This window comes from Heloderma suspectum, chromosome 2 (assembly GCF_057233095.1).
Source record: "Heloderma suspectum isolate Gila_16-S chromosome 2, 16-S_ref, whole genome shotgun sequence".
NCBI lineage: Eukaryota > Metazoa > Chordata > Lepidosauria > Squamata > Helodermatidae > Heloderma > Heloderma suspectum.
In genome coordinates, this window is record NC_139459.1 from 79,546,300 (window position 1) to 79,834,657 (window position 288,358).

General features: G+C 43.0%; 2 protein-coding genes across 3 annotated transcripts; both read left to right on the plus strand.

The window, feature by feature from the left end:
* The first annotated feature begins 35,781 nt into the window (after nt 1-35,781).
* On the plus strand, nt 35,782-163,492 carry SNCAIP (synuclein alpha interacting protein). 2 transcript variants are annotated; one of them, XM_084832100.1, is made up of 12 exons: nt 35,782-36,263; nt 97,378-97,481; nt 112,708-112,780; nt 119,757-120,610; nt 124,333-124,512; nt 129,007-129,120; nt 133,844-133,969; nt 137,960-138,129; nt 148,063-148,155; nt 151,586-152,636; nt 155,049-155,119; nt 162,915-163,492. In XM_084832100.1, the coding sequence occupies exons 2-12, from the start codon at nt 97,425-97,427 to the stop codon at nt 162,997-162,999; spliced, it is 2,874 nt and encodes a 957-aa protein (XP_084688226.1). In that variant the 5' UTR covers nt 35,782-36,263; nt 97,378-97,424; the 3' UTR covers nt 163,000-163,492. The 2 variants fall into 2 exon arrangements, with proteins under 2 accessions (XP_084688226.1, XP_084688227.1); XM_084832101.1 differs by lacking the exon at nt 155,049-155,119.
* LOC146352390 (uncharacterized) lies at nt 86,743-87,717 on the plus strand. The gene has a single exon (XM_084832099.1). The coding sequence runs from the start codon at nt 86,743-86,745 to the stop codon at nt 87,715-87,717; it is 975 nt and encodes a 324-aa protein (XP_084688225.1).
* Nucleotides 163,493-288,358: the final 124,866 nt, after the last annotated feature.

Genomic DNA, 288,358 nt, shown 5'->3' on the forward strand with positions numbered 1-288,358 from the left:
ACACACACACACAAAACCTGTGAAAGGTAATTGCTGTATGCACCTGCAGGATGGGTCTTAAGCCCCCAGTATGTGCAATGTGGGCAGAAATAGATAAATTCTATACCTTGGAACGAGCTAAAATAACAACCTTGGAGGACAGTGCATGACTGTCTATCTCCTAGGTTTGCCAACTGTATAGAAAACAACTGGTCTGGTCTGGTCCTATGCCTTTAATAGTAGCTTGATCCATAGACATTAGCAGGTAAAATGTTTCATGACACTGGGAGGAATCCATGACCTAGCACTATTGATGTTGTGCTAGTGTAAACCAGTGCTCGCACAATGTCAATAACGCTTGCTGGTGCAACAGGTTTCCTGCACTACCAGGCACTGCTGGCATCTCACAAGTGTTGGTTTATTCTAGTGCAACGTTACTATCACTAGTGCTCGGACACCCTTAGATCCTTCCCATAGAGATAAATATCATCACCTGCTGATGTCTCCAGTTCACATTTCACAACCGTGGAGGGTGCCACTATTGATCTTGAGGACTGGTGGAGCTGCTTTGGCATTAGCACAGCCTGCCTATGTGCCTGCTTGCTTCCCACTGCTCAACCTGTATATCTACATAAATAGAAGTAACCAAGAACCACTGCATGGCTCCTCAGAAGCATCCTGGTTCTGTGAAGCTTCTCTGCCCTGGTACTTCCTACCACTTAAGAAAGAAGGGGGAGTGTCAAACCATATCATCATGACTTCAGGCAAACCTCTTTCTGTGGCTATAAAATAGAGTATTTAAGAGGACTGAAGATTAAACACTATAACTGGAGCAGGAATTATACCTGATTTTAAAAATTGTCTTAAATTGATGAGAGGACTAAGGAGCAAACCCCTCCCACATAAAGCTTGTAACTATTATATGCCAGCAGTGGAGAATTAACCCATTAGAGTAGACTGTGTAAACTATGGTTAGCTCCCCAGTGAAATGTGGTTACCCCTGGTTTAGCAGGCAGATATGGAAATACCCCATTGGGGGACAGGCCATGAGTATACTTCATACCAGTGACCTAGAGAACAGCTATCTTCCAGATAACATATCTGAAACACAGGATGGCCCCACACTGTTGGGAATGGCCAAAATGTCCATTTTTTGAAATGGTGTAGCAGCCAGAGCTTGAAAGAACACTATTAACCCAGCAAGGTCCAAAGGAGGACAGGAAGATTGTTTTTTGTAGGGCTACAGTTATACCAGCCTCACTGTGTGAGCATTAGGAGTTAGTGATATGCAGGGCCAGCCCAAGATAATTTGCTGCCTGAGGTTGGACACCTCAAATGGCGCACGTGCGTGCAAACACACACACACACCAGTCAAGCTGTATAGGACCCAAGGCCAGTCACATTATTTTGGCACCTGAGGCGGAAAAGCCCATAAGCACCTCTCTCCCTCTGTGGCAGTAAAACTGCAGTAATGATACATTAAATAATTAACCATTTGCTTCCCTTTCATGATACCCCAAATTAGCTGCTTGTGGAAGTCACCACACTCTGCCTAATGGTAGGACTGGACGTGGGTCATTATGTGAGGCCCCAACAGGATAGGTTCAGGATAAGGCTGCCCTCTTTTTTCACCTAACCCTGTGTGATATCTTGATCTTGTGAAATGTCTACCAAAGCTCTTTCACAAAGACCCTCTTATTGTGAAAACCAATATCTCTCCATAGCAGGTAAGTTTCAGTTACCACTTCAAGTACAGTTTGAACTGTCACAGGTATTGCAAATGGAAGTTTAGGAAATCATATAGTTCATATGGTGAGCTGTAGCCTGGAAGACCAGGGCAAGAATTTGTGGGCAGAGAAAAATAGTAGTTATATTAGTCATAAATACTATCTGGATTAGCCTCTGCCTTCCTTCCACAACTTCTAATCATGCTGAGTATAAGGACAACACAGGAATGTACCATATTCTTTGGTTCTCTTACAGGTGGTGTAAAACAGGAATAGGCGTAACTAATGACAATTATCTATGTATACATAGCAGTAACCAATGTTAAGTACTATTAAAAGTGTGTGGTTACTTTAGTTAATTATATTAAACTATGTACAATTAACATTTCATGCTTAGACTAAAAATAACAGCTTTTTAAAAAAGAACAGCATTACATTCTGGAGATATGAGCTGGAAGCTGTGGCTCAGATTTCCTGAATTCTTTTCCTAATTTTGCTGCTGATCTGTTTGATGGCTTTTGAAAACATTCCTTGGAGATCTTAATCTTTGGTGGATGTTTAGGTTTCTAATCAAAGACCTCTAAACAGGTATCAGATTTTCAGAGGTTTAATGTCTCTCACCATACATTCTTCCTTATCTTCTTGGAGTTAGTCTTTCATTTGACTCTGACTGCCTTTCCTATTGGCCCCATTTTAGAAATAAATTACTTTTATCTCTGGCAGTGTCCTCAACAGAACTTGTTTGAAATCTTAATCTGCTTTCTCTGAATGGAAGATGCACTGAAAGAAGATGCACTGAAAGGATGATTCCAGGTGTGTTTCCCCGGCACACACACCTGCTATTGTAAAGGTTTAATTTTCCACATTGTTCTATTTTACTGGGGTTGCTGTATTTGGTCAAGACATACAAGGTTCACTATGCTGCATGCTCAGAAGCAGCATAACAGCATTTCATTTTTCAAGTGCTTTTTATTTCATGTCTTTTTACGTCTCATGCATGTCATGCAACAGAGACAGGATACGCATCAGTCACAGAGTGCAAGGGACTTGGTCTTGATATGTCCTTCTAAGGATGTACAATGCAATTATCGCAAACAAATGACTGGTCATAGATGACCTTGTTTATTCTTTATCAACTGCTTTTCTCTTTCTCAAAAGCTATTTTATTTCAAATACATTGCAGGAATGTCACCTAAGTCTGCAACTTTTTTATGTCTTAGAAATCTACCGCCTGCCCTAGTTTCTTTAAGTGCAAATCCCATACCATCATAAACTTTTCATGGATTGTGCTTCAAGGATTATAACGGAAATGGGGGGAGGGGGACACAGTGAACTATAAAGGTGTCTTTCATGCATAAGGAGAGAGGTTTATCCAGCTTGATTCTATTACAGATTCTGTTAGCACAGGTTATATACTATTGCCATGGCAGTTCAGCCTAATACTGCTGCTGTTAAAAGTATGCCATCATTGGGTTTTTTTAAATGAACATACTAATTTAGACTCAAAGAGGACAAATATATTTTCTTTGAACAATCCCTCTTGGCTAAAGAAGGCACAAGTTATAAATGCTACTGCATGCGTTTGTAAGCTGCAATTTTCTCTCTGAAAATAGGCAATGAGATCAAAAGTATACACATGAAAAAAAAATAGAATGGCACTGAATCTATTTACTGCTGTAGGACTGTTACTGTCATGGGCAAAATTAGAGTATTTCTATCATCCATGTCTATTTCTGCAATGCCACATCACACTCTGCCTAGAAGGCATAAGAGAATGTGAGTGAATGTGGTCCTCTGATGGACATTCTTTAAGCACAACTCAGATAGGAGGAAAGGGAACTAGATATACTAGCAGAAAAATTAACATGCCAAACTCTAAAGGAATCTCCAACATGTGTGAATGAAATGAAATGAACATGTCTGTATCATCCTGATCATTTTATTTTTAAATTGCCTAAAGGAACTAGGCATTATACATTTTAGAAAAAAGCAAAGCACTGCCTATGCTTTGTTTGTTGGTTTGATAGATGCAGTTTTTCATATCACTGCAACATAACTGAGTTACAGCTTCAGCATAACACTGTAAAAACAACAAACCCCAAAGATTTTAGTCAGCTTCATCCTAGATTTTACCAACCAAACTCAATGAACTTCAGTTCAAATATGTCAGAGTAACCTGGGTCATAGAGTAGTTTTCTTATGATGGGGACATTATAAAAAAAAAAAATATGTAGGCATATATCTAAAATACATACAACAGACAATTTGGTCATGGTCTCACCACTTAATAGGACAGAATTACAAGAACGTTGTCTTCCTGTGAGTTTTAAAGGCCAGATTGATTAACCACAGGGAAATGGACTCTGTCCGAGTGACTTCATGTTGCAAAGGAGAACATGCAAATTTGGTGTGATAATACCTGCAATTTCAGCCCAACAGGTTTTAAAAATTTGTTTAGAAGGTAGTGAAGTCTATATTTTAATAGGAACATTTTTGCACCGTTTGCTCTTCAGCACCCTCAGTATATACTTGGCTATGTACAGAAGGACTGCCACTGTTAAAATCACAAAGCAAGTCACAATCAAAAACAGCATGTTGATCAAGGGCCATGGTTAGATGTTAAGCTTTACAAGACCCCATGGAAATAAATTGGCAATCTATAAAAGAAGGAATGACATGTCTCATTTTCAGCTATAGAAAAAAAGAATCCACATGGCTTAAGCCAGTCAAAAATGTTTAAATATTCACCTCTAAGCACTTACAAAGGGGGAAATGAAAGAGCTGGTGCCAGCATCCAACAGACCTGAAACCAGGAAGCCACAAAAGTGGCCCAATGCCACTTATGCTTTTTCTTTCCTTTCGGCTTTTGCCGAAATGGACATGCTTGCTGTAAAATATACCTGAATCCACTTGCCTAAATAAGGAGAGGCGTGAAACGCCATATGAAATATTTGACTTTCAGGTTTTGTAGAAGGGCAAGGTGGTTGGCTGTTCTCTGGATTAGGTAGCAAAATACTGGTGATTTGTACATTTTACACATTTTCCATATGGAAAGCTACAGTATAATCTCAGTTAGGGAGAGGGATACGCAGAGGTGATAAATAGAGAATGGAATGCATGCCCAGAATACACAAAGAGCATTAAGGAAAGTAGGACTCTGATGAGATTCCCTAGGAGACCCCATTAGCTAATGATTCATAACTCACAACTTGGGAAGTTTAGGACCTGTATATGTAGGTATGCATTTAGTTCATTAGTTAGTTGGTTAGTTAGTTGCAGCCTGTGTGTGTGTGTATGCACATGGAAGTGTGAAGATAACATAAGCTGTACATCTAAACAGTGCCTGAGAAGGAGAAAGGGAACTGGGGGTAACTTTATCATCTGCATATCGGAGATTGTTAATGTTTCTTCCAGCGATTTTAACTCCAGCCTTGGCTTCATCAAGCCCAGCACGTCGCATGATGTGTTCTGCGTACAGGTTGAATAGGTAGGGTGAGAGTATACAACCCTGCCGTACTCCTTTCCCAATCTTAAACCAGTCCGTTGTTCCGTGGTCTGTTCTTACCGTTGCTCCTTGGTCGTTATACAGATTCCTCAGGAGGCAGACAAGATGACTTGGTATCCACATACCACCAAGAACTTGCCACATGCTTACGCTAAAGTAAAAAAAAGAAGTTAGGATCAGCTGCATGTGACAACATATAGCATACTAGGTAGTTTAGCCCTAAGATTTGCACAGATTATAATTTTTTTAAGTGTGCTGCTGAACGGACTGCCAGGTTGGCACCAAGCAAACCTTGTGGGGGGGGGGGTGCCACAACCCAAGTGCCACTGCTAAGAAAGCCCTCTCCCTTGTAACTGAATAAAATAACTCCAAGAGATGAAGCACATGGAGAAAGGCCTCAGATAAAGAGCTCAAAGCATAGGCAGGTTAATATGGGAAGGGGCAATCCTTGGTTTCCAAACTGCTTAGGGCTTTCAGACTTTCAGTACCAGCTCTTGAATTAGACCCAGAAGCAAACAGCCAGCCAGTGATGTTCTTTTGAAACTGGTATGTGTGATTGTGGAGGCCGCTTTTGCAAGTCTCCTGATTGCACACACAGAGCTGACACATGTACAAACTGTACCTGCACTGGCTCTGTGCGTGTTAAGCTGAGCTCATTTGGGACTAGGAAAGTGAAGCACATGGGTGCCATCCTGTTCCCCCTTGTATACACATCAACTGTGCTCCAATGTAAGAAATGTACAGTTGTAATGTGGCAGGACTGGAGTTCACATCCTGATTTGAAAAAAAGGAAGCAAAATCTATTATGATTTCCAGCATCACTGTTTTAGCATATCTCCTAGATTTGGAAGACTGGGTCCTAGGAACATAGGAAGCCGCCTTATACTGAGTCAGACCCTAGTCCATCTAGCCCAGTACTGTTGACACTGACTGGCAGCGGCTCTCCAGCGTTTCAGGCGGGAGTTCGTCCAGCCCTACCTGGAGATGCTGGGGAATCAAACCTGGGATCTTCTCCATGCATAGTAGGGGCTCTACCACTGAGTTGTGAACACTTTTGCCTCACTTACGCTCACTCTAAATATTACAAGAGAAATAAAGAGACCTTGAGCATTTCAACAAAAACCAGAGTGGTAGTGCAAGCAAACACACATCCTGTGGTTAGAACAAGAGATAAGACACTTGGAACAGCTCTGAAGTGACATTTTCTATCCACACAAGAATAACCCTAGGAAATACATATAAAAGTGTTGCTGAAATGCTGAATCCATGTGAATTTTGCTGCAAAGATCTGTGAACAGGAAAGAGCTGGGACCGAGTTTCATACCTACTGATCTTTTCTTCAAACGCTACAGGGATGTTGCATTCCCTGACATTTTATTTTGCACAAATAATATTCTACAGGTAAAGGGATACTATTCTTCTGTAAAAGAACAAAGTTAGGGTGGATTTCACCCTGACCTAGAGCTGAGCCAAATAAACTGAGGAATCGCGCAGTGCTTCCTGTGCAGGGCTGTAACAATTTAGCCTGCAGGTGGAAGGACTGCGTGTTTGAATGGTTCGTCATATAAAACATAGGAACGTAGGAAGCCACCTTATACTGTGTCAGACCACTGGCCCATCTAGCCCAGTATTGTTGATACTGACTGGCAGCGGCTCTCCAGAATTTTAGGCAGGCATCTTTCTAGCCCTACCTGGAGAAGCCAGGGATCAAACCTGGAACCTTCTGCATGCAAAGCAGGTACTCTGCCACTCAGCCACAGCCCCTCCCACACACAAAACAGCCCCTCTGTGAACATACAAAATGAAGTTGACAGAGAAAGTCTCCTAGCCTAGTCTTCAATCAAATATTTTTGTATGTGCAGGGATCTTTTTTATAAGGAGAATGTTTCAAAAGTGTGATCCGCTACCTACAGCAGGGGTATTGAACCTCTTTCATCCCGAAGGCTGAATTTAATCTCAGATAAGCTCTCGGGGGCCACATTCCACTGGTGGGCAGGGCCAAAGGCAAAATAGGCCAAGCCAAAATATCAAAAATGCCCCAAATACCTGCCTATTTTAGCTTAAAGCTCTTCCTGACAGTAACTAAGCCTTAGGAGAGGCATCTCAACCTTTTTGAATGGGGAAAACCTTGTGTAAAAGCCAGGAAACCCCCCAAATGATCAGCAATCAGGGGAAAGGGGTGGGACCTGGGAAAGGGGGCATGTCCCTCTGGGAAACTCCATTGGGACCCCAGGTGGGCCAGACTTGGCCCACAATCCTGAGGCTCAACACCCCTGATCTACAGTTTGACATGGTACAGCCCAGAACAGGCGGTACCATATGAGTGGTACTTGGATCACTTGTTTCTTTCTGCCAAGGATGCCAGCTGTGCACAAAGGTTTTTCTCCTCTAGGGCAACTGATGTCCTAACTGGGATGACAGGGTTGTGGTGTGTCCCTCTTCCAGTTGAAGCAGCAGCAGGCGCAACTGAAGAGTGTGAGGGAGAGAGCTTTCCCTTTGGGGGGTGGGCTGGGGGCAAACTATTCAGATTCTTTTCCGAGAATGGAAGCAGTAATTGAAGGCCAGAAAATCTTTGGCAGGGACATTTTTATAGGGGTTATTTATAAAATTAAAAAGCTAGAAACCAAACAAACTGAAATCCTATGCTCTGTGGCAGGAAATGTACTTGACATCTTATCAAGTTCTAAAATAGCATCTTCCAATGTGTTGTGTTGCTAAATTACAACTTTGGGTGTGTGCATTGGAAGCACAACAGTTTATTTTTGTAGTAACAAAAAATGTAGGGTTTGAAAACTCACTTGCCTTCTTACTAAACCAAAGGATGTGGGGAGGTGAGCAAGAATTGTAATATTGTTCTTCTCCCCCCCCCCCACGCCCCCTCTCTCAGAGAAAGGTTCATATTTTTCTCTCAGCTCAGTGTTGGACTCATTTGGCCTCTGCCAACATTTTAAAAACTATAATTACAAAGGCTGTGTGCGCTAAGGAGAGAAGTATGTCAAGGTCAGTTTCTTGGATTCCATACCTTTCCCATCAAACATCATAATCCAGTCCAGTTCTTTTTCTGAGTTCTGCCTCTGAATTCAATCGGAGCAGGAGTCGATCCAAAAACTATTTTTGCTTAGTGGACACAGCTGCTTGCCTTCTTCTCTATGAACATGATATTGTGTGTGTGTTTCTCTTCCCCATCTGGTAATGGTCTCCTTTTGTTTCCACTTCTCCTCTGCATGTCGTTTGGTTGTGTTATTTTGAAGATGTACTGTAATTAAATAGCAATTTCCCCCCAAATAATTGATTATTTTACCCAGTCATGTAGAGCCAGTCTAAAGGAATCAGAAGCATTGTGCAAACCTATGTTCAAGAGTTCCCACACATGCCTCGAGCAATCTGTAAGCCATATTCTCTATCCAAGCTATATCCTCCATCCACATGCACCGTGCATCCCATTCCCCTCAGGCTGGAGACGTACAACTAAAAGTGGCAAGACAGAGCCATTGCTGCTCATGCTGAAGAAACTCGTTTCTATTCTCCTGCTATGTTTGCTGGTCAAACAGGCTTTGGAAGACTTTCAAAACCCCACAAAACCTATTTGAAGAGATACAATAGAGGAGCCTTCTCCAACCTGGCGCTGTCCAGATGTGTGTGCCCAGAGGGAAGATAGAAAAGGAGAAACCCTGGCTAGAGAGCTCATACCATCAGCTCCTGAAACAATGGTCTGAGAGGACTGTTGGGGCAACCCTTCCCCCCACCTTCCCTGGGGCTACTTAAGACCTGTGTGCCCTAAAGGAAGGCAGAAGAGGAGATGCCCAAGCCAGGGAGCTCAGGCCATCAGCTTCTGAAGAGACCTTCGATCTGCCTGAGAGAACTATATGGGGGGGGCAGTGAGGTGGTAACATTTGTTTGTTTGAGTATTTACACATTGAAAACCACCTTGGGTGCTTTGGCAGAAAGGTGGTATAGAAATGTATTAAATATATATAGATTGATGAAAGAAAGAAAGAAAGAAAGAAAGAAAGAAAGAAAGAAAGAAAGATTTGCTGAACTAGAGCTCCCAGAATCCCCCTTCCAGCATTATTCCAGGTTGGGGAATTATAGCAGTTGTAGTCCAACCCACCTGGAAGACATCGGAGCTAGATCTACACTAGTACTTTTTATCAGTATTGAAGTGCACTGATAACTGTTGGGGCACATTGCGTACTCCATATACTGCTTTTCTAGCATGATTTCCCACTTTTATTTCTGTATTATCCAAAATACCACAACAGATGTGTGTTATGAGGTATAAATGCACAAGAGGGATATAGCATTCCCATGATGGGATATAATATGATAATGATATAATAAGTGTAGGTCTCACCCAGGTTGAGGAAGGCTGCAATAGTGGGACATAAAAGACATGAGTTTAGTCAGCAACGTCTCTGCCATATCCCCTTCCACTTTCTTTGACTCTGTCATCTGTTTGCTGCTAGAGTCTGGTGGCTACTCCGGACTTTACACTTTCAGTCCAATGCCATTTTCTTGTTCTGCTCGTTATTCTCAACAGGCTATGGAGATTTCAAAGCTCCCCATAAATGGGACTGTGGACAATGTGGTATAATGGTTCAAATGTTGGACTGCAACTCAGAAGACTAGAGTGGGGTTCTAGTCCCCACTCAGCCATGACATGAAGCTCACTTTGGGCCAGTCAATGACTTTCAGCCTAACCTACCTCATAGGGTTGTTGGGAGGATAAAATGGTGAGGAGGAGGACCATTTAAGCTGCCTTGAGTTCCTTGCAAGAGGAAAACAGGCGGGATATAAATGTAATAATAGTATAAATAAATAAAATGCTTCTCTATGATGTGATGAGGAAACAGGCACCATATTCTGAACCTCAGGAGTGTCAGTTTTCATATGTTAGGAATACAGCACAAGGCACTCTTTCCCCTAAGGGTAGAGGCAGGATAATCATCCCATTGTTGTCTCCCTAACCGGGCTGGAACCTGCATATGACCTTGATGCCGGAGAGCATGCTGCTCAGTATAGGACAGCGGTGGCTGATGGCACACAATAGATATGGCCTTCCCTATAGGCCAGCTGTCATCCAAGCGGCTGGTGTACTGAACATGATAAACAAGCTAGCTCTAATACACCTCACTTACATCTCTCTTACTGCACAATGATTCCATGGATCAGGGCATGAGGAGGCATGACTGTATGGTGGCTCTAAAGGAGAGGCAACTGAAGCTGCAGGTTCAATGCACTACAGCTGGGGTCTCCAACGTGGTGCCCATGGGCGACAATATGCCTGCAGATACCTCTACTAGTGCTTGCAAGGCTCCCTGCCCTTCCTGATTTTTACTTTATTTCTTAAGATTTTTTTTATTAATTCAAGCAATTACTGGAGAGGCTGACATGCTGCAAAGCAAAGTGCTGTCCTCGAACACCATCCTTATTTTTGTTCAAGAGAGCGGTTTGTGTTTTGGAGCTCAGATCCCACCTCTGCCATCTTAAGTTCTGGGACAAGTTACTTGTCTTTTAGTCTCACCACTTTGCCTTCTGGGAAATGAGTGTTTTGTGACTGGCCATGCCCACTATGATAGCCATTTTCTGAGCAGGCAAGCCCCCCAGCCCCATGGCAGCTATTTTGTGAAAACTTCCACAACACTCTCTCAAAATTCCAAATGGGCCTACCAACCCCCAAAGTTTGTGGACCATTGGGGTAAAGTATATTAGGAACCAGAGAATCAAGTTGACCAAGCATCGGATCAAAGTGAGAAGACAAGCACCAATGGGAGTTTCCCTTCCAAGTCAAACTGCACCCATGGGGGAAGCTGATTTTTGTTGGGATCATAGCAGGGAAGGAAAGGCTTAACCTCCTTCCTTTGCACCATAGTCCAGATCTACCTCCCCACAGGGTGGCATTTGCTGTTTGAAACAACACACTAAATGGTAACCCACACGTAGTTTGACTTTTATTCTCCTCAGACTGGCCAAGATCTAAAGCAGCTTCCTCAACCTGGTGCCCTCCAGGTGGTTTGGACTTCAACTCCCATCAGCCCCAGCCAGCATGGCCAGTGCTCAGGAATGCTGGGAGTTGTAGTCCAAAACGTCTAGAGGGCACCAGCTTGGGGAAGGTTGATCTAAAGTACTTGTCCCATGAATCCGGGGGGGGGGGGATATTTATTTTTCTGGAACAGCACTCTCCCTCCACCCCACCCTCATTCTGCATGGCAAACTGCTTTGAGGAAAGTTTCAAATGTTGTATGGCATGGTGGTCAGCTGTACAAAGGGCAGTGGGGAAAGCAAATATTCCACTGAGCAGCACAAGCTGTTTGGATGTCAGCCAATACCTGGGACAGAGAAGTGATTGAAGGAACCAGATAAGGAGTAATGACATCCCGTAGGTAAAATTGACTATAGAGATATTCTTACTACTACTGTAGCATAAGGCAGCCATGAGAAAAAGCATGTTGCCACCAATCACTGGATTGTGAGTGAGGGTTTTTCTACACAAGGCTGTTAAGCCACTGAATCTACTTTTGGTTTTGTTGCAGAACTGAGATCCAAGCATTACAGAAAGAGCATTTCCTCCACTATATAACCTCTAGGTGGCACTGTGGCATAGCAGAATAGCACAAATGCACAAGTCAAAACAGTGCTTTCTTTCACTATGAGAAATGATACCCCATTGCACTAAAAAAAAAACCTCGCAGAAACTGCTGTTTACAAACAGAAGTTAAACTGGAGGGTCATGACATTGTCTAAAGAACCCATAAACAACCATGAGTAGGGAATGATGAGCACATAATAAATGCTTCATGTAGAAAAGCTCTGAGTGACGGCATGCCGCAAGCCAAATTCAGCATATGGAAGTGTATGCAAATGAGCGAGAAGTCTGCATATGCTAGCTTTTGTCCACAGTTGTCTCACACTGGAATGAATGTGTTGCATGTATTGCACAAAAAATATCTCAGGTGAAAATGCCTATAACTCATCTTAGTAACACAAGTGTACAATGTCATTTTTTGCAGTTCTGCTGAATGCAAAAGAACATATTAACTGAAATCTTTTTCTTGCTTGCTTGCTTGCTTTCTTTTGTTTTCTACTTGGCAATGGAGGACGGTGAAATCCCTCAACAAAGGATGATAAAAATGTAGCTGCTGCATCTTTGATTGCTGCAGGCAAATTCTTTGAAACAAAATTATGTGTCTAGTGAATGTCCTGTTGATGTTCAGGGGTACAGACTAAGCTTTATTTTTAGTTTGATCCGAGTGCCTTTCCAGCTGCTGCCATCAGTTTCAGTATGTTGAATGTTAACAACCTGGCAATATCACTACATGAGTTTTGCTGGAGAGATACTGAGTAGCCTTTAAAGAAAGTCAGAGAAGTACTGTGATATAATATAGTTCAGCCTTCCCCAACCTGGTGCCCTCCAGATGTGCTCAACACATCTGGAGAGTGCCTGGCTGGGGAAGGTCGATGTAATTCTTTGGAACAACTGTAAGGACAGATTGGCTGGGTTTGGATGTAATAAAGCTAAACCATAGTTTGGTGTTACGTGAACAAGCTTTGCATGCACGCTCTGCCCACTCCTCTTCTGCCATGGCTGCAAGGAGGTGAGAAGTTTTCACTTCCATTTTCAACTAACTGTAATTTCTCCTTATGCTTGAACCTGCAACTCTGGTTAATGTTAAATGTGGTTTATCTGAATAAGCCGGGATCATTAAGCATTTTTTGACATTTGTCCAGGTTTATACATAACAACAAACTATAGTTAGTTGAAAACAGAAGCTTCTGATCACCTCCTTGCAGGTGTGCCAGAAGAGGACTGGAGAAGGCGAAAGCACAAGCAAATGATGTTGCACTAATGGAAACTAAGTTCCCAACTATTCACAAGACTAGAATCCAACTAAACTTATGTTTGTATAAGCACGGTTGTGCAAGCAATTGTGCATTACACTTCCACAACCTTGTAGCAACCAGTTGCACATTATACTTGTGCAACCCATTGTCCAACCCATTGTGCATTATAGTTGTGCAACCTGTTGCTCAATGGGTTGCACAATGGGTTGTGCAAGTGGATGTACAACCGCGCACACAAGCATTTGCATGCTAGTGCAACAGAACAATTCAGTGGAACGCCACTAGCACTATTTGAGTTTGCAGAATGACACTGTTGGATACGACCCCAAATTAGATTATATCTGAATGTAGCTATTGTATGTTGTATTCAGGCACAATGAATGAACTGTGTATTGTCTTCTTACCAGAACCCAGCCTCCAGAATCCCCCTTTCTTCTCTTCCCTTGGGCCAGGACAGGGTGGGCAAACTTTGCGGCCATGAGGGTAGCATGTGGTGCCAGATGGCAGCGAGTCATGGGCCACACTCACATCCATGTGTGTACACACATGCACACACTCCTCTCTGTCTTCTGAGATCTAGGAATGGGATCATGGGTGGGAGAGATTAAAACAATCTTAACTGCATCAAGATCACTGGGGGGCAGGGTATGTGGAAGAGGTTTTAACCTCCGCACAACCAGCAGTCTGGACCGCAATTGCTATATCACAGCAGAGAAGCAGTTATCTCAGCTGCACTGAAATCCTGAGGTTAAAGCCTCTAACCACCACCACCACCACACCAACTGAGACTGCTGCCCTGGCACTGCAATGGCTGATCAGCTGGCTGCAGCAAAAAGTGGGTGGGCTTCCCCAGGCTTCATGGGTCACATAAAGAGCAGCCACGGGCTACATGCAGCCTGCCCACATGTGGACTAGGAGAAGCCTTGCTGCAATAAGAATCCTGCCAGGAAGTGTATATTAAACCATTACATTATCAGCACGTGCTTGGAGCCTGAGTGGGTGATTAAGGTTCAACGGAGACAACACAGATGTAGGAAAAGAAAATCTAAAGAAAAGGGGAAGTTCTTATAATGTCCCAGCATCTGTAGGTTCTTAAAGTAGAGATTTGAGGAGTGGGGTGAGTGCCGAAGGATTGGTGACTCTACTTTTATATGTCAAGTTCTTTGGGAAATGCTTACACTAGAGGTGCTTCTAGATGGAAGGCTCCTAGCACAACCAGTCAAAGTGCATTTTTCAGCTATTTTGTATTTTCATCCTTAATGGACTTTTTCAGGAGAGAAAAAAAAGGAGACGCAGTGGGAAAACAAGGGAGGCTTACAAGTGGATGGCGATGATGTCTGGACCCTCTATAAATTATGTTAATGAGGCAGGGCAATTGCTCAATAAAAGCCTCATCTGGAAGCACCCTAGGTCTTTATAGACTTGGTTTCCATCACCACCACCCTTGACATCAGTAGCATATTTTTTTTAGACATTTGAATATCAGTATAATGGCACTCTTCATAGTAGGCATTTTTATGTAGTACTCCAGAAGTCTCCTTTTTATTTTCTTTTTTCCTTTAAAAACATATAACATAAATAGCTGGACCCATGTAGAGTTCATCACATGGTAAAGTGGTCATATAATAGTTTCCCCACATGTACCACTTGCAGTTGAGCCAATATTTACTGTGGCACTGCTCAGGCTTTGTGAAAATGTAGTAAACATGGGGTAAGATGCTAGCCGAGTTCTGGACCACAGAATCCCCACCCCGACCCTGGATAATGTAGCTACAGTGACTCATTTCCCAGCAGAAAGCAGACATACAGAAAACTGGCTTAGGACAAGGCTTATTTAGTCCAAGACTGTAAGCTCCAAGGCTATAAGTGTTCTCTAATTGTTCTGAAGTAGGGATGTTAGAGGAATCCATCAAGGGGGTGGAGCTCTCTGAGCTTTAATCAGCTCGTGTCCCCAAACTTTGGCTCATGTCCCTGCAAGATGGCTCAACTCAATCCGCATTGAGTCAGACCAGTTTGCAGATTTTCCGTGTTTTTTTAATTTGCATAAATAGAAATTTCTGTTAATCTGTGCACATTTTGGCTGTAATTTGCATAATTTGTACAGACTGTGGCTGAAATTTGCACAAAGTTATAGCTGCGATTTGGGCAAATTATGCAACTTGCAGGTGCAGCTTGCACACATTTCTATTTACGCAAATTTTAAAAAATGGATTTCGGGAAAAACCCGCCACTCAGCTCACAAATGCAAGCTGAGTTGGGGATGCCATGGAAATCCAGCGAGCCCAAAATGGGCCATATTTCCTGGTGAAGTTAATGAAGTGTTTCTTCTGAACTGGGTTCCTTGTTTAAGGCAGTAACAGAAGAGGATTCATGCAAATCACTTTTTTTATAGGTAATAGGCTGCTTGTGGCTTCATTACGCATGGCTGCAATGACATGTGTAGTTTGCAGCTAAGTTACAAATTGCTATGCTGTTAACATTTCATAGTATGAAAGTGAAAGATTGATGCTGCAATTCCAAACTAAAGATATCTAGGGATGTGAGAAAGTCACTTACCTTTTCGAAGGGGCTGATTCGCGGTGGGGGGGAGGTGCTCCGCACCTCCCCCCGAAATCCTAACCTGGCCGGCTCCGCTCCACGGCAACTCCGCGGAGCTGCCGGCTGGGTGCATTCATAGGCGTGCGGAGCCTGTGGACACAAATGGCGGCAGCTACGGTGACCGCCATTTGCGTTCCTGTTTTTTTGTCATGATAGGCTACATAAATATTTACGTAGCCTATCACGGCAAAAAAACAGGGGCGCAAATGGCCGCCAAATGGCCAAATGGCGTTCCCTTTTTTTGCCTATCATGGCCTCCGCAGGGACGTAAATGGCGTCCCTGCGTTAGCCGTGATAGGCTACGTAAGTATTTACGTAGCCTATCACAGCAAAAATGGGGAAGTGAATGGCAGACGCAGATGCAGTCGCCATTCGCAAAGCAGCGCGGATAGCACCAGGTAAGTGCTCTGTTTCGCGCGCCTTTCGCGGGGTGGTGGGGCAGGGGGCTTCGTTCCGCCACGGATTTCAGGGGGCTGAATGCACTGGCATTCGGCCTCACTGAGATCCATGGCGGAATTCTCTGACATCCCTAAAGATATCTCACTGAAATCAAAGGAGTTACGGTTGCTGAGCTCCATCCTGGAGACCTGTACTGTAGCTTTAAAACTGCCAAGGAAGCAGGCCTTGCCTCTTCCTCCAGTTCTTTCCCAGGGCCAATGGGAGTGGCCAGCATCGTCAGGCAGATGTCAAGGCTTCAGCATTCTGGAAGGGCTCACGGCTGACTGGAGCTGCTGCTGCTGCTGCTCTATATGATTGTCACCACTTGCTCCTTCATCACGTGCCCACCTGGGAGAGTGCGTAGCAAATTTGGTGAGAAGCAGCAGCCATTCCTGCTTGTCCATCCGCCATTTATCTCTGTGAGGAAGGAACACTGCATGTGCCTCAAACCCAGGCCTCCAGTGGCCAGTCTGCAGCATCTTACCTCCTGTGCCACCAGCACTCCAGTTCTTCAGCAAACCAGGCAGATTAGACTATAGCCATCGATGAACCCATTCTTCATGAACTGGTCTAAGCCACATAAAAGCCATTTTATGAACACAACTGAAGGCACTTTGGTGGAAACTTGGAGAGTTTTAAAGCCTGTTTGATTGTGACACGGAGGGGTTCTGCTGTTCCAAAAGCGAAAATGAAAACCCCATTGCATGTGCCTACATCAAAAGGATCACAGCCATGGCCATGGTTCATACAAACTCATGTCACTAAGTATCTATGTCTCCTGCAAACACAGATCTGTTTGCAAGTGTAGTCGGAAGTGACTCCCGTTTCCTTTCTCTAGACATGAGACACCCTATCTCTTGATAAATGCAAAATCCATAATGTATACTCCCGATAGATAACAGCAGAATCCACATTAATTATCCTAGCGTTCCTAATCTCATCTCCCATAAACTTGAGCCTCACCTTGCCAGTTTGACTCAGAAAGCTCCCCCTCTTTGGTGTCAATGATTACTGATTGCTTGAATGATGATCACATTCAAATTTCGTGACTGTAATATCAATTGAAAATTGCACAAAAATGAAACTTGTGTGGCCAAGACAGACCATGGTACAAAATATAATTCATTTTTATTGCAGTCCCTGGAGTTTAATCTCCTGGCTCTCTTCAGATGCAGCAGTTTCATTATTCTGGAATGGTAGATTTATTTTTCAATGCTTCCATGGTACTGTTCGCTGTAATGTAAAGGGAAAAAAATGACTCCAGGCTCAAGCTTCTAGTAGTTTTGTAATAACAGTCTTTTTCAAACAGAATTGTCGCCTTTGTTCTCTTAATCTAATGGCAAGGAGTCCATAAATACACTCTAGATCTGCATGCTGTTGTAAATCGTAAGCTACGATCCTGAAACTGGCAAAACCCACATTCATTTAAATAAGGTTTGATGATGTGATGTAAACTGGGTAACGTATTTTGCTTGCAGTGCAAAAATACTGAGAAGAGGAAGACGCTGGAGAAGAGTTTTGAAAAACTAAAATCTAGATTAATTTAGAATCCTTCCTAGCCTGTGCATTGCTGTATTTTCGTCATAGAAATTTTTTTTTAAAAAAAAATGTAAAATCTGCATGCAGGAAGATATATGAACAGTAGATTAGACTGCTGCCCACTTCCACTCATGAATCCTTCCCAAAAATGCTATGTAGATTTTGTGTTCAGATTTTTTCATATATAGTATATTATGCTTTGGCAGGCAGATAGAGGAATATAAGTGTAGGCAATGTAAGACTTACAGTATAGATCCAGTTCTCTTTTGGACAAACTTCCCCGCTTCTCCCCCTGATACAGATCAGATGGACAAATCTGTCAGTCATGGTTTCTCTCTCTCTCTCTCTCTCTTTCTCTCTCTCTCAGTTCATCCCAGACTTTGAGATTTATTTATTTTTAAGTTCAAATTAAAATCTGTATGCATCTGTGTGTTCATTTCTCCTAATAATTATTTTTGTATTACATTTTGTTTAATACATACATTTGTATGAGCAATGTTCCTAATATAATGCATTTTAACATTATTTCCCCTAGTATGCACATTTTTGTGGACACTTTTCTCTAATACATGCATTTTAATGTATTTTGGGATTGGAGAATTCCACTGAAAAATTCGGAGAAGTGTGAATTTTGAAGAATTACTGAATTTCAGTTTACATATTGGTTTGAAAGTAGGAAATGAGGTAAACTCACATTAAAATGTGAACTGAACAAAATTCTCCACGATCCCTACCCCCTGATACAATTGGACTATAGGTGACTTGCCACAAGGCTGCATGAGAGAAAGTTTTGTTGGTGGATCAAAGATGGCCTATGGGGTTAATAGTGCCTGCCCAACTCTTCATGAACATTTTCCCATAAAGAAAAAAGGCAGTATGGGCCTTTAGTGTTTCAGATACCTTACAAGATGGAATTGGAAATAAAGAAAGAAATTACACTTGTGGCTTTTTCCCAAGGTCCTTGCAAGAGAATAATATGGCAGAAATGATTAATTATATACCTCACTGAGCCTTTAGCTTCATTGCATTTAAGAAATTAATCTGCAAAATAAACACAAACTAAAGGGAAAACTAAAAAGAATCTTCTAGCACCTTAAAGGCTAACAGATTTATTATTATTATTATTATTATTATTTATTGCATTTATATCCCGCCTTTTTTCCTCTTGCAAGGAACCCAAGGCGGCTTACATTAACATCCTCCTCTCCATTTTATCCTCATAACAACAACCCTGTGAGGTAGGTTGGGCTGAGAGTCTGTGACTGGCCCAAAGTCACCCAGTGAGCTTCCATGGCCAAGCAGGGACTAGAACCCAGATCTCCCAGCCCAACACTCTAGCCACTACACCACACTGGCTGTCTTTATTATGGCATACATTTGCATGGACAAGTCCACTTCATCAGATGCAATACTAATTGATTTGTCTTCTATCATAGCAGTTATGCACACATTTTCCTACAATAAGAAAGTTGTGCTTAAAGTGACAACTCAAACTATGATGGAACCCAATCTTCCTCAGATTGCAGTGTGTGGGCCTCCTAAGTCCCATTATTTACAGTTAATACCACTTGTTTTTGTTTTCATCTTTATTAACTATAGGATTAACTTAATCATTCTCAGGCTATGTACACTGGGAATGTAATTTCCAGAGATTAATAGATGCCTACTGACTCAGTAGGAAAGTTCATGCAGACTTAATCTGTGCTGGCTCAATGGACTCTTAGTACTGTAGTACTCCAGGGGTCCAGAATACACAATTTTGCAAAGATATTCAGTTCAGTATAGTGAACACAGAATGTTACAAACCTGCATTCATAACACACAATACATCAACTAAGAGCCTTCTAATATCTTCCCTCCACTGAAGTTTCAGCATCACTCTTAGTGAATTTCCATGTGTTGCAAAACTATCCAAATGGCCTGGGTGACATCCAAAGCACTTGGATAAGCAGAAGTTTAGATAAGGAGGAGTGATATTTAGGGCGCAATCCCATGCAGGTAGGCGGCCGCCGCCGAGCTCAGAGGCGACTGCCTATCCAATGCAGGGCAGGAGAAGCACGGAGGGGATCGTTCCCTCCGTGCTTCTCCTGCCCTGCAATTTTGGCTAGACAGCTGAGTGGGGGAGGAGGGTGCAATACGACACATTGGGTGTGTCATACAGGCATTTCCACCCTCCCTGCCCTGGAATGCCCCCCGGGAATGCCCCATTTTGGCTGCTCCATGCTCCTCTTGCGAGCGCGGAGCACAGGGCTTTTCCATGCTACCTGCAAGGCAGCATGGAAGTGGGAGAAGGTTGGTTCCCAGAAAACCAGATAACTTATGGCTGTCTAGCCACTGACTAGTGGACATAGCATTGCTCCCTCAATGAGGGTAGCATGACCAGGAAAACACACAACCGATTCAGATAATTAAGGCTATAATCCTACACCCACCTACCTGGGAGTAAGCCGCACTGAACACAGTCAGAATTACCTCTGAGTAGACATGCCTAGGATTGTACTGTAAGATTTTTGGATAACCAAGTAATGGATAGTGGGGCTCCCACTGTGTAATCTTTGTGTAATCATTATGTAATGAATTTGGGGCAGGGAGGCGAAAGGTGATAATTGCACAGTTTATAGTTGTGCATGTCAGCAAAAGCTTACATCTGGTGCACGCAATGCGTTTCTTGTAGAGCCTTGGGATTTTTATAAGCAAGACGTAAAGCTGCCAAAGACGGTGCATAAAGCTGGTCCCTCCCATCATTTATATGACCACTCAACTGCAGTGAATTATTGCCCATACAGTAGATACCAGTTCTGATAGCACTCAGTGAGAAATGCAAACATGAGTCCAAAACCAGCGGTGCTGGCTCTTACTGAGATATTAACACATGCAGCATATTAAAACACACAGAGACACACATTTGGCAGGCATTTGCATACATGGCAGCATTTAAGCATGGAGTGGTATTTATAGTTCAAACAATTATAACATTACGTTGTCTTTTCACGCACAAAGCATTCTACAAGCAGGCCTCACTCTTTGTGACATGGTGCTCTGCAGCTGACCTGCATTCCTTTCAAAACCATTTAATCACACACAGCTGACCAGCATTCCTTGTTTAAAACACACACACACACAATCAAAAACCCACCTAGTCAAATGCATTTCAAATACCCCAAACAGTTATTTAATCTCCATATATGTACAAGTGTGAAACGTGCGTTGTCCAAATATTCTTTCTGAAGAGTGCGGCCTTAGTCAGATGTTTCCAAAATAATCCCTGCACAGCATTTCTCCACCTCATCTCAGATCAGCACACAACCCTTTCAGAATGAATTTTAGCCAGCAAAGCAATTCCTGCCTCCCCCCGCCCAACATGTTCTGCATTCTTAATACTAGAATATATAGTTTCTAATTTTCTTCATGCATTTCAGAAATATGGTTCCAGACAGCAATATAGATCTATTTCCCATCTTTGGGCCCATACTGTGAATGAGCTGTGAAACAATACGAATACTACTTTCCAGAACATTTCACACCCCCCATCAAGGTTTCAGCGTCTAAACTTCTTGGAACAGATTCTTAAAACATTGTCCTTGCTGTATACCGGCTGTGTTGGTTTGAATTAATTTCATCTGCAATTAAAGAGGGCTAGTATAGCTTGCAATTTACAAACCGTTTAAGGCCACATCAATTTGGGCCTTTGGCTGCAATCCTATATACACTTTCCTGGGAGTAAGCACCACTGAACTCAGTGCGCTTATATCTGAGCAGACATACAAGGGATTGTACTGTTAAACCCTTAACCAGGAATGGACATAAAGGCAGATTACAACCCACTAGTAGCAGTAGTGTAGTGGCAAATCCAGAAGGGCAGGGCCCCTTCGTGAGAGTCACGGCCACGCCCCCTCACAGCCATGCCCCCTTCTAAGATTGTACAACCTTTTAAGATATACAGCCTTCACCTGGGATCCAAAAACAGTGCAGCTGAGGGTAAACCAGGGGTATTTCAATTGGACATTAGCGAAAAAATGCAGGGGTGTTAAAATCTTTTTCACTCACTCACTCACAAACATTTTAGGTTTTCAAAATGTGATACTCTATGGAAGCTTCACCCTCTCAAGTTCTCAACTCAGCCCTCATGGACAGATCCGTTCTCATTTAAACAACCCCCGTGCGCATTCCCCTAGCACCCCAACATTACCCATTAGCCTTCCCTGAGCTCCTTCATTGTAACTCCCCCTCCCGCTCCAACAGAAATGTCCACACACCCAGCTGGATTGAACTACACATGCGTGCACGCACGCACACAGTAGTGTAGTGGTAAATTTGGGGATGCAGGAGCTCATTGTGGCAGTCTCCAAGGGCAGTCCAAACATTTGAGGCAGCTGCGTCGATCCATATCAACAAACCAGTTCTAGGAGTTTTCATCTCCACCAGGAGCACATCTTTGGTAAAGCAAATAGGTCTTAATTGCCCATTCCAGATCAAGTCATCCCAAATACTTTGCATTCCAACATGGAACAATATATTGTTGTTTGGAAAATTCATTCTCCCCACAGCTACAGTGAGGATCGCAGCTAAGCTCAGAGGAAGCAGGGAGTTCTGAGGGGGGTGGCAGATGACATCAGAGTCCCTGCTAATGAAAATGTCCCAGGGCTGCATCCCTGAGAGCCCTGACTCTGCTACACCAAGATTAATTGATTACACCTGCATCAAGATTAGTGGACCTTGGCTTGTTTCTGGTGAATTAGCTATGACTTCTGGTTTCAAAGATACTATGAAGGCTCAACTTGTGGAAGGGGAGAGCAATACTGTGCCCACTGCCCCTCCCCTTGATTCCCATGCCTTGATTTGTAAGTTCAAACAGAGTCCTAGAGACAACATTTATTTTCAGGGCTTTTCTACACAAGGGTTTTGTAGTACAATTGCCATTCTTCAGGCACAGTATTTTCTGGGTCCTTTACATGACATCGTTCTCTTCCAGTGTACATCCTGTGCCTTCTACCTGCTTTTCCCATGTTGACTCTGAACGGGGAAAGTGCGGTATTTTCTGCAGTTCCGGAATGATACCGTGACTGTCTGCCCATGTACTTCTGCCATTGCGTTCGATCTGCTCTGTGTGGGTGTGATGTCAGCAATGACGAAGCGGTGGGAGTCTCCCCCACCTCCGCCTCCCCCATCAGCCACTTCAGCTGCAGCTGCCTCTGCTTTGCAATGGGACAGGGAGATTGCTTTGCTCTGGAGTTGCTGCCCAGAAAAGTTTAATCCCTTTCCATTCAGTCCCCACTCAGCCCCCATGTACACACAAATGAGAAAAATGTAACTTGCTTTGGAGTGGGGCGGGGAGAGAGAACAGCAGACTTCTGAAGTTGTGAAAGTACTGTCGATACATGCAACCCGTTTCAGCTGCTTCCTCCTCCTTTCAGCACTTTATAATGGTATGCGGGGGGAGGGAGGGATCGTAGCCGGTGCTCCTCTCCGCATTTGCTGCCCAGAAAACTTTAACTCCTTTCTACTCAATCCCCATATACACACAAATGAGAGAAGTGTAACTGCTTGCTTTGTATGTGTGTGTGTGGGGGGGAGCAGACTTCCGAAATTGCAAAAGTGCTGTGGATTCTATACATGCAACCCCTTTCAGCTCCCTCTCTTTCAGCCCTTTACAATGGAGTTGGGGGATCGCTCCGCTTTGCAATTGTTGCCCAGAAAGTTTTAATGCTTTCCCCCTCACTCCCCATGTACACACAAATGAGAAAAGGAACTGTGGATTCTATGTAAAACTGGCCGAGGTAGGGATTGCAGGCAGCAGAAGTGAAAAGGGGAGGCAAGGAAGCTGAAATGGAAACGCTCATGCTGATAGTGGGGAGGGGCTACTCCAGAGGAGGTGGACAGAGGGTGTACAATGCTGCTGACATCAGATAACATCCTAACAGGCTCCATGTACCAGTGTAAATGGCAGGTAGCATTATGCATTTAAAGAAAAACTGATTGTGTAAAGAACCAAGCTTAATCCTGCAACGAATCCAGAAGCGGAAGGTGCGATAAAGGTGCCGAATAAAAGCCTCATGTAGAAGTGCCCTCAGTGGCCTTTTCTTAATGGTTTAATGGGGCTGCTTGATGGAAGTTGTTTTAAAGCATGATTCATTTTAATTTGTTTGTTTAAGTCCTGCTTGTTGGTTTTTGGTTTGTTATTAAGTTGTTAAGGGTGCACTCCTATGCTTGTTTAGACAGAAAAAAAAGTCCTACAACACCCAGCATTCCCCAGCCAGCCATGCTAGCTGGGGAATGCAGGGAATTGTAGGACTTTTTTCTGTCCAAACATGCACAGGAGTACACCCTAATTGGATTTAAAACTCTGTATGTGGGATCATGGACTCCATATTTTACTGAATTCTTAATTGTGTGCATACAATGTCCATGCATGTCCAAATTATGGGTTAGATCCAACATTGTGCTAGCAGAAGTCCGCTAGTGTGATGGGACTTTTTCCTCTCTCTTTGCCCCTACAGCTCTCTGTGCCACCTGACCTGAAAATCTGCTCCAGAGAATTTCCCAGCCCTCCAGAGCAGGTTTTGAAGGTTTGCAAGGGCGAGGGGGAATTGCCTCCTTCCAGCTGTGCTGGCAGACCTGTTTCCATCAGTGGATTGACAGCGGTGGATCCAACCATTTATGCTCATAGGTCTTGTTCTGACTTTCAGATTAATGCATGGAGGTTAGAGGCAGAGACAGCAGGCATAATCCTGCTTTGCCCTCCACAACATTGGGCCTATGGGGATTTTGAATGTGTGAGCAGGACTACTCTTAAATAAGTTACCAAGAGTGTTACTCAGGATACTTTAACTCATAGATCCAAAGCATTCTCATGCTTTGTAAATTTAAAACACACCAATGATCTATAAGGGTTTAATTTTTGTGAATCGCCCAGAGAGTTTCGGCTATTGGGTGGTATAGAAATGAAATGAAATGAAATAAGTAAAGAGTGCCAGACTGAAGCCAGCCTATCCTTATTCTAAGCTACCTGGTCCAGTGTATCTCAAAGTATGTCCCCTCCTGTGAGTATCGTTTGGGGCCAATCTACCAAGCAGGTGCTGTTGTGTTTGTCATCTTCCTGGGTTATTGGGGAGGTGACAGTGATCTAGAGCAGCTCTGGGCAGACTTCAGGTTTGTGGGATCTACTTTTTTTTTTAGTAGGACTCTAAGGTTCACAGCCAAAGTCAAGTGCAAAATGGTGGCTCAGGCAGGAGGCACAGACAATCACCTACTCAGGGCCAGCCCTACCATTAGGGTAAATGCAGCAGTTGCCTCAGGCAGCAAATGCTGGGAGGCAGCACCAAGGTGTTCGAGGAGAGAATTGTGTGCCATGTGACTTTGCCTACGCTCCCTAAGCTATCCAGCTGCCTTCAGGTGTGGCGGAACGTGCTGTCCCATCGTTGATGTTGAAGAAAGCTGTTCAGTCTTGAAGAAAAGCTTTTGATGGAGTGGGAGGGTGCCATTTTGTTCCTCGCCTCAGGAAGCAAAATGTCTTGGGCCAGCCCTACACCTACTGCACTCTATAAACTCTAAAGTATTGGGATGACCTGCATATAACAACTTCAAATCTACATCCAAGTTGCTGCAAATTAGGGATTTTAATTTAGGGGTAACGGGAAGCCTTTTCTTGTTGTTGCTATTGTTTAAATAACTGGGAGTCAGAAACTCTTGCTGATCTACTGCAAGGCATTCAGAGATCTACCAGTAGATCCAGACCGACCTTCTGCCTACTCCTGATATAGGGCCTTTTGAACTGGGATGCCTTGCTTTTGCAAGACCCTTCATAAGGAAATATGAATAGCCGTTTCCCTCCTAGCTTTTAAAAACATAGTCATAACCTTTGTTTTTGGAAAGGTTTTTTGTTCTCCAGGTTGTTAATGGTTTGTGCAGTTGTGCTGTTGGCAGGGCTGGATTGTTTTGAGTTGATAATACTTTTAGGATTTTATTAATGTTAGTATTTTTAATTGAATCTTTTAATGTGAATTGCTCTAAAAGTCCTGTGTAAACTAATAATTGGGATATTTTAGTGGAAAGGTAGAATATAAATTTAATAATTAAATAGTAAAATAAGAAAATATTTCAATCACATACCCAAATGCAGGAAGCTCCATTTACCTCATTGACTTGGTTCACACAATACGACAAGCCAGTGAATGGGTGGACTGTGGGTTGTTGTTAAACTGTGGGTTGTTGTATTGTGTGAACCAAGCCAAGCTAACAAACCATGGGTTTTTTTAACCACAAACAACTCATGAAGAGAACCCTTGGTTTGTTGTTGGATTGTGGACTATGGGTTGTTTGTGGTTAACAAACCATGGTTTGTTAGCATGGATGGGTTCACATAACACAACAACCCATGACTCAACAACCCTTCAGACATTTTGGCCTACAACTCCATCATTCCTCACAATTGGCTATGCTGGCTAGGGTTGATGGAAGTTGTTTGACATATGTGGAACTGAGACACATGATGCTGTCCACACAGATTACAGATTTTCCTATATAAAGTGATTTCAATGTAGGAAGTTGTCAGATTTTGAAGTGGCCCTTATTCTGAAACAGTCATACTCATTTTAAAAGGAAAGTTCTGAATTACAACGAATGTTGACAGCAGCCATAGCTAATTCCCATCCACAAGCAACAGGTACTTATGGGTTGGATCCAATGGTGCCATTCTGCTGATGGAACTGCTTCTGTCAGCAGAACTGGGAAGGGATGATTCCCCCTCCCCCATGTAGCCCCCACACACCCTCAAAATTTGCTCCATAGGGCTGGGAAATTCTCAAGAGCAGAATTTTTGGTGGTGCAGAGGGTTGTAGTGGGGAAGGAGAAAGTTCCATTATGTTAGTGGACTTCTGTGAGCATGATGTTGGATCTAATCCTATGTTTTTGGAAGTGCAGGCAACTTTCCACAGTAGTAACATGACTGCACATTAAAAGGAATGGGTAGTTAAAGGTTATTGTTATGGACTGTTGCCTTCCATTTTCATGTTACTAATACAGAATTTACTATGGTCAAAGATGGATCAAAGCTGCAACTTAATGATATGCAAAGGACAGTTAAATAAATTAGCTGCCAAGTTCACTTATATAATGCCATGATATGCCATTGCCTTTAAGACCATCATTACACCACTCTATAGGAAGGCCATGAAATGAATAATCATGGTAGGTAAACTACCTTCTGAATTTCAGTATTCAATTCAGAAGGTTTTGGAGTACTGATGAAGCAATGTCTGAAATCTTGAATTATTTCTAGCTGTGCTGCATGGGATCTAGGAAACATTTCAGCTACCAGTATTGTCAAATCCAAATCTTTTATGTAAATAACATTAACTTCAGCTCATGTCACATGCTATTTGAGTTTCAGCAGCATTTGCTCATCTGAGACAGAAAATCAAAGAATATCTCATTTCTATGTTGAAATGAAAATGCAAAGAAAGAAAAGTATACATAGCAGGAAAAACTAAGAAAGCATATAAAAAGGTATGTCGTTCATAGGGAAAAATGCTAGCCTTATCTAGATTGGGAAAAGATATTTAAAAAGGGAATAAATTTAAGACATAAAACATGAGATGCTTTAACACATTTTAAAAGCCTTTCCGGTGTATCCAAAACAATACTTACTACATAATGATTGTTTCCCCTCCCCCTGCCATTAATATGTGATTTCAATGTGACTAATATCAGTTACTGTATCTAATCAGTCACTAGACTAACTCCATTATGAGAATGTTCTTACTAGAAATCAAGGATGGCAGGATTTAAGTACAGTGACCACCTGGCTTATGTTTGACAAATATACAATAGGTTGGATCCGGAACCATCATTCCACTAGTGGAAATATACTGCTGGGGAATGGGACTTCCATGGCCTCTCCTCCCCTCTCTAGAGGGCACCCTCCAGAGGAGATTTGGGAGGCCCGTGGGTGGAGTGGGGGGCTGCAGGGGTAAAGAGAGAATGCGGAAGTCTCATTCTTCCAGCAGTAGCCTTCAGCTGGTGGAACAATTTTGGATCCAAGCCAATATATATTGAGAAAATTTGGACACGAGTAATATTTTCTAACTTCTGCTAACCCTCAATGCTATAAAATAAAATAAAAACTTTTCTAAGAAAGACAGTTAACATTAGTTTAATGGAAATGTGCTTCATACATTACATTGGTGCCACCAATTCCATTTGTATCTTCTGGGAGGAAGCAAGATGTGTGCTTTCCAAGGTTTTTACAAAGCCAAGAAACATGGCTTTATTTTAAACAGATGTGTATGAATTCTGTTTAGTATTTTCAGGTATTTTTAGTCTAATGCATGCAGCTGTGTAATACATGTTTTATAAAATGGTCCAATGTAAGAATCTAAGAAATTTTCTGCTGGATCACACCAAAAATCCATCTTGTCGAGCATTTTGTTTCCAAGAAGTAGCCAACCAGATGCCTGAGGGAAACTCACAAATGGGACATGAAGGCAGCAGACCTGTTTGTTCCTATTGCCACATAAAAACTGGCTTATATTTAATTATTTATATTGTACGTTTACTTGCACAATATGTGCTCCCTGTCTTCTCACTAATCCTTGGAGGCTAGGGATTATCATAGCCATTTTATAGATGCAGCACTGATGCTGTGAGATAGCGGTTTTGCTCAAAACCACCCAGCGAACCAATGGCTAGATCAGGATTTATGGTCACATTTTCCAAGTCCAGTATTCTATCCCAGAGAGGTCAATTAGTGGAATTTTATTTTATTTTAAAGCACTTTTATATGGCTCCCAGACACATCACAAGATTTGGTGCTGTAAAAAAATTGTTCAGTTTCACTCCTTAGTAAAACATTTTTTTTTGTTAAGGTTAAGAATCTAAGAAGAGCCCTGCTAGATCAGGCCAAGGGCCTATCTAGTCCAGCATCCTGTTCTCTACGGGGGCCAACCAGATGTCTGTGGGAAAGCAGGACATGAGCAGAAACGCATCCTCCCCATTGTTTTCCATATCAACTGGCATAAATATTTCACACTTCAATGTTACATCTCTCTTTGGGTATGGTATATCATGTCCTGGCCAATACCTACTTGGAGAAGCAATGAGGCACCATGTGTATTCCACATAATTGGGGGGGGATTAATGTTCTGGAAAGGGAAAGGGCCACTGCCAAATCTTCCTCTGGAGGAGAACTTTGGGAAAGCACAGACATGCCACCTGACCCTGTCTTGCCACCTAAATACATACATTCCATAATTGGGAAGCATTCATACTGTCTAGCTGCCTGTATGTTGCACAATGGGTCTAGAGTATAGAGTGGTCTCCAAGAATACAGAAATACAGAATACAGTTAGTCCCACTCTAGTCTTTGGATACTGAGAAGACTTAAGGCCTTTGGGGGCATTTTTGAATATGCTTATCTCAACATGCAAGCAGGGAGAAAGGCCACACCGCATAGTCATGGCCCCTGACAGGCTATATGTGATCTCACTTCCCCAAGTGTTCTGTGCATAGCTGCATGTGTACGGCTGTACGTGTGTAGGCCTCCATTCAGACAGGAACCCCATGGTATGGGGGGTGGCATGCTGTGTGCCATATCAGGGATGGGACATAGAATCATAGAAGCATAGAATAGTAGGGTTGGAAGGGGCCTACAAGGCCATCGAGTCCAGCCCCCTGCTCAATGCAGGAATCCAGGTCAGACCTTCCCTGACAGATGGCTGTCCAGCCTCGTCTTGAATGCCTCCAGTGTGGGAGAGCCCACCACCTCCCTAGGTAATTGGTTCCATTGTCATATTGCTCTAACAGTCAGGACATTTTTCCTGATGTTCAGCCGGAATCTGGCTTCCTGTAACTTGAGCCCATTATTCCGTGGCCTGCACTCTGGGATGATCGAGAAGAGATGCTGGCCCTCCTCTCTGTGACAACCTTTCAAGTACTTGAAGAGCGCTATCATATCTCCCCTCAGTCTTCTCTTCCCAAGGCTAAACATGCCCAGTTCTTTCAGTCTCTCTTCATAGGGCTTTGTTTCCAGTCCCCTGATCATCTTTGCTGCCCTCCTCTGAACTCTCTCCAGTTTGTCTGCATCCTTCTTAAAATGTGGTGCCCAGAACTGGACACAGTACTCCAGATGAGGCCTAACCAGTGCTGAGTAGAGGGGAACTAGTACTTCCTGGGATTTGGAAGCTATGCTTCTATTAATGCAGCCCAAAAGAGCATTTGCCTTTTTTGCAGCCACATCACATTGTTGGCTCATATTCAGCCTGTGATCTACAACAATTCCAAGATCCTTCTCGCTTGTAGTGTTGTTGAGCCACATATCCCCCATCTTGTAAGTGTGCATTTGGTTTCTTTTTCCTAGGTGCAGAACTTGGCATTTATCCCTATTAAATGTCATTCTGTTGTTTTCTGCCCAGCGCTCCAGTCTATCCAGATCACTTTGAATTTTGTTTCTGTCTTCCAAAGTATTAGCTATCCCGCCCAATTTTGTGTCATCTGCAAATTTGATCAGCATTCCCTGCACCTCTTCCTCCAAGTCATTAATAAAAATGTTGAAGAGCACCGGGCCCAGGACTGAGCCCTGTGGTACCCCGCTCGTTACCTCTCCCCAGTTGGAGAAGATGCCATTGATAAGCACTCTTTGAGTCTGATTCTGTAGCCAACTGTGGCTACTGGATCACTGGATCGTTGTTTCATCTAGCCTACTTCGAGCTAGTTTGCTCATCAGGATATCATGGGGCACTTTGTCAAAAGCTTTGCTGAAGTTGAGGTATATTATGTCTACAGCATTCCCACAGTCCACAGGGGAGGTTACTTGATCAAAAAATGAGATCAGATTTGTCTGGCAGGGTTTGTTCTTGACAAATCCATGTTGGCTTTGAGTAATCACTGCATTGTTTTCAAGGTGATGAAATGCCCACATGCCCACTCACATATTGAGGTAGGGATCCATACTCTCTCAGAACTATGATATAGGCTCTTACTCTTGTATAATATTGCCATCACATTATACAACTGTATTCTATGCTACCACACACATACTCAATTTGTACTATGTACTTTCACTACCATCAGCCGTTTCCATAACTAGAAAATAGCTAGTGTGATAGTCATTTGCTGCAGACCACAGTGACTATGGTTACTGATTACATCATGTCCATTTAATATCGGGTAATATGTTTGCACTTGCACGGCTGATATAAGAGGAGTGTGCTGAACAGCATGATTTCTCCATGTTGTTTTTTGGCTTAAGCAACCGAAAAAACATTGCACCGGTTGTACAACCAAGAGGAGGAATTCCAGGCCTCCCAGAAGCATATATTGCCTATCCATCTGAAAATACATACTGTCCCCGTTCTTAATTTCTAAAATGAGAAGTGTCCAGGCAAAAGCATGCCTTGAAAGTCCCTTAGCCTTGTGTGTGGGCTCAGTTGTGGTTGCGAAGCAAGGCACGTGGCACATAATCAAAGTCATCCTCTTGTTTATTATTAATTCATATGTTCTACGGCATGCTCTGGCATTGGAAAACATTTCCAGGGCTAAGCCTTGGTGAGCACTTGCTCAAATTAAGCCTTGTACAGCCCCTGCTGTTCTTGTCCATTAGCACATACCTGTGGCATGTTCTGAAACGCTACTGGGCAACTCTGCAGCTTGCATACCTACTTTTAGAAATGAAAGCAGAGCTTTTATAAAGCATCCCACTATATTATCCTCCCTGGTAGCACCTGTCCTACTTTTGGTGGAGGAGTATAGTAGCTTAGTATTAATCTATAAAATGACTTAATTTTTCTTTCACAATTTTACCAAAGTACCAAGCAGAATTTATTGATCCAAACCAAGCTTGTAACTATTTCCCCTCCTCCCCTGCCCATCTGTTTTTCCTCTGTTTTGAGAAAAGAAGGACTTATTAGTGCTCTTTAAAGAAAAGAAGGTACACTCCTTATGTTTTCGACTGCTTGGTTAACAAACAGCCAGGCCCACTCTACACGGCTGATTTAGTGTGGAACAGAATATCAGGGTCATTTGTGACAGATGACACTGTTCCCAATCCGCAGCAACCCCGCAGCTTCCCTCTGGAAAAGGCAAATTTTCAGAAAGTCCTTTTAATGCATCTTTTCCCCTTAAATGTGGCTCCTGCGCAGTTCCGCTGCAGTGTGCCCTGTCCCCACACATTAAATCCTGGGCATGCCTATTTCTGTGACCTGGCTGTGACCTGGTCAAGGGTAAGAATGCCCCCTTCCCCCCCCCTTCCCTCTTTTTTCCCATCCGCAGTACGGCTGCTTTCCAATTCACAATATCTAGTGTCTTTTTCCCATTCACACTTTGTTGCTTGTTTTTCCCATTCAGAATATTGCAGTGATGCCGTTTCAAGCATTCACAATAGCGAAGTAGCTGCTTTACCCATTCAGATTATAATGTAGCCCATTTTTTTCATTCACAATAGCGCAGTATCTTTTAATCATTCACAATATTCCAATGATGGATGAGAGAGGAGAGGTGTGGGGTAAACAACAGGGGCTTAATTCAGCACTTCCAGTAAACTTCCCTGAGCAGGGGAGCATGGACGGGGTGGGGAATAAGCCTCTCTCATTCGCTGGGCAGCACCTACGGGGTTGATGACGTTCAGTTCTACTCCACCCACCCAACCTTGAAGTATGGGGGTTTCAAGTGCCATGTGACCCATGAAACTGGGGTTTTAGGTAGTGTGTTGTTGTTGTTCAGTCGTGTCCGACTCTTCGTGACCCCATGGACCATAGCACGCCAGGCCTTCCTGTCCTGCGCTCTCTTTTCTTGCTTCATGTGCCCCTGACAGACCAAAGTGATTTCATGGAAATCATCCAGATATAAGCAGAAAGCACTTCTCATTCCGTTTCCATGTAGATGGAGCCCCATACAGGGCAGTATGGCAAATATGTATTAGTTATACATGAGTGCCCTGACAAATAACTTTAGACACTTTTCCTTGTACTTAGGATCTGAAGTCAGTTCTTCTATGCACCCTGAAGACCAGAGGCCTCACTCGTTTATTCTCATATATTCTGCAGCTTCTTACATCAGCAGCACGGGTGCTTGTTCCTCTCTCTGGTATCTCTTGGCTCCTCCTGCCTCTGCAAGGGAATGCCTGCTGCATTTAAGGAACTCTGGAACTTGTAGTACTTGTTGCACAGGGTGGTGGCACATTCCTCTCTGTCCCCCAACTACAAGTCCTAGTTCCTTATACAAGCACCCTCTTCCTCTCTGTGTCCTAATGGAGAGATTGAGCCATCAGCAAACTGCTCATAATCTTGCTTCTTCTGTTCTGCTTCTGATTGGCTCCACAAATGTCACAAGATCATACAAAATCTGGACACCCTGTGCAAGGTAACACAGAAAACAGGGAAATAGGTTTACATGAACATCTTCAAGCACGATCTATACTTTAGCCCCATTCCCACCACCCCTTTGACTAGCAGCCTGGGCTGGGACTCCACTGGCCCCAGTTCTTGTCTGTTCCCACAATACTTGGGCCTGGATATCAAGCTGCCTACATTAAAAGCACATTTGCCAGGATGATTAAATCTGAACACTATTCTGTCAATCCTGAGATTTATGGCTGAAAATGAACCCATTTAAATTAGTGGAAGTTTTGCCATTAACCATAATGGGGCAGGGTGGGTGGGGCGGGGAGAGAGATTTTCTCTCCATATAATTCTGTCTGTCCTCACCTTAAATGACCTCATTAAAACAGCCACTAGTGAGATGTACTAGATAATCTGTACTAAATAAACAAAAGAGTCAATATTTATTTGGAAGCAAACAAAGCAGTATCATCCTCATCTACTCATTAATTGCAGCTGGAAAAAAAACACTTTTATTTATGATCTGATCTGGCAGAGAAAACATGTTTTACTTTGTATAAATGCTTTATTAACCTGTTACATTCTCACAGCTGAAGGGATGCTAGAGGCAGCTTCTCCCCTTCTGTGGCCGTCATTCTTAAAGTTACATGGAGAAGGAAGCAAGCAGCTTTGAAAAGATTGAGAATCCAGTTGTAGTAAGTAACCCCATGGGAGTTCTGTCCTTGATATCAGTGAGTAAGACTTGAGCATTGCCAGATTTTCAAAGACCAATTCCTTTGCATGGAGAATATCTTAAGCACCAACCAACCTGAAAAGGGAAGTCATACAACAAAACTTTAAAATAGGAGAACAAATGCTAATACTCCCATTTGGATCACATTATCTAGAAGAGTATCCTTGTTAGTCTGCTCCGATGACATAATGCAACAACAATAGAAAGTGTAGGAGTTGCGGTTCTTCTGCTTGTCATTGGTTTAGTGCATGAGTGGGCAATCTTTTTGCCCTCTAGGGCTGAATGCTGTGGTGGATGGCAGATCTGGAGCTGCATGCCAGTGGTAGATGTGGCCTGAGCCAGCAGAGGGTGAGTCCTGGGCTCCTACACACACACACACACACACGAAAGCAAGCCCACACACCTCAGTGCACAAGGATGGGTGGTTCAAATTGGTGCATTCCTCAGCTGCTTCCCATGCTAAGCAGCAGGAAGCAAATCACTTGGATCTGCAGATCCCATGTGGCCCACAGGCCACAGGTTGCCCTTATGTGATTGAGTGGCTTTGAAGTCATAGAGCAACTTTTAGTCTACAGCCAGTCAGTAAGGTGCTATCACTGCTATGGAGGACTTTGGAGACATTAAAATCTGGATTCCACAGTTCGTGAGTAACATAAGTTAATGAAAGCACTTCATTTCCCAGGTAGACACATGGGTTTTCAAATGATATTTTGTTGATGCAGATCAGTTAAGCTGTTTCAGAGCCTTTTGATGAGAATATTATTTTATTTTAAAAATTGTTTTAAGTTACTAGATTTCTGTTCCACACAGAAGCACTCATAAGCAAGGTCCTGCTGTTTATGTTATGCGATAGGTTTTTTTGTGGGTCAATATACTGTACGCATTGTACAGTATTGAGTCCTTCAGCTATCAGTGCAGACCTGACTACCCAAGAGAATATGGAACAACACAAGCTAGGGGAAGGCACAGGGATGAATGGAACCATCTTTGCCCGCTTTGTGGACTAATCGCAGCATCAGGAAGCTAAAAACCAGTGCTGAAACAGGAGCTGATAAGGCTTTTCCTGTACTTCCTGCAGCTGCAGTTTCATTGCACCAGGACGTGAGAGAAGGACTGCAAGCAACAGGGCAACTTGTTGAAAAATGCAGCTGCAACACAGGGGAATCCCTCTGCTGGCACTATGCTACTCCCATGTAGACAGCCACTATATGATCCTACTGAAGCCACTGGGAAGGTGATGGGGAGCTATTCTTGCAGGATAGTGACATGTGGAAGCATCCTAAGCCACAACGCTGTAAACAGTACATATTCTGCCAGAAGGATATCTTGGACATTGGCCAAAACAGTCAGCTCCTAACAGTTGAGGCCAGCCCTGGACACCACTGTCAACTCTTGGGAGAGAATGAAGCCTTTAATTAAAACACAGGCAATTGTGCTTGATCTGGCTAATTAGGTTTGGGATGTCTCCTGTGTTAAGGGGCTGCTTCTCTTTCTGGAATGCTGCAGCTTCATTGGACATAATTGATGTTCCTTTATTTCAGGTCCCTACAGTACCACAAGTAAATATGACAAAAATATCACATACTTCTTGAAGTTTTAATCTGGAGAAGCTCCTTTAGCGTCCCCTGGCAAGGGGGGGGGGAAAGAGGGGGGGACGTACAACAGGCTGGTCAAAATAAAGGAGGTCGGAGGAAAAGCAAAAAAATGAATGAGCACTTAGAATACAGGCTGGGAGGGAATGAAATTGACAAGAAGAATAAAGAAAGAAAAGTGCTAAAGAAAACAAAATAGCGTGTGAACAGGAGAGGACGAAGCCCTTAATTAAGGAATGAAAGATGGGAGAAAGTGTATCAGATAGACGCACATGGAGTGTGTCAGCGAAAAATACGGGTTGTGGGGGGGGGGGCTGTGAAATAGACGGAAAGGAAGATTGCAAAGGAATGCGTGCCGAAGAAACGCAGGAAAGCTGGGCGAAAGAGGGACAGAACGAGAAAGGGCAGGAAAGACGAGAGAGAAAGCGAACGCAACAGAACGTGTGTCGCGGGGGGGGGGGGCTGAATGTGTGCGGGGAAGGCGGGGGGGGGAGGAGGCAGAGAAAAGAAGTGAGCGCCAGGCGAATGAGTGCGAGAGAGCGGGAGCGCGTGGCCGGTGAGGGGCGGCCGAGGGAGGGGGCTTAAAGGGGCTATTTCAGCATCAAGGGCTGGCCGGGTGGGGAAGCTCCAGACGCTCGGGCTCAGCTCGGAGAGGAGCAGCGGCACTTGGCAACCAGCGGCAGCGCTACCTCTCCGCTTGCCCGCCCTCCTCCTCCTCCTCCCTCAGGGCCTCCCTTTGAAGTCACGTGGCAGCAACCCCCTCCCTCCTCCCCAGCCCCCCGAATTCCCGGCGTGGGGAATGGCCTCGGCTTCATTGTGACGCAAGCAGCCGAGGAGAAGCCGGCGCTCGCGTCCCCAAACCCGCCCGGGCCGCGTTCTGCGGGAGCCAGACGGCGGCGGCGGCGGCGGCGCGGCGGCGGCGGCGGGAGCTTGCAGCGCCGAGTCCCCGGAGGCGGCGGGGGAGCGGAGAGCCTGGGCAGGGTGAGTGCAGCTCCCACCTGAGGGAGGAGGAGAAGCCTCCGCCGACGGGGGAGCGCGGGCGGCTGCCACAAGTTTGCCGTGGGGCGCGCGCCCCCTCCAGCTGCCTGCCTGCGGGGGAAAGCGGCAGAGGAGAGGAGGCGCCGCGACGAGCAGGGCTTGGTCGGCAGCCCGCGCTCCCCGCACGCCTGCCCCTCTCCTGGTCTGCGGGAGGGGCTCGCCCGCACGCGAGAGGGCTCAGCGGCGATGTCTCTATAGTAACGCCGCAGCTGAGGGGCTCTTCGAGCGGAGGGCGTCTCACGCTGGCGGCGGCGGCGGCGCCCGGGGCCGCGGGTCCCCCTTGCTGCTTGCGGCTCTGCGCCGTTTCGCCTCCTCTTTGCACCCTCTTTTTTCGTGAAGCTTTCTGCCCGTGTGGAGCAGTTTCCTGCCAAGCGGGAGGGCTCTGAAACGATCTGGATCGCCAAAATGGGACTGAACATCCCATGCAGCAGGAAAGGGTCGCGACAAGAGAAGGGAATGGGTGCGCGCGCGCGTGTGCGTGAGACACGCACACGCACACACACGGACACGCAGAGAGAGAGAGAGAGAGAGAGAGAGGTGTCTCTGTATCTAATAACACTGTACAGAAGGATCATACAGCCATCCACTCTGAAAGAGAAAGGTTCTTAAACTACTTTGAATACATGCGTATCGAATAACAGCTAGACATAAACACACTGAAAACGAGATAGAAATCAATGAAGATCTTTTTTAAAAAAAAGAAGAAGAAAAGAGGTGGATGTGCCCTCTCTTTCCTACCTCCCAGTTATAACTCATGACTTTGACATCTCCAAGATACCTTTCTGTGGGGATAAGAGCCTCTCATGGTTCTCTGCTGAATCTTCCTCTCCCCCCTCCCCTTTAGTTTCCTCTTCTGGTGATGGTTTATGTGTGTTTTTTTAAAAAAATGTCTCCAAGGTGGTGAGTGGAGCAAACACTTCATTGTGGCTATTGTCAAAATGCCATGTTGTATCTATTTATTTATTTATTTATTTTAACCAACAACATTTTAAGTGGGGAGGGGAAATAGTGGGATGTTACTGGCAAAAAGTAGTTTCCACAGGAAATGCTAGCATTCTTTGCTGTGCTCTGTGTGCAGTGAAGAACTACTCCTCAGAAATAACCATTGTTGACAATTTTCAATGTTACTTGATCAAAACCCTCAAAAAACGATTGGTTTTCCCTGTTGTATGTTTTACTTACATGAGAACAACTGGTCAGGGGAGATGCCATAGCCCTGCTGTTGTTTTTTGCTTGCTGGGTTTTTTAAGTGAACAACAAGGACCTAATTAGCCTGTGTGGTTGACAGATGTCCATCAAAAATAGGAGTGTTGAGGCTTCTAAAGAATAAAAGAGAAAGAGGAGCAAGCCCACCGTAGTATTTTCTTAATGAAAACTGGGCTGGATATGGATGGCTTTATTAGTATTTTAACCGTATGCATGATGTCAGATCTCTAAAGTGCCATAGTAAAATTCATTTCAGTGCCATTTCTCCATGAAATATGAACCCAGTGCAAATATCTGTATTCCGTTCTGAGCCAGGCATCTCTTATGGGAAAATTGTTTTAAATGCTGCATATATTCAACATACACATATGAGGATTAAAAGGAGAATTGGAAATAGGTTTCCTCTTGTCGTTACTTGTAAAAAGGATGCGGGGGAATGTTGGTGGAAAACCTCAGCTGTAGACTGGTGCCCAGTTACATGCACTTTAAACTCATTTACTTCTGTGTGTAATTGAGTGCAGGATTGCAGTTATATAGCAGTGCTGTTTAGAAACCAGTTAAATCCATGACTCCTTATCTACATTAGAGCTCAGTGCTGCATTTTTATTTTTTTTTAATTGCTCATGACAGTGTTTCCACTGGACTAAGAAGCCCTAGATACATTAAGGAATTAGTAGTGAATGGTCAGATAAATCAGGAAACAAGATGACATTTTTATGTTCTATTTTATGTAGAACAAAAATTGGGTAGGAAATACACTTAAGTCATATATATATTCAAGGCCACCTACAGCAGATTAGTTGCCGTTTTACACATTTTCACCACGCCATCAAACTCAAAACGTATGGTCAAAGAACTGGGTCGCCCAGCATATGGTTGAGACAGAGGACATATCTTAACTGCATTTGTGAGTGTTGCTATGAGCCAGAGGGAGATAACTATTCCAATTTAATCTGGAATGAGTCCTTGGTTTGGGTGCAGTTCTCTTCATGTTCAGGGTCTAAAATTCTATTTTTTGTTGTAGCAAGGAAGGTTGTTGTTGTTGTTGTTGGCTAACAATCACAAGGGCTTTCTTGCCTCCCTCTATAGTATGTAGCACGTCTCACTTACTTGAGTTATCTGGGTTATTTTCTTGAATTACTGCTTGAATCATGCAGTGCTGATCCATATCGTGCACCACTGATATGCTATGCTTTTCTTTTGTTCTACACCTCTGCTAGTAGCACGCAATTGTCTGGATGGCATTCATTAGTTGTTGGCTGTGCTATAGGATAGGTGCAAACTCATTCCAGTCTGTTGATCCTTGGTTTTTGTTTTATAATCAATGGCTCATTTGGATATGGGAATTCCAGTTTCAAAGCTGTGTTCAGCACTACCGCTTGCTGTGTAGCCTTCAACAAGTCACTATAGCCCTAAGCACACTTTTAGCAACCTGGGTAAAGCCAAACTGGGGCAGAGGGATTGTGAGCCTTAACCCCGGACTCCACATTTTTTATGCAAGATCTATAGTGGGTAGGCAACATGGTGCCTGTGGTACCAGTGCACCCCCAAACACCTTTATTGGCACCCATTGAGGTGCCCTACTCCTACTTTTAAAAAAACAAATAACATTTTCTTACTGGCAGCTGAGATTGCTTTAAAGCAAACTGAGGGTCTCTAGTTGCTCCCATCTTCATTGCCCATGAATGCCTCTAGATCACACATCAGGCTCAGAGACCTTCTTAGGAAATGAAAATGATAAGCAGCTGCAGGCCGATGCTGTCCTCTACAGTGTGCCCAGCCAACAAGAAAAAGGGGGGAAAGAAAAGGGCCTCCTATCACTTCTGTCCAGTAAGCTGTGGGTGGTGGGCTAAAAAGAGCTATAGGGGGTTAGGGAGAGCATTGGGGGGAACCAGGAAGGGCAACAGTAAGCCAGCTTGGGGGGTGGGGGTCAAGGAAACCAGCAGTAAGCCAACAGGGAGAGAGGTTGAGAGAGGAGCAAGAAGCCATCAGGGGCTGGGAGAGCCACAGGGAGCAACCTGTGGGGGCAATGGGGAGGGATGTGTGCTTGTATGTTTGAATGGATGGGGGCTTCATGTGTTCAAGAAAGAGGAGGGGGAAAGAGAAATAGTTTAGGGTGGATTTTGGAGGGATCCTGAAAAAGAGTGAGTGTGGTTTTTCATGGGTTGCAGTGATAAGAAGGGAAGTGTGTGTGTGTGTGTGTGTGTGTGAGAGAGAGAGAGAGAGAGAGAGAGAGAGAAAGTGTTTATGGATGGTGATCCAGAGTGTGAGAGCAGAAGAGATATGGGGAAATGAATTAGCTGATGGATGTGGGGACAGAAGAAGAGTTTGCCTTCTGTGAAATAGGTTTCTGTTGATGCTGAAAACTGTGGGTTCAAAGGAGTTGTTTGTGTGTGTTGGGGCTCAGACTGCACCCTTGCCATGTACTTAGTCTTTTGGAGAGGTTACTTGTCCTTTGTGACTAGCCACGCCTCCTATGGCAGGCATTTTGTGGTGGTGCCCAGGACAGTTTCTGAAATTGCCAAATGTGCCCATAGGCCCAAAAAGGTTGCCTGCTTCTACATGATTATACTTCCGCATTTGAGTTTTATCTGCATGCACTCAGTCATTACCCTTGATTTTGAAGAATAAGAATCCAGTGATTTCAGGTGTGTATATGTAGGAATCTGTCCATGTAAACCATTTAGGTATTATCAAAATTGTGTGGTGTCAAGGGGTGGGGCAGTCATAATCCTGCCATGTCCCATCACCTGCTGACTCCCCAGTTTGCTGAACATGAGCATTAGGTTTATCTCATAGTTTTACCTATTATACAAGTTTATTTGTGATGATAAAACAACACTCTTCAACCTTTTGGAAGAAAGACAAGATATCAGTGTTGATACTACTGGTACTGCTAATAGCAATGATAATTATAGGATTATCTGACAAGTATGCCTTTTGGCCGTTCCACATAGACACTAGGATGATGCCCCAACCACACTTCAACCATTACATGACCTTTCAGTAGCAGTTGGATGGTAGCTGCTCTATGGGAGTGTTTGGACAGTCATGGAGGTAAAAGAAGCCATCGTGGCTTCCCCCACCGCCCCTGCGTATGCTGCACACCCAGCCGCAATGTGCATAATTCTGTGATGCAGCACGGGTTGTCATGTCATCCAAACCCAGTGCAGTGCGAGGTGGTGGGTGGCTACTTACCCACCTTACAAGCCATTGGCTGTGGCGTGGGTAAGAAGCCACCCCTGCCATGCACCGTGACAGGTTTGGACAACACGGCAACCCACGGTGCATCGCAGGTAATTATGCAAATAGCAGTTGCGCGTGTGGCATGTGCAGGGATGGGAAGAAGCCACAATGGCTTCTTTTACCTCTGTGATCGTCTGAACGCAGTCTATGTGTAAAAGGTGTAAGACATAGGGAGAAAGGGGTTAGCCTTGAATCTGTTTTTAGAAGTTCCTATTAAGTGTATGGGGATTGATCCTTACATTCTGCCCAATCACTGAAGCTGATCTATATATTTGGGCCCATATATATGTATATGTGGGTCATTGGTTCCATGTGGCAGCTATAATGTGTGAGAACTCTTACCACATGGATCAACCCAATCAACAGACTCTATGCCCTGTTATTTCCAGTGACAGCTAACATTGGCATAGAAACTCTTTATTTGGTTATGGTTATTTACATAATATTGTGGCTGTCCATTGACTGGATCCACTGGCACACAGAGTGTTATGGCAACTTCCACCGAGCCATAACTTAAGAACAACCCTGAGTTATACAATATAGGAGCACACCATGGCATGCCATATTTGTACCATTAAAAATAACATGAATTGTGCAGCAGGAACATAGTATATCCAAAAACGTATTAAAACTAAAATAACAACCCTCAAGGTAGTTCAGAATTGGCATGGCAAAATTACCAATAGGGAAGAACCTAGTTCTGTCAGTTGTTACTAATTATGTCACAAAAATATGAGCAATAGGTGCCTCTGATTTTCTCAGATCCACATTCCATCAATGAATGCATTATGATCTGAGGGAAGTAATCGTATTTGCCCAGGTAGAAGATAGAGTGCATTGAGTGTTCAGAAAACACAACACAGTAAAATCAACGAAAACACTTTTACTAGGGGTCCACAAATATGTCTGCCAGCTCACCACTGATGAGTACAAAGTCTGGAGAAGGGCAGGCTGTGGTGTCTTCAGAAAGATTTGGAAAGAAGTGAGATGAAATGTGCCACTACTTTCTGAAACTTTCTAAGGTTCAACACAACAGGGAAACAGCTTAGATCTGGGGAGCAAGATATGGCTTCTTGCTGCAATTGTGTTAGGTCTTGAAGGTTCTTGGAGGGGCCCCCAAATCATTATGGCTTCACAACCAAGACCTCACATTTCCCCTTTGGGAAGGGGGAGCTTTAGTAGCAAGCACTAATTTTGGCTGGCTATTAAGGCCAGCCCAAATCTGTGAAATCTTGAGTATTGCAAGGAAAGATGTGCAGATTGTATATGAAAAATGGGAAATGAATTCTGATTCATGCTTCCGGTTTCCTCCAGCAATGGGAAGTACCATGACAGCATTCCAGGTTAAGTTTTCTTTGGAGGAGAAAGTTTCATAACATCTGTTATTTCTAGATATATGGGTTGAACAGTTAGCAAGCAACTAAAAACCCTTTCTTTAGCTAAAGTCAAACTGTTCCCTTTCTAACTCTCAGACCTGGTTCACATGTAATGACAGCCCACAGGTTAAATAATCCATGGGCTGTCAGAGACAAGAGGGAGAAAGTCGTCCAACCCATGGCTTATTGTTGGGTTAGCTGCTCAGTTCTTTGGCCCTTAAACAGCCCAGAGGTCTGGGTTTGGATGATATACTCAGCAACCTGCGACAGAGCCACTCGTGAGTTGCTGAGTAAAAGCAGAAGTGGCACGTATACTGCAGGCAGCGTGCCCAGTTTCTCCCATTTGTGCCGGACAGCCCATGAGTTGTTCAACCCATGGGCTGTCATTACATATGAACTGGCCCTCACTCAGGCTGGCCAACCGGTTTTACACCCCTTTCCACCCTTCAGGTGAGTATCAGCTGACATCCGTTAATTAGAAGGAAGCTTAGATTCTGGCTTCAAGACTATCAGGAAGGGTTCATTCTCATGTTATATATGGGCCACTTATTTCTTTTTTTTTTTCATCTCACTTAAGTGGTATAGGTATGTTTGCAGTCACATCTGATACAAAAATTCAAAGAGTCCAGTTGCAGCAATTTGAGTGATAACACAGGTACTCTAGAGTTTCTCTAATCAGGAAAGTGGCTGTAGCTGAATTTTAAAGGTTCCTGGCTTACACACTGGTATTGTGAATAAACCATATGCTTAATGAAAGAAAAAGATATGAGAAGATGAATGTGATGTGTGAATCCAACTTTAGTAATAGTTAAGCACTCTATTAGCTGAGTTAAGCACTATATTAAGCACTATATTATCTGAGCTAGTTCTGGAATACACACGTAGAAGATATCCTTCCTGAATATTCTTTGGTCTGCTTACTTGTCCATTTTAGTGCTTGTCATTTTTAATCTAATTTAATTTCACTTTTGAACCTCACTTACCATGTGTGTTTTCTCCACACAGAATTGCATGCTATTGTAATTTCACATATGCCCCAGTAGTGAGAAAAAGGTGGTCAGGAGGAATGAAGATTTGTGTTTAAAACCAATGGTATGAAAGCTTGAAGTTTTTTAATGAGATGCAGGCTTTTTCATGAAAAAGCAGAAAACAGATCCAAAGAGTGACATGGAGTTGTGTTGTTGACTGTGCCCCTTCCTTGTACAAATATCAGTAACAGATTGCATGAAAAACTGCTTGTCTAGACACACCCTAAGGTTGAATAAATTGATATCCTTTTGTGAAGTATGGTATTCATTATCTCTTCTTGCAGAAAGCTCTTCTGCTATTTCACTAAGAAAGGGAAGGGGAGTCATCCATTCATCCATGACTGTGCTTGCAGTTTATCTCCCATGACCAATTGTTCCCAGAAGGAAATTAATGCCCATCAAGTGACAGACATGAAGACAAAAAGTAACTACTTGGGAATCCTCATTATCCTACGTGTGTGCGTGTGTGCGCACGTGCGTGCGCATGTTTTGTGTTAGGGTTGGTCAGATTCCAGTCTTTGATGTTAACTTTGCCTTGAAATAGTTGATTAATCATTTTAATAATGTTATAGAATGAGCCAACTTTTCCACTTTTTATCTAACTATATCTTATGTAAAATAGTTAAGCTGAAATACTTGGGTTTTGATCATGTTAGGAGTAAAATTCCGAGGGAACAACTTTGCCAGAACTAATCAATTTTTAACTCCCATTAATTTCAGTAAGAAAGAGCTAAGGATGTGCATAACTCTCTGATAGAAATGAATGGGACTTAGGCCAATTCAGATTATTCGAATTCTTTCACACAGAACAGCCCCATGTAAGCACCTGCACTGAGGGAGGCACATTTAATTCAGCATGTACACAGTTATGGATGCTGCTTCCTGGCAGAGATATATGGGGGCATGGTGATTGTAAAATATACTGCCGTGTTCCCACAAATTGCTGTGGTAAAATGGTGTCTATAATCATGGGCATTTAGGGTCAAATTGTAGTTATTCTACAGGGCTACTTCACCATTTCAGGTTCTGAATCCACACTCTAGCTGTTCTCAACTTCAGTTTCTTTGCATATACAGTTACACGTTGTGTTAGATGCCTGTCTGAGTGAGATATGTACATGCCATACATGTTTAGAAAACAGCAATAATGTTTTAAAGAAACAAGCTGGAGGGAGCAATTCTATGGCCTCTAGACAGTGGCTAGACGGCCATAGGTTATCTAGTTTTCCGGGAACTGACCTCGGAGCCCGCACGCCGAGGTCAGTTCCTGGAGAACTGACCTCCCCCCACTTCCATGCTGCCTCAGAGGCAGCACGGAACAGCCCTGTCCTCCACACTTGCAAGGGGAGTGCGCAGCAGCTGAAAAGGGGCATGTCTAGGGGTGTTCCGGGGCAGGGAGGGCGGAAACACCTATACAACACATTCAATGTGTCATACAGCCGCCTCCTTCCCCGCTCAGCCCTCCCGCAGCTAGACAGCCACAATAGGCTGTCTAGCCAAAAATGCAGGGCAGGAGGAGTGCGGAGGGAACAATCCCCTCTGTGCTTCTCCTGCCCTGCATTGGATAGGCAGTCACCTCCGAGTTCAGAGGCGGCTGCCTATCTGGATAGGATGGTACCCTAAGAGTACTATTTATCAGACAAATGAACAGTTACAGCTTTTGTTATTATTAATGTTATTCTTTTGCAAATGTAAGTGATTTCTCATAGTGCAAAGAAAAATTAATGTGGAGTAGGTGCATCCTAATACAAAGATGACTGTCTGGAAACTAATAAGAGAAGCTAATAATCCAAAGATGATTGGAAACTAAGAACAGAATCTAGATTAACAAGAGCAATTTACAGAGCAATCCTAAATGTATGGTGCAGGGAAGTGGTGGGCAGGGGTGGGGGCAGGCAAAGATGCCTGGAAAGAGGCTTAGCAGATATTTGCTTTTTGAAAATTTTGAATCTGGCGTAGCTGATGCATCCGATCCTGGGGACTCTTGCGGGAATTAATGGACTTTAGATCCAGCAGATCCAAGGCTACTTCGAACCCATCATCCCATTTAGGCATCCACCACTGACAGGAACATCACCAGCAGTAGATGTATACCATGAAGCTTTAGACACGTGAATCAAGGGCCTCTGTGGCTGGCAGGATCCCTGGACAGCAGGGCTCTTCTCTGCTGGTGGACGAGCACTTCTGCCCCATCCTAACCCCCCTCAGACAGCTGTCCAAAAGGGATAGGATTGTGGTCTTGGTTACTGGCATCTGTAAGTTATGCTCTATGCACAATATATATTTACTGATTTATAATTACAAAGAAGCCTTATTTAATGCAGAAGTACAAACTCCAAAATGTTTCCTAGTAATTCAGTCAGTTGCTCACCTCTCAAGTATATAGTATTGTAATTTCATCTACGTACCAGTGTTGTATTTCCAACAGCATATGGCTGAAATTACCTAAAGACAATCAGTTTGTATTTAGCTGTTGTGGGTTTGCTACAGATATTATTGTTGTATATACAAATACCATTTTTGTTTTATTTCGATCACAAAAGTAACAAGTTGTTTTGAACACTCCTCTGAGGGTAGTGTGAAGAATATGGCGACAATTTTTATATTGCACCTGACAGTTTTTAATTTCAAACAATGAAAAAATAATTGTAAGTTTACTAGTTGTATCCCCTAAAGCACGCGTTTAAACGTGGTGTTTTTGCATGCATGCTGGGCTGCTGGCATCTGTTGAACAGTAATAGCTCTGCTACTTTATAAATGAAACACAAGTGAATTACAGAGACATTTAAAATTCATAGACTGAAACATAGTTCTATTTTTTTAATCCTACATATTATGGCTTAACTATCCTTTGAGACTTTTAAGGTGCATTATCATTGGGTACTAGTACTGTTGCCTCCTATAATCACGTGTTCAGTCTCTCAGCCTGCTCCATTGCTTCTGATACCATTAGCTGGTCGGCTATGCTAAAGAGTGCTCTAACTACTGGCCAGTCTCTAGCCTCCCCCTTTTTGGAGAAGGTCAAATGAGTGGTGGTTGCTGAACTGTACACACTTTTAGAAGTCATAGTTTATTAGGACCGGTTGCAATCTGGCTTCTGGCCAGGGTTTGGTACTGAATCCCTGATGGATAACCCATGCCAGGAGCAGGACAGGGGGAGTGTGGCCCTGCAAATCCTCCTGAGTATCTCAATGGTTTTGATGGCATGGACCATGGTACCCTTTTGGATTGTCATTCTGGGATGGATATTGAGGTCATGGAGCTCTGGTTATTCTCTGCTACCTGGTAAAATGATTCAGGAGATGGTGTTGAAGGTCTTTTGGTCTGCCTCATAGTGTTTGTGCTATGGCTTGTCCCAGAAAATGCACTATCATGCATAGGGATGGGGGAGAAATCCTCAAAAGAATCCAGCCTCTGGAGTCCGTGGAGGATCGGAAGACTTACGTCCACCTCCTGGAGGAATCCTCCCCATAGCCTATCGCGTGAAAAAACAGGCATGCAAATGGCATCCGCTATGCTATTTGCAGCCGTAAAGGTCTTAGTTTAAGCTAAATGCAGCCATTTACGGCTGCATTTAGCTTAAACTAAGACCTTTATGGCCACAAATGGTGTAGTGGACGCCATTTGTGTCCGCAGTCAATCAGCCCAGCCAATGGCAATGGCAGCCATATCGCTGGCGCTCCGGAGCCAGCCGGTGGGGAGGATCCGGCCCGCGAGGATTCCTCCAGGAGGCAGAGGTAAGTCTTCCAGTCCTCCACTTTTGAATCCAGCCTCACTGGGCTCTGTGGAGCATTTCTCCCCCATCCCTATATGATAGTGCATTTTCTGGTACAAGCCTCATTGACTACAACAGGAGTCACCAGGCGCCCCTGAACTAATGCACTATTGCGCAACAGCACAAATGCGTGTTACTGCCATTTCGTGATAGAGCGATAGAGCGATAACGAGATACTGACATGGAGGGTATGTGTACTGATGGTAGATCTGTGCAATGATGTTCTAATGAGATAGCACCTTACATGTAATATAGGAAAGCTGAACAATGAAGCTTGCAAAAAGGGACCAAAGGACACAAATTAATATTAGCCATGGATCCTGTGCATGTGTAGTTCTGGGAAAGCGACCCGAGATAAAACTTATATTCAGGCTGTATACGTACTTGCTTGCCGATGATAGCACGCTTGTACACATTAGTTATCTTGAACTTACTTCCAATGTTTTTTTTAAAGTTGGTCCCTTGGCATCTTGCTCCAAAACAGCTTTGAAACTTCGAGAAAACAGGGAGGGAAAGGGTTGGGTCAGTGAGGTCATAGGCAGGTGAGCGACACATCCCCATAGACAGGGCTACATGCGCCCTTCGGCAGGACTATGATACTGATGCAAGTGCGGGTGATGGAACACACCCCAACAGGAATGTAACTGAGCCGAACTAAAGAGGAAAAGTTGGACTATAACCAGTCTCCGAAGAACCGGTTTTTCCATGATAAACTCTGGGACACCTGCTGGATGGCCATGATGCCATGTAAACTGTGCGACCTCAACACACAGCCAGGCTGGAGTAAATCGCCGGTGGAAACACACCCCTGGAAAGCAGAGACTTCCTCATTCACAGCAGAGCTTTGGGGGTGGTTCTACCTGCATGGCGGTAACCCTGATATTAGAGTAAGTGAGGAAGGCTTGTTGGAAATGCCATGTGTACATCAGTTTGCATGTGCAGCTTTGATTCAGATCATAGTATTTCAGTTTCAGAATATAAAATTTCCCATGCGGAGTGGAGTATGTCTTCCCAAATAACGGTACATTTTAAAAAAGTTAGGGTCACATTCATAAACCTGGTGTAACATGAAAGTGAGATCCCAGTGAGAATTACTTTTGAAGTGGCTCAAGATGTCCAAGATTAATTTGTCAGCATGATGAAAGTGCTAATGGAATTTTTAGAAATGCTGTTGACTTATCCATTTTTAAGCCCTTGGAAATTGGGGAAATTAAAATTAAAACAACTACACAGTGCTGTCAGAATTGGAATAATAACAATAAGGTGACGCTAGATAAATTAAATTCCTTCTGGCATAAATTCATAAACAGATTTAGGGCACATGTACCAGGAATATGTGCTGCAGAAGCCATGGTCAAATCAATAGGAACTCTGCAAGAGTGCAATAAGAACTGTAGAATGACTCTCATTCCAGTGGAATGACTGGGATTTATGTTTTAAAATCTCTTTAGGATTAGGTCCCAAGGCTGTAAAATACAAAAAGTGTTTGAGTCAACAGCATCATGTTGAAGGATTAGATTAAATGTAAGCAAATGTGCATTATGGGGCCCTCATACGTCAAGCACAGTATAAACTCAGTACAGTGGAATCTTTGTTGGTATCCACAATATATACTTAAATTAATGAGGGTTGAGTAATCAGAAGTCAACAATGCACAAAGAATTCACAGTGAATAGACAGCTTTCCAAGTCATTGTTATACCACTGTTCCTATATTACTATTTAAAAAAATTATTGTCAGTTGCATGTTTCAAGACGCAGTCATGAATAGGTAGGTGACCTTTCTGAGAACTGAGTCTGGGGAAAGTCGCCTTCCACTCAGATCAACTGCAGATGATCTCAGGAGGGAAAAGCTGGATCAGATTGGAGGAAATAGTCCAGATAGAACAATGCTGACTAGCGGTGCTTCCAGACAGACGGCTTGAAACGCTACCATTCAAAAGACATCGTGCGGTGATTGTAATGGATAATTATAATCCTTTCCCTCCTTAATAGATTGTCTGTGGTAAGAAAAAAGATAGAAGAAACATTGGGGAAACAAGGAATGGAAGACAATTTTCCTGGAACCCCTGTAAAATTCTGTGAATGAGACAGAGTGACAATAAAGCCACGTCTAAAGTCTAGGAGAGGAGCCAGACGCAAAAGCTAAAACACTTGTCACAACTGAGAGGACAATCCAGAATCTTTGAGGAAAAAGACTGAGGCATGTGGACAGAGGCTGATCGTGGTGAAGACAATGATATATTAGTAACACCTATTCTCTTTTGAGCTTTACTAGGGCTCTGGTCCTGAGTATTTTACTCCTATCAAGCTAGATCCCAAACAGCCTCCATACTCCCATATCCTTTGACAATAAGGATTCAACATTCTCTGCCACATTATGGTACCTTTTATCTTTTCAGATTTAATTATGATAAGGATTTACATTTGTCAGAAGACAAGAATAAGTTCTTGGAAGATTAGTCATCTTGCCTCAGTATTTTTCCAAAACTGTTCAGTTTTTGAATGAATGGACTGTAGATATGGTGTACCATTAAAAGATGGATTAAAAGGTTAAGCATGGATGTTTTAGCAATTTACTGTGCTCCATAGTCCATTTGTCTTGATAGCTGGTTTTCCAGTCACTCTGGACTATGGAGGAATATGTCCTAAGATGAGGCCACACATATGATAGGTTTTGATGATGCCATCATGCTTTCAGCAATCTTCAAATCTTCCATCATGTCTGAAGCATGATGGCATTAGAATGGATATGTTTGACACTTTAAGATGTTGTTTCACAGAGATCACACTATGCAGTGGGAAAATGCTAGACTGAATTTGTTTGGGAAGGGAAGGTTCTTCATTATGGTATACGTGGGAGCACCTGAAACCCAGGGAAAATTGGAATTAAAATAAGGTATACATTAAAATATTCTGCATGCATTTTGTTCAAGCATTTACTTGCAGAATGTCATACAGTTACTTACTTACTTGCAGATTCTCTTACTTGCAGAATGTCATACAATAATGATTCTCTGCATAGGGCTGGACATTTCCTGTAGTTTAGTACTTCCTATGTAAAAAAATCTTGCATGTACTGGGAGTCAAAATAAATGTTACACCTCAGTTGTGTAAGTCTTTAACACTGACCGCTGCTTCTCCCTTGCAGTGCGCCCTTAGGAGGGGGCAATCTCTAGCAGAGAAACTGCATGAGGGGAGGGAGTGCTTTATGCTTTTTCCAGAAAAAGCTTTCCCTCTGAAATGCATCCCATAGATATTTTCCCTCCTCAGGGGTTTAAAGACCCTGTTTGCTAGATAGACATGGGTTTGGGATTCTGTGATGTGGGGTAGATGGGGAATCTTAACTCTTGCCCCTACTGTTTTTCCCCCTGAAGTTCACCTCACCCCTGCCCATCCCCCAAGCTCTGGATCTGTGTTGGTGAGGTAAATACGGGTCTGGAACTCCAGCAGGAATAAAAGCAGCTGAGGAACAGAAGATTCAGAAGATGTCAGATCTGGTGCCTCGAGTTACATTTTGTTTGGATTACCATAATGGATTCTACATGGGGCTGCCTTTGAAGAATGTTTGGAAACTTCAGCTGGTTCAGAATACTGTAGCCAAACTGCTGACAGAGCTGGTTTTAAGGAGCATATAACTCCCATGTTACAACAGCTTCACTTGGCTACCAGTCTGTTTCTCTGTATAATTCAAAGAGCTGGTTTGATCTATAAAGGCCTAAACAGCTTGAGACCAAGTTATCTGAAAGACCCATCTTCTCCCACATGAATCTTCGGGAGAGGCCCTTCTCTGAGTCCCAACAGCACCTGAGGTGCAACTGGCAGGAATAAGAGAGGGCCTTCTAAGTGGTTGCTCCCAGACTCTGGAACTCTTTGCCAAGGGAGGCCCTTCTAGCCCTGGTTTAACAACCAGCTGACAGGCAAAGACATTAATGATTGAGGGTGCCTCTACACAAGTGATTTATTGCACGCTTGTGATTGGTCACTCATGGAAGTTTGTGGGTCCTTTACATGATGTTGTCAACCTCCAGGACGTCTCCTGCACATTTCCCCCTTTTTCCTGCTTTCAAAAAGATCGGAGATAGGCTAGTAATACAAGTTAATGGCACCATATCGGCAGTGTGTAATGTAGGCGTAGCACTATGAACTTGCCGAGGAAGGACTTTCCTTGATTCAAACCACATGTCTGCCATGTAAATGCTTGAGCAAAATGCCTCCATGCAAAGAAGGGAGACAGATCTGATCCCCCGCCTCACCAAGCTCAGAATCAACACCCTCTGCTGATTCAGAGCACCCGATTAAGTTCAATGGAGCGTACCCCCTGTGCCGAGGGCTGCAGACTTACAGTGCGATCTTATGTCTACTCAGGAGTAAGTCCCATTGGGTTCAGTGGGGCTCACTCCCAAGGATTGCAGACTTACAGCCTAGGATTGCAGACTTGCAGCACTATCTTACATCTACTCATAAGAAGTAAGTTGTAGCTTTCTTGGAGGCTGCAAGGAAACACCACAGCACAAATTAAGTGACGAAAACAAGACTCCTCACCCGACTCCTTTGCACACATGCCAGGGAGGGAGGGAGGCGCTGCCTTCATTTAAATCATGTGTCTGCCATATAAAGGAGCCCATCCTAATGTAGAGACACCCTGAGAAAGGTCTTTGGCCTGCCAAGCTAACTTGTTTATTGCAGCTACTATTGTTATGATCTGCTCATTCGGCCACTGCTTTATTGATTTTATTGTATGTGTGGTGGATTTTATGCTGTTTTGATTATTATCTGTATTTTGTTCTGTATTTGCTTTTTTAACTGTTAGCTGTCTTTTAGGAGAAAGGTGGTATATAAATTGTACTAATAAATAAAAAGCACAAATTCAAAGGCACTATGGGTATATGGCATAGTTGTCTGACTTTTTTTTTTTTTGTATACGCCTGGCCAATATTGATTGTGAGTTATTTCATAGAAACATAGAATAGTAGGGTTGGAAGGGGCCTACAAGACCATCAAGTCTAACCCCCTGCCCAATGCAGGTTTCAGCATCAGGGTTTTTTTTAAATAACATTTATTATGTTGCTATCATGGTGTTTTACCAAGTGCAAGCAGAAAGATAACTCCACTGCTAGGTTTCAATTTGTACAAAAGAATAGTTATGTAAATGTTCCATATGCCAGTTAAATACGTTATGTGACAATTGTAATAATAAATTTTAAAAATGAGTAGTCATATGCAATGCAGAGTGTGGTTTTGTGAAATAACTCATTATTTCAAGGAGGGACTGGAATAGAGTTTTGCATCTGTTGAAGCACCATAATGCATTTCTCTTCCCAAAAGATATATGAATGACTACTAGAAAATAAAACAAGAAGGGGTCATAAAGGAGTGATGTGAGGAGTCTCAGCTTCCCTTCTATCCCAAAATGATTGTTGGGAGAGAGAAGAGGTAGTGTTGGAAGACAGTGGGAAAGTCCCCAGCCTGATTTACACCTTTTCTCCTCACATTGTATCATCAGCCTTGAACCTGAGGCTATAGAGCTATGTTATAAGGGGAAGGTTTTGGCAAGCTACACAGCTAGTCCCCAACTGCACATGAAAATATGTACAATTTTTTGTGCAGACAGAAAAACAGCAATCTGATGTGGAAATAGACAGAACAAATTTAGCAGAAAAATGAGAACCTGAGTGAAATTGAGCTTGACAGATTTGCCCATCTCTAGAAGGGAGTTTACATTCCAACACCAAGCTACGTTGGAGAGTTTGGAGCTGAATACCAGCAAGGTGCACAGTAATTTCTGAACCTGATTGTTGTCATGCTATAGATCAGTGAAGGGGGTCAGCCCAATCTGACCAGCAGGGTATGCGAGGTTTATCCCCTTTTCGCCTTACTGTCTGGTAACATTTTCCTTGTTGAAGGCAGCAGGAAAATCAGCTTACTGTTGTACCTGTCAGGATTTTCAACTGCTTCTAGTGTTTGATTTCTAAGAAAGCTTTGTGTATGAACAGCCTTTGTTGGCAGGAGGTTATGTGGGGGTGGGTGGGGAGTCAAATAATATCAAAATATTTTACTGCATATCTGAGAAGACCCCTTGAGCATGCAGAACCCTCTGTTTTGTTGGTGGGTGGTCCCATTTCACTGCCATACTGTAGGGCCCCAGAACAAAATACTGCAGTGTATCCCCAACCAACCACTAATAGGAATGTTCCTGTTCAGGGTTCTAGTCAGCCTGGAACATATACTTTTCTTCTTCTGTCACAGGGCTTCTCTACAGAGGCCTTTTATCTTGCGATTGAGATTGGTCATCCTCAGTAGTTTGCAAGTCCTTTATATGAGATCGTCAACCTTCAGTACCTCTCTTGTACTTTCCAAGCATGTCCTCAGCTTAATTTGAAATAGAAATAATGTAGCAACAGATAGATCCGTTTTCAATTTCTCCATGAAAAGAGGAAATCCTGCAATTAGAGGAGTTAGACCACAGCGCCATCTAGTGGCTGTATAAATGAAACTTGCAGATAAAGGGGGAAAGGGGGGGAGTGCATGTAAAAGGCGATCTTAATTCCAGAAAGAACCTGGAAGCCAAAGCCCCAGTAAAATCGCGGGACAAAAAGCCTCTGTGTGGAGAAGCCAACAGGGTGGGGTGAGAAGAAAAAAAGGACATATTTTGTCTTTATCCGTACACCTGAAACCTTCCTTCTTTGTGCTTTTAAAGATCCACATGTTTAGAAGGGGGACTGTATTTAGAATTCATAGGTTTAGAAGTGGGACTGTTGGTGAGAATGTGTGAGTGGTATCTGCTGAATCAGGTTTCTACTGTCAGCCATGGCAAGCACTATCACATTTTCAGGGAGGAATACTGGGTTCCAGCTGCAGTACTCCCACCTACAGATGATTGGCTATTTCAGAACTAACAGTTCTGATTACCTGTTTGGCATGTACATGTAGTACAAATTCTGTAGTAGGTACTACGTCCAGAGTACCATTTGCACATGCATTTCCTGCTTCTGCCCAAAGTCACTTCTTACTAGGTGTATATGCTTCATAGCATAACCCCTTTTATACAGTTACATGAAGGGGTCTCTGCATGATCATGAGGAAGCACGGATTTGCCACTGTCCCTGTCTGCAAGGTTGTATAGTGATTTAGCCCAGCCCCCCTACATGTGCAGGCTTCCCTTTTGCAGACATCCAGGCTCAATTAGGGATATTGGGTAGGGAGCCACAAGAGCAGCTCCACTGCTCTATGGCTACATGGAGACCCTTTAATGCAATTAATACATGGAAGAGCTCATATATCTGTTTGCTCTGTTGGTGTGAAAGTTTTCCATGGTTCTACACTATGACATATAAAACTTTTATGCATAAGATACAGAAAGTGCTGAGCATTTGAAACAGCAAATGATAAAACTGGAAAGACATTGTAACGGTTGGAATATATATTAGAACAGGATAATACGAAGCAAAGAGCAGCTTAGTATTAAACTCAATATATTCTTTTTGGCAAGCAATCTTATACCAATTAAGTTAAATAAATTAAACTGACTACCATCTGGCATTAGTCTCAAAGTGTTTTACAATAAGACAGTAACTATACAATATTTTGAGTGATTACAAAGTACTGAAATTCTAACAGGTGATGATTTAACTTGGAGTGGGGAATATAATATGGAAGACGTATGCACCAAATTTCAGGAAGCAAAGGCCAGGGATCCAAAGAACTGTAAAACTAGCTCTGTGAACCCAAGGGGGCATTAGATTTGTTTTTCTCAAGCAGCAGCATCCCGTGCCACACGGCAAACTACTTTTGAAACAGAGGTGGTGATGAGTGAACTCCCCTCAAGTTAATTCAGACCTGGGTCAGCAGTTACAAGCACACTGGAAACCTCCCCCACCCCTCTATCAGCAGTTCTGAATTGACTTGTAATACTGGCTGCATCGTATCATATTGCCTTAAACTTTCATCTACTTTTTGCCTAAGTTCTGGACCCTAATTGCTGCAACAGCCCCGATTTTTTAAGGTTCCATGCGATGGTAGGTAAAGTCCAGGAAGGGCCAGAGCCTTGGGAGAAGGGGAGCTATGCGATCCCTGAGTTTGTCTGACCCTATAGCTATTGTAACACAGTTTTATGCATTCTCTATTTGCTGTCTCCGTATTGACATACAGTTCATCAGCTTAGGGTGAAAAAAGCTTTTCTCTCAGAAGCCTCAGTGGTGTTAAATACAAATGCTGTAATTTGCAGAGAGGGTAGTGGAGCATGCAGACAGGACTTCTTTTGGATTTCTGTAATGCACTCTACGTGGGGCTGCCTCAGAAGAGTGTTCGGAAACTTCAGCTGGTTCAAAGAGCTGCTGCCAGACTGCTGACTGGGGCTGGTTACAGGGAGCATACAACTCCCCTGTTAAAACAGCTTCACTGGCTCCCAGTCTGTTTCTGGGCACAATTCAAAGTGCTGGTCATGTCCTATAAAGCCCTATAAAGCTCAGGTCCAGGTTATCTGAAAGACCGTATTCTCCCCCATGAGCCTACTCGTGCCCTGAGATCTTCAGGGGAAGCCCCTTTTGCCGTCTCGCCACCGTCACAGGCAGACCTGGTGGGAACGCAGGAGAGGGCCTTCTCGGTGGCTGCCCCAAGGCTCTGGAACTCCCTTCCCAGGGAGGTGAGAGTGGCACGCTCCTTGATATGCTTTCGTAGGCATGTAAAATCCTTTTTGTTCCAGCAGGCCTTTGGGGATAACTAGTCTGGACCAGTGAAAATGTGACGGATGGATACTATTTTTCTTGTTGTCTTTTAATGTTTTGACATTTTTACAATTTTAATATCGATGATTTAATTATATTTTTAACTTCTGTACACTTGTATTTCTATTTCTATTTATAGGTTTTAATTGTACAAGTTTGAATGTTGTAAAGCCGCCTTGAGTCCCAGTATTGGGAAAAAGGCGGGATATAAATAAATGTAATAATAATAATAATAATAATAATAATAATAATAATAATAATAAATAATAATAATACTTCTATGCAGCAGACAGTTGTCCTGATCCAAGGCCATTTTTCTCTGCCCATTATAATGGCAGTAGTTACAAAGAAGGTTGGAAAGGTGAAAAAGAGTTATTTTTCCACCCAATGTTGTGCCATCCATCACTGAGTCCATTGTCACAAGTGGAGCAAATTTCAGGGCTAAACTGTTTTTCCAAATCTGTCCCTGACCCTGGGCCAGACTGTCTTCCATGCCAGCAGTGGGTGGGTTTTGGTCCACTGGAACATTGTCCCCAGGTGCATTGATTTACTTTTACCTGTAGGCATTACTGCCAAACATTCACTTGTGTCAGAGAATGTAAAAACCATATATGCAGGGGAAAGAATGGAGTTGGGTATAAACATTGGTGATCCATTATCTGAAGTGAGAAACAATTTTTGTCCCTTCTTAAATGTGTTCTACATGGAAGCCCACTGACTTTGTCCCACAGAACTCAGTGGGAGCCACTAACAACTTATCAGTGCCTATTTGCACAGCCCTGGAACCCATTTCTCATTCATGCTAGAGTGTGATGGAATGCTTGGAGAGTCTGACAGAGGGAACGGTGGCAACTATTGCATATCTTTGGCTACTGCAAATATTTGTCTTTTGAATTCATAACTAGCTTTGTTCTCAATTAGAAATGAGGTTGTTTGACAGTAGCTAGTCTCTTCATTGTGAAGTGAGACATAAATTATGTATTTTAATAAAGTAATTCAAAGATATATATGGTCATAAAAGTTCATAACTAATCATTCCCATAAGATTTCTCATAAGTGGTTTCAGTACTGAGGTTATTGTAGACATGCACGTGCACACACGCACACACATACACACTACTGTTTTACAGTATTTGGCTTTGGAATCTATGTCAGTTTTTGTTGAGAATCAATATATAGTTGCCGTATTTCCATAAATAACATGTTTCCAAACTAGCTTACTGTTGTAAATAGAGATTTTCCATTCATTGTAAATAATTCACTGGAAAGAACAGCTCCATGTATTGTTAAAAAAATGAAAGCAAATAATATGTTTATAATAATAATCAATAAGCCTTATTGATAGGATAGAAAATTATATAAATATAAAATACAGAACAACAGATATGCCTGTTTGTATCCGTATCTGTAATATTTGTGCAGTACGTCAGTAATGATATTCAACACAGACATAATTTGTACGTATCTCTAATCCAGGTAGAGCACGTTTTGCATGGCACTTTTTTCAGGAATTTGAGCTTTTCATTCAGCATATCTAATCCTCACAAGCCACTCTTCACTTTACATGAAGCTTTTGTTTATATGGCAGATAGTGACAGATTCCAGAAGCATACCCATGTTAACTCGTCTTAGCAAAAACAACATGGAGACTTATGGAACTTTAAAGACCAACACATTTATTGTGGCATAAGTATCTGATGAAGTGGAATCTGATCAACCATAACTTGTGTCACAATAAATTATTCTAGCAGGACAACTCTCAGGTGTTGGGAGATGAAGAAATGGCTATGAAGGGTAGATATGTGCCACCTGGTAATAGAGTCATGCTTTCAGCAGGCAGCCCTTAAAAAGGGGTCAAACATAATCAAGATTTAACTGTCTGTAATTATCCTGCTGTGACAACGCTCTGGAATTATTTTGGCAGTGAAATTAAGAGTCTGCGCAGGGTTATCCTATTACCTTGTTTACATGAACAGTGCACTTCACATTTTAGGGGCCTTATAAGCTGATCTTGCTGTCACTTATTACTATGACTAGTATTAATAGGAAAAGTAGCCTGATAGCCTGGCCCATGCTTTAAAATAATGAAGTGAACTGCAGATAATTTTGATGTGAAATAATATAGTATCCTTTCTGAATTTCATCTTGTAATCATGACATTTAAATACGTCTTTGGTTCAGTCTCACATCTTAATTTTTATGGAGGATTTACAAAATTGTTGGACAGTACAAGAATTTATGTATGACTGATGCAGTGTTCCGTATATATTGCATATTTCTGCATTATAAATTGGTTTTACTATTAAAAACAGATGACAAAACTTAGTTCAATTATTAGTGTATGTATGTACAGGAGAGGGTATAGACAGAGTATCATCCAAAAAGGTGTGCATGGCCCGTCTGTCCATGCACCCATCTTTTTCTTCTTCAGCATTGTCTCCTCTCTCCCCTTCTAATTGGTATTTTCAACTCACCAGATTTCGCAGATCATCACAAGGAGTTACTAAAGAGGAACAGCTGGTTAAATACAGGTGTTTATTGTGTGTACACACACACCTGTCACATCACTGGATTGTGGCCATATAGTATACATGCATGTGGGTATTAACTTTCACTCAGGGCCCCACCTACACCAGGCTTTTACTCTGGGGTGGCTACGAGTCGAGGTCCCTCGTGATAGATGACACAGTCGTGACTTCACAGCCATCCGTGGTTTCCGCCCGGAAAATACAGAGTTCTGAGGAGTCGTTTTACCACGATTTTTGGGGTTTGCTGCGGGTTCCCCCACGGTTGTGGGCTGTCTGTTCCTTCCCCGAACCAAATTCACATTTTCAGTGGGCGTGTTGTAGGCATGCATAGTGCTTGCATCACTCTGTGACGCCCCTTTACTCCCCCCATCGCCTTGCAGCTGCGCACTTACAGAGGCACAGAGGGGTGTTTTCATCTATGTAATCACACTTTCTCACAGTTTTGCAGCTTCGTATCTTCGCAACAGTTGCGGACTCAGTACCCAAGGGCTGGGTAGGGGGTCTTGGGGGAGGAACAACATCGCTCCAGCCACCATTTCGGAGTGATGGTTAGGCACATAGTGCTCACACTTGTGAGTGCAAACCATCGTGAGAGTCTCAGACTGGGGAACTGACAAACTGATGGTGTGGAAATGAAGGCGCATAAAACAACCAATTTTTACTTAAAACAGGGTCAGAAAGACATAGCAGAGCTCCTCAAATATAAAACAGCCACTGAAGTGTCGCACCCCCACACTCATGGGACTGCACAGCTGTGCATTTCAGTATAATGGCAAAATAAAAGGGCATGGCAAGTCTCTTAGGGAAGCGTGCAGTACATCACGAATGTATCGTAGGGCATGGTGATTCGAAGCCACATTGCTGTGCATTTGCAACGGGGTGGGGGTCAAAGCGGGGCCATATAGATGGAACCTATCAGGTTTCTTTTAACACTTACAACTGTTCTTTCGAAACAACAGCAGCAAGTATAATGAAAATTAATATGTGCACTGAGTCAAAATTGCATATGCATAATATGTTAGTATCATTCTATATATGTGCAACCATTAATGTTGTTCTCAGTAATAATTATAAACTTCTATGAATTCTTCTGTACAGGTTTGTTGTGGTGGTATTGTCTGTAATATATAAATTATTGTAGACAATGACTTACTGGAGGATTCCAAAGACGCTGGAGAGAGTTAAATCAAATGGCAAGATCGATTTCCCCCACCCCTTTACCATGGGTACAGCTGCACACACAAGGGATTTCAGGATAAGGCTCAATGGGAGCTCTCTTTTCTTCTTCCTCAGCTTCCCCTTGGCTATATGTACTGCAGCAGCTGGATATACTTTCAACAGGAAGCTAGTGCGTGCCTCCCATATACACATCCAGCTGTCCCTCTCCTCTCCAGGGCCCTGCCTGCAAGTTTTTTTATGCTTGTCTGACCAAGCGCTAGCTTAGAAGAGGGAGCAAGGAAAAGAAAAAGGGCTCCACTAAGCTCTGTTCTGATCCCAGCCTGCACATGCAGCTGTGCCCACTGGGAGATGGATTGTGCCCATGGTTTTGTGCTTTAATTTGAAAACATTAACACAATTTACTTACAAATTTATAAATAGAGTATGGAATTCAGGGTTTATTTAAAACATGTCAGTATAATAACCTTTCATGTTATTCTTACAGTTCTTGTTTGTTGTGTTATAGAAATTGTTTTGTTTTATCTTGTGTGCGTCTGTGGCATGGTAAACTCAGTAATAAGATAAACATTTAAAATTAGCCTTTCTTTACAATTTCCAAAGTAAGTTATTTTAAGAGCACGATCCTCTGGCTGCTGCACTATGGTCCCGTGGCTGCTCCACCAGCAGTTGCATCAATGTAAGTTAATCACCATCATAGTCCATAGTTGGCATCCTTATCCTGATCAGCTGGAGTCAGACATGTGTGGAAGCAGGCGTCTGAATGCATATTCTTAGCTGGAGAGGAAATTGTGCATGTAACTCACAGGAGGATTCCACTAGCTTTACAGTAAGGTGCAGATACTTCATAAGGCAATACTGGACCAGAACAATGGGGCATCTTTGCTAGTCAAGACAAAAACATACAACTGCACCAATGTTTTGTAGTTCCCGAAGTGTTTTGAGAATATCTCTTTATCAAGGGAAATTCTTAATTTCATCCAAAACTTCCAAATAATTGCTTAGAACTTCTTGTTTCTAACTCGCTCCAGGAGATATTCTTGAAATGTGTTGGGAGCTACAAAACATTGGTGCAGCTGTCTCATTTTTGTCTTTCCTTTTTCAGGTGTTTCTTATCCTTTTTGTTTTTGTTGCATCCTCCCCACCCGGATCTGGGCCTGAAGGACCAAGGAAAAGTGTGGGATCATGGAGGCTAAGCTGTATGCAAGCATAATTTGTGACATTGCACAACATGCATGTCTGTTTCACCCATAGCTTCCAATTTCCTGGTTTTGTGGAGCTTGAGGCAGTATGAGATAGCGTTAACTTAGGTCTTGAACTGGCCACCTTTAAAAAAACTAATTGCATAGCTTTGCAACTTTGGCATTTGAAAGCAGATAGAAAAAGAACTGTTATATTTTGAGGCTTTGCTGGTCCTGAACTCACTGACTACCCCTCATGCAGCCCAATCCTAAATTATACTATATTCAATGGGGCTTACTCCCTGGTAAGTATGTTTAGGATTGCTGCCTTAAATGCCCTAAATTAAGACATGTTTAATGTATAGTTTTACCAGACTCACACATTTCTAGGGAATCATTTGTCATATGTTTTTTTCTTCTTATTTCAGTATGGAATTGTTATTTTAACTGAGGTTTAGGGTTATAATTAGATTGCCAGTGTTTAAAACAAATGTATTCAGAAATGTCTTTGGGCAGGTTTGTTTAAGAAAATATTTTCCTAGACTAAAAAAAGTACCATGAACTATTCATTGTCAGGTTAAACATGAAGCATGATGCATTAATTTCTAAAAAAATATGTTACCTCTTTCCCATTACAATATGCTTCATAATTGATCAGTCCTGATCAACTTTCTTATCTAGTTTATTTCCATTTCTATCTTAGTGACTCTGTTATCTTGTTAATTTACTTAGGGCGCGATCCCAACTAGATAGGCGGCTGCCTCTGAACTCAGAGACGACCGCCTATCCAAAGCAAGGCAGGAGAGGCACGGGGGGGATCGTTCCCTCTGCGCCTCTCCTGCTTTGCTATTTTTCACTAGACAGCTGTTTCCAGTTGTCCAGCAGCGGGGGAGCTGACCTGGAGAGGAAGCTGCCATACAACATATTGGATGCGTCATACAAGCCGCTCCACTCTCCCTGCCCCAGAACGCCCCCGAGCCCCACCCTTTTTTCAGTCACTCCACGCTCGTCTTCCGAGGCAGTGTGGACAAGGGGGGAGGTCGGATTTCCAGGAAACGACCTCAAAGCATGGGCTCGGAGGTTGGTTCCCGGAAAACAGCATATCCTATGGCCCTCTAGACAGTGTCTAGTGACCATAGGATTGCTCCCTTAGAGTTTGATTTCAAACTTCTCCGACAGCTTTGATATCTTTCTTCATTATGTTTAAAACAAAGTTTAACTATGTCACACAGATTATTATGATTAGGTCTTTTCCATTCGAGTATAAATACTGAGGTTCACTTTACATTAGATAAAATTGTGTGAATTTTGTATCTTACAAAACGGTAGCCAAAGTGATAATTTTTATGAGGTTAGCTGGTCAGGAAGTTGAAAACTGGTAGAGAAAACATGAAACATATAAGAAAGAAGAGCTTCCAACAAGAACCCAAGTGCAACAACAGGTTATAGATGCACCATTTAAGTGTGTTACTAATTATGCCCCAGTCTTAAACAGAGTCTGGCATACATCCTTGGACCATTTAAACAAATGGCCTGAGATTTGTCCAAAATAAAACTATGAGACTGTAACAGTAGCAGACATCTTACATACCATCAGATTTTTTTCAAGGTTAGGAGCTTCTGGGAAATTGCATTCAGATCAAGATAGCAGTTGTGGGTCCCAAATGTTTCAAAATCTCTGTGAAATCCTAGGTATTTATAAAACATGAAATATACCTGCATGCCTGCAATGTGATAGCTAGCTTCAGTTGAACTTTGAGTGCAAAACTGGCTACTTTTTGTGCACCAGCAGCAAATATACTCACTGCAGTCTATTCCCCTAGTCCTGATAAAACTCACTGCAGTCTATTCCCCTATCTATCAGACTTACCAAAAATCTTACTATTTAACTAAATATAGTATTTAGTTGCTCTGTCCATGCTAAAGTCCATGCTATACAACTAGGGGCTGTTTACACGTAATGGTGGCATTTGGTGGCAAATCCTTGGTTAATTAACCAAGGATTTGCGGGGACATGCACCAGCTAGCAGCAACAGCCTATGAACTTCCCATTCATCAGTTATTAGCTTGATGTTCGAACCTGGACAATTTGGGTTATTCGTGTGTTCAACAACACGAAGGTAACCTTAGAAAAAATCATGGGTTAACTTTAGGTTGTTTAACCCAAAGTATCTGGGTTTGGACATCACACTAACAACCTACGAATGGGGCGTTTAGGTTGTTGCTGTAAACCGGAAACGGCATGCATCCCCACAAATCTTAGGTTAATTAACCCATGATTTGCTACTGAATGTTGCCATTACATGTGAACCAGGGGGCTGTCTTCACGAGTGATTTAGTGTGAAGTTAGAGCTGTTTGAGTTCCTTTGCAACAGACGACATCGTCACCAATCTGCTGCCAACCAGCTTCTTCCCTTTTGAAAAGCGGCATTTTCTGAAGCTCCTTTTACTCTGACTTTTTTTTTTTACTGAAAGCGGCTCCTTGGCGGTTTTACCACAGTGTGTCATGTCTCCCCGCATTAAATTCTGGGTGTGTCTCTGTAACCTGGCAGTGACATGGTCAAGGGGGTGGCATGCCCCATTCCCTCTTGTTTTCCCAATGGAAGTAGTTTTTCCCATTCCCATTGAGAAAATCCCTAGGAGCGCAGCAGCAGCACCTCAAATTACCACTGTAGTGGGGACACTCAGTCACCTTATGTAGCCTGCTTTAATCTTTAACATATCCCCCCTTCTTCGCATGTTTACTTAAGTAGTAAGAAATAAATCTCACTCCCCTGCAGTTAAAGGATTAAAGGCTAACTTTAGTAACTCGCTCTTTCGCTTCTCTGATGCTCTCTTAAATCGTTATTGCGATGCTGTGCTTCTTTGATGTTCTGTAGTTTCAAGTCGTTTCTCTGTTGTTATGTAAAGTTCCTTCTCCGCTTTATCGCAGTAATGATTTTTCAGGTTTACAGGAGCTTCTCATTGTGAGCAGGGAGAAGGAGAAAGGCAGAAAGGGAGGCTTGGAAGGGGGGGGTTGGAAGTAATAGACACAAGTGCACACATGGGGGGAAATGGGTGGGAGCAATAACTCCGCAGCAGATTGCTGAGATGCTGTGAAATTGGGGTGGGGGGAGCTCTCAGGAGCCTTTGGATGATGCACTGGAGAACTGGGGATTTTGGTTTCTTCAGGGAAATTTGCACACATGCGGGAAATTAGTTGCTCTCCACTCATAATGTAGTAGCAGTGGGGAGCCTGATCAGGGGCGGGAAACAAGACTTTCTCATTGTTTGAGCAGCCCCTGCCAGTTTAATGATGTTCAGTTCTACTCCCCCTACCCCACCCAGAAGTATGTTCCTTTCAAGCTCTGAAAACCAGATTTTAAAGATATAGTACACTCGGCTTATCTTGCTTCTTGTGTCCCTGATGGACCAAAGCCGATTCCATGAAAATACGAGTAATACTCCAACAAGCTTGTCATTCCGTTGTCATGAACATCGCCCCACCCCACTCCACCCAGGTCACAGTCTAAGCAAGAAGCACAAGAAACCAACAAATCAATTCATTTACTCCTATGATTAGAAGGCAAAGATAACAAATATTGCACTGGCCTTTCATTTAACCTTAATAGAGGAAAGGAACAAAACAACCTATTTGTTTCCTGACATTGTAATGTGACTAATAGCTGGTACCTTTTTATTGCATTCTCCATTCATATTCCTGAGTGTATAGCTTTGGCTGAGAGAGAAGGTAATTTGAAGCCAGTACAGCGAATGCCAGAACTACTAGTTCATTCCTTGGCTAAAGTGCAGAGACACTCAGCACCTTGTCTCTTTTAAAGTCGGGGCTAGCTTTGAACTGAGATGTGTACAGATCTCATGACTTGTGCCGTCTGAGTTCTCTGGCTTTTGAACTTTACTGTTTGAATTGGCAGCAAAGTACCACAAGGTCTGCTAAGTAAATCTCAACTGCATTAGCAGCCAGTCTTTTGTAACTGCAGTTTAGTGTAAATCTGAAGTTCAGACTCTAAGGATAGAAACTGGTGTATGATATTTATTAATGGATTGCTCATTCTGTGAACCAAGATTTCCATTATAAATGTGAACAATCTGTTTTCCAGACAATCAGGCCTATCAGTTGTTGCTCATAGAACAAAAGAATATTGTACATGAAGAGAAGTTCAGCCTGGTGGAAATAACCATTTCTATCAGCTATGAGTAGTTCAGACAAATGAGCAAGTTAGAGAGCAGGGAGGTGTTTCCTATGTATAGTTAGTTATATGTGCTCCTCACTTCCCAAAATGGCGAGACATTCCCTGGCCTTTTGTTTCCTTTGGATGAAAGAGCATTTCATTGAAAGTCTGTGTAAGAGAACTGCTTTATAAGCAAATATACAAGCAGCAGATCTTCTAACCCCTACAGCAGATCCCAGTGACCTTGTGCAGCAACACCCCTACCCCACCCACACACCCAAGCTGTAGCCTGTTTTCAACTAAGTACCTTTAAACTCCCAGCTTTCAGTAGATACGCTTGTCTCTTTCTCTGTCCATTCAAAACTCCAGCTACTGTTTGTTTCTCTCTCTCTCTCTCTCTCTCTCTCACTCACACACACCCTGCAGAACACTACTTTCATACCTCCATCCCTGCTGCTGAATTATTTGTTCTGGAAAGGTCTATAGCCATTAAACATGTGTGCACACACATGCAGGTGCTTCTTTTATATTGTCTACTCCCATTAGGCAGTACTTAGGCAAAACCATAGTGACAGACCCATTCATAGTAATCAGAGGGCAAACTCTCACAATACTATTTAGCTCCTTTACTTTGTCATAACTTGAAATAACTAGTAAAAATGGCAGCGCCTCTCACATTAATGACTACTGCTATGAACTATTGTACGAACGTTAACCTATAATCACAATAACTTCTTATGTAAAAAACATTTAAAAATGGAATTGGCAATGGGGGTGGGGATTTGCTTCCCATTCTCCCTTGTCTTTAACAACTGAGAATTTAAATAGGTGAAGCTTTTCCTATCACATTTATCCATGCCTGTAAAAGCTTCACCTGCTAAGTTTATACACATCAGGTTGCTGTTAAAGGAACTGGAGCAGAGCTAGTAAAAACTGTGTGTGCAGATCTAATAGAAAAACATATGCAAAACACTGTATAACATTATAAACAATGCTGAAGTCTTGACCAAAGGTTTAAAAGAGGGAAGGGAGGGGAGAAGAGAACTAAAAGGGGAGAGCAAAGTTCTAGGGAGTTATATATTATACATTTATAGGCACAATCAATGAAAAGTTAAGAACTTTTAAAGTCCTATTGAAATAAATGGTAGTTAAAGATGATTGTTGTTGTTGTTGTTGTTCAGTCGTTCAGTCGTGTCCGACTCTTCGTGACCCCATGGACCATAGCATGCCAGGCCTTCCTGTCCTGCGCTCTCTCCCGGAACGTGCTCAAGTCCATATTCATTGCATCGGTGATGCTATCTAGCCATCTCATCCTCTGCTGTCCCCTTCTCCTTTTGCCTTCAATCTTTCCCAGCATCAGGATCTTTTCCAGTGACTTTTCTCTTCGCATTAGGTGGCCAAAATATTTGAGCTTCAGCTTCAGGATCTGTCCTTCCAATGAGCACTCAGGGTTGATTTCCTTTAGGATTGACTGCTTTGACCTCCTTGCAGTCCAGGGGACTCGTAAGAGTCTTCTCCAGCACCACAGTTTGAAAGCATCGATTCTTCAGCGCTCAGCCTTCCTTATAGTCCAGCTCTAGCCATACGTTGCTGCTGGGAAAACCATAGCTTTGATTATACAAACCTTTGTCGGCAAGGTGATGTCTCTGCTTCTTACTATGCTGTCTAGGTTTGCCATAGCTTTCCTCCTAAGGAGCAAGCGTATTTTAATTTCATGGCTACAGTCACCGTCTGCGGTGATCTTGGAGCCCAAGAAAGTAAAATATGTTACTGCTTCCATTTCTTCCCCTCCTATATGCCAGGAAGTGATGGGGCCAAATGCCATGATCTTCATTATTTTAATGTTGAGTTTCAAACCAGCTTTTGCACTCTCCAGTTTCACCCTCAACAAGAGGCTCTTTAGATCCTCTTCGCTTTCTGCCATTAGGGTGGTATCGTCTGCGTATCTGAGGTTGTTGAGAATTCTCCTGGCAGTCTTAATTCCGACCTGTGATTCATCCAACCTGGCGTTTCTCATGATGTACTCTGCACATATAAATTAAATAAGCAGGACGACAATATACAGCCTTGTCGTACTCCTTTCCCAATTTTGAACCAATCGGTTGTTCCATGTCCGGTTCTTACTGTTGCTTCTTGACCTTCGTACAGCTTTCTCGGGAGACAGGTAAGGTGGTCTGGTACTCCCATCACTTTCAGAATTTGCCACAGTTTGTTGTGATCCACACAATCAAAGGCTTTAGCATAGTCAATGAAGCAGAAATAGACGTTTTTCTGGAATTCTCTTGCTTTCTCCATGATCCAGTGAACGTTGGCGATTTGATCTCTAGTTCCTCTGCCTCTTCGAAACCCCGCTTGTACTTCCGGTAGTTCTCGGTTCACATACTGCTGAAGCCTAGCTTGTAGGATTTTGAGCATCACCTTGCTGGCATGTGAAATGAGCGCAATTGTACGGTAGTTTGAACACTCTTTGGCATTGCCCTTCTTTGGAATTAGAATGTAAACTGACCTTTTCCAGGCAAATCAAACTCACAGAACATGAAATGTGTGGTTTTAAAACTGAACCAGCCCTCTTAGAACTACATAACTGCTGCATTTCTTCATCCACAACTGTGACTTGATTTACCTAGAATTCTGAATTCCCTTGAAAATCTGAAAATGTAGGAAGATACTAAGAATTTAGTAAAACCTAAAATGAGAGGCAGCCTCAGAGGCCCATGGCTAGTTCCTTCCTGCTCTCTTGTTCTATGATTGCTGATTCAAAACCTGCTGAAACCCCTGACCAGAGCATGAGGCACCTGTTTCTTTAGCTTCTGTGACTTAGAGCTTTATTAGTGCTAATTATCCTTGCTATAGGGCCTTGGAGTCATAGGTTCTAATCATGCCTTTGCCCAAACAAGGAGACAGCAGGAGCCTGAACTCCAAAAAGGGCAAGGATGGCTCAGGGGAAGAACATCATACTTTGGGGAAAGGGCTGTAGCTTGGGAATAGACCATATGCTCAGCATGCAGAGGTCTCATGTTCAGTATTTGGTATTCCAGTTAAAGGATCCCAGGCAGCACAGCTGGGAAATATATCTGCTTATTGTTTTTCAGAGTCACTGCCAAGTAGACAATATTAGTTACACCAGGGATGGGGAATCTCTGGCCCATGGCTTGAATTCAGCCCACCAGGGCTCTCCCATTCGGCCTGCAAAGACCTCAGCTGAGGCTCCTCCCTGAAACCTCAACAGAAGCTGGCTCCGTTGGCAGCCAACTTGAAGCACGGGCTCCCAATCAAAGCTGGCTTGCTGCTGCTGCAAGGTGCTGGGCTTTGCTCAGTCTTCACTTTTTCCATTGGAAAAACTTAGCCAAGTGAAACCAACTCACTGGGGAGTCGCTGCACTGAGAATGCCTTAAGGTGGCGGTTCCACTGAGTTGAGCAGCTTGGTAGGGATCTACCCACCCCATCCCCACTGCCCAGTATGTATGTGCCTGCTAGGTGTAGTGTGTGTGTATCTGTCCAAGCAAGTGTGTATGGGGGCTGCATGCCAGCATGCCAGCAGTGAGGGTGACCCTCACCCACTTTGGGCTGTGACCCCATCCACTGCTGGCATAAAGCCCCTGAGTTGCTTTCCCAGAGCCACTGCAGACCTTGGGCCGAAAAGGATTCCCCACCCATATGCTAGGTGGACCAATAATCTCATTCAGCATAAAGCAGATGCATTTGTATTTTATGCATTTCTTTATATTATTCTATTGTAGACAGTAGTAGTAGAATCAATAGTTTTGAATTCTGTGGATTAGTCTCATCCCCTTGTTGCAGTACTGCAGCTGAACCCCACCCTTACTTTGGGGGGCAGTTGCTATTGGTTGTTACAGCTTTCATCAGTACTTTTAGGAGCATCCCCATATATATGGCATGCAAGTGGAACCATTTAGTAAAAGGCAGGGCCACTGATGATCCCTTGCACTTTATCCTAATGTCTATTAGAGCAGACAAAATGCTACCTTTACTAAAGGTTTAGGCAAATTTATGGAGGATGCAACTATCAGCAGCTATTAGCTCTGCCAGCTAAATGGAATCTCCAGATACAGAGGTAATATGCATCTTATCATTAGATGCAAGTGATAGGCAATGACTACCTCAGTCCTGCTTGAACTTCTTAGTAGCATCTAGTCATACACCATGAGAGAGAATGCTGGTCTCAATGGACCCTAGATCAACCAAAGGGAGCTTTTATTTTGTGGCCTGCTTTGCAAGAACAGACAATTTTCAGGGAAATTAACTAGTATAGTTTCTTTTAAAAGTACAGCTTTCAAAAAGTCCATGTTCTCATGGGTAACGAGAATTGTGGGAAATGTTCTGTTAATGTCACAATATATTCTTCCTTCAGTGGTGAAATATTCTTAAGCAAAAGCAAGTAGATGCCAAGAGTGGATATACACTATCTAATATGACTCTGCTCTGTTCTTGAACTTATCACATTTTATTAGTTCTTTTCTCTATTCATAGATCCCTATCCATAGTAATGTTTCCAATTCCCACAGTTTTATGGGGAGTCACATGGCATTTCATATGCATACCTTGATTCCTTACTGTGTGTCTGTTTATTATCTGGTATTTTCAAGGAGATTATCACTTTAAAGGCAGTGGGTCCTATTCCACTTAAGAGAACCCCCGTAGAGCTCTACTGGAGCTAATACAGAAAAACCTTATAAAGATATGAGTCTGTGCCAATAAATTAGGAGTCCGGAATGTGAATAAAATGCCCTGAAACTTCTCATGATACCTATCTTTTGCAAGGATATTTCTACTTGCAAAAAGAAATATCTTTTTGCAAGTATCTTCAGACAGATCTGAAGTCAAAGCGCATCTCCTGCTGTCTGCTGAAGGGATACTGCTTTGTTTTGTTTAAGTGCAGCTGCTGGCATAAGAAATTGAAAATGACATGAACAAAGCCTGGTGTGTCAGAGAACGTGAATCACAGCTGATGCCATTAGCAACCAAGCTTCTGCAGTTCTTTCCAGCAGAGTTGGAATTACGCTTGCATTTGGTCACTTGCCAGGTCTGATGCTGGGTTTCATAGATGCAGAAAATTACGTTCATAAAAGTTCAAACTATGGAGCTACTTATATACAAACATCAAACTTTTCTGTGATGCTGTTGTTTACTTGGAAGTTAAACACGATTATGTTGAAACAATGCTATGCACTCAGCCTTTGAATTAAAGGCCAAACTAGATGTGATGGTAAGTGTGTCTTTGCATTTAACCTGCAGGGGTTTTAACAATACAAACAGCATCAGCTGGAGAGGCTGATAATTATAAGGATCCCAGGAGGCATTGGGGGGAGGAGTGGGTAACTTAACCCATTCCTCCCTTGCTGACACTCTCAGGAAAATCCCTCCTTTGAAGCTGCTATTTGCATTGAGAGGAAATTCCACATTGGCACTAATAGGGGGGTTCTTCTCAAAGCAAATATTGACTTGTGGGGAGATTTTTTTTTTTTCAGGACTTCAGGAGGGGAGAAAAGGGTTATATTCTCCTTCCTTGCCTCCAAGTTGATGTTATGTGCATCTTTAAAAACCTGCACATCACATGCAAATTTGCATTTAAATGCAAATATTTATTTAATGTCATGTCTAGTTTGGCCTTAAATCTAGCCAAGCAGCATTTTTGCTTATTTACCCATTGAAGATAGCTAAACATTTGCATGTGGAGCAAGACTGCAATCCACCAAACATATTTAGGTTTTGGGATTAAAAATAGCTCCCTTATAGTGCAATATTATGCATGTCTACTCAGAAGTAAACCCTACTCCCACTGAGTCCAATGGGGCGTACTCCCAGGTAATAGGATTGCAGCATTATTCTCCTTTCCTGAGGTCTATTGTAGTTAGAAAATGGTATGCAAACCTGCTCCATGTGTGATGTGTATGCTTAGCACGGCAGCCTGTTTTGATCACCTTACAAAATACATTTGTACCACCCCAGCATTTAAAAGAAAACAAGTTTGCTATGATATTGCATTGCTTTTCTTTCTGTCAAGACTTGAGTTCATAGTGGCTGGGTTCACACTAATGTGGGTCACGTTCGGGAGAGACCCATGGGTTAGCATGTCATGGGGGGTGTTCCCCCCTATGTTTGGTAAATTACCCACCCTGGGTGCCCACCCTCTGCAGTGGGAGTAAGGGGCCCAGGATGGTTTACCGTGTCATCTGTCGGGCGCTCTGTTGTTAAATCCAGCCTCCCTGTAGGTAAATGCAGCTATTCATAGAGACGGCTGCCTAGAGCATCTGAAACTTCCGGTGACACTCTAGCCAGTGTGGGCAGTCCCTGTTGTAGAGATCGCCTAGCAGTGACTTCAGCAGCCAGCATGACCCAATTCCCGCTGCAATAGCTGCTGGGATATGCAGCTGCAGTGGCAGGAAGATGACGTGGAAACCATGCTGCAGGGTTGGGTAAGGGAACCATGCTGCCCTGTGTGGTTTTGCAATTGTGCGTGAGGCACACACACCATGGTTCCATTACCCCTCCCCGCAGCAGGGTTCCCCTACCCACCTTCCCCCCCATGATCATGTGAACATGGCCAGTGAGTGTTGAGCTGGTGATCTGAGGAATCCCAGCCAGGGATTCAACTTATGTCCCACTACGTACCTCTGTCCAAAGGAGGGATATCAGCAATGATACTGCCAAGGAAGCCTCCTTGCATTAATCTGACTGAGTCAGGTGATACTTCCTAACTCCTAGAAAAGTTTCTGGGCCATGCTTCCTTCCTTACTCGAGCATTTTGCCTAAAACAGTTGCTTTAATCAATATGTCATTTTGGCCAAGACACTTTTGTATAGTCATGGAGGGTCTCTGCACCTCTGCTGCTGAGGTCTCTGGGGCATGCTGTCACTTTGTGCACCTCATGCCCCTGTTCTCCTTGCTCTGCCTCCTCACTGTGAACCAAATGTCTGAAGCATCTCCTCTCTACAGGTTCTAAATTAACTACCCCTGCTCTGTTCACTTAACTTTATTCCCAGTATGTTTCAGAGTTGGTGTCCTGCACCCCACAGACTCTGCCCTCCGAACAAACTTAACTTTTATTTAAATAAAGCCTGTCTCCTCAGGCCAGAAGCAGTGGGTGTTGCCCTCAACCATTTCCTGGTTCCTCCCAGGAAACACAACCCATGAATCCAGTACTTCTTTCGTATTGTTGCGCAGTGCTCCATTGAGTAGTCTGATTTTTTCAGGCACTTCCTGTGATGTAAGTATAGGTGTGCATAGCTTTATGTGAGCCTGCAGGAGTTAGTTTCTCCCCCCACCCTGACCGCAAGGCCTAGATGGGGCCTCTCAGAGCAAAGTTGACGTTTATCACATGGTTTGCCATTGTATAGCTGATTTTTGTTTTAAAAATAGCTGGGCGGGCGGGAGGCAAGCCACATAAGGACTGTAGCATTCAGAGAGGGAGGCTTTAACCCAGGGGTGTTGAAACTCCAGCCCAGGGGCCAAATTCAGCCTGGCTGGGGTCCCAGACCGGCCATCCCCAGATGGCTACACCCCTTTCCCCAACCACTAATTCTTTGGTGGTTTCCCAGCTTCTGACCATTTTTTCCCCATTCTAAAAAGTTGAAATGCCTCTCCTAAGGCTTAGTTACTGGTAGGAAGTTTTAAGCTAAAATATTTAGGTATGTTTGGCCCAACCCCTTTTGCTTTGGGCCCCGTCCACCACTGGAATGTGACTTCTCCACAACTGAATTCAGCCCTCAGGCTGAAGGAGGTTCAACACCCCTGCTTATCTGTCCCTACCACAGTCACACACACCCCCTTGTTATTTACAGTTGAAGGAAGTAGCAGGACCGGTGGGGGGGGGGATTCTGATTGGAAAATGGCAGGAGCAAAGGTTTTATGCCTATCGTTCCCCACAGCAGAGCCCCAGCTTGGCTCAGCTCCCCTGTGCCCGCTGTCTCCTTAAAACAACAGCAACTGTCAGCTAAACAATGCCAAACCGACATATGAAATGCCATATCTAGTTTGGCCCTTAGTGGAGGCAGTGTACAGCATAGCTCTTCTGGAGTTAGTGCAACTTACGTTTGGAAGTAATAGAAGCCTGTTGTTGAAGTTAACAGGGTCAAAGTTACCAGAGTCTCTTGTGTATTGCCTGGAGAGCTGAGCTAAGCTGAGGGGTAGACTGCATGTCTGAGCAGGCAGTTAAGCTCACCTCCCACCTCAGCCACAACCAAGGGTCACTATGCATTTCCAAGGATTTATTTTATCAAGGAAGAGTAGAGATGTGCTTTGAAGAAAATTAAACCTGGTAACTTCAGCATGCTAAATTCTATGGCAAGTAACAGATTTGGGCCTTTGTGACAAGTCTGTGCACGTATGATATATATACAGGCAGTGTGAAGAAAGAATTGGTTAAAATAGCCTCCCTTGATATCTGTCCTCTTCTAAATTTACCCAAGGATGTGCCCAGCGTGACAAACCTTTAGAAAATACCAATGGACCTGAAAGTATGGAAGAGAAAATAAGAGTGCTGTCCTATGCAGGTTTAGACAGAAAAATGTTCTACAGCTCTCAGCATTCCCCAGACAGCATGGCTGGCTGGAGAATGCTGAGGGTTATAGGACATTTTTCTCTCTAAATATGCATAGGATTGTGTCCTAAAAGTGTATGTCTATTAGTTTAAATAATTGATATCATAGAGTCTTCACTTCGTGTAGTGTGATGAATATAACAGCTGGACATCTGTTGTCTGTTTTTTAACTATAGCAGGAAAACATGGTGTCTGGCAAAAACTCAAAAGCCCAACATAATGCTACATTTGCTCATTATATGATGGGAGGAATAAGAAATGAAATATAGACTACATCTGCCTATCTGTTGTATCCTGGAACAGAAAGTTAAAGCAGAGGTCTGTGACTCAGTTGCACATGCACACAGAGCCTATTTACTACTGTTCTACACCTGGAGTAGTCATTCGCACCTATATATAATAATCATAGTGGGAATGCTTTACTACTCAGCAACAAGATTCAGACCTATTGCCTATATGTACTGTGCTCCTTCATGGCAGGGGAATTGTTAAATGATCTGGGTCTGGTAATACTGAATCCTATTGGTGACAAATGTGGTGTGTTCTTATGAAATATCCATTTCAGAAATGTCCCTGTAAAATAGGAAAATAAATGTGCTTTCAAAGGCATACATAGGAATGGCCATAGGCCCCCAGAATCTGGTGTGTATCTAGTTTTGAGTCAAAACACACACATACACACACACCACACAGAGAGACAAATGCAGTGGGTGATGTAATACAATACTGTTAAATCAACTGGACTGTTTCTTCAGTAAACTGGACTTATAGGAGCTGTAATTTATAATTAAAATGTTAACTGTATCTGGGCAAAAGGAGTTTCATTTCTGCGCCCCAAACTAAACATACTCCATAAAATCTAAATATTGTAATCAGAATATGCAAGGCTTGCAAAATTCTTTTTTGGCTCAAATACTTTGATATGGAATGCTGTGGCAGAAAGGGGTGGTTCAGATTAAACCAGTATGTATTAAGATCTTATGAAGAAAGGAGTTCTGAACCATAGAAAGTGACAGAGCAATATGCAGAATGCATATGTTCCACCTGCAATCATTAGAAGCTCTACTCACATGAGCGCCTTAACAGACATTACTCACATGTTTAGAAGTTTTTCAGTGCTGAAGATTCAGAATTTTTACACAGTCTTTTATCCGAATAAAGCATCTGCTTGAAATTGCATTCACAAAACACCTCACCACACAGAACTTACTATTTAGATCAGTCCCTGCCATGTACTGTTTGCCATGCTGCCATCAACAGGTATGTTTTGCCTCTACAAGAATGAAACAGCATGTCAAGTCATGGTACAAATGAGGCAGCCACCAACCATCTGGATGCAGCATCTACACTGCTCATTGTATGCATGAAACTACCTATTTTGTTTTTAAATGAAAACTAAAATGCTCTATCTATCTTTATCACAATACATAAGGTTTCCAGAGATTTACATGATCACTTTATGCTTTTTCACCATCATACTGAAGAGACAACTGTATATCTAAACATAGGTGATCTTTGCTTAATGACTGAATGAAAATAACAGAAGTATGTTGATCTCTCTTCTTTTTGACATGCCTGTCAATAGTAATAAAAAGCTGGGAGGTCAGTTTAAAAATCTCTTAGCAGACACATAAAAAGTAACGGTATTGATTTTTCACATAATTGAACTTGATGGTCAGTAGAAGGGGCCTTAATGACAAAAGTATGAAAAGTGCATTTGTGCGTGGACTGTGTAGCATTAGGGGGCACTTTTCACAGGGTTGTCATAGTGCGGACTGTACATAGAATGAAAAAACCCCTAAACATTTCAGAAAAGACAGGAAAAACTGAAGCATAGTTAGAACACAGGCAAAACAATTGGTGTGTTGTTTCTAATTCTAACTAGCAAGTTGCATAGCATCTGCTATATGTATGTCAACTACTTTTAAGAAGAATAGTGAGAGAAACATCTTGCAGAGCAATATAATGAAGATTGTAGTATCTTTACTAGAAAGAACATCTGTTTACCAGCATCAGCTTCCTTTTGAAAGACATGTAATCACTGCTTTAAAGAATTATTTTGCTTGGAGACTTAAGTGAGGGTGGGCCAGATCAAAAGGATATCTATAATTCTACAAAGCATATTAGAATGATAAGCCTTTTCTAATTAAGACTTATTTGAACAACAACTATGCAAAGATGATATCTTTAAGGTACACTCATTCAAAAAGATAAGGGGGATTACAGAAATAATATGCTCATGCTCTTTTTCGTCAACTAAATACGGGTAATACAGATCATTGGATTGCTTTAACAAAGAGGGCTGAAAATGTAGCAGATATGAAAACCTGTAGTTACCTTTGGTTTGACTGATGTCCAGTTCGCATATGCTCATCACACCCAGCTGGTTCATACAAGAATTTTTTGTATACATGAGTAGTTCAACTGCCCTCAGGCATGCATTCACAAGATTGATATTGCAGCCTCCCATTTTCTTGGCAAATTAGGGACCGTTATTTCATGTCATGCACCAAAGCCTTTATTTGTTCTGCAGGCAGTACTGTGCTAGCTGAACCCTTTTGTGTGTAAATTTACTCCTTGTGTCTGTAGGTTTACTCTTCCCTGCCAAGGTGTCTGATAATACCTACAATTGCTCTCCCTAGGATTGTTTGTTCATTTATTTGTTTTTTGTATTTTTAGATCTCTCAAAAACCGAAGTTCTCTGGGCATTGTACAGGTAAATTTAAAAACATAAAATACAAAATCACAAAACAATGATAATAAAACAGCACAAAATAAAACCAGCAGCAAGGAGTAAAAACAATGCAGCACATAATAAAAACAAAGTAAAACCAGCAGAGAAAATAGAACAATACAAAGCACTCACATTGTTCTTTAAATACCTGGGAAAATAAAAAGGTTGTCACCTGATGCCAAAATACCATAAAATAGTTATCAAGTCAGCCTTTCTAAGAAAGGTATTCCACAAATGGGGTGCCAGCACTGAAAAGTCCTCTCTGTTGTAGCTACCTGCCTCACCTCAGTAAGGTAGCTGAGGAGGGACTCAGACAATGCTTTGGGGTCTGGGTAGGTGACTCTAGGAGGAGATGCTCCTTCAGGTAAATAGCAGTTTGGTGCTATAAAGGTTACAACGAGTACTTTGGACTGTTTACCCATCTATGTTCTACTTTGTACCTCAAGGGAGTCATGGCACTTCGCTGCTCGTGTTTGAACTGAGACAGTTCATTTTCTGAAATCATAAAGGGCTTGTAACAGGAAAAAGTCATTGGAGAAGTCCATGGGAGAGGCAGAATTAAATCTCAGGCTCTCAGAGTTCCCAGACTGGAGCTCCATCAGAGATAATTGCCTGTGAAGATTCATATCAAAACAGCTTGCCTCGCACACAATTCTTCAGCATAAACATCCAGAAGGAATTGTATCCTGTTGTATCACTTAGTGTGACTATAGACTCGAAAGGTTAGTATTCCATAGCAATCCCCTACATAGCAATCATAATAACAATGTGGCAAAGAGAGTCCATCAGATGTATTGTCTTCTATCATGATGCTCCTAACTTGCACACTCTGATAGGTGGTAAAAGTTATGCAGTTAGATGTATGCAGTGGCAGCCATCTTACCATATTTGTGCATACATAAATTATGCATGGAGTTGCAATACCAAGTATTGTTCCTGGCTTTCTAGTGGTCTTTTGAATCCATTAATGTTATAATGTTGGTGTATAGTAATGAGGTTGAAGTGTCTCAGTGTGGGTCTTTTTTAGCATTTCCTTTTGCCTGCTACATCACACATGTCATATGGAAAACAGGTTTATCATCTGATTTTGTGCCGATCTGCATAATAAGGCCAGGAAGCTCTGGTATGGAAAGCTGGTTAGTTTATATATGTTTTCTGCAAATGCAATTGATATGAAAATCATTCTGCCTGAAACAATAGTATTTGAGATTGGCTACGTGAAATGTGTTAATTTTACATGACAGTGGGATATTTTATAATATTATCAAGCAACAGTGTTTTAGGAATTCCAAGTGAATGCAAACATATTAATCAAACAAAATAAATAATATACAACTGTTTAAACAAATAAGCTGACCTCTAATTTGTTTTGGTATTTTCAGTACAAATAAGCTTACATTATCTGTTGCAGAGAGCATGAACTGTGTATAGTGTTTAAATTATTAAATAACAAATATTAATTTCTACCTCTCTGATCTCTCCTTCAAGGCAAATTGAAACAAAGCTCGTTTATCTAGGCAATCTTTTGAAGTATGCAAGTGCATGCAGAACCATATTCTGTGCTTTGAGATTTAAAACATCATTAAGGAGATAACACTGTCAGTAAAAGAATTGTATTTATTATCACCAAATTTTTAAAAAGGGGTTTCTTTCCAAGTGTGTTGTTTTAGTGACTAAAATACTCCACAGCTTATAGATGTCAATAGAAAATGTAGGACTAAGAAAAACAAGCTGCATTTCAAATATTTTACAGAATAACATTCCTGCAGTGTTACTGGAGCATTATGGCATTTAACATTATCATGATGGCTGGAGCTGGAGCTCAGTGGTAGACCACATGCTTTGCATGCAAAAGGTCCCAGGTTCAATCCCTGTAATGTCCAGGTAGGGCTGGAAAAATCTCTGCGTGAAACCCTGAAGAGCCACTCTCAGGGTTGACAGTACTGGGCTAGATGGACCAAGGGTCTGGCTCGTAATAAGGCAGCTTCCTATGTTCCTAACATTACATTGGCACAGCAGCAAGAATTCGTGATCATTTGAGATGCTATATGGCAGTAGAATACCACTATTCATTCAAGTGAATTGCTGGTTGCCTTCATGCCTGACTCCAGCCTCCACCCCCACTGTCATAAGAATTACAGTGGTACAGATGTGCTTTGATAAAACAAGAAGTTACATAGGGATGGGGTTAGGCAGCACTGATCACCTTTCGGAGGAGAAGGGGGGTTGGGTTTACTCCCAGCACCACCACCTACAACAAGATTAGCACTGTAGGGGCAACACACATTGCTGGACAATTAATTTTCAATAGTCTACTCCTGATGAATCCAGTTATGAATCCAGTTGGTTTCCTGACTGCCCTTAGAGAGTTTCCTGCTGACATGGTTGGCAGTCCTGTCGTCTGGTTGACTGGGTTCTTGAATAGGGAGGTGATGTGGGGACCTGGCACAATTTCTCCTAGACACTCTCTCCCACTGACAAGCACCAACATCTTTGGAACTGCCTCCCCTGAGATTTGCATCAGTTCCCCTCTATGGCCCATTTTAAACAGAACCTGAAAACTCTTTTTTTTTTTTTTAGCCTTTTGCTGAATATTTTTATGCTGGCCTTCTCTTGTTTGACCTGCCATTAAGTTTTCAATGTTAACACTGTATTATTTGTTTGTTGTATTGAATTTTTACATTTTATTTTAAGCTGCCTTGTGAAGACTTGGTCCTAGAAAGTGGAATAAAGCTATCGTAAATAATTGAATGAATCCCTTGGGATGATGAAGCAGCAGACAGCAGGTAAAGCTATGGAAGAAGACCAGAGGAAGTGGAAGAAGAACGCTTATTTCTCCATTTCTTCTGTATAGTGTCATCCACCAGAGCTGCTTCCGTCAGTTAGGGGCAGTTTTACAGTCAGGATGCCAGAGTAGTCAGGTGAAACCCTCTGAAGCCTGTGGGGGCATCTTTACAAGGCACTTTGCAGATAAAATTGCTTGCATCCTTGCTGACATGAATTCCATATTAATATACAGCTAATATGGTTTTCCCTAAAACCTCCTTTTTAATACAGTTGATTGGATCATTGCAGCCTGAAGATGTGGAGAAGTGTGACCTTTGGCACTCAAATCTTGATGATCATATCTAAATATGCAAGAGAGTGACTCACCTGCTGGGTCAAGGAAATTGTAGATGCCTCCCTAAGGGAGAAAGTGGAACCTGCCACATAGAAGGAAGGCATGGTGAGACCACTCCTGAAAGGTCTACCTCATATCCTGAGGAGGCAAGAGACTGCAGGCCAGGCTACTTACGTCTTCTGGGTGAGGTGTTAGAAAGGTTCAGTACCAGGCATTCCTGGAAGTCAGATTATCTGAATCCTTTTCTGCCACCCCTACCCCATGTGCTCTGTGCTAGAGGGTGTGTTGTTTTTTTATCTGATCTGAAGGGTTATCTATTGTCACTTTTGCAAGACATTTTATGATAGCTGTTGTGTGCTGGCTAAAAACATGACTTTTATTCTGGCTTGCTTCAGAAGTACCGGATCCCTGTATGCAGCTATGAACTTTTGAACTTAGGGAAACTTCTGAATAAACATGATAAGGTATAAGGTAATCCCAGTCCCAAAATTCACTCCTCCACTGAAATCAATCACATTGTTTTAGTCAGTGGCCTAACTGCTAGCTTTTTGTTTTTCTTAGACAAAACTGCTGCTTCAGATTCATGTATAGACTCTGAAAATACATCTAACCCTTCCCTTTAAATTGTATATAAGTTGACTGAGCAGATAATTCATCCTGTACCATATGTTTTTCTTGGCATACATTGTTAACAAGAAGGGGAAAAATGAATAAAATAAGCTGGTGCTACAGAGATGCTCAGTCAATGAGACAAAAGCCAGACAATGCAGATGACAACTAATAGAAACAATGCTATTTTACATCATTTAGACTGGGGGTGGGGAGGATTGTGCCAAGGGAGTTCTAGAAAACGGAATAATCAATGCTCCAGAGACTGCATTACAAACCCTTATCTAGCTTATTACTGTCAAAACAGTGTCGCAGTATGTCAGGTTGTCACTTTGTTTGAATATGTGAAGCTATAGCAAAACACTGTTAATAGCACATCATCCCTGTAAATGGGTATACAGTCATCTCAGCTTTCTTTCTCAGGTTTGCTTGCTGAAACATTGTTTCCCATAAAACATGAATATAAAGAATGTAAGTATATAATTGGGTTTTGTTGGTATAGAAGTGGGGAGACGCTTTTGAGGATATGTGGTCTTGCAACATTGTTCAAGGATTTTGGCAAAAAGTAGCTGGGCAGGTGAAAAACAAATGTTTTTTTATTTCTTTATGCATATTTCTTTATGCACAGAATTCAATCTTGTTAAATGGCAGTTGGAAAGACATGGAATTTTATACTTACAAATAGCTTTTCATTCATGTGTTAATAGCTGCAAAAACTATGTATGTTCCTTGTTGTTGTTGTTGTTGTTCAGTCGTGTCCGACTCTTCGTGACCCCATGGACCATAGCACGCCAGGCCTTCCTGTCCTGCGCTCTCTCCCGGAGCATGCTCAAGTTCATATTCATTGCATCCGTGATGCTATCTAGCCATCTCATCCTCTGCCGTCCCCTTCTCCTTTTGCCTTCAGTCTTTCCCAGCATCAGGGTCTTTTCCAGGGAGTTTTCTCTTCGCATTAGGTGGCCAAAATATTTGAGCTTCAGCTTCAGTATCTGTCCTTCCAATGAGCACTCAGGGTTGATTTCCTTTAGGATGGACTGACTTGACCTCCTTGCAGTCCAGGGGACTCGTAAGAGTCTTCTCCAGCACCACAGTTCGAAAGCATCAATTCTTCGGCGCTCAGCCTTCCTTATAGTCCAGCTCTCATAGCATACATTACTACTGGAAAAACCATAGCTTTGATTAGACGGACCTTTGTCGGCAAGGTGATGTCTCTGCTTCTTACTATGCTGTCTAGGTTGGCCATAGCTTTCCTCCCAAGGAAATCTTTTGATTTCATGGCTACAGTCACCGTGTGCGGTGATCTTGGAGCCCAAGAAAGTAAAATCTGTCACTGCTTCCATTTCTTCCCCTTCTATATGCCAGGAAGTGATGGGGCCAGATGCCATGATCTTAGTTTTTTTAATGTTGAGTTTCAAACCAGCTTTTGCACTCTCCTCTTTCACCTTCAACAAGAGGCTCTTTAGATCCTCTTCGCTTTCTGCCATTAGGGTGGTATCATCTGCATATCGAAGGTTGTTGATAATTCTCCCAGCAATCTTAATTCCGACCCCTGATTCATCCAACCCGGCATTTCTCATGATGTACTCTGCATATAAGTTAAATAAGCAGGGTGACAATATGCAGCCTTGTCGTACTCCTTTCCCAATTTTGAACCAATCGGTTGTTCCATGTCTGGTTCTTACTGTTGCTTCTTGACCTTCGTACAGGTTTCTCAGGAGACAGGTAAGGTGGTCTGGTACTCCCATCACTTTCAGAATTTGCCACAGTTTGTTGTGATCCACACAATCAAAGGCTTTAGCATAGTCAATGAAGCATAAATAGACGTTTTTCTGGAATTCTCTTGCTTTCTCCATGATGCAGCGAATGTTGGCGATTTGATCTCTAGTTCCTCTGCCTCTTCGAAACCCAGCTTGTACTTCCGGTAGTTCTTGGTTCACATACTGCTGAAGCCTAGCTTGTAGGATTTTGAGCATCACCTTGCTGGCATGTGAAATGAGTGCAATTGTGCGGTAGTTTGAACACTCTTTGGCGTTGCCCTTCTTTGGAATTGGAATGTAAACTGACCTTTTCCAGTCTTGTGGCCACTGTTGAGTGTTCCAGATTTGTTGGCATATTGAATGCAGCACTTTAACAGCATCATCTTTTAGGATTTTAAATAGCTCGGCTGGAATACTGTCATCTCCGCTAGCTTTGTTGTTACTAATGCTTCCTAAGGCCCACTTGACTTCACTCTCTAGGATGTCCGGCTCAAGTTCAGTGACCGCACTATCATGGCTATCAGGGCTATCAGGGACATTCAGATCTTTCCTGTATAGTTCTTCTGTGTATTCTTGCCACCTCTTCTTAATCTCATCTGCTTCTGTTAGGTCCCTCCCTTCTTTGTCCTTTATCATGCCCGTCTTTGCACAAAACGTTCCCTTGAGATCTCCAATTTTCTTGAAGAGATCTCTAGTCTTTCCCATTCTGTTGTTTTCCTCGATTTCTTTGCATTGTTCATTTAAGAAGGCCTTCTTGTCTCTCCTTGCTATTCTCTGGAACTCTGCATTCAGTTGGGTATATCTTCCCCTTTCTCCCTTGCTTTTCGCTTCCTTTCTTTCGTGAGCTACTTGTAAAGCCTCATCAGACAGCCACTTGGCTTTCTTGCATTTCTTTTTCTTTGGGATGGATTTCGTTGCTGCCTCCTGAACAATGTTACGGACCTCCGTCCATAGTTCCTCAGGCACTCTGTCTATCAGGTCTAATCCCTGAAATCTATTCCTCACCTCCACTGTATATTCATCAGGGATATGATTTAGGTCATACCTGAACGGTTTAGTGGTTTTCCCGACGTTCTTCAATTTAAGCCGAAATTTTGCAAGAAGCAGCTCATGATCTGAGCCACAGTCAGCTCCAGGTCTTGTTTTTACTGACTGTATGGAGCTTCTCCATCTTTGGCTGCAAAGGACATAATCAATCTGATTTCGATATTGACCATCTGGTGACGTCCATGTGTAGAGTCGCCTCTTGTGCTGTTGGAAAAGAGTGTTTGCTATGATCAGTGTGTTCTCTTGGCAAAACTCTATTAGCTTTTGTCCTGCTTCATTTTGTACACCAAGGCCATGCCTGCCTGTTATCCCGGTGATTTCTTGACTTCCTACTTTAGCATTCCAATCCCCTATGATGAAGAGGACATCTTTTTTTGGTGTTAGTTCTAGAAGGTGTTGTAGGTCTTCATAGAACCGATCAACCTCAGCTTCTTCGGCCTCAGTGGTTGGGGCATAGACTTGAATTACTATGATGTTGAATGGTTTGCCTTGGATTCGTACTGAGATCATTCTATCATTTTTAAGATTGTACCCCAGTACTGCTTTTCCCACCCTTTTGTTGACTATGAGTGCTACTCCATTTCTTCTCAGGGATTCTTGCCCACAATAGTAGATATGATGGTCACCTGAATTAAATTCGCCCATGCCTGTATGTTCCTACAGTTACACAATGGGCTTGTTGGGGCCTTGCAGTTAGAGAAAAACTAACAGGTCTTATGTGAATGGTTCAAGTTATTCAGAAGAAAAGTTAATTTCTTTACAATTGGGCTCTCTTTCTGAGCCATTTAGATGTTGATAAATAAGAGTGGTCTAAGCCTGCAAAGTACAAAGTCATATAAATGTTGCAAAGAGTGAAGATGTTTATTTTGAATGAACTAGATCATGTTACCTTACGCTTAGAATGTATGTATTTGAGGTCTAGAGTAGAGCAGGGGTGGTAAACCTCAAGGAGGGCCAAATCCACCCTCCTGGGCTCCTAATCCAGCCCTCTGGGCATCCTCAGATGGCCACCCCCTTTCCTCCAACCGCCATTGTTTGGTGTTTTCCCTGCTTTTTGTGCAGTTTTCTCCACCCCAAAAGGCAGAAATGACTCTCCTAAAGCTTTAACTACTGGCAGTGAGAGTTGTAAGCTACAATATACTGGTATGTTTTGTATCTTTGACCCTGTCTCTTTTTCCTCTGGCCCACCCATTTGACTTTGGCCCTGCCCACCACTGGAATGCAGCCCCTCCCTAAATTTATTCCGGCCCTGGTGCTGAAGGTGGTTCTCCACCGTTGATCATTATTGTCATAGTGTTCAGTTTTATGTTTGTAATCATGTCCCCCTTTTATAAAGGCAATAACGTAAGGTGTTTTTTTTTTAATGTTAAGCTATACTTTTCGGCACAGTAGACTAAGACAGAGGGGTTTATTTCTTAAGAGTTGTGGAAACAGTGAAATGCTACATTGTTGTGCTGGGTGCTGTATAAACAACCTTTTTCTGAGGACACATATTTTATCTTTAATCTTTGTTCAAACTTTCAAGAGAAGCTTTCAATGTGGCATGTTTTGGATAAGACTGACACTTACCAAAGAAAAATAATTCAGTGCAAAACCTTATCAAAAAGCCTGTTGAAGCTGATAAATACTTGAAGGTTTCTCTCCCAGGCATTCACTAGATCCAGAGCATTAAAATTAGATTTGTGCCTTCTGAAAATGTACTGAAAATCTTCTTTCCTGAACTTCTATGCGCTGGCATTTTTATTGAACAGCTAACCTGAACAGCTGTGCTATTGTGCTGCTTAGCCTGTCAGGAGACACAATTGTAATCCTTTGCTTTTTTATATCAGTGATGATAGGATAACAAAAGGCCTCCAGTTCTCTAAGAGTAATTTATAGGTATTGTATATTTTCCCCTCATATAAGACCTTTCCTCTGTCTTTGAAGCTGGTTTATCTTACAGCTATTGTTCTTTTCATATGCTCAGGAGAGGAAATATTTTACTTCTGTGTATAACTGTATGACAGAACAGTCTCTAATTAAAAAGCAGCTTTCATGGTGCTTCTGGATGTAGTAAGTCTCCAGTCCCAAATTTATTTATGAATTCTTCCCATTGACTTTAACGTATACAACGTTCTTAGATCTGCTGCTGTGAAATTTCCATTCATTTTAGTACGAAACTGTGCAGAGAAGCTACACAAGTGTCATTGACAATGCACAACTGTCTGCTGAACAACAGGAGAGTTTGCTGGACTAAGAACAAGTAGTTAGGGATCACACATCAATATAGACAGCTAAATTATTGTATTCACCTCTGAAAATTCAGTTTAATCCCAAAATACCATGCTGAGTTCATGTGGTTTCTAGCATTTGCCACCTTTAAAAAAACAAATAAAACTCAGTATCCCCATTGTAGCACATTATACAAGATGATAAAAAGCAAAAGTGCTTGTATGCACTCTGTTTCTGAGTACATCTGATCCAATACATATCTATACATAATTTCATATACACAAATATTATTAATTATAATAATACTGCATCCTGAAGGTAGCATTTAAGTCTTCATAATATTGGTGCTGTGCTTTAAATTGCACTGATGCCTTCCGAGTATTGCACAGACAGTAAAAAACACACACAGAGACACAGAGCACAACTCTACCAAGCACCACTGCTGATTTCTAACTATTTCACCACCTGCACTGGCAGAGATTTCCTCTTGTAGTGGAAATCACCCAGAGATAATAGCTTGAGAATGGAGATTGAAATATATGGCACCAGAGTGCCAAGGATTTCTGCAGAAGGAAACTCTAGTCATTAGGCTGGTTCAGATGTGATGATCTGAATAATAATAAGTGGTTTATGAAGACACAAACACATATTGTGCCCTTGAACTTGCCTTGCCTGCAGCACACTGGCTTTGAAACTTCGATTGTGGTTTGTTTAAATTACACTTTCCTGTGAAAGCCAAGCTGGGAGACTGTGGTTTCAACTCTGCTTACCAACAAGAATATAAAACCAGGATCAAATCCTGGCTATTAGTATTATATGATACCAGGATCCGATCCTGGTTATTCCTTATTAGTAAGCTGAGTTTAACCCACAGTATCCATTCCCAAATTGTGCAAAAGCAAGTTTTTATTCCATTCACAGCATATATAAATAATAGTGAAAGACTAATCATATGTTTGGTTCTATGTCTTACTGAAATTGTGCCTTATTTTTCTTTTCCACGTATAATGTTTATGTTCACATTGGCTGTTTTCTGACTCAGTTTAAAAAGTGGCATTCAGGTTATGAACAATGTTTTACAATGTTCATAGAGCTCAAATTTGGTTACTCACCCAGAAAACATTGTTACCCCATTGCTTTCTCAGAATCTTAGTTTTGGGGGTTTTAAAGCACAAACCACACTGAAATGTATTGAGATCGCACATTCCTAGAGGTTAGTAGCTTGAACCTATAGTCAGTTTTGTTTATGATGAAGTGACGGTTCCAGATAAAATAATGCAAGTTTTAGTTCTGCAATAGATAGGCTATGCTTTTGTCAGTTCACTCTATTTTTAAAGAATTAATTTATATGTCAATGGATATTTAATAAGTAAATTTTATTTGTGTGGATAGGATTTTCAGTCAGCACAGAATGAAAGTACAGTATAATTACTTTTCTAATTTTTACTTTTTTATACTCTTCTAAATACGGACTCTATTTCAGAACAAAGATAATGAAAAACAACTTTTTTTTAATTAAACCTTTATGTTTATTACTATCTTTATAGGGAGAAGTGTATAGACAGACAGACAGACAGACCAAATCTCTCAGACATAGAGAGTGTTATTCACCGAAGAGATCTACATCTGAGATATTTTTAGGCCAACAGGTTTCCAGGTTGTTGCCGTATTTCAGTACCCTTTCATTAAAGAATACCCTTGTGATTGTTCATAATGATAGCACCACATGAGATGATGAAAAGTCACTGGAGTACATTGGCTTAAACAACATTGGCTTGGTTTTGTTTTTCAGTTTTGCATTCTGTGAAGAGACTGATGATTGTATGTACCTTTCTTTGGCATGATACATAATATGAAAATTCATCGGAGAAAAAATGCCTTTGAACTTTATAAGAATTTTTACTAGGCTTCTTAAAGTCCAGAAGTTCTAAATATCAGAATAGATCTGGAGCAACCTATTGGCCAAAGAACATGGAGCTCAGTCCTGGGACATTGGAGATATTTGCCTGTGTTGTTCTGATCTCCAGCACTGTGGTTGGAAATATATTGTTGATTATCTGCACATGGAGGTGCATCAATGAGCATTTGCGAACCTCATTCACACTTATTTTCAGTCTTTCATTTGTCCATCTTGTAAACAGCTTGGTGGTGAATGTCTTGAAGATTGTTTATGCCTTTGGTGTTTGGTTGAATCCAGCCGGCTGCAAAGTTCTCATGTTCACAATAACTTTTACTACTACTCTCACCATATGGTTCACATTATACCTTGCTTTACTCTACTGTTTTAAATTGTGTCGAGTGGTGCACCCTCCAGCTGAAGCTGTAAGCAGAAACCTTCGGAAATATCACTTGGTCCTAGTTTTTGCTCTTTGGTTTGCTGGTTTTGCAATTTGCTCCCCACTTTTACTATATACAGGAAAGACTGGAAAGCTGAATATAGAAAATGAAACTTACCAGCAGTTTAGCAGTTTAATCTATGCTGAATGCAAGACTGAATACAAAAATGACAAGATAGAGGTTTTCTATGGAAAAATATTTCTAGTAGCTATTGATCTTCTCCCACTGCTAATTATGCTCCTTGTTGGTTTCCGAATAGCACACCTCATCTGGGAACATAAGAAAGCAACATATGGTGGCATATGGATTGGGAATAATGCTTCTGAAACAGAAGTCCTCAGAGCATGTAAACATATCCTGTTATTAATATTGCTTATTACTTCACTCTGGATTTCTTACTTTACTCTAATTTACTGCCTGAAGAATTTTAAAACTTATTACTTTGCACCATCGATTCTGACAGTTCTGTCTTCAGGATACTCAGCTGTGAGCCCTTATCTTCTTATGTTGATTAACTACAGAGTACAAATGAGGTGTTTCTGTTGTAAGGGTGAGAAGACACCAGTTTCCCTATCAGCTATTTCTCCATATGTTTCTCCATATGCTTAACAACCAGAATTCTTTTCTAAAATGTATCTGTGGGTGTACTGAAAAGAGAGTGTGGGAATGGGAAACGTGTGCATGCGTGCGTGCATGCGTGTGTTAGAAGCTGTTCTCCACACCACTCTAGTCACTTATTGAGAACAAGGTGTGGATACCAGGGACTGTACATGGTGTTTGTTGCAGCAGCTATTGTTGTTCTCATTCAGGGTCAGCTACAGGGTTTTGAGGGCCCTTAGGCAAGACAACCTCAATGACTCCCTTCCCTCAGTGAGTCTACCTTTTCACTAGGATTGTCATTAGCTGCTGTTGGTCCTCAACCTCTTTCTCATCATTGCTACCACTTGCTTGTTTGACAGGCAGAGAGCCAGTGGGCAGTGGAATCTACTGCTCCTCCTTCTCACCACCACCATCGTCTGGGCCAGAGTGAGAGGAAGGTGAGCAAGCAAGTTGCAGTGGTGAAGAGAAGGAGCAAGGCCAAGGGTCACTTGTCAGTCAACCACTGCTGGGCTATGGGTCTTGGCAGGTGCCCAACGATGCCTACCTTTGATGGCAGCCCTGTTCTCATTTACTTTAAAAAAAAAAATCTAACTCTCCTTTCTGTTAAATATAACATCACAAATAGCTCACAAGTTTATTATATAACAAAACAATCATGAGAACAATATCAGTAGGAAAACCCAGTGAAAGAGAGCACAGCAAAATAAAACACCACCCCAAAGCCCTCCAAAACAAAAGTGCCTTAACATGTCAGAAGGCCAGAAGCGGGGGCAGGGGCCAGAAGGACCTCCCAGATAAGGGAGTTCTAAAGCCTGGGTGTGGTAGCCAAGAAGGCCCTATCCTGTGTGCCCAGTGGCCAGCTTGGAAAGGAAAGGAAAGGGATGCAGAGCAGGCTCACTTAAGTTTCATCCTGGTCCTAGGCCATTTAGGTCTTTGAAGCTTAACACCAGCACACTAAATTGAGCCTAGAAGCAAATTGGGAGACAACACAGCTGAAACAGTATTGGTATTTTGTGTTCCTAGTGGCAAGCCCCATTTAAACTCTAGCCACTACATTTTGTACCAATAGTAGCTTCTGAATGCTTTTCAAAGGCAGCCCCACATAGAATGTGTTGCAGTAGTCTAACCTGGATGTTACCAGGGCATACCTGACTATGGCTAGGTCAAATCTCTCTAGAAAAAGTTATCCAGCCCCAAGGAATGTTCAGATGCAGAGGCTAGTCATCCCTCACTGCATCATTGTTGTTCAAAGCATGTCCCACTGGAGAAAGCCACAGCCAGGTTAATCATAGCCCCCATTCTCCCACAAGGCTACTCAGACTGATATCAGGAGTAAGGTCCAAATTGCAGCAGCTAGCAGAGCCCACTGCCTTCCAGGGTGGTGGCATAAGCAGCAAGTAAGGAAAGTATAGATGGTCCACATACATCCCTGTGACTGAGTGGCAAAGTGAATTGATTTAAGGCAGGCGTGAGCAACTTCAGGAGGTCTGGGGACCACTTTCACTCCCAGGCACCCTTCCCCTTGGGCCTCAGTCTGCCAGGCAACCCAAAAATGAATTTTTAAAAAAGATATTATTTGTGGGGTGGGGAATGTTGCACTACAGAGCGCCAAAAAAGAACAATGTGTAAACTAGATTATTCCCTCCTCCTTGGCAATTCTCCTTTGCTGTTTGGTGGCAGAAGTCTGGAGGTAGTCTCTCATGCTCTCCCATGATATATGCAACTAGCGTGGAGCCTGGTGCCATTGAGCCTGGTGTATTGTCTGGTCTCTTCAAAAGTGAGCAGGATCGTGTCCATGATTTAAAACCAAACAAAATATTAAAATATGTTTTAAAACACTCAAGCCCTAGATTTTTTTCAGAATCATGACTTGAAAGCTATATCTGTTTCATTCTACTTTAGAATGTAATTAATGTGACTTTTTCCAAAGTCTGAAATGGATGCCTGTATATTTTATGCTATAATATGTTACACAAGTAAAACAATAAAATATTTTATATACCATTGATTTTGTTTGTTTTAAAATGGAAATACATTTTTATCACAAATATAGATAAAATAATGCAGGTACATAAATAATAAAGTAATAAAGAACTGCAGTTTTCTTCTCCGATAAGTTCTACATCCTGTGAACTATTAATTACAGAGATACCTTCATAGTTCTGGTAATACCTTGTCACAGATAGTTTTGATCAACCTCTCATGGTCAATCAATTTTCCCCTCTAGTAGAATTATACTGTTTGGAATGATTTCTAACTATTGTGGTGCTGGTCACAAAGAAACGAGAGTTTCTACACAAAAATTAGACTCCTGTGGCTTCAGGTGAAAACAGGGGAACCATTTTGGAAGGTGGGAGTATTGCATGTTCAGAACATGTGTGATTACTCATCCAGGGCACCTATATCTCTAGTTATACTATGAAAAGGTAACCACAATATATGCGGTTAAATGTAATATGAATATATAATAAAGCAGGCCTTTGAGCCTTGATTTTAATCTGGTCCATGCTTCCAGTACCAAAATATATTTGTCTTCCAATGAAAACCTAAAATGCCTCCAGCAGGTAGGTGAAAATCTGATGATTTCACCAGACAGAAGTGTGTGTTCCTGATGGTTGGGTGAGCTCAGTGCAGTTATACCTCTGTTCCTCAGATGGGATTTATGCCATTGAGGTTCGCAACGTTTACATTGGCTACACTTACACCTATTTTCCTTGCATTGTGATTTCAACAAATAAGTGGAATTTAAAACAAAAACGTTACAGAAAGTCATAGATGTTTCTTTCCCATTGTTATTGTTGTTTGTTTATTGGTGATTGTTTAGCTCCTTAAACATATTTCCTGTTGCCTCGTTGCTGTAAAATGTACAGCGTAAATGATACACAATTGCAGGACAAAAACAGCCTTAAGATTGATTTATGCTTGTTCCAATAAGCTTCCTTTGTTACAATGGCTTTTACATTAATAATAAACTCTCTGAACATAGTTTGTGGAAATCATTTTTGGGCCCAGTTCACACAGTCACTGACTGGAAATCCTGTATATGTATGTGGTGGAGCAGAAAACCTGTAGCATGTGATGAGAGGTTTGTGTCCATATACCCAATTCCTGTGATACTCACAAAAGGAATGAAAGATTGTAGGAATCATGAAAACATAAGAGCCATGCTGGATCAAACCAAGGGTCCATCTAGTCCAGCATTCTGTTCACACATGCTGAATCTACACATAGCAGTTTTACCGTTACCATACTGCAGTGATAACTATTGGTGCACATTACACCAATGGGCACCAATAATTATCACTGCAGTATGATAATGGTAAAACTGTGATGTGTAGATTCAGCCACAGTGGCCAACCAGCTGTCGACCAGGAACCCACAAGCAGAGTATGAATGCAACAGCACCCTCCCACCCTTTCCCCCTCAAAATTGGTGTACATAGGCTCACTGCCTCTGGTGCTGGAGGTAGCACATAGCCATCTGGACTAGTTGCCATTGATAGCCTTCTCCTCCACAAATTTGTCCAACCCCCTTTTAAAGCCATCCAAATTGGTGGCCATCACTACATCCTATGGTAGCGAATTCCATAGTTTAACTATGCGCTGTGTGAAGAACTTCCTTTCATCTGTCCCGAATCTCTCACCAGTCGGCTTCATAGGATGACCACAGGTTCTAGTATTTTCAGAGAGGGAGAAAAATGTCTCCCTATCCACATTTTCCACACCATGCATAATTTTGTGGACCTCTATCATGTCTCCCCTTACCCTCCTTTTTTCCAAGCTAAATAATCCCAGCTGTTGTAACCTTCTCTCGTAGAGGAGATGCTCTAGCCCCTTGATCACTTTAGTTGTCCTTTTCTGCACTTTCTCCAGCTCTACAATATCTTTTTTTAGGTATGGTGACCAGAACTGTACACGGTATTCCAAGTGTGGCCGCACCATGGATTTGTATAGGGGCAGTATGATATTGGCATTTTTATTCTCAATTCCTTTTCTAATTATGCCTAACATGGAGTTTACCTTTTTTACAGCGGCCACACACTATGATGACATCATCATTGAGCTGTCAGCGTTTTCCGTCTCAAAGTCACTCTGAGCATTCAGGTCTGGGGGACGATAGCATGTTCCCAGGACTAAATTAGTTTTGGAGCCTGGCATTGCCACCCACAGTGCTTCTGTGGAAGAGCCTACCCCTTTTAGGTGTTCTAGTCCGCTCGACACTATGCCCTCTTTGACGTACAGAGCAACAACTCTCCCAGTACGTCCTTCCCTGTCCTTCCGATAGAGTTTATATCCAGAGATGACCATATCCCAGTGGTTCTCTCCTGCTCCACCAGGTTTCTGTAATTCCCACAATATCCAGGCTTTCCTTTAAAATCAAGCACTTTAAAATCATTTCTCCCATTTTGGCTCAGGGGCTTCTAGCATTTGCATAAAAACACCTATACACAGTATCCTTCCCCAGATGCCTCTGGCATGTGCATCTTTTGCTATGGGACCTTGGCCCCTTTGATTGGCTGTTATGTTCTGCCATGTACTCCTGGCCTATTTCCTCGCCTTCTACATTTGGGCAATCAAAAACATTTTCATCTTCATCCTTTTGGGGTGATTTAACCCAAAGCAGATGCTTCCCAGCTCCTGTCGGCTTTCCCCCAGGGTTTAGTTTATAAGCTGCTCCGCCACCCTTTTTATTTTTGGTTCCATTTTGGTTCAAGTGGAGCCTGTCCCTCTTGTACAGGCCTGGCTTGTCCCAAAATGTTCCCCAGTGCCTAACAAATCTGAACCCCTCCTCCCTGCACCACCGTCTCATCCACGCATTGAAACTCTTCAGCTTCGCCTGTCTAGGGCTGTGTTTCCACCAGCAATTTACTCCGAGCCTGCTGCATGTTGAGGTCGTTAAGGTTAGATGACGTCCTGGCCATCCAGCAGCCACCCCAGAACTTTTCAGGGAAAACCCAGATTTCCTGAGACTGCTTAAAGTCTGATTGTTTTCCTCAAGTTGGGTTCTCCCTGGTATAGTTGCTGTGTGCCTCAACCCCTGCATTGACCGTATGCTAATCATGCCCAGGGGTGTGCCTTTCACCGTGACCCCGGTCAATGGGTGTTTCCTTTCTCCTGTCCCTGTGATTCCCAGCACAAACCAATTAGTGTCTACTCAGAAGTAATATTGTGGCCAATGAGGCTTCTCTCCCAAATGCCCACATCGGAAGTAATTCATTTCCCCCAGCCCATTAGAGTGATCAAGTGCAGCAACAGGAGAGAAAGACTGGGGCTCGTTAGGCAGCTTCTCCCTCACTTGCACACATAGGAAGTAATTACTTCTAATTTTCACTTTCCTTAGGGACAAAGGGGGGAGAGCCTGGAGGGGGGAAACCCTCTCTTATTGGTTGAGCAGCCCCTGCCACTCAGATGACATTCACTCCAACCCCCCAACCCTACCCGGAACTTTGTTAGGAGAAGCAACTTAAAATGGGGCGATGTGCACCCCTATGGAGCCTTGCCCAGACCAAAAGCAGCTCCTAGAAAAATGCGATTAAGTCACTTTTTCCTTCTCCTTCCATTGTCATGGAAACAGGGCCTAGCAGGCCCTGCACATGGAACAAGTAGCTTTCAGAGAAAGCTGCCTTGGTGGTCCTGGATTTCAACTTCCTACCTAGCAACCTAAATTTGGCTTCCAGGCCCTCACAACTACATTTTCCCACGTCATTGGTACCAACGTAGATCACAACCATTGACCCCACCCCAGCACTATCTATTAGGCTATCTAGGTGGCGCGTGATATGTGCAACCTTAGCACCAGGCAGGCAATTCACTATGTGGTCTACATACCCATCACAAACCCAGCTGTCTATGTGTCTAATGATTGAATATCCCACTACCATGAGCCCCCCTACCGCTGGAGGCACATCCTCGGTGCAAGAGGATATTTCTTCATCTTCTGAGGAATGGGTGCCTTCTAAAGGATTGTTTCCCTCTTCCTCAGAATGGTGCTCTCATTCCCTGAGACCCACATTCTCCATGACAGCAGAGGAGCTGTCACCCTGGGAGTGGGACACAGCTAATAAGTCCCTGAAGGTCTCATCCACCAACTTCTCTGCCTCTCTTAGCTTCTCCAGGTCAGCAACCTTGGCCTCAAGGGAGTGAAATTGTTCCCAGATATTCAGGAGCGCATTACACCGAGCACACACCCACAACTTCATATAATCATACATAGATATGTATGCTATATGTTGATATGGTTCAGACATAATGATAAACCATGGTTCAGTGTTATGTGCACAAGCCTTGGCATGTTTCACTCCCCATTCCCTCCCCAACTCAGTCTCAAGGAGAAGTTCAGAAGCTTTTGCTTCTATTTTCAGTTAGCCATGGTTACATGTTATGTCTGAGCCTGGACAAACTGTGGCTAGTTTTAATTATGGTTTACGGCAGGGGTGGGGAACCTCACTCCTGGGGGCCAAATCTATCCCTACTGGCATTCCCAGACAGCCATGCCCCCTTCCCCTGGCCCCACCCCCTACCCTGAACCATTGATCGTTTGGTGTTTTCCCAGCTTTTGTGTAGTTTTTCCCCATTCTAAAAGGTTTTTCCCCCATACTAAAAGGTCCCCTAAGGCTTACTTATTGGAAGTAAGAGCTTCAAGCTATAATATGCTGTTCTGAATTGTTGTCCCCATCCCTTTTGCCTTCAGGCTGATCCGTTTGCATTTGGCTCTGTGCCCCAGTCGAATGTGACCCCCGAGAGTTTCTCTGAAATTGAATTCAGCCCCCAGACTGAAAGAGGCTCCCTACCCTTGATGTAGGGAAACAAGCCAGGATCATAAAGTCTGGTTTGAAGTTGGCTTGTTTCTCTAAACCAGGGGTGCAGAATCTCAGCCCAAGGGCTGAATTCGTTTTGGAGAAGCTTTCAGGGCCCTCCTGCCTCTCTTAATGATGCATGGCGGACACTTAATTTTTTTAAAAAAAAAACTCGCTAATCCATATGCATGACTCTTGCAAGCATGAATCATGAGGCTTCAGTGGTGTTTTTAATAGAAGTCTTGCACAATGCACACTTATCCTTTTTTTTTTAAGTCTGACACTGTGATTAGATCTGAGTGATTTTTTGTGTTTGTGTAGCATGTGCATCTGGGTGGTGGGAGTGCACCTTTCAGCATGTTCAAGTCAGATGCCTGCCTTGTCTCTCTTTAGCACTAGGGCCGTCCTTTATTCCCATTTCTCTGTGATGTTACCAAACAGCAGAAGAGATGCAATAAGACTTCAATTGGAAGGGAGAATAATTTTCTACTGTTAAGTAAAAGTTCTGAGAACATACAAGGATTCTCTTTCTCTAGATGATAGGGATTGCCAGCTTCTGGCCTAATAGGGCTTTTATGCCCTCATTTAGCCACATGGTAATGATTCTTCAGCCTCGTATACAAAATTCTTCCCTTCTAAGCAGCAATTAAATGCACAGAAGACATCATGAGAACTTTGGCATTCTGCATTTTTAGTGAGATTATTATGGATAAACAGGGCCATAGGGATGAGAATAAAAATACACAGGGCATAGACCAACCAAAATTAAGCATTTTTCAGTCCCACTGGAAGAGATTTGAGTAGGTACTTAACTGTTCCATTAAAATCACTGGGAATTAAAATGCTTAACTTTGGCTGAATTGTGCCGATAGTAAGACTAATATTAAGACTAATAATGAGCAGTTAGTATTTAAGGGCTTAGGTTTGTCATGGGCATACCTTTTGATGTTGTAGATTTTCCATAAGAACAAAATGATTCTAATACAACAACCTGAACTTCCTCTTTTAGATAGAGAAATGCTTGTACTTCAATATCTAGTTAATATAGAAAGATGAAATTTAAGTAGGACTGACAGCATTTCTTTTTTGCAATGAAAATTGCATGTATGCTTTGTTCTCTGGGACTTGTTCACATTTTTGTGTTGAGATATTTTTAGTAGTGATGTTTCCAAAGTTCATAATTACCTGCTGTGAAGTATGATTTTTTCCAGTTGGTAATGCTGTCATATACTGCGAATCAAGTGTCATTTCCCCCAGAAATTTTTCTCTGGTTTGGCATGTAAAATGTACATGCATGCTCAGCATTCTGGCTGACCAGGCTATTTTGTAGGCACAAGCATAGATAATCCTGCAGAATTTATTTAATGCATAGACAGTCTTTCATATGAACCCCTTACTGTTGATAAAAGCTCATTGATTCCTGTAAATGACATGACCTGTACAGAGCACCCAGCCAAGCAGCCTTTTTAGTCTATTGTCTGAATATTGGATGCTAATCACAGCTCAAACAGAGCTATGCAAAAGTTCCCAAAGGCTAACACTCCAGATAACTGTGGAGTCCCCAAGCTAACCAATAGAGGACAGCTCAAAGAAACTCTTGGCTTTGAGAACAAAATCACTGGGCATTCCCTGAATTTGTTCGGCCAAGCTTTTGGAAATTCCCTGACTTGAATGAGCTAAAGCTTAGACAGAGATCCTTAGCTTGCAATCCTATCAGGATAGGCGACCACCTCCAAACTCAGAGGCCACTGCCTATCCCATGCAGGGCAGGAGCAGCACAGAGGGGATCTTCCTTTCCGTGCTTCAGCCACCCTGCAGTTGTGGCTAGACAGCTGATTTCGGCTGTCAAGCCGCAGGAAGTTGGAGCATGGGGAGGCGGATGCCAGACACCACATAGGAAGCATCAGAACGGCACTTCTGCCCACCCCACCCCCAGGAACACCCTGTTTTCCCTGCTCTTATGAGCACAGAGCACAGGGCCAATCCGTGCTGCCCAAGAGGCAGTGCATGAGAGGGTGGAGGTCAATTTTCAGAGAACTGACCTATCCTATGGCTGTCTAGCTGCTGACTAGTGGCCATAGGATTGTGCCCTAAATATATATTTTCTGCAAGCCCCTTTCCCATCTATGTAAGAGCCCCGCCCTAGCCTTGCCCCCCATTCTTCCCAAGTAGGATGGGCTGGGAGAGAGGCTTACATGGAATATATAACAATACTCTGCTAAGCTTTAGCTCATTCAGGCTGATGCTTCCTCAAACTTGTTGAAACTTCAAGGATTCCTCAACCTTCATGCTCCCAGCATTTGGGAGCTTCTCTAAGCTGTGCCATATGCACTAAAATTCAGGGGACGCGAGGGCGGGGGTGCCCTTGCACAGCTATGTCTGAGTTGTGATTAGTGTCAGGAGCACTTTGATAACAAACAGATCAAATTTGGAGAAAATTTCCTGAGAAACAGAATTTCTCTTTGACAAAGAGTAGAATCAAAACTAAAAATTCTGTTTCAGCTTAGCCCTACTATTAGGATCAGTTGTCATGATTGTTTTTTGTAAATGTGAAGTTCCTGTCTCCCATACCTTTCTTATTCCCAGGTATGATTGCTTCGGGAAAGAGGAATTCAGTTCCCCTGTGAATTGAATTCCCAAGGAGCTCTCCCCTTGGTCGTTGCTGGGAACTACAGTTCGCAGGGGACGGCAGTGCAGATGTGCCACCATAATGAGTGGGACAGAATTTTTAGCGCCTTTTCTGAATGTTACTCAGTGCTCACCAGGCATCCTGATAAATAGCTGATTTCAAATTGAACTGAGGGGAGTTTGGCCATCACTACTTTTAAGTGCACTGTGTTAATTTTTGTCTTTCATTTTTCTCTTTTGAATAGAACTTTTATTATCCAACTAAGCCAATGAGGATGTGCATAGCAGAATAATGGAAGCCCCTGAATATCTTGATTTGGATGAAATAGATTTTAGTGATGATATAACTGTAAGTATGAGGCTCTTTTTTACTTCTCTGCTAAGCAAAAGGTGGTATTTTTGTTGTTGTTGTTGTTGTTTGATTTTAGGCCTAAATGCTCCAGCTATTTTCCCAAATAATTGGTGGGCAGGACAGAATTGCTTTAAAAAGGAAGAGACTACATTATCTCTGAAAGAGAGGGTTGAATGTTAGTTTTAAAAAGTGGAGGCCCCTCCCCACAAGTTGAAAATATGAATTCAGAATTGTAGCCATCCACGGTATGGTCTGGAGTTCATGATAATTACACTCAAAAAACTGAAAACATTCTGTTAAGGCAATGGGAGATTTAGCTGTGGTACTGATGGGTTGGTAGAATAGCACTTGCCCTGAAACACACAGATACAAGACTAAGGGTGCAGTCCTATGCGTGTTTTGACAGAAAAAAAGTCATACAACTCCCAAGATTCCCCAGCCACCATGGTTAGCTAGAGGGAAGCTGGGAGCTGTAGGACTTTTTTCTGCCTAAACATGCATAGGATTGAGCCCTTAAAGGCCTACCTTACATATGATTAAAGCTCATGGCGAGCCTGGTGGGTTCTCTTATGTCATACCTGGCTAAAATCCAGGGATGTTATTCCAGTAGTTCAATCCTGAGAAGTCACCAGCAGTACACACACTGAAATATGCAGTAATCCAACCACACTCCAAAAACTGTGCTGCCACCCAGTCCAAGAACCTGGCATTAGCCAGAGGAGACAAATGGCATGGCATGTCCTGGTTGCAAACTTGCCTAAGGTATCTGGCTAACCTTTATCAGGAAAGAGAATGAGTTGGGTGGAGCAATTAAATGTCCTCATCTGGCTGTGCTTATGTTTTATTACTATAATTTCTAGATGTGGAAACACTAAGGAATAAAATGGAGCTGCACCCTGAATAAACAACATCTCTATATATTCTGCTGCTGTTACATTTCCCTATTTTATGTCCCCCTATTTCAAAATACCTTCAGGAATCCACAAAGTTAACAGGTCCAACAGCTTATTGTAACACTCTAAGGGAAGTTAAGAATCCATTTAAGCCAGCAATTCGCCTGGAGAATCTAACTACAGTAATCAATTGTGATGCCATTATTAAAATGCTATCATTCTATGGTGCATACTTTGCAATTCTTAAAGGAACTAATGATGCAGCTTATTTCAGTGTCCCTAATGAGATCTTGACTATAGGTTATTCTCTTTTATGAATACCAATAAAAGCTCCAAACCAAATATGTGTTAAATGCCCAATTAGTGAGGGAATTAGACACATGATTGCTGAACTTATGTTTTTATTCTGGCCCTGTAGAGACATTGTACATGTTTAAATTTTTCAGCTTCTTTATTCAGAAGCCTTTTCCTCTTCAAATGATCTTAATCTATGACTATCTTTATATAGATTTTTAATGAAGGGAGGGTAAGACAGGGACTGCAAATTCATTAGACAATGATCCACTCCCCAAAGAATAATGCATTCCAGGTAACAGTTCTTTATCACTGTGGGGTACAGGGACATGTCCCAGAACCTATTTCTAGTCCCAATTTTATAGCCACATAAAACAAAGAAGATGTAACCTCTTCTTGTCTTTCCCAGTGTGCCTCAATTATGAACTTTACTGTCAGTTCCAGAAATGGGTGACACAAATTTTCCATGTTAATAATGAATGCTGCAAAATGCAGCTGACCATTCTGAATCAGAGAAATTGTTCAACTCATACGAAAAGTATCATCCTTAATCAACAACCGTCAATGTCACAGGCAGGGTTGATTTCTAATGAAATCAGTCATATGTTGAGGTTTCATATGAGCAAATCTTGCATCTTTTGAGTAAAGGTCTCAATAACAAACTTCAGCCAAGTTTCTAGATTAAATATCAAAGTTGTCTTTTGTTACTTTATAAAAATATTGTGTTCTGAAATCTGACATTGTTATCATGATTAGAGGCCTGTAAATAAAATCTATGCTACTTCAGTTCCAACCCATTGAGTGGACTTCAGTTTGAGGCACTTCAGTATGTTCTGACATACTTGTTTCATAGCTTGTTTGAAAGTTCCAAATTCATAGACAAATAACACCAGGCCCAAAAACTGGCAGCTATATTCAAAAAGAGCTTCCCAAAGACATTTGAGAGCCAGTGTAGTGTAGTGGTGAGAGTGACGGACTGGGAGCCGGGAGATCCGGGTTCTAGTCCCCACTTGGCCATGGAAGCTCACTGGGTGACTTTGGGCCAGTCACAGACTCTCAGCCCAACCTACCTCACAGGGTTGTTGTTGTGAGGATACAACGGTGAGGAGGAGGATAATGTAAGCCGCCTTGAGTTCCTTGCGAGAGGGAGAAAGGCGGGGTATAAATGCAATAAATAAAATAAAATAAAATTCCAATTACTTCCACAAAACCATTCTGTCAGAGTGGCCATATGTCCTATTTTACAAAGGACGTTCTTCTATTTGAAAGCATCCTCTGTTTGAAGGGCTGCCTGAACCAGGTCTGGTTTAAAGATCAAGAACCATACAAAGGGAGAGCAACAGGGGCCTTGAAGTTGCCCATTAGCAGTAAGCATGCTGATTGAGCAGGCACACAGGTCACCTGGTCACCGTCTTCCCTGCTATAGTGAGATGTTTTGTATTTCTATTTAAATGACAGTAATTAAGTCTAATTTTTCATCTGTACATATTAATCAGCATGTGCAAATCTTATGCAAATCTCTGTCCTCCTCTGTTTTCTTTTTTGGTGATGCATTTCCTCTTTTTTGGTGATTCATGAGTGGTCATCCAGTTAATTGTGCTGGCTCTTGCTAAATTATCGTCTGCTACCACACTATTGCTATTCTGCTAACAAGTTATCTCCTATAAGTTTAATTTTGTGCCGTCAAGGTTATATGGATTGTAAGGGTATGATCTAGCCATAGCTGGATTTCATTGGGAGCAGAACATATGCATAACTCTCCCATTGAAATTAATGAACTTCTTTGATTAGGTTGTGCCAAATGTATTCTAGGAAGGCTTGTTTCAGCATCTAGCCCATTGTTGGCACTAAATAAATAGTAGCTGGGACAGTGAAACAATAACCTAAAATGTCTATGTCTGCTATGCCTAGACCTTTCTCTGTACCAGAACTGCATTTTGTTCCTTCTGTGGTGACATAACAAGCTCCCCAAAAGTGTCTAGTTACATGATAATAAATAAATAAGGATATAGAAGCCCTAGTCAGGCAATCTACATCTGAGTAAATATGCAAGGAGGGCTTGCATGCTAGCCCTGCCTCCTCCTTACTCATTTCACTTTCTGAAGAGGAGAGACTTCTGTATCCATGAAAGCTCTCCATGTGATTTAGGACACTGGAAAATCAGCATTCATAATCTCATAGAGAACCTCCAGGAATACAAGAGGCTCTCCTCTTCAGAAAGTCACCCTCTATGAATTAAAGGCGAGAGAAACACATGAGGAGGAGTGGGGCTAGCACGCTCCTCCTCCTCACATGTGTATTCTACTCTGATATATTATGCCTGAAAATGGCCAATGTATTTCAATAATAAGATTAAGTAGATACAGCAAAGTAATATTTAATACTGAACTGCAAGACTGATCAGCAGCAACTCCCAATGGAAAAGGATAGGAACCAGGGAATGAAAGAAAGTGAAGAGTTGTTAGTAGCCTGGGAAAGAAGTGAATAATGTTTTTTCTTGGCGGCTTAATAATTTTCCTCAGCTAAAATCCTGTTCATTGTACTGACAGAAATGGCAGAAATTTTAAATGTTCATATTTTGTTTGGGGACAGGAGTTGAGCAGGAGGAAATCTGTTAATGTAATCAAACACACACCATTAAAAGCACAATCAAATTTATAGCATATTTAATCATTTTTTGTAGGGAACCGAATATATTTTAATGCTGTTAAAATGGAACAGTTTGTCATTCCAAAAGAGAGGAAATAATAGAGAGAGAAAAACTTGGCCTAACAAAACACTTTGCAATGGAGTATAAAAGCCTATTCCTAAGTGAATTGCCAATTGTGTAGCTGTTTAACCAGCACCACCTGGCTTCAAGAAGTTAGTGGTTTCCTTGGAGACCTGGTACTTCTCTTTCTGTTACAACCTTTTCACTACTGAAATATCAAAATGCATTAGTCGCTTTGTTTATACCACAAGCAACATATACAAATACTTCGTATAGTCCTCAGTTATTAAAGTCTACAGGTAGGGACAATATTTTTGTAAATTTCAAAAGGGTCCTAATATTTTGCAATACAAGAAGTTTATCCATACATCTCTGCTTATTAACGTGCAGATAGATAACTACATATTTTGTGCTTTACAACTTTGGTAGAATGTCCATATGTATATCAGAAGGCTGTCTTTGACTGAATAGATGACTCTCCACAGAAGATTATTTTTTCTCCACCTACTGTATATAATGTGTGTGCATGAGTTCTATCTTAATTGTATTAATCTTTTAAACAAGCAGATTTTTGAAATAGGTAAAACTGAGTGATTGTTAGTAGTCAAGCCTAAAGGAAGTCTTGAACCTGAGAGATAAAACTGCAGAGAGACAAGCCACAAAAGCCACCTTGCTCTTATCAGCCAGAGCGGGTCAGGTTTTGGACCAGGATTACTTGCTACTATAAACACCTTTTGAGACCTGCTCTTGCTGTTACAGACTGCATTTGCCTTGCCTTCAGCTGCACATGATCCAGGTCTGACAGAAATTTATCTAAGGCTGTCTGCAGTCTCCTCCAAGCCCAACTTGCGATGAGCAGCAAGCTTTCCACCTCACTAGCATGCTTGAATCAGATTATCTCTGAAATAAGCCTAACTATTTCCCCCCAAATGGCAAAATAGCTGAACTAATTTCCAAGCAAAATTCAGACTGAGACCAACCCAGTCCATTCCCTAACTTTCTCCTTCCTCCTACCCACCAAACTGCATCTCACATACATGTCCTCTGCTGGCATTCCAGCGGTGGCAAAAAGTGGAAGAAAGGCAGGGAGTGAAGACTCTGTACGCAGAACACTAGGTGAGATGTATCCCTTGAGAAATGTAGCTTTTCCAAGGACTGCTTCAATGTCCATAGCCCTTAGGAAAACCATATTTTTCAGGGGCTATTTGTGACCTGGCATGCTTCATAGCAACACACCATTTTGGAGGTAGGAGACACTTGCCTACACTTCCTCCCTCCCACTTTGCACCATGCTGAAATGCCTTCAACCAGGTAATTGGACTGTAAACAAAGGGTGAAGGGGGTTGGAGGATGGAAGACAGGAATGACATTCTTCTCTGCTTCAGATTAAAATCTGAGCTGCAGAAGAATTAAGGAGTTGTAATACTCGCTCATATTTGATCTAAGCATTATGAGCTCCTGAGACTTCAATTTCCAAGCTCAGAAATACAAGTCTCAGCGGCATCCATAACCCCACACACTCTGCTCTACCTCCTGGGCCCAGTTCAAGAATATATCCTAATTTTCTTAATTAATTGCTTACTTAGTTCTGTGTTTATATAGCTGCCCCATAACAGAACTTCTCTGGCCAGCTGACAAACAAATGTAGCATTAAAATACAGTATAAAACTATAAAAATTAAAACACATATTTTAAACGGAGAGACCCAGACTAAAAGATACCAATTATTTCAAAGGCTTGTGTAAAAGAAAACGTCTTCACCCAATGCCAAAAAGACCACAAAGATGGGGCTAGGTGAGCCTCTCTGGGAAGGTTGTTCCATAAACCAGGGTGCGACCACTGAAAAAGACTTCTTCCTCATAGTCATATACCTCACCTCATTTTGTGGGGGTACTCAGAGCAGGGCCTCTGAAGAAGACCTTAAGGTTCAAATAGTTAGGGATGCAGACGATGGTCTTTCAAGTGATCAGGTCCCAAGCCATTCAAGTCTTTAAAGCAGGGATGGGGAACCTCTGCCCTGTGGTCAAGATACAGCCCGTGGGGAATCCCCATCCATCCCTCAAGCTTCTCCCCCAGGCCCTGACCCCTTCCCCCAGGCCACACACCCTCTCCCAAGCCCCTGTACTCACCCAGCCTGAAAATCTTTTATCACCAATCAGAAGCTGAACAGAGAGAAGAGATTGTCCCAGTGGTAATTAAGAATTCAAAATGGAGTAATGGCCCAGCCAGATTATAGATAACAGGATGTACGGTGCCTTGCATAAGTATTTACCCCCTTTGACTTTTCCACGTGTTGTTGTGTTACAACCTGGAATTAAAATGGATTAATTGGCATTTTTACCATTTGATTTACACAACACACTTAACACTTTGAAGTAGCAAAATATTTTCACTGTGGCAGAAAAGTTAATTAAAAAGTTAATTAAAAACAAACTGGCATTTTTGGTTGCATAAGTATTCATCCATTGGTGAACAGCAATTTTCAAGTCTTGCCACAGATTCTCAATCAAATTGAAGTCCGGACTTTGCCTGGGCTTCTGTCAGGGTGGACACTGAGCCCATAGAATCCCAGAGTAGTTCTGATTCTGAGGAAGAGCAGTCGCTCCTGGGAGGGGAGCGCGCTCCTCTTTCCCAGGGCCAACAGCTGACGGAGATTCCTCCCACCAGCATTCCTGGTTTAGTTAGCAGTCCAGGGAGTGACCAAGCACAGATAGCAGACTTGGTGGATGCGCGACGCAGACGCAGAGAGTGGCGCCAGATGGAGGGCGCAGAAAGAAGGTGAAGTGCCAGGTTGGCGCGCAAACAACAGCTGCACCCAGAGGCTCCAAGGGAAAAGGGGAGGGACTCTCCCTAGCCCATAAGTTCAGGGTCTGCCAGTGATTCCCTTTCAAACGGGGACCAGCTGTTCCAACTTAGGCCATAGGTACTGTGCTGCTCAGATCTAGTTGCAATCGGTATAGTTGTTAAGTTGTAAAAGAAGAATAAAGTTTTGAAAGGAATTCCTTTGTCTGTGTCTGGACTTGGTTACTGGTTTAGACAGAGAGAGACCTCCAAGGAGCCCTTGACAGCTTCGAACCTGAAGACATTCAGGTTCTCTGTTTTAAACCACTCCAGTGTAACTTTGGCTGTGTGTTTAGGGTCATTGTCCTGCTGGAAAGTGAACCTCTGGCCCAGTCCCAGGTCCCTTGCAGACTGAAACAGGTTTTCTTGTAGAAGTCCCATGCATTTGGTTCCATCCATCTTCCCTTCAATCCTGATCAGTTTCACAGTCCCTGACCATGAAAAGCATTTCCACAACATGATGCTCCCACCACCAGACTTCACTGTGGGGACGGTATTCTCAGGGTGATGAGCACTGTTGGCCTTGAGCCACACATAGCATTTTGCAGTAAGGCCAAAAAGTTAAATTTTGGTCTCATCGGACCAGAGAACCTTTTTTTCACATGTTTGCTGTGTCTCTCGCATGCCTTTTGGCAAAATCCAAATGGGATTTGATATGGGGGGGGGTTCCCCCCCAGCAACGGCTTTCTTCTCACTACTCTTCCATAAAGACCAGTTTTGTGGAGCATCCGGGTAATAATCATCCCACGCTTCTCTGACTAATGCCCTCCTTACCCAGTCCCTGAGTTTTGGTGGACTGCCTTCTCTAGGCAGAATCACAGTTGTGCCATATTCTTTGCATTTTGTAATCATGCATTTTACAGTGCTCGGGGGATGTTCATAGTTTGGGATTTTTTTTATAACCCAACCCTGATTGGTGCTTCTCCAGAACTTTCTCCCGGACTTGTTTTGATAGCTCCATCGTCTTCATGATGCTGTTTGTTTAGATATGCTCTCCAACAAACTCTGGGGCCTTTCAGAAACAGGTCTATTTAATCTGAGATCAGTGACACTTGAATTGCACACAGGTGGACTCCATTCAACTAATTATGTGACTTCTGAAGGCAGTTGATTGCACCAGAAGTTGTTTAGGGGTATCACAGCAAAGTGGGTGAATACTTATGCAATCCACACTTTTCAGTTTTTTATTTGTAAATCATTTTGTAAAATATGTAGTTTTGCCCCCACACTTTGACATGAAGCTCACAGGGTGGCTGCATCTGGTATAGAACCAAGTTCTTGATTCAGTGGGCAGATCATGAGGGAGTGATGCTCCATCCAGGTACACAAGACAACACAGTTCCCTGGGTAAATGAGACAACAAGGCAGTTCAAGTCAAAGGGAGAGAACTTTGACTTACCTAAACCCTAAAAATGTGGGCTAGATGCCAGAGTAAAATGGGGAGAGTGCTAGGAAAGAATCACAAGGAACAGTCTTGTTTGTTTGTTTGTTTAATTAATTAATTAATTTCTATACCGCCCAGTAGCTGAAGCTTTCTGGGCAGTTCACAAAAATTAAAACCAAACAGCACACAATAAAACAATATAAAATATATAAAACATTAAAACCACAGTATAACAATACAACCAGAATGAAACCTAGCAGCTGTGCAGGGATTTAAAATACAGATTTAAAACAGCAAAGCTAAAAGTCTAGAAAGTTAAAATGCTAAAATGCCTGGGAAAATAAAAAGGTCTTCACCTGGTGCCGGAAAGAATACAATGTAGGTGCCAGGCGAACCTTACTAGGGAGTTCATTCCATAGCCAGGGTGCCACAGCAGAAAAAGCCCTCCTCCTAGTAACCACCCGCCTCACTTCCTTTGGCAGGGGCTCACAGAGACGGGCCACTGAGGATGATCTTAAGGTCCGGGCAGGCACATATGGGAGGAGGCGATCCTTCAGGTAACCTGGCCCCAAGCCGTTAAGGGCTTTGAATGTTACCAGAACTTTGAATCAGGCCTGGAAAAGTACTGGCATAATATGAGTTCACTGACCAGTCCCTGTTAACAATCTTGCTGCCCTGTTTTGGACCAGCTGAAGTTTCCGGACCATTTTCAAAGGCAGACCCATGTATAACGCATTGCAGTAATCCAGATGAGAAGTTATCAGAGCATGGATAACTGTAGCTAGGCTATCTCTGTCCAGATAAGGGCGCAGTTGGTATACCAGCCTAAGCTGATAAAAAGTGCTCTGTGCCACTGAGTTCACCTGTGCCTCAAGTGACAGTTCTGGATCCAAGAGCACCCCCAAACTATGAATGCGATCCTTTAGGGGGAGTGCAACCCCCTCCAGAACAGGTTGAATATCACCTAGCCGGGCAGACGAACCACCCACTAACAGTACCTCCGTCTTGTCTGGATTGAGTTTCAGTTTATTGGCCCTCATTCAGTCCATACCGTGCCCAGGCACTGATTCAGAACAGCCACTGCCTCACCGGGGTTTGATGAGAAAGAGAGGTAGAGCTGGGTGTCATCCGCATATTGATGGCACCTCAGCCCACACCTCCGGATAACCTCTCCCAGTGGTTTCATGTAGATGTTAAACAGCATGGGGTATAAAATAGAGCCCTGTGGAACCCCATGGCATAATTGCCATGGCACAGAGTAATAATCCCTCAGCACCACCTTCTGGAATCGGCCATCCAAGTAGGAGCAGAACCAGTGCAGTGCAGTGCCTCCAACTCCCAACCCAGACAACCTATCCGGAAGGATACCGTGGTCAATGGTATCAAAAGCCACTGAAGTCCAGGCGAATCAACAGGGTCGCACTCCCCCTGTCCCTCTCCCAGCAGAGGTCATCCCACAGGGCGACCAAGTCAGTTTCCGTTCCAAAACCAGGCCTGAAGCCTGATTGAAATGGCTCTAGATAATCTGTTTCATTCAAGAGCGTCTGGAATTGTCCTGCAACCACCCACTCAAGCACCTTGCCCAGGAAGGGGATGTTGGCCACTGGCCTATAATTGTTAACATCCTCCAGGTCCAGGTTAGGCTTTTTCAGGAGTGGTCTTATTACCGCTTCTTTTAAAGGGGCCAGCACCATTCCCTCTCTCAAGGAGGAATTTACAACCTCCTGGACCCAGCCAGACATTCCCTCCTCGTTTGATTTAATAAGCCATGAAGGGCAAGGGTCAAGCACACAAGTGGTTGATCGAACTTGGCCAAGCACCTTGTCCACATCTTCAGGCCTCAATAACTGAAACTCATCCAATAAAACTGGACCAGACGGTGCTCTGAACGCCTCTACCAATGGAACTGCATTAATTGTGGTGTCCAACTCATGATGAATCTGAGTGACTTTATCTTCAAAGTGCCATGCAAACTTGTCACAGTGTGCATCCAAGGGTTCCACAGCCTCTCTCCCTGGCCCAGAATGTAACAGGCCATGAACCACTTGGAAAAGCTCCACTGGGTGACACTGAGAAGATCCAATGCGGGTGGAAAAGAACTGTCTCTTTGCCACCCTCACCACCACAGAATAGGCTCAATAGTGAGCCCTTACCTGTGTTCAGTCAGACTCAGCACAAGTTTTCCTCCACCTGCATTCTAGCTGTCTCCCCTCTTGCTTCATTGCCCTCAGCTCAGGTGTATACCAAGGAGCTGGCCGGGCTCTGCTCAGAGGGAGAGGGCGCTTGGGCGTGATCGTGTCAACTGCCCAAGTCATCTCTGCATTCCACAGAGCGACCTGGGCTTCGACAGGAGCACCAGCCATACCAGTAGGAAAATCCCCCAGAGCCCTCTGGAATCCATTGAAATCCATTAGCCTCCAGGGGCAGACCATTTTAATAGGCCCCCCACCCTTGCAGAGGGGGAAGGCTGACAAGAGTCTAAACCTCAACAGGAAGTGATCTGACAAAGTTAATTCCTCCACTTTTAGATCACCATCCTCCTGCCCAGTCGAGAAAAGATCAAGCGTGTGTCCTTTTATATGTGTTGGGCCGATGACATGTTGCGACAGCCCCATGGTTGTCATGGCGGCCATGAAGTCCTGAGCCACCCCAGATACAGCGGCCTCAGCATGGAAGTTGAGATCCCCCAGGACCATCATACTAGGGGTCCTCAACACCTAGTCCGAGACCACCTCCGTCAGCCCGGGCAGGGAGTCTGATGGGCAGTGGGGTGGGTGGTACACCAGCAGAATCCCTAATCTGTCCCCAATACAAGGTACAAGCACTCAAGATCTGCACTCGAATGAGCAGGAAGCCTAGAGAGAGGGATTTAATTCCTATAGACCATGGCAACCCCCCCCCCGCGACCCTCGGGTCGGTGTTGGTGCTGCACTGAGTACCCAGGAGGGCACAGCTGGGAGAGAGTAACCCCTCCCAGTTTCCCCACCCAGGTATCAGTAATACATACCAGGTTAGCCCCCTCATCCACAATTAAATCATGGATGAAGGAGATTTTATTTTGGACCGACCAGGCATTCAGCAGCAGCAGACCTGAGGGCAAGCTGGTAAGGCCACCAGGAACCATCAGGTTGGGGGAAGAACCAGAAGAGGGGATAGCCATAAGGCGTCTAGCCTCTCTTCTCCTCAGCTGTCCTGTTAATCCCCCAATGCCATACCTCCCCCTACCCATGACCACAGTTATGGTGGCACCTCCCCAACCCCCTGAGTTGTTCAATGGACTTCCCAGGCATGTATTAAAATATTAAGATGTAAAATATAAACAGTATAAAAGAATATAAAAGAGAGCAGCAGCTAAGAAGGGGCAGATAAGATCTGTGTTTGCCCCTGTCTTCCCGGTCTTTAAAGCTGCTGCCCTCCGCTGCTGCTATTTGCTGCTAGTATCTCTGGCTGCTGGTGTCTCTGGAGAGGCGGTGGGTGGGTCTTCATATGCTCCGTCATGTGTCTCCAAGTGCGACGCTAAGTCTTGGAAACCAAGTGAACCCTGGGTGATTTTTAGAGCAGTGCAGCAGCAAGTCTGTCTGCCCACCAAGTCCCACAGTGGCAGAATGAAAGAATGTGTACATAAAGACCATGCATACATAAAGATCAAAATCAAGGGCAGGTATAGACTTCAAAACAACGAGTATGAAGGGGATAATGGCTCTGGGGCTGGACTTAGAATGGGGTAGAAGAAAAGGGATCAATAGTTTGATTCTGGGGAATGAAAGGAATCAGATGCTACTTGATTGAGTTAAACCTGGCTGATTGCAAAAGTCATGCATCTAGGGACAGTTGCAGGAAGGAAGCATGAGGAGAGGAACAGGCCATGAGTGCTCCATCCTTCCCCCCAGAGTCCTGCCCGGCTGGCTCTGCTCCACGGGGATTCCGCGGAGCCACCGGCCAGCTCTGCCCACAGCCGGACATCCGGCCGCTGGGCAGCAGGGACGCAAATGGCGGCCGCCATAGCCGCCGCCGTTTGCATCCCTGTATTTAACCATGATAGGCTACGTAAATATTTACGTAGCCTATCATGGCAAAGTAAAAAAAAAAAAAAGCGTACGCAGATGGTGGCGACTACGGTGGCTGCCATTTACATTCCTTTTCTTTCGCCGTTTTAGCCTACGTAAATATTTACGTAAGCTATTATGGCGAAAAAAAGGGGAATGCAAATAGCGTGAAAGGCGTCCCTGTGTTAGCCGTGATAGGCTACATAAGTTTTTATGTAGCCTATCACGTCTATGAAGAGGAAGCAAATGGCGGCCGCGGAGACGGCTGCCATTCACTAGTCAGCGCGGATGGCAGAAGGTAAGTGCTCCATTTCGCACACATGTAGTGGGTTGGAGGCTCCATTCCGGGCCCATTTCGTGGGGTGGGGGTGGGGGGGCTTCGTTCCGCCACGGATTTCGGAGGGGGCGAATGCACTGGCATTTAGCCTAGGGATGTACGAAAGTCATTTACCTTTCGCGGATTATGTTGATGGGGGGGAGGCGTTCCATCCCTCCCCCCGGAATCCTCGACAGGGGGGAGGTGCTCCGTTCCTCCCCCCCCCGGAATCCGCCGTGGCCAGCTGTGCTCCACGGCAGCTCCGCAGAGCAGCCGACCAGGCCCAGCCAGGCCAGAGCCATTCGCAGCTGGATTTGCGGCCATGGAGGGCTCTGGGGGAAAAAACAAAACAAAACCACATACACAAATGGTGACGGCTACGGCCGCCGCCATTTGCGTTCCTTATGTTTGCTGTCTTAATCTACGTAAATATTTACGTAAACTAAGACGGCCCAAAATAAGGAACGCAAATGGCGTCGGCCATAGCCGCCACCATTTGCGTATGACTTTTTTTTTTTTTTTTTTTTTTACCCAGACGTTTTAGGCTACGTAAAAACTTACGTAGCCTATCACGTCTGTGTAAAAAAAAAAAAACCTGCAAATGGCGGCGGCGGCAGCCAGTCGGATGACCAGCTGCCGCAGCCGCCGCCACCCGCCACCAGGTAAGTCTTGTCCTGGGGGGGATCCGCAGGGGGGTGGGGGGTGGCAGGCTGTTCCGCCACAGATTTCGGGGGGCCAAATGCACTGGCATTCGGCCTCACCGAGAGCCATGACAGAATTCTCTGCCATCCCTAATTCAGCCTCACCGAGATCCGTGGCGGAATTCTCTGCCATCCCTACAAGAAACCCACAAGCAGGACATGAGTGCAACAGCACCCTCCCGCCCATGTTTCCCAGCAACTGGTGTACATAGGCATATTGCTTCTGATACTGGAGGTAGCACATAGCCATCAGGACTAGTAGCCATCGATAGCCTTCTCCTCCAGGAATTTGTCTAACCCCATTTTAAAGCCATCCAAATTGGTGGCCATCTCTATGTCTTGTGGAAGTGAATTCCATAGTTTAACTATGCGTTGTGTAAAGAAGTACTTCTGTTTGTCCTGAGTCTTCCACCAATCAGCTTTATGGGATGACCCCAGGTTCTAGTATTATGAGAGAGGGAGAAAAATGTCTCCGTATGCACTTTCTGCTGTTTTCCTGCCATTTTTGTATTTTCCAGTTGTGTATTTTTCCTCTTTCCTCCTGGGCTGAACATGCATTGCATATGGCAGCTGTTCTACCAAAATAGCAGCAATGTATCCAGCCCAGTGTGAGTATAAGATTGCTCTGTAAATTAGGTATAGAATTTTCTTTCTGAGAAAATTTCTCTTTACAGTGCCTGATGATGCAGGTGAATGAAAGCATTCCACAAGTTTATGAAGAAATTATTGTGGCTTACTCAGACATGTGACATTGCTTTAAACGTTGAACTCAGGCATGAACATCGGGTGTGCCCCTTGCAGCATAGTAGTAAGAAATGTTTGTTGCAATAATACTTACTCTTTGAGAAGCTGGCTTATTCTCCTGTGTGTTTATATGGAATAATGTTCTTAAGATGCTACCATTCCAGAGAATGTTTTTACATATAGATTGAAATTTGAGCCTCGCTGTTTGTGAAAAACACCACATTTAAAAAAGATGCTATCTAAATGGAAAAATCAAAATCTATTATAAATACAACAGGTGATCTAGAATTTCTAAAATGCATCCCACCGTTATCCTTGCCTTTACAGTGTTGCTGCAGCCTCCATGCAGATAGCCACAGTACTTTGTTGAATGCTTTAGCTTGTCCTTCATGAAGCTTTGAATACTGGAAGCTGGGTTTGTAAATTAGAGAGGTGTGGTCTTTTATTCTGATTAGGCATAAGTCTGACACAGAATTTTGTCACTTGCACGCTACTTGTTTACACTGGGCTTGACTAAGAAATGTGAGTCCCTGTTTTGCCTTGCTTGGTCTTGAAACCTGCTGTTGCAAGCTTATCTGCTACAGTGGAATAGCTACTATGGATTATTTATCAATGGCCTGTGTATGGTTGTATTTCATGGCAGACCTGTTTCTTTCTGATAGACAAATCCACATGTGTAAAATCAGTATCCAACGGTGTCCATCTGCCAGCAGAATGGACAGCATCAGTGGAAAGGATTTCCTTCCCCCCTGCAGCCCCCCCCCCCATGCCTCCAAATCTGCTCTGCAGGGTTGGAGGATTCTCTGAAGCAGATTTTGGGAAGGTGCAGGAACATTGTAGGGAGAAGAAGGAAGGGGGAAGTCCTGTCACATGAGCAGACTCATCTATGTTGAATATCACCCTTAAAATGGTATATAAGAGATGAGACTCCCACACTTACTATACCACGTAGCTATCACAGCATCTTATTCCAGGCAAGGGAAGATTGGCCATCATACTAGGGAAACTAAACTTCCAATCTGCCAGCCTTTGTGGGTTAGATGGGGCTGAAATGCAAATTGGGTGCTTTGTTCTCTCTCTCCCACTGACAGCAGAATGCAAGTGTCCTTACATGGTATTGCTCCACTGCACTGGGAATAGGGGCAATTACTTGGGTAGCAACTCTGTTCTAAGCCCTCCAGCAAAGCATTGGATAATATACTGCAGCATTAAAAGAAGGATTATTTTCTTTAAATAATGTGCTCAGATTTTATACTGTTTTGGTTATTTGAACTATTGTGATTTTATTTTTCAGTATTCAGTAACGTCCCTCAAGACTATCCCAGAATTACGTAGGAAGTGTGATTCACAAAATGAAGACAGAACAGGTATGCTCCTCGCTTGTGTTCTGCCATCCTCACTTTTATATGTTCTTTTTGTTCAAGTGGACACAATAACAGATTTTTGTTTTTAACAAACTTCTTTCAAACTTCATGGTTGTTTGATAGCTTTCTGGTAACAATGAGCCCCCCACCCGCCCCTGCCCGGCTTTTTCTCTGCATTTTTTTTCTAAAGATGTTAGGTCATTAGCAGCAGCAACAACAAAAAGTTCCATAAAAGGATTTGGCGGTATTCAGATAAACGCAGGGTTTAATCTCAGCAGCTCCAAACCACAGTATATGCAACAATTTACTGAAAAACCCGAGAAACCATTAGTGACAAGACATAATGATGTAGGCGCCAATGAAAAAATGTTGGATACATTTACTACCCATATGGTCATGACCAGTTTGAGGCATGATGTTTTGCCAAATTCTGAAACTCTATCAAGGATGCTACAAGATAGAATCTACTCTCAGGCATACTGTAACAGTTAAGATGAAAGCAACGTTTTTGAGTTTAATAGTGTAAACTAAATGAAGAGTCATGGCACACAGATGAGAACCAGCTGGAGACCTTTTCCCCCCTACTGACAAAAAGTGCGTTCAGTGTTGTTTTTCACTTTGTAAATCGGATTAAGGCTCTTTTGTTTCTGTCCTCAGCGTGGAGCAAATTGTATTGGTGAGAGTAACATAGCTCCATTGCACTTTGAAAACTTTATTATGCTTACATCAAATGGTGGTTTCATTAATACTTTTAAATCTGAAATGCCTATAATAGAAATTTGAAGCCTCAGCTTTTAAAGCAGATTTTAAGAGCCATGTCAGGCTTTGGCAAGTATTTTATTTCTGTGCCATATTTTACATAGCAGAAAATTACCATCGCTTGTAGCTCCGCTAGCATTCTCCTGCCGCAGTCATTAATGATTAAATTGTGACATCCCTTTACTTAGTCACAGATGGGAATAAAGGGGAAACAATATCTCCCTCTTTTCTCATTTTTGAGCCCCCTCCACTGCCCATATTTTACTTCCAGCAATAGCAAGGAAAGTGTTGCTTCTGCACAACTTGATGCAAGTGAATAGGCAGGAAGTTGCTGGAAACTAAAGCAGTTCCAGTTTTACTGTCATTCATTCTCTAGTCGGAGCCCATGATCAAATTAGAGGGTTAAAATGATGTAGAAGAAAAAAGAAACTATGTCATGTGTGTGTGCGTGTATACACACACACGCGCGCACACAATTTAATCTTACACATTTATGGCTGTGATCCAATGCACAGTCTTTGTTTCTTTTGTATACATGCTATAAAAAGGATGTATAAAAAAGTGAGAGCATGTTGGTTTGTGACCAAAGAGTGGAGATCAGAGCTAGGTGAGCCACTTGTCACTTTCTTTGGATTGTCTCAGAAATAAGCCAAGTCACTTCCTAAATTATTGGGAAATAACACATGCCTGAGCCAATCTGAACTGAGTTTGGTCTGCCCACTATCCCACAGTTAGGTCCCAGATCCACCCACCCACCTAGCCAGATCCCCAAGTTCTCTTCCTCTCTTCTTTTTAAACCCTCTTCCCCGGTTGGTGCAGGTGGTAGTAACATGTCAGTGGCAGCAAGCAGTCACAGGGAAGAAGGGTGGTCTGTGCCTCTCTGTCCTTTCTGGTACCTGATGCGCTGTGTAGCAGCACACCTGGAAGCTGCAGTTCCCCAGCAGCTCCTGGGAAATGTGGTTTTCCAAACTGAGAAGCAGTAGTCCTTGGGAAAGCTACATTTACTAAGGGCTACTAGGGCCTTGTGGCCTTGTATATTTCATTGCAGAACACCTGGAACCAGGGAGGGGAGAGAAAAAAAGACTTCCCTCTCACCGCAGGTGTTTACCTATACCAGGCATTTAAGTGGAATTAGAAGGAAAAAATGGAGGAGGTTTTGAGGAGGGGCAAGTGGGAAGGAGATCTGGAGGCCGAGTGGGTTTTAATCCAAGCCAGATTACCCTTAAATGTGTAAATCATCATTTTTGTTGTTGTTCTCCACTATTCCTCTATCTGCAAATGTTTTGGTGCCGTTTTCCCTCTGTTTGGGGCTTCTTTCTCCTTCCTAGAATGATCGCAATCAATCAGGGTTCATAGCAGCATGGCACTACATACTCAATCAGATTTAGTTAAGTGCTGGCATCACTGAGAACATCTGAAGCCCATTCAGAGAACAGCTTAATAGCATCTTGTCCCTTTTTGAAGGAATCATCAAAATTACAAAATTGGAGTGCTTTCCAAAGCTGAAGCAATTTTTTTTAAAGAAAATCACTGCACATTTCCAGCTCAGCTCTAAAATAAATATAATAATATAAATATATATAAGGAACGCATAATGTATTTCCCCCTCACACGATTTAACAAACATTTTGAGGGGAAGAGTAGAACCATACCTGTTGAGTTCTCTCTCTCCCTCTCTCTCTCTCTCTCACACACACACACACACAATGTTGTGCCCCCTGCCCTCCTAGTCATCCATGCATTGGGAGAACGTCTGCAGAAGGGAAGATTCAAAACAAGAAGGTAACTGGGTGGCAATCTCTACCTACTTTGGCATTTTGAACAGGGGCTAAATGATCTGAGAGTTAAAGCTGTCTAGCACCATTTCCCCACTGAATGACACATTAATAACTTTAGCTATTGGCTCAGTAGTAGAGCACCTACTTTGTATGCAGATGGTCCCAAGTTCAGTCCCTGACATCTTCAGGAAGGGCTGGAAAAATAAACTCCTGCCTAAAACCCTGGAAAGCTGCTGCCAGTCAGTGTCAACAGTCCTGGGCTAGATGGACCTCTGGTATTACTCAGTTATAAGGCAGCTTCCTATGTTTCAACCCTTCCTAAGGAGTTTTCCCATCCCACGATGGATGGAAGTGGTTGCCTTGGGCTTCTTCACACTGAGCTTTTATCCTGCGATTGAGATTGCCCCTTCACGGAAGTTTGCAGGCTCTTTACATGACACCGTGATCATTCAAGGTGTCTCCTGCACTAAATGCCCTTTGTTCTGTTTTTAAATAGATCGCAGATAATGAGCTATCAAATTACCCCATTGTGTTCCGCTTCAGTTTCCCCCGTGAAAAGAGTAAAAGCGGCAAGAAAAGGAGCGAGATCAATGAAAGATAACGGAAGGCTCAGATATGGGGAGAAGGAGGGGGAAAGGGGTGGGGGAGAAGGAAGCATGTGAAAAAGGGGATCATTGTGATCCTGCATTTAAAACGGAAGCAGAAAGCACCATTTTAAATGCAGTGTTTTAGGCTGGTGTAGAGATGCCCCTTCATACCTCCAAGTACACTATTTGCATGAGAAGCAGAAAGATGGAGAATTTTCCAAATAAACAGGGCAAGTTGGTGCCTCTGACACCTTAGACTCTGACTCTTGGTTCATAGAATCATAGAAGAGTAGGGTCGGAAGGGCCCTACAAGGCCATCAAGTCCAACCCCCTGCTCAGTGCAGGAATCCAAGTCAGAGCATCCCTGAAAGATGGCTGTCCAGCCTCGGTTAATATTTGTCATGCATGAGAGATAAGATCCAGAAGAATTATTCTTGCTAGAACAGGGTGAATATTTTTCTTTTTCTATGTGATAATTTGTATGTTCCAATTTATATCTAGCTACTCATTTTGGGGGGTTTTCAGCACAGGAACAAGATCAGACACTGAAAAATGTTTTTTTTAGCCAACACTAGCTTTTTCAAAACTATAGTAACATTTTGCCTTGGATGAATTCAACACCTAATTGCAGCTTCAGGACTCCTGAAGAGGGATTTATATCCTTGTGGGTTTTAGCTCTTTGGAAGACAGACAGCAAGAAAACAACTGTACCTGCACATGTTTCACAGGCAAAGTGGCCAGTTTCATGACCTAGTAGAAAGGCAGACGTTAGTTCCATATTAGCAGTCCAAGCAAATAGGAAGAAAACAGATATTAGGGTAGGTCAACTTTGGAAGGCCATCTATACTTTTAACAACTTTGTGATAAGCAGAAATTTTGAGATGAAGCTTCTGCAGGCATGGAGTAGTAGCTATGGAGAAAGCTTCACCACCTGAATTTCTCTTCTCCATTAACCTGGAGGCATTGGTGAGGGGGGGGGGGTGCATAGAGGGAACATAGTCCTTATAAAAATGGGCAAGGTTTGGTTCTGATAGCAAATGAGAACAAGGGGGAGATTGGGGTTTGGGAGTAATGCAGAACAATGCTTTGTTGTACAGATAAACCCTGGAGGTAGGAAGAATTATATAGGCAAAGGAATGCTAGCAGTGTCTGTTCCTACAAAATGAAGGTGAAACAAGCCAAGGACTAATGAGGTTGCTTGGGCCTGAGAAGTTCATGATTTTCAGGAAAGAGGCAGTAACTCAGGAAGCAAGGCACCAGCCCTCCTAGAAAGGCCTCTTGTTCAAACAGCACTGTTTAGTTGGAGTTTCAGTCAAATTATAACTCTTCCTTATATTGGCATACTCATGAAGCTCACTGAATCATTTAAGCAAGTCATCAATTATCATCAATTACTGCTGTTGAGAATGGTCACTGTGCTTATTTTACATATATTTCAGCTTTAACGTAATTGTTACAGACGGGGGGGGGGGTGCATTTCATTTCCAGCAAACCTCATTGCTTACTTTTTTTCTCTCTGTACACCCATATGTATAATTTACCAGCCAACTAAGGATAACCGTTCATGCATCTGATGAAGTGGACTCTAGTCCATGAAAGCATATTCCTTAATAAATGGGTTAGTCTTTAAGAAGCCACAAGACTCCTTTTATGTTAATCACTATCTTTCAGCCTAGCCTACCTCATAGGTTTGCTGAGAAAATAAATCAAGATAATAATATATTATAGCTCCACATTGTCAGGAAATGAAATCCAAACAAACAAATAAAACAAATAACTGAATACATTGAGTTGTATCCTGACTTAGTCACACTTAGAGTAGACTCATTGAAATCAGTGGGACAAGTTAGTAATGACTAACTTAAGTCCCATTGATTTCAGTGGGCCTACTGTAAGCAAGATTAAGTCTGGATGCAATCCATTAATTTTCCAACTCTACAAACTTAGGCTTCTTTTGAGTTTGAACAAATCAATACTTTATATTAATTCTGAACCTAAAGCATAGACCATAGCTTAGAATTTATAGATAAATCAAAACTGCATATATTGCAGTTTGTCTCCAAATTACTCTATTTTTCCTCTAGGAAAATGACATGGGAAGAAAGGGGATTTTATAATTTGCCTCCAAGATATCTGGAAACTTTGTATCTTTAGCTAAGGCCATAGCCATTCTCATGCTGGGTATGGCAGGCTATCCCATCCTAGAAGTCATTTGTTTTGATGCATTTTGGATTTATACTAGAAAATGAAAAACTAATTGAACCTAAAAAAGAAAATAATAGTCTAGGTACAAGGAAGGTGATGATAAACAAAAAGTTGATACCTTGTCACTGTCTATACCCCTCTGTCAAAAGAAGTGTTTTCCCGAGGCTTGGACAGAATTCATTTTCAATGTTAATTCTTTAGAGGTTCCTGTCAGAATAAAACAGCTGGGAAACATGTGGTATCCATTTCCCTTTATCACTTAGAAAAAATGTCACATGTAAATAAAACCAACATAAAAGTGTCGCCCTTTGAACCCAGGATCGTATACAATATATAAATAAATCTGTGCAATGATGTTTTTTTGTATTGAACTTCTTAAGTTGCATCTTGTTGTTGGAATAATAAATAATTATCCAAGTTATATCATTCCAAAAGCTTCTGAAGATATCCAGGTAATAAGTCAAACCTTTTCTGTTGTTTTCAAAATGTACTCTTTTTACTGTTGTGATAACAGTGTTAGTACAGCTGCTTCATAAACTTTGTTTTTTTAGAAACTCTGAACTTGAGTGCAAGATAAATGCAACTGTAGCAATACATTTAGTTCATGTAATAAATGTAAGTGTGTCTCAATACATTTAGTTCATGTAATAAATTGAAGTGTGTCTCTTGAAGTCTACATATGATAATCCTAAATGTTAAATGTGACCTGCAGAATTAAGCAGACAAGTTTGTCAGTTTCCCCCTTCAAAATGAAGTGAACGTTTGACAAGATCAACTTATACCTAGGACAGCAAGAATCCATCTGAATTTTACTGAACATGTGACACTAAGGACTAAATTACACATTACCCAGGAGATCTATGATAGTATCTCCAAACTGTTGACAGAAGACAGGCGATGTTAACTCTTTCCTCCCATGTTATCTTTCTGATTTAGAGTGCAATCCTATGCTTGTTTAGACAGAGAAAAAGCCCTACAACTCCCAGCATTCCCCAGCCAGAATGGAAGTTGTAGGACTTTTTTCTATCTAAACATGCATAGGATTGCACCCTAAAAGTATGCCCCCTTCCACTACTGTTTACCCTGTGGATACAGATATTTGGATCTCTCCCTCACCCCTCCAGTTCCCAGGAGTCAAAGAGATTTTTATCAGGAAAACTGCATGGAGAAAGGGTTAAAGCACCCCTCCCTCTATCCCTGCTGCAAGCAAATTCACAACTCTCCCCCCACCCTCCATATCTGCATTTCAAAACCAAAGTGAAAGTTGGGAGGACTTCAGTCCTTGGGCTCCAAACTAAAGCACAAGGCTGTAAATGTTTTCTGATCATTCTCACTGAGCCAAAATTAAACCGTAAATGTCATTTGGCTTCTATGATTTTGCATGTTTTACTGCTGTTCACTTGCCATTAAGTTATTGCTTAATTTTAACTCAAATTTAAATCTTGCTTTATAATCTCTTTGAGCATTATGTGCAGAGATTGGCATTAAAATACAAAGTATATTTTTTCACAGTATTTTCACAGTACTTTAATTATGGATAATTATGTTTCCAGTATATCCTCTTTTCAAAGTATACAGGATAAGAAGAATATGTGCATAGCTAATGATGGAAGGGAATTAATTCTAAATTTTATTTCTTGTTTCTTCTAGTTTCGAGCACCAGTTGGAGTTCGGGAGTTTCAACACTCCTTGGAAATGCACAGAAACCAACAGGCATTGCAGACATGTACAGTAAGTTCAGACCAGTGAAGAGAGTTTCCCCACTTAAACACCAACCAGAAAGCTCTGAAAATAATGAAAGTGATGACCAAAAGAACCAGAAGATAGAGTACAAGAAAGGCAGTGATTCTCCTCCCACAGCTCAGAATGGTGATCAGACTCCAGGTAATGGAGAGAACCTTAAAACTAAATGTGTTGAACCTGGAGTTTTGCTCGGTGAACTGGAGCACTATGACCTGGACATGGATGAAATTTTGGATGTGCCCTATATTAAATCAAGCCAGCAGCTTGCTGCTTTTACCAAGGCAGCTCCAGAGAAACGAATTTTGAGTGTGTACTCAACACTGAATGGTCTTAGTGGCAAGTCGTGCCCTGCAGGAAACACAGAGAAGGCACCAACAGGAATGACACAGTTCTGTGTTCTGTCCCCTGTGAAAAGCTCTCAGCTGAGAAAAGCGCAGCCTATTGTCCCTGATCAGCAGAACCATTTAGCTGAAGAATTAGAGTTTCCCCAGCCACTAGTTAAATGTAGTTCAGCTCATGAACCTGAAGCCCAGACCAAGGGCTTACTCAACAGGACGTTTGCTGATAAAATGGAGAAGACTGTGTCTCACTGTCAGTTAAGGACTTTTCATCTGCAGGCAGCAGTGACAGAAAACAAGCATGATGAACTGGACAGCAGCATGAACTGGAGCAGCTCTGGAGGTCCAGAAGAAAGGAATGAGGATGTGAAAAAAAATAAGAGCATCTTAAATATTGTGAAAGAAGGGCAGATATCATTACTGGTAAGTTTTTGAAGAATTAAAATTAATTCATAAGGCATTTAGAGCATACCTTATACTTTTCCTTGGAGATCAGTGTAAAGCATGCATGCACCTTTTAATTTGGAAAATAAACATAAATTGGATGGTGTGGCATCCAATGAGAATATAAAAACTAAAGTTTATAATGGGAAAGATGATTGATTGTAATGTAGCAGCTTAGCAGGGAATGCATGCTTTATTTCTTCCATCATTGTCATTAAGTTTAAATATGCTTTTCAGAATGGTAGGGCTTCAACTTGTTCAGTTATTAGCAGATTAACTCAGTTCCTATTCAGAGGCCAGTGACAGTAACAGAGGAGCTTCTGTTGTGTTCTGATTATTATTCAAGAGTGTTTATCCCAGCTTATTGCAACAGCTTTCATGATGAGGAGCTCATACAGAAGCCCCAATTGGCCTCTGACCCACATGAACATTTTAGTTAGTTCCAGCTTTGTGATCAGACATCATGAAAAGGCGTTTCCAAAGCAACTAGATGCAAGCTAACAAGGTTGGTGTGGGGAAAACAAGTATTTGCATTGTTCACTTTGTTTATGCTTTATCTAGAGCATTTATCTAGAGCAGAACAGTGACAGATCATAAAATCAGCAACAAACACAAAATCAGAGTTATTGTTTAAAATAGGCTCTAATACTTCATTGCAATGTAATGATAAAAAAATAGTCAGCTATAACAAAAACACAGTTCTTTACTTCTCTATTTCCTTTGAGTGAATGGAAAAATGAAAATAATATTTGCTTTTTCTTTATAAGAAAGTACTGAGAGTCACTAAGATTGTTATCTATACAAATGTCCTCATCACTTTTCTCTCTTCTTTTGTTTCTTTCACTATTTGTTTCTTCTTCTTCTTATAATATCAGTCATTATATCTTAATGGAGTGCTGTGCTTATCCAGAAGAACTCTACTCTGGGTAGTTAATGCTTTATAACATTTCTCACCCATTGGGACAAGCTGAGGTTTCCATATTTTAGTCCAGTGAACAGGATATTACTGAAAAGCTGAAAGATAAGTTAGTGCTAGGACTGGTAGAGAAGACTAATGGAGGCATCATGCAAAAATTACTCTAAAGTTCATGACAAATAGGAAAAGCAAATGTTAAATATACAATCATACTGTGGAACTAGCTCTTTGCTTTCTCTGATGGATTAGTATACGTAGGACAAAGAACTCAATGTAACCTTATATTGTTCGATAGGAGGTCCCTTAGGAACCTAGGAACTGTCGTACTGCTGCAGATGAATATTCATTCATGCCTATACTAGACCTGCCTTCATAAAAATGAGTGGCATTATGCAATTAATTTTCATGAGTCTGGAAGGAAACTGTTTTTGTTTTTTTTTAATCCTCTAGGGGATTCCAGTTATTTTCTTTCCTTTGTTTGAACCATTATGCATAACTACACCTGGACATAGTATATTAGACAGTAGGTCTCAAGGTCTAAATCATTATTTCCAGTTTTCTGATTGTGCTCCACATACTAAAGACAGCAGAAGCTGGGGGAACTCATGAAGCATCTATCAGAATAACTCCACTATTGTAGGAGCCCTTAAAATTGGTTGCACACTTTAAATCCAAATTTGCACCTATTCTGAAGAACACCCTACCGCAATTTTTTTCAACAAAGAACTGTATTATATTTATCTTAGTTTAATTTGTAGTATTTTATGCACACAGTAGGCTAAAATTAGATTATTTATCACATGGACTAGACTATGCAAAACATCTGTAGATACAACTTCTGTGTGTGTGTCAAGAGTTATTATGACACTGGTAGTATAGTGGCGGCGTCCTTGGCTCCTGGCAGTGCTGTATGAGTACTACAGACATTATTTGTATTAGATAATTACTATGATGCATAGAAAAGCTGTTTTATAATGGGTTGTAATGGAACAGCACTATATGCAAACCAAATACATCGGGCTGCAAAAACTGAGTCTCTAATCATCACTAGAGTCAGGGCTCAAAAATATTTATTTGCATGTAGAAAAGAACTCCTAACTCCATATAGCAAGTGAGATAATCAGCAAGGGTAGAGTAGAGATGGGAGAATACACCGTTCTCATGGTCTCTTCCAACACTACCAGCTGCCATCAGAGACAACAGAAGATATAAGATACAAAACAATATAATACTGCAGTATCAGGGCAGTTTTTGATCCCTGATGGGTTATGTGCCCACACACACACACACACACACACCATAGGTTATATGTGACCAATGAAATAAAAATTACACTTCAATTCCTTTATCCTTGGCTTTATTTGGTCCATATAAAGGGTGTCTAGATGATCTAGTTAGTATCCTCTAGCTAGCTAAAAAAAAGGGTATATGTAGGTCTCCCAGAATGGGTGATTATATAATCATGCAACTATGTAGAACATAGTTCATTTATTTATTTATTTTTAATGGTTATATGCTTCCCTATAACAAAAAAGTTATCAAGGCAGCTCACACAATAAAACAGGTTTAAAAACAACAATAAAATTTAAACTTTTTATAGAAAATTTAAATCACAATAATAAAGATGTCAAGTGTCTGTGAGAAATATCTTTGCCTAGAGCCAAAAAGATGACAGTATGAGTGCCATCTGAGCCTCTTTGGGTAGGTCATTCAATAAAGGAGGAAGCACAACTGAGAAGGCCATCTCTCTTGTAGTCACCCACCTAACTTCATTCTGCGGGGGCACTCTGTAGGGCCTCGGAAGATAACTTAAGGATCTATTTAGCTACATATGGGAGGAGGTGTTCCTTTAGATGCTCTGGCCCCAAACTGTTTAGGGATTTTAAGGTCAACGCCAACACTTTGAATTGGGCCTGGAAATGAAGTGGGAACTAGTGCAGCTAATGAAGCATTATTGGCATATGATCATATTGACCAGTCACAGTTAATTGCCTATTTTGGATTAATTGAAGCCCAACATACAATGCGTTGCAGTAATCCAACTGGGGAGACAGGATGGTAATAGAGCATAGATAACTGTTTCCAGGCGATCTCTGTCCAGATTGGATCAAACCTGGCATATCAAGTCAACCCAAGCTGATGAAAGGTGCTGCTAGCCACCAAGGTCAGCTACACCTCAAGAGACAGTGGTGCACCCAGGGGCACCCCCAAACTGCACACCTGATCCTTCAAGGAGAGACCCCTTCCAGAACAGGTTAAACACCACCCAACCAGGAAGATGAATGATCTGCTAACAGTTCTTCTGTGTTGACTAGATTGAGTTTCAACTATTGTTCCTCCTCCTTGCTCAGGCACAGATTCAGAACATCCATTGCCTCACCTAGATTAGATGAAAAGGAGAGGCAGAGCAATAAGTCATCTCCATATTGATAACGCCTAAGCATATTGCATATACATATCTGCAGATTGATAACAGCCTGAATAAACTCTCCCAGCAGTTTTATGTAGATGTTGGGGGGCAAAGCTGAGGCCTGCAGAACCCTGTGATCTAATTGCCATGGAACAGAACAGTAATCCCGCAGCAGCACCTTCTGCTGCACCAAGTAGGAATGAAATCACTATAAAACAGAGCCTCCAACTCCCAACTTAGACAAGCGATCCAGAAGGATACCATAATCCATGTAAGACATACTTGATTTATTTGCTGGCATATGAAACATAGTAGCCGCTAAATGGGCTTATTGTAAATTAAGTAACTAATTCTCCCACAATCTCTTTTTCACAGCCCCACCTCGCAGCAGACAATCTGGACAAAATTCATGATGAAAATGGCAACAATCTTTTGCATGTTGCAGCATCACAAGGACATGCAGAATGCCTACAACATCTTACATCTCTGATGGGTGAAGACTGTTTGAATGAGCGGAACAGTGAACAACTAACTCCAGTTGGCTTAGCAATAAAGGTAACGAACATGTGGTTCTGTAATGTCTAAGGGCCAAACTAGATGTTTGTCAACATGCCTTGGACTAGGAAACCAGCTTTCTTGCTAAAGATTTTAAAAGTAGCTTTGGGAGAGAGGCAGCCAGATTTGCTTAAACCTTTCCCTATGCACCTCTTCACCTCTATACTCTCCTCCTGCAGCTGTTTGATGAATCTGGAAGAAAAGCAACTAAGGGAGGATTATTCAGGGGAGATAAAGTGAGCACAGGAAAGATTAAGCAGCCTTCGGTAACCCATTGCTTCTCCTTCCAAATTGCATACTCTCCCTACACAGCTTTTTATATACCAAAGATTTGCATTCCAGACCAGAGTTTCCACCAAACATCTAGTCTGGCCCTAATCAATGCAAGCAGGATGTTGTTCTCCATGTTCTTTATTAATTTATACCAAAGGACTGCATAAATAAGATCTTTTTTTTTAGCTGATGGCTTTCATTAAGCAAACATTGAAGTGAAATATTTTTGTAATCATAATCATTCAACAAATTCAGCCAATTAGGTGATTTTTTTGTTCTGTGAAATTCCATGGCTTCACTGGATCAGGCTAAGTTTGGCTCATTTTGTTGGAGAGTTTTTATAAATATTTATGTCAAAAATCCTAAAACTGGGAGCAAAAGGACATCAAATCCAACCCCACTTTTCAAGAAAAGACCGTCTGCCCACAATACCTACCATAGATCTCTGTATATCATCAAGACCAAAATCAAATCTTAAACCAGTTAATTATTTCAGGAAAAATTGTATGATATGACCATGTTTACCAATTACAATGACGTAACTTGCACCACTCTATAAACTATCAGGAGTGCATCCTCCGGTATTTATTTATTTGTTTGTTTGTTTGTTTGTTTATTTCAACTGTATCTTAATTGCTCAAGCAGTCCTCACTGTTTATGCACTGCTCATCTTTAGCACACACATACTTCCCATCCAACTTATTATAGAGGCAGGTTATTATGGTGCTGATGTATACTCATAGTTTGCTTGGTGGGTTTTGACATTGGGAGAAAAGGAACCCACTTCTTCCAGATTTTGCTCTGCTGGTTTAGCATGATAGTGCAGAACTGGAGCATAAGAAGCAACAAGGTAGACATGCTCCACCCTTATAACCTTTCAGCTGTTTATACTGCTAAAAGTTTTTTACTTTTATTTTTTACAGTAGTTCTAAATTACTGTATCTGTATGTTGTATTTTAAGGTTTTAATTGTTGTGAGCTGCCCAGAGAGCTTCGGCTATTGGGCAGTATAGAAATGTGATAAATAAAGATCATTGGGTTTTACAACCATATAAGTTTTACAATACATTTACACGATCAGTTCTGACAGAAAAATTCTGTCACCACCAGGTGAAATTTACCCGTGATGAGTAGTAGTGCAGCAGTCATAAATGGCCGTGATCATTGAGTGGCAACCAAAGGAAAGGGAGGAGCTGGAGGGTGTTGCACTACACAGTAGCATTGGAGGCAGAGATGGGATGGTCAGCACTGTTTGGACATGTAGCTGGCAACTAAGCCAGCAGTGTTCTGTGCAGGCTTGGGCTGATGACACCTGCACAGTGCTGAATACTGCTGCTTCCTACTGATTTCTATGCTGCTGTTCAGCAGCTACTGGTAAAGGTGTTGGGCCTTCCTCCCCTTTGGTTGCTGTTCAGCAGCAGTGTACTGCCACACTACATCTGCTGCTGCATTTTCCCGTTGTTGTTGTTGTTGTTGTTATTCTTCTCCTTCTCCTCCTCCTCTTCCTCCTCCTCCTCCTCTTCCTCCTCCTTCTCCTCCTTTGGTTATAAACCAAATCACATGCTGACATCAAGATTCAATTATGACTCAGATAATGTTATTTTTCATCATGATATTCCAGCAGCTTAGACAAAAAGTACAACCACAATTGTGATGAATCAGTCTCATTACATACCTGTGGCAATTTGCCATTCACCTTTAACAATAGTTCACATGTTAGGCGATTCCACTATGACTGTAAGATGCAAAGTGGCCTAGCTGACTCAGGTTTTTGAAAACCCTTACTTTCAAAATCATTTCTGAGTCTCAATTTGGTATTATAGTAAAAATATGAGTATATTAAGGAAGATAAATGTGCGTGTGTTGGACTCGATGGTCTTATAGGCCCCTTCCAACCCTACTATTCTATGATTCTATGATATATATATGAAGGCACTTGATACACACTATGCAGTCTCTGTTTTAATGTACCTCATTCAAAGCTGAAACCATTTTGGAATACTGCATGAGAGTAAACATTTGTCTCTGGCAGAGTTCAGCAGGCTCTGTCAAAAAGAAAAGCTGCAGTCCTACACTTAGCTGAGAGTAAGTCCCATTGAATAGAAAAATTGCACAGAAAAAAACATTTAATGTAATCTGGAAGAAAGTTCAGACTTGCAAGAAAATCTGTAACATTAGAAACCATTGTGTTGTTTATTACTGCTGAGCAATTGTGAAATACAGCAGAGTGAACAGTGAGGACAATTATGGAATTAAACTTCTCCTGGGATATACTGCAAAATAATGAGAGTGCTTTTGGGGTGGAGAAGATCATCACAAGAATTACAAGTTCCTTACCTTTTATCTCCCGTTTAGGAGAAGTTTGAAAGTATGTTCAGGTCTGAGCTAGAACAGCAAGAAAAAATATAATATTCTGTGAGAAGTAATTCTGATGATTCATTAGTGGGCTAGGAATCTGATTCACAATACAACTCAGCTGCATGGCCTGATGACATTTATCCCTCAGCACTGTGAACTCCTAGGCATACCTGAAGTCAGGAAGCGACAACATCCAACTGCTTATGCAACAATTGGCAATGATACTGAAATATGCGAGAACAGTTATAACAGCCTCTGGTACAGAGCCATATGCCCATGGCTCCCTGTTCCCAAGATGGGAACTATTACAACTGTCCAGCAAGTGGCAACAGCATTGGCAACTAGGCCATGCAGTACCCCAAACCATGGTAAACCTGGGATTTGCTGGGGCTTGACTCTGTCTGCTGGTACAGTGGTGGTGAAAGGGAAAATAGCACTAGCACAAAAGATCCTATTGGTGGATCTCGCAATGAGTAATCCACATCTTGCTGAAGCCTGTGGCAAAGCTACTTTTTATTTTCATAGCACTGGATTGCAAGTACCTCACAAGGGAATCAGTGTTCTGAAGTTATTTTAGGATGTCAATATCTTTCTGGAATTTCTACCTTTCAGTTAAATAACAGAAATTGGTGTGTTAGTCTTACTTGCTAATACATTTTCCATACATTTTTCTAATTAAAAGGATCTTAAAGCATGGTCCTATGAATTATTACGTTAAAGGAAATCTCACTGTGTTTAGTGGTGTTTATTCCCAGTTTCACGTGCATAGGATTACAGACATTGCTATCCTGTCTATGTCTACTCAGAAGTAGCCCCCACTGAGCTCAATGACATCCTAAGGCTACAATTCTATGCATGGTTACCTAAGAGTAAGTCCCATTGAACATAGTGGGACTTACTTCTGATCTCAGTAAGGCAATGGATGCTTAGGATTGCATTGTAAATTGTGTTATTCAAATGTCTACCTTTTATATTAAAATGCATTCTGCCTAGCTAATGGAGGGAGCAATCCTGTGGCTGCTAGTCAGCGGCTAGTCAGACATAGGATATGTGGTTTTCCAGGAACCGAGTTGGTAGCGCGGGCTCCGAGGTCGGTTCCTGGAGAACTGACCTGCCCCCCCCTTCCACGCTGCCTCAGAAGAGGAGCGCGGAGTGGCCAAAATGGGGTGTTCCAGGGGCCGTTCTGGGGCGGGGAAGGTGGAAATCCCGGTACGACACATCCTATGTGTCGTTCGGCAGCCTCCTCTGCCGCTCCACCTTCCCACAGCTAGACAGCTGAAATTGGCTGTCTAGCCGCTAATGCAGGGCGGCTGAAGCATGGAAGGGACGATCCCCTCTGTGCTTCTCCTGTCCTGCTTTGGATAGGCAGTCGCTTCCGAGTTCGAAGGTGGCCGCCTATCCCCATAGGATTACACGTTTATGCTGTTATCTGTTGTCTTCCATCCCTCCTCCCCCAACTGCATGTTATTAGGTAAAATAATTGTAGTTTCATTTTTAATCTATGGGATAACTGTTTATATAGAGAGAAGATATTATAATTATGTATTAAGCGCTTTGAAATAAACATATTTACAAAATAATTCATGCAAAATTTATATGAATTTGAGAAGGCACATTATACAGCAAACACTGTTGCTACACTGAGGGCTGTTTTAATACAAATGAGGTTTGTGCAGCAGAAATGACTCATAACTTGTAAATAGGCTTGTAGTCACAACCATTACAGTAATCCGCAGATATGAAAGCGGGCTGGCATACTAACTATTATTATTACTATTATTATTTGCATGAGGAAAATTTATTTGCAGGGTTGGAGTACTTAAGGATAATTGTGAAAAAATGTTTACCTCTTTCTTCTACTTAGAACGGTCAGCTGGAGTGTGTGCGGTGGATGGTGAGTGAAACAGAAGCCATTGCAGAACTGAGTTGCTCAAAAGATCACCCAAGCCTTATTCACTATGCAGGTTGCTACGGGCAGGTACAGTTAATTTTGAATTATTGTTTTAATGCTGGATAAGATAATCAACTCAAGTTTCCCATATTGTAAGTTTTATATTTATCCATAAATACAGAAGCTATAAAATGTAAAACTGTACCAATCATGGATAAAAGCTTTCTTAATATACTGACATGAACTGCATTTTATCCTGTGCTTTCAAGTCTTGGGAACTGGAGGAACAAATATTGAGTAATTCTAACACACAAGTATTTGCAAGACACTTTTTAACTTATTCAAAAGTTACTCATGCAAAAGATAACCCATGTAAACACCAGACTTGGCTGTAATGCAAAGGAAATATTTTTACAAGGAAGAAGTGTTTTTGAATGCATTCAACACACAATTATTTCCTCTAGCACTTGGCACACACAGTATCAGTTTTTTCAGCAAATACTTCCTATGACAGGGAAAGCAAAAAAATGAAATAAAATGAAGTAGACAAAGAATAGGCCCATTGATGTCAGTGTTGCCCTGCAGTGCTTGTAAACGATGCTTTATTCTTGAGAAACCCTTGCCCTGCTTCAGTTCCATGTCTGTCTTCAGGAGTATCCTTGAAACCCACCCCCCAACTCCACAGTAAGTGAGCCAACTGAATCATTGCCAAGTGGTGAGATCAAGAAGAGGTATGGATCAAGCATATCTCCAAGAATGTGTGGATCTTTAGATTGTGAATCCAGTTAATGGTAAAACTTGAGCCCTACTTATTGTCCTGTAACTTCTGCCAAACAAGCAGACTCTTCAAACACATCTCCAGTATAACAGGTCAGACATAGAAAACAGTGCAACACATCCTTACCTTCCAACAGGTTTGTTTTTGTTAAGGGTTCCAGGCAACCAGCCATGCCCTCCGCCAGGACCCTCCATTTCATCCTCTGCCCCAAATATTCCATTCCATTTCCAGCTCAAACTAAGGGCGTCATCACACTGACCTTTTATCCTGCTACTGTGATGGCTCTGTCATGGAAGTTTGCGGGCTCTTTAGATGATGCCGTTACCCTCCAGGGTGTCCTGCAATTTCCCCCATCCTATCCCATGTTTTCCCCAAATGCAATAAATGTGGTATTTTTTTCCAGCCCATGGAACAGGAGCGCCATGACCTCCCCCGATATTCTCCAATCGGCACAATCTTACATTTTATGTCCACTCAGAAGTAAGTCAGAAGTTTCCTGGGGCTGTGAGAAAACAGTACAGCAGAAGTTAAGTTACTAAAACAAGACTCCTCCCACTCTTTTGCACACATGCCAGGGACGGAGGAAGGCACTCCCTCAGTTCAAACCACGTGTCTGCCGTGTAAAGAAGCCCTTCGTAGTCCCACAAAGAAACCGAAAGCAGGAAGCTCTGGAAAGGGTGTGGATTTTTGCAGGTTTTTTGCTTAATGTAGAGACACCCTAAATATTCCTTGGCTGTTGAATATGCTCAATCCTCATTGAGCTGGGGGGTTTTGTGGTTTTACCCCCTTAAGGTTTTTTAAAGGAGTTTTTGTGCTTTTACAAATGTCAGGGTTCCCCTGAACATGGTAATATGCCCCTCATATTTCTCAATGTTCCCATTTTGGCTGTATTTTGTAATTCAAAAATTTTAAAGAACTCCAACTATTGGTTATATATAATTATTAGAAATGTCATCCCATTAAGTATATCTTATTTGATTAATCAATTCATCATTACAGGCATTTCTGGATGAGGCAGATTATCTCAATTCATTTCAGTGTGGCTTCAGACCTAGTTATGGGACAGAGACTGCTTTGGTCACCTTGGTGAATTATCTGTGCTGGGAACTGGACAGGGTGTGTGTGTCCCTGTTCATTCTGCTGGAACTCTCAGTGGCTTCCAGTACCATCAGCCATGGTATCTTTCAGGGACATCTCTCTGGAACAGGACTTGTAGGTCCCTTCCAACCCTACTATTCTATAATTCTATGATTCTTTGACTTGGAAGCAGTGTTCCACGGTGGCTCCAGTTCTTCTTGAAGGGATGATCTCAGAAGGTGGTGCTGGGGATCTCCTGATCGACTCCCTGGCTATTGACCTGTGGTTCCTTCTTGTCCCTGGTGCTATTTGACATATTTATGAAACCGCTGTGAGAGGTTGCCTGGAGTTTTGGTGTTAGGTGCCAGCAGTATGCTGATCATACATAAAACTCTGCTTTCCATCTAAATCCAAGGAAGCTTCTCTAGTTCTAAATCAGTGTCTAATGTCAGTAATGGGCTGGATGAGCACCAACAAATTGAAGCTTAATCCAGACAAGACAGACGTGCTCCTGGTTAGTAGATCAGGGAATAGGGATTCAACCTGTGCTGGATGGGGTCACACTCACCTTGTAAATCTCGGGTTTGCAGTTTGGGTGTACTCCTGGATTCAGCTGTGAACCAGGATTCCAGGTTTCGAAGGTGGGCAGGAGTGTGTTTGCACAGCTGAGACTAGTGTGCCAACTCCGCCTCTTTCTAGAGATGCCTGATCTGGCCGTGGTGATGCATGCTTCAGTTACATGCCGTTTGGACTAATGTGATGAGCTATACGTGGAGCTATCTTCCAGAAGTGTTCAGAAACTTCAGCTGGTCCAGAATTCTTCAGCCGGATTGTTGACTGGGACCAGTTACAGGGAGTATGTGATTCCCTTGTTGCAACAGCTTCACTGGCTACTGGTCTGTTTTTGTGCACAATTCAAAGTGCTTGCTATGACCTATAAAGCCCTATATGACTTCAGACCAGGCTACCTGAAAGACTGCATTCTCCCATACGAGCCTGCCTGAGTCTTAAGATCTCCCAGAAGCCATCAGGGGCATGTTTGGTGGGAACACAAGAATGACCTTTCTCGGCGGCTGCTTCCAGGCTCTTGAATTCCCTGCCAAAGGAATCTAGGCTGGCTCTCTCCTTGCTGCCCTTCTGCTGGCGAGCAAAGTGTTTTATTCAAGCAGATCTTTGGCATGGAAGCTGGTCTGTTGCTGAAGCAGGTTCTGTTGCATTGGATGTTCCTTTTATTTCTTTTATTGTTGTGGTTTTTATTCTGTTTTTAATCTATTTGTTTTTATGATTGTCTTAACTACATTTATTTTAATCTTGATCTTCTTACTGTTAAGTCCCCATTTTTGTTGTAAAGGCAGGGTGTAAATCAAATAAATAAATAATCAACTAAAGCTATTTCAGTTATCAACTGAATTTGCTTATGAGAAAAAATAGTTCTAAAGAGAAAAAGTATATTTTCTTGGCTTTAGATAATAAAAGCCTGTGTTGCAGGAGACATTATTTCTTCTTGTTGATACAGGAGAGGATGATTTTTCTAAGATGGCACTTGCTATCTGCACGTTTTTAAGTACACGTGTGTGTGTGTAATATATATATATATATATATATATATATATATGGTGTTTGAATGTGTTAGGACACATTTTTAGTTTAGCAAACTGTTTTTAATAAATGATTATAATAAATTGAGTAACCCATGTTGCAGCCCTACTAATTATATCCGTAACTATCATCAACCATTGTTTTTTCTGTAGGAGACAGTTACTACATCTAATGTTACTGCTATAGCAACGTCAACATTAAATATCTTCCTTCTCGTAGCATTGTTACAGTTTTATTGGTTTTCCATCAATCATTTTCCTATTGTCATGAATGTGCAAGTCATACTGGATGAAAATAATAATTATCCTACACTTCACCGCCTTGGTTTCACCCGCTTTGCTATTGGTTTTAGTTTCTAGCAATGTGTGGCTCATGTGAGAATCCACACATAATGAGAAATCAGTACCTTAAAGTATTTTTCTAGCATCTAGAATCCACTTGAGAATCTCTCAACTTTTCCATATTTAGATATGTTGTTGTTCAGTCGTTCAGTCGTGTCCGACTCTTCGTGACCCCATGGACCATAGCACGCCAGGCCTTCCTGTCCTGCGCTCTCTCCTGGAGCGTGCTCAAGTTCAGATATTTAGATATCTCTGGTATCTAAAACCTGCATGAGAATTTGCAATTTTTATCCATTTATTTTTATTTCATAAATATTAAACTACAAATATCATCATAGGAGTTAAAAGGCTTCTTATGGAACCAAAATTAAACAAAATAAACAGGAGCAATGGGAGGGTGTGGGGAATCAAAGACCCAGAAAATATGATATTATAATAACAATAATAATTTTAAAAAATGCAGGAGACAGAATCGGACTGTTGGCAATTCAGGGTTCCCTTATGGGGTAACCCTTAGATACTGAAAACAATTACCAATTTTGTCTTGAGAATTCATTAGTTTTTCAGCACCTAAGATCTACCCCATGAAGAAAACCCCAATTGCCTGTAACCCTGCAATATGATACTGAGATCCTTTGTCCCGCAGCTCTTATCCATCACTTGGTCTGGTACTTCTTAACAGTTCAGTTAATACAAACCATCATAGGAGGCATGCAGCCCAGTCATACGCATGTTTGCTTAGAAGTAATTCATTGGGGATTACTCCCATGTAAATAAGTTGCAACATGGGGTATTTGTGAATTTTCTTTTAGCGCAAAGAGATTTGAGCTGCATCTAATATGGGCTATCTGTGAACAATGCAAGCAGTACCTGTGTTAGTTCCCCAGTGTAGCTATCATGTAAATGCACCTTATTTTATCTTATATATGTACATATCATGATTATAATTTTTAATATCTTCTACACATATTTTTGTCATCTTGCAATGTGTAAAACATGTTTATTTTCTCCAAAGGAGAAAATCCTTCTGTGGCTTCTTCAATTTATGCAAGAACAAGGAATTTCTTTGGATGAAGTTGATCAGGATGGTAATAGCGCTGTCCATGTAGCTGCCCAGCATGGGTATCTGGGATGTATACAGGTAAAACAATAAAGCTCTATTTATCCAAAGTAATGTTGTTACATGGATAAGGAAGATCATTTATATCAGAAGATATTGCGTGTATCCAATGCTCCAGATGTTTGGGGGACCTTCCAGAACAGACAGGGCATGGGGTCTGCAAGAGAAAAAGGAATTTTCAAAATTGTCTCTTCCACTTCTGTTCATCAAAGCTTCCTCTGGATCAAAAAATTTCTGTGAATTGAAAGGACAGCATTTGATACAACGCATCATTTACAGTTTTAAAATTACTAGAAGTACAAATGATTGAGCTTATAAGACGAAGTAATACAAAATAGGCAAAACAATGTTTTTCATTAGAATAAGGTCTCCCGAAGTAGGAATGGAAAGTTCCTGAATCATACAGAAGAACTCTTAGGGTGCAGTCCTATGGAATTGCTGCCCATTAGATGGAAGCCTCCAGCTCATAGGTTTCTGAAAATTTTATGACCTGCTCAGTTGTTGCGGGCAGGACTGGAGAAGGACAGAAGTGATCTCACCCCCCGTTCCAATCCCCCCACCCCAAAAAACCAACCTAGCTAGATGGGCCTCTAGTTCACTTAGTGGTGGTAGGCAGAGACAGGCGATGAAGAGGCCCTAGGATTCTGCAGATCCTGTTCTCTCTTCTCCCCTCCGTTCTCCACCCCCCAGAACACCCCTTTTTTTACCTCTGTGAGATTGTCAGAAAGAAGAGCAGTTCTTTCCATGACAGTTGTGAGGAGGGAGGAGGAAGTATTCAGTGTTGAATATCCCCCTCCCGAAGTCATAGGACCATCTATGGCCTTGGAAGGGGAAATGTGAAATATCCTATGCATATGGGACCATAGGATTGCTCTGCCCAGCAGTTTAATTATTGTTAATATAATTCTTGCATGGCCATCTGAGCATGGTATTGAGCTAGCCATCTCTACTCATGTATATTTTAAACTGGAACAGGGCTACCAATATATGCCTGCACCTTTCATAACTGATACATAACATGTGTAATTTTTAACTGTGCATTCATGGAATGTAAGCCAAAACAGACATTACTTTAAATCTGTGTATAGCAGCTATGTCTTTTTTTTTCTTTTTTTACTCTAGATTAGGTTCAGGTCTCTAGCATGGGGGGGGGGGTGGAGCTTTTAACATCTGGATCAGGGCCCTCGTACATACTGCAGTGTAAAAATGAACAAAAGACATAGCTGCTAGACATCTATTTAAACTAATGTCTGTTTTAGACATTAATTACACAATTAAGAAATTACGCATGCTATGTATCAGATATGAAAGGTACAGGCATATATTGGAAGGGGCTTTCTAAGTCCCTATATCCCAGTGCCCTGCTCAGTGCAGGAATTCGAGATTCAGCATTCCCTCTGTTTGAAGACCTCCAATGAGGGTGGGCCCACCACTCTTCATTCATAAAAAGGTAAAGGTGTCCCTAACCAGTCGTGTCCGACTTTAGGGTGCGGTGCTCATCCCTGTTTCTAAGCCGAAGAGCCAGCGCTGTCCGAAGACACTTCCGTGGTCATGTGGCCAGCATGACTGAACACCGAGGTGCACGGAACGCTGTTACCTTTCCCGCCGAGGCGGTACCTATTTATCTACTTGCAATTTCTTGCTTTCGAACTGCTAGGTTGGCAGAAGCTGGGACTGAAGACGGGAGCTCACTCCGTCACGTGGCACTCGGTTCTCAAACTGCCGACCTGCCAACCTTCCAGTCTGCAGTTCAGTGTCATAACCACTAAGCCACCGCAGCCCCTCCACCCCTTCATTCATACCCAAGTACCAAAAAACTTGTAAGAGTCAGCCCTTAGAGTGACTTTGAAGAACATTACAAAATATATGAAGAGAGTGGAACGGGGAGGAAGAAGCCCAGGATATAACTTCATATCAAACACAGGGGGAATCATTTATCTCTCTGATGGTGAGGTATAAAAGCTATTGATGCCAGGGGAGCTCACACAGTTCTCTGCAGGGAAAACATGTGGTTTACTACTCCAGATGCTCTGCAGGATATGCGTGGGGGACACTCTTGCAGAATCTCTCCTTGTTTTTGGGAGCATCCAAAAGTGCTCCAGAAACAGGCCTAAATGTGAGATCTTTATTTTCATCTTAACTACCTACCCATTGTTTGTTCTGCAATTTTGTAACCTATAAATGATAGCTGCACGCACTAGACAAACAGCAGCAAAACCTTGGTAATGTAATTTCCAACAGAAGTCACAAACGACAGGAGGGAAAATACCATAAAACATTTGTGTTGATGAAATATACAGAAATAGTTTCCAACACACAAGGACTTTTCACAATTCCATACTACCCAGACAGCTTCAGCTACTGGGCATATAAAAATGTAATAAATAAATTAAATAAATACATAATGAGATCTATAGGGAACTAGATCATCTACTGCGCTCAGTCATGCAGTCTATATGTATCTACTGTAAGTTGCACTGAGTTCAGTGGGACTTACTCCTAGATAAGTGTGCCTGGATTGCAGGATTAGTGTTGTGGAACAGCTATTGCAGCATCCCTCAGTGGCATCATGTTCATCAAGTGCTAACTTATCACATGTTCAAAACTATCTCAACTAGCAGAGAAGCAAGAGCGGATGTGATGGCATTATACAGTGAAATTTCTTTAGTAGATAAAATAATATACTACAGTTATATAATAATATGAAATAATATGGGTACAGTTATCCATGCTCTGATAACTTCTCATCTGGATTACTGCAATGCGTTATACGTGGGGCTGCATTTGAAGACGGTCCGAAAACTTCAGCTGGTCCAAAGAGAGCAGCAAGATTGCTAACAGAGACTGGCCAACGAGCTCATATTATGCCAGTACTTTTCCAGCTGCACTGGCTGCCAGTCCATTTCCGGGCCCGATTCAAAGTGCTGGTATTAACATTCAAAGCCCTTAACAGCTTGGGGCCAGGTTATCTGGAGGATCGCCTCCTCCCATATGTGCCTGCCCGGACCTTAAGATCATCCTCAGTGGCCCTTCTCCATGAGCACCTGCCAAAGGAAGTGAAGCAGGTGGCTACTAGGAGGAGGGCTTTTTCTGCTGTGGCACCCTGGCTGTGGAATGAGCTCCCTAGTGAGGTTCGCTTGGCACCTACATTGCATTCTTTTCCAGCGCCAGGTGACGACCTTCTTATTTTCCCAGGCATTTTAGCATTTTATCTCTTTAGACTTTTAGCTTTGCTGTTTTAAATCTGTATTTTAAATCTCTGCACTGCTGCTAGGTTTTATTCTGGTTGTATTGTTTACTGTGGTTTTAATGTTTTATATATTTTGTATTGTTTTATTGTGTGCTCTTTGGTTTTAATTTTTGTGAACCACCCAGAGAGCTTTGGCTATTGGGCGGTATAGAAATGAAATAAATAAATAAATAAATAATAAAAATACCGTATACTATGATGGTGGAAAAATGAAACTTAAGCTCCTATATCCATGTCAAAGCATCTAAACTTAATGAACTTGGAGGCACCATTGTCATAAAATTCTTTAAATTATAGCAGGAGTCTTAAAGGTAAGAACATATGAATTGCCTTGCTGGATCAGACCAAAGGTTCACCTAGTCCAGCATTCTGTTTCCAAAAGTCATCAGCCTGATCACTCAAGAAAACTCATAAGATGGCAGCCCTCCCAGAACCCATTAAAAAGGCTTATCATATGCTGTCAAATGGCTGGGAGTAGGGGAAAGTCTTAAACTAGCACCAAAAAGATGACAGTGTTGGTGAAGGGTGGACTTTACTGGGGAGAGCATTTCACAATCACGGGGCCACCACGAAGAAGGCCTTCTCCTTTGTTGCCATCTTTCGAATGTCTCTCAGAAGAAGGACTGGAAGGAGGGGCCCAGGTGATTATTGTAGTGTATGGGTAGGTTCATACCAGGAACATGAAGAAGTACTTTCAATCTGTGTTGAACCTAGTGCCTCTCAAGGTAATAGTTGCTGTTAATATACATCTATATTTTTAGACTCTAGTGGAATATGGAGCAAATGTCACTATGCAAAACCATGCTGGAGAGAAACCTTCCCAAAGTGCTGAACGGCACGGACACACCATGTGTTCACGTTACTTGGTCGTAGTGGAGACATGCATGTCACTGGCATCCCAGGTTGTGAAGTTAACAAAGCAACTGAAAGAGTAAGTTTCCATTTATAACGGTGGGACTCTAGCTATTTTTATTTGTTCTCAAAACAGCAGTTTATTTTTTCCCCAATGATTCTTTTATCAAGCTGCTTCATACTTCATGTGGCAAATGTGCTGTCAACATGCCCATGTGGTAAACAGTGTAACGTTTGAATAGAAAATGTACCCCAGTAAACAAGGAGTGGACACACAATTGAAACCTTTAGCCAATTCCATGTCTAGTGTGTGTTGCATATTTCCTCTTCAAAGATTACGTTATGTTCTCCTTGTGACACCTGGTGGGCATGCTGAAAATATATTCCCTGCATAAATTGTGAAGTAGATCTGAATATCCATTTGTTCTGGGGAAGGAAGAAGTGATCCAGGAATGTCTCCTGTGCAAGGCCTGTTGAAATAAATTGGAGTTGTACAAGAGAACAACCGTTTGCAACAGGACCATTGGACTTTTGTACATGTATGACATTCATTAAAATGTTGCTTGCACACTATTAGTTATTAGAAGACATTTTGTTTTCCCCATTATATCCATTCATACTTCAAACATTTGTTTTTCTGTGTGCTTAGTTCTCCACCTCCTTTCTGACATTCCACCACCTATGTGCAAGAATATAAGTGTAAAACATTTACGTTCCATGAATAACCTATTATTCTCTTTGTAATATCCTTTTCTATTTTTTAAATGTAACGTCCCCCTCATAATCTGCAATCATATTCAAACATGCACTAGTTAAGTTGCATGTAAAGTTGCATGTCAACACTAGTTAAGTTATAACTACTGGAGAATTGCTACAACTCCCTTCCTCTTGCCCTGGATCCTCCCATTCCTTCCAGTTCACTTACTTTCCCAAGGTGTGAAGTGGCGTGGGCTGGTTCTTCAAGTCTGGCTTTTGCTGCTTTTTTGAGATGCAGTTTCTTAGACGGATGGGTGCTTCCAGTGGCTAGACTACCTGCTGCAGCCAGACAACCAAAAAGCAGAGCAACCCTGATAGGACAGAAAGGCTGCTGCTGGAGAAAGAGGAGCAGTGTTGGTCCTGGAGAAGTGGCCCATCCTGTCCCTTGATTCTGGCTGTGTATGAGCTAGTCAAAGTGATTTGTTTGGCAAACTCTAAAAGGGGAGACAAGCATATGCATTGTATGTCCTGGCATTGTGATTACTAGACTCTGCAACAAAATGATTTCTCAGGATGACTTTTCCCATCCACTTAATAGCCTGTTACACTTGAAGACAACATTCTCATTGCAATAGAAGCTGATATTAACAGAAGACATATATAGGGCAGTATCCAGTGCAAAACTGTGACTCACATAAATTGCGTTGTGCTGGTGCACTGCCAGCGGTGCTTGTTGGCATGATGCTTTTTCCAGGGAAAGCATTGTCCTAGAGCTCATTTACACTAGTGCAGCATAATTTACATTGTGGTGGTGCTGCACTGGATACTCCTCCCTAGTGTTCTTAACGTTGTTAAAATCTATAATGTGATGTTCTGTGTGACATTTATATTTTGCTTGCTGTGGAGGTACACCCAGCTGCCTCATATAAATGTACCTAATGCAGTACTCATTTGCATTGGAAGCAGCTTTGTTTCCTGGCTCCTCATTAACATGAGGAGGAAACTGACAAAGGGAGAGTGAAACAGGTAGACCAGCAGCAGCCAGGAATAACAAATGGGAATAATTGGTCCAAACCTGCAAAAGGGAGTCTTTAGTCTTTTGTACTACAAGCCAATGCTGACAATTGTAGGAGTGATTTTTAAAATAGTGTAAGGAAATGTGTAGGCGAGAGGAAGGAAGGGGGGAAATTGAAGGAAGGGAAGATCTTTATACAGTACATCTGGTTTCTACAAAACAGCATACTGGTGTCCCATCTAAAATATTTTTGCATTTCCAGATCCTTTACTATGCCAACATGAGCATTTGCTTTTTGTGAATACATCAAATACAGTCTGCATGTAGGCTGAAGTCATGTGGATATTTCCTGGCTCTAAATTTGTCAGTTCTAAAGCTCCAGAACTGAGAAGAGAGATAATAATCTCATTTCTTTTGAGCCAGGAAATTATCCACTTAAATATCCCACAGCTGGACTTGTGCTGTCAGTTTTCTTCTGCTTTTTAAGGAAGTCATTCTGAAAGTGAAAGCAGTAATGAGGAGGTGCCTGTACATGATCACTGGCATTGCCATATGGCCTTAAAAGACGGGGGTGGTGGGGGGATCGCTGCTGGGGAAATTTATCCTTACAAAGGTAAACATTAGCCAGGACTTAGTGGGAGAGAGCGGGGAAGAAGCTCTGAAAGGCAGCGTTAACAGTGGAAAAGAGATGGTGATTTCTCACCCACTTAGGGGCCCACATGACAAGTACAGGGAGATACTATCAGTGTTGGGAAAAACTGCACACCATAGCTTGTTGAGTGACACTTCTTATTTTGCCATGAATTATGCAGCTCCGAAAACTGATGAGAGCAGTGGCTTCCTAAACCATATAGTCATGGCAAAAGAAACGTATCACAACTTCACAAGTGACAGTATAAAAGTTTTTTCTAATACAGAAATTATCTAATGAGAACATAAGAAGAGACCTGCTGGATCACACTGGGGACCAGCTTCTGGGAAATCCACTGTCAGTCAACAGCCTCCCCCACTTTGCCCCTCTAGCATCTGATATTCAGAGGTACAAGGATACTGCCTCTGAACCCGGGGTGGGATTATAACTCAGGAAGCAGGAAGGCCCCTGGCAGATGATATGATATAACATCTTTCCTTTGCCACTTGTCAAGGGCTCCTTGGAGGCCTCTCTCAGTCTAATCCAGTAGCCAAGTCCAGACACAGACAAAGGGATTCTTTTCAAAGCTTTATTCCTCTTTTACAACTTAACAGCTCTACTGTTAGCAACTACATATGAGCAGCAGAGTACTTATGCCCTAAGTTGGAACAGTTGGTCCCCGTTTGAAAGGGAATCACTGGCAGACCCTGAACTTATGGGCTAGGGAGAGTCCCTCCCCTTTTCCCTTGGATCCTCTGGGCGCAACCGTGGTTTGTGCGCCAACCGGGCACTACGCCTCCTTTCCGCGCCCTCCATTTGGCGCCGCTCCCTGCGTCGGCGTCACGTGTCCAGCAAGTCTGCTTCCCGCGCTCTGTCACTCCCAGGACTGCTATCTATGCTAGGAATGCTGGTGGAAGGAATCTCTGTCAGCTGTTGGCCCTGGGAAGGATGAGCGCGCTCCTCTCCCAGGAGCGGCTGCTGTTCCTCAGAATCAGAACTACTGTGGGATTCTATGGGCTCAGTGTCCACCCTGACACCACTAAACAACCTGCTGGCCTACTCTTCATCAAAGAGAACAGACCTCCAATTCAGAAATTTAACCATTAACACAGTACGTCAAATTGTGGCTCCTTGCAAGCTGACATTTAGCGCTAAGCACCCAGGGTAAGAGGCAAGCTGAACAAATGTACAACAACAAAAATGGAGGTTTGGTCTGTTTAAGGGGGGGGGTAGATTGATTGAAATATATATATAAAAAAATTAACTGACATTTACTGTTCTGAGTATTTGTATTTTCTGATAACCTGACACAAAGAAAAGGTTTCATACTGAGAACCAAATACAAATTAAAAGCCAGATACTGAGACCCCAAGATAATAAGGAGATAGGCCAGGTCACCTGCATTCCATTCCTGCTCTGACCATGGAGGTTCCATTTAGCTGTCATGGCCAATAGCCATTGATAGAACTGTCCACTATGAATTTGTCTCAACCACTTTTAAAATCCATCTGGCAGAGCAATCCTGACAATCAGATCTGCTGGCTGTGTGCAGCTAGGATGGGGAGGAGACATGCTCCCACTGGCAGAAAGGAACTCTGGGAGCAGGGGGCTCCATTCACCCCTGCAGCTCAGTTCCGCCTGTGGAAATCACTGCCGGCAGTATTCCTGCCTGTGGTGGTTGACGTAAGGTGCCAGAAATGGTTATTGTGTTTCCCTAGTTCCGTGCCTGTTCCTTTCAGGATCTTCCAAGTTTGCGGTTGTCTTTGCATCACTTCGACCTGTACATCAAAAAACAGGCATTATATGTGACCCTATTTCATAGTAACAAAATCCAGAGGGGTAGCCATGTTACATCTTTTGCAGCAAAAACAACCAGGTTTGAGGGGAGGGGATCTACATGAGGCTTTTACTGCGCTTCCACTCCGCCCCCAAGTCGATCATGTCAGATGACGCCCATAGCTAGCATAGTGTTTCTTGCCTTAAATCCTTTTTTTTTTTTTTCATACTCTCATTTGTGACATTTTTTCCGTAAGAGCAGCTTCAGTGCAATTTGGCAATCTGTGCAACCTCAGCTGGCTTCGCTATGGACTGGTGGAAGTGGCACTGATTGGCAGAAAGGAAAGCTGCATGGGGCAAGGGCATGGGGAGAGCAGAGGGCTAAATGTCTACCCAGAAGTAAATCATCGCCCTCAATTGCACTTTGCCTACAGGAGCAGAGGGGTCGGGAGAATTCCTTTGCCACCCCTTTTTCTTAAAACTGCTCAGTTGCTGCCTCTTCCTTTAAATATTCATTCATTGAGCACTGGGTAATCATGCTTACTCGGAAGTAGGGATGGGTGAACTCAGCCTTACTTCACCCAGCTTGGGGGCGCTGCCACAGCAGCGTCTGTTCTTATTATCATTATTAGTACTGCTGCAGCCTCCCTCTGCTAGCACTCAGAGGGCAGCTGCTGCCACCACCGCCGCCACCTCTGCTTTTTCTGCCCCAAACTCTTGTTTCCTCCTCCCTACACACACACAAGTAGGAAAATCACACACACAACAGGGGAAACTGGCTAGTATTTCTGGATGAAGACGGTTAATGCGTTCTGTCAAAGAGTGAAACACTGCGGTTGTGAATGAAGGAACCTGAATGTTAATGTGGTCTGTTAAAGGGTCCAAACACCACCATTGTAGGATTGTGAATGAAGGAACCAGGGATGTGACTGAGAATGACTTAATGAGAGGCTAGTATTTATGAATGAAAAAAGGCTAACTAATATGGTCTGGTGAAGGGGAGAAAAAAGTAGGAAAGGAAGCCTGCAACCAAAAGTGCCCTGGACATGTTTTCTTGGAAGTCAGTTTCACTCCTCTGCCCCAGTAAAAAGTAAGTCTCTGAGAGTCTTTGTGAAGCTGTCCCCCACCCCCGTGCATGTTTACTTGGAAGTAAGTTTCAGTTCCCAGTAAGAAGTAAATCTGGCTCCCTTGCAGTCTCAAGCAAGGGATCTATGAAGTTCAGCTGGATACCGTCTTCCCAATGGGACTTACTCCCGGGCAACTATTATGTTTAGGATTAGGATTGGGACTGGGAAGGATGAACTCAGGTTTGCTTTTCCTCAAGAATACAGGATGGGGATTCACCGCAATGCTGGATGAGAGGGGAGGGGTATGGGATAAATTACAGGGGCTTAATTCAAGGCTTCCAGTAAACTTCCCTGAGCAGGGGAACATTGACAAGGGTGGGGAACAAGCCTCTCATTCTTTGAGCAGCACCCACAGGGTTGATGACATTTTTCATGATGAACTTGGCTTTGGCCCATGAGCGGCACACGAAGCAAGAAAAGCCAGGTTTTAGGTAGTGCATACTCGGCTTTTCTTGCTTCGTGTGCCACTGAGGGACCAAAGCCAATTTCAGGAAAAAGCAGAGAAAAGCTGAAAATGCTTCTCTATGCGTTCCTGTGGAGATTGGCTCCAAGAGTCTTGTGGAACCTTCAAGACTTAACAGACCTATTGAATCTTACTTCAGCCCTGGCAATAGGACAGTAGCGATGTCAGAGAAATCTGGAACGGAATCAAATAGGTTCGGATTTCTATGAATCTGGCCTGTGGATTCTGCTGCAGACTGGTTTTTCCTGAGTAGCATGGATTCTGTGGATTTGTGGACCGTTTTTTAAAAACCTGTTGGAATTTTGTGTAAATTTAGTAATACAAAAATATGCTTAAAAAGACCTGGCCAAAAACACTCATTTCCCCCATAGGCTAAAGTGTGAAAAAGCACATTTTGAGGGACTTGGGCATTTTAGGGGGATTTGTGCATTTTCACAAGTGTCAATTTGTACAAGTCCGAATTTGTGCAAATTTTGGAAAGGGGAAAAAAAATCCGATTCCATCAATGAGCAGACAACAGAACAAAAGGCACCTGGCAATCCCTGAAATTCAGATGGAACAGATTTTACGTAATACATATATCCTTTAAGGACAGTGTCCTCTGCCACACCTGATGACAGCAAGGTAGTGTAGGGACACCCATAACTCTGTCCTCCAGCACCTCACTGCTCCCTGCCCCCCACCCTCCAGCATCTGCTGCCTGAAGCAGTTGCTTCACTTTGCCTAATGATTGGGCTGGCCTTGTTCCTCATTTGGTGGAGTTTAGGCTTAGGTGCCCTTCCCCACCCACCATGTACATCTACTTCAGTCATAGCCATTTGAGGAAACAGAACAGCATAGCCTAAGATCTATAGCCTGGAAGTCCATCCTGGCAGACAGCATGCCATTTAATTACAGTCCACGCTCTGCTCACTTGCTTGCTTTACCTCATCTCCCTCTACCCTTTTTAATTGCACCAGAGATAATTACCAATAGTAATTATCTCTGGTGAATAGACAGTATGTGAGGCAACTGATCATGATAACACTGTGATTGGCACTCAGAAGCATGTCTAATAAGTTTTTTTTTAATGGGATGGGCACCCAGCAGTACACTGTCCATTTGAAGTATTTCATGAACAATTGTAGGAATGGAATTTGCTGCAGGTAAAAAAGAACAAAATCAAGCAGGTGGGAAATGAACAGGATTTCTATATACATACCTGTATGATTACAGCAGGAAAGGCTCTGTTGAATGGCACGCACCCAGTTTTAGTAAGACATACAATTTTCCCTGCAGGATCCTGCTCAAGAGAAAATGTTTCTAGTGGTTTCCTGCAGAAGCCAGTTCTTCACAACAGTGATGTGCTGGCCCCTGGACATCAGGAAGCCACTTGCACCCTTTCCAGAGTAGACTTTGAGGTCTGAAAAAAGAAAAGTGTTTTGTGTGTTTTTTTAAAAAGGAGAAGCACTGAACAAACATTTAACTGGACAAACTTACAAGGTGGTTATACAGCCTACCTGAAGCATGGAGATAGGGGGATGGGTGGAAGAGGAAATCAGTATTAGATGCAGCTGAGGGTACATATATTGTTTGGTGAGCAAAAGCGGTGGGGAGCTAAGTCCACCCTGCAGCACAACCCAACGCCTTGCACCAACTCCTGTTGGCACGTACAGCTGTACTCACCCCAAATTAAATGCAGGAGGTAATGGGGGAATACTGCTTAAGGAATGTTGAAGTGTCGAAGCATGGAGCCCCTCCACTGTTCCACACACCACCACACTAATTCACTGAGTTGCTTAGTTTATGTCAGCCTTCCTCACCCTGGTCACCCTCCGGATGTGTTGGACTACAACTCCCATCATCCCCAGTCAGCCTGGCCAATGGCCATGCTGGCTGGGATTGATAAATGTTGCAGTCCAACACACCTAGAGAGCGAATGGGGATGACTGATTTATGTAAATACTTCTGAGACATCAGAAGAAGGGAAGCAAAAAGCAAGGGAGAAAGGGGAAGATATACCCAACTGAATGCAGATTTCCAGAGAATAGCAAGGAGAGACAAGAAGGCCTTCTTAAATGAACAATGCAAAGAAATTGAGGAAAACAACAGAATGGGAAAGACTAGAGATCTTTTCAAGAAAATTGGAGATCCCAAGGGAATGTTTTGTGCAAAGACGGGCATGATAAAGGACAAAGAAGGCAGGGACCTAACAGAAGCAGATGAGATTAAGAAAAGGTGGAAAGAATACACAGAAGAACTTTACAGGAAAGATCTGAATGTCCCTGATAGCCATGATAGTGCGGTCACTGAACTTGAGCCGGACATCCTAGAGAAGCATTACTAACAACAAAGCTAGTGCAGATGACAGTATTCCAGCTGAGATATTTAAAATCCTAAAAGATGATGCTGTTAAAGTGCTGCACTCAATATGCCAACCAATTTGGAACACTCAGCAATGGCCACAAGACTGGAAAAGGTCAGTTTATATTTCAGTTCCAAAGAAGGGCAATGCCAAAGAGTGTTCAAACTACCGTACAGTTGCGCTCATTTCACATGCCAGCGAGGTTATGCTCAAAATCCTACAAGCTAGGCTTCAGCAGTATGTGAACCGAGAACTACCGGAAGTACAAGCTGGGTTTCGAAGAGACAGAGGAACTAGAGATCAAATCGCCAACGTTGGCTGGATCATGGAGAAAGCAAGAGAATTCCAGAAAAATGTCTATTTCTGCTTCATTGACTACGTTAAAGCCTTTGATTGTGTGGATCACAACAAACTCTGGCAAATTCTTAAAGAGATGGGCGTACCAGACCACCTTACCTGTCTCCTGAGAAACCTGTACCAGGGTCAAGAAGCAACAGTAAGAACCGGACATGGAATAACCGATTGGTTCCAAATTGGGAAAGGAGTACGACAAGGCTGCATATTGTCACCCTGCTTATTTAACTTCTATACAGAGTATATCATGAGAAACACTGGGTTGGATGAATCACAGGTCGGAATTAAGATTGCTGGGAGAATTATCAACAACCTCAGATACGCATATGATACCACCCTAATGGCAGAAAGCGAAGAGGATCTCAAGAGCCTCTTGTTGATGGTGAAAGTGGAGAGTGCAAAAGCTGGTTTGAAACTCAACATTAAAAAAAACTAAGATCATGGCATCTGGCCCCATCACTTCCTGGCATATAGAAGGGGAAGAAATGGAAGCAGTGACAGATTTTACTTTCTTGGGCTCCAAGATCACCGCAGATGGTGACTGTAGCCATGAAATTAAAAGACGCTTGCTCCTTGGGAGGAAAGCTATGGCAAACCTAGACAGCGTAGTAAGAAGCAGAGACATCACCTTGCCGTCAAAGGTCCATCTAATCAAAGCTATGGTTTTCTCAGTAGCAACGTATGGCTGTGAGAGCCAGACTATAAGGAAGGCTGAGTGCCGAAGAATCGATGCTTTCGAACTGTGGTGCTGGAGAAGGCTCTTACGAGTCCCCTGGACTGCAAGGAGGTCAAATCAGTCAATCCTAAAGGAAATCAACCCTGAGTTCTCATTGGAAGGACAGATACTGAAGCTGAAGCTCAAATATTTTGGCCACCTAATGCGAAAAGTCACTGGAAAAGACCCTGATGCTGGGAGGATTGAAGGCAAAAGGAGAAGGGGACGGCAAAGGATAAGATGGCTAGATAGCATCACCGATGCAATGAATATGAACTTGAGCACACTGCGGGAGAAAGAAAAGGACAGGAAGGCCTGGCGTGCTATGGTCCATGGGGTCACGAAGAGTGGGACACGACTTAACGACTGAACAACAACAACAACAACCTGCTCTTTACCAAACCAACATACTCCAGGGGAAACAAGGCATCTCATGTCAACTTTCCTCCTAACTCACAAGCAAGCGAGAGTTGCAGGGAAGTAGTTCCAAATTTACTATGAGTTCAGTTTTAATTGGACACCAGTAAGCTAATTGTTGTGAGTCCCACAGCTCCAGCAAATGGCTCCTTAGGATTCTAATCTTGCAACTTAAGCCAAAGTCACTACTAGTAATAAATAATTTATACAAGGCAGGCAGCTTTCAGAAGGTACAATAGAGTGATCACAGTGTTCCCACAGGGATTAGAAGCAATTTGCAGAACAGAGACCTCCTTTGTGTATTTTAGTAATTTGTATGCTCTCTGTGTGTTGAACTCTTAAAATATAAATGAACAGAGGCTTTCTTCTCAAAGTGATGTTGAGTGAAAACTATCATTTCTCCTTTAGCACATCCACTGACAGCTTTTCTTTTAGAAAAAAGAAGGGGGTTAACAATTTAATATTTCCTTACAGACAGACGGTAGAACGTGTGACATTACAGAACCAACTCCAGCAGCTTCTAGAAAGTCAGAGATCAGAGGGCAAGTCACTGCCAACATCCCCAAGGTAACTAGGCATATAGGAGTTGAATTCCAATGTAGTTTGAATTGGACTCTTTCCGTGGTTATTGCATGGGGAGGTCATTCTCCAGTCATTCATTTTGTAAAAGAATAAAAAGAAAACTGTGATATGATGGGAATCCATATCTTTTTAATTTGGCAGGTGTGACTACTGGACTTTGTGAGTTTAAGTGAAATTACTATCCTACATTTTACCAATGTGGTTTATTGTGGAACTTTTAGATGACTCATAGCGATCACAGGAAACATCTTGTGAACTTCTAAAACTTGACCTTATGGTGGCCCATAGTAATCTTATATTCCCAGTAATTCATAAAGACTTTTGCTGACAAAATAGGCTTGCCAGGTAGGCGGGCTGCTGTTCATGTGCTTTAAAGGTGATTTGTATTCACTGTCTAATATAAATAGCACCAAAAGCACATAATTGCACGTTTCAATGATTTAACCCCACAAGAGGTTACCTCACTTCAGCTGAATAAGCATTGCATGAGAGAAAAATCCTCATTGGCTAAGGAACAGCAGTCATCTCTGTCCCTGCTACAGACTTCCCATGCGAGCTGGGCCAGAATATTTGGCTAAAAACTTAAATATAACTTACTGATAAGAGGCATAGATGTTAATGAAACATGTGCAGAATATGGACCCCACTGACTTCGGACTAAGGGGAGCAGTCATTGCACCTTATATTTGCTTCCACCCCAGTGCTGGGAAATGTGAGTAATGCAGTGCAGGATTGTAACCACAGAGCAGCAGAGATCCCTTTTTATGTATGTAGAATGTAATTTCTATTAAGAATGTAAGATCTGGCATAGTTTTTCAGACAAATGATCCATTGTTTCCAACGAAGTGTGCAAAAGCCGCACCAGTCATCACTTAATATTTATATACCATTTCTCCTAAGTCAGCTTTCCCCAACCTGGTGTCCTCCAATGTTTTGGACTTTAACTCCCATCAGCCTCAGCCAGCATTTCCAATAGTCAGGAATGCTGGGAGCTGTAGTCCAAGACATCTGGAGGACACCAGGTTGGGGAAGGTTGTCCTAAGTGATCAAAGTGCTTCCCATATTTTATCTCAGTAATCCTTGCAAAACCCTTGTATCATTATATTGTCAGTATATTACAGCCCTGTTATATTACAAATGAGGTGGAAGCTGAGGCTGAGAAATAGTGGATTGTCTGAGGCCATCCAGTAAATTCAATATTGAGCTGGAATCAAATCTTGATTTTTATGGATCATGAAGTGATCCCTGTCCCATTTACAGTGGAGCAATAGATTTATATACCGCTGACCATATTTTAAAATATCTCCAAGCAGTTAGCAAGAAAATTAATATATTAAAATACATTATGATGCACATTAAAATACAATTAAAATAAATAATAATTGCTTAAACATTTATATAAAACATTAATTACAATCATTAAAGTCAATTAAAAGCAATACAATACCATAACTACAAACAAGCACACAGGACAACACATTCAGCCAGGAAAGGCCTGGGTAAAGAAATGGGCTTTTAATTGGCTCCTAAAGCATGCTATAGTTGGTGTCTCCCAAATACCAGAAGAGGAGATTATTCCATAATGGGTGTGCCACCATGGAGAAGGCCTGTTTCCTGGTTGCTGTGAGATGGCAATCTGCAGGTCATGGTACAACAAGCAAGGCATCTGCCAATGATCTTAATGATTTCACAGATCTGCATTAGGGATGGTGATCTGCCAGGTAATCTGGTCCCAAGATCTTTAGGAATTTATATGCCAATAGCAAGACCTTGTACTTGCTTGTAAGTAGCCAGTGCAGTTGCTTCAACACCAGTGTAGTATGTGCATGGCCAGGCACTCCACTCAGCATCTTAGCGGCCACATTCTGCACCAAACCTTGAACCTGGACTGTTCCATTTGAATTATATACACAGGCATATTAATATGCCTTCTAGTCTTGGATGTGGCATCTGGCTGGACATTTGGCTTCTTTGCATTCATTTTTATTTTCTTTAAAAGCAGTTTTCTGGAGATCTGGCCACAGGGGGGGAAATGTAAAATGTGTGGGCAATATTTTCAAAAGGCAAATGGTTCTCATCTTCCTTAATTCCTTTATCGTTGCAATCTTTACTCTTTTTTGTAAATTAAGTAAAGAATAGGTTGTTCAGATTTAGCAAATTTAAGACTGATTGACTCATTCATACAATTTATTCTGAACACAGAGGTTGTGTTTCTTTAAAATCAGCTGCAGTCTTAAGCATCCTAAAACAGACGTTAAGTCAGAATGAGACGGAGTGTCAGAATACCATCAGCTCTGCCTTGAACAAGATTCCCTTAACAATATAAAAATTCCTGCTGTTGATGATAATCTGATCTACTAGATTGTTTAAAATGACTACTGAGACCTGTGATTCTATCACTGTGTAAACCAGGACTGAGCAACTTGTAGCCCTCCAGATGTTTTGGCCTACAGCTCCTATCATCCCTCACTATTGGCTAACTGGCTAAGGCTGATGGGAGTTGTCAGCCAAAATCTCCAGAGGGCCACAAATTGTCATCCCCCTGCAACTTGTTTACTGCCACTTTACTTCCACTCCAGCTGCAAGTCCATATGCCCTCTATGCCAGAATGTTAGCCTACTTCTTCAGTGTTATCCACGCTATCATTTGAACCACCCCAAACGTTTTTGGTTAAACAGCTTACTTTTTACTATTACAGGGTAGCCCTGTGAATGCTGCAATTCTATATACGCAATTCGCTGAGAGTAAGCCCCCATTGGGTTCAGTGGGGCTTACTTCTGAGTAGACATGCATAAGATTGCACTAGAAATTAACTACATTGATAAGCACAAATAGTTTCTATAGTGCAGTTGTATACTCTTACTCCTACAGTAATCCTGTTATCTTGGTCTCTCCCTGTCCTCCTCCCTGCCTCTGTTGCTTTCTCCAGTGTCAACATTTGTATTGTAAGCTGCTGGGGCAGAGATCTAACTATTTTTATTATTATTACCATGAAGTCAAAACTCCTATTGATTATAAGGTAACAGAATTTCAGACCTTATTTAAACAATATACCAAAACAGGATCAATGTCTATTATTCCAGCTTTCCTTAAACTATTCCCAGAAACACTTCTAGCAACATCTATTGTAAATCTTTAAGAGAAATGCCTTCTATGGAGATTAGCAAAGAATGGAAATAACAGATCAAGCTTAGCCTAGAAACAGATTTAAATTCTTAACTATGGAGTCAATAGTGTGACTCCATAATACATTCCAGTTGGGTAAGGGTCAAGAAGAATGCAATAGGATGCTCAGATAAACATATGCAATGGAAACATCAGTGTTGCACTTTATATCTATATAATTTTGATTGTGGTGTCCTGTACTGAACCTTTCTCTCTCTCTCTCTCTCTCTCTCTCTCTCTCCCATTGAAGTTCACCATCATCACTCACTTCTGGCAAACCTCAGTGGAAACCATCTGATACAGATGACTCGACTCTACCAAAAAGTAAATTGAACACCCATGATGGGATTCAGATTCTTGGCAGTGTGGGAACTCCACACCACAATCGGCCCAAGTTGAAAGACGAGGACTCCGATAAAATCCTGCGCCAGCTGCTGGGGAAAGAAATCTCTGAGAATGTCTGCATGCAGGAAAAGCTGTCATTAGAATTTCAGGACGTTCATGCCTCCAAGCACGTAAAGAAGATCCCCATGGAGAAAAAGGAGTTGAAGTTAGCAAGGCTGAAGCATCTAATGCAGCGATCCCTCAGTGAGTCTGATACCGATTCAAATAATTCTGAAGACCAGAAGAACACACCTGTGAAGAGAACGGATAAGCCAAGGCCACAGCCCATTGTGGAAAATACTGAAAACACCGAGAATTTGCACCTAATGATTAAGAGACACACTTTGGCATCAGGACGCAGGTTCCCTTTTGGAATGAAAGCTTCAAAATCTGTGGATGATGGCCACAGCCCTTCTCCCACTTCTGAAAGTAGCGATCCTGATAACGAATCCCAGTATCAGGCTGGGACTGTATCTCAGAGCCAAGTCTTGGGTGATACCTGTCAGTCTGGCCCTGATGCCACCATTGCTCACAAAGTCGCCACAAGTCCCAAGAGTGCACTCAAATCTCCATCTTCAAAGCGCAGAACTGCTCAGAATTTAAAACTCAGAGTGACTTTTGAGGAGCCTGTGGTACAGGTGGAGCAAATGGAGGTTGGTTTAAATGGGGAAAGGGACAAAGAGCGGAGTAAGGTGCTTCAGCGACCTCCACCCAGTGCTGAAACTGGGGACCAGCAGAAACGACCGTTTGCAACATTTCGATCTATAATGGAGACGCTGAGTGGCAACCAGAACAATAATAATAACTATCAAACTTCAAGCCTAAGCAAGACCTCATCACCCTTTACCTCATTAGGAAGAAAAGCCACGGAGAGCAAGGGAAATTCAGCAACATCTGCAAAAGGAAAAAATAAACCAGTGAGTGATTATAGGGCAGAGGGGATCTTTTTGTGTTTTCATTAATGAGTAATTCTTCCTAAAATGGTCTCTGCTTGAAATAACTAAAACACCATTAAACAAATGTCAACACATCACGATTGGGAGGATGTAGGGCAGGGAAGGGGTAATGTGGGAACATCTGGAAGGAGATAATAAAATGAATTACTGAAATAGCATAAATAACATGAAGATGCCCGATGGAGCTTTATCAGGGAACAGATGTGTTCGTTCCATGCATCCAATCCCTGAAAGCAAGCCATGTGGACCCTGAGGTGAACTCCTCCCTGCATGGATGGTAGGAATGATGGTAAAGCCAGTTTATGGTCTGTTACCCACATAGGTAATGTCAGCCAGGAGTTCTGCTATGCCACATTGTACATAACCCTTTCAAGGAAGATCTCCCATAATTCTGGTTGGATCCTGAATGCAGCAAAGGAGTAAACTGCAAATAAAAGTTCATTCATTCATTCATTCATTACATTCCTATACTTCTCAATAGTTAAAGCTTCACAACATGATAAAACATAATATAAAACCTTTAACATTCAAGAATTTTAAACAGTGTGAAAAAAGTTAAAAGCAATTAACAATAAAACTGCCAAGACCTGATTTAAAAAAAAAAAAAAACTAAAGTGCACTATCATATACTGTCAAATGCTTGGGAGTAGAGGAAAATCTCAAACTGGCACTGAAAAGTTGACAATGTTGGCACCACTTGGACCTCACTTGCACAAAAGAGAGAAATTTTATTCACGCACGTGTATATATATATATATATATATATGTATATTAGAAAAGAGTAATAAATATTTTATTGTGAATCACATTGCAGCAATACAGTTGGGAAGACATATCCATAAGATTTTTCTTATAGCATAAGGGCTACAGCAACAGTTTAAGGGCTAATCCAGAAACAGGAAAGGAGCCAGATTATGAAATTAGAATCTATGGGTTGCATCCAATGGTGTCCTTCCGCCAACAAAATGGACACTTTTGGCAGAACAAATTTGGCAGCCCTCACACATACCCTAAATCTTCTCCAGAGAGTTGGAGGACCCTGCAGAGCAGATTGGGAGGGGGGCCTGCAAGAAGGAGGAGGGTAAGGAAACTCCCATTCAGTGCCTGCTCCAAGTTTTTGAGGACCCCAGGGTAAGATACCCTCAATGGGCTCCCTCCCTCAGTGAGTCTACCTTCTCACCTCCATTGCCACCAGATGCTGTTGCTCATCCTCCTGTTCATCCTTGCTACCATTTTCTTGCTTGACAGCCAGAGTGCAATGAGCAAGTAGCCAGTGGCATCTATGGCTTGTCCTTCTAACCACCACTTTTGACTGGGCCAGAGCAAAAGGCAAGTGAACAAACAGTTTGGAATGGTGAACAGTAGGCCCCTGCTAGAGTGCAGGCCCTTGGTAGGTGCCTGACCACGCCTACCCTGGTCGACCCTGGTCCCATTGCACAAGGGGAAGTTCACTCACATAACATTGGATTTAGCCCTATGTAAATACTTGTTCCTTTTCTAAAATCACATAGGAATTCAAGCAAGGTGTTGATTTCTAACCTTCTTAGCTAAGAGCTCAAACCAACAGCAATTATTACATGGTAAGCCATTCATATGGACTAGCTAGCCACAGGTTTGGGGTGTTTTTTCCCATGCTAGTGCAAATCTTTCTCTTTCAACATTTGTGTTGGTAAGGAATAAATATGTTTTTAATGTTTCACAAGGATACTTAGATCAGTGATGGATGTAGATTATGGTGCTTTTTCCCCTGGAAGTTCCATAGTGTATTGCTGGCACTCTTCACCTGTCTCTGCCCAATTTCACCACTATGCATTGCATGGATAGAGCATTCTTACTTCCTTTAAAATGCTTGCCGCACTTGCATGCTTTTTAGACATCACAGTCATTCAACTGTATATACATACTTTCATACTGATCTATGGATCTGAGCCAGTGCCAGACATCAATAGTACTTTTTCTTTTACCTAACAAAGCTTATGGATACAATCCAAGGGGTTTGGGCCTTGGATTCCTTCTATGATAGGAGAATGCCTAATGTATATGAGAGGTATTCCCTAGTCCCTAGAACAGCGGTGGGCAACTTGTGGCCCTCCAGATGTTTTGGCCTACAATTCCCTTCAGCCGTAACCAGCATAGCCAATGGTGAGGGATCATGGAAGTTGTAGGCCCACCCCTGCCCTAGAAGGCAATGGGAGCAGCCCCCCTGCATGCAGAACTCCATGTAGGCATCTGCTGAGGAGCTGTATTGTGGCATATAGATTTTCGAGGCTTTTACTGATACTCTGTAACTTTTTAAATGGCCATCTCTATACTAGGCATGTGAAAAGCTTGTTGCATGGTCTTTCAACTGATTTATGCATTGCACTTCCCCAGGCTCCTCACTCCGGCCACATCAGTTTTTCCACTAGCATGCTGATTGAAGACCGCCTGTGTAACTATGCACGGTATGTGCTGATATAGAGTGAAAATGTTGGCTTTGCTATTACTTTTTTATCATCCCCTCATTGCATGTGCAGCTTATAATTGTTCATAGCTTAACCTAATGAAACGATTGATGACAACAGTAAAAGAAAATGAAATTTTGATCTCCTGGGAAGACAAAAAAGGTAAACAAATCCCTGTCGCAGGCCTTTGCTAATATCCATAACTGAACTAGTTTAATGGCTTCAGCACAAAGTGTGCATAAAAAGCACTAGTGCTCATAAATCCAGAAATGCATTTTAGTTCAGTTTGGCCTCGCATAGTCTTTTGAATGAAAGTCAAACACCAGATGAGAATGGAAATTAAATTTCCGCTTATGAGTATGCCAAGTCAAACTCCACTTATGGTCAGAAGAGACAATGTGCCCCATTCTCCATTTGCTCATGTCCTTCTCACTCTGGTTTTCTGCTCTTGCTTTAGTTTTCAAATTAAATGTAGTGTTAGGTAGACCAAAAGCAAAGTATTTTTTTAGCCCTTACATGAATGTAAACATAATGGTTTGGATCCGTACATGTATTTCTATAAAACAGAAGGATCCAGCAGAAACTTCCTACTGAAGGGAAGGGGTGAGGCAACATTTTCCCCTGATTCCCTCTGCAGCCCTCAGTGCCATCTCCCATGCTGTTCTGAAGGGCCATCCAATCCTTCGGAGCAGCTTTTTAGTAGGTTGCTGCAGGAAGGTGGAACCCATGAAAATAGGTGCCCCAGACCCATCATACAGTGCCAACAGAACTCCATTGGGTGCAACTATAGATCCAACCCAACATTTCCAAATTAAAAATGCAGCTTTTACTGATCCTTGCTTGGGATGGTGTGTGATGCAGGATAGCATGTTCATTTTTTAATCTTCAGTTGCAACCCTTGTCATTATGATTGTATTCAAATATCCGCATTAGTGGGATTTTTCTTGCAACTCATGAGAAAACTGAATATCACAATTGAAATGATGTTACTGAAGTACATACTAGCATTTTTCTTCACTTTTTAAGGCTGTTCTATTATTTCTACTATTTCTTCATTGTGATTCTAGGGCATGTCTCACACATAACAACATCATAATTTCTTACATGCATGAGCCAGCACAAGCCTCAGGCTTATGCTCCCCATCCCATTCAAGCATGAAAGAAAGAGATTTAAAGCTCCTGTCCCTGTTTAAGAACAATCTGCGCTTTGTTACTGCATTCAAAGTCTGCAAATGGTGGTTTGTTCAAACCAGATTGTAAAGAAGCCTGGATATCCTGGCTTGTTAATAAACTGGTTTGAGTGTACCACTATCTGCAGTGTTTATACACAATAACAAAGGGTGGTTTGTTCAGAGCAGAAGCTCCCCTCACACACAAATCAAAGAAGGGAGCATGCTAACCTGCACCTCATTGCTATTTGTACGCATAACAATGAATCATGGTTTGTTGCTATGTCTGAAATGGGCCTCTGAAGGCAATCTCTAAGCACCTCGACAAAGAAATGATTTTTTTTGGAAATCTATGGCACTTACTTCCAGGAACATTTATTGGTTTGGATCCAGACTTAGTCAAGCTTCTAATAACCCCTTTGAAATCAATGGAGCTTAAGTTAGTCGTGACAGACTTGTCCCATTGATTTCAAGAGTGCTACTCTAAGCATGACTAAGCCTGAATACAACCCAATGTATGTAATTCAAGTATTTAGGTTGCAATCGTATGCCCACTTACTTGGGAGTAAGCCCCATTTAACTCAATGTTACTTACTTCTCAGTAAACATGTATAGGATTGCGGTGTTAGTTATGCAACTAGGGAAGAACTGGATTCTGAATTTTTGTATACTCCAACATGAAATCAGACATTATATATCAGAAGCTATACATTTGTTATTTAAGTTCAAAACATTATAAACTCCTTGAAGGAGCTTACAATATTTTGTCAGCCTTCTTCCTAGAACCCTTTTATCATTTGAGATGACAGGGGCCTAGAATGCATATTACAGTAGGGAAATCAGACAACAGGAAGATTTAGCCTTGGGCTGGTGTGGGAAAGATTAAAGAGATGTGATACTTTGGGTTCAACACACTCACCGATCCTATAGTTGCCTTGATTGTTGTCCATCAGCAACAAATATATTTATTAGTAATTTATGGGACATTTTGGCACCAGCTCTGTGGCAAAGCACTAAGCAATGATAAACCAGTGATGGTAATAGGGTAAGAATTAAGTACCTTTAAACAGCAGATTTCAAACAAAATGCCTTTATCAATATATACTGCAGGCATAAAGCTATTTTGATTACAGATTTCAGACCTCACTCTGGTACAAATCGTTTTTAGATAGGGCTTCTATACACATCATGGTTTGCAGCATTTTCCCTGAGGGTAAATTAGCTTTGTCCTGGTAGCTGCCATATGCCCTATCTGTAGTGAACCACCTTCAGCTACAGTTAAGAGGTATGCTTGCTGGAGCCTTGAGGTAAATGCAGGTGTCAGCTCTTGATACAGAAACCCAGGGACAAAATATAATGTAGAATGGCTATTTGGCATTTTAATTGTTTTTAAGTTTTTTAATTGTTTGTAATCCACTCAGATAAAATTAGTTATTAGGCAAATTAGAAATGTAATAAATAAATAAATATAAAAGGCCCTGGGAGTTTGAATCAGCCAGTGTTCCTTTTACCCCCAGTGCCTTCTTAAAAACTAGATACTTTGGCAGCAGTGTTAAAATTTCAGTAGCGTCCAAAAGTCCTGTTTATTATTTGTTTCCTAACTGGTAAAAGCTACAGCTTGATAGGGGTAAAACAAATAACATTCCTAGTGACCTGTTAAATTTCACTATATTTCTTTGAACAGCATACAGTCTGTTTTATTTGCTAAATATTTTTCTTTTCATTTCATTTTAAAAGGACAGGTCTGCTTTTATCAATGACAGTGCCAAGCAAATGTTTGCAATTACGTTAGCCATCTATTGCCAGTGAAATATTTGTTTCCCATGTATTAAGTTATTGTGAAGCATGTAGTGCATTACAGCGAGAACATATTTGCCTTATCTTTAAGAAGCACTATGGAATTTATTCACATCAGTAGTAGTTTTATCTGTCCCCATTAAAGCTTTTTTTATTACCCAAAGTGAATTCAGATGAGAAGCATACAGAGACTTTTGTAATTGTTCTACAATGGAAAATGCATGGAGCTATGGGGACCAATACATGTTGCTCTCATAGCCATGGCATTTTAGGAAATTACAAAGGTTCCTATATTTCCAGAAATTAGCAGAATCCATCTAGCAACAGACATCTTCGTAAAGCCTAGCTATATCCTATTTTTATTATCTACAAATGAAATCAATATTATTACAAGTAGAACAGAGAGAAGGCCTATATATTGCTATGATCAGCAGTAGGACATAATATGCATCTGTGAACTTTGTACTTCCCCTCCGTGGTCAGGATCAGGTTTGCATTCTACTTTACTGCCCACCACCACCACTGCTCCATAGAATACAATGGTAACCTTTTACCATATATGAGAATTTTTAACTTTTATGAGATAGGAAAAAGGAAAGGTTCCTCCTGTGCAAGCACCAAGTCATTGCTGACTCCTAGAGGGACGCCGCTTTCACTGGCATTTTCATGGCTCACTATAGCGGGGTGGTTTGCCATTGCCTTCCCCAATCATGACTACCTTTCCCCCAGCAAGCTGGGTACTCATTTTACTGACCTCGGAAGGATGGAAGGCTGAGTCGACCTGAACCGGCTACCTGAGACCCGGCTTCCACTGGGCTTGAACTCAGGTCGTGGGGAGAGTTTCGGTTGCAATACTGCCACCTACCACTCTGCGCCACACGAGGCTCTTTATGAGATAAGGAAAGGGATTATTCAAGGACACAATCAGAGTGGAGGCTAAGGCTGCCACTGGTAATCCCAGTGTCTGAAGTGGGAAGCAGGTTTTGCACCTTCTCAACTTTGTCTCAAAATGCAGCCTATTCACTGTGTCCTTTTGGAATTTATTGGGAACCATTGAGAACCAAGCCTACTGGGGCAGGTAATCTGAAAATATCCTAGGTTTTCACCAGTGAAAAATAGGTACTTGTCTGTTGTCTGGTGATAAGCATTGAACAGAAGTTGGGTTGGATCCAGACATGCCCTTCCGCAAATGCAAGGGCTCCTTCCATTCACACAACAGACTCAGATCCACTGGACACTCCTGCTAGAGAAAAGGAGGGAGTAAATGTTTGCAGATTCCTCCCACAGTTCCCTGTGCCCCCTTCAAAAGCTACTTCAGAGAGTAGGGGGACCCTCCAGAACAGTGTGGAAGGTGGTGCTGGGGCTGCAGGAAGAAGGAGGAGTTGGCAAAGAACCTCTCTTTTCCCTCCCTTTCTGGCAGCAGAGAATCCTGTGAGTGGAACTATACACATGGGAAGTCTGGATTGCACCCTCATTTTGTGATTTAGGTCTCACACCTTAGAGGGTGAAATTTGGAGGAGGAAGTTATAGAAGGGATTTTACTTCATACTACTTTTGTCTGAATTCAGTGGAAAGACTTCAATTTGCTTGAATGTAGAAAAGATTCAACATAATTACAAAAGTGCTTGCAAATATTATTCCATAACTGTGGTATGTGAATTCACTGATATGGTTTGGAATTACAGCAAGGAAAATCTTTGCCACACAGAATACATTTAAGCAGGGATACCCTTTCAACTGGGTAAACTTAGGTCACCATGAAGAGTCAGCAGCTGAAGTACCACAATTTTTCTTAAATGTAGGATGGGCAAGAGCTGTGGTAACTATGCAATATTTTGTTGACAAAAGTCAGCTTTCTGTTGATGACTGTGTCTAATTGGGCAAACCAGACAATAAGGGGTTCCAAGTGATGCCAGTCTGTACAGAACTGGGCAAAGTATTACATTTTGCTTCTAGTTTGTGTGGGCTCTGTTCAAAAGCAGAGCAAATTAGCATATTCCAGAGATTAAAACCCTATGTCTGAATTCTTATTCAGCTCCTATTATATCTAGGGTAAATCACTTCTGAGCTTGTTTGGACTGGACCTTTATGACTTTAAATATTGCTCAGATTCTCTATTGGGTCTCTAATATATTTCTTTGTATAAAATATAGAACAATGTTTACAATGAACATACTGTTTATTAGATGAACAAATACTGTTGGACCTCAGTGTGGCAACTCAAGAGATTGGACTGTTTTGCATCAACCTTTGAAGTGTCCTACTAACAAAGGACTTCAATGGGGCTTGCATCGCACAGTCTGACTGTTAGAATATAAATTGTGAGGGGCAGTAATGACTTGTGGTCATGGAGTCAATGAGTGTTGACTGCTAGGTTTGAGGGCCAAAACAGATGATATGTTAAATGCCAGACTACATTTAACATGTCTTTTTCCCCTTTAAAAATAGCCACTAGGTGGGGCATCAGAACCAGGAGCACAGTGCATGGAGTGAGGCGGCTCACCCTTCTCCCCTCGCCAAGCTGTTAGCAAAAATCCCGCCCCCCAGCTGTTGTTCACCCAAGGAGAGAAGCTGCCATTGGTGCAATTTTTAAAGGGGAAAGCAGACACATGAAATGCAGTCATGCATTTAACATATCATCTGTTTTGGCCCTGACTTACTTGTATTCAGAAGAATTTAGGTGTCTACTGCATTAGTGGTATAATTCCCATAAAAAGACAGTATAACCACCAGTACTATGCAGATCTATGCAGATCATTACTATACACAAAGCGTTTATTTGCTAGACTAGGAAATCTTAAGGCTACTTCACGTGTCAGGACTTTCTTTTTTTAACATGGACATTAGTCTCTGTGTTGGAAAACTGGGTGTGTACAGTGGCCCTTAAGACCAGGCTGCCAGAGACCTTGAGGCATTTTGGAGGTACAGGCAAAACCCTGATGCATAATCATCAAAATTTTTGTTAATCTCTTGATCCTCTCTGTAGGGGTTAGATGCTGGGATTAATCTTTACAAAGCACCCGTGAATGCTAGGGAAAGTAGTTTAAACTCACATTTGAATACATCTATCTTCTTTTGCTTGCTTCTTGAAAGAGAGAAGATGGAGAGACTACTGTCTGTGCCCAGCACATACAGGTCAGAGGTACTGAACCGATACTGCACATATAGTCATGTGTGCCTTCCAATCCCTGCTTGTCTTGATTTATGTGTGGATGTTCAAAATATAGGCAGTGGTAGATGTGCCTTAAAAGCACAGGTAGACAAGCCGTTGATAGCTGGGAGGAGTGAGAAGCATCTGAACTTTGCTTAGGCTGACTGCTGCTATGGAAAATAATTTCCTGTTTACAGTGACTTTGATGAACAAAACAATTACCATATCCAACCACACATACCCCTAATGTAGTCCTGCTTTGTGTTTCGCACACAAAGCTGTTAGCACAGCTACTATTAAAAAAATACACAAACTGCATCTAACATTCTTTTATCATACCAATATTTTAGATTTAATCAGAGAATATGAGCAATTCATTGAGAAGTGACAGGACCACTGGAGGTCGTATGATGTTGCTGCATTTTCAGTATGTTATCAATACATTCCTTTCTGCTAAAACAATATACAAATAAGCACATGCTGTAAGTCTGCTTTGGTTTTCTATCCACATTTTAGAGTGATTCTATGGTTTCAGTTTGCAATATGCATCATGAAAGAGCTGCCAATGTTGGACAGATAAAGGAGTTTACACAAACTTAAGAGATTTCATTTTTGCACTCTGCAGAAGAAACACAACACAATTTCATGTTCGTTCAAGCTATGTATGTAGCACTAAAGCTGCATTCACAGTCTTCTCTTCAGTGTTCTTAAAAGAGTTTTTGCAAAAGCAACATAGGTCTTTCACAGGGCTGCATTTGAATAATCTATTCTTTATGTCTTTCATATTATGATACGGAAACCAAATCCATACGTTTACAATTAGCATCTGCATAAGGACACAAAAATGATAAATTACTACATATTATTAGCATTTGGTTTTTATTATCTACACATAGTCAACTGGCCCCTGACTCCTTGCTCAGTTTTATGTCAGCAAGTCTGCAAGCTAAACATGCATGTGGCACAGCCTATGCAAATTTAGACAGGAAAAGGTTCTACAACTTCCAGCATTCCCCAGCCTCCTTCCAGAAATGGGTGTTTCCATTTGTTTTGGGACTTCCTCTAGGTGCTAAATCTCCCTTGCCTAAGCGGTGGGTCCTGCTTGCAAAAGGGAATCAGTAGGGCCCAGTGCTTGCAGAAGGGAATTGGCGAAGCAGAAGAGAATCGGCAGGGACATAAGCACCTCATTGGATTCAGCACAAATTCTACTTAAAGCACTGGGATTTTTCCCATCACTACTACCACCACTGTGTAATCACCACAGCCCAAGGTACATGCATGAGGCAGGGTCTTTTTTTTCAAGCACATCAACTCTTCCTACGTTCTGGCCCCATATTACATTGCAAGGTGTTTTTGAAAGTGTGGCATTTTAAAATGGTTTGTGACAGGGAGACTAGATTGGCAAAAAGTACAAAACAGCTCCAATGCACAGGCATAAGTTCTTAAATGTGAGTAAATGGGCTTTTTTACAAGACCGATGGTGTTGCCACTCCATATGATCAGAATTCCTTGTCCATAATCTTCAAACTCCTGTGCCAATTTAAGCCCAACTCACTTCAGAGGAGATTGCACCAGCACTACTTCTTGCATATGCTGGTCTTTGGGTTGTGAAACCAATCAAAGCACTGTGCATCTTTCATATGATCATGAACTGTTTTGTTTTGTTTTTCCTTGTCAGGCATAACAACATGAATAGGAAAGTCCAGCAGTCTTACAGCAAAAATTGTTTTGACGAACCAGAGCTGCAAGAATTCTTCCTTTGACTCATATCTCCCGGGGTCTCACAGTCTTCCTCCAAACATGGCCTGAAATCTTCCAGCTTGAAAACTTAACTATATGAGATGTAACTTTCACCAGCAGAATAACAGACTCTTAGGATGCCTTAAATTTGTAGCAGCTAGACCATATACAGAAATTAATAATATGTGTGTCAATGTCACTTCTTTATAAAGCGCACTGTTTTAAGGCGTAGGTGAACAAAAGCCATGGGTTGGAAACACAGCGATGCAAGGAGCCTCCAAAATGTTCATGACCACCATTTTGTACATTACCTGTTGCATGGATATAATGTAACATGTCTTGTATCTCCCCTTCTCAAAACCTGTGTCTGTAAAAAATATAAAAGGACTTTGTTTGCCCAGATTCTCACTGAGCCCAAAGCAAGGGCGTTTCCCCCCCTTTTGATCAACTATGTTTTGTCGCTATTTCTAATTTTTGTATAAAAGACAATAAACCAGTGTTAACCAAAAACAGTGCAAACATAACCAGATGTATCTTCTACTTTATTTGTTTCTGTGATCCAGTGTGACTTATCTCATTTGTTAGCAAATCCAGTTGTAAAACTTAGTATGAAAACTTCATTTGTTATTTGCAGCAGGCAGACTATACTTAGGTGATCTTCTGTCCCATATTAAACCATTTCTCCGTAATGATCTTGGGGCTAACAACAACAACAACAACAATAATAGAAACAATATATAAAGTAATATAAATAGTACTTTATTTTCAGGTATAAAGACTTCTTTAAAAAGCTAGTTTCTCAGCTGATGTGTGAAGTAATCTGAGGGATCAGAGCACAACTTCATTAGGTACATTTGGGTCTGTTATAGCCCCACACTGCACCACCCTTTGCCTCAATAGGTCTTTGGTGGCACCGTGCTCCACAGTTCCCACAGTACACAAGCTGAGAACACAATGACAGCACTGTAGCCAGAGGAGGCCTGCAGACATGCTGTCACACACTTGCACTCCTACATATAAATACAGGTTTGGGTTGCTTAACAGAAGCAGGCCACTCAGCCTGAAAGTGCATCGCTAGGTATGGCTGATCGAATAGCCTTTTTAAGACTTTGACATCCAAATGAAGAGAAAGGGCCATAGCTCAGTGACAGAGCACATGCTTAGCATGCAGAAGTTCCCCAGTTCAATTCCTGGCAACTCCAGGTAAGACTGGGAAAGACCAACCTCTGACTGAAACCTTAAAGAGCCTCTGCCAGTCAGGGACCAGGTTTGGATGATACAGTGCGACATGTCATGGGTTATTTAACCTGTTACAAGCTGCAGTACCTATGGGTGCCAGATTGCACATGCAACCCCCACTCTGAGGTTGTCATGTTGTGTGAACCTGGCAAGCTAAACCCCTAAAATATATCATGAGTTATACACTCATGGGTTCACACTCACCAGATTTGTACGGCACGACAACCCCTGATCAGGGGTTGCATATTGAAAATGGTGGCCACATGCACCCTGCACACGCCGCAGCCTCACTGTGGATTAAATAACCCACAGTGGGCTGTTGTGTCGTGCGAACAGTGACAGCATAAATACAGAGTTAGATGGACCAAATGCCTGCCATGGTATAAGGTAGATTCATAAGTTCACCTGGCTAAGAGGAAGATTGAAAGCTTACTGGCAGCTGCCACTGTGGAAGTCAGAACTGACTGCCCCATCATGACAGTCAACAGCAGAGCAGAGTTTGAGCAGAACTACAAATCCACAGCACCACTGTGTTGGCAATACTGGGCCCCAAAAGTAATTTAGTACTGGTATTATACTATCACTGACATGATCAAAATGCTCAGGGTGATCTGGAGATGGAAAATGAAATCATGTAGTTATGGGTGACTTCAGGTTTACCTTACATAAACCAGGTAAATGCATGTTCCAATCATGACAAAAATGTAAAAATGTCAAGATACCCTAAACAATTTTGTCATAGAACAGTTGGTCATGGAACTGACCAGGAGAGAGACAACCCTGAACTTCCCCTAAGTGATATGCAGGACCCGGTGCAGAACATAAGTGTTGTTGAGCTGATTGGAAAGAGTGACCACAGTGCTATTACATTCAGTGTATATGTAAGTGGACAATTGACAAGGAAGTCCAACACAATCACATTTGAATTCAAAAGCCCCATGAAAGAGGCTTCCACTTTTCTGCCACATTCTGAGGGCATTTTATAACTTATTTTGAATTTCTTTTGGTGTTTTTGACATTACCCATTCACTGCAAGGTGGCTTAGGGTGGTGTGTGTGTGTGTGTGTGTGTGTGTGTTTCTATTACACATCTCTCCATTGCTATGCAGCCTGTGCTTCCTGAACTGAAAAAACCCTATGGGAGGAATTACCTCATGATGTCTTCTTCTGGCCTTTAATTGAAGTGTGGGAAGCCAAGGAGGTCACAGAGATGATCACACAATGAAAGACAGGACACTAATGCACATTCCTTGGCCACCTCATAAGTAAGGTAAGCACAAGAACCCTGAATCTAGCCCATGACAATTTCTCTGAAATTTTCTTCTCCTTTGACTGTCTTTACAGAAGCAATTTCTTTTCTATCAAATTGAATGAGAATGGTTGAAAACAATGTGGAAGAATCTTTCAGCACATCACTAATTTCAATACAGCAGAACCAGTTAACCCACTAGGGAGGTGATTGGACCACTGGACAACAAGGGTTAAAGGTTAAAGCTGAATAAATTCTTTGTGTCTCCCTTCATGTGAAAGATGTAGGGCAGATACCTGTGACTTTCAGGAAGGGAGTCTGAGGCACTGAGGCAAATGGAGATGACAAAGAGATGAAGTCCTAAGCATTATTGACAAATTAAAAATTAATAAATCAGATAGTATCCGCCCGACAGCTCTTAAAGAACTCAAATGTGAAACAATGCTGATCTTTTTTTAAGTAACTTGTCCCTAAGATCTGCTTCTTTACAACAAGACTGATGTCAGGAATGATTCTGACTGTGTACAGCTCAGACTCAGAATGGGAACAGCCAGAACCAGGGGAGGTTTCCTCCCTAGTGAGCTCAGATATGGCTAGACACTCTTCTCAGGAACTTGGCATACAGATGGCTCGACCTGAAGGTCCCCCCTCCTTGTGAGAACTCTGGTCTCGGAGGAGGAGGAGAGTGCAGGGTGTGACCTGAAGGATGCTAGAGTCCGGCTCAGAGCGAAGCGGGAAAAGTTAGAGGCGGAGCTCAGACGTTCCACCTGGTTAGCTATGCATGATAGCCTACATAGGAGGGCACAACTGTAAGGGAGGGGCACCCCCCCCCAAGTTATTCTGGATGGCAAGTTCTTGCTTCAAACTGCTGGCAACCTCTCTGATTCCCACTTGGCTCCTCTATTGATATTTGTAATTGTGTGAGGTAGCTGTTTTCCTTTGTAGCCTGAGGCTGAGAGTCTCCGAGGATTTGCATTTGTAAAGAGCCCGTTAACTAATAAAGTAGTGAGCCTGAAGCCTGGTATCTTAGAGTGTGTTGATTGCAAAGGGAGAGAACCAAGGGACCTCCAACTAGAAAGTGGTCAATGTAACACCAGGGTTTTTTTTCTTCTTTTTTAGATTCAGGTGGAATGCATGAAATTACAGTACTGTTCGTTTACAATCTGAAAATTACATAAGAACTAGGTTCTTTAAAGAGTTTGATGTGAGAGATGAACTTTAGATTTCATCAAGGATACAAACAGAATTCTAGGTTGTAAGTTCAGGAAAGAGTCTCCCTATGGTTTCTTAAGAGCGATAGTTCATAGAAACCTTAGCCCTTCTCTAGCTTTATGAGGGGGACAGGGACCATAGAGACATAACAACAGAGCTCATTTTAAAGAATTACACATTGTTAGCAATACAAATATCAACTCCTAGCATGAACAACAATACCTACTGTCCCCAAAATAGCTTTGGAATGTAAACAAAATGGAGTTCATTCAAATAGCATGACAAGAAAAAGAAATATTAAATATATACACACAATTTTGAGTTCACCTCATCGTCTTTATTTCTCATTTGTTTTGCAATAATAGAGCTTCAGCACAGAAGCAATAAATAAATCGCACTTCATGTGATCTGATTTGCAACTTAATATTAATTGTAATAATTATAGTAGCAATAACATAAGTGCTAAAAAATATATGAAAGCCAGAAAGACTCCATGCTGGGCCTCCCATCTGTCAAATGTGCTTAAGAAATAAAATATCAGACCACATGCCTTCCAGTTATCTGATTGATGAAAGATATTGTCAGAATAACAAAGCAAACATCTACGAGTCCATGTAATAGACAAATTGAAGATTTGTGCTTTGGAGAGTGTGAAATAGGTGAACAAAAATTTGAATGAATAGGACCATGATATGGTTTGTGAAAGACAAGTGAACAGTCAGTTCTGAACTGTTCATGAATGTTAAAAATGTTTACCCTTCAACAACTACTCTGCTGTAACAACATTCTGCAAAGATGACAGCTCTGAAATTCTATCAGCTGAAAGCTTTGCATGAAGATAAGACAGAGAAGAAATGTGAAAGACAGACTGAGCCTGGATAATATTTTATTTATTTATTTCCATCCCAGAAAAATAGCAAGCAAATCAAAGTTATAGAAGGAAATGCCATCACTGGGCTCTGCTTGTCATCCCCTTCACCTTGGCACCCAGGGTGAGCAACCAGCCCACCCATACAGCCCTAAGGCCATTCCTGTGTGAGAGGCTCAGAAGTCCCTAATAACAGCTTAGCCTGCCATCAGTCCCCTGTCATTGCCTCGAGCCTTTCTTGTGAAGCCTCTAGCAGCCAAGGTAGCCCATGCCCTCTGTGAATTGCCAAGAAGCTGAACAACCGGAAGTGAAGCCCATTGTGTTCCTTTTCCTCTGAAACAAGGTAAATACACCCACTTTGACTATATTTCTCTCCCTTTCTCCTGATATTGTGCTGCCCACCCTGTTGCCACTGAATCCTGAAAATTCCCCATTGTGCTTAGGCCTCCAAAGGCCTGCCTCGCCATTTCTGTAGCACTGTCTTGCGCCTTGTTTGGCAAATCAGAACTCCTGGCCTCAGTCTTTTCTTCTTCTCCCACGGCTTTCAGAAATGGTCTCACAGGCCAGTGCTAGGGGATGGAGTTTAAACAATCATTTATTTTCTGGAAACATTTGTAATAGAATAAAGCTTGTACGCTTTGGAACTGAATCTTTGTGGATATTCTTGAGCTTATTCCCCCACTTTACTCTAGCACAGTGTACAATCTACGGTGTGCACACCACACCCTTGTAAAAGACCCTAACGTTTCATGTTTCTCGGGTACATGTGTATAGATGTGAGTTTGTGTACATGTGTGAACAAAGATATGGAGAGCAGTCCCACTCTCTCATTAGAGTTTAAGGTATTTTATTCATTTATTTATTGCATTTTTATCCTGCTTTTCAGACAATTATTATCTCCCAAAGTGGCTCACATCAAAATGAAAGACAGAGGGAGAGAGGCCATGCCATCAGGCTTGCAAAACTAAAATGACAAGACACGCAAGGAAAGGGGAGAGGAAGGAAATGGAAGAGGAGGAAGGCCAGTTCTTCAAGGCTAGAGCATTTAGGCAAGACATTTAAATACATTTCAAGCCAGGATGATCTTCACTTGCTGGTGTTCCTGCTTGAATAAATGAGTAACTATTGTTCCTTTGGCTAATGGATGGGCTGGAGTGTTCTTTCCCTTTCCTTCTGTGGTCCCGGGGCATCTGTCAGGTGGAGATGAGTGTTCTTTCTGGCAGGGAGGGGGAAGTGAGCTCCCTGCAACTGTTTCTTCTCTGGCTGATAGATAGGCCAGGTTGGTGCCCACCTGTCCTGGCCCAACAATCAAAGACACTTTCAGGTACAACACACCTTTATTTGATAGAGAGAAAACGCTGCAGCATGGGAAATTCACTCTCTGCTCAGTGAAATAAACTCCCCCCTGCATGCTAGACACCACTAGCTTTTTATTAGAAAATTGATTACACAGCCACCTGATCATGCAAGAATGCTTTTTGACCAAAAAGGAAGTCTAGTTTAACCACAAGTTCTTGAACAGTTGGCTGGCCTGTCTGGAGAATGGTGACGTACAGGCAGTTCCCTATTTGGCTTGTTCACATATAGAAACTTTTGCTGGTTAGGCAAATTGCTTTTCAGAACTTTGTAGATTTTGCATTTTTCAGAGAGAGAGGGTGTGGGTGGTCATGTACGCTTTCAAAAATTCCACAGTGAAGATACCCAGGCCCAACCTTCGCTGGGCCTCAGTATGGCTTCCCTCTGGCCTATTACAGTTGGCCATAACACACCTTGGCTTGAGGTTATTACTGGGAAACTGGGGGTGCAGCCTTCCAGCGGCCTAGGGCCCCTGGCTGATGTAGGGATACTGGAGAAATGCTCCACGGATTGAAATGACATCAGATTCCGAAGAATCCAACCTGTGGAATCCCCAACGGACCATCTCTCCCTGCTGGCTTGCAGATTTCAGCTTTCTTTTTTTTCCTGTAAAATCAACAAGATACACACATAACTAAGCATTTTATGGCCACAGTTTGCATATCTTGCTGATCTTACAGAAGAAAAAGTTAAGCCGAAATCCACAAGCTGATCTGGGCGCTCCATCGAAATCCGTCAAGCCCCAAGAGGGCCAGATTTTCCTGTGGCAGACATCCTAGGACCTGATACAGTCTGATTCATACATCCCCAGGCTAGGGTGTGCTTCCCTTCTGCCCACAGTCCGAGGGCTATACAGCCTAATCAACATTCATTTGATTAAGAAACCAGTAAATCCTATTGATGTGTCATATTTTTCAAATAATGTCCCATTTAACTTCTAAGGAATTCCAAAGAAAAATAACACACAAATCTGCAGGTGTACACCTTAGCCACTGCATTTTCAGGTGATATTATTAAATGTCATTATTCTAGTTTTCCAACCAGTTCTCTAAATCTGAAGACATTGGGGCACAATTCCATCCCTTCCTGTCTGCACAGAGCCAGACTCAAGCAATGACTTTGTGCACAGGAGTGGATCCCAGTAAGAATTCTATGGCAGCTGCCCTCTCTACTATCCCTTTGCCAGCCACACACAGGCGGTTGCAATGTGCAGGTTACTCTTGCTTCATGGGGTGGAAGTCTGGGTGTAGTATGCTAGAGAGGAGCAAGTCCCTGGATACCATACATGAGGTGTGGAAGAGTTCCTGTTGTTGATAACTAATGAACGTACCTGGTTTTGTACAATAACCCTTAGCTTGATATAGAGAAGTCTTTGAGGAAACTTACATAGCTGTCAGAGCTGGACACATCGTGCCTGCTACGTCTGAGTGAAGCTATGCCCACTGGCACCCCTAGACATCCCTATAGTGCCCTGAGGGAGCAGTCTGTCCACTGAACGGCAGCTGCTTCACAGCAGAGGGGAGCGGGCAGGAGTATAACTCTGCCCTACTAATCACCCCAGGCATCCAACTGTCTGTTCTGCAAAACTACATGCTGGTTAGGGAAGTCTGCCCCTAGTGGCTGAAGATGCTATTGCCAGCTTCAACCACATGAACACATTAAAATTAATTAAAATTAATTCCTTCATTTTTTAAAACAAAATAGCCCCAAGGTGCACACTCCTGGGGTCCCCCTCGTGTGCCAAGTTTCAGGTGTCTAGGTTTCACGGTCCTGGCACGATGGCCTGGATGGATGGATGGATGGATGGATGGATGGATGAATGGACACACCTCCTCTTTTATTAGTATAGATGGCAGCTCTGCACATGTAGAACCACTCATGTTGATTATTTCTTCTCGGCCACCCGGGATGTGCTGATCCAAAATGAGATCAAAATGTGTGCTGTTGTTTTTCCTGTGTGATATGATGCAGGGCTGTTGCTAGGTTCTTAAAACATCCAGGGCACAGGCCCATAACGACAAATTTGCATGCACAAATTCGTGTATATATTCGAGTCTAAGTGCACTTCAAATAAATAAATAAATAAGTGTTATGTGGTGTGCTTGCATGTTTGTGTATAGATTACATACATACATACAGTCAGGGCCAGAAATATTGGAACAAGGATAGCTGTTTTGGCAGTTGGCATCTGTACACCACCCAATTGAAGTTGGAAGGAAACACACCCAGATGGGAGCGAAGCCAGGACTTTCAGCTGTAATTCAAGGGGTTTGACAAAAGTAGGGCACTAACCATTCAGGAAGTACAGCCAGTGGCATACACACACCCCCATCATTGGTGATTCATAAGTAATGGAACAAATGGCTGACAAGCAGCTGCATGGCCAGGTGTGGCCTGTTTCCTGGGTACCCCATGACCAATCAAGCAGAGAAAAGGCCTGGAGGTGGTTCTGAGTGTTACATTTGCATTTGGTAGCTGTTCACTGGAACTCCCAACATGAGGCCCAAAGAGGTGTCCATGTGAGTGAAGGAGGCCATCATTAGGCTGAGGAAACAAAATAAACCCATCAGAGACATAGCAAAAACAGTGGGAGTGGCCAATACAACAGTCTGGAACATCCTGAAAAAGAAGGAATTAACTGGCAAGCTCAGCAACAGCAAAAGGCCTGGCAGACCACGGAAGACAACTGAAGTGGATGACCGCAGAATTCTGCTCATGGTGAAGAGGAACCCTTTCACAACATCTAGCCAGGTCAAGAACGCTCTTGCGGAGGTAGGCATGTCATTGTCAGCATCTACAGGCAAGAGACGGCTTTATGAATGTAAATACAGAGGCTTCACAACAAGGTGCAAACCACCAGTAACGCTCAAGAACAGACAGGCCAGATTAGCCTTTGCCAGCAAGCAGCTAAAAAAGCCTGCCCAGTTCTGGAATAAGATTCTTTGGACTGATGAAACCAAGATTAACTTGTACCAGAATGATGGGAAGAGAAAAGTATGGAGAAGGAAAGTAACAGCTCATGATCCAAAGCATACCACATCATCTGTCAAACATGGTAGAGGCAGTGTTACGGCATGGGCATGTATGTCTGCCAATGGAACCGGGCCACTGGTGTTTATTGATGACCTAACTGCTGATAAAAGCAGCAGGATGAATTCTGAAGTGTATAGGGCTGTACTTTCTGCTCAAATTCAGCTGAATGCTGCCAAACTGATAGGACGCCGCTTCATATTGCAGATGGATAGTGACCCAAAACATACAGCAAAAGCTCCCCAAGCGGTTCTCCAGGCAAAGAAGTGGGATGTTCTTCAATGGCCAAGTCAGTCACCTGATCTCAACCCAATAGAGCATGCTTTTCCCTTACTGAAGACAAGACTGAAGGCAGAAAGACCCACAAACAAGCAGCAGCTGAAGGCAGCTGCAGTAAAGGCCTGGCAAAGCATCTCAAGGGAGGACACTCAGCATTTGGTTATGTCCATGGGTTCCAGACTTCAGGCAGTCATTGACTGCAAAGGATTTTCATCCAGGTATTGAAGGCGGTCCTTAAGTTTGAAATGATGTTGGTTTGTTCCATTACTTATGAGCCACCAATGATGGGGGTGTGTGTATGCCGCTGGCTGTACTGCCTGAATGGTTAGTGCCCCACTTTTGTCAAACCCCTTGAATTACAGCTGGAAGTCCTGACTTTGCTCCCATCTGGGTGTGTTTCAGCTTCAATGTGGTGGTGTACAGAGGCCAACTGCCAAAACAGTTACCCTTGTTCCAATATTTCTGGCCCTGACTGTACATACATAAGACATGTGCACTGACTGTTCCGCCCCACTTCAACTCACACCCCGATTCAGCATTTTGGAAAACATCCTGCTTTCCTGCTCAGGCCAGTTTGTAGTCAGACCACTTCAGCTCACCACCACACCTGAGTCAAGGTTTGGAAAAATGAGTCTTTATGCTTCCTGTTGACTACCATAGGAAATTGGGGGGGGGGACTGTAACTTTTTTCTCTTGGTCAGAACTGGATGATAATTTCAGGCATAGCAGCCCCCTAGAAGGAGATTACACCTGCCCAATGTCAGAAAAATAGGTGCAGGGTTTATATTTTGATTTTCTTTTAAAGGGAACTGCCAATAACATTTCCTTGGAAGAATTGGATAAAAATTTCAGGATTAATTGCCCCATCAGAGGAGATGATGTCTGCCAAAATTCAGAATGATAGCCACTAGGGATGTATGAATCCCTTACCTGCCAGTCCAGGGGGGGGTCCACAGGGGGGGAGTCGATCCATTCCTCCCCCTGGAATCCTCTTCAGCTGGCTCCACTCCATGGCAATTCTGTGGAGCCGTTGGCCAGCTCCGAAGTGCCAGTGATACGGCCGCCATGCTTTATCACTAGCTTAAAGGGACTACTGACTGTGGCCACAAATGGCGTCCGAGACGCCATTTGCAGCTGTAAAGGCCTTAGTTTAAGGTAAATGCAGCTGTAAATGGCTGCATTTACCTTAAACTAAGGCCTTTACGGCTGCAAATGGCATCCAGGATGCCATTTGCAGCCGCAGTCAGTAGTCTCCTTCAGCCAGCGATATGGCATGCCATGCTGTATCGCTGGAAATCTGGAGCCAGAGGATCCGGCTAAAGAGGATTCCACGTGGAGGCAGGGGTAAGTCTTCCATTCTGCCATGGACTCCAGTGGTGGAATTCTCCGCCATCCCTAATAGCCACAAGGATTTTTGTGCAAGGATGGCCTTGAAATTTTGAGGACTCTGAAAGAGGACATACTTATCTCCCTATTTTCCTTGTGGACCATTGTTCTGAAAATTACAGACAGCCTAGAGTTGTCCCTACATAAGAAACCAGCAAAGTTTCAGAAGGATAGGTGCAGCAGTTCATGTGGAAGAGGAGTTCTCCAATTTGGGGCAGGGAGTGATTTGCTTTCCCTTCCATTCACCCCTTCCCCAACAGTTTTTGGGTAAATTTGTATGAAAATGCACAGGTCATTAGAGGTGTTCCCCAGGCAAGAAACCTGCAAAGTTTCTGAAGGATATACATGCATGCAAATTTAGAATTACTAGAATTTATTTACATTTCACCAATGTTAGCAACAGGGGAACATGGGTGGGAAGGTTCTATTGCACTCATGTCCTGCTTGTGGGTTTCCCGTGGGCATCTGGTTGGCCACTGTGTGAACAGAATGCTGGACTAGATGGACCTTGGTCTGATGCAGCATGGCTCTTCTTATGTTCTTAAATAGACAGTGCCTCTGAGCATATGCAGAATGCTTTTCTTTCAACACTGAGCACTTACATTCTCCCCCTACCAATTCTATTCCCCTCCATGCAACCATCCCTCCTCATCCCACCATCCTCTAGCAACTCTTCATAAAAATAGAGGTCTTGCTTTGTGCAACTCTCCTCTAAATCCTCCTTGTTATGCACAAGCTGTCATTGTATCTTCCTCCCCATAACTTCATTTGTGCCAAGACATCACCAGGATTCAGCCAATGAGTCTGCTTTCAAAACTAGGGCTACGTTATGGAGAAAGTCTGACCATGTACTAAGTGCCTTTCCCTCACCATTGAAGCTGGAGTTCATGCAAAATTAAAAACAACACACACACACACACACAAATGACAAAACATGCATAGGTCTGAGCTGAAAGGGTAGTCAATTCATTAGATGGAATTGGGTAGGCACTGTATTAAGCCTGCAGTACCATGCTCACAACTCAGGACTTATTTCTGAGTAAACATGCAGAACATCAGGGGGAAAACCTCCTTGCGAAAGTAATTTGTGCTGGAATCCTATGCACACTTTCCCAAGGGTGTAAGCCTCGTTAAACATAACGGGGCTTGGATTGCATAAATTAGCAATATTTATCTCCCCTCCACTTAAAAAACAAACCAAGGACTCCTTTCTTTAAATTGAAGCTTTCTGTTCATAGGAACACAGGAACTTGTCTTATACCAAGTCAGACCCTGGGTCCATGTAGCGCAGTATTGTTGACACTGACTGGCAGCAGCAGCTCTCCAGGGTTTCAGGCAGGATTCTTTCGGAGCCCTGCCTGGAGCTGCTGGGGATTGAACCTGGGACCTTCTGCATGCCAAGCAGGGGCTCTGCCACTGAGCTACAGCCCTTCCTATTGCTGGATCATGGCAACTGACAAACAAAACAGCCCCAGATTTGTTTCTCTGCATCCATGTGAACCTACTTTTCTAAAAGGCTTGGGTGAGGAGGAGAAAAACAAACCCCCTTGTCTGTTTGTATAATGTCAAATACAGTTCAGAACCTCTCTTGCCACTGAAGAGAATTCTCTTTAAGAATTCCCCAAGATATGGTCTGGGTGGAATAAAGAGAGAACAGAATAGGGGAGGGGAGGGGAGGGGAGAAGAAAAGGAGGCTGGTGATTGGAAATGTGTGGGGGGGAGGGGGTAGAGAGAATTCCCTAAGCCAAGTGGCTCCTTTCAGAGAGGCTGTGGAGGGTTTGTAAGAATTGCACGTACTTAGATTAACTTTATGAGGTGAAGTAGCTGAGGGCTTTGTCTAGCTTTTTTAAAACTGTAGAACCTATTTAAAATCCTCATCAGTTCCTCAATCATGATGCCACATAGTCCTAACCCTCCCTTTGCGATTATTTGAGTCCTACAGCTATTTAGGAGAAATTAAAGTGGAGGTGGAGAAAGTTTGTGGAGGCTGATTGGCTCCTTTGCTGTACTGAAGCTACTAAACTTCTGCAGAAGGAAAGGTTCCAGTTTGGGGCAGTAAAATAAAATGCTGTGTGAAATACCAGTATTTCACATGGAGCTCTTTCTTCCCTCTCTTCTCCCTCTTCAAAATGTAATTGCAAGCAAGCTCCCAACAGTGGGCATGTAAGAGCAGAAAAGTAGGGGGAGAGAGGTTTTTTGCACCTCAAAAAATACCTACACCAGATATTAGGGATAGTGACCTCCTAATGGTCACTTTAAACACCTTCTGATTAGGATCTCTAATCCTCTATGTGGCTTAACAGTTTTTACTTTTTGTTTTAGCCTTTGAGAAAATGAAACTTTACGCATGGCTAGCACAAAAGCCACTGGAGCTAACTGTCTGAAATTTGACAGGTTCAGTCAGTTTCATAGGGGCTGCCAGGTCCCCAAGTTCCATGAATGTATGTGGAAGCACAAAATATTATACCTCTTTACTTTGACAGATTTTCTTGAAAAGAAAGCAAATTTTACCTGTGACTAGCACAAAAGCCACTGGACTTATCTGCCTGAAATTGGGTAGATGCAATCATCTCCATGGGGGCTACTAGATCTCCAGATTTCATGAATTTATTATACAAACCAAAAATGTTATGGCTGTTTTTGTTTTCCAATGCAAATCAATGGAAAATGTTTTAAAAAATGGCGATTAGAACAGTTCAAAAGATCTGGGGCACAGCTCAAAAAAGATCTGGGGCCATGCCCAGGTGGCCATCCCTAACAATGCCCCTGATATGATGTAAGGAAAGCACACTTTAACTCTATATAGAAGACTGTGGGAGCGGGAGACGTCTTCTGCCTTGGTCAAATGTTTTGCATTAGATGAAAGCAGTATGTTTTGTCAAGAGCAGGTGGAGAGGAATTGCATATTCTATATGGTGTGTCTTTACAGAACATCTGTTGTCAGTTTGGTTCCAATTCATAGCAAAACATATTTGCATTTCACTCCTAAGAGAAAACAAACTGCTGCATATGGTAAATCCAAGTACTACAGCTTGGAAAATTCTAAAGCAGAAGAAATTGCTAAACTGGATGTGACACATGATATGATAACATGGTCAGGCATCATAATTAATGAGACCTTGTAGGTAATTCCCACAGAATATGAAGCCGAAGGCATCTCCATTATTAGCATGTTAGGAAAATACATTGATATTGTGACTGACCCTCACACTCATACATACAATTTTTATACGCTATTCAGTTGCAACAGACATCATAGACAGCCATTGATGACTGGCAGAAAGGCCATCCTGCCTGTCTATTGGCAACCTCTCTAGTTCTATAGCAAGAAAAATTTTGATCCATTACAGCAGTAGTAAGCAAACTGGTCTCTGGCTAGGTTTGATCATTGTGTCAGAAATAGGGATAGACAAATCTGTCAGTTTTGGTTTCTCTCAGTTTCTCATTTTTCCAATGTTGCATTTGGTCTGTCTCAAACTTTGAGAATAGCTCCAGTCTTAAGTTCAGCTTGTCCCAAACTTTGAGATTATTATTTTTTAAAGTTTGTGTGAAAATTCGTAAGTATTCTTTGTGCATATTTCTTCTAATACATATTTTTGCCTAAGATACATAGTTTTGGCAAGCAATTCTCCTAATATTATGCATTTTAATGTTATTCTCCCCAATATACGCACTTATGTACACATTTATTGATTAGAGAACTCCACTGTAAAATTTGGAGTAGTGCGAATTTTGGAAGATAACTGAGTTTTGGTTTGCGTACTGGTTTGAAAGAGCAAAATTAGGTAAGTTTGCATTAAAATGGGAACTGAAGACATTTCTTCGCCTTTCCTAGTCAGAAAGCATACACAGGACAATGTGCAGCATGAAGTACAAATCTTATCACAAACTGTCAAGAGATATATTTATTAAGATAGGTTGGACCTGTGACAAAGGAGCACAGTATTCAGGGTCCCAGACAGACAGCCATGCCTTTTTTCAGGGTACCCTATTCCATCTCCCTAATCCCCATGTTTTCACCCACAACAGTCAACCAGTATCCCATTTCCACTAAGCATTTCTCAGTACTTATTCTGCTGTTTTTAGGTCTCCTCCGCTGCCTGTTCAAATGTTCTTTTTAATTTTTTTTGTACTTTCATGTAGGGATGGCCATTGTGGGGAAATCTGGCCCATTTTGAGCTTGCTGGATTTCCCTGGAGCCTCTCCCACCTGTTAGAAAAAAAAGGAGACTCCATAACCATTGGCGTCTCAAGTTACGTAAGAGCCCGAGTGGCGGGAAAATATAGGCAGAGCAAAAAGGGAATCATACTGACGCACTCATGACTAACGGCTTGGTAAGCTGATAGTGACTGTTTATTGGATATTAACTTAGTGAGCCGATGTACTAACTGTTTCATTGGTTACTGGTAAGAACAATAGAAGCGATATGATATAAAGGGCTTTTGCACACGTGTCTCGGGGTCAAGACTGCTCTGCACCCGTTTTGCAAAACGTTCAATAAAATAGTGTTGGATCCACTGCTGCCTGCCTGGCATTCTTTTCTTCTAAACCGAAAGCAAGGACTTTTTATCTAACAATTTGGTGCCGTGACTCGGATCCTGCTTCGGGGCGCGTCCCCTTCGCGCTGAGCCGAGGGGCCGCGGAGGAGAAGTGGCCACAGGCGGTTGTTTTATACTGCCTTCTCCTCACAACGGTGGCGGCAGAAGCGCCTGGGGACCAACGCCAGAGGAAGAGGGAGACGTGATCACTCCTTTTAGGCACCGGCAGTGGATCAATAAGCAGCTGGACGCAGCTGCGGGCGGGACAGAAGAGGCTTTTGGGGTAAGTGAAACAGCTTACATTAGGGGATAAACGCGGGACGGTGGTGTGTTTGTGATTGTGTGAGACGCCTACGGGCGAAGCGAGTGAGGAGCCCCGATCTGCATTTCCTTACCCCGGAGACGGGCTAGGTCAGAAGAGGGCGAAGCGCAAGAATTGCTGACTGAAATTCCCACCGTCATGGGCGGGTCCCAATCTAAGTCTGCGAAGAAGTCCCATACGCCCTTGGAGTGTTGTTTGCGCAATTGGTCACATTTTAAGCAGGATTATGGAACTAAGATGACAAAGGATCGTCTTGTCTTTTTTTGCACCCGGGAATGGCCAATATTAGAACCCAAATGGCCACCCGAGGGGTCTTTTGACCCAACCTTGGTATCTGATGTGCGAACAATAGTAGCACAGAGGGGAAGTTGGGACCAGTTCCCTTATATTGATTCGTGGGCAACTTGTGTGCCCCTTGGCGGCAGGCCTGCTCCGTGTGTTGTTAAATGCATGTCCCTTGCCCTTCCCATGGTGGTCAAAAGGAAACCACCAAAAGAAGGACCACCCAGGGTCGTGGCCACGGCACCGGAGGACCTACTGCTTCCTCCTCCCTACGGGACAGCCGTCGCAGGGCGCTCGTTGCAACCACCACTCTCTCCTGAGGGGCCCACCCAGCGGTTAGATGCCCCCGAGAAGGACCCCTCTCATGAAATAGTACCAGAGGACCCCACCCCTCTAGTTGAATGCCAGGACACTCTCCAAGATCGTCTATATTCCCTAGAGGAAAGATTGGAGGTCCTACAGAGAGAGGCAAAAGGGGGACCTAACTACAACCTGCGAAAGGACCCCCAACCACCGGTGAAGTTCACCTTCCCCATCAGAGAAGTCCCCGACCCTACCACCCAACATCCTCAAGGGACGATGTTTGTTTATGTCCCATTCACAACATCTGATTTGTATAATTGGAAACAATTTAACCCCTCCTTTGAAGAGGATCCCGGGCCACTCCTGTCTCTGATGGAGAATGTGAGGCTTACTCACAACCCCACATGGGACGATACACAAATGCTATTGAACACCTGTTTTCTCAGCCAAAAGCCAACCATCCTTGCGGGGGCACGAGCCAAGTATAGGGAGGAAAATCCCCAAGCAACTGAGGAGGAGACGGTGGAGGTTCTGCCCACAGGGTGACCCAATTGGGGGGTGGCCACAGCGGCACATAGACGCTTACATGCTGATTATTTTCAACTCATTTTAGCAGGCATGAAGCAAGCCGCGAGAAGGGCCCCCAATTTGCAAAAAGTCCTGACTCTAAAGCAAGACAAAAACGAACCTCCTGCTGTGTTCCTCCAAAGGCTGAGGGAAGCCTTCGCTAAATATACTGACATTGACTTGAATGATCCAAATAATTTAAGGATCCTCACGACTCAGTTCGTGGGAAATAGCTGCCAGGACATCAGAAAGAAGTTGCAAAAAGTTGAAGGAGGGTTGGCAGCTGACTTAGGAGTTTTAGTTGAAGTAGCTCAAAAGGTTTATGAGAGGCGAGAAGAAGAAGAAGGAAAAGAAAAAGACAAGAGGCAGGCCAAGCTCCTTGCTGCGGTTCTTAAACCTGACAAGGAGGGAGCTAGGAAGGGGAGGAAAGGGGGAAGGAAAGGATCTCCCCTGGGGAAAGATCAATGTGCCTTTTGTAAGAAAATGGGGCACTGGAAGCGTGACTGTGAGGCTTTGAAGCAGAAAGAGAGAGGGGAAAATACGGGAGAAGCGCAGAGAGTTCTGTATGAACAGGAAAGAGATTAGGACAGACCGGGGCCCGTCCCCCTCTTAGCCGTCTCTGAGGCAAGACGGGACCCCATGGTCAAAATAAAGGTTGGGGGCCGCTCCTACAAAGCCCTTGTGGACACAGGGGCCGCCCTGTCCGTCCTCCCCCTCAGTGAGCCCCCAACGGGAGGTGGGGGGTTCACCACCATAATGGGGGTCGAGGGAAGGGCAACCCAAATGCCCCTCTCTCGTCCCCTGTTCACCAAGGTTGGGAAAACACACCTAGAACATGCATTTGTCTGTACCCCCTCCTGTCCGGTGGCATTGCTAGGGAGGGACTTATTGACTAAACTCCAAATTGAGATTGCTTTTACTCCTGACGGAAGGATGGAGATACGGCTCCCTAAACAGCAGAGTAGTAACTACCAAATGGCCCTTTTGAAGGTTGCAGAAGAATCCACCCCAGAGGCCACTGAGGACTGGAGCCTAATAGAAAACAGAGTCAACCCTCTAGCTTGGGCCGGGATTGGAGGGGCCTCTCGTGCCAAGTCGGCAGCACCATACAAAATTCCCCTCAAGGAGGGAGCAAGGCCTGTTCATGTGAAACAGTATCCCCTTTCCCGCCAAGGAAAGGAGGGCCTAGAACCAGTAATAACAAAGCTCCGAGAAGAAGGCCGGCTCATTGAGATAATGTCCCCCTATAACACGCCCATCATCGCTGTGCCAAAAAGGGGAGGGGGGGGCAAGGGCTTTCGCTTAGTGCAAGACCTCCGGCTCATTAATCAGCAGATCGAGGCCCCCCATCCTGTGGTCCCCAACCCACACACCCTCCTTGTAGGAATTCCGGAAGAGCACGCCTGGTTCACTGTCATAGACCTAAAAGACGCCTTTTTCAGCATCCCCCTCCACCCTGATTCAAGGCCTTTGTTCGCCTTTGAATGGGAAAGCCCAGGGGGGGGGTCAAAAGTTCAATTAGCATGGACAGTCATCCCTCAGGGGCTGAATCTTTCACCGGTGGTCTTTGGCCAGCAGCTCCAAAAGGATCTCGAACCCTGGGTCCAGCAGCACTCAGAGGTGCATCTCCTCCAGTACTGTGACGACCTCCTGATTTCAGCCAAGGCCAAGAATGCGTGCCTGAGTGGGACGGTTTCCCTCCTCAACTATCTAGCAGGGGGGGGTATAAAGTGTCAAAAGAAAAAGTACAGTTGGCCCAACCAACTGTAAAATTCCTAGGCTACCACATAACTAAAGGGACTCGGAGCCTAGGGCAAGAAAGAGTTGAAGTCATCCGTGACACTCCTGTCCCTAAGTCCCCCCGCGAATTGAGGGCCTACCTGGGGTTGACCGGATTCTGCCGACTATGGATAGCAAACTATGGGGAGACAGCGCGGCCGCTGTATGAGGCGCTGCAGAAAGATAGACTGGATAAATGGAAATGGACTAAGGAAATGAATAAGTCTTTTCTCAGTCTTAAAGCTGCTCTTGTGTCACCACCTGCTCTAGCCATACCAAATCCCAGCCAGCCATTTAGACTTTATGTGCATGAAAATAAGGGCATAGCTTCGGGAGTGCTTTGCCAGCGAAAAGGGCCCTCTTGGAGACCAGTGGGATATTACTCCAAGGTCCTAGATGTCGTAGCGCGAGGATGGCCAAGTTGCCTGAGGGCAGTAGCGGCAACGGCTCTGGTTTGCGCTGAAGTGGAGAAAATGACAATGGGAGGACCCATTGAAGTTTGGGTGCCGCATGGAGTGCCACAAATTTTGGGATCAGGAGGGGGAAGCAAATTTCTCAACCCAGCCCGGCATTCCCGATATGAAATAGGTTTACTAACAAACGAAAACCTCATTTTTAAGGCTTGCTCCAGCTTTAATATCGCCACACTACTGCCAACATTACTGGGCACAAACGGATCAGGACTCCCAGATCATGACTGCCTTGAAGTATTAGACCTAGACACCAAAGGCCGACCGGACCTTGAGGATGAACCAATAGAGGGAGCCAGAGATCTGTTTGTAGATGGATCTAGCTATATGCTGGATGGAAGGCGCTACACAGGCGCGGCTGTCGTTACTCTAGAGGAGAGTGTGCGTGAGGAAAGGCTGCCTCCTCATTTCTCCGCCCAATCCGCTGAACTGGTAGCCCTGACAAAAGCCCTGCAAGCCAGCAAGGGAAAGCGAGTAAATATTTATACCGATAGCAAAAATGCCTTCGCCGTTGTGCATGCTCATGGGCAACTGTGGAAAGAGAGGGGATTCCTTACAGCAAACGGATCTCCAGTGGCTAATGGCGGCCTAATAGTGGATCTTCTGGATGCCCTCCAGCTACCCTCACAAGTAGCTGTTGTCCACGTCCGAGCCCATGGGAAAGAAAAAGAGGAAAAATGGAGACAGGGAAACCAGAAGGCAGATGAGGCCGCAAAAAGAGCAGCCAGAGAGGGAATCCAAGGAACATTCCTCATTCTACCCAAAAGAAAAGAGCGCCCCACATACTCCCCTGCTGAGTTACGGATGGCACAAGAACACGGAATAAGTCCCTGCGATGACGGATGGATCCAGATGACAGATGGAAGACTGCTTCTTCCACAGACCCTGCAGAGGGTTGTTCTAGAGCAAGTTCACCATTCTCTTGGACACCCTGGAGCATCAGCCATGATCGACTATTGCAAGAGGCTGTTTGTCTCCCCTGGCTTAACTGTACGCGCCCACCGACTAGCCACAACCTGTGAAGTCTGCCAGAAAACCAACCCTCCCAGGGCACCCCCTCCTCCAAAAGGAGGGCGACCATGGGCCTACTATCCTTTCCAGAGGGCGCAGATTGATTTTGCTGAGATGCCACCATGTAGGGGTTACAGGTATTTGCTTGTAATAGTATGTCAAATGACAGGGTGGGTAGAGGCGTTTCCATGTAGGAACTGCCAAGCTAAAACTGTTGTTGCTAAATTGTTACAGGAGGTGGTGCCCCGGTTCTCCCTGCCCGAAGTTATAGAGTCCGATCAGGGCTCACATTTCACCTCAGTTATTACACGGGGGCTGGCACAAGCTCTGGGAGTAGAGTGGCATTTACATTGCCCCTGGAGGCCCCAGGCAAGTGGACAGGTTGAAAGAATCAATCGGAGCCTCAAGGAGACTTTAACCAAACTCCAACGAGGGGTGAAGCTCACTTGGGTTGAGGCTCTGCCAATAGCTTTAACAAAGCTTTGAAGGATGCCAAGAAAGGACATAAAATTGTCCCCCTTTGAACTGATGTTTGGGTTCCCGCCTCGGGTACACTGCGGAAGGAGGGAGGAAGTCAAGTGGGAGGTGGGTGATCAGATGCTAAGGGATCAGTTGACTTCTTTACAGTCTGTTCTTTCACAGCTACGAGCTTATTCCGTTCCGTTTCAGAGACTGCCATTAGATGCACCTATCCATCTCTTCCAGACGGGAGACGAGGTGTTGCTGAAAAAGTGGAATAAAGAAGCTTTAAAGGAAGGGTGGGAGGGGCCTTATTTGGTGGGACCAACCAGCCACTCGTGTGTAAAGCTTGTGGGTTCTAGTAAATGGACACATTGCAGCCGGATAAAGCCATTTAAGCGACCCTCGCTTCCTTCTGTCACTTGGAAAGAACAGGAGGACACAGGCAACGGTCCTTTGCTCCCTGGCACCCCTCTGGAAGCTGCCAAGGACACAGGCGAAGAAGCCATCCAGGAGCCACAATCGCCTGTAATATACAAGTCACAACATCTGGGAAAAGCTCGGGTTCGAATTACAAAAAACTTGTAATATGAAGCAAGTATTGTGGGTGGTGTTGGTAATGTTGGTTAAAGAAATATTAACGTGGATGGTGATACCTCAAGGACTTGGGCTTGACAGCTTTAAGATAAAACCCCGAAATGTCACACCAACACCCCTCAGACCACTTCTGGTACAGATCCCTGAGAAAGAGAGGTGTCCCTGGAGAACCAGGTTAGGGATCCCAATAACAGAGGAAACTGATAATGTATGGTTAGAGTGGATAAAGTATACAGCCAAGTCTTTAAATAAGTCTGACTGTTTTGTTTGTGCCACAGGGAGATCTGTAGCAAAGGTGCTGCCCTTTCCACTGGGATGGGACACTCCTTCCCTCCTCACCTGCGTGATCCATTTGTTCCAACACCCTGATGCATGGGGAGAGGAGGAATGCCAAACCCTCAATAAATTATACCCCCCACTCAAATCAAAGGATCGTGTCAGACCTTCCACAGTCTTCCTGCAAAGAAGAAACCATACCGGATGCATACACCGAAACCTTGCAGACACAGAGGGGCGTATAGGGAACCTGACGAGTAAAGTAAGATGTGTTAATTCTACCCGCTTTAGGAATAATTCCCTTTCAATCCCACGAGCTGATCTCCGGTGGTATTGTGGTGGCCTAGAGTTGTATGAGGTATTGCCCTCCAATTGGTCCGGAGCTTGTGGGTTAGTTCAGTTGGCAGTCCCCTGTTCAATTGCATACCATCCAGCAGAGAAGACTGGTCAACCCCGGCAGAAACGATCAGTAACCCCTTTTGATGATCAAATATATATTGACTCCATAGGAGTACCAAGGGGAGTGCCAGATGAGTTCAAAGGAAGAAATCAAATTTCTGCAGGATTTGAATCTACCCTGTTTTGGTGGGTGACCATTAACAAAAATGTAGATTGGATCAATTACGTTTATTATAATCAGCAGAGGTTTATAAACTATACTCGAGATGCTGTAAAAGGATTGGCTGAGCAGCTAGATGCCACCAGCCAAATGGCTTGGGAAAATCGGCGTGTTCTTGATATGATGTTAGCAGAAAAAGGAGGGGTTTGTGTCATGCTAGGTGGACGGTGTTGCACCTTCATCCCTAACAACACTGCCCCAGATGGCACGGTAACAAGGGCTGTGCAGGGTCTCACCACCTTGTCTGAAGAATTAGCCGAGAATTCAGGGATTAACAACCCCGTGACTGACTGGTTGGAGAGATGGTTTGGAAAATGGAAACACCTAGCAGCCTCAATCCTTATTTCGCTTGTAGTGATGATAGGAGTTTTAGTGTTATTTGGTTGTTGCATTATCCCCTGCGCTAGAGGCTTATCCCAGCGGTTAATTGAAACCGCTCTGTCAAAACAGATGCTCTTGCTTTATTGTGCTGATAAAGAAACTCCGTTTTAAATGCTTTAAGACGTGAATAAAGACTTAAAGGAGGGAATTGTTAGAAAAAAAAGGAGACTCCATAACCATTGGCGTCTCAAGTTACGTAAGAGCCCGAGTGGTGGGAAAATATAGGCGGAGCAAAAAGGGAATCATACTGACGCACTCATGACTAACGGCTTGGTAAGCTGATAGTGACTGTTTATTGGATATTTTATTTATTTATTTATTTATTTATTTATTAAATTTATTAATCGCCCATCTGACTGGTCACCCAGCCACTCTGGGCGATGTACAACCCACCATAAACAATTTAAAACAATGAAATTTTACCATAATTTTTTTTTAAAAAAAATACCCTAACCCACCCCAAATGCCTGCCTGAACCACCACGTTTTTAATGCACGACGGAAGCTCATTAAAGAGGGGGCATGACGGAGTTCCCTAGGGAGGGAGTTCCACAGAGTGGGGGCCACCACAGAGAAGGCCCTCTCCCTCGTCCCCACCAGTCTAGCTGTCCTGGCTGATGGGACAGAGAGAAGGCCATCCGAGGCTGATCTTGTTAAGCGGCCTGTCTGGTGTTGCTGGAGGTGCTCCTTAAGATAGGCTGGGCCGGAACCATATAGGGTTTTAAAGGTCAAAACCAACACCTTGAATTTGGCCCGGAAAACAACTGGTAACCAGTGCAACTCCTTCAGCACTGGAGTGATGTGATCTCGCCGGCGGCTGCCTTTAATCAGGCGAGCCGCCGCGTTCTGTACCAGCTGCAGTTTCCGAACCGTCTTCAAGGGTAACCCCACGTAGAGCGCATTACAGTAGTCTAAACAAGAGGAGACCAGGGCATGTACTACCGATGGGAGCAGATGGTCGGGAAGGTAGGGGCGCAGCCGCCGTATCAGATGGAGTTGATACAGCGCTGTCCGGCTCACAGCTGACACCTGAGCCTCCATGGACAGCTGGGAGTCCAAAATGACCCCCAGGCTGCGGACCTGGTCTTTCAAGGGTAGCTGTACCCCATTCAACACCAGGTCAACATCCCCCACCCTCCTCTTGTCTCCCACCAAAAGTACCTCGGTCTTGTCAGGGTTGAGCTTCAGCTTATTCCTCCCCATCCAGCCACTCACCGTCTCCAGACATTTGGACAAGGATTCTACGGCCAACCTTGGTGAAGATTTGAATGAGAGGTAGAGCTGAGTGTCATCCGCATATTGATGACACTGCACCCCAAACCTCCTGATGATAGCCCCCAGTGGCTTCACATAGATGTTAAATAGGATCGGGGAGAGGATGGAACCCTGTGGCACCCCACAAGTAAGTGGCCACGGGTCCGAAACCTCCTCTCCCAGTGCTACCCTCTGGTACCTGCCAGAGAGGAAGGACTGGAACCACCGCAATACAGTGTTTCCAATGCCCAACCCCTCCAGGCGGTCCAGGAGGATACCGTGGTCAACGGTATCAAAAGCCGCTGAGAGGTCGAGGAGAACAAGGAAGGAGCATTCACCCCTATCCAGAGCCCTCCTCATATCATCCACCAAGGCGACCAAGGCCGTTTCTGTCCCATGCCCAGGCCTGAAGCCCGACTGAAATGGGTCTAGATAATCAGTTTCTTCCAAGTGTGCCTTCAACTGCACCGCCACCACCCGCTCAATCACCTTGCCCAAAAATGGCAGATTTGAGACTGGGCGAAAGTTGTTCAGAACTTGAGGATCCAAGGAGGGCTTCTTTAAGAGCGGTCTTATCACTGCCTCCTTGAGGGCTGATGGCATCACTCCCTCCTCAAGGGAGGCGTTCACCACCGCCTTGATCCCCTCACCCAGTCTCTCTCTGCAGCTCATAATGAGCCAAGATGGGCAAGGATCAAGTAAGCAGGTGGTTGGCCTTACAGATGAAAGCACCTTGTCCACTTCATCAGGAGGAAGAAGCTGGAACCGATCCCACAAAACCGGTTTGCCACAGGCCGCCTCTTGCTCACTAACTGTATCCACAGTGTGCAGAGTAACACACCTAATCTGATCAATTTTATCTGCAAAGTGCCTTGCCAAAGCCTTACAGGAGGCCTTAGAATGCTCCAGTGGTTCCGGAGCCACAGGACCGACCAGGCTCCAGACCACTTGGAACAGCCTCCTGGGGCAGCACTCTGCAGACGCGATGGAGGCAGCATAATATTCCTTTTTTGCTGCCTTCACCGCCACGTGATAGGCTGAAGATATAGCTCTAGCCCGTGTCTGATCGTCTTTGGAGCGAGACTTCCGCCACCGGCGCTCTAGCCGTCTCACCTCCTGTTTCAGAGCTCGTAACCGCGGATTGAACCATGGTGCAGTCCGAGCCCTGTTCAGGGGGAGAGGGCGTTTCGGAGCCACCCGATCTAATGCCCCAGTGATTGCGGCATTCCAGCCACCCACCAGGGTCTCGAACGAGTGGCCGTTGGCATGCCCCAGAGAATCCCCAAGCGCGTTCAGGAATCCATTTGGATCCATAAGACGCCTGGGGCGGACCATTTTAATGGGTCCTCCACCCCTGCGGAGGGGTTGTGGAACCGAGAAGTCCAACATCACCAGATAGTGATCTGACCATGACAAGGGGGTGGTGGATATACCCCCGACTTCCAGATCACTCCCCGCTTCTCCAGAAACAAACACAAGGTCTAGTGCATGACCGGCTACATGGGTGGATGGATATTAACTTAGTGAGCCGATGTACTAACTGTTTCATTGGTTACTGGTAAGAACAATAGAAGCGATATGATATAAAGGGCTTTTGCACACGTGTCTCGGGGTCCAGACTGCTCTGCACCCGTTTTGCAAAACGTTCAATAAAATAGTGTTGGATCCACTGCTTCCTGCCTGGCATTCTTTTCTTCTAAACCGAAAGCAAGGACTTTTTATCTAACACACCCCCACCCCCTGGCTCAGCTTGCATTTGCAAGTCAAAATCTGGGAACTTCCTCAGTTTTTTTTTCTTAAATCACCATTTTGCGGCCATGATATGCTTAATTTTGCATAAATCACATCTGCAATTTGTGCAAATTAAGCTTATTATGGCTGCAATTTGCATAAATGGTGATTGAAGAAAGAAAACCCACCCCCTGATACAGACGGAGTTGGGCCAGCGCACAGGCAAGCGAGCCGACGTTCGGGGGCCAAGCTGCTGAAAGCTTGGCAAACTTCACCCCCTGGAGGGATTCCTCTGACATCCCTTCCTTCATGAACCTTCAGGTTTCCCAAAGCCTGCTGATACCTTCCTCTTGGCAGATGCTGCCTAGCTGGAGTTAGCTAGAAACTGGGATGCAGCCATGTGGTGATGATAGTGGAGGAATATGCTGCCTGTTTTCAGGAGTCAGCATCCACAGTGTTCTGTTTTTAAAAGATAGCAACAGTCTCCAGGGCTCTTTCATTCAATGGAAACTAAACCCATAAGCTGAACTAGCCCTGAAGTTTCTCACCACACTGAGAGATGGAGCACATAATGCTATTACTGCACACGTACTTCATAATACGTTGACACCTTCCACTGAGGCTTCAGGGTGCTTCCAGAGAGAGAGCTCCTGGCACTACCATTCAGAAGGCATCATGCAGCTCTTCCATCTTTTTCTCCAAAATGGTTTTTCCGCAGTAAGAAAAAAGAGGGAAGAAGCAGTGGGAAAACATGGGAGGGTTAGGAGATGGAAATTGTGTTGTCTAGACTCTCATAACATTCTGTGAAGGAGGCAGGATGATGGCACAATAAAAGCCTCATCTGGAAGCACCCTCAGTCTGTGCTAGAACTCAGTGTCAAAGTATACGATATATTAAAGATGTAACATGAAGCTCCAAATGTGTGTTGTTGTTGTTGTTGTTGTTGTTTTTACTTAACAGTCAGCATGGGACTCCCATTCTGGGTTGGGACTGCAGTGCATCCTTTCCTCTCCCATCCCAATCCCAAAAGAAATCTACGCACCCCGCACAGCAATTAGCATTAAGGGGGGAGGGGGAACTCCCATTCGTGCCTATGGGAGTCTTTTTCCTACAGCTAATTGCCATATGGTGAGTGATTTTGAGGGGGGATAGCAGTGAGGGATAGAAGCAGTGCAAATCTAGATCAGAGGGGCCCCACATTTACTTTTAAGGTTTATTTATTTATTTACAATATTTGTATACTGCTCCATATCTAAAACAGATTTTGGAATGGTGAATGCAAAAGATAAAACAGTAAAGGAATAAAAAGATTAAAACCATTAAAATCCTGCTTTTTAACAAACAGAATGCCAGTAGATACTGTGACTGGTCAATTAAGGAATGCCTCCTGGAACAGTGCTGTTTTCAGCAGGCACCAGAAACAACACAGTGTTGGTGCCTGCCTGAACTCCAGGAACAGCGAGTTCCAAAGAAAGGGGGCACCACACTGAAGGCTCTTCTCCTGGTAGACTCCAATTGTGCCATAGGTCCATGTGGAACCACCAGGAGCAAGCCCTCCAATGACCTCAGTGACCAGGCAGGTTGGTAAGAGAGAAAGCACTCTCTCATGTATCCTAGTCCCAAGTTGTTCAGGGCTTTGTACACTAGCAGTAAAACCTTAAACCTGGCCCAGTAGCGGATAGGCAGCTAGTGCACCTCCCTCAGCAAACATGCTGAAAAGGCAAGCTGCTGTGTTCTGCACCAGCTCCTGCTTCCGGAGCAGCCTTAAGCAGCCTCCACATAGAGTCACTACAGTAATCCAGTCTTGAGGTTACTAGCACCTATACCGCTGTGGCCAAGCTATGCCTGTCCAGGAGGGGCTGTAGTTGGTAAACCAGCCAAAGCTGGTAAAAGGCACTCCAAGCTGCCATGGCCACTTGGGCCTCCAGTGACAGTGATGGATCTAGGACTACCCTCAAACTATGGACCTGATCGTTCAGAGGGAGTGCAACCCCATCCAGAACAGGCAATGAGCCTATCCCCTGGACTTGGGAACCACTCATCCACAGGGCTTCTGTCTTGCCAGGATTCAGTTTCAATTTATTGGCCATCATCCAGGCATTACTGATTTCAGGCACTGGTCCAGGAGTTGCACAGCCTCTCCTGATTCAGATGTCACAGGAAGACAAAGCTGTGTGTCATCAGCATGCTGATGGCACTTGGCTCCAAATCCCCTAATGACCACTCCCAGTGGCTTCATATAGATGTTAAATAACATTGGGGACAGGATGATACCCTGAGGAACACCATAGCTCAGTTTCCAAGGGCCAAGGAATAGTCACCCAATGTTACTCTCTGAAGTTGGCCCCACAGGTAGGACCAGAACCACTGTAACACAGTGCCTCCAATAACCACCCCATGGAGTCAATCCAGGAGGATACCATGGTGAATGGTATCAAAAGCCAATGAGAGAAAAAACATATGGAGCAGCACACTATGTATTGATGTACTGCCTACTTTAATCTTGAGTCTCTAACATGCAAACTGCAAAGTTCTGATTCCCCTGGCCCTCTGTATGGCACAAGAAACCAGAGATTAGAGACGTGACTGAAAGGTTGCCTGCACTCATAAAGCCCTTTCTTCTCATCCATGTGGGAACAAATGATATCGCCAAGCGGAGCTACGAAGAAATCATGGCAGACTTTGAAGCTTTGGGAAGGAAACTGAAGAACCTCGGGGCCCAGATAGTTTTCTCATCCATCCTTCCAGTAGTTAGAAGAGGGATAGAAAGGGAAAGGAAAATACTCTAGGTGAATGACTGGCTACAAAGCTGGTGCCGGCGTGAGAGATTTGGATTCTGGGACCACAGGCTATACTTCCTGGAAGATGGGCTGTTGTCAAGGGATGGGTTGCACTTCACAAAGGCTGGGAAAAATTTGTTTGGCCACAGCATGAAGAACTTCAGGAGGGCTTTAAACTGAATCCTACAGGGAAGGGAGACGTAAAGTTGGGGGTAACAATGGACGAAGGCTCATGCTTTGCAACAGAGAGAACAGCTCTAATAGTGCCCAATAATAGTCTTCAGACACATGTAGGAAGAAAGCCAGACTATGAAGCACATGGTGTTCGATGGCTATATACTAATGCCCAGAGTATGGGAAACAAATGGAATGAACTTGAACTCTTAATACAAGAGGGAAATTATGACTTGATAGGTATAACTGAGACTTGGTGGGATGACTCTCATGACTGGAATACAGCAATTGAAGGATATAACTTATTCAAAAAGAACAGGAGAAACAGAAAGGGAGGTGCGGTTGCACTGTATGTGAAAAATACATATCTCTGCACAGAAATACAGGAGGATGAGCTTGGTAGCCCCATCAAGAACATCTGGATCAAAATAAATGGAGCAAAGAATAAAAGGAACCTGGTGGCTGGAGTCTACTACCGGCCACCCAATCAAGGAGAAGACAAGGATTAAACTTTTGAAAAGCAAATAGCCAATGTTTCACGGAAGCATGATGTAGTAGTAATGGGGGACTTCAATTTCCCTGATATTTGTTGGGAGACAAATTCTGCAAAACCTGGCACCTCAGGAAATTCCTGACTTGTGTGGTGGATAACTTCCTCCTACAGAAAGTAGGGGAAGGAACTAGAGGATTGGCTATCCTTGACTTGATCCTAACCAACAGAGATGACTTAGTGGATAAAGTAGCAGTTACAGGAACTCTGGGGGAAAGCGACCATGTTATACTTGAGTTCTTGGTTCTAAGGAAGCAAAAGCTGAGTGTAGTCAAACGCGTACCCTGGATTTTAGGAAAGCTGATTTTAATAAACTCAGAACAATGATCAGTAAGGTCCAAGATGGGTGGGAGCTTTTAAAAAAAGGAAATTCTCAGGGCACAATTACAAACAATTCCAACAAGAAGAAAAGGTGGAAGACAACAGAAGAAGCCAATGTGGCTTCACAAAAAGCTTAGAGATGACCTGAAAACAAAAAAGGACACATATAGGAAGTAGAAAGAAGGCCAAGCAACAAAGGAAGAGTACAGGCAGGTAGCACAGAATTGCAGGGATGGCGTCAGGAAGGCTAAAGCTGAGAATGAGCTGAGGTTAGCGAGGGATGCTAAAAGCAACAAAAAGGCTTTCTTCAGCTCCGTGCATAGTAAAAGACAGAGGAAAGAAATGGTGGTTCAGCTACTAAATAAGGATGGCAAAATGATAACCAATGAGAAAGAAAAGGCAGAGGCGCTCAGTTCCTACTTTGGCTCAGTCTTCTCCCAAAAGAGGGTCTATGACCCCCCTGGCAAAGGCCAAGTACAGGCTGAAGGGGCAGGATTGCAGCTTGAGATCAATAGGCATATGGTCAAGGAACACCTAATTACTTTGAATGAGTTCAAATCTCCAGGGCCAGATGAACTTCATCCTAGAGTAATAAAGGAACTGGCAGAAGAACTCTCAGAACCGCTGTCTATTCTCTTTGAGAAAGCATGGGGGACAGGTGAAGTGCCAGATGACTGGAGGAGGGCTAATGTTGTCCCTATCTTCAAAAAGGGTAAAAAGGAGGAACCTGGGAACTACAGACCAGTCAGTCTGACATCAAATCCTGGGAAAATTCTGGAGCAGATGATAAAGCAATCCATCTGTAACTTAAGCACCTTGAAAACAGTGCAGTGATTACTCGAAGCCAACATGGCGTTGTCAAGAACAAATCCTGCCAGACTAATCTGATCTCATTTTTTGATCAAGTAACCTCCCTTGTGGACTGTGGGATACTGTAGACATAATATACCTCAACTTCAGCAAAGCTTTCAACAAAGTGCCCCATGATATCCTGATGAGCAAACTAGCTCAAGGTGGGCTAGATGAAACAACGATCAGGTGGATCAACAGCTGGCTACAAAATCGGACTCAAAGAGTGCTTATCAATGGCATCTTCTCAAACTGGGCAGAGGTAATGAGTGGGGTACCACAGGGCTCAGTCCTGGGCCCAGTGCTCTTCAACATTTTTGTTAATGACTTGGAGGAAGAGGTGCAGGGAATGCTGATCAAATTTGCAGATGACACAAAATTGGGTGGGATAGCTAATACTCAGGAAGACAGAAACAAAATTCAAAGTGATCTTGATAGACTGGAGTGCTGGGCAGAAAGCAACAGAATGACATTTAATAGGGATAAATGCCAAGTTCTGCACCTAGGAAAAAGGAACCAAATGCACAGTTACAAGATGGGGGATACGTGGCTCAACAACACTTCAAGCAAGAAGGATCTTGGAATTGTTGTCGATCACAAGCTGAATATAAGCCAACAATGTGATGTGGCTGCCAAGAAGGCAAATGCTGTTTTGGGTTGCATTAATAGAAGCATAGCTTTCAAATCCCAGGAAGTACTAGTTCCCCTCTACTCAGCATTGGTTAGGCCTCATCTGGAACTGTGTCCAGTTCTGGGCACCACATTTTAAGAAGGATGCAGACAAACTGGAAAGAGTTCAGAGGAGGGCAACAAAGATGATCAGGGGACTGGAAACAAAGCCCTATGAAGAGAGACTGAAAGAACTGGGCATGTTTAGCCTTGAGAAGAGAAGACTGAGGGAGATATGATAGCGCTCTTCAAGTACTTGAAAGGTTGTCACAGAGAAGAAGGCCAGCATCTCTTCTCGATCATCCCAGAATGCAGAACATGGAATAATGGGCTTAAGTTACAGGAAGCCAGATTCCGGCTGAACATCAGGAGAAACTTCCTGACTGTTCGAGCAATACACCAATGGAACCAATTACCTAGGGAGGTGGTGGGCTCTCCCATGCAGGAGGCATTCAGGACAAGGCTGGACAGCCATCTGTTAGGGATGCTCTGACTTGGATTCCTGCATTGAACAGGGGTTTGGACTCGATGGCCTTGTAGGCCCCTTCCAACCCTACTATTCTATGATTCGATGATTCTATGATTCTATGAGATGACTTCACTTAAAATTAATATCTTATTCCCTCAAGCCACCATGGAAAAGATAACATATATATGCCACAGCAGTGATATGTGTCTACAAAGAGCCATGGTTGGGTTGGTGTTTTTCCAGTTACAGCTTTTTTCAATAATGGGAGGTTTAGAAAAACCTCTATTCTGGCAGAATATTTATAGGTCCAAACTTAGGTATGCTTAACATAGGCAGTATCTGTTTTGAACAGTTTTCCAAACTATTATGAGGCTACATCTGACAGGAGCAAAGCAGAAGGACAAGTTGTTGTTGTTGTTCAGTCGTGTCCGACTCTTCGTGACCCCATGGACCATAGCACGCCAGGCCTTCCTGTCTTGCGCTCTCTCCCGGAGCGTGCTCAAGTTCATATTCATTGCATCCGTGATGCTATCTAGCCATCTCATCCTCTGCCGTCCCCTTCTCCTTTTGCCTTCAGTCTTTCCCAGCATCAGGGTCTTTGCTTGAAGGACAAGTGCTGCTGAGCAAACCCACGGGCATTGGGAAGCTTCAAGGCCACCTTTTTGGCCTCTCCAATTACTGTTTTATTGGGCAAAAAATGTGCAGCTTTTATGCTGTGTAGGATCCAAATGTCTTTCAACCAGCTAGCACATCTGTTGCATGGAAATCACATTTTCTGAACTACAATTTATTGCCACAGGGAAAAGGTTGTTGAACTCTGTGGATCAGTCACACCAGTTCACAGTTTTTCTTCAAGGAAACACAATCCTACTTCTGTCACTAGTGTTGCACATTCTGCACCTCCCCAAGCAGCTGCAGAAAATGCTGAATGGCATGAATTTTTTTTTAATTAAATGGCAGGTAAAGATGTGCCATTTTCAGCACTTGCTAGGAGTTTGGGGGCTGTGTGTTTGTTTGGTTTCATTGGCGATGCCTTTTCTCTTTCTTCGTTGATGCATAAGTGGCCCAGGCATGGTGGCTATGAGAAGCTGCAACTGGAGGTACCATTACAAGACACATTTAAGTTGACCAAAGAAGTGTTTCTTGAAGAAGTTGCTACACTTGTACTCAGATTGTGTGTATATATGAACTAGATAAAGAGATTGCTCCGTGTTTATTGTGTCTACAGTATTTAGTAGTAAACGGGATTTTTCACATAACTCGGTAAGAAAAAGTGTCTGGATTAGAGCACCTTTGGCTTGTGGTCTTTCATCAGGTTGTAGGAAAAGGCACTCCACTGTTAGTTGCATGACACAAATTAGGCCCTGCCCATATTTTATGGCATCGCAGTTTGGTTGTAGACCAGTAAAAATGCTCATCACTCACTCTCCACGCACCAAAGGTTTATGAACCATTTGTTTTACATGACTCTCTATAAATTCTTTCCCTCTACAGTAATACTTATTTCCCTGCCAACAACATGATATATCAAAGCTTTCTTTTTCTTTTCTTTCTTACAAAAACCTGAGGCTGTACAGAAAGGCTTTGTGTTACAGAATCAGTTTAAACCTAAAAGCAAATTAAATAAATGTTATTACGTTTGAGAAATTTGGTAGGTGCCACAGCTTTATAAATGAATTGTCAGTAATATATAGCAAAACCAAAACAGATGCTTCCTTGGCTAATAAACAGTAGCAGCTGTGGCTGCAGGGAAAGGATGAGGAGAATGTATTTCCTCTTTCCTCGGCTATTTCCCCTCGTCCCCTGCCCCTCTCCTTTCTTTCACAGTTATGTCCTGTGCTGCCCCTGGACTGATATATATCATCAAATATGTCATGTGGCTCCACTGGGAAGGAATGAGAAGTGTGTTGTATAAAAACTTCTTTAAACTACCTTCTCAGAAGGAAAGAGATACAAGGCATTTGTAAGTTCCTATACGTAACCTTGGAGTACATTACTGTTTACACCAGTGTTGAATGTCCCAGATTAGTTAGTTTGTTTATAAAGAAGCTTGTATGCAAAATTAAAATACCCCCTTGCCAAAATGTGCTTTCAGTCACGTCTAACAGCAAAAGGGACCAACTGTTGTGTTGAGTAACAATATTCTCATGTAGATCCACTGAAATAAAGGACATACCTTTTTTATCATATATCACCCCCTCTAATAGCTAACTCAGTGGTGAGTACCAATGAATGGAGACAAAATGGGACCACTGAGAAACAAGAGGGAAGTATTAGCATGCTCAGGGGAATCCTGAGGTAAACAAAAGTACAAGACTGTAAAAAAAAACTGCACCCAAAGGATGCAAAACTTCCCCCCAAAAGAACCCCATGAGGACAGGGCACGCTCAGTAGCCTCCAGGAGTCACAGAATGTTATTTTATTAATTCATCAAGAAGACTTGTATCCTGCCATTTCACTTTAAAATACCACCAAAAGCATTAAAAATAAATAATTAGAATAGTTAGAACAGTTAAAACCAAAAAACAGACAGCTCAGCAGATAATTAACAAATTAGAGTTGATTTTAAAAACAATGAGGCTAATAGAAAGCCCAAACAGAATTGTTTTCACCAGATGGCGTGAACAACTCCCATGCTGGCTGGGGCATGCTGGGAGTTGTAGAACTTTTTTCTTGTCTAAACATGCGTAGGATTGTGCCCATAATTATTTAATTATTTATATCCCACATTTCCTACTGTAAATAGAGCTGAAGGCAACTAGCAAGAATAAAATACTCTGGCCAGTATCCAACTGGGCACCACACCCCTGCCAATTCTGTTCTACAAGTGATCCTCACCACTTGCACAACAGAGATTTAGTGCTTCCGGGAGCAACCAGAGTGGAAACACTCCTTTCTGGAATGGGGCAGGTCAGCAAAGCTCACATAAAGGAGCTCTGCCAGCCTTTCCCAATCCAGAAATGAGCATTTCTGCTCGTTTTGGGTGTCCTCTAGGTAGCATTAAATCTCTATCGTGCAAGCGGTTGGTCTCACTTGCACAGCAGAGTCAAGAGGAGGGGCCACTTACAGAACTGAATTAGTGGGATCCTGTCAGATATTGCCCAATATAAAAAACAAAAAATATAACTAAAACATAAAAGCAAATACTTTAAAACACATTCAGAAAAAGAAATAAATAGCACCCACCAATTAAAACCTACTTAAGCAACAAGTCAACTTAAAAACCTGTCTGTCAATAAAAACGTCTTTGCCCACTGGTGGAAGGACAACGAAGATGGCTTCTCTTGGCAGAGAGTTCTAGACTGAGTCGGGGGAGACAACATACAGGTGTACAAAATTATGCATGGTGTGTGATGAAAGTGGATAGGTAGACATTTTTATCCCTCCTTCATAATACTAGAACCTGGGGTCATCCCATAAAGTGACTGGTGGGAGATTCAGGACACATAAAAGGAAATATTTCTTCACACAATACATTAAAATATAGTTAAACTATGGAATTTACTTCTGATGACCACCAATTTCAATGGCTTTAGAAGGGGATTAGACAAATTCATGGAGGATTACCAATGGCTACTAGTTTGGATGACCATATGCTACCTCCAGTGTCAGAGGCAGTAAGCCTATGTATACCAGTGGTTGGGGAACATGACCAGGAGGGTGCTATTCCACTATTCCTGTTTGTAGATTTCCCATAGGCAGCTGGTTGGCCAGTGTGTGAACATAATGCTGGGCTAGATGGGCCTTGGTCTGATCCAGCATGGCTCTTCTTACGTTTTCATGTTCTTATTCTCCTCACCAACTTCCATGGGGTTGTAGGCTGGGCTGAAAGAAAAAAAAACACTAGCAAAATATTTAATTGTACACATTTTACTGAACAACTGGGCTTGGAGAAAGACATGACTTCACCCTCTAACCCGTGTGCATTACAGGTCCAGGGAACCCAGGCGGGTTTGGTCCATTTTACTCATTGTTCTCATGAGATTACTGTAATGATTAGGTAAGGTAAGTTTAAAATCTCCATACAGAATCAAGCATATGGTATATTTATTGGCAAATGCAAAGCCCCTCAGGAGCGAGCTCTGTCGTAACAAATGATGAATTATGTGGCTTCATAAGCACACATGTCATCAAATGCACCATTGACCTTTTTACATTTTCAGGGGGATTTTCTGCTTTGAGCAGTTTCTCTGGCTTGGAAGTGAAGCAGTTTAACAATGTTGCCCTGGAGGAAACAGTTAATCAATAATTTCAGTTTTTGTTTCTGTAAAAGGTAAATGAAGCCCTTATATTTCTCAAGCAAGTAAGCAAGCTGGTGTTTAGTGAGGCTTTAATAAGAGGCTAATAAAGCACACAAATACTTCCTCACTACTGGGAGGGCGGAATAAGAATCACTAGGGCACGGTGCCAAAGAAGAAATTGTTTGTAATTAAAACGTGTGCTTGTCTTGCAAGTATCAAAAATTCCAGAAAATGCCAGACTCCCCTGAGCAAATCCCTTGTGAGTTGTAATAAAAAAGACATGCCCACAACTTGTCTCTATGAGGTTTGCATCTAGTTTAATAAGCCGTTGAGAGGGATGGGAATAGGAGCCTGCACCAAGATTTCCCTACAGACCAAAAAGGTTTCCAAGGCAATCGCATAGCCTGATCATACTTTAATTGCAGTGGGGCAGATATAAGTTCACTTTTCACCAATGGCACTTCTCAAGTGATCACCATATAACGGCAGACCTGAGAAACAGCCACCAGCTCTGCTCACCCTTCCTTGAAATGACCAACATTCCCTAAGCCTGGACCAGCCAGCTCCCCTCTAGATGTGTGGGATTACAAGTCCTATCACCTTGGCCAATGACCATGCTGGCTGGGGATGTTGGAGATTGTAGTCCAACACAACTGGAGGGCCCCCGATTGGGGGAGGCAGGTCTGGACAATCACAATGTAGCATTTCATCCACACAAACCATCTAGTAGGCCCTCAATATATACCAAGGGGCTGTCAGTAGCCCTGTCCCTGTCCTGCCTCACCACCTTTCCGAAGAAACAGAGGGTGACTCACAGGTGCCAATATCTTTCTGCCCAAACCTACAAACTTCTGCCACACCACAAAATCTCATAGAACTGGGCCATTTGCATTCATCAAAGCTGCTATATTCATTATTTATCAAAGACTGGTAAAGATTGAGAGCTTTCCTACATGAGGAATTTATCACATGCTCATCAGCCCCTACTCATGGTTATTTATGGGTACCTTTGACAACGGTGTGACCCTACAGTTTCGTTTCTGTGTCTGATGAGCATTTCCAGGGAGTTTTTCTAGAGCACAGAAAATGTGGTATTTAATTGTGAAAGAGAAAAAAAATGCTTTTTCCATTTGTGTATTTGTGCTATTCCACTATACCACAGTGCCACCTAGGGGTTATGTAGCAGAAAAGCAGAAAAGGAAATGCTCTTCATGTAGTGCTCGAATCTCAATTCTGCAACGAAACTGAAAGTAAATTACAGCAATTTAAAAGCCTAGCATAGAAAAGCTCATACAGTGCCTTGTAAAATAAATAGCAAACAGTTTTACGTTTTGACCGTGGCTAGGGATATTTGACCCCTTCATGGATCACTGCCTTGTGGTGGCGAAGGGGCTTGCGTAACTCAGTGAAGCCATAAGCTATGTCATGAAGGGCCACCCAAGACAGACAGGTCATGGCAGAGAGTTCTGACAAAATGTGGTCCACTGGAGAAGGAAATGGCAACCCACTCCAGTATTCTTGCCAAGAAAACCCCATGGAACGTATCACAAGGCTAAAAGAGATGACGCCGGAAGATGAGCCCCTCAGGTCGGAAGCTGTCTGATATACTACTGGGGAACAGCAGAGGGAATTTCCAAGTAGCGCCAGAAAGAGTGAAGCGGCTGGGCCAAAGCCAAAAGGACACTCAGCAGTGGATGTGTCTGGTGGTGAAAAGAAAGTCTGATGCTGTAAAGAACAATATTGTTTAGGAACCTGGAATGTAAGATCAATGAATCAAGGTAAGCTGGAGGTGGTCGAACATGAGATGGCAAGATTGAACATCGACATCTTGGGAATCAGCGAACTAAAATGGACACGCATGGGCGAATTTAATTCAGGTGACCATCATATCTACTACTGTGGGCAAGAATCCCTTAGAAGAAATAAGTAGCACTCATATTCAACAAAAGGGCGGGAAAAGCAGTACTGGGGTACAATCTCAAAAACAATAGAATGATCTCAGTACGAATCCAAGGCAAACCATTCAACATCACAGTAATTCAAGTCTATGCCCCAACCACTGAGGCTGAAGAAGCTGAGGTTGATCGGTTCTATGAAGACCTACAACACCTTATAGAACTAACACCAAAAAAGATGTCCTCTTCAACATAGGGAATTGGAATGCTAAAGTAGGAAGTCAAGAAATCACGAGGATAACAAGCAAGCATGGCCTTGGTGTACAAAATGAAGCAGGACAAAGGCTAATAGAGTTTTGCCAAGAGAACACGCTGATCATAGCAAACACTCTTTTCCAACAGCACAAGAGGCGACTCTACACATGGACATCACCAGATGGTCAATATCAAAATCAGATTGATTATGTCCTTTGCAGCCAAAGATGGAGAAGCTCTATACAGTCAGTAAAAACAAGACCTGGAGCTGACTGTGGCTCAGATCATGAGCTTCTTATTGCAACATTTCAGCTTAAATTGAAGAACGTAGGGAAAACCACTAAACCATTCAGGCATGACCTAAATCATATCCCTTAAGAATATACAGTGGAGGTGATGAATAGATTTAAGGGATTAGACTTGATAGACAGAGTGCCTGAGGAACTATGGATGGAGGTCCGTAACATTGTTCAGGAGGCAGCAACTAAATCCATCCCAAAGAAAAAGAAATGCAAGCAAGCCAAGTGGTTGTCTGATGAGGCTTTACAAGTAGCTGAGGAAAGAAGGGAAGTGAAAAGCAAGGGAGAAAGGGGAAGATATATCCAACTGAATGCAGAGTTCCAGAGAATAGCAAGGAGAGACAATAAGGCCTTCTTAAATGAACAATGCAAAGAAATCAAAGAAAACAATAGAATGGGAAAGACTACAGATCTTTTCAAGAAAATCAGAGATCTCAAGGGAACGTTTTGTGCAAAGACAGGCATGAAAAAGGACAAAAGAAGGCAGAAGAACTATACAGGAAAGATCTGAATGTCCCTGATAGCAATGATAGTGTGGTCACTGAACTTGAGCCGGACATCCTATAGAGTGAAGTCAAGTGGGCCTTAGGAAGCATTACTAAAACAAAGCTAGTGGAGATGACAGTATTCCAGCTGAGCTATTTAAAATCCTAAAAGGTGATGCTGTTAAAGTGCTGCACTCAATATGCCAACCAATTTGGAACACTCAACAGTGGCCACAAGACTGGAAAAGGTCAGTTTACATTCCAATTCCAAAGAAGGGAAATGCCAAAAAGTGTTCAAACTACCGTACAATTGCACTCATTTCACATACCAGCAAGGTTATGCTCAAAATCCTACAAGCTAGGCTTCAGCAGTATGTGAACCGAGAACTACCGGAAGTACAAGCTGGGTTCTGAAGAGGAAGAGGAACTAGAGATCAAATCACCGACATTCGCTGGATCATGGAGAAAGCAAGAGAATTCCACAAAAATGTCCATTTCTCTTTCATTGACTACGCTAAAGCCTTTGATTGTGTGGATCACAACAAACTGTGGTAAATTCTTAAAGACATGGGAGCGCCAGACCACCTTACCTGTCTCTTGGGATGTACGAAAGTCACTTATCGTTCCGTGGATCTGCTTCGCGGTGGGGGGGAGGCGCTCCGTCCCTCCCCCCAGAATCCTTGACGGGGGGGGAGGCGCTCCGTCCCTCTCCCTGGAATCCTGCCCGGACAGCTCCACTCCACGGGGATTCTGCAGAGCCGCTGGCCGGCTCCGCCCACAGCCGGACATCCGGCCACTGGGCAGCAAGGACACAAATGGCGGCAGCCGTAGCCACCGCCGTTTGCATCCCTGTACTTAACCGTGATAAGCTACGTAAATATTTACATAGCCTATCACGGCAAAGTAAAAAAAACATGTACGCAAATGGCGGCGGCTATGGCCGCCGCCATTTGCATTCACTATTTTTAGCTGTTCTAGCCTACGTAAATATTTACATAGACTAGAACAGCTAAAAATGGTGAACGCAAATGGCGGCCACCACAGCTGCTGCCATGTGCATTCACTGCACCCAGCAGCGGCCGCCCCCGCCCCTTCCGCCGCACCTTCCGCCCCTGCCCCCGTCACTGCCGCCCCTGCCACCCCCGCCACCGTACCTGCTGCCCCCGCCCGTTCCGCCACACCTTCCACTGCCCCCGCCGCCGCCGCCCCTGCTGCCCCCGGTGCCTCCCCCACCGCCCCAGCACCTGCCGCCCCCGCCGCCGCACCTTCCGCCGCCGCCGCACCTTCCGCCGCCTCCGCACCTTCCGTCGCCCCAGCTGCCACACATTCCGCCGCCGCCAAACCACCACCAAAGCCGCCACCGAAGCCACCACATCTGCCACAGGTAAGCGTCGTCCCGGGGGGTTCCACAGGGTGGGGGGGGCAGGAGGCCGTTCCACCACGGATTCTGGGGGGCCGAATGCCAGTGCATTCGGTCTCACTGGAATCCGTGCCGGAATTCTCTGCCATCCCTACCTGTCTCCTGAGAACCTGTATGAGGGTCAAGAAGCAACAGTAAGAACCGGAGATGGAACAACCAATTTCCCAACAAAATTGGGAAAGGAGTACAACAAGGCTGCATATTGTTGCCCTGCTTATTTAATTTATATGCAGAGTACATCATGAGAAATGCTGGGTTGGATGAATCACAGGTCGGAATTAAGATTGCTGGGAGAATTATCAACCACCTCAGATACACAGATGATACCACGCTAATGGCAGAAAGCGAAGAGGATCTAAAGAGTCTCTTGTTGAGGGTGAAAGTGGAGAGTGCAAAAGCTGGTTTGAAACTCAACATTAAACAAACTAAGATCATGGCATCTGGACCCATCACTTCTTGGCATATAGAAGGGGAAGAAATGGAAGCAGTGACAGATTTTATTTTCTTGGGCTCCAAGATCACTGCAGACGGTGACTGTAGCCATGAAATTAAAAGACGCTTGCTCCTTGGGAGAAAAGCTATGGCAAACCTAGACAGCATAGTAAGAAGCAGAGACATCACCTTGCCGACAAAGGTCCGTCTAATCAAAGCTATGGTTTTCCCAGTAGTAATGTATGGCTGTGAGAGCTGGACTATAAGGAAGGCTGAGCACGGAAGAATTGATGCTTTCGAACTGTGGTGCTGGAGAAGACTCTTACGAGTCCCCTGGACTGTAAAGAGGTCAAATCAGTCCATCCTAAAGGAAATCAACCCTGACTGCTCATTGGAAGGACAGATACTGGAGCTAAAGCTCAAATATTTTGGCCACCTAATGTGAAGAGAAAACTCCCTGGAAAAGACCCTGATGCTGGGAAAGATTGAAGGCAAAAGGAGAAGGGGACGGCAGAGGATGAGATGGCTAGATAGCATCACCGATGCAATAAATATGAACTTAAGCACACTCCGGGAGAGAGCGGAGGACAGGAAGGCCTGGCATGCTATGGTCCATGGGGTCACAAAGAGTCGGACATGACTTAACGACTGAACAACAAAGGGATATTTGAACTTGCTTCATAATATACATATGGAAAATGTAATGTGCCATCGAACTTGCATTGACTACCAAACATTTGGAATTTTGAGTGTTGTGGAGACTCTCACAAAATGGCTGTCACAGGGGCCCCTTGCTCATTCATAAAATGGCTGCCATAGTGGGCTTGGCTGGTCACAGAACACTCATGTCCCAGAAGCCAAACTGGTGAGACTCAAAGAAAATAAACTTGTCCAAGAACCTTAATACAAGGCAGAAGTGGGGTCCAAAACAAAAACCATTCTTTTGAACCCAAGTAAAGATGTTACTGGAGAGGGCATGCTTTGCTTTTCTGTAAGCCTCCCCCGCCGATTAAAAATGTTTTAGTTTTAAAAAGAAATAAATGAAATAAAAATCAGAAGGGGCAGGTAGGGATATATGGATTGGGTAAAACCTGCTCCGTCTGTGTTTTGCAGTTTGTCAGGTGCCTTTCGTCCTGTTGTCCACCCATCCATGGAATGGGGGGGGGGTCTGAATGTGCACAAATGTGCATTTGCACAAATGCAGATTTACACAAAATCACGCATGGGAAAATGTGCAAATTCCCCCAAATGTGCATTTAATACTTTACCCTATGGGGAAAATGTGCATTTTTGGCCAGTTTTTAAAAATTTGCATATAGTTCTATGTTTAAATTTGTGCAAAATTTGGGGAAGTTAGAAAAATGCTCCACAAGTCTGCGGAAGCTGCCTGATGGGGGAAGCTGTCCGCTGCAGAATCTGAAGGTCAGATTCATCAAATCCAAACTCATTTGGTTCCGTTGCAGATTTCTCTGACATCTCTAGGGGCAGGGAGCCTTGTGGGTGCCAAGAGAGCACTCATTGGTGCCCACCGGAACCATATTGGAGACCCCAGGCATAGCAGGTTATGTGAACCATCCTAGAACTAACATAAGAGGCATGTAGTGGAATTTTGCCTTCTAAGCAAATTTTACAGACATAACAAAGACCCTTGTGGCACCTTAAAGCTGACACATTTATTATGGGATACGTTTCCTAGACTAGAGTAGTCTAGGAAAGCTTCTGCCATAATACATGTGATATTTTTTAAGGTGCCACATTGTCTTTTCTGAAACAGACTAACACAGCTACCCCTCTGAAAGTTCTTAGAGATACTAAGGATCTCTCAGGGTCTGAATCAGCCAACCCTAAATATCAGTGATATTAGGACCTTCTTCATAAACACTGGGGTTTCATTAATTAATCAGTGGGGACTTTTCAACACACAGCGACATGTATGCTTCCCCTAGGAAGTAATGTGTATTAAACATACACACAAAAATCAGTATGTTCAATAACCCAAATTTCCACAATCCTTCAAAGATAAAAAAAAGTCGATGACGGTATGGAGCTCCCTGCTGAGGGAGGCTGGGTTCACCCCCTCTCTGTTATCCTTCTGCCAGCAAGCAGGCCTTTGGCATATAAACTGGTTGGCTGTTGAAGGGGGCGTTAATTGGTTGGATGCTGTTTATTTCTTTTCTTGTTGTGTATTTAATTGTGGTTTTAAGTTTTGTGCTTTTCTGTTATGTTTTAATTAAAGATTTTGTTTTGGTTGCTAAAAGACTGATATTACGATACTGGAAAGATAAAAGCTCACCGCCTATAATGCAATGGACTGAAGACTTAACAACACTAGCAACATTTGAAAGAGTGGTATATAGGCGTAACTTGCAAATGGACTTATATGCGGATATTTGGTCTGCTTTTACTGAAGTTTATGTCTAACTTTTTTTTTCTTCCCTTCTTTCTTCTCGAATATTGTAATGTTAGAAACTGATGATTTTGAATATGTTGTTGTATTTTTATTTCATTCTCCTTTTTTAGGTTTTGTAATGTTTTCAGTTTGTTTTGTTTTGTAAAAATTCACAATAAAATATTAATTTAAAGATGTTTTAATTAAAGATTTGGTTTTCAATCTGGATTTTATTGTTAGCCACCTTGAGCACCATTTTTAGAGGAAAGCCATGATATTAAATAAATACATACACATAAACACAAAAATTTTGATGCATACTCATAGTCCAGTGCAAACACGCCTATGTATTGGCAGTGCCAAATGTCGCCGTCAGTGAGCGAGAACTGCCCTCCCACTTTTTCTTCAGACTCCACCAAGTCTGTCCAGCCTGGCTCCGCCCCTTTCTCCTCTGAACTCCTTTACCTGCGGCCACGGATGCCCTGTCTGGAGCAGAGAGCTAGGCTGCCGAGTCTCAGCCGGGGGATTACTTCTGCATTAGCAGGTGCTGTTTACCACAGTGGCAGCCAATATATTCAAAAACTTCTGAACAGAAGGTACCAGACTTGGTGTGAAGGAAGCGGGGAGAGCAGTCTTTCCCTCGAAGCAGCTGCTTGCCACTTTCATAATTGGTGCTATGTCCTCTGCCAATCATCCACACATTCATTTGTGTGGAAGAGCCCGCTGCGTGCCAAAGCAGAGGCGACCCGGCCTGCTTCTGTCAGAATGTCTGCCTCAATCCCCCTGTTCAATTTGGTGTACAGAATTGGCTTCATTCAGCGCAACAGCAGGCAGTGGCCGCTCTGACCTAACTACCCTTAAATCAAGAGAACAAATCTTATTGCCCCGGTGCGGTTCAGAAACTGCAACCTGTGTCTGAAAGGCATTCTCTTAATTTTCTATTTCTTTTATTTCCCTGGGGATATGATAAATGATTCCACTGTTGTTTACATTTTAGTTAACTAACTCATAGCAGATTTTCCTCCTATAGTAATCCTTCATTTGGAAGACCTTTTGAGTACTGCAGCCTGCTTGATTGAGAACACTGAACAAAAAGTTACAACTGTCTGTGTTCCACAAACTGCATTGTTTTCCCATCTCTCCTTAGATGCAATCAAGGTGTTGGCTCTAATACATGTTATTTAACACCTGGCTACCTTAGGGACTGGTTTCTTGGTCTCCAGCCTTTGACTGGAATCAGCTAATTGGTTGGAGTGTTGCAATCAGTCTATGCAATACCACAGCAATGAGCAACTATAAGATTAGCTTAATAATACTAGGAGAGTGTCACATCCTGTTTTCACTGCAAAAGAAATTCAAGAATAATAGCTCTGACTGGAATTTAGCCATTAAATTATGGTGGGAGGGGGGAATCATTCTGATAAAAAAGAACAAATGTTTTTTCCACCAAACTGTTTTATGTTGCTTTATGACATCCAAATTTGGCAACTCCCACATCACAATACATTGCAAATAGTGTGGTAAAAATTGATTTGCAAATAAAAGGCACTCACAAAAAACATTTAATATGGATTAGTTGCTTCTTCATACATACTAAGCACTCTGTTGTTCTTGTAAGTGGATACTCCCTAGCATTCTAAAGAATAATTAAAAGGTGGAGTCATAATTACAACAATTATTTATCTAAAATAAAAGATACTGTAATAAATCAGAATACTCCTAAACATCTGATGCTCTGACTTGGATTCCTGCATTGAGCAGGGGGTTGGACTCGATGGCCTTGTAGGCCCCTTCCAACCCTACTATTCTATGATTCTATGATTCTATATACATTTGAAGGTAGATGAAATCCATCCCCTTAGAATGCTGTTACTAACCTGATGACTGGACTAGTATAGCATATTTTTTAATTTGAAGCTGGGTTAAAATCCCTGCTCAGCAATGTAACTGTAAGGTGGCCTTCGTCGGGTCGCTCCCTGTCTTTTCTCCATCTGTTAAGGGAGACACAAAGTGTTCTCACTCTGAATAAGATAAAGATTGCAAAGCACTGTTTATAGTTTAGAAGTAATGCATAAATAGGAAATAATGATGAGCAAAAGTGCATCGATGGTTAATCAATGCTCTGCGGCCTTGAAAATGTTATCAAAAATAAATCTGGAATAAAATTTGTTATCTCATCTATGCAACCTGAAGAAAAGATAATTCATTGTGAAGTATATGATGAACCATTATTTGCTGTGTACCTTTTCCCATATAGCAGTTGAGAGGTAATTTGTATTAATTTGTTACCAGTCCTTACCGTATATGAATACCTAAGCAACCAATTTGGTTAGCAGTTTTGGTTCACCCTCCATTATTCTTTTTATAAAAGATATATACAACTCTTTTTAAAAGCAACATGTCTACATTAAAATATAATAGGGTACAATCCTATGCGTGCTGGCTGAGGAAAGCTGGGAGTTGCAGGACTTCTTTCTGTCTAAACACGCATAGAGTTGTGCCCTTAATCCAATAAAACTAGTTAAGAGTACCAAACAAAACTGAAGAGCATCAGAACAAATAAACCAGCAGCCATAGTCTTTTGTAACAAAAGCATCTTGAATTTGACTTGGATTCCTGCACTGAGCAGGGGGTTGGACTCGATGGTCTTATAGGCTCCCTCCAACCCTACTATTTTATGATTCTATGGAAAGACAGCAAAGGGAGGCTCAAGGGAATTACCAGGGTTACACTCCACCCTGCCCTTCTTCCAGTGCAAGTCAACCACCAGGGTGACCAAGGCAGCTACTGTCCAAAATCTCAGCCTGAAACCAGGGCCCCATCTACATGAGCCATTTGCCCCAGTGCCTCTTCAAAGGGAATATCTGTGCAACAGATGATGTAGTCCCCGCTTTGCAGCCCAATTGTGGTTTTCACGGAGAAATCTGGGTTTTCCCAGAGTCCATTTGCTGCGAAGTTTTCACTTGCTTCGGGCTCACTGCGGGGGTTGAGCTGTCTGTCCCTTCCTCGGACTGACATCGCAGCATTGCTAGTGATGGCCCTCCTCCCCCGCAGCTCCGCAGATACAGAGGCATGAAGAGACGGGCTGGTGGAAGCTGCGCTGATTGTCGGAAGGGGAAGTAGCCTGGGGTGGGGGAATGCAGAGGGGAAAACATGTCTACCGGGAAGCAACTCATTGCCTTCAGTTTCACTGCCTCACTTTAAGTATCGAGCTTGAGAGCGGAGATGTGCAACTACAAAGGAACACAGCTGAGAAACACTGGATACCTGTGGATTTGCAGTTGCGAAGTTGAGAAAGGGTGGGTGCCAGGGCGGACGATTTTCATAAACATCTATTCAGAAGCACTTCATTGAGCCTGTATTTGTGCGGGGGGGGGGGGAGCCTGTGGATTGGGCAGTTAATAGACTACGTGCTACTTGCTCTCTCCTCCTCCCCAGCTCTGCGCTCCCTGCTCTCAGCGGGTGCTCACTCTCCGGAGGCAGCGGCTGCCTGCTTGCCTGCCCGCCTCAGAAATGTGTACGCGGGGCTTGTTATGAATGTCTACTCACAAGCAAGTCCTACATACTAGTCGCACACCCTCCTCCCCAGCTCTGCGGTCTCTGCTCTTCCCGGCTTGGGAAGCCCACTTTAAGCCTCCCATCTACTGCCCCGGTTGTTAATTCGCAGTGCTAATACTGCGCAGCTCCGACGGAACGAACAATGAAATCGGCACCATGTAGATGTAGCCCAGATTGAAATGGTTCTATATAATCCACTCTAGGCTTTTAGATAATCCATTTTAGACTTATAACAGACATCACAAATAATAGCAATCCCATCACAATAAACCTGTTTTCCTTTGTATATGTATATCACTTTCTGGACTATAGGGCTGTCCACATGCAATTCCCCTCACACATTTACTGAATGTGGGGAGCAGTGGGGAGATGGGTCCACACCATTAGCCTCATCCCCGATGCTGACATACCTGCTCACCACACCCCTCTGGTAGCCATGTGTGCACCATTAGTGCACACATAGGGTTCTTCTTCAGGGCCAAACTGCAGATTACTTACAGCTATGTCTTTTTTTTTCTTTTTCACCTTTGCTGTCCCCTGTGGTCCTGATAGAGATAAGGGCCCCTGCACCTGCAACTTGTATTGCCAAAATATTCATAAAAACAAATGAATCACTTTTTGGCAATGTAAATTGCAGGCAAGGGGGGATTCAGATTGGGACCATAGTGGGGAGGTGGGGAGGCAAAAGGTTAAAGCCACTATGCTTGGGTCATGAGCCATATTGGGTCCCCTGCATTTATTAGAGTACAAAGGTGGGGAAGGGCAGGAGTGGGGAACCCTGATGGGCCATACAACAGTGCATGTGTTTCAGATTAACACTGTTCATGTGGGCACATGTGGCTGATGTATGTATCAGTGTTAGGGCTGGCAACATGGGCTGAATCTACACATAGCAGTTATAACGTTACCATACCATTATCATAACTATTGTACACATGACACCAGTGGGCACCAATAGTTATGATAACAGTATGATAATGGTATAACTGCTATGTGTAGATTCAGCCATGGTCCTGCTTCCCCTTACACATTCAAGGCTGGATCGAGATTTAGTCATCCTTGAAATCAATGGGTCAGGTAAGTCATGATTAACTTCAGTGGCATTGATTTCAGTGGGTCTACTCTAAGAATGACAAGATCTGGATCTAACCCTCCGTGGACACACAAGGGGAACTTAGCCTAGACCTTGTATGATGTTAGATATGTTGAAAAGGCAGCCAGAGATGAGGAGTTGCCTTTTGTAACCTTTACGTAGTGTGAAGGCAAACAGTAAGGAGAACAACTTGGACATTGGGCCCAGAATTTCTTTTGGAACCTTTAGGGTATTCATTATTAGGGTTTGGGAGCAAACTTCTGGTGAACTTAATATCATCTTCTCTTCAAAATTAAATGGAAGGAGAATGAGAGCACTGACACTGTTGATACACTAATTTTAGCACACCCAAGGAACTGCAGACAGTATGCTCTAATTGTCCCCTCATCTTGTTCAAAAGAGTTTAAATCTCTTCCATTACATGTTATGAAATGTTTCTTCAGTTTTGTTGCACACTTCTTCTCACAATATTTACATCTATCAACTTACTTAAGGGGCTCTATTATAATGATGCCACACACTATTTTTTCTGACTGAGTTTTATTATGACTACATCAAAATACAATTCCCCGTAGTAACCTATGGCTGCAAGAGCTGGACCATAAGGAAGGCTGAGCGAAGGAAGATAGATGCTTTTGAACTGTGGTGCTGGATGAAAATTCTGAGAGTGCCTTGGACTGCAAGAAGATCAAACCAGTCCATACTCCAGGAAATAAAGCCAGACTGCTCACTTGAGGGAATGATCTTAAAGGCAAAACTGAAGTACTTTGGCCACATCATGAGAAGACAGGCTACCCTGGAGAAGATGCTGATGCTAGGGAAAGTGGAAGGCAAAAGGAAGAGGGGCTGACCAAGGGCAAGATGGATGGATGATATTCTGGAGGTGACAGACTCGACCTTGGGGGAGCTGGGGGTAGGGATGTACGAAAGTCCCTTACCTGAACCCGAAGCTTGATTCGCGGTGGGGGGGAGGCGCTCCATCCCTCCCCCTGAATTTCTGGCTGGGGGGGAGGTGCCCTGTCCTTCCCCCCTGAAATTCTGGCCGGGGGGGAGGTGCCCCGTCCCTCCGGCCCGAATCCTCCTGTCCTGCCGGAACGCAAATGGCAGCGGCCGTAGCCACTGCTGTTTGCGTCCCTGCAGTCAGCCGTGCTAGGCTACGTAAATGTTTACGTAGCCTATCACAGCTGAGTGAAAAAAACAACAACAACGCATTTCCCTTATTTTCGCGTTCCCCTTATTTTCGAACGCTATTCGTGTTCCCCTTATTTTCGCCGTAGTCTACGTAAATGTTTATGTAGTTAATTTGCGTACACGCGGTTTTTTGTTTTTGTTTTCACTCAGCCGTGATAGGCTACGTAAACATTTACGTAGCCTATTATGGTGTTTTTTAAAAATCTAGCCATGATAGGCTATGTAAATCTTTACGTAGCCTATCATGTTTGTTTTTGTTTGTTTTTTACTTGGAAATGGCCGCCGCCGCCGCCACCAGGGACATTCGCACAAGGTAAGTCCCGTCCTGGGGGGGGGGCAGACCATTTCTCCACCAATTTTGGGAGGCCGAATACGCTGGCATTCGGCCTCCCCGAGATTTGTAGAGAAATTCTCTGACATCCCTAATGGGGGTGGCGACGGCCAACAGGAAGCTCTGGCGTGGGCTGGTCTATGAAGTCACGAAGAGTCGGAAGCGACTGACTGAATAAACAACAACAACAACATCAAAATAACCAAAAGCACTAAAATGCTAATAGATCTTATGGAAACACTTACCCAGATCAAGAAATGAGACTTCTCTGTGTGTTTGCTAAAAGCAAAACAAAATTAATCACAGTTTTAGCTTTGGTTTTGCTTTCACTTGCAGTCTGAGATGAAATAAGAATTTTAGCTTTGGTTTTGATTTTACCTGCACAGCCAATTGGGTGAATTTATATCTTGATTTTTAAAATTTATTATGTGTATTTGTAGTTTTATTTTATCACCTCCTTCCCATTGACAAATCAATAATATACCATATATATATATATATATACACGCACACAGACACACACACACTCACTCACTCACAAACGTCCTAGGAATAATCACATGAAAAACATAAAGTACAGCTTAAAAACTGCCAAGCTTGCCTAGTATTGTATTGGCAGTCCTTCATTGTTACTAATTAATTGTAAGAAACAATTAATTTTTTTAAATAGATTTTTTTTCTGCAGAAAAATAAAACACTGAAAATTTTTCCTGAAAATTATCCATGGAATTTTTCTGCCCCAGATCTCTGTCAGGAGCATAGGTAAAATGGCTGCAATGAAATGGTGGAGAAGTTTCCCTGAGCATGGCTCAGAAATGAAGTTTTGGAATTCTTAAAAGGCCGCTGTTGCATCCTGTTAACTGTTAGTCTGACTTTTGAGAATTTTATCCTGAGTGGGACCCTGTAGGGAAATGCGGTAAGGGAAGGCTATATGCTACCTCCAGTATCAAGAGGCAGTATGCCTATATACACAGTTGCTGGGGAACATGGGTGGGAGGGTGCTGTTGCACTCATGTCCTGCTTGTGGGTTTCCCCCCATCGACAGCTGGTTAGATGACTACACAATAAATGCCTTGTGCAGAAAAGCCCTACCTGGCAAGTGGGGATGGCAGCAGTAGCAAAAAGTGGAGCACAGGGAGGAGGGTTTGTCCCTTCTTTCGCCTCACACTCTGTGATCTCAATGCACTCCAGAACAGCACAGTATGACATAATAAGCAGTGGCCATCTTCCAAAGAAGGGGCCGCGGTGGCTTAGTGGTTAAGACGCTGAACTGCAGACCGGAAGGTCGGCAGGTCAGCAGTTCGAGACCCGAGTGCCGCATAACGGAGTGAGCTCCCGTCTTCAGTCCCAGCTTCTGCCAACCTAGCAGTTCGAAAGCAAGAAATTGCAGGTAGATAAACAGGTACCGCCTCGGCGGGAAAGGTAGCAGCGTTCCGTGCACCTCGGTGTTCAGTCATGCCGGCCACATGGCCACGGAAGCGTCTTCGGACAGCGCTGGCTCTTCGGCTTAGAAACGGGGATGAGCACCGCACCCTGGAGTCGGACACGACTGGTTGGGGACACCTTTTACCTTTTTTATCTTCCAAAGAGCCAGTGTGGTGTAGTTGGACCAGGGTCAGGAGATCCGGGTTGTAGTCCTCATTCGGCCATGAAGCCAAATGGGCCAGTTTGGGCCAGTCACTGACTCTCAGCCTGCCCTACCTCAGTAGGTTGTTGTGAGGATAAAATGGAGAGGAGGAGGACCAGGTAAGCCGCCTTGGGTTCCTTGCAAGAGGAAAAAAGGAGGGATATACATGTAATAATAATATAAATAAAAATCCTTCCCTCCAAATTACATTCTCTGCAGCTGCTACTGCCACATATGGTTCCCACTTAGCAATAAATAAAGGAAAGTGTGGGGACAGGGCTGTGCCTTGCGGAGTGGGAGGCAGGTGGGCTATGTGTGTCATTTCCCAAGCACCTCTGATTACATTGGGAAAGGAAACAATTTGAACCTGACATTTAAAAAAAAAAGGTTCATTCCCACATCAGTCCACAGAGAGGCATGGTTGATTTTTTACCCATTTCTAGTGTGTATAGCACCCTTCCATGACCTGGTGCCCTCCAGGTGTTTTGGACTACAACTCCCAGCATTCCTGACAATTGGCTATGCTGGCTGAGGCTGATGGGAGTTGAACTCCAAAACATCTGGAGGGTGCCGGGTTGGGGAAGGCTGATATATAGTATTGGCACCATACTTCAGCAGCCATTTTTATGAAAGTACATATACTTTAATATCAAAACTACAAGTTAGCAGTGGCAAGCAAATAATAGAAACAGTGGTGGCAGCTGGTTTGGAGAAGCTTAGCAGGCGGGAGCAGAGAAAAGCTCCAAAATGTAAAATTTTTGGAACCAAGGTTTGGACTCAGGGCTCAAAAATGGCCAAACTTGGCCTTTTTGTGGCCTTTCTTAAAGCGCCCTGCACAGCTGGAGCGTCAGTTCTACAGCCCGCTTTAAATGAAATCCAGAGTTTACTGCTGATAATGGAAACTCTGCATTGTAAAAATCATTCACACAGTCCTCTCCCGCATAAGCAATCCATGAAGCAAAACACGCCTTGTTGACTCATGCAGAAAACCAGAATAATGCAAGTTGATAAAAAGAAGAAGAAGAAGAAAAAGAAAAGGTTTACAGCTCAGTCTGCCAAGATAATGTTTGGACCCTGGGGACATTCATAAGCCTCAGACTCCATTCTTTTTACTCCATGCAGTCATGACTAATATTTCTAATTGCTTGGAACTGCCAAGAATTGTTTGCCAAAGAGAATATATAATTTATACAGAAAACCTGCTCATATTTATATGCTGGCAAAAATAAGACTCATTGTCTGAAAAGGAGAAATCAAAATGCCAAAAAGCCAAATTTAGCAAACACAGTTTTCTGCATTTGATATGACCTCAGCATTCCCATAGTGAGTATTAAATACATAAATGACAAATAATCATCTTACATTATTACGGAGATAATTGGTCATTCATGCTCCTGGTAAAACTGGGCACAATCTCCCATAAAGTTATCTGACACAAATTTCATTGAAATGAATGGGAATCTGCATTCCTACAAGCAGTTGTGCCCATTCAAATATTTGGTTTTATTTTTGGTGTTTTTTCCACCTCTTTCACCCTTCTAAGCACATTCAGATCTGAACCACGCTTACTTGGAAAATAAGTTCCAGAAATCAATATGGACATGTTCCGTCCTGTCACACATATCTAAGAGACACAAAGGAGCCTTTCAGTGGAGCCCTTTTAATCCCTCCACTTTTCCTGTCAGCACTCAGCCAGACATGTGCACACCGAAGCAACACTGGCCATTTACCTACTATGGGAAGCATACACAAGCACTCCTCCTTAAATCTGTCTGCTGGGTTTCTGCCCACTCTCAGATCCTGCACAAGCATCTCATCTTTACCTGAAAAAGGAAATCGCTCCCTAACTTTGCCCTCACATTCCCTCTGTTCTTATATCCCACCACAGCATTACCTGTGTGACCTTCATACATCCAGCCCTACTACCTTTACCTGTCAGTCTCCTGTTCCCTGAAACAAACTCAGGCTTTCCTTCCTTGCTGCCCCAGTATCCTTGGGATGCCATTACTCTTACTTCCTTCAAATCTTTCAAACGCCACCTGTTCCATGAAGCCTTTGCTACAACCCTCATGCCCTATTAAGCCTAAGTACTTGTGACTGTAATAGTCACATTTTTGCTCTGTTTACCTGTGCTTCCATTTCACTCCACTTCCTCTGTTTTTATCCCTTGTCTCTACATACAAAATTATAAACCACTTGGGGATTTTCTACACGAGGCATTTATCAGGCACTTGTCATTCCCTACACATGGTTGTTAATGGATTCTTTAGACAATGTCATGGCCCTCCAGTTTTGCTTCTGTGTCTGACGAGGACATTTCGTGATTTTTTTTTAGAGCAGGGAAAATGCTCTAAATTTTTAATTGTAAAAGCAAAAGAAACATTTTTTTCACTTGTGTATTTGTGCTATTCTGCTATATTACAGTGCCACTTAGAGGTTAGAGCAGAAGTGCTCGGATCTCATTTCTGTGAAGAAACAGAAAGTAGGTACAGCAGATTATCATTTGATTAACAGATTCACATTAAAAAAATGATGAGTATCCTATCATTCTTTGGAAAGTGCCACATATATTGATGGTGCTGCTGCTGTTGTAAATAATAATAGTAACAAAAGCAGCAATAACAGCAACAACATGTAGATCCAGCTGTAATGCCTCTTCAGAGCCACACACAGGCAGGTGAGAAATTCAGCCCTGTCACCCTGCCCCAAATATGCACACGGTAAAAATATGGGGGTTAAATCTGATGTTGCATGAGCAGACTTCTGCTCACACAGTTGGTCTCCCCTTTGCTCTTCTTCCCCATGCAACTTCCCTCACACCCACCAAATCTGCACCAGTGGATCCCCCAACAGGAGCAGATTTGGAGGACATGCAGGGGAGAGGGGAAATCTGTTCCACCAGTGGTTTCTGTTCCACTGGCAGCCAGCCAGCATTGGATACAACCCATGTAATCCAGACACAGATACCACACAAATGTAGGAATCTCTTCAAATTATGTTTATATCCTGCAGCCTAGGTCAAGAAACATGTTGGTTCCGTAACATACACTGCCCTCTTTGCGTGCAACACCAAGGCCACTGTTCAAGGGACACCCAAATGACCCCCTAGAAAGCAGCAGGTGACGGAAGTGGCAGCAAACAGGCCCAGCGGCAGCACCAAGGCCAGCATGGACGTGCTGGAGCCCAGCAAGGATGGCACTGTTTGCTGCGTCATCCTTTCTTACTTGCTTTTATAGTAAGAGGGCAGCCGGCCAGGCATGTACCTGGTTAGAGATGCTCATTCTATTCATTTTACTTTAAATATATATCATACTTTTCTACAACAAAATTGTGCTTATTTCTATGTAAATATCAAGGCAGCAAAAGCAAGTTCCAATTTATACCTGTAGTCATGATGGTGCTATGATTTAAGTGTTAAAATGTGAAACTGCACATGCTCAGAGTTTTTTTTTTATCGGGGTTGGCAAACATTTCTTTTTCTCTCTCTAACATATCAGGAATCAGCTGTAAAGCATGGAATGGTGGTAGGAATGGGAGGGAGAGAAGAAATGTTAAGTGTTTGCTTCACAGTTCGAGTAATGCACATGATCATCTAAACCACCCCCACCCCCCATGAGACCATTAAGTACGTCTGGGGTTTGAAAGGACCTCGCAGCATCACTGGTCTCACCTCAGATGGTGGGGCACCTGGCAGAGTGCCCTTAAAGAAGATCTCGCTGTACAGGCAGGGTTGTGCTGGAGGAGACAACCTTCAGGACAAATTAATTTATTTATTATTAGATTTATTAGCCGCCCATCTGGCCAGCTACCCGGCCACCCTAGGCAGTGTACAATGCAAATAACAACACAAAATATAACCTAGTCAACTAAACAAAACAACATTTCTCTAAAAAAAAAACCCTAACCCACCCCAAATTCCCGCCTGGACAGCCAGGTTTTCAAAGCTCGTCAGAAGCTCATCAAAGAGGGGGCATGGCGGAGGTCACTAGGGAGGGAATTCCACAGAGTGGGGGCCACTACAAAAAGGCCCTCTCCCTAGTCTTCACCAGCCTAGCTGTCCTGGCTGATGGGACGGACAGAAGGCTTTCCGAGGCCGATCTCATTGAGCGGCATCCCTGGTGTCACTGGAGGCACTCCTGGAACTGGGCTGGAACCATATAGGGTTTTAAAGGTGAAAACCTTGAACTGGGCCCCAGAAAACAACTGGTAACCAGTGCAACTCTTTCAACACTAGATTCTTTCTGTAGCTAGTGAGGCAATTGCAATTTGGAGTGCTGGGTGGAAAATGGTTGCATGAGTATTACAAGCACCTTTTGGTTCCTGATACCACTGATTATGAGGGATACAACTCCTCTCCTATGCCTGCAATGTGTCATGATCCTAACAACTGAACTCCACTCATAAAGAGAGAACAACCTGACTGTGTGAATGACAGGTAGGCAGGACTGTAACCATTTTGAAAGCTCATCACCCCCAAATGACCTTTATTCCCACTGAGAAATGGTGGACACAAGGAGCGGTGTTGGCTAAACACGTCTACTTGGAAGTAACGCATTCTCTTCCATTGCACTTTACTGAGCACAGAAGCAAGGAGAGGGGCAGGGAACAGGCCTCCACTCATTTGCTGCCCTGCACCTAAGCAGTTGATGATGTCCAGTTCTACTTGTGCGACTCCACCCCCCAACTCCCAACTAATGCAGTTTCAGGTGCCATTTGCCCCGTGAAAGCATTTTTTTTAATGTATTTTTTAAAAAATGTTAAAAAAAACAAACAAACCCCACTTTACTGGCTATATTTGCCACAGGAGGAGCAAACCTGATTTCATGAAAATCCAGATTTAAACAGAATCACCTCAGAAAGTGTCTCCGTGTAGATAAGGCCAAAGGTGGATAATAATCAGAGAAAACCCTGCAAAGGGGCCTTCTTTTTCTAATGATTTGTGAGTGAGAAAACAAGAAGTTTCAGAAATTTTCTGAGAACGCCTTTGAGAAAAATTCAGAATGTCTTCTAAGAAATTTCAGCTCTAATATCAGCCAACCTCAGCAGGAAAGTAAAGTTGGTGAATACAGCAGTATAGCTATGCTACACCCCAAAAGCTTCCCCCCTCCCCCGCCGCCTATTCATTATGGTCAGTAATAGTGTAACATAACTGGCTGGACTAACTTGCAAAGGTTAAATAAGGTAGAGGTATGCCTGGACCTAACTGGATAAGGCATAGGGTGCAATCCTATGCATGTTTAGACAAAAAAAAAAATGTCCTACAGCTGACTGGGGGATGCTGGGTATTGTAGGATTTCTTTCTGTCTAAACATGCATAAGATTGCACCTTAAAAAAAATCAAGTTAATCCAAGTTTTTGTTAATTAAATTCATGCAGTTAAAAGTTTCAGATGAAGGATTCTAAATCAAGGGATCTTCAACATGCCTTGATTTTTGGAACAATGAAAAGTCCTTGTACGAATTTCCCCTAGAAAAAGCAGTAGAGGGAGCTGTTGTCATGCTTTCAGAAAACATTTTGGTTATTTTGGTTCCCTGTTTGGAGCCTTGAAGTGAAATTAGGACATGGTAATCTATGTTTTTGCCTTGGCCAATGCTGCTTAGCAATGCCTTAAGCCCAACATTTGGAACCATCATAAAAGTATGATGACAATTTAGATTTCTATTTATCTATCTAGGTCATCAGTGATTTTAGATTGAGACATACCATTCTGTATGAGAAATCATCTAGAAAAGGGGAAATAGTGCATAATAATGGTGTTAAAGCAGAGGACACAGAGGAAGAAACACAAACCAACTGACTCAAAATATTTCCACCAGCCTCAGTGGGCCATCACTCATGGTTCATATTTTGGAAAAATATTTTGGAAAGTTTCAGTCTGTATCTTTTTAACACAGAAAACATTAATATTATAAACTATGTTAGCAATTTTTTTAAATGCACCTGATCAGAAACACTTGAACAGTTATGGTAAGGTTTCTGATATTAAGCATTTTGATGTCATGGTATGGCCCATGTGATAGAACAGGGTATTATAAGATTTTTTTTCAGATTCAGATGAATTAGAAACAACAACACAACAACAACAACAATGACTTAATAGTTATACATACAGTTATCTTGGGGAACAACTAGTCATCAGAACATTTTGAGATGTGAAAAATGGTATGTTTCAGAGCTTCATGGAATGTTCTCGGCAGTCAATGCTTAAACAAAAACTGGAATTCTAGCTGAATGTGGTGGAATCGACAGGTTTGGCCTATTATCTTTGTAAAAGAGTGTTTTTAAAAAAACAACAGTGGTACAGTGGCATTCATAGTAAATGTAAACCAAAAGTTTCACTCTAATCCTTTAGTGATCCGTACTTATCTATTTTTCAGAAACAAAGATACAAGTAGGGTAAAATACAGATGTTCTACTGAAGCAGAATTCCTTCATGTACAAGCAAAAACATATTTCAGATACTGATAATGGTCGAAATACATTGTAATCTTCATCTTTCTTTGTCAGGAGTTAGATAATAGAATAAAAATAATATACATCTTCCTATATTACATACAGTCTTCTTTGATGTTTGAGTTTAACTAACAGATATTTTGAGACCATGGAACTGGTTAACTTTTCTACTTCAAATAGTTTTTGGTATTTTGTATCACAATCCCCAAAGCAGCAAAATGTTCTGGACAGCTCTCAGCAGGATCAATTTCCTGGAATACTTCTGCTGCTTTTTAACAATCTGCTTATTTACCAATGTACACAATGCGCGGGTATTACAGAAGCACAGATCTGAGAACACCCAAGCCGTCAGTGTTAGATAACAGTGGCACTTCCAGAGCAACAGGAATATTCCTGAAACCTGAAACTGTTTCTCAGCCAGAAACCTTCCAGGCCCAAAGACAAACTGTTCTTTTTCAGCTCTATTTGCCCCCACACTCAGGCTTGGCAAAAAACTATCCTCTCTATGTGGGTGGGAACAGCCTGTCCAAATAGCCAAAGTGATCTGCTCTACCCAGTGCCCATCTATTCACATACGTTGTTGACAAAGCCACATCAACACTAAGGACCAAAATAGACCGTCAGTATCTAGCAGCTACATCTTCCTCCCCTTCATTTTTACTCTAGAGTAGGCACAGGGGCCCAATCTGGATTGGGACCCTAGTGTAGGGGGTAGTGGGGCTTGGGTTGGGTCCTCCTGTGCCTACTCTAGAGGAAAAAATCAAAAAAGGCATAGCTGGTAGACACAAATTTAAAGTAATGTGTGTTTTTGCTTTCAGAGGAGGGTTTGAGTAAACGAACAGCATATGTCACGTGTTCAACTAATTCATACACACAGTGCTGGAGTTAATTAGATTACTTTTTTAAAAATCTGATTGAAGATGAGCACAAGCTGCAACATAGATGATTGGGGAAAATACTATTGAGTTTTTCTCTGAAAAACAACCACCCACCTCTAGTAAGTGCCATGGTAGCTCTGAAAGGCATAGCTATCTGAAAATATCGCACACATACATAGAGGCAAATGAACACACGTGCACATGAATATCCATGCTTTCTGCATGCTTTGTTTCCTTGCAAAATGGCCAGTTTTTTACCACCTCAGCCATGCCAGCTAATTCTGTGGCAATTGCGGCAGCAGCATTTTCTGTGGGTGTGAGATACGGTACCCAGTGGGTTGGGGGGGGGGGCAATGCAGCCCTTGAGGCCCAGAAGCTGCTTACTCCTGCCTTATGCCATTCCATTTAGCTCAGTATTGTCTACCCTGACTAGCAGCTCCAATCCAGGATTTCAGATGGGATTGAATCTGGAACTTTTTGTGCACACAATATACAAAGCATGTCTCTGCCACAGAGCAATTACTTTCTCCAATGATCATTAAGAAAAAATAGTGTCATCTTAACCATCTGAAAATGTAACCTGAGCTTTTGTTGAAACTGTAATTTCTAGTTTAGTTTGTGCAAATTATATATTAATTTAACTTGCAGATTGCCAAATTACAACATTTTATCCAAATACTCTCAGAGAGGTGAAAGGATTGTCAAAATATTTGTGTAACCAGAGATTCAGTAGAATGCTATTTGCATGAAAATTTGGCTCTTGTTTAAAATATTCAACTAATCAAGATCTGATAATGAAAGTTATGTTAATGGAGCTGTTTGCATAATCTTTTAATTTAGGTTTTTTTTAAAGTTCTATAACTAAATGGATTCATTTTCAATCTATAACCTCACTGTTCTCTTGACTAGTAGTTGAAGTCTAGTATTTATGGAGCTGTAATGCACAGCTGTTCTACTCTTTTATATAAAATTCCTCTTCTCTACAGTCTTCAATAGCCTTAGCAGATTTCTGTAAAGCAGCCGCTAATGCTTTGCGTCCAACTCCACCACCACTTCTCAATGGGTAAAATCCAATAGTGTTGGTCCACCAGTGAAATAGACACCATTGGCTGAATAGATTCCCCTCCTCCTGCAGCCCCCTGCATGCCACCAGATCTGCCCCAGAGGGTTGGGAGGCCCTCTGCAGCAGATTTGGGGTCATGGGGTGGAGGATATGGAGGGGAATGCTGATTGGGTGAGCAGGAGTCATCTTATACAAGTCCGGAACCTGGACTTCCCAAATATACTTTACATCTGCTCTGACCAGTAGATCACTAAACCACTTGTGAAGCAATTCTGTAAGCTTTTGCTTCTGTGAACAGTGAAAAAAACTTTAGCTATCAGCTGGAATCAAAAGAGCCAGTATAGGCGCCCAAGGGCTTGAGAAATGTTTAGTTTTCCTTTTGGATGGCAATGTCATGCGATAAACTGCTTTTAAAACCCCACGACTAAGTCTTGTGCCATGTGGATGGGAAGCTGCTGTCTGAGAAATGAAAGTCTAAAGACCCTTTGAGTGCACAGAACTGGTTATTCATTTCTTTCGATCCAGACGATCTTATTTGCCCCATGATGATAAATTAAAAAGCATTATATGAAGCATTTCCATATATAAATTCTTCTAGAGGAAATGTTTTCCAACTGGAAATCAACTGGATTGGATTGATTACACTTGGTTTACATCAGGGGTTACAACCTTTTCAGTGCCAGAAGCCAAATGTGATGGTGGCTCAGGGCTCACGTGCACATGTGCACACATACACACACACACACACACACATGCACACGCATGCATGTATGTTGTGTTTTTCATCTCTGTAAACCACCCAGAGAGCTTTGGCTATTGGGAGGTATAGAAATGTAATTAATAATAATAACAATACAGGTGAGGGGGAATTTGAGGGTGTCAGGGGAGTTCAAGGCACCTGTGGGGGGCTTCAGTAAAAGACTTTGGGGGCTTAAGGTTGTGCACCCCGAGTTTACATGCTTTATAGTATAACCCAAAGACTCTCCACTTTTGCCAGTGCCATGCCGTACAGAATTAGGATGAGTATACCAAGGCATATTTGAGTAGCTAAATTCGAAGGATTACCATGTCATCAACTAAGGCAGTGCCTGGGAAGATATTATATTATATTCATAAGAACTCCAACTGACCGTGATTCTGGTTACACTGTGGAACTGGTTCAGAGAAGAGTTAAAGGTCAATGTAAAAACAACAACCACCCTGCTTAAAGCTTCATAGTAAGAAGCATGTTTAATATAACTAATTTATAGATGAATGTGGTGCCAAACTCGAATACGTTAACAAGGTAAGGCTGTAGGGTCTATAGGTAAGATAATGTATTGCTTTCATTAAAAAGCAATCTGCATGGACCATATCCACTAACACTGGGAACTCTGCAGCTGTCACCTTTATCAGGGGAACAAGAGCAAGCCACTACATTTTAATCACTGGAGTTTGTCAGGAACGAAAAACAGCCAGCTTCCCACAAATCAACAGACATGTATCCTGATAAGGAGACTGAATTGGAAAAGGACAGCTACACCCCATGCAGTACACCACCTATTCTGGCGTGATCAAAGCACTGTAATTGTAGCCGATAAATCTGCTGAATTAGCCCCCAGGACAAAACCACTCATCTTTCTGGAGACAGACACATGCTTGTGAGAGCCATCCATCACACGGTAATCACCGTATACACAATTTTTTGGATTTCCCCAATAGTTTCTTAAAACGATCAGGGGAGGAAGGAGGACATAATTGTGAGGCTAACAGTTCCATTTGTTTTGCTGATACCGCAAGAGATTTTGTTGCCTATCCTCATTTAATCAAGGTTGTGTGAAACCTAAGTGGATCTAGGGATGGAGACGTAGAGGGTGTCTCCATGAGTGATTTACTCCAAGCTGGCTGGGTGTTGAGGACGTCTTTAGGGCTACATGATGTCATGGCCATCCAGCAGCCACCCCAGAGCTTATCAGGGGACAACTGGATTTCCTGAGACTGCGTAAAGTCAAATTCTTTTTCTTAACTTGGGTTCTCCCCGGTACAGTTGCTGTGTGCCCCAACACCTGCATTTACCTCGTGTATGCTAGCCCTGCCATGAAAGGTGTGAAAGGGGTCAAGGGGTGTTTCCTGTCCCCTGTGTTTCCCAGCACAAACCAATTAGTGTCTACTCAGAAGTAACTCCCACTGTGCTCAGTGAGGCTTGCCGCACATCAGAATTTACAGCGATCCCCCTGAATTGCTGAGCTTAAAGCACGGATTTCTTGAAAGCAGCAAAGTGCTTTACCAAACCTGTGATTCTCTGTGGCTTGGTTTATTGGCTTTGGAAGTAAGTAATTCATGCCTCCATCACAGTGATCCTGCACAGCATTGGGTTACATTGGGGGCTGGTTTCCCCATCCCTGAATTTACTGCTGTCTTTCCCACAAGAAACCTATTAGTGTCTACTCAGAAGTAACTCCCACTGAACTCAATGAGGCTTGTTCCCGAAATGCACACTCCCAGAGTTACTGAGATTATCAAGACACAGGAGGAAGATTTTATCGAAGGAGAAATGGGGGGGAGCCTGGATGGAGGGGGGGAAGAGCCTGGAGGGGGGGGAAGCCTCTCTTATTGGCTGAGCAGCCCCCACTAGTCAGATGATGTTCACTCCAACACCCACACCCTGCCCGGAAGTATGTTCTGTAAAGCAACTTAGAATGGTGCGCTTCACATGCCCATGGAGCCCTGCATGGACCAAAGCCAGTTCCTTAAAAAATGTGGGTAAGCCATGCCTTCCTTCTCTTTCCACTGTTGTGGAGACAGGGCCATAGTTAACTCAGATATTTACTGTTGTATTTTCCTTTGCCATTTCATTGCTAAAAGGCCTGAAATTAATGAATTTGTTGGTCTGCCATCCTACAGACCATCAGCTGTCCTCTGATGAGCTGTAGGATGTTGCAGAAGTGATGTTCCACCAGCGTAGAGGAGCTCTGTTGGTGGGGCAGCACTTATGTCCCCAAAGGAGCCCCCAGAATGCCAGTGGAAAGTTCCACCAGTGGTAGAGGGAAAGGGTTGTTTCAGGGGGCACATCACAGGTGGGTTGGGGGCCTTGGATTCCCAGAATTCAAAGCCCCTTCATTCTCCCAACAAACCCGAGAGAGAAAAAACTATGCCCACCCTGGAGCTGGCATAGTGATTAACCTCCATTTAGTGTCAATGGGAGGGGGGGAAATTAAAAATGAAATGGGGGTGAGGTAGGAAAGAAAAACTTATCTCCCCAGTAGGATTGCTCTGCTCATTAGCATCCTCACCTATCACTTCACATGAGTTGACATGTGTGTAGCAATATCTTTTTTAAAAGGCTCAATAAAAGCAGCAAAATAAAACAAATATTAATATATAAAATACTCTACATGAAAATAAAAGGACACCCATTCAGTTTTAAGTCTGGCTTTAAAAGGCTGGTAGAACCACACACACACACACACACACACAAAAGATTTGCAGAATCTACAAGATTTGTAGAATTGAGATCTGAGCACTATATGAGGAGTGTTTCCTTTCCTGATTTTCCGCTACATAACCTCTAGGAGCTTTTCTACATGAGGCATTTATTGTGTGTTAATCATTCCCTACTAACAGTTGTTTCTGTGTCTTTAATTACTTATTTCCTCTCCTTAATTTTTTCTCTTCTCTTTTTTTGGTGCATTTATGCTATTTCACAATAAAGCTCCCAGGAAACAGACAAGTTAATTAAGGGATAACTCATCACTAAATGCTACCCTTTGCTGAAAGGAAGTAATCAGAGGCAGAAGGTACAAGGAAGATGTTTCAATTTAATTTGCATAGGGCCTTTACTGAGAAAACAGGACCATGGCTATCAGGATGGTGACTGTTAGAGAATATAGTACTATATTAAGTACCACGTGGAACCAAATTTTAATCCCCCTTCCAACCAACAACTGAAAAGCAATATCTCAGCAGCACTAAAGGACCCTACTGCAGAAATAACGTCTATGATATCAACAGCATGTAAACCAAACTGTTCCTTTTTTTCACACTAGTAGTATCATTACAAAACCTAGCTCTAAATGGCAAGAAAACTAAGAGGCTTGTTGTAGATATTGGAAGTGATGTGTAGGAATGTCAGCAAATGAAAGAGACGAGCACATAACTGAGACACTTGCAGAGGATATTGTGAGATTTCAGAAGTCAAAGCAGCATGAACAGCAGTGAAACATTCCCAAATTTGGAGGGCATCTTGCTAGTGTATAAGTGATGTCCTTTTTATTTACTCCCCGCACCCTTTGCTAATTTTCACTACATCATTCTTATTTGAATTAAGAATTGAATTGAATTGAATGAATCTCCAGTCAGTGTTCAAACACGTCTATTGCTCCTCTACGAATCTTCACATTGGATTCCTTCCTTCCCTGGCTAACTAAAACTAGGTGTGTAGGTTTGGTCTTTGTTCCACACAGACTATGGGCCCCGAGATGGGAAGGAAGAAGCCAAGCCCCAATTTACAGCTATTCAGTTCTCGTATTCATAACCTCCCCTTACACAATGTAGAAGGCAATGAAGTATTTATGGGCGATGCCACGAATGGTTTACAAAATACAAATTGCCCCATGAATCCTTAAGAGACATTCCACCATATCGAACACGTGAACAGCTTAATAGAATGTGGGGAAAATGCGTCAGCTGCCAGTAGTTATACAGGTTTGAACACTAAACTCTACATTTCACTAAAATACGCTCAGTATCATTGCTTGCATATGAATAGCAAGAAGAAAATCTTTAAGAAAACAGCATATTCATATTCATTGTTGGTTTTCATTTTAACAAATACTGAGGGAACAAGTAAAATAACCATTCCATCACAAAAATGAAAGAACATGAGCATAAGAGAGTGTAAACCAATTAAATATTATTGTCACCAGGCAGCCATAGGTAGATAACATCTGGGACAAATTATATTTACATTGATGCTTCCAAAATCTAGCAATCAAATGAAAAATTATTTTAAATGTTAGTGAACCGTATACGAATGGAACATTTCACAGCAGGTCAAATACACACATTACCCATTATATTTTCAAAGTGTAATTTGCCACTAGAGTAAGTATGCTATAGAGCATGACTGCGGAGAAATTGGGGGCCTTCCTGCATAATTATCTGAGAGCACTTTTGTCAGTATCCAATTTATGTGTTGCCGAGCACATTCTGATATTACTCAGATAATGTGGATGCTGCTGTAATATAATGCCTTACCACGCTACAGGAGTAATGTCAGAAGCCCCAGAACAAGTGGGAGAACTGCACAACATAGCTCCTATCCTAGGCTCACACTGACCTTCTGAAAACTGGAACAAAGTTACTGTGAGAAGGAAACTCCTCCTATGTGGTCCAGGACTTCCGACATTATCCCAGTCACATGGGAAAGGGCTACTCTGAAATGGCTTCCATATTCCATCAGAATATGTTTTCAGACTCCTTATTAAGAGAACTCGGAACACAATAGTTGATCCCCTTATCGCAGCATGGGACATCATGGCTAGCAGAGAGCATGTCTCTGTAAAGGGATTGGGAATGCCTCCTAATCTCATTTCAGGCTTCTTTAGTATTCCTTACTAACCCAGGACATGGTAATTGTTCCCTTAGATGGGTGGTGGTGGTCCTATTCTTGGTTGTGAAGAAATTGTAGTTGAGAAGAAAGAGGTAGATATTGACTTACAACTTTTATTTCATTACAAGCATAATAAATAAAGAAGGACGGAGAACTCTACTAAACCTAGTAGTAGGATGGTCATCCAGATGGTCAGCTTAAACCTGGGTCTCCTATTTTGGTGTAGCTCTTTATTGGACCTCATTTGGTTTCGGCATGGTTCCCATTCCACAGCAGTTGGCCCTCAAAACTAATAGATGGTCCCAGTCAACCACGATGATTGGAGTTACAGCATTTTGACTGTCTATGGGACTCAATTCTTCCCCTCCCCCTTTTGTTTCTTACCCATCAAGGCTGTGACAAGTATATGCATTATTGTTGTTGTTGTTGTTGTTGTTTATTCATTCAGTCGCTTCCAACTCTTCGTGACTTCATGGACCAGCCCACGCCAGAGCTTCCTGTCGGCCATCGCCACTCCCAGCTCCCCTAAGGTCGAGTCCGACACCTCCAGAATATCATCCATCCATCTAGCCCTTGGTCAGCCCCTCTTCCTTTTGCCTTCCACTTTCCCTAGCATCAGCATCTTCTCCAGGGTAGCCTGTCTTCTCATTATGTAGCCAAAGTACTTCAGCTTTGCCTTTAATATCATTCCCTTAAGTGAGCAGACTGGCTTTATTTCCTGGAGTATGGACTGGTTTGATCTTCTTGCAGGCCAAGGCACTCTCAGAATTTTCCTCCAGCACCACAGTTTAAAATCTTCCTTCGCTCAGCCTTCCTTATGGTCCAGCTCTCGCAGCCATAGGTTACTACGAGGAATACCATTGCTTTAACTATGCGGACCTTTGATGTCAGTGTCTATGCTCTTAACTATTTTATCAAGATTTGTCATTGCTCTCCTCTCAAGAAGTAAATGTCTTCTGATCTCCGGGCTGCAGTCAGCGACTGCAGTAATCTTTGCACCTAGAAAGACAAAGTCTGTCACTGCCTCCACGTTTTCTCCCTCTATTTGCCAGTTCTCAGTCAAGCTGGTTGCCATAATCTTGGGGTTTTTGAGGTTGAACTGCAACCCAGCTTTTGCACTTTCTTCTTTCACCTTCGTCATAAGGTTCCTCAGCTCCTCCTCGCTTTCAGCCATCAAAGTGGTATCATCTGCATATCTGAGATTGTTAATGTTTCTTCCAGCGATTTTAACTCCAGCTTTGGATTCATCAAGCCCAGCACGTCGCATGATGTGTTCTGCGTACAGGTTGAATAGGTAGGGTAAGTGTATACAACCCTGCTGTACTCCTTTCCCAATCTTAAACCAGTCTGTTGTTCTGTGGTCTGTTCTTACCGTTGCTACTTGGTCATTATGCAGATTCCTCAGGAGGCAGAGAAGATGATTTGGTATCCCCATACCACCAAGAACTTGCCACAAGTTGTTATGATCCACACAGTCAAAGACTTTAGAATAGTCAATAGAACAGAAATAGTTTTTTTCTGAAACTCCCTGGCTTTCTCCATTATCCAGCAGATATTGGCAATTTGGTCTCTAGTTCCTCTGCCTTTTCTAAATCCAGCTTGTACATCTGGCAATTCTCGTTCCATGAATCGCTGGAGTCTACCTTGCAAGATCTTGAGCATTACCTTACTGGCATGTGAAATAAGTGCCACTGTTCGATAGTTTGAACATTCTTTAGTGTTTCCCTTTTTTGGTATGGGGATATAAGTTGATTTTTTCCAATCTGATGGCCATTCTTGTGTTTTCAAAATTTGCTGGCATATGGCATGCATCACCTTGACAGCATCCTCTTGCAAGATTTTAAACAGTTCAGCTGGGATACCGTCGTCTCCTGAGCCTTGTTATTAGCAATGCTTCTTAAGGCCCATTCAACCTCAATCTTCAGGATGTCTGGCTCTAACTCACTGACCACACTGTCAAATCTATCCCTGATATTATTATCCTTCCTATACAGATCTTCTGTATATTCTTGCCACCTTTTCTTGCTCTCTTCTGCTTCTGTTAGGTCCTTGCCATCTTTGTTTTTGATCATACCCATTTTTGCCTGGAATTTATCTCTGATGTTTCTAATTTTCTGGAAGAGGTCTCTTGTCCTTCCTATTCTAGTATCTTCTTCCACTTCCGCGCATTGCTTGTTTAAAAATAATTCCTTATCTCTTTGGGCTAACCTATGGAATTTTGCATTTAATTGGGCATATCTCCCCCTTTCACTGTTGCCTTTTGCTTTCCTTCTTTCTTGGGCTACTTCCAGCATCTCAGCAGACAGCCATCTTGCCTTCTTGGTTTTCTTTTTCTTTGGGACGTTTTTTGTTGCCGCCTCCTGAACAATGTTTTGAACTTCTGTCCATAGTTCTTCCGGGACCCTATCTACTAAATCTAGTCCCTTAAATCTATTCTTCACCTCCACTGCATATTCATTAGGAATATTAGTGAGCTCATATCTAACTGCTTTGTGGGTCTTCCCTATTCTCTTTAGTCTGATTCTAAATTGGGCAATAAGAAGTTTGTGATCTGAACTACAGTCAGCTCCAGGTCTTGTTTTTACTGACTGCATAGATGTCCGCCACCTTTGGCTACAAAGGATGTAGTCAATCTGATTTCAGTGTCAACCATCTGGTGAAGTCCATGTATAAAGTCACCTTTTAGGTTGTTGGAAGAGAGTGTTTGTTATGCACAGTGAGTTGTCTTGACAAAATTCTATCAGCCTATGTCCTGCTTCATTTTGCTCTCCCAGACCATGCTTGCCTGTAATTCCAGGTGTTGTTTGACTACCCACCTTAGCATTCCAGTCTCCTGTAATGAAAATAACATGCATTATACATCATATATATTGTACATATGTCTCTTTGGTAATATGCCAGAGAAGGCAAAAAACACACCAAGCCCCTGCCAATCTGGAAGGGATGGGGGGAAAATCCTACCCAGTCCCCAATTAGACAACCAACACATGCCTGGGGTAACCAAGAAGTCTGAAGGAAGGTGGGCTGATTCACACTGCCTGCCCAGCCAGAGTAAGGGCAGGCCATGTGGTGGCGAGGCCTTATGTAGGCAGAGGATGTTCGTGAATGAGGATAGAAAGAAAAGAAGATGTTGCTTTTTTGTTTTAAATTCTAAGGCTGCTATGAGCTTTTCTACACAAGACTGTAAATCACTGTATTTACTTGCAGTTTCATCACAGAACCGAGATCTGAACTCTACACAAAGAGCTTTTCCTTTCCTGCTTTTCCACTACATAACCTCTAGGTGACACTGTGCTATAGCAGAATAGTACAAATGCATGAGTAGTTCTTTCACTTTGAGAAATAATACCCCTTTTTCCCCATTCTAAGACAAAAAACAAAGAACAGGAAAGTGCTCTTAAAAGCAGACGTGAAACTGGAGGATCACAACATCATCTAATCAACTGTGAGTAAGGAATCACAAGCGCACAATGAATGCCTCATGTAAAAAAGCTTTATATCTCAAGAGCTACTAGAAAATCTTGCAAGTTCACGAGGAAGGAGTCTTTGACCCCAAAACTACAAAGCCACATTAAAACCATTTTTTGCCCTAATCAGCACCTGAGTTTGCTCTCTTTTTTTACCTTTTAACCTGAGGTTCTTTTTCCTTTTACCTTATATAGGCCTGCTGCAGATCCCCTTCTCACAAGACATTAATCTCAAGTTTTGTGAGACTTTGGGCTCCCAAATCTCATGTTGGCCATGATTACCAGCCTTGGAGTGCCAATGCCATGCCATGCCATGCCATGCCACTAGCCAGGCCCAGTGCACTGGAAGCCAACACCACTGTTCCTCGCCACAACCCCCCTCCCAAAGGTATATGTGGGGGAGGGGCTTTAGCCCACTTGCCATGCACCAATTAAAATGATTGACAGTGCAATCCTATGTTTGTCTGTTCAGAAGTAAGTCCTATTATTACAGGACTTACTGTATTATTAGTACAGGATTGTTGCCTTCATGTTGAATATTCAGTGAATGCTTTCAAACCCCCTTTAATGTACTTTGTATGTGTATGGTTTTTTTTAAACCCTAAAGGCCAAATATTTTCTCTATTTGGTAAATACCGTGAAACTATGTTTGATGCAAAAAAAAATATCAAATTTTAGGGCTGATTTATTATTACATATTCTAGAATCAATTATATCCATCTCCTCTGCATTTCAACAGCTATTGTAAGGCTATTATAGTATCATTTATGAAAAGCACATGGAACACTTCCACTTGGCTATTATTCTCTCTTGGAATAAAAATCCTTGTAATCCATCTTCCAGAAAACTACTTAAACAAAATCACCAATAGTTTGTCAGCGCAGCTAAGGAAGCCACATTGTTGTTTGGTTTTCTTCTGCTTTCCAAGAAAGGATCTGAGTATTTCATGTTGATTGCTTGATTGGCTGCAGTGGGACTCTTTAAAAATACTAAAAAAAAATCAGGAATCCAGTAGAAATCAAACATAAGCTGCTATCAATCATGCACTTGGGGTATTAGCTGAGGTTTTTACTCAGGAAGATGTCATTAAAAGTTGCAGAAATTAATTGGTGCCATTGAACATAATGGCCTTTCCTGACACTGTTCTTCAAATGTAAAGAAAAATTATGGATAAGGCAAATTCCTCGTGGGATTTTTATGGATGTCTGCTTTGTTCTCTTATTGTTTATTGTAAATGTTATTACTGTGATCTATTGCTCCATCATGCTTTGTCTATACCGGTTATGCCATTTTGCTCCTCGTAACAACTGAGGGTTTCCATCAGTGGCCAAAATAGCATTTATTTTTAATTTCCTTGTCTTGTATATTCCTGAAACAATCTCTAGGCATGAATTTGATGTGTTTAAAATTTCATACCTTAAGACATCTTGTTTTGATGGATTAAATATCTTGCATATTTTCAAGCAATTCTGAGCACAATCCACTGAGCCCTGCTGTGGCACAACTTCCGTTACTTTGAGCAGGGCTTGAGCATCAAACCCACATGCCCTACTGAAAAGAATAGAGGTGGCAAAGCAACCATGCTCAAACAATTGCATCGTTTCTCCCTTTTTAAAGTTTACTTTCTGCTTGATCTTATGCATGCTTACTCAGAAGGAAGCATCACAGCTTTCAATAAGACTAACAGTGCAATCCTACAGATATCTATACAGTACATACCATTGCATTCAATAGGACTTAGGGCACAATCCTATGCATGTGTAGACAGAGAAAAGGCCTCCAACTCCCAGCATTCCCCAGCCAACAAAGCCTTTTCTCTGTCTACACATGCATAGAATTGCGCCCTTACTCTCATATTAGTGTCTAAATCTAAGGCTGCAACCTATACCTTTTCCCCTGAGAGTAAGCCCCATTGAATGCAATGGGACTTACTTCTTAGTAGACACATCAAGGAGTATGCCATTACACTATATTCATATGCACACATATTTAGGACCCACTGAACTTAATCGGTCTTACTTCTGAGATGGCATATACAGGATTGCAGTGTTAGGGAAGAACTACTTGTTACATGCAAATGAGTGTAACAGAGCTCCAGCACTGTTTATTTAATGAAAAGCAGCTTTGGGAATGGAGAATTTAGAGCGGAGAAGTGACACAAGGAGGGTACATATAGTCTTTCCCCTAGCCTCGATTTCTCTTCTTCCAAAATGCCTTCCAGTGGCTTTTCCCTTGCAGGGTCTCCTCCTCCCCACCCTCTGTAAGCTTGTGCATTACGTGTGTGTGTGTGTGTGTGTGAGAGAGAGAGAGAGAGAGAGACCTTTTTTTGGTTATTTGCAACCTTGTGGCGGGGGAGGGGGAGCCAGCAGAGGAGTGATTTGGAGCAGAGAAATGGTGGGAAGGGAAAGGGTTAAGCATGCCCTCCTCAAGCTGCTTCTCCACTATAAATTCCTTTCTCCTGAAGCTGCTTTTCTTTGAAAAACAAACAAAGAAAAACCAGGATCAGGCCATGTTTTTACATGCATTTGTATATAAGATGTAGTTAGCCCCTTTCACCCAGGCAGTGCCAGGTCCAGGTTTTTGAGGGCCTTTGGGCAAGACACTCACAATGGGGCCCCCCTTCAGTGAGTCTACCGTATCGCCTCCATTGTCACCAGTGCTGCTATTGCTCCTCATCCTCTTTCTCAACATTGAAAGCACTTGCTTGCTTAATAGGCAGAGAGCCGGTGAGCAAGCAGGCAGGCAGGGGCATCTACTGCTCCTCCTTCCCACCACCACTACTGATGTCTGGGCTAGAGGGGGGGGGGGTAAACAAGCAGGTAAACAAGAATACAAGAAATGGTATTAAAAACTGCCCATAGATGGCATTTGTTCCCCACAAAGTTACATGGAATCAATAGTGAGTTATTGGACATGTGTTGGAGAAACTGTGGCTGAAGGGGATCACTTGATGTGGATCTTCTGTCCGAAGGTCAAGCTGTTCTGGCATGAAGTAATGGAGTGGTTGGGTAATGTAACAGAATAAATGGTAATTCCAAATAAAGCTTTATTACTGTTCTCATTGTTTACTGGGGAAAATGAGGGATTGTGTTGTAAGGAATGGTTGGCGATGCTTGTAGGAGCTGTGAGAACCAAGATTGCTAGAACTTGGGGAAATGCCCAAAGACTTTCATTCTGGAGATACCTTGATTGAATATGGTTGGTTGCACTGGCAGAGAAATTAACCAGCCATTTTCGTGTGGCTAGAAGAGAAATAAAGGAAGATAACTTTGTAGCAACTTGGTACCCATTCTAAATGTTTTCTTCCAACTGAATGTTTAAGATGGACCTACAACTAATCAGTTGGAATTTTGGTGTAGTAGATTCTAATCTGGCACAGAAACAGACCAATTAACAATGATACAATTTTTTCATTTTATTATTTACAGGTGTATTGACAATGTATATGTGTAACTGCATTTGACATACTGTTACAATTATTTGTTAGTTTGGGGGATTGGGAGGGAGGGATTGATGTACTTGTTGGAAATGAAAATAAATAATAAAACATTAAAAAATTAAAAATTAAAAGCAGGCTGCAATTGTGAAGAGGTGGAGCAAGCCAGGCAGTTCTTGTCAGGGGGGCTCTGCTGGGTTGTGGGCCCTCAGCAAGTGCCCACCCATACCTGTCTTTGACGGCACCCCCATAAGTGAGCATAGGGTTGCAGCATTTGTGCAGCTCTCTGTTCTTTAGCTTCCCAATATATTGCTAAGGAGATTATTGGCCTGAGTCTGTGGTGTTCTGTGGTATTCACTCACATAATAAGGTGTATAATATGCAGAAATTAAATTACTTTTTGAATATCTCTTCTAAAGGAAATATTTTTAAAAATTCCATATGCAATATATGAGTGTCCTAACTACACTAATAATGAAATTACAGAAATTAGATTTTTATCTAAAGGATGGTTCTGTTTGCAGTTTTTATTAATACAGCGTTGCTAGCCTGGTAATCCTTTTACATTGCATTGCATCCTGCTTACTGGGTCATGAGAAATCCACTTAAAGGCATTTGAGAGCATAAGTCTTGCCTTGAAAAATTGCAGTGAATTAAACTTTAAAGCATACTTTTCTTCATTAAGCCTCTTCTGGCTGGGATATGTACAATTTATTGAAGTTTTTACATTAAACTGCTTTTTTTCTGAAAAAAGCAATAGATTGGGAATGATGCTCTTTTTACAGTGTAAGTTTTTTTTAAAGCCAATTTATTACCATAATACAGTTACTCTGAAATAGGAGTTTTTGCTTTGTTTGTTGGCCTTATTGTTTCATATGAATTTGTGTATGGGGAGCAATCAGGGCATTTATGAAAACAGAAAACAATGTATGCCACTTTTATTTTAATTTGATTCTCCTGTGCAAGATGCTCAGTGGATACAAAACTATAGGTTTGCAGCTCTGCATTCCACCACTACATCATTTCAACTTATTAGCATCCAATAAAAAAACAAAGCACCTAGCTAAAAATGACTGTGGCTGGCTGGATAATTTGATTTTATTATTAGCATTGGTTTTTCTTTCCAGAAATTGTAAACACTTGACAAGCTTCAGAGGACTGGAAATAAGCACAAAGCTTTCTCCATCATGGCTTTTGTCTCTAATAATTGGTGTATTTTAATGGACACAGATGTGCACTTTTCAAAAAATGCTATAGTTAAGAGTTACTGTTTGCACAACCCAGTCTTATCTGCGTTTATTCAGAAGTAAGTCCCACAGAGTTTAAGGCAGTTCACTGGTAGGTGGTCCATTTAGCTTAGCGTTCTGTCTCCAATAGTGGTCAGCCAAGTGCTGTTCGTAAGTTCATAAGTAAAGAGGATGGCATTATCCATTGATGACCAATGGCTTGTTAACCACCCCCTTGCATGCCAGCTGATTTCCCTAATTATCCTTGCTAGGCGTGGGTTGTTGTGATGCCTGTGATAGGAATTATTTGGTCTTGCTGCCTCCTGTAAAAAAAGGCAGTTAGCAGAGGAAAAAAAACCAAAGGCAGAACACAATGAGTGTTTACTAGTCCCATATGCACATAAGGCTAAAAAAGGGAGACCACATCCTTCTTTAGTGAAGAAAAGGTTAAAAAAATTAGTTTACTCACAATATCGTTGCATATACAAATGCAGGTACAGCATAGAGTTTCAAACAAAGTTTGTTCAATCCATTTCTTTGTGTTCCATAACACTGGCAGGAGTGAGAGCAAACGTGTGTGCTCCCGGCAGTGCAGGCGGTCAGATGGAGAGAGAAAGGTGGGAAGGAAAGGGGAGGAGCAGGAAGCCACACTGTAGACTACAGAGATCCTAAGGCTATCTATGCCCAAATTGCCATGAACTAACTGCAACACTGCCCCCTTCCTGTAACCTGCAGATGAGGTTGCAATATTCCCAACAGCCCAAACCTGGCAAGGGTGGGGTGCTAGGGTGGTTAACAACCTGCCCAGCAACCCTACAACAGACCATGGGTCCTGGTGGTTTGTTAACTACCCCAGCCACCCATCCTTGCCAGGTTCGGACATCACAACAACCCGCGGCTAGTGAGGGTAATTAGGGAAATCAGCCAGCATGCAGCCCGTATACACAGGGGTGCTTAACAAGCCACCACAGCTTATTAACCACCCTCGTGACATATGAACCAGCTCACTGTGAGGGTTGTCTCAAGCATCCCCAGACCTGCCCTCAAGAAAAGTGAACATGAGGGCTGCATTTCTGATTAATGGTTAATTAATACACCCTCATTTTTATTTTATGCTTAAGTATCTGTTTCCTTTCCTTCAAGGTGCTCAAGGCGGCATCCAGGCTCTCCCCTGCCCCCTTTCCCTGGCCCTGTTTTATCCTCGCAACAACCCTGTTAGGTAAGTTAGGCTGAGAGATAGTGACTGGCCCAAGGTCACTCCCGGTGAGCTTCATGCTAAAGGCTCTTCTTTGCCTGCCATATCTTATATTCGTAAAAGTGGGACCCGTAACAAAATGTTTCAGTATGGAGTCCTCATGTAAAGTATTCTGGTCAATCAGCTACGCCTTCATCCAGGATACTCAGATCCATTCCCCTTCCTCCCCCATTTTAGTCCCACTCCCCACAACCATCAGTCAGCCACTGAGCATGCTCAGCCTCAGTCATTAGGCTGTTCTCCTCCCCCTACTCCAGGTTGTTGTTTTTCTAAAGATTTTTTATGCTTCTGCAAATCTCAGGGATCCCCCCAAGCATGCCGACACCTCCCTCTTGTTTGTGGGCTACATAAGGATAAGCAACTTGGAGAATGAGTTCATTATTAGTATACAGAATGTTGCAGTGTACAGTGTTGCTGTTCAGGGCTCCAGCCAGTGGGCCATGCCCTTTTTCAAGATACTCCATTCCATTTGTCCTCCCTGCCCTGCTCAATTTTCCACACACACCCCATCTGTGCCCACTGAGCATGCTCAGTTTCATTGGGTTGTTCTGTGGTTTCCCACCCTTAGGGTTTTTTTCCCCTAAAGGTGTGTTGTTGTTGTTGTTTTAATTCTGCAGACTTTGAGTTTCCCCAGCCCTCTTATCCCTCTTGTGTGAGGATGGTGCTGTTTTGGCAACATAAGAATCCACATAAGAATGAGTGTGATACCCATCCTTCAGTGGTTTTTGAAGCCGTATGTGTTAGACAAATTACTGTAGTTGTTTGTAAAAGACTAATGTCTAATCTCACAATCAGTCAGCTTGTACCTTTTACGCAATTCAAACTAGATGCAGGGACTGGTAGAAGAAGGGAGGGAGCACACTGGTATTTTTGTTTTCATGTGGATAAATTTGCACATAAGTACACAAGATAGATAGATGCATGCATCCACCTGCCCTTCCCCTGAGATTTAGGGCCAGACCTAGTGTTACAATAAATATGCTTTTTTAAAAAATGCTGAAATCAACTACTTTTATTATGAAGAAAAACTAGTCGTGGGAGCCTTGTTCCTGAATGTGCTCCCAATCTGGATCAGGGAGCTGTACCAGCAGTCCCACCCCCGGCTGCCCCCAAAGGTGCCATTTGCTCTAAACAGCATCTTCAAGGGCAAATAACAGCAAGGGAGCAATTTTTGACCAGAAACCAGTGTGGGATCCCAATTATATTGGGGTCCAAAGTTGCTTTTTCTCAACTGAAAGGGGCTAGTTTAAGCCTGCTCTTTTTAAAAGCATTTTATCATAAAATGCCATTTTTAGGGACCAGGGGGAAGCGGCCAAAATCTGAACTCCACTGCTGATGTGTTTAACAAAGAATTGAAAGGGCATTCCCCAGTATCTCCCCACAAAACAAAATAGGGTCAAAGTGAATAGTTCCCATTGTCATTTGCCTTCAGTCACTGCAATACTCCCTGATGGCAAACTTTTCAGATTCTAATCTATAAAAGACACTGATCATTTTCTCAGGTACACTGCAATGTATGTCCATTATCATTTCCCCTCCCCTCTCTTCTTCAGTAAAAGTGGAGCATTTTCTAGATGGGTGTAGCCTGTGAGTGGTAGAGCAGTGCTGTCACTTGTTAATATGTGTGATGGGTTTGATCCTTTAGTTAAGGCATCCTTTAGGTAAGTGGCCAATTTTCACTAGCATAAGATTTGTTGTTGTTCAGTCGTTCAGTCGTGTCCGACTCTTCATGACCCCATGGACCATAGCACGCCAGGCCTTCCTGTCCTGCACTCTCTCCCGGAGCGTGCTCAAGTTCATATTCATTGCATCGGTGATGCTATCTAGCCATCTCATCCTCTGCCGTCCCCTTCTCCTTTTGCCTTCAGTCTTTCCCAGCATCAGGGTCTTTTCCAGGGAGTTTTCTCTTCGCATTAGGTGGCCAAAATATTGGAGCTTCAGCTTCAGTATCTGTCCTTCCAATGAGCACTCAGGGTTGATTTCCTTTAGGATGGACTGATTTGACCTCCTTGCAGTCCAGGGGACTCGTAAGAGTCTTCTCCAGCACCACAGTTCGAAAGCATCAATTCTTCGGCGCTCAGCCTTCCTTATAGTCCAGCTCTCACAGCCATACATTACTACTGGGAAAACCATAGCTTTGATTAGACGGACCTTTGTCGGCAAGGTGATGTCTCTGCTTCTTACTATGCTGTCTAGGTTTGTCATAGCTTTCCTCCCAAGGAGCAAGCGTCTTTTAATTTCATGGCTACAGTCGCCGTCTGCAGTGATCTTGGAGCCCAAGAAAGTAAAATCTGTCACTGCTTCCATTTCTTCCCCTTCTATATGCCAGGAAGTGATAGGGCCAGATGCCATGATCTTCGTTTTTTTAATGTTGAGTTTCAAACCAGCTTTTGCACTCTCCTCTTTCACCCTCAACAAGAGGCTCTTGAGATCCTCTTCGCTTTCTGCCATTAGGGTGGTATCGTCTGCATATCGGAGGTTGTTGATAATTCTCCCAGCAATCTTAATTCCGACCTCTGATTCATCCAACCCGGCATTTCTCATGATGTACTCTGCATATAAGTTAAATAAGCAGGGTGACAATATGCAGCCTTGTTGTACTCCTTTCCCAATTTTGAACCAATCGGTTGTTCCATGTCTGGTTCTTACAGTTGCTTCTTGACCCTCGTACAGGTTTCTCAGGAGACAGGTAAGGTGGTCTGGTACTCCCATCACTTTCAGAATTTGCCAGAGTTTGTTGTGATCCACACAATCAAAGGCTTTAGCGTAGTCAATGAAGAAGAAATAGACGTTTTTCTGGAATTCTCTTGCTTTCTCCATGATGCAGCGAATGTTGGCGATTTGATCTCTAGTTCCTCTGCCTCTTCTAAACCCAGCTTGTACTTCCGGTAGTTCTCGGTTCGCATACTGCTGAAGCCTAGCTTGTAGGATTTTGAGCATCACCTTGCTGGCATGTGAAATGAGCGCAATTGTGCGGTAGTTTGAACACTCTTTGGCGTTGCCCTTCTTTGGAATTGGAATGTAAACTGACCTTTTCCAGTCTTGTGGCCACTGTTGAGTGTTCCAGATTTGTTGGCATATTGAATGCAGCACTTTAACAGCATCATCTTTTAGGATTTTAAATAGCTCAGCTGGAATACTGTCATCTCCGCTAGCTTTGTTGTTACTAATGCTTCCTAAGGCCCACTTGACTTCACTCTCAAGGATGTCCGGCTCAAGTTCAGTGACCGCACTATCATGGCTATCAGGAACATTCAGATCTTTCCTGTATAGTTCTTCTGTGTATTCTTGCCACCTCTTCTTAATCTCATCTGCTTCTGTGAGGTCCCTGCCTTCTTTGTCCTTTATCATGCCCGTCTTTGCACAAAACGTTCCCTTGAGCTCTCCAATTTTCTTGAAGAGATCTATAGTCTTTCCCATTCTGTTGTTTTCCTCGATTTCTTTGCATTGTTCATTTAAGAAGGCCTTCTTGTCTCTCCTTGCTATTCTCTGGAACTCTGCATTCAGTTGGGTATATCTTCCCCTTTCTCCCTTGCTTTTCGCTTCCCTTCTTTCCTCAGCTACTTGTAAAGCCTCATCAGACAGCCACTTGGCTTTCTTGCATTTCTTTTTCTTTGGGATGGATTTCGTTGCTGCCTCCTGAACAATGTTACGGACCTCCGTCCATAGTTCCTCAGGCACTCTGTCTATCAGGTCTAATCCCTGAAATCTATTCCTCACCTCCACTGTATATTCATAAGGGATATGATTTAGGTCATACCTGAACGGTTTAGTGGTTTTCCCGACGTTCTTCAATTTAAGCCGAAATTTTGCAAGAAGCAGCTCATGATCTGAGCCACAGTCAGCTCCAGGTCTTGTTTTTACTGACTGTATGGAGCTTCTCCATCTTTGGCTGCAAAGGACATAATCAATCTGATTTCGATATTGACCATCTGGTGATGTCCATGTCTAGAGTTGCCTCTTGTGCTGTTGGAAAAGAGTGTTTGCTATGATCAGCATGTTCTCTTGGCAAAACTCTATTAGCTTTTGTCCTGCTTCATTTTGTACACCAAGGCCATGCCTGCCTGTTATCCCGGTGATAAGATTACTAAGCATAAGATTAGTGACTCACTATACAGTCACTGTAAATTCAGGTTATGATTAGTAACATCATTGCCTGATCAAATGCCAAATGTATCCTCAGTTTGAATTCAAAGCCTGGATCAAGCAGGGGAAGGCAGCCGGGACATCGAACAGAGGCAGGTGGGCCAACTTACCATCTTATTGGCCCTGCCTGGGACTGAGTTGCTGCCGGAGAGAAGCCACCCCCATGGCTGGAGCTGAAGAGGGAAAGAAAAAACTCCCCCAGGCTAATTATGGCTGATTCGAGCCAGCTGGGCCCGAGTTCCCTGGGAAGACTCTTCCCTGCCCAGCTCTGATGCAGGGCAGCAGCAGCACTGAAGGCGGGGCCGCCAAAGGCAGGGTTGCCCCTTTGGGGGGAGCCGCAAGGGCCACCCCCCTAACATTGGGTTGACTGGTTTTGCGGCTTTTATGTGTGGGGGTTGGTTGTTGTTTGCTTAGGATCCTGTTATATGCCTGCAAGAGGGGACATATGGCCAAGTCGGGGTACTTGAGGGGACCCCAATTAGTGTGGTTACGGGTCAAGGGAGATATGGCATTGGGAGGAGGGCTAGCCAGGTTAGGGGAACACAGCCCAGACAGTTAATGGCTGTGCCGTGTTCTGGTCCTCCCCGCAACTGTAGGCATGGTGGTTGCCCTATCAGCCTGCCCTATCAGGTCTCTGGATGCTGCTGCTAACTGCCAGATTGGTTCAGAATAAGACCTCCATCATCCATGTTTTAATGGTGGATGAGGTGGCCAATCTGTCATGCATAACTGAGTCTTGGGTGGATGAGCAGGGAGTTAGTCTCTCCCACCTCTGCCCACTGGGGTACTTGGTTCAGCATCAGAAGACCTGAGGGCCGCGGAGGGCAGGTTGCTGTGGTCTATAGGAGTTCCCCCTCCCTCTCCAGGCTCCCTGTCCATGTGACTACTGGTCTGGAGTGTTTGCACCTTGTGTTGGGCCAGCAGGAATTGGGGACTCTGTTGGCATACCGCCCACCTCACTGCTCAACAGACTCCCTATCTGAGCTGATGGAGGTGGTCTCGGGTGCACTGCGGTGATCCCCCAGTCAGTTGCTTCTGGGGGATGTCAACATTCTCACTGAAGATACCTTGTCTGGGGCAGCTCAGGATTTCATGGCCTTCATGGTGACCATGGGACTGTCCCAACATGTCAGCAGCCCGACGCATGTAGCGGGGCATACTCTAGACTTGGTTTTCTCAACTGGACATGGGGATAGTGGTCTGAAAGTGGGGGACTTTGCATCAGTCCCCTTGTCATGGTCAGAGGTTTAGACTTACTGCAGCTTTTCCCCTCTGCAAGGTTGGGGGACCTATTAAAAATGGTCCACCCCAGAGGCTAATGGATGTCTTCATAAATTTCTCTTTGCATCTACCAAGGATGCTGTGTCATTTTCATTTGAATATGTTTTTGCCTGGACGTACATAGTAACATACCTGCTTTAACTCTAATTTTAATTTTGCATGTGGATGAAATATCATTGCCTAATAAATGGACTTTGTGGAAATAGAGGATTCTCACTCTGGCTTTTACATTCTTGGATGCTCTATGCAAGGTGAGAATTGCAACGTTGTTAAGGTGGTGGGCCCTTTCTCAAACTTGGAAGCCTGGCAAAGAAGCAGATCATGCCCATGAGCACGTGTAGAGTGCTTTCCCTTTCCCTTTGGGTCCATATACATCTGTGATTAAAGGAAAAGATTTGAAGGACAGAATGTAATTTCCAGACATCTTGTTGATCCTTGGCATATCTCTTTCTTAGAACATAACTCTGGTTCAATCTGATTCCATTTTGCTTATGCATTAGTGCAGGCAAAAATAGAAGTGAGCCAAGTTAATGTATAAGAAAGCATAAAGAGCTTGCTTGCCATTCATGTCCTTAGACAGCATATTGAATGAGAACTCTAAAGGATACAAGAAGAAAGATGTCTTTTTCCTTCCACATTCTGTTGCTGTCTTTAATTTGTATAATTTTAATCATACACAGAATGATGGAAAGAACATGATTAGATTCTGAAACATTTTGAAAGGTCAGGCACAAAGTCATTCCTTCTGAGAAGTCTCGCAGCCGTTTGTGCCTTTTGATGTTTGCGCCATCATGCAGACCTGATAAGTAGATGAATGACCATGATAGATGTGCATAATGAGAAAGTGATAAGAATTCAGGCATCTGGCATGAGTTATGTGTCTGTCGTCCAGGAGTAGGGATGCTCTCACTTTTATCTTCACTCTCTAATTTCTTAATTACAAAGAAAGCATATTTTCTGCCCTTTGCATATGGATGAGCTATTTGTGAAATACAAGAAATCTTGTGACAATCTTGTTTGTTGTAGATCAAATATTAAACATGTTTCTCTTTTCTTGTCATCTCTCTCTCTCTCTCTCTCTCTCTCTCTCTCTCTTTTTTTTTTTTTTAAGAAAAAAAGCCCCAGAAATGTAATGGTCATTGAATAGAGAAAGTTTCAGGGAAGGGAGAAGAGGGAAGGCAGGAGGACACTTTTACCAACCATCTTCTAGACAAATGAGTAAACGAGCAAGCTATCTGTTAATGGTTCATATACATACCTTCTATTTATGGTAATACTCTTGAATCACAGATTTAATATGGAAAATTAAGTAACAGAATTTAACAACAAAACATTGCAATAGATATTTTTAATCTGGAAAAAAGGTGTGCCTGTTTTTCTAATCAATATTGAGCTGAATTTAGTAAACATAAGGTGTGTTAAGTTCTCATTTAGCTGCTTTGGCTGGAAATAAGTTACTGTCTCCTTTTTCCTTTAATGCAGCGTCATATGTAGGTACCTAGCTTTATACAATGTGAATAGACCCAAGCCTTCAAAGTCAATATCAGATTTACAGCACCCCAAATTAAGGAGAGATGAGCCTTTGTAGGTTAATCATCTATACAAAAGTCACCAGACCTCAGTGGACAAAATGGTCTGATTCTAGCTTTTCATTTATTTATTTATTTATTTATTTGCTACCCATCTGGCCAGCCACCCAGCCACTCTAGGCGGCATACAATACTAATAACAAATTTACATAATCAACTGAACAACAACAACAAACACATAACAAAACAACACTGCTCTAAAAAACCCTACCCACCCCTATTCTTAGGGATAAGCTGATTGTAAATAATGATCCTTCCATTTAAAAACCAAATGTATATGTTTCATTGAAGTCAATGGACCTTAACTATACAGGTTTTATGGCTGACAGCCTAAACACACTTGCTAGGGAGTAAGTCTTCTTGAACGAAATGGGACTTATGTCTGTGTAAACCTGCATAGGATTATGCTGTGTAGCTCCAATCCTGTGCACACTTTCCTGGGGGTAGTTTCCATTGAACATAGTGTACTCCTATGAACATTCACTTGGAAGTAAGTTCCACTATGTGCAATGGGGCTTAATTCCAGGAAAGTGTGCATAGGATTGTAGCCTTAAGCATATTTCTCTCTAGAATGTTCTCTCTGTTCCATACATTTTAAATAGGGCTGTGCATAGACCCCCCGATCTGCTTTGGATGCTGCTTCAGCCCTTCCTAATCAGCCCTGCTTCAACTCAGACCAATTTGGACCCCCTCCACTTCGACTCGGTTCCTGATCGGAAGTGAGATTCAGATATCTGGATCACTCGGTTTGGGCATTTCCCCATTGACTTGCATGGGAAAACACAAATAGCCATAACTTTTTCAGTTTTCAAGATAAATTAATGAAACATGGGGAACTCTCTGCTGACATGAAGGGGATCCCACCTGCCAAATTTCAGACAGTTTGGCCTAGTACTCTTTGTGCTAGGTGCAGCTGAACTTGGAGTTGTTCCACAAAAACTCTCATAGCAAAAAGCTATACCTCTCAGTGCCATGTCGCCCCTGCCTGCTCGGCTGTCTATGGCCATGTTTCCATGACAAAGGATGGAGAAGTCAATGGAGGAGTACTGGATTTTAGTTTAAAAGGAATCAGCTTTGATGCAATGTGGTCCATGCAGGGCTCCACGAGCATGTTCTCCACAGCAGTAAAAATCACATCCCAGAACATACTTCCTGGTGGGAGTGGGGGTTGGAGTGAACATCATCTGACTGGCAGGGGCTGCTCAACCAATAAGAGAGGCTTCCCCCCTCCCCCCTTTCTCCTTTCCCCTGAAACTCCAGATGCAAGGAGAAAGCCTCATTGACCACAATGGGAGCTACTTCTGAGTAGACAGACATATGTTTGCGCTGGGAAAGAGAGCATTAAACACAAAGGGGACTGGGTAAAATGAGGATCCAAATAATCAAAAAGGAATCCTCCTGACTTCATATCATTTTTAAAGGGGAGACCCACAAAACCACCATCCAATCAGAAAGCACATCTGCCTCCACGGACTGAAGCAGAAAAATCATGGATCCACCACTTGTGGGTGCAGCCATGGTGGAACGAATGGATTTGAGGCAGGGATCCTTAGGGATCCTCATGATTTTTACAAGAAAGATACCCTCAAACACCATCATATCACAAAGCACATCTGTGCTCATGAATTGAATGATAAAAAACAGATTTGGGGGCTTCATAGCACCATCATGTTATAAAGCCATGGATAAGATGCCCAATTCAATATGGATCCTCTGAATTTTTACATTGGGTACCCCCTGCCCAACCCCCCAACCCCATCAAAGCACAGAACTCATCTTTATCCAAGCATGCACACTAAAAATCCCAGATCTTCTGCTTCACCTGAAGTGGTGTGAAAAATCATATGAAAGCATGAGGATCCCTTTTTGATTTCATGGATCTTTGTTTTACTTTCTTCCAACACAAAAATGGAAACCAGCCCCCATTTTAACCCTCAGGAGGATCTCTATAACCAAGGGGCGCTGTGCCTCATCAATTGAGATAGTAAATCACTGGTGGAAACTCCCCAAAGGACTGCTAGCCGTCTCCTGCTCACAAGAAGGAGACAGCTAGCAAGCAGCGGGGATGTGCGCCTCACCTCCTCCTCCTGGCTGGGCAATTCACAACGCTTTTTGCTTTTTGTGCACATAGACTTCCAATCACCATGTTTTTTAAGAACATGGCGAGTGAGGCAGAGGCGGAGGAACCGGTGAGTGGATCAGGGGGTGGGCTTTCTCTCCTCTCATATCCCTAAGTAATGCTACCAGAATTATCTCTGTCTTTGAAACGCAGCAGTTTTTCTCCAGTTATTCAATCTTCCCCCCTCCTCCACCACTGTCTCTGATTGGAGATTGCTGGGTTACGTTCAGCCCTGATTTGACAACTAGAGATTCCATTTGCCAAAGCTCCCTCCCTCCCCCTCCTCCTCAACCCTTTTCTGAACTTTCTGAAGTTGATACTTCTGGCACCAGGCTGTCTGGGTTGCTCAGAACAAATCACCAAGTCAGACGAGGCACTTCATATACAAGCTGCTTTGCCCCAGGGTGCTTCGTTGCTATTCTGCTCTGCCTCGTACCACACAGAGGCACCTCCAAAACAACCCGCTTTGACTCATTATTCGAGCTTCATACTGAAGTGGTGCATAGCCCTAATTTTAAAGTCCTTTGCCCCATATGCTGCAAAGGATGCAGTCTACCAAGTACCTCCACTGTGTAACCTGTATAGATTTTAATGAACTTCCAACAGAATCACATGAAAGCCCCACTGAGTTGCACACAGCAGTGTATTGCATATACTATCATCTGACGGATGTAATTTGTTGTATTTAGCTGCCAGAATGTATTTAGCTTTAGCAGAATGAACACAGTGCTTGCAAGTGATATGACTGTGTATGTCTTTGACCAAGAGGGCATAAGTCACTGAAGTCAACTTTCTTTATGAGATGGAGTGTCCTACCCTTCTGGGATATGAAATAGTTTTATGACTTTATCAGGATAATTTAGTGAGAAATTTACTAAAATAAAATTGTGTCCCTAAATAGGACGGAAAATGTTTTGTACCTTTTTTCCATTTAGATTTGCTTGGTCCTTTTCAAGCTACGATTTGTTTACTAGAGGCATTACAATTTAGTGAGACAAATTAGGCTAAACTTTTTATCTCTGGTGGTTTGCACATGCACTGATTGAACTAGTATTTCTTCTAAAGATTGCCTAGGAAGATAAATGAACAGGAGGAGCAATTAGAGTAAGGAAAAACTAAAGATTGGCTGACATGATTTAAGTTTACTGCAAAGGCAGTTTGTCATTTTGTCTCTATAATCTCTATCAGAATTGACTAAAACCGTAAACATAAATCATTATACTAATTTATTTCTCCACACTATGGACTGGGAGACAAAGATTTCATTTTTTTCCCCTACAGGCTTTGGAGATTAGAGCATTCACTTTGAACTTTTTTAATACATAAAACCACAAAACCCAATGAGCCATTGATTGGTATTTTCAGCTACTTCAGATCAGACTTTGGTAGAAAGCCAACAAATATTCCTAGTACTCTTTCTGATCTAGATAGTATATACAAAAAATAAAACGCATGAATCTAATTTTGCGAAATATCTGTGTGGTGCTCTCCCAATAACTAAATTAACATTCCATAGGTTAATTCCTCATGCAGAACCATTTAGCAATGAGCCTCTCATAAGAAAACCTCTGGGACTGCTGTGTTTTTATGGTGAAGAACCGAGCAGAATACATAACGACATTAAAGCATAAATCTTCATATGAACCCACAGAAGCATTTGTTGTTTGTGCACGAGCCATACACACTCCACCACATTAGTAAAAAGCATTTGCAGAAGCTGCAGCAGGGAAAAGATTGCCAAAAAGCCTCCCTTCGCAATTAAAAAAGAAAACCCTGGCATTAGTACAGCTTACTGTCTCGTGATCTTTGTTCAATGCACACAGCAATTTAGCTCCATTATAAGCTATAATTCTTGTACTTACTAAGGGGAAGGCATATGTAGGATGTAAGACAGGGGACAAAACAAAAGGCCATCATAATTGGGGGCATCCCAGAGTGTTCTATATTGCCCTTATGATTTTCTTTAAACCTTAGCTCAGTGCTAGGGAATAGGCATATTAAAATGTGTGATTCATTATATAAAATAATGGCTTGGAGGCAGAATCATCATTCCGAGAGTGGAAGGATACGGCTGGCAGAATGGGATTTCTGCATCTTCTTTTCTCCCCTGCAGGCCACACACACACACACCCTCCAGATCTGCTCTGGAGGGTTGGGGGACCCGCCAACATTTATTTATTTATTCATTCATTTCATTTCTATACCACCCAATAGCTGAAGCTCTCTGCAATGATACAATGGCAATGGGTTGATCCAGACTTAAACATACTTAGAGCAGACCCACTGAAATCAATGGAATGTAAATTATTTATTTATTTATTTATTTATTTCATTTCTATACTGCCCAATAGCCGAAGCTCTCTGGGCGGTTCACAAAAACTAAAACGAAACAACACACAATAAAACAATTTAAAATATATAGAAAATTAAAACCACAATATAACAATACAACCACAATAAAACCTAGGAGCAGTACAGGAGTTTAAAATACAGATTTAAAACAGCAAAGATAAAAATTTAGAAAGCTAAAATTAGTCATAATTAATTAGTCATAATTAACATTAAGTTCCATTGATTTCAATGGGTTTATTCTAAGTATGGATCCAACCCACTTTCTTTACCCTCTGGGGAAAGAAACAATCCAGAGTATTAGTGCAGGAAGTGTCACAGATGGCCTTGGGAGAGTCTTACAAGCCATCTGATTCCTATGGACCAGAACATCACCTGGTCTGACCCTTGCTCAGCCCTTCCTTATCACAGTATGCCACAAGCAAGGTAGGATTCAGAACAACGAGCACCACTAAAGTTACATTAGCCTTACCTATATTTAGAGAGAAATTAAGTTTACTATTTAAGCTTAATTCATTACCATAATACAGTATTAAATGTAGAAGACCATTGTTGCTTTTTCCCTTGAATAAATAAGCCACATTATTATGAAGTAGGTTATTCTTATAAGAGAGGTGTACTGGTACCCAATCATTAAGCTTTTACATTGAGAAAAGCAGCTGAAGTTGCATGTTGGTGCATTTATTTCTATCATCAATAAAAACTTTAGGAAGAGATTTTCAAAGATACAGATGCCAGTTAGCTACCAAGCTCTTACTGGTTTCTATGGGCAGTATCCAAGGGGGGCATTGCACAAATTGCCCTTCCACCGATTCCACTGTGAAAGCGGGAGCCACTGCTTGCACAAGGGAGATTTAACACTTCCTATAGGAAGCCCCGGACCAAGCGGAAATGTTCATTTCTGGATCGGGACAGGTCAGTAGAGAGCAGGTGCCATTGACTTGCCCTGTTCCAGAAATGAGTGTTTCCAGTTGTTCCCGGAAGTACTAAATCTCTGTTATCCAAGCTCCATTATGTCTCACTTGCAGAATTGAATTGGTGGCACAGCGCCCCGTTAGATGCTGTCCTACATATTCAGGGGACATCACCCTCCAAAGGTGGTTTACAGGAAAAATAGTACAACACACTGGGCTTCTTCACATGGAGCTTGTATCCTGTTATTGAGATTGGTTACTCAGGGAGGTTTGTGGGTACTTTAGATGACGTCGTTAACCTCCAAGGTGTCTCCTGCACTAAATGACCTTTATTCTATTTTTTAAAAGATTAGAGTTAATGAGCTATCAAATTACCCTGCTTGTGTTCCACTTGAGTTCCCTCCATGAAAAAGGAAAAGCCACAAGAAGACGAGCTAGACCAATGAAACACATAGAAGACTCAGATAAGGGGAAAGGGGGAGGAGGAAGCGTGTGTAAAGGCAATCCGTCATGATCCTGCATTTAAAACGGAAGCAGAACGCCCCATTTTAAATGTGGGATTTTAGGCTGGTGTAGAGATGCTCGCAGAACAGTATATAAAATACTCAGATTAAAACCCACACTTTACCTCCTTAAAATAAGCCATAGAACTTTATCAAGACACAATATTTAATAAAAGGCGGAGTTCAACATTGAACTTACTTCCCCACCCACACCCCTGCCCCCCAGGAACAATCCAACTTTATAGCCAAGGCAGAATTGAAATGTTCATATAGAAGGTAGAAAAGTGTGCATTCCTTTTGAATTTGTGCACATGCCTTCTGAATTAATGCTTGAGTTCTATCTTGGCTATAATTAGAACTGGATTGGGAAAAAAGGAAGTTCAGTAATGATCTTAATTTTTTGGCAGCAGGCAAGGCTGTGTTGTTCCAAAGGGCTTTGGGATTCCTTTGAGCTTGAAGTCTCTTTAAAAGGCAGGACACAAATATTCAAATTTTAAAGTACCTCCAGTGCATTCTGAGGATTTGATGCGAGCCTGCTATTTATCCTATCTTTTCGTAAAGCCATATAATATGCATTTATATCAGCATATGCAAGTGGTGTGATTAGGTAATTTTAGACTCTGGAGTTAATGGTTTTATGGGGCCCATTACTGTGTGTAAGTTCACTTACTTCAAAATATGATAAGCTGTCCCTGCTGTGGTTGGGGGTCTTGCTGCCCATTCAGTTGAGTGGGGCCCTGAACATCTGCCCCAAAGTCCTACCCTGACAGCACCACTGAGCATAACCCGCTTGGAATATATTCTATCAGAAAAAAAATATGACCACTTGTACCCTTTCCTAAACAATAATAGATGTTTCTATGACAGTGCTATTTCCTAAATCATAGAAGACTGTCTATCCTCATGCAAACTCAATTCTGCTACTCTGTATTGCCTGCATGCTTTTCTGGTGTGTTTGCTTACACATTCTGCTCTCGTATTCTGCTTTATTTCACCTTCTTCTCTTGCGATGTTTTTACCTGACATTTTTTCCCTCCTCCCTGCTTGCTCTATGCTAAATGCATGTTTCAGTGGTCTTTCCTCCCCTCCTTTCCTTATTAAAGCCTGCTGCAGAAATGTTTTGTACCTGCAGTTCCTCACTTGAATTGGAAGAACAATTAATGGAAGAATGTGGGAATAAGAAAGCACTGGTACCCATAAGTGCTAATGACTTCTTAGAGTATTTGAAATAGTCTTTAGGTCAAGATAAGCATTAGCAGGGTAATGGACTGAGATTAGCTCCATTTCTGGCTCAGCCCCAGTATAGAAATTGCTGCTTTTGACTTAAAGTGCTCCAATGTTTGTTCTACAGAGGGCTGGAGAAGGGCAATCTGTGTGGAAGGCAAAAAAATCCTGGCTCATTTATAGGATCAAAGTAGGTGGAGAAAGGGCTGGAAGACAGCCAAGAGTTCTGGTTTTCTCTCCAAGCAGAAAAATACATTGAAATTCAGGGGGAAGGACTTGAGCCTTGCTTTTGAATGAGCGAGCTTGTCTCAGGGCTCTAGGGGGCAGTGGCTCGCAACAGGACAAAGGTTCAGATGATGAAAAATAAGCTACCGATTCTTTCCGGTGGTATTTTCAGCCATAGTCAATTGTTTAAATTTTTGACTCATGTGTACACATGAAGAGGAGTTTTGGAATCCCTGCACAGATCCTCTGAGTCCTGTGGTAGGTAGGAAATGTTTTCTGGAAATAATTAAAAAGAAAGGATGAGGATCAGAACTAGGCCAAAGTGAAATATATCCTGAATGTGAATGGATTGGTTTAGTTATTGAAGGCAATTATTAGGTAAGGTTATTTTTTAATTTAAAGTAGTGGGAGAGAAGATAAGAAGGAACCTATTCAAGAATTAAAACCCTAACGAAAGGGTTTTGAATGGGAAGAAATGCTGAAAAAGAGAAACAAATTCAAGGGCAAATTCAAGGGTAGGACAAGTAAACAGAAGGTTTTAAGAACAAGGACGATGTCTTTGTGGAGTTCAGAGGGCAGAAAAGAAACAAGCTGGTCAAGCAGAGCAATCCTGAGGTGACCCTATGCGGAGATTCATGTCAGAACCATTGCTACATCCTGGCTGAACACAAGGGCAAAAGATGGGGAAGGGGAGTTTTCAGCTGATGGGTCTCAACCAACTAGCATAGGTTGGGACCCTGACCCTAAATGGGTAATGGAGGGGCTTTGGATCTAGTGGATCCAAAGCTGCTCCCACCCCTTCTCCAGAATGTCCCATTTTGAGCCCTTCTGTGGGCTACCACTGGCAGGAACACCACTGAGAGCGTAACTGGGTTTGGGGGCAGATGAAGACCCACTCACCTCTGCAAGTGGAGCTCCTCGCTGCCAGCATAGGGGACCTCCACAACATCCTCCCGCCAGTGGATCTGGGGATTAGGATTGCACTGGAAGGGGAAAAAGTGGTCAGGCTGGAAAAGATTGGATGGTGCCACCTGTACTTCAGTGAATACTTCATTTTGTCGCATCTTTTTTGCATATCTTTTGTACTGTTGAACTTTTAAGTGTAAACAGAGCACCTGTAAATTTGGTTGATCAATATTGTTTATCGTGTGATTCTTTTCATCGGTGAGTTAAAAGGTGTAAAAAAAAAAATGCTAGTGAAATTAATATGAATCTATAATGTAATTCCAGTCTCTCTCCCCACATACCCCGATGCAATATTACAGAACAAACCATCCAGATTTTGGGCTTCACCACAACCAGGCTTTTTATCCCTCAACTTACTGGGACTACTTCTTCTGGATTCTTTGCGGGATTTAAATCACTTCTTTATACAGCCAGTTTTTCTTTTACTGCATAATGCTACCTGCCATTTACACTGGTGGGTGGAGCCTGGTGGGATGTTATCAGATGTCAGCAGTGTTGTGCGCCCTCTGTCCACCTCCTCTGGAGTAGCCCCTCCCTCCCTCATCATGAGCGTTTCCATTTCAACTTCCTTACCTCCTCTTTTCACTTCTGCTGCCTCCAGTTCCTCAGCAACTTCTATATACAATCCACAGTATGTTTACAACTTCAGAAGTCTGCTCCCCCCACCTATCAGGGTTGCCTCTGAGCATATAGAGTGCCAGAGCAGTTCAGATTCTGAGGAAGAGCTGCAGCACGTGGGGGAGGAACTTTCCCAGGCTTCAGAGGCACAGCTGGACAGAGAGGCCCTCCCTTCACACATCCCTTTGAGTGATAGCGAACGGGGAGGCAAGGGAAGGACAACCTGAACTCTTAGATGCAAAGCGCAGATGCAGGCACAAGCGGGAAATTGCAGGGCGCTCTGCCCGATTGGCTCGGCGTCAACAGCTGCACCTAGAGGTGTCATGAGAGGGGGGAGAGTTTCCCCTCTCACCCCTTAAGTTAAGAGTTTGCCGCCTTTTCCCAAATGGAGACCAACTTTCGTAGCTCCTCTTTGAACTCCTTGAAGGATTTTCCTTTGTAGTCTGTGAGTCTCTAGCAATTTGCATCTGTATGCCTCATTAGGGTAAATGGAATTAAAGCCTTGGAAATGCAGCCCCTTGTCTGAGTGTTGATTTGGCTATTGGAGTTTTCAGAAGGGCAAAAGGGGAATCCTGACACCACCCCTTGTGCGCAAATCAGTCTCTGCCATGCTGTACTAGTGAAATGCTGGTATGCTGTATGCTGCACTTCCAAAGTTCCCAGTGTTGTTCCCAGGAGCAGAATGGCGAAGGGGCTGGACACCAAGGGAGGCGCAGGAGGGTGACACTCCCACCTGATCATTATCACTAGGTGACGTCAACACCACACCATCCAACACCTGCCTACACAAAGGATGTCGTAGCGCTATGTCAGCGATACACAGGCGAATGATGGAGGATCCACTGCATGGCTGCAAAGAATACTGCATTTTCCACATATAGAAATATCAGAGGGAAAACAGGGGGAAGGTACAGGACAGCTTCTGCAGGACAACGACATTGTGCTCTCCCACCTTAGGTAGTGGGAAATACCATGCGGGAAATACCATGAATGAAGAATGACAACCACACCAAACACACAAACACACACACGGAGCCCTGTGTCAGTGCATCTCTTCCCACCCCATGTAATTCAAATCAGTAATTATTACAGCAGTGATATGTTTCTTCTGTTAATAATAATGCAGATATCGATCAATTATTATCATTATTTGTTTTGTCTAAGGGCTGTTCAAGACAGGGCTTTTAATGTGCTTTGGTTTTGACTGTTAATGGCTGTTAATGGCATTTCACAGGGGTAGTCCACACAATGTTACAACAGCCCCATATTGTCCCCCCACACACACACACATCTTTTCCCATCTTTTCCTGGTTCTTCTATCCATGGGGGAAATTGTTAATTTTTTCTATTCTGTGCTATATTGAGACACCTTCCTCTGCTGTGGAAGCAAGATCACAAAACATTCCATTCTTGGTGGGTGTGGCAGTGACATGTGTGATGATGTGCACTATGATGTTTTTTGTGGGTGTGTTTGCCCACCACACTTCCCAGGTTCTGGGGCCACATGTGATTTCCCACCTGAGGCATTTCTGGTCCCAGCTTGCAATGCTGCAGAATCTCCCTTCATGCAATGGTGTCTGGTGATCATGGGAGGAATATTTTGTGGATGATCAAAGAAAGTACTGGAAATTACAATGAAAGCACTGGAGAAATTTGGCATCTTCAGCAGCCATCGGTTGTGACTGCCTGGTAGGATTCCACTGAGTTTTTTTGTTTTTTAAAAAATATTTCCTGAGGACATGCACAACTTCAATATGGCGGCAATTTGAAAAGTCTGCTCATACAAGCAGTCATGACAGGAAATAGCCTAGCAATTAATGGGGTTGTGTGGGCATGCGTGGACATATATATATATATATATATATATATATATATATATATATCAGGGCTGGTGCAAGCTCTCCCACTACCTAAGGTGGGAGAGCACACACACACCTACGCCACATCTGCCCACCTCCACACTGCTGCCCCTGCCATGTCTCTCCTCACAGTAGCTCCCATATCCCACATGTCTCCCAGCAACCTGGCATATCTCCTCCTCTCACCCCCCTCCATTCCACCCCACCCCCACCGTTTCTCCCACCCCCCACTGTGTCGGCCCACCCCACATCTCCCAACCCTCTGCCATGTTTCCCCCCACCTCCCAGCACCCACCACATCTTCCAGCAACCCAATGCATCTCCCCCCCGATCCCCCACTGGGTCTCCCAGCTCTGCCATGGCTCTCCCACAACTCCCAGCTCACTGCCATGCCTGCCACCTACCCTTCCATCACCACTGCCACCACTGCTGCTCATGCTGGGCCTGGCCAGTGTGGCTCTGCAGAGAGTGGGCCAGGCCCAAATGCCTGGGTCTGATGGGTCCTTCCTCAGAGCCAGGCATTGTGAGAGGGGGTGTGCTTGGTGGTCACCTGTACCACAGCAATCTCACTGTACGCATATATTGCTATATTGTGGCCTAGCCTAGGTGGGATAGGACAGTGCAGTGCATGTAGAGAGGTGTGCCTTCATATCTGTATTGGTAGATAATAAACATATCTATTTACAAATACAGATCGGAAACCACACCTCTCTACTACCACTGCACTGCCCTATCGAGCCTCGGGTAGGCAGGAAGGGTTAGTAGGCAGGCCACATGTTCCATGCACAGGCTAGACACAAAATTTGTCCTGGCATAGTGACAAGCTCATAACATGTTTGAAACTATATGTATAATTTGGAGTAGCACATTTTGAAGACATGCTGTATTCTCTCTCTCACACTCACATGCAAACACACACACACACACACAGAGGGGCACCACATTGCAGCAGGATCCAATGGGGGCCTTCCACGTGTGGCCAGCTCCTGCTGGTCCTGGGGCGCGTACAGCCCCTACCACTGGTGGCTGCGATATAGGGGCAAGTCCTGAAATGAGCAGAACACACATTTCTGGAAGCAGCAGGTCACATGAAATGAAATAAGCGGAAATGCTTATTTCTGGAAGGGGTGCCCTGGGGCTGGCAGAACCAGCTGTGTGCGGAGGGCCTCCATTGGATGCTGCCCATTGAGTGGAAACACAGTGGCTGCTCAGCCACACCACTGCACCACACAGAGCTTAATGAAGGCAAAACCTGCTACATTTGGACTAAAGGACCATTTATTTTCAACCTCACACAGAAGGTGCACATTGGATGGGAAAGTACATATCACATGTTGTTCCCAGCAGTCATTTGGGTTATCACCTTATGCACCCATTCGCCCTCTTTCAAGCACCTGTTCTCATATGGGTGGTTCTCCTCTGTTTCAGGCAGGAGAACCAAGTGCCCTGGAAGCCCCCCCCCCCTCGCAGAGCCGGTCCCTTAGTCTCACAGATGTTGAGAAGCACAGCGCATGCTGAAACCACAGCCACCCAGTTCTCAGCAATTGGTAAACAAGCAGTCAGGCATTGCCACCTTCCCTTTAGGCGACCAAATGGTTCAAGACCTTGTTTGCTGTGGTCAGGGTTGCCGCCATAAGGCTTCATTGGCCATTTTCACATAGGATAGGCACCATCACCCAGGATGAGGGGAGGGATGTGAATTCCTCCCATTGTAATTGTTGGATTTCCAGGTACAAATGCCCCCTCATCCATAGCTTGGCATAGGGCTGAATTCTTGAAAGCAAAGGCATCATGGCTTTTTCTGCCCCACCCTCCATCAACACCAATGAAGTGGCCAGGATGATCTGTGGTCCTTTGCAGCATGATGGAGTAGATTTCTTAAATTAATATATACTTCTGCCTGGCCTTAAGGAACATACATAAGGATGTCGTTCCCATCAACTTCAGGAAGCCCATCTCCTGGAAGCCATCCATGATCTAAAAAGATTTTTTTTAAAAAAATCAGCAATCAAATATCGGGATAACAAAGTTGTGCATGCATTATTATTAAATGTACAGGCCTTATTTACAACAGTGCCCTTACACGAACACAAAAGAAATTGTGCAGGCACAAGTGTGAAAGCTAGGAAAAGAGGGCACCTCCCCCAAAAGGGATGATAAACAAGTATATGTGAACACATATCCACATCCCCCACCCACTGTTTCTGTGAAGTAGAACAATGCTGCAGTAGGAAATATCAGAAAGGAGGAAGGACATGTGCTTGAAGCAGGGCGGGAAACAGCCAAAGTAATTACCTTTCCCTGGTTGTCCAAGGTAACTATCTTTCATAAAAGGAGATGTTCTATTGCAAAGCACACCGCCATGACTATTTCTCCAACTGGAATCTCCCCAGTGCAAACTGCCTTCCAACTGGAGAGCAACCATACAGTGAGGGCAACATGTTCTTCTACAGAGACAGCTTCTCACATAATCCTCCTCTGTCTCTGTAGCTGTAAGTGTAGCAGGTCCGCAATTTCGAACAGGGTTTCTTGGGTCATGTAGAGCCCTGACAGCTATTGTTCATTGCCCCAAATCCAAGAACCTCATGTTCCGCCAGTGTCTACTTCTGGGTAAGCCCACCACCTGCACAGAATGCCTCCACACTCAAGGACTGAGGCAGCTGTGGCAGCAGTATCAGAAGTAACTTGTTTCTGCTAACCTAACCCTGAAGAGCCTCATCCTATTAAGCCCTCACCTCCTTCTGGAGATGCAGTAATGGATAGACAGGAACATCACATTTTTCCAGTGCTGCCACCATCTCTGGTTCTGTAAGAATGACTCTCATTGTATTGCCATAAGATCTAGATCAACATGGAGACGCTGAAGATGCAGTTTCACCAAAACAAGCAAAGCACGGCAATCCATGTTCTTGCTGAAGAGGAAAATTGAAATGCAGTCCTTTGAAAGTGTGCACTTCTGCTGGAAAAAAATACCAAAAAGGGGAATACTCGGGAAATACCTGAGCAGAATTACCTGCACACATGCCCACTCAGAGAACATGTCTGGGGGAAGGGAAAGAGTTGAGGAAGGAGCAGGAAGAGATGCCAGGGAAGGTGGAGCAGAAATGGCACCTGTTGCTACATTCAATTGGTGACCTGAGATTGCATGCATCTCCTACACATGCAGACCTGAGATTGCAAAAATGACACACATTATCCCTGGCAAAATGTGAGATACTCAGAAGGCTGTGGAAGGAGCCATTATAAATGCTTGGCAAAAAATGCAATGCAATTGACACAAACTCAAATGGAACAGTGATCTCCCCTGCAAAAAATAAAAAAAAATAAAAATGCTTCTGTCTGGAAGAGCTCCCAACCTTGAAATCACACAACTTCCTCAGCAAAGGAAAAAGAGAGTGAAGCACTCACCTCAGGCAGCTGATTTAGGGTGACATATATGGGGAGAAAATTGTTATTTAATGTTTCCTGTTTGGGGAGGGGAGAAGCACCTGTGGCATTTTCTGCCCCAAAGTGCCAAAATAATTTGATCAGCCTTGCATACTATGCATCTCCACTGAAGCTAGGGTGGGGGGTGGGGAGGGGAGGGGCCTTATCTTGGGTTGGCCCTGGTGGTATGTGTCATAAGTCATGGTCTACCATCCACTATATTCATACACAATTTATGCAAATTATAGAAAGCATTAATATTATATTGTATGTAGCAGACCTCTGATTGGTTAGCGAGTGATAAGAATAAAAGTGTGTGTGTGTGTGTGTGCCGATCTACATTGCACCCATTGTTGCAATGAATTCGGTGTCCTGTTGGGTTAAATGCTCTCTCATTAAAACGTGATTATCCACACTCACCCATTTCCCCCGTTGTGGTGCTTCATCAAATGCGCGAGCTCGGTTCACACTTGAGCACTGTGCTGTTTTCCTGCTCTTAAAGATGGAGGCTCTCATTGGAGGATCAGAAACTCTTCCTGTTTCTGCTGATTCCACGCCCACCACGCTCACAGCTCTCGACAACCCCATGTCGTCTTCCGGCTACTGATCGCATATCTTCTTCAGCACTCAATGTTTCCACAGCAACAAGCAAAGGGCTGGATGTGCATGTGCTTGTCTGATCTCAGAAGCTAAGCAGCGTCGGCCCCAGTCAGTAGTGGGATGGGTGACTGCCTGGGAATCAGGCTTCCTGCATTGAGCAGGGGGTTGTTCTATCCCTTCAAATGAGACTAAGTTTTACCCCCCTTCTATCCCTCGCTTCGCCTTTTTAAAAAAAAATTAAGGCATTATCTTTGAAGAATCGTGGCTTCACCATGATTTTTTTTTTCTAATTCAGGCATGATCATCAAATTTTCGAATCTTTGAAGATTTGAATCTTCAAAGATCATGCCTGAATTAGAAGATAAAAAACATCGCAGAGAAGCCATGATTCTTCGAAGATAACACCTTAATTTTTAAAAAAAAAACAGCTGAAGTGACGGATAGAAGGGGGTAAAACTTAGTCTCATTTGAAGGGATAGAACAACCCCCTGCTCAATGCAGGAAGCCTGATTCCCAGGCAGTCGCCCATCCCACTACTGACCAGGGCTGACCCTGCTTAGCTTCTGAGATCAGACAAGCGCGTGCACATCCAGCCCTTTGCTTGTTGCTGAGGAAACACTGAGTGCTGAGAAAGCTATGTGATCAGTAGCCGGAAGATGACATGGGGCCATCGAGAGCTGTGATTGGACAGGAGGGAAATACAAACACTGCCGTATATGGACAGACAGGGGAGGGGACCAGATACGGTAGCAAAGGCGGAAAATCAGAGCACAATAAAGGGAAATACCGGGATATCAGGGTACTGAAAGCGGGAGCATGGAAGCGGGAAATTCTGGTTCCAATTCAGGGCGGGTACTGCATAGTGTGAAAGATGGGCAGTGTAACCTCATTGGAAGCGAAAAAACCCATAAGTGTAGATCGGCCCACATGTGCATGAGTGCATGTAGTAGCACCATTTTAGTTTATTAATTTTCAGTGAAACAATTATTATATTATTATTATTAAATTTATTAATCACCCATCTGGCTGGTCACCCAGCCACTCTGGGCAATGTACAACATACAATAAAAACAGTTTAAAACAGTAAAATTACTGTTACATAACTTGCCCATCATCTCCCTAGCCTCCTACTCATCCCTGCTCATCACAACTCACAACACTGCTTGGATATTTCACATACATATGAAAAGGAAAACAACCCAGGAACCCATCTCAGTAGAGCAGCTTCCCCCTCCCAACTCCCACCCCAGCCCACAGGTAAAGAGCTGCTGACTTCTCTCCCTTGAGCAATTGAGGTTCCTACCAAGCCCTCCAGACCTGTCCTTCCTCAAAATGGGGACTTTATTTTTAAAAGAAGCCCTGCCCAGGAGCTAAAAAAAGGAGATGATGAAAAAGCGGAGCAGCCTTTTGCATGTGTGTGTGTGTGTGTGGTGGGATAGGAAGAATATTGCTGTTCAGCTGTGGTAATGAAAATACGTTCTTGGACTGAGTAGCGTGGCCATGTGTCCTCTATTTGAAGGGCTGCCAGGGCCCATTCCCTAATTAGAAGGCATCCTCTACCTGAAGGGCTGTCCTGCCCAATTAGATAAAGATAAAGAACTGACCAAATGATGTCAGGGGGCATGGTCCCACCCACTGCCCACTGTCCTCAATGGAAGAGATCATAGTTCAGTGGTAGAGCATGTCTCACATGCAGAAAGCCCCAGGTTCGATCCCCGGCATCTCCAGGTAGGGCTAGGAAAGAATCCTGTCTGAAACCCTGGAGAGCCGCTGCTGCCAGTCAGTGTCAACAATACAGCACTGCATGGACCCAGGGTCTGACTCAATATAAGGCAGCTTCCTATGTTTCTGTGCTCCATCAGGGGCCCCTTGGTGTCATTTGGCCTGTGGAGGGCTGAGTGGGTGGGTCACCTGGACCCTGCCTCCCAAAGTAATTCACCACTCCTGGCATAGTCCAGTACTGTCTACTGTGACTGGCAGTAGCTCTCCAGGTCTCAGGCAGAGGTCTTTCATATGATCACCTGTTACCTAAACCTTTTAACTGGAGATGTTGAGGATTAAACATGGGACCTTCCACTTGCAAAGCATGCCCTTGCACACTGAGCTACAGCCATTATATATTTCATATGTAAGTACTGAATGCCTCGGCTTCATATGGGTTGGAATAACCCTTAGATTGATACAGCAAAGCATTCAAACAAAGTTATGCAGCTGTCAGAGTTGGGCACATTGTTCTCGCCCTGTCTGGGTGAAGCCACAGCAGGAGGGAGGGGCAGGCAAATGACCCTGTCCCTTGGCCTGCTAATCTCCTCTGGCTTCAAACTGTATGGGCTGCAAAGATGTGTGCTGCAAATGTTGTTGCAGGCTGCATCCACATGGACACATTAAAATTAATTACAATTAATAAATGCATTTTAAAACGAAATAACCCCCAGGCCCCTCTTAGTGTCCATGCTGAGTTTCAGGTGTCTAGGTTTCACAGTCTTGGAGCTATGATGCTGATGGATAGACAAGCACACGTCCTCTTTTATTATCATAGATAAAAGAAACCACCTGTGTGGAATTACCCTGTGAACAGGAAACGCTAAGCCCTAAACCCAGGTTTGTGGTGAAGCTGTCAGATTCAAGAGAGGACAGTGATTCTCGGCCTTTCATTTGTGAAGAGGAAGGAGATATGCAGAAGATCAGCTTCTCTTACCTGCACATTACTACAATAGGAAAAGCTCCATTCACTGAATATCTCCCTCCTACAGAGCTGTTAACAGTACAGGAGCCCTGTCTTCGCATGAATTTGTTCACCCTCTTTAGTGGTGAAGACAAGGCTTTCTTCTGCATATGCATCAGTCTGACTTAGCATGCACTAAGTATGGACTGATGATGGCATTGATAAGAAATTTTAGGCTAAGCCCCTGATTCAACTTAAGCCCCACACCCATATGCCCTGCTCCAGCCCAGTGCCATTCAAATTATCTGCCCAAACACACCACTCAGGTCTGCAGTAATTCAAATTTGTTTTTTTATTTATCCGCTTTCTGCCGGAAAGCTTGAGTAAGACCCAATGATGTATAACTATGAGCTGCATGAGTCTATTTTATTCAGATATGTCATTCAACAAGAGGAGAAAAGGCGTGACAGATCACCCCCCTCCCCCCCCAAAAGGCACTACTGCTAACAAGAGCTTCTTCTAACTTTTAAAACATGCCGTGGCAGGCATCTCTTCACTTTCTGGGCAAATGGCACATGGTACTGTGAGACATTAGGTTTTTAAAAGTGAAGTTAAACTGATAAATTAGACCTCATTTATTGAACAGCAGTTACAGCCAATTGCCGAGGGAGTCATTTGACACCTTTGAAGACCCTGCTAACTTAATTGGTGATAGTTTGGGGGCTGAAGGAAACATTTAAGCCCGTAGCAGCAGGACACCGTGCAGCATGAAAATGGAGAAGACGAGCATTCTCGCTGACAAGGGGAGTCATATATAGATTTTTGTGTCCATTGTTTTCGCTTATTTGTGTGTGTGCTTTACTCAGTCAATCAAATATAATTGACACCACTGGGTTCTGTTGTTTTGCGGATGACAGGAGCTAATGCAAGGGGAAAAAGCTGGAACTAAACTTCCCCCTGAAAGGCTGTGAAAAGGTTTTTCCACCGGGCCTGTGACATTTTTTGCTCAATTGTATTAATTGATGTAGTGACAAGGCAGTTGGAAAGATGATGGATACTGATCACTACACTCTCCCCCCCCTCCCCCACCATTTTTTGTTAAGGCCCAGAGATGATAGCTCAGCATTAACATAACCTCTAGTTATGCGCAAGTACAAGAAATGAAACCAGGGGAGAACCAAAGGCCAAAAAATAAATAAATTCCTTACTAGGAAGTAAGTGCCATTGAATTCATTGAGACTTATGAGTAAACATGTTCAAGACAATGACACACACTGCTGAAGTAAGAATATGAGCAACGTATTAGTGGTGACTGTGACCAAAGAACAATCTTCACCCCAAATTCAACTTTTCCCCCAACATTATCCATGCATTGTTCCTCTGTAGTATTTTCATCAATATTTAGTTGGGGTCAAGAAATCCGATTCAGTCCAGTTAGACATCTCTTGGTTTGAAAAAACAAAGAACCATCAAATGTACAGAACCTTCCAATGGTAATCTAGGGCACACTGGCCAGGTGAGCCAATGAAGAAGGGATGTGGGAATTGTAAGCAAAGATCAGGGGCATTTCTAAGGTAAAGGTAAAGGTGTCCCCAACCAGTCGTGTCCGACTCTAGGGTGCGGTGCTCATCCCCGTTTCTAAGCCGAAGAGCCAGCGCTGTCCGAAGACGCTTCCGTGGTCATGTGGCCGGCATGACTGAACACCGAGGTGCACGGAACGCTGTTACCTTTCCCGCCGAGGCGGTACCTATTTATCTACTTGCAATTTCTTGCTTTCGAACTGCTAGGTTGGCAGGAGCTGGGACTGAAGTCGGGAGCTCACTCCGTCACACGGCACTCGGGTCTCGAACTGCTGACCTGCCGACCTTCCAGTCTGCAGTTCAGCGTCTTAACCACTAAGCCACCGTGGCCCCGAGCATCTCTACACCAGCCAAAAATCCTGCATTTGAAAAGGGGCTTTCTTGTTGTTGTTGTTGTTCAGTCGTTAAGTCGTGTCCGACTCTTCGTGACCCCATGGACCACAGCACACCAGGCCTTCCTGTCCTGCGCTCTCTCCCGGAGTGTGCTAAAGTTCATATTCATTGCATCCGTGATGCTGTCAAGCCATCTCATCCTCCGCCATCCCCTTCTCCTTTTGCCTTCAATCCTTCCCAGCATCAGGGCCTTTTCCAGTGACTTTTCTCTTCGCATTAGGTGGCCAAAATATTTGAGCTTCAGCTTCAGGATCTGTCCTTCCAATGAGCACTCAGGGTTGATTTCCTTTAGGATGGACTGATTTGACCTCCTTGCAGTCCAGGGGACTCATAAGAGTCTTCTCCAGCACCACAGTTCGAAAGCATCAGTTCTTTGGCGCTCAGCCTTCCTTATAGTCCAGCTCTCACAGCCATACATTACTACTGGGAAAACCATAGCTTTGATTAGACGGACCTTTGTCTGCAAGGTGATGTCTCTGCTTCTTACTATGCTGTCTAGGTTTGCCATGGCTTTCCTCCCAAGGAGCAAGCATCTTTTAATTTCATGGCTACAGTCACTGTCTGTGGTGATCTTGGAGCCCAAGAAAATAAAATCTGTCACTGCTTCCATTTCTTCCCCTTCTATATGCCAGGAAGTGATGGGGCCAGATGCCATGATCTTCGTTTTTTTAATGTTGAGTTTCAAACCAGCTTTTGCACTCTCCACTTTCACCCTCAACAAGAGGCTCTTTAGATCCTCTTCGCTTTCTACCATTAGGGTGGTATCATCTGCGTATCTGAGGTAATTGAAAATTCTCCCGGCAATCTTAATTCCAACCTGTGATTCATCCAACCCGGCGTTTCTCATGATGTACTCTGCATATAAGTTAAATAAGCAAGGCGACAATATGCAGCCTTGTCATACTCCTTTCCCAATTTTGAACCAATCGGTTGTTCCATGTTTGGTTCTTACTGTTGCTTCTTGATCCTCATACAAGTTTCTCAGGAGATAGGTAAGGTGGTCTGGTACTCCCATCTCTTCAAGAATTTGCCACAGTTTGTTGTGATCCACACAATCAAAGGCTTTAGCGTAGTCAATGAAGAAGAAATAGACGTTTTTCTGGAATTCTCTTGCTTTCTCCATGATCCAACGAATGTTGGTGATTTGATCTCTACTTCCTCTGCCTCTTTGGAACCCAGCTTGTACTTCCGGTAGTTCTTGGTTCACATACTGCTGAAGCCTAGCTTGTAGGATTTTGAGCATAACCTTGCTGGCATGTGAAATGAGCGCAATTCCACGGTAGCTTAAACACTCTTTGGCATTGCCGTTCTTTGGAATTGGAATGTAAACTGACCTTTTCCAGTCTTGTGGCCACTGTTGAGTGTTCCAAATGTGTTGGCATATTGAGTGCAGCACTTTAACAGCATCATCTTTTAGGATTTTAAATAGCTCAGCTGGAATACTGTCATCTCCGCTAGCTTTGTTGTTAGTAATGCTTCCTAAGGCCCACTTGACTTCACTCTATAGGATGTCTGGCTCAAGTTCAGTGACTGCACTATCATGGCTATCAGGGACATTCAGATCTTTCCTGTATAGTTCTTCTGTGTATTCTTTCCACTTCTTCTTAATATCATCTGCTTCTGTTAGGTCCCTGCCTTCTTTGTCCTTTATCATGCCCGTCTTTGCACAAAACGTTCCCTTGAGATCTCCAATTTTCTTGAAAAGATCTGTAGTCTTTCCCATTCTATTGTTTTCCTCGATTTCTTTGCATTGTTCATTTAAGAAGGCCTTCTTGTCTCTCCCTGCTGATTTCTGGAACTCTGCATTTAGTTGGATATATTTTACCCTTTCTCCTTTGCTTTTTGCTTCCCTTCTTTCCTCAGCTACTTGTAAAGCCTCATCAGACAGCCACTTTGCTTTCTTGCATTTCTTTTTCTTTGGGATGGATTGAGTTGCTGCCTCCTGAATAATGTTATGGACCTCCGTCCATAGTTCCTCAGGCACTCTGTCTATCAAGTCTAATCCCTTAAATCTATTCGTCACCTCCACTGTATATTCATCAGGGATATGATTTAGGTCATACCTGAATGGTTTAGTGGTTTTCCCTACGTTCTTCAATTTAAGCTGAAATTTTTCAACAAGAAGCTCATGATCTGAGCCACAGTCAGCTCCAGGTCTTGTTTTTACTGACTGTATAGAGCTTCTCCATCTTTGGCTGCAAAGGACATAATCAATCTGATTTCGATATTGACCATCTGGTGATGTCCATGTCTAGAGTCGCCTCTTGTGCTGTTGGAAAAGAGTGTTTGCTATGATCAGCGCGTTCTCTTGATAAAACTCTATTAGCCTTTGTCCTGCTTCCTTTTGTACACCAAGGCCATGCTTGCCTGTTATCCCGGTGATTTCTTGACTTCCTACTTTAGCATTCCAATCCCCTATGATGAAAAGGACATCTTTTTTTGGTGTTAGTTCTAGAAGGTGTTGTAGGTCTTCATAGAACCGATCAACCTCAGCTTCTTCAGCATCAGTGGTTAGGGCATAGACTTGAATAACTGTGATGTTGAATGGTTTGCCTTGGATTCATACTGAGATCATTCTGTCATTTTTGAGATTGTACCCCAGTACTGCTTTTCCGACCTTTTTATTGACTATGAGTGCTACTCCATTTCTTCTAAGGGATTCTTGCCCACAGTAGTAGATATAATGGTCACCTGAATTAAATTCACCCATGCTTGTCCATTTTAGTTCACTGATTCCCAAGATGTCGATGTTCAATCTTGCCATCTCATGTTTGACCACCTCCAGCTTACCTTGATTCATTGATCTTACATTCCAGGTTCCTAAACAATATTGTTCTTTACAGCATCGGATTTTCTTTTCACCACCAGACACATCCACAGCTGAGTGTCCTTTCAGCTTTGGCCCAGCCACTTCACTCTTTCTGGCACTACTTGGAAATACCCTCTGCTCTTCCCCAGTAGTATATTGGACACCTTCCGACCTGAGGGGCTCATCTTCCGGCGTCATCTCTTTTAGCCTTGTGATACGTTCCATGGGGTTTTCTTGGCAAGAATACTGGAGTGGGTTGCCATTTCCTTCTTTCCAGTGGACCACATTTTGTCAGAACTCTCTGCCATGACCTGTCCGTCTTGGGTGGCCCTGCACAGCATAACTTATGGCTTCACTGAGTTACGCAAGCCCCTTCGCCACAACAAGACAGTGATCCATGAAGGGGCTTTCTACTTCTGTTTTAAATGCAGGATCGCAACGACTCCCTTTTTCACTCACTTCCTTTCCCCCTTCCTTTCCCCCTCCTTCTCCCCATATCTGAGTCTTCCATTATCTTTCATTGATCTTGTTTCTCTCCTTGCCACTTTTCCTCTTGTCATGGAGGGAATTCAAGTGGAACACAATGGAGTAATTTTATAGCTCATTATCTGCGATCTATTTAAAAATGGAATAAAGGGCATTTAGTGCAGGAGATGCCCTGGAGGGTCAAGGCACCATGTAAAGAGCTTGCAAACTTCCGTGAGGGAGCCATCTCAATCACAGCATAAAAGCTCCGTGTGAAGAAAGCCCAGATCAAGAAGAAGCAGAAGCTATGGAAAGCATTTGTGTCCTGAGGTGGATGGTGGAGTGAATATATCCCACCCTGTCTTCTGACACCATGGGGACTAACAACCTCTGGAGCAATTCTGTGACAAAGAGCCAATCTACATTACAACTTTAAACTGGTTTCAAACTGGTTTATCTAAAAGGATCCTGCAGTTTCATGAAGGTACTGAGAATTCTTTGCTAGAGACCCCTGTCCCTTGCCCAACCGGCCCCTCTTCCTAGAGCTACAATTCCCAGAACTCCTGTATTTGGTAGTCGTAATCACTAAAAACAGGTTTGAAACCAGTTTAAAGTTGTAATGTAGATTGCCCCTCAGCCTTCACATGAGAAATTAAAGTTAATTAAATATTTCTGGTCCCTTACAGGCATGTATTGTACTGATGATATCATCAACTTAAAAAGCTGGTGAAAGGCCATATTCCTTGGGCCATGAAAAAAGGGATGTCAGAGAATTCCACCATGGATCTTGGTGAGACTGAATGCCAGTGCATTCGGCCCCCCGAAATCCGTGGTGGAACGAAGCCCCCCACCCGCCCCACCCCACAAAATGTGCCTGGAATGGAGCACCTACCTGCTACCGTCCACGCTGCATTGCGAATGGCGGCCACGTCTACGGCCACCATTCACTTCTTCCATATAGCCGTGATAGGCTATGTAAATACTTACGTAGCCTATCACGGCTAACGCAGGGACGCCATTTGCATCCCTGCGGAAGCCGTGATAGGCTGCTTAAGTATTTACGTAGCCTATCACGGCAAAAAAAAGGGAACGCAAAAGGCGGCGACTATGGCTGCCGCCATTTGCGTTCCTTTTTTTTTTTTTTGCTGTGATAGCCTACATAAATATTTACGCAGGCTATTACGGCAAAAAAAAAAGGGACCGCAAATGGTGGCCGCCGTAGCCGCCGCCATTTGCGTTTTCTGTTTTTTGTGGGTTTTTTGCTGTGATAGGCTACGTAAATACTTACGTAGCCTATCACGGCAAAATACAGGGACGCAAATGGTGGCGGCTACAGCATGTCCGGCTGTGGCAGCTCCGGGCAGCTCCGGCTGGCGGCTCTGCGGAATCTCCACAGAGCGGAGCCAGCTGGAGAGAATTTCGGGGGGAGGGACGGAGCGCCTCCCCCCCCACCGCGAATGTCACCCTTCGAAAAGGTAAGTGACTTTTGTACATCCCTAGTAAAAAGAAAGAAAAAATGCATCCTATTAGGAAAGCATTTTCAGGACAATCCTGAAATGTGTGAACTTAGAAAAAATAGTACAGAGGGAAAATTGATGCAAAGATGGGCATTTAAAAAATATTGTGTTACATCCAAGCTCACATGAGTAGAGTTCTGCTCATGCAACAGGACTTCCCCTTCCTTTCCTCCTTCCTGCACCAGCGAACACCCTTCGTCTACTCAGAAGTGTCCATCAACCCTGTGGGGCAGATTTGAGGGGCACATTCAGAGTTACAGGGGGCAGAGGGAATACGTGCCACCAGCAGTGTCTGTTCTGCTGCTGGATAGACACAGTTGGATACAACCCAGTGCTGTTATGTTAAGCTTAACCATTACAATTTTCTATTGAGTTAACTGGCAGGATCCATAGCCTTCTGAAAGATATTGGTATGTGACTTGCTGGCACTCTCCATGTATCCATGGTGATCCTGCAGCTCACCAGAATCCCAGCGACACAGAAGAAAATGTAATGGGCCTTTAACAAGTCAAAAGTGGTCTCGACACAGATTAGGGTTTCAGAATGAACATTTGACATGATTTCCTTTATAAGGGTAACGGAGAGTGTGATGTGCAAAAACATTTTTTAATGGCCGATTAGGTTTATATTAAGAATCAGATTAGTATGTCTGTTATTTTATGGGACCTTAGATAATCCCAGTTACCCCAGACCACCTCAGTAACTTTAAAATATTTCACTCAATGCATTAATAGAACTAATCCAGTGTCATTTATACTCTCCACACACATGGACTTTGCTATCTCATTTGTGGTTGCAGAATTATATATTATTAATATGATTTGTTCTGCAGACATAGATCCATCAGAACCCTTTAGGAATAATTCAGAGTGAAGTAAAAAAAATAATTACCTAACAAGATCTTATTTAGTAATAGGGATGCACATGCACACAGAAAAAATACACTTTGGAACCTGGCTTGGTGCTTTGGATACTGGGTTGTTTCATTTTAGTGCTTCACAGTGCCTGGTTGCTCCACCCCAACTTCAAAGCCTCACTTTGGAAAATCTGAAACTTGTTAATAAATGGCTATAACATTTTAACTTCTTGACAGAAGTTTGCAGGCATAGTAGCTCCTTCTAAGGGGATGAAACCTGCCAAATTTGAAACAGATAGGTGCAGGGATTTCTGTGCTAGGCACCACTAAAATTTGAGCATTGTTCTATAATGTTTTTTATTTTACCTATCCAGACATTAAGACCATCATCTGAAGCCCTCCTCCAGGTGGCCTGGCCAAATGAGGCAAGGCACGTGGCATTGGCAATAAGAGAGCTGGCCTTCTCAGCAGTGGCACCCCGTTTGTGAAATGCTCTCCCCAGACAGGCTTGCCTTGTGCCTACACTATGGTCTTTTTGGTGCCAGGTAAAGATCTTTTTATTCTCCCAGGCATTTTAAGAATTGTTTTTAGTGCTTTTACTACTTTATTCTGCTGCTGGTTTTAATTTGGTTTTATATGCTGGAAAAGTTTTATTCTTTGCTGCTGGTTTTATCTTGGTTTGATTCTGCACTGTTTTTATTCCTTGTTTTAGTGTTTGTATTTTATGTTTTTAACTTATCGTACACTGCTCAGAGAACTTTGACTATTGGGCAGTTTAAAATAAATAAATAATTTCTTGATATAATTGGATGAACTTTGCATGCATAATAGCCCCTTCTGAGGGAATGAACCCTGCCAAATTTCAGACAAATAGGTGCAGTGGTTTTTGTGCAAGAGGAACCTTTAAAGTTTGTTCGTTTTTGACAAGGATAAGCTTCCCCCACTGTTGCTTTGTGAGCACTTTGCACAAACACAACGTACCTCTTGGTAGGTTCCCTGCAAAATTTCTGAAGGGTAGGTGCAGGGATTCGTGAGTTAGAATGAATGAAAAACTGTCTTCTGCTCCATTGGCATCAAAACTGGCACCACAGAAAGAGCTTTAACCTTGGTGGAGTAGATGGACAACACTTTATTGAGAAAAGAACATGGATTTACACCAAGAGCAGTTGTGCATCTAATACTCTCCTTGCTTGTAAAGCCCTTAGAACACCTCCTCTCCATATATTCCTTCAGTCCGAGAGGGGGTGTCCTTCTTGCTCTTTGTTGGGAAACCTGGCTGATCATGGACCTTCATGTTAGGCAGTGGGAGAGGAGTCAGCATAAGCAGACCAGTGTTTCTGCTCTCCCACCCCACCCCACCCCTGCTACTTTCCCTGACCACCTGGAGCATTTGTATGGTCCTGTATTATGAGTTGCAGGCAAGCAGGCAGGCAGGCAGGCAGGCAGGCAGGCAGGCAGGCAGCACCTTTAACAGGAAGGGAGTGCTCTGGCTACCCTGCATGGGCAGCCCGGGGGAAAGTGCTGGGGGAGCTAGACTCAGGTTGTGGGGACTTGATGGAACTCCACCTACCTGGCTGGGGAGTTGGTGTCAGCAGCAGCCACCCACTGAACAGGCAGCAGTGGGTACAGGCATTTCCCAGCTAGTACTGGCTCTCAAGTCATTCTTGGAAGCCCTTACCACTGCTGCTGTTTCTGCTGCCACAGGAAAATGGTCACAAAACACAGTGAGAACACATGAGCAGCTTCTGATATGCTCATTCTACATATGTTTGGCAGTAGGAAGGAGATCCCAGATGAAGTCATTTCTTGGCTGAATGCTAAAGCTGCCTGTCAGTCATATAACTACACTCTCTCCTCTCCCTTCTCCCTTCACCCCCATTTTCCTTTTATTGAGAGTTGGGTGGGGGTTATATCAAATTGTCAACTAACTGTCTGTGTCCCTTTGAAATGGCTCCACAGCTTCAAGAACAGCCCACTTCCAACCGCTTCAAAGAAGACCCGCTTTGCCTTGAACAAAGTCTAAATACCTCTGAAGCAGGCCGCTTTAGTTTGCTCTTCAGGCTTCATCCAAAGTGGATTTCACACTCCTATTATAACAGCTTAACCATGCTGAAGCCCTAACACAGAATAATTTTATCCCAGAATTAATGCAGACCTTGTAAGTCACATTGTATTCTGTGAAATATTATAGAAATGAGAATAATCAAGAATTTTTGTAACCACTTAATACTGTGAACTGGATTAATTAATATTGTTGTTGGGTTGGATCCAGAAACGTTCTTCCACCAGTGAAAGGACCACTGGCAGAACAGGACCTCCGTGTCCTCTCTTCCCTACTGCAGCCCCCCCCCCCCACACACACACACCCTCCAAATCTTCCCCCAATGTGCGGGAATCACTTTGCTGGAGATACCCCATCCCTTAACAGTAGCAACCTGCAAGCCATTTTTGGCCTATCAAGGATTTTCCCTTGGAAAATCTTTTTCTACCAAACCATGGTAGTGTGTGTTTAGTGTGAAAGGTTTGGTGGGCCAGATTCTGGGTGGCTTTATATTATCTATCCTGCAGCTCATACAGCTCCTTCTCACCTCCTACCCTAATTATTTATGAAAGATGTGCACATAGCTGTGTGGGGGGGAAAATTGAGTATGTACTTTTCTACAAGAGCACATATTTTTCCTATGTGCGTGATGGCATACAATTTCCCCTCTAGAGCTTGCAAGGACATTGTGTCAGCACTTTTTGCTTAGACGGGATGCTGATGTCATCTCCCCCCCCCCCCGAATTCCCTGTTCCCTCTGAGTTTAGCTACAATCCTCACAGTAGCTGGTGGTGTGGGGGATGAATTTTCTCAGCAATAATATATAGTCATGAGCTATCCCTGTGCTAATGCAAAGTATTTTTATTTAATGTTATTTTTATTTATTACATTTTTATACTGCCCAGTAGCCAAGGCTCTCTGGGCAGTTCACAATTAAAACCATAAAACAAAACTTGACAAAACATGATATAAAACCTTTAAAAGTTTAAAGTGCCACGTAAAACCAAAGTGGTGGCCTGGTTTTGAATGAGCAATTAAGACCTAATAATGTTATGAAAGATCTGCTCCTGGTAGAGAAAGCTGCTAGAATTCATTTGTTGATATGGATCAACACAGCCAGCCTGTATTTTTGGCCTCTCCTTGGGGGCATGGCTACGGGGACTGGCGTGATGAGTGCCTGCACTTCCAAATTTACCACTGCTCTACACCCAGATGTAAATATCACATGTTCCCTTATCTCCATACATACACATTGCTAAATGGAAACTAACTCAACTTACTGAACAATGCACCCTTCAAGGCTATTTGGTGCTAGTGGCACCAGCTTCATATACTTTATAGACACCAATGGTTGTGTGACCCACCACAACAGCTCTTGACACCTTCTCTTCTCAGAACAAGCTTGATTGTGATTACATCTCATTGCGAGACTGACAACACACTCCCGGGCAATCCTGGGAACAGTGGTTTTACTTTGCACAGTAATAGATGGGAAAAATGAGCTCTGAAGCCCAAGTTTGATGCTGTGGTTATCTAGACTTAAGAACGGAGATAGATAGATAGATAGATAGAAAGATAGACAGACAGACAGACAGACAGATCCATTGTGTGTGTGTGTGTGTGTACGCGTATGTACACACACACACACACACTTGCTTCTTTAATCACTCTATTGAACTGAAGAGTTTGCTCCATGCCAGGCTTTGGTCACTGTCTTAAGGGAATAATATAAACAGCCACATGAAAGGCATCGGAGGCAGCAGCCAGGGGTGGGGGAGCTTTGCAGATTGAGTGGCTTGCCCAGGGCCCTGGTGGATTTCTTCTTACACCAGAGCATCGTTTATGTCTATGTTCTTCGGTCTACCTTGTTTGCAGTAAATAGCTGCCCATTATGTCAGGTCAGGCAAGCAACGGTGGCGTCACTGCTCAGCAGCCGTGATCAGCTTGCCAAGCGTGGAGGTGAGGGCCTCCGGAGAGCCGCCGCATGTCAAGCGCTTGTCTGTCAAGGTTCTAAGCGACAGTTTATCTTGAGGGTTTAAAACATCCCTTGCCAAGTTGCCTTTTCCCCCCATCTCCTCATTGACAATCTACTTGAAGCAAGACAGATGTTGGGCCAGTTTTCTTTACGTTTGCTCTAATTCCACAAGGTGCAATACACAAAATACAATTCTGCCCATCTTTAAAGGCTGAAATCAAGAGTAAGACATCTTTTTTTTTTGTCCTTGACACTAACACAGTCTCTCTCTTTCTCCCACCTCCACCCCATCTTGAATCTGATGCTGTGAGCTTACTATACTTACATACTATGCTTATTTTCAGCCAGGGTTCAGTCTGACTGGGACTGATTTTCAACAAAGTGATAATGATGAAAAGATACCCTCTGATCATGTGCAAAGTTACTTTTTCTCCACTAAATATTAACAACCAACCTTCATACATCTGCAATTAGAAGGAAGGGCTATCAGGGTAGAATATATTGAATTTAGACAAGTTTGTGTCCTGTGTCACTTCTTAAAGAAATTATACATCACCGTTAGTGCAATACTTAAGGCAGAAAAACATGCGTAATGTTGCGTATTTCATGCATTTGCTAGAACATTCTGGGTCACTCTAAGATTAGTTTCAGATAGTGTGAAATATAGATTTCAATTTACCCAGGACCACTCAATTGATCAGGCTGAGAGGTTTGGGATCTTATGAGGTGGAGAAGAACATGCACACAACCAGTGTAAATGAAAGAAAAGGAGATTTATTGAGATAAAAGAAATAAGCAAAAGTAAAGCCTCCTCAGAGAGTTGCATGCTCTCTGAGGCTGACGAGGTTACATGCCTCTCAGGTACAAACTTAGTTACAAAGAAATCTCAAAGAGTTTCAGGCTTTCTGAAGCTCAAGAGATTGCACGTGTCTTAGATAAGAGCCCCAAACTAACAGTCCTCAAGAAGTTGCATCCTTCTCTGAGGCTGAAGAGGTTGCACGCCTCTTAGGTAGGAACTCAGTTACCCAAATGTGGTGCATTAAATGACTAATATACAGTTAGTCCCTGTTTGTTGCTCAGTTCCAGATCAGTCCACACCACAAATGGCCCGCTGAGACAACGGTGATACAGTGTCAGCCAGGCCCAACCCTAAGCCTGCTGTCTTATATCCCAAACCCAGATGGTTAAGTATGATAGAACAAAGATAACTATACCTTATCTGAGCCCTGGACAGTAAAATCCTTTCCCTGAATTTTACCCAACACATACTCACCACAACGCTATCAAGTATTTGGCCAGAGCACTTAATACGTGTCCCATGGATCGAGGGCACTGTTGGTTTGTGCACATACAAATGATCCAGATGCAACCACGCCCCTCCTAAACACTTGCAGATTCAGGGGTTTTATACTCTTTTCTCTCCTTGGGGCTCATCAGATCAAAGAGGGGTTCAGTATGTTCTCTGTTGATAATACACCATGTCCTAAATTCCAGGATTGGCATTGTTACTGACAGATGGACATCTCCTTCCGACTCCCCAATATTTCTCAAGGTTGTTTCTGTGGTCATGACGTGCCATCCTCCTCTTTTATTGGCCTATTTCCATCTTCTGAAACTGATAATTTGGCAATCTTCAGCACATACCAAAGCACCCCTGTGTGGCCTTCCTACAATGATGCCATTCATTCTCCATTCACACCTCCCCTTCCTGACCTGGGCTAGGATACTTCCTATGCACATGACATGGAATGGTTAAAAGTTAACCTTTTCACATTTCATGATGTTCTCAATGAACACCTAAATGTTTTGGGTTACAAAATACATTTCAGGATGTTTACAGTTCAGGCTTGTATTCAGAGTCAAACTTTGCATTCTATTACTTTTCACACCACACTTGTTACATTGCAAAAGAAAACAAGAGTACACTTTGATGCCTGAGATCTACAAGGTTATCTACTAGGAACAGAAAGAGAAGTTATAGAAAGTACAAACTTTTATTGCCAAAAAATCAAGTAAAGGTGGATTTAAGAAATAAGAGAAAATAATAAAAGTGATAAGATATTAGAAGTAAGATATAAGCTTAACTATTTAAGGGAAATATATGTAGATGTAAGGAGATATAGGGAAGACAACATGAAAAAATAGGAAAAATAAAATCACACTGTGTCAATAGTAGAACCTTGTGCTTCAAGTTAGGTGCTACAACATACATCTAAGAGTTCAAGAATGTAAAACTATGATGGAAAATGGTAACTGTTGTGTTAACAATGTCATCTTATTCTAATAACTGTCATGTCCTTGATGACTTTGGGCTGGATCCAGACTTAGTCATAGTTAGAGCAGACCATTGAAATCAGTGGGGTTTAGGTTAGCCATGAGTAACTTAAGTCCACTGATTTCAGTGGGTCTTCTCTAACTATGACTAAGTCTGGATCCAACCCATTGTCCCTTTTCATACATGTTGTGAGTATCTTCAAAAATACCTCTCCACCCTTGCTCAAACATAAATGGAAGCATCCCAAATATCTGGTGGAATGGAGGAAGAGATAGAGAAGGGGGTACAAAAATACTACCTTATCATCATAGTAAAATGAATGCGTTATATTATGTGATTTCCATTTTTGAATTCACAGGTTGCAGAACAAAGATGATTGCCTTGCTGTCCTAGATGTTATATGCTAGAATGGATACTTATTAGATACTTCAGGATTCCTAGTTTCTATCCATTTCAGAGGCAGAGTTATAACAAGGGAACACTTTGGTCTATAAAAAAAACCAGCATTAAGGAAGAAAAAGAGAATTTATCACAATGAAGTCCTTTCACTACCTTTTTAAGGGACCCTAGAAGATGAATGTGAATAAATGACTGAGCTGTCTTAGAGTCATTTAAAGAAATTTTCATTCCAATGATTAGAAAATGCCATTATATCTAAAATGATTGGCTGTAAAAATCATTCTCAGCTGACAAAATGTGTTGACCTAATGGATATTCCTCAAAGGTAAGTCAAAGTGTTATGTGATGTTCTCTTATTGATTGTTGATTCTAGGTTTTCCTCTGGGAACAAAAACAGCAAAGAAATGTTCTGAAAGGAAAAAAAGAGTGACCTTTTCTGCAGAGGCATTTTAAACCTGTGTGATGCTCATGTAGCCAACCAAGAATATAAGAAAGAGGAAAAGATAATGTAACCTATAGGATTTTTTTTTTTTAAGGAACAGTACAGAGTTAGAGCTATTCTGCTTGGTAGTAATATAATTTATCAATAGTTTCCTCATGCAATAGAATCCTTAACTTTAACTTACTTGTATACCCAATTATTCTTAGGACCCGCAGCAGTGGGTGTATTAATGTGCAGAAAACATCTTGTAGTGGCAGGAAGATGAACAAAGAAACATTTTCTACTCTGTCATGTGTAGTGACAAGGCTATCTATTCATTTTTTCCTTTTGTTTGGTTTGGTTTAGAAGTCTAATTTTCAATCAAAATGTTGATGGCCAATATATATGTATATGTACATGTGTATATATATATCTATCTTTAGTATATGTTGCGTGTCACCAAAGGATATGCGTAGATTGTAATAGCAGCTTCCTTTCTCCTTGGGTGGGTGAGTTTTCCCCATGATCGAGCTGGAAAAGGTTAGTGCAGCCTTCCCCAACCTGGTGCTCGCCAGATTTGTTGGACTGCAACTCCCAGCATGCCCCAGCCAGACATGTAGTCCAACATATCTGAAAGGTACCAGATTGGAGAAGGTTGGGTTAGCATGTTAATCCATGTGTGTACAGCAACTGCTAAACTGTTTTATATCTGTTGTTCATGAATAAAGATTCTGCTCTATGCTGACTCAGAAACCTGTGTGTTTTACCCAAGGCAAGAGACAGATCTGACAGCTGGCCTTTGTATTTTCAGAAATAGAAATCAGCCATTGCTCCCCCTTCCCAGAATGTATTGCTAGATGTAATCTGATAATTGCACCACCTACCAGTGACTAATTCATTCAGCTTGCAAATCTCCATCTTGAAACTGGGTCAATCTAACTGCAGATTTCATGACCACAACATCTGGCCTAATTCTGGACATTTCTGTTTCTTCCCCCATCCCCTGTTTTTTGTACCTAGCCTGATCAAGAATTCTGAAGCACTTGAAAGCCTGCATATTTTTGTGGGATTTTGGTTGATTCTAATAAAGGCATTGCCCACCAGTGGATTTTAGATTTCCCCTCCTCATGGACTATCATGGCTATCTTGAAGTTTTTATGAATAAAGAAGGTTCTCAGACCTACTCTGCTTCCTGCTGCTTCTTGGCCTTACGGAACCAAGCTGGAAAGCTACCTCACCCAATGTGTACTCTCCTCCAAGCCTACAGAACCAAGCAAGGAAATGTCACCACAACATCTAGCTCTATATTCTCATTCCATGAAAAGGAGATAGTAGAATGATGATGCAGGACTGAAAGGGAAACTCAAATTAATGGCTCTGATCTAAAGAGCTAGTTTGAAAGCCCAAGGGAAGGGTTTTTTTTAAGGTTTTTTTTTTTCTTTGAATAGTGGACTCGCCCCTCCCTGCATCATATTATATACTACTTTTCAAACCCCATACATTTTCAGAAAAGGCTTGCCATAGCTTCTGTTCAATTAACTAGTCCAAAGCACTCTTAGGTGCACAGACTGAATCATAGCCTGGTCTGTGTAAATGGAATTTGATGAGGGTCATCTGATTTAGAACATTTCTACATGAGGCATTTATTGTGTGCTCATCATTCCCTACTCATGGCTGCTTACAGGTTCTTTAGATGATGCCATGACCCTCCAGTTTCTCTTCTGTTTTTAAATAGCACTTTCAGTGAGGGGTTTTTTTTTTTTTAGAGCAGGGAAGACGCAGTATTATTCGAAGAAAGTGGAAGAAAATACTATTTCTACTTGCGTATTTGTGCTCTTCTGTTATTCCACTGCGCCACCTGGAAGTTATGTACCAGAAAAGCAGGAAAGGAAATGCTGTTCATGTAGTGCTCAGTTCTCAATTCTGCAACGAAACTGAAAGGAGGTACAGCAGACTAACAGCCTTGTGTAGAAAAGCTCTTACTGTGAGCATACGTATGATGAACAAGGAATATACTCTGGTCTATTCCCCAACAATTTTTAAATGATCTTTTATATAACTGAAAATAACAAAAAGACTTTGGCACCTTAAAGACTAACATAAGGTGCCAAGGGCATCCGTGTTCATAACATGAACAAAGTAAACATTTGTGGAACTCCTTCCCTAGGGAACTCCGTCATGCCCCCTCTTTAATGAGCTTCCATCGTGCATTAAAAACGTGGTTGTTCAGGCAGGCATTTGGGGTGGGTTAGGGTATTTAAAAAAAAAAAATGGTAAAATTTTATTGTTTTAAATTGTTTTATGGGGGTTGTACATTGCCCAGAGTGGCTGGGTGACCAGTCAGATGGGCGATTAATAAATTTAATAAATAAATAAATAAAATAAATGTTATCCATTGCGTAACAACCATTCTGGAACTTTAAGAAGGGCCCACAGTGGTCTACAAATGAAACACTGGGGATAACACGTCACCTAACTGCTTCTCATAAGATAATTTTTTCCTTTCCATAAGGCACAACACCATGTACAGACAGGCAGCATTTATTTGTAACATCAAGGAGAATTAAACAATTTATCCTTATATTCAGTATATTACAACCTCCAAAGGGAATATAAAGGTAAGTATGCATCTATGTAAGGCTGCAACCTTTATAAGAAAATTCCAATTACAGGCATTATATTCTCTTTGGAATGGGACTTTTAAATCCAGCAACTTGATCCTAGGCCTTGACATACCTACAAGAGCTTAGGCTGATGCAACAAAGAGATAAGGGCAAACTGATGATCAAAACAATTTCTTGAACATCCAAGAGATCTCCATTAGGGCATCTTTCAATGGTGGCCTCTAGGTTGTTCCTTGCTTACACTAATGGGGCAGTCGCATTACACTTGTATTGCAGGGCATTGCACAGTTCCTTTTCCTCTCCATGGAAGAGCAGAACATCGTGCTGGATTGTGCCTTTGTTTGTAAAAAAGCTTGCCATTTAAACTTTAAACTACAGTAGTTGGATCCAGACTTAATCATACTTAGAGTAGACTTACTGAAATCAATGGGATTTAATTGATCATGACTAACTTAAGACCCACTGATTTCAACAGGACTACTCTAAATATGACAAAGTCTGGATCCAACCCCAGGTACAGCATGTTCTTCAAGCTGTAACTTAGTAAATGTTATAACAGGAAGAGCTCAACTCTATAAGAAAATAGCAAGACTGGGAAAGACAATGAAACATGTACTCTATGTCTAAAAAGATAAGTGCAGTTTAGTGCTGCCTTATGGATTTTTTTTTATTTTTTTAAAAAAAGATGTAACTAATGTTTGTATCCATCTCCTGCCTGATAACATCTCTGCTATGTAGGCTCCTGATTGAACAGGATCAGGGCATTTTTCAGAGTCACATTTTACTTTGCCTTACAGCAAAATGCTGATAAAATCATGTTTGGTTAGTTTGCAAGAGATCACAATTTTTAAAAGTCAGGGCACATATTAATACAATAAATCTAGCACCTGCAATATCAAATTACAATCTGGATAAAATCTCATTTTTTTATTTGGTTGCAAAAATTGCAGGATGATTTTTAGAAGTTTATTCCACTGTATAGTTGTAGACACACAGCTATTACACTGAATAAAATTCAGAGAAAATAAATGCTCTTTTCTATAAACATTTTTGTCATGATGGAGTGTCTAAAATGCAATATGAGTTATTTTTGCCTTATGATGAACAGCCATCTCTTGTCCTGACATTTTCAGGGAACTAAAATAAATGTATATTTAGGAACATGGGTGCCTTTTGAGAAGAAAATATGTTGTTGTTTTAAAAAAAACACTTAGGTTCATAAATAAAATTATATACACATTTATACCTGCAAAAATAATTCACTGTTTGTGTAAAGGTGGAGCTGTGGCTCAGTGGTAGAGCACCAGCTCTGCATGCAAAAGGTCCCAGGTTCGATTCTTGGCATCTCCAAGTAGGGCAGGAAAAAAATCCTGCCTGAAACCCTGAAGAACCACTGCCAGCCAGTGTCAACAATACCGGCTAGATGGATCAATGGTCTGAAGAAAGCTACCTTGGTTCCTATGCTCCACACCCAAATGTACATCCTAGTGATGGTAGTCTTTCTGAATTGCATTGCTTTCAATGGAATGTCCACTTACATGTGCTTTTAGATGAACATCTGAGTGCCCATTCCATTGAAATGCAGTGCCACAGACCACCATCAATTGCATGTGCGCTCAAATACTCTTTAACCAGGGCCAGTTTCTGAATCAGGCTTGGGTTCGGAGAACGTGTACCTCAAGGCATGCACAGTTCAAGGCTTATTCCCCTCCCCCATGGTGGTCCTTGAAGCTGTCTTGAAGCAGTCACACAGAGAGAGGGAGAGGGAGAGGGGGGGAGATGGAGAGACAGAGAGAGAGAGATTGATTCAAGGTTCGCCTGCTCCACAGGACAGACAAGAGGTCCCTGGAGGCAGCCATGCCTGAGAATTCAGGACGCAGGTGCTACTTCTCACAAAGTCATGGGAAACATGGGAAGCTGCTTGTACTGAGTCGGACCATTGGTTCATCTAGCCCTGACTACCAGTGGCTCTCCAGGGTCTCAAGCAGGAGTCTTCCCTGACCTGCCTGGAACTGCCAGAGATGGAACCTGAGACCTTCTGCAAGCAGAGCAGGTGCTCGACCATTGAGCCACAGCTCTTCGCTAAGGTAGGACTCCATAACACAATCCCCCACCACTTAAATGATCCTATGGGAAAAGGGGAATTGGGATTAGAATATGCATAGTTAAGGGTGCATGACATCTGTGTCTAATTTCCCCCTCCCACTTGGAAACCGCTTGTTTCCCCTCAGTCTAATTGCCAGCCCACACAGGCTCTAAACTTGTACCTCTCTGAGTCGTTCACTGGTGGCATGATGGTAGCGTGTATGCACAACCCTCCATCCCCACAGGTTTGGAGTGGGCTTGGAGAGCATGGGCTTCTTTTAAAACTATGGTTGTCCTGTATAACTGGGACCTGACTACCTTGGATGCAGGAAACCTGGATGCTGGCCTGTCCTGTTTCCTGGTTTCCTATTTAGTCCTTACATGCACAGAGGGGGTGAGGTAGGCCTGTCTAGCAGAGAGTTGTTAACAGAGCATCTCTACACCAGCCTAAAATCCTGCATTTAAAACGGGGCTTTCTGCTTCCATTTTAAATGCAGGATCACGACAAACACCCTTTACATGTGCTTCTCCCCCCCCCCTTTTCCCCCTTACCTGAGTCTTCGATATGCTTCATCATACAGCCACTAGATGGCACGTTGGTCTAGCTCCTCTTATTATGGGTTTTCCTCTTTTCATAAGGGAACTCAAGTGGAATTCAAGCTCTGTAATTTGATAGCTCATTATCTCCGATCTTTTAAAAAATGGAATAAAGGTCATTTAATGCAGGAGACACCCTGGAGGTTGATGACATCATCTAAAGGACCTGCAAATTTCTGTGACTAACCAATCTCAATAGCAGGATAAGAGCTCCGTATGAAAAAGCCCAGAATTGTTATGTGGATCTTGAAGATGAGAAATAATGGCTTAGCGAGTCACATCTTTCTGACACTAAGTTCTTCACATCAGAAACTGCGGGTTCTTTCACAGCCTCCACATTGATCCAAGATTTACTGACTCTGTTCACATTGCAAAAGTGATCTATGGATGTTCCCAGGGATGCAGTCATGGGGAGGAAGCTTTGTGTGTGAGTTTACCCCTGCACTGATATAGAAGCTGCTTCCTGGAAGCAACACCCATGATTAAAGATTTACATTCTACCTGATCAAGTAAAAACTCCCTTGCCCAGCCTTCCTCAACCTGGTGCCCTCCAGATGTGCTGGACTGCAACTCTCATAATTCCCAGCCAGCATGGCCAGTGGCCATGATAGCTGGGAAACACATCTGGAGGGCACCAGATCAGGGAAGACTGCTCTAGTCAGTGTACAAAAATTCAGGTCTCAAAAATGTAACAGTAATAATTAAATTTCCTTTAAAAAAAATCAAAGAATAAAAAGCCAATAGCAAGCAGTGATCAGAAGTGTTTTGGTTTTTTTTAAATAAAAAAATCAAAACTTCAGACTGCAACAAATTACAGCTGCTGAAAAATGTTTCCCTGGGATCATTGGAATCGCCTCCAGGAAGTTACGACTGTCTTTGTGGGGGACTCCATTCTCACATGAATGCGCACACAAGGACAATTGAAGTGCATCACACAGTGCCTCTTTTGATCCACATTCTACAAGTTGGTTGTGAATGCTATAGTTTCTATAGCAACTGATTGTGAAAGCAGTTGCAGAACTGGTTTCACAATGGGTTTCACAGTAGGTCGCACAAGAGTTATGCGCAACTGGTTGCACAATGGGTTTCACAGTAGGTTGCACAAGAGTTATGCGCAACTGGTTGCACAATGAGTTGCACAAGCATAATTCACAACTGCTCACACAACCACGCTTGCACAAATGTAACTTTAGTTGGATTCTACTGTGAAGAGTACAGCACATAATTTGTATTAAGAAGATGTGATTCTGAGCCGTTTCATATTCTCCAAAATCCTTAGTGCGGATTGGATGCACCTTCACATACAAGCTGGCAGTGTAACTCAAAAGGAGATGACCACCATCTTAAATAGCTTTAAAAGGAAATTTGTTCAGTTGTTAAGTTGTGTCCGACTCTTCGTAACCCCATGGACCATAGCACGCCAGGCCTTCCTGCCCTCCGCTCCCTCCCAGAGTGTGCTCAAGTTCATATTCATTGCATCGGTGAGGCTATCTAGCCATCTCATCTTCTGCTGTCCCCTTCTCCTTTTGCCTTCAGTCTTTCCCAGCATCAGGGTCTTTTCCAGTGAGTTTTCTCTTCGCGTTAGGTGGCCAAAATATTGGAGCTTCAGCTTCATTATCTGTCCTTCCAATGAGCAGTCAGGGTTGATTTCCTTTAGGATGGACTGATTTGACCTCCTTGCAGTCCAGGGGACTCGTAAGAGTCTTCTCCAGCACCACAGTTTGAAAGCATCAATTCTTCGGCGCTCAGCCTTCCTTATAGTCCAGCTCTCACAGCCATACATTACTACTGGGAAAACCATAGTTTTGATTAGACGAACCTTTGTCAGCAAGGTGATGTCTCTGCTTCTTACTATGCTGTCTAGGTTTGCCATAGCTTTCCTCCCAAGGAGCAAGCGTCTTTTAATTTCATGGCTACAGTCGCCGTCTGCAGTGATCTTGGAGCCCAAAAAAATAACATCTGTCACTGCTTCCATTTCTTCCCCTTCTATATGCCAGGAAGTGATGGGTCCAGATGCCATGATCTTTTTTTAATGTTGAGTTTCAAACCAGCTTTTGCACTCTCCACTTTCACCCTCAACAAGAGGCTCTTTAGATCCTCTTCATTTTCTGCCATTAGGGTGGTATCGTCTGCGTATCTGAGATTCTTGATAATTCTCCCGGCAATCTTAATTCCAACCTGTGATTCATCCAACCCGGTGTTTCTCATGATGTACTCTGCATATAAGTTAAATAAGCAGGGCGACAATATGCAGCCTTGTCGTACTCCTTTCCCAATTTTGAACCAATCGGTTGTTCCATGTCCGGTTCTTACTGTTGCTTCATGGCCCACATACAGGTTTCTCAGGAGACAGGTAAGGTGGTCTGGTACTCCCATCTCTTTAAGAATTGGCCACAGTTTGTTGAGATCCACACAATCAAAGGCTTTAGCGTAGTCAATGAAGTAGAAATAGACGTTTTTCTGGAATTCTCTTGCTTTCTCCATGATCCAGCAATGTTGGCGATGTGATCTCTAGTTCCTCTGCCTCTTCAAAACCCAGTTTGTACTTCTAGTAGTTCTCGGTTCACATACTGCTGAAGCCTAGCTTGTAGGATTTTGAGCATCACCTTGCTGGCATGTGAAATGAGCGCAATTCTATGGTAGTTCGAAAACTCTTTGGCATTTCCCTTCTTTGGAATTGGAATGTAAACTGACCTTTTCTACACTTGTGGCCACTGTTGAGTGTTCCAAATGTGTTGGCATATTGAGTGCAGCATTTTAACAGCATCATCTTTTAGGATTTTAAATAGCTCAGCTGGAATACTGTCATCTGCACTAGTGTTGTTGTTAGTAATGCTTCCTAAGGCCCATTTGACTTCACTCTCTAGGATGTCCGGCTCAAGTTCAGTGACCGCACTATCATGGCTATCAGGGACATTCAGATCTTTCCTGTATAGTTCTTCTGTGTATTCTTGCCACCTCTTCTTAATCTCATCTGCTTCTCTTAGGTCCCTGCCTTTTTTGTCCTTTATCATGCCCATCTTTGCACAAAACGTTCCCTTGAGATCTCCGATTTTCTTGAAAAGATCTCTAGTCTTTCCCATTCTATTGTTTTCCTCAATTTCTTTGCATTGTTCATTTAAGAAGCCTTCTTGTCTCTCCTTGCTATTCTCTGGGACTCTGCATTCAGTTGAATATATCTTCCCCTTTCTCCCTTGCTTTTCACTTCCCTTCTTTCCTCAGCTACTTGTAAAGCCTCATCAGACAGCCACTTTGCTTTCTTGCATTTCTTTTTCTTTGGGAAGGATTGAGTTGCTGCCTCCTGAACAATGTTATGGACCTCCGTCCATAGTTCTTCAGGCATTCTGTCTATCAGGTCTAATCCCTTAAATCTGTTCATCACCTCCACTTAGTATTCATAAGGGATATGATTTAGGTCATACCTGAATGGTTTAGTGGTTTTCCCTACGTTCTTCAATTTAAGCTGAAATGTTGCAGTAATAAGCTCATGATCTGAGCCACAGTCAGCTCCAAGTCTTGCTTTTCCTGACTCTATAGAGCTTCTCCATCTTTGGCTGCAAAGGACATAATCAATCTGATTTCGATACTGACCATCTGGTGATGTCCATGTGTAGAGTCGCCTCTTGTGCTGTTGGAAAAGAGTGTTTGCTATGATCAGTGTGTTCTCTTGGCGAAACTCTATTAGCCTTGTCCTGCTTCATTTTGTACACTAAGCCATGCTTACCTGTTATCCCGGTGATTTCTTGACTTCCTACTTTAGCATTCCAGTCCCCTATGAAGAAAAGGACATCTTTTTTTGGTGTTAGTTCTAGAAGGTGTTGTAGGTCTTCATAGAACCGATCAGCCTCAGCTTCTTCGGCCTCAGTGGTTGGGGCATAGACTTGAATTACTGTGATGTTGAATGGTTTGCCATGGATTCATACTGACATCATTCTATTGTTTTTGAGATTGTACCCCAGTACTGCTTTTCCGACCCTTTTATTGACTATGAGTGCTACTCCATTTCTTCTAAGGGATTCTTGCCCACAGTAGTAGATATAATGGTCACCTGAATTAAATTCACCCATGCCTGTCCATTTTAGTTCGCTGATTCCCAAGATGTCGATGTTCAATCTTGCCATCTCACGTTTGACCACCTCCAGCTTACCTTGATTCACTGATCTGACATTCCAGGTTCCTAAACAATATTGTTCTTTACAGCATCGGATTTTCTTTTCACCATCAGACACATCCACTGCTGAGTGTCCTTTCGGCTTTGGCCCAGCTGCTTCACTCTTTCTGGCGCTACTTGGAAATTCCCTCTGCTCTTCCCCAGTAGTATATTGGACACCTTCCGACCTGAAGGGCTCATCTTCCAGTGTCATCTCTTTTAGCCTTGTGATATGTTCCATGGGGTTCTCTTGGCAAGAATACTGGAGTGGGTTGCCATTTCCTTCTCCAGTGGACCACATTTTGTCAGAACTCTCCGCCATGACCTGTCCATCTTGGGTGGCCCTGCACGGCATAGCTTATGGCTTCACTGAGTTACGCAAGCCCCTTCGCCACAACAAGGCAGTGATCCATGAAGGGGGGTCTTGATAGACCTCTAGCCTTATTCAGTAACTCTCCTCTTCTGTTCTTATGCACCCAGCAGTGATTGACACGATTGTGGCACCAAAATTTTGACCTGCCTCAGTCACGTAGATCACCACCAGGAAACAGTGCCTGCCAGCACTGTTGCACCAGCTCCTTCACTGCTTTCTTCATTTGGCTTCATCCATAGGGCCAAGTCAATTTTAGACGATAAGAGCCAGCTCTCATCAGGAGACCTTCTGCACCCTAAGAAATTCTTCAGGATTCATTGAAAGATGCATTATCTGAGGTCAGGATGTATGCAAAGAGTGATACAGTTGGCTGCATAAGGATGTAAGGATCACATCAACCAAACATCCATTTGCATACACTCTACAAGGAACTATTTGAAGAAACAACTCCTGTCGTAAGTACATACTGTAAGTACGTATCATATCACATTTCTTGTGACTATTCTCAGTGTATATTTAATGCAAAGCTCATTTCCTTTGAGTCTGAAACTTCCTCTTTTTCTACAGATATTAACAATGATGATGCCACAAACAGTAAACATCCTGATTGTTAAGAGAAAGGAAGTAGCGCAATCTTGTTCTCCCAGGGCCAGCATACACTCATTATTGATTCAAGTCAAGGCCCCTTGGGGAAATGAGAACATTAAAGCCCCAACTAATTACACAGTTTTGCATGGTTTGTTATTTGTGGGACTCCCTGGCTTATAAAATGAGGATTATACTCATACACAAAGAGTTGTAGAATGTAATATAAAAAAAAAGCACATTTAAAACTTCTGATATGATATCTGACTTGAAAATATAAAAATATGTGTCTGGAAATTGCAGAGTGAAAGGATTCTAGCAACCTCAATTTCAGTGTAATAGCAATTCACTTATCAAATCTGAATGTTAAAGGGGTTCTGTTCTTAAACCTTTTCCCTGCCTATATTTCTTTATTTGGGATGTAAAATTCAGTCACCTTTGATACACAAAGCCCAATTCACTTTCTGGCTTCAACTGCTGCCTACCATGAGTATAAAATGACATGAGTGGAAAGTTAACTTAACTAGCTACCTAGAGACTCCATGACTGCCGTGAAAGCTGCAGAAAATAATGATATAAAACTATTTGCTTTTGATGAGAACAATCCTTCTCTTCACAAGAGTTCATAACACGAACAAGCATAATTGACTGCACAAAGACACACACACACACAACCAGAATTAATCTCAGGAGGATTAATTCACACGTGACAGTTGCTATTACAAACCCTCCCATATCAATGAGAGTCATTACACATAGTCACAGGAACCACAATATGGCAATCTTTAGTTACAGTGTTTATGATGCCAACCACAGCATTGCTACCTGTGCCTATTTCCCTTATTTCCTCATTCCATGATCCAGACTAGTATGCAAGAGTATTCAGAGTAGCAGGGCTGTGCACCGCCTCAGTACGAAGCCTGAATAACGAGGTGAAGCGGGCTGATTCGGAGGTGCCTTGTCATGATACAAAGCAGATCAGACCAGCTCCAAGGTGCCCTGAAGTGAAGCAGCTCCTCCACGAAGCTCCTCATCCACCTCATACATTTGGAGCTCTTATTATGCCTTCTTAGCTGCCTTGACAGGCTGTCTCCAAAATGTATCAACTTCTGAAAGATCATGTGGAGGGGCAGGAAGAGGAGGGGCAAGTGGAGAAGGCGAGAGGGCATGGAGGCACCAAATGTATCAATTTGAGAGAGATCTGACCACCGGGAGAGGCGGGGGAAGGGGAGAGGAGAGGGAGGAGGAGGGAGGGAGCTTTGCTGTGAGTCAGCCTCCATTTGCTCACTGTGAGAGAGGTGGTGTTACTGGAGAGGAGAGGACTGTCTGAACATTATTTGGCTAGAGCAGTGGTCTCCAAAGTGGGGTGCACATATCCCAAGGGGGGTACAAGACAATCTATTGGGGTGCGCAAGCGGCCTGATAATTGTGCAGCCTCCCGCTGCCCTGACAAGCTGCCATTGTGCAACGATGGTGGTGGCGGCGGCGGCGGCAGGATGGAACGGGAACTGAGAGGGAAGCTCCATGGCATTTCTCTCTCCACTCCAATCCTAGCCACTGGGAGCAACTGCCCCAGTCTCTGCCTGGCATGGCAGAGGAAGCCTTAACCCTTCCCACTCTAGTTTGGCCAAATGAAGCCAAAAAGAAAGTGTGGGCTGTGGAGACTGAGTAAAATAAGCATCCATAAAATCAGAAAGGGTCCTCCTGATTTCATAAGATTTTTAAAGGGGAGACCCACAAAACCACCATCCAATCACAGAGCACATCTGCCTCCACGGACTGAACCAGAAAAATCATGGAACCGCCACTCATGGGCGTAGCCACGGTGCAAAAATGGGGGAAATGGCTCCCCCCATTCCACGGAACAAGACAGCTGCTGGTGCACATCCAGAGGGCTTAGGAGCTGGCAGCGGCAGCAGCCCATCCTCATTGGTAGGAGTCGGCCTCCAACCGGGCACCCCACCTCCTTCCAGGGAAGGGAGAGAGCGCAGTTGGAGGGCAACACCTGCCCTCAGGCCTGTCGGTGATTGGAAGGCTGCAACAGGCAGCGTTTTCCCTGGCACCGGTTTCCCCTGCAGTGCCCTCCCTGGTAGCGCCGGCAGCGCCTTCCCCGGCGGCACCAGTAGCAGTGGCAGCTGCCCTGGTGGCAGT

Coding starts and splice junctions, on each gene's coding strand:
- LOC146352390 (XM_084832099.1), top strand. CDS start 86,743: ATGGAGCTCAGTCCTGGGACATTGGAGATATTTGCCTGTGTTGTTCTG.
- SNCAIP (XM_084832100.1), top strand. CDS start 97,425: ATGGAAGCCCCTGAATATCTTGATTTGGATGAAATAGATTTTAGTGAT. Junction 97,482..112,707: donor ATTTTAGTGATGATATAACT/GTAAGTATGAGG, acceptor TTTATTTTTCAG/TATTCAGTAACGTCCCTCAA. Junction 120,611..124,332: donor AAGGGCAGATATCATTACTG/GTAAGTTTTTGA, acceptor TCTTTTTCACAG/CCCCACCTCGCAGCAGACAA.